The sequence below is a fragment of the Xiphophorus couchianus genome, chromosome 20 (assembly GCF_001444195.1).
Source record: "Xiphophorus couchianus chromosome 20, X_couchianus-1.0, whole genome shotgun sequence".
Lineage (NCBI taxonomy): Eukaryota > Metazoa > Chordata > Actinopteri > Cyprinodontiformes > Poeciliidae > Xiphophorus > Xiphophorus couchianus.
The window spans coordinates 10,179,814-10,381,910 of record NC_040247.1 but is presented as its reverse complement, the minus strand read 5'-3'; the positions used below and the strand labels follow the sequence as shown (position 1 = coordinate 10,381,910).

Genomic DNA, 202,097 nt, shown 5'->3' with positions numbered 1-202,097 from the left:
GCTGGTTTCAGGATTCGCCTGGGCAATAAAAAGGTTTAGCATTATTCGACTATTTCTGTGAATTTTGTTTTTCTGTCACCCTTTGCCTGTCACATTTTTACCTGAGGCTTGACTGCTACAAAGGATATATAATGTGGTTTTAGGATGCTTGAATTCCTGATTATCTGCTGCAATGTTTTGGCCACTGTTGCGATATCAGGCAGGTTGCTGTTTGTTCAGGTTACTTTTACTCATTTTAGTAGTGAGATGTGGGGAAGCATTTCCATTCTAGGTTGTTCTCCAAGGTTTGTTAATGAAAGCTGGCACAGGACTCGGTCCTTAATGGGCTTCTGTGGTAGTCGGTTTTTTTGGCATGTGCAATGAAGCTTAAACTACTCATACAGGACTTATTTTAATGTTTTGTTTTCTTTGTCTGTTGGGGATTTTTTGCTATTACACCCAGTTGAGTAGTTTATGTAAAACGTGTATTAACCATGTGACGGCAAAACACTTTTAAGAACCTGAGTTGCATTTATTTTATTTTATATTTTTTGTGGTTAATAAGCAATAAAAATCTCAAAATGTTTAGAGAATTTCAGGTCTTGGTCAAAGGTTAGGTTAGATGTGGGTTAGAGTTTCATACTAATTACCTGCATAAAAGTGAACCCAGTTTCAGCCATATGGGATGTGTTTATAAAACCTTTTCATTTTAAAACAGTTTCATATTTTCTGTCCCTCAAAACCTGAGTGCCCCAGATCACTGCCCCAACAACCCTATGAACACTCAGTTTGCTCTTTTTTCAGATGAAATTGAAAATAAGTTGAAAAAGACACAGACCCCTGGCCAATATGCCAAAAACAGAAGAAAATAAAGCAAATGTTCTTTGAAACTGAAATGCATTTGTGAGGCAGGTAATCCAAGGCTGGCATCATGTGGAAACAGAAGTGAATAAAGTTTTCAGGACGACAGGCTGCCTGCGGAGAATACTTTGCTTTGGGGATTACCGGGCAGGAACGGCTGATCCTCTCTAACACAGTGGCTTGACTGCCAAATGAGACAGTTTCTGTGTATATTCTTAGTAACTCAATTATTTTAATTCTGAGAGCATAAAATGAAGCTAACTAAATTAATATTATTGGTTTAAAGATAACTATCAAGTGTCTTTAGCTCAAAATGATGGCAGTCATTTATACTTGTATATATACACACAGTGTTGTCTTCTAATAAATTTTAGATAAAAGTGGAAAGTTCGCCCAACATTTTTTTTTTTTTTTTTTGAGAAATATGGGAAAAAGTTTGTGTTCCTGTTATCCTTGGAACCCTCCCATGGATGCCATTTTGCCCAGACTCTATTGTTATTAAACCATGAACACTGGCCTTGACCGAGATAAATGTGGTCTGCTTTTCTTTAGATGTTCTTTTAAGCCATTTTCTGACTGGATGAGTCATTGATATGCTCTTAGGATAATTTTGTAGCCAGGCCACTCCTGGGAAAATTCACTCCTGCTCCAGGTTTCTCCATTTTGTGACAATACCAATTGTGTTTCCGTGGAGTCCCAAAGCCTCAGACATACTGCTAAAGTGTTAAATGTCACATTTTTTTCATTCATGCTTTTAGTTTGTAGTATTTTATAATGTTTTTTTTAATCGTATTTCATGTTGTCACACAGGGTTGACTCAAGTTATTTCTTGATTCTAGCAGTTAACAAGCCATTAAAATTAAAGTCAACTTTAACCCCCTAAAGTTTGGCTAATCAAAGTAAATTTATGATTTCCCAAGGGGAACGTTTGCCTTTGCTCAAATTATTTTTGTCTGACTTTATAATTATTAAAATCAGAAGCATTTAGGTGTGACCAAATAAATCAAAAGCAGGCTAAACCTGAGGAGGAAACACTTTATCCCAGCACTATATGAGGGTGTAATAACACACTTTAGTGTGTAAGTGACACTTGTTTACCAGCAGGTTTTTCTTCACTTAAGCTGATTTATATTAAAAACAAAGGCTTAAATTGTAAAATAATATGGAGCTGATTAATATCTATAAACAATATTACAAAACAATCTAACCTAAAATACAGTTCATTTCTTAAATTATTCTGGTTGCACATTTGAAGAATATCATGATTTTGGAAAAATAAGAAATGCTGAACTAAAAAGCAAAATTGATTTTATTTAATAGAGAAGGATGCCTGCTGCGGCTGGATAAAGAACGTTAATTTCTACATCTTTTTAAAAATAACTACCTCTTGCTTGAGTCAAGGCTCTGATTGACAAGTTGCTTCTCAGCGGGAGGCCTTCGTCTCTGCTTCTCAGGCAAGCCCACTCCTCTCTCAGCTTCTGGACTTAAAGCAAGCAGTAGAACAGTGAAGCCCAAAAGCACTCAGTCTACACCTTTAAAATGACTTAGACATGTGATGTCATCGTTTTTGGTTCATACGAGTTACGTGAGGCTTTCAAATTGCAAGTCTGATATTATATTTATATTAAAAACACAGATTGTTTAGCTGCCCTGTCCTTAAAATAGGTAGATAAATTACTGCATTCAAATCCCCAAGGTGGAGAAAACATGTACAAATATTATTATTATTTTAGTGTAGTCATCAACTGAATCAGCAGCAGGTGGATTACACAGGGATTAGGATTACTACCTTCACATAACTCAAACTGAAGCGATGCCCTCACACTCTCAGGACCACTTGTCTTTCATTAGGAGATAATTACATAGCATTAGTGTGGCTTTAATGTATAAATATGACTTGGAAAACCATTACGTTGGACAGACATCTCTCCTGGTCTGTTTTCTTTAACCGGTCATATCAACTTCTGGCATATTTAATTACGACAGGTAATGAAGTGACAGAGATGCATCTATGCAAACTGTCTGTGCACTCAACTTATCTTTACACAGACATGACGGGCTGAAGACACATTTCTAATTAATTGCTGACAGTGTCATTTATCCCTCTCCTCATTAAATAGATGTGATTTATTGTCAGATCAGCCAACGGGGGGATTTAATTTGATCATCTCTCCATTTGAGACTCTGCCTGCATGAATGTGTTTTTGTACAGCGGCAGAGGGCAGATCAGAGGGAGTTTTAGGCCTTTGATAGATGACCAACATTACAGGGAAATGTACCAGATGGGCGATACTGTCTACTATTATTACCATTACAACTGAGGAGTACTTTTTCATTGCACTTTCATGTTTATGAATCTATTCATTTTACCAAATGGTTTTAGAGTCTGCACTGCTAGAATATATCACCAAAGTTACAGTTTACTTTTCTTAAAATAATCATAGAAGCATTACCTGCTTTCAATGTAGTGAATATGTCAGTGGGAAGACAAATATCAAAACTGGGATTGTATGCAATATGTTATGGAGATCGTTTGGCAAACTGTCAGTAAATAATTTAAATGCATGTAGCAAAAGTGTTTTACTTTCACAATATGGCCATCTGTTGATTCCCGTGGATGTGTGGATCAGTTTCGGAATGTGTTCAGGTTTGTTAATGGGGCAAAAGTGGAACATTCTGCTTAAAATCCATTCCTTTACATCTAACACAACATTTCAGAAAACAGCATGTCAATCAAGAATGGCGGTAGTGTGATGCCATGCTTTGGTTCACTCGGTTTAGCATCACTGTTTTTTGTTTGTTTTTTCACACCTGCAGCCAGAGACTACTCTTTTTGTTCTACCGCTGCCACACTGCAAACTTTTCTTGCTCCTGCTGACAGTTCAGCAGAAATTTTTGTCCTGCTTTCTATATGCTGCAAGCTATTTTCATGCCATTATTTTTGTGGACCCGCCTGTTGTTTAAGTCAGTGTTTCCCAACCCTGGTCCTCAAGGCACACTGTCCTACATGTTTTTAGGTTTCCCTGCTTTAATGTACCTGATTCAACTGTTTGCAGTTCAACAAACACCTGTTAATCAATCATCAATTGAAATCAGCTGGACTGAAGCAAGGAAATACTTAAAACATGCAGGGCAGTGTGGCTTGAGGACCAGGGTTGGGAAACACTGGTTTAAGTCACTTAGGGATGATGATTCCTGTAGAGGGTTTTTTGCATTTTGTGGTGGGTCATGCAGTTTTCTTTTCTTTGCAGGTCTGTTCATAAATGGTCAACTTGCATTGTTGCAAAACATTTGAATACTGCAAGTACACATTTGTTGTTGTTAAGCCAGGACCAAAAAAACATTGCATTTACTAACCTAACAATTTGGACACCACATCAATACAATGTATTCTTTCAAAGCATCTTCTGACTGCCACAGTAAAAAACACACTCTCCTTTGTCCAAGTAGTTTTATTTAACTTTGCTCCAACAACTTTATCAAAAGAAATTACAATTCTCCAAAATGGGGCTCAAGCTTTCAAAGTCACTCCATTTTTGTTAATGAGGAATGTAAAACTAATAGGGGGGAAAAAGTTTAAATAAGGCCTGTCCTGGATTGTAGCATAGAGTTGTGGACAAACCCAGGATTGATGTTCCCGCTCTGGGAGAAAATGTTAAGTGATGAAAAGCTTTGCTATCTTGGCCAGATCAATGGATCTGCCCAAGGCCTCGCAACATCCACACACGAACGCTGCCACCGTCGCCTCCTGTTTTCAGGCATGTCCTATTTACTTATTTATTCAAACCCTCTTCCACTCACAACTTACTTCTTATCTTGCCCATTAAAATTAATCCTCATCTAAAAATATCTACTCTTTCTCATCAGAGAGGATGGAACCAGGGTGGAGGTGGCCTTTATCAGTTTCCCTCCTGCCTCTCTCATGTAGAGATTTGTTGTTGTTGTCTTCTGAGGAGAAAATTTTAAGAAAATGCAGCATTTGTGGAACACCCTTTATCAGACATTTCCCAATTTATTTCTCGCAGAAGTCTGATTGCAAGCTGTTTGAAATAAAGTTTTTGAAAAAAAAGGTTAACATTGTGATTAGGTCTATAGTAATTCATCCCCTATATTTCTTCAGTACAGTTGCTCTGAGTTGGGAAAAACAATCAAAAGTTATAATAAGAAGCTCTGTATTAGATAAATTTTTCCTAAAACAAAATACAATACTATATACAAGTGTAAAAATAGAAATTAAGAAAAGTTGTGACAGTAACAGACTTATAAAGCAGTGTGTTATTTTGTGTGAAGCTATTTTCAGAGCTATTCTGATCTTCCTTCCCATAGCGAGTACTACTGACTCAGTGTTCCTGTATTTAGCTGTATTTCTTTAGACAGCCATTGATTTTTATTTTATTTTTTTCAAAGAACATACTGTTTCCTTTCTGTCCTCCCAAAGCTTAGTGGTTCTGTTTCATAGTTCATCTTTTTAATGTTGATCTGTGAGTAACTGGATCTGTTTCTGACTTTGCTTCATCAAGTTGAATAAATCTGATTCATTTCAAATTGAAACAAAATTAAGATCCATATAACTGGATAGAAATTTGTCTGTTTTTTTGTTGTTTGAGATAAAATTAGCAGTGAATTGGTGAAAACAGCATTGATCTGGTATTTATTTTTCATAAATACCAAGGGAAGGGGATATCTGGGAAAATATTGAGAAATAACAATTAAATAAATTTGGTTTATGGTTCAAGTGATGATGCAAGAATCCAAAATGTCTTGGGTGTAAAAATGGTTTCTAAAATGTCATAAAGGTTGGGAAACTGTCCACTGTGACCCAACACAAACTACTGGACTTGACTGTAACAAAAACAAAGCAATAAAATGAAGTGCTGATTATAATCAGGAAGCTGGTGTGGTTGAGCCTGAAGTGCTCTCTGTACCGTTTTACATTAGCAGAAGCAACACAATCACAGTTACCAGTGTAGCTGTTCAGGCAGGATAACTGTAGTGTGGGTGTGTGCATGTGTGTGTGACCTTGCTATTATGCCCTGGTGTGATGCTTTGGCGTGGCTGATTACCTGTCAGCAGGTTTTCTGTATCTGACATAAGCGAATACACACACCTACACGTACGCACACAATAACAGACCGTACCCACTGGGCAGGTCACTACACTGTTGGATGAAGCATATTGCTGTTAAAAAAGTGCACACACAGACACACATGGAGCCCTAAATGGGCCCATGCAGGGTCTGGAACATAGATTGTCTATTAAGCAGTGTATTAGCAGAGCCCAGGGGCCTGACATTGAGACAGTTTGTGTGCCATTAGGGAAGGATTTTATGCTGTCTGCTGTCTATTGATGCTAACCGAAGGAGCACACATAGGAGCTCACACAGACAAAACTTCATCATCCCATGATTCCTCCAGCAGGGGAGAATTATGCTACCAAGAGACACATATTTGCAGAAAGTACCGATTCATTTCTCTTACTCAGTTCCAGATTAAAAATGATATTTTATGCTCGGCATCTGAAAACGTCTAAAAATGTTCTCTGACCCACACAAGCCTTCTCCTCTCATGATTGATTTCTATTTTGGTCCGTTTTATCTGCAACTTCACATCTCAGCATGCATGCATGTGTGACTTACTTATCCCAGCAGTGCTGGATTTATGAAGTGATTAGCTGAGTAAATAATGTTCTTATTCTGAAAATTATAAGCAATCCTCTGAGCTCAGTAGAGCACAGTCTGATACGGAAGTTAGCTAAGCAGCAGTGCTGTGCTTTGCTTTTTGTTCATTGCCCAAAGTTAATTTGCAGATAAAATGTTTTCCTACCTTGAACTTTAACGTGCCAAGCTTTTGCAAAGGTGTTGTAGTATTAGCACATTCCCCACCACCACCAGACAACCTAATTGTCAATCTCATTTTCATCTAAAGTGGAGACCCAGATGTCTACTTCCACAGCAACACTAGCTGATTCTGGCGGATCCCAAGGTGTTCCCAGGCTAGAGGGGATGTATTGCTTATTTAATTACTTTTTCTAGGAGAGAAGGTTCAACACAGAAAGACAGAATCAAGCATATAATATATCAAAAGAGAACATAAATTCTAAATTGAGCTAAATTGAGATGCCAGACCAGGTGTCACTTTTATGCATCGAGAAAAACAGAGAAAGAGAACATAAAGTTAATGGCAGCAATAGCTGCAGACAATGCGTAAATGGAGCATAGCAGGCAATAGTAGCAAAGTGAAGAACAGTGTCCAGTTTGTCCATCAGTGATCAAGGCCCGCAACATTATTACTATAGGGAATCTAGTTATCAAAAGAAAAGTTTTATTCATAGTCGTAAAAGTAGACAGGGTGTCTGAGACCTGACACCCCAAGAGAGGAATCAGATAACTAAAAGATCTGTCTCCCATTCTAGAAACAACCCAGTCAAGTTCAGAGTATCTACTGTATATTCTCTTCAGCAGCTCCTGAATCTGCACTGCGGTCTCCGCCTTGTAGGATGGATTCAGAAATTCACCAAAGGCCCATAAAAACTTGATTGAAGGTTTTATTTTTGCTCTCTTAGATGTTTGAAGCCATGATTAAAGAAAAAAAAAGAAAGAATGATTGATCACCTGATTCATTCAACTCATTTTTCTTTTCTTTGAACACAAAATCAAAATTTGTGCATAATGATGCAGAGAAATATCTTTGCCTGTATTCTCTGAAAATAGAATATAAACCAAATGTGTCATAATGTGAGCAGTTTACCTTCCTCTTTTATTATTTAATAGTAAATGTATAAAAAGGATCAGACCTTTAGTTTGGGTTTATTCTGATACATTTGTAGTGTAAAGATGAGAAATAATCAATAATAGTAAAAAGTCATCAAAATAAAATAAAAAAATTAAACTTTTACCTTAAAGCTTCTATTTTGTTATACATCTATTTATGACTTGGGGAGTGTCGTGAAGGTCAGTGGTAGAGCTGGTGCTCCATATGCTCAGGCCACAGTTTTCCATGCAGCGGTCCCGAGTTCAAATCTCGTCCCTGGGCGTTCACTGCATCTTTCTCTGTCCTACTTTCTGTCCGGCTTTCAAAGAACAAAGGCCACTAGTCTTTGTAAAGTTATGGCCAAAAATTAACCACGAGATTCATATTTTTATTTATTCAAATTAGAATTTTATTTAAAATTTACAAGTAAAATTAAAATTTAAAAAAAATGTTCATATTGAAACTAAAAATAGCAAGTCAAATTATTTCTTAATAATCAATAAAAACATCTTTGATGGCATTACATCAAACATTGCGATCAAACTCCGCTTAAAATCTTGCAAAAATCTTGAGCAGGTTTTTGCAAGTTTCCATTGGTGTTTTGAGGATTTTATTTAGCAATGAGCACCAAGTGTTTTTAGGTTGGAGAGGCTCCTTGCCATAACCCTAATCCTTCGCTCCCTCCACAGATGCTCTTTCAGTTTCAAGTCTGACTGGGCAACACCAAAGCAATAATATTGTTCAGAAGAAACATGTTGGTAAAATTAAAAGATAAGTTTAAACAAACATCTACCAGGGGGAATAAATAATTTGGACTTATCTATGTATAAACCCAAATTGGCCACAAATTGTAATTAAATTTCCGATCATTTGCTTCTTTCTGTGGGAGGAAGTCATGTTGCTCGAAATATGAACAAGCTACAGATGTAACCGACTTCATCATATACTGAATACTACAGGAAGTGATTAAATGGACAAGCGGCACCTGAGATAGACAGAGGAAATAATACGTTTTAATCAAACTAACATTAAAACTGTCTGATTGAACATATGTATCGGTGAAGCACAGTCAGGAGTAGTCATTGAAAATTCTTGGTTATTAATGCTGAATGGCAAACTAAACACTATAAATACAACAAGCAACATAATTAAACAAATATGCATTGAATTTATTTAGATTTTAATAAAGAATTCTCTTTGTAAATGAAATGTGCAGAACTCTTAATGTAAAGGTAAAGGTGGTTAAAGCACAGGTAATTTTATACCGTCTTCCACAAACATGTGATGAGTTGAATGTTACAAAATATAGCAGATCACTCTAAAAGTAGAACCATCTTTTAATGTTTTTCTTCTTTGTATTATTTGCTCAGAGTTGACGTTGCAGAGGTACACACAGGGTTACATGAGCACAAAGTTTTTTACATGAGGTGAGGTGACAGCTGTAAGTGGAGGTCCTCCTGAACTTGGTGCCCCTGGACGTGCCTGGAAGACCTTTAGAAGTCGGGTCTGTCCTTCTTCAGGCTCTTGTAGTCTGTGTTGACGGCAACAAACTGTGGAGGGAAGGTGGAATACATTTAAATCTGCTTTGCTTAAATTAAATTAATCAGCGCTGTCTTCAGCAGGGCTGAAGAGGGGTCTTAAAATTGTACAAACATGCTCGCACAAACATAATTTGCAATGAATTTTGTAATTTTTCTCCCCCAGATTCTCACCCCGTACTGCCTCAGAGCCAACAGTTAGGATAGATTTCAGTCATTTTTTTAAAAACTGTTGCTTTTTTATTGCACTGATTATTTTCGCTACATGTACTTTTCATGATCAATCAAACAGTTAAAGCTTCTCCCCTTCACTTTCATTCCCCCATCCTCATTATGATTATTGTTTGGACATTGGTGGAATTTCAATGTGCGACGTTTGGCTTGCTAGTGAGAATTAAACATGTTTTGTCGTGACCTTTTGTCTGCAGTAACTTTTATTCCTCTGGCAAGAACACCGACTTTACAAAACTTCAGAAAAGTTATCTTTCATCTAAAATCACATCATCTATGTCAGTGCAAATCAAATGGTTTGGTTGATTTCTTTATATTGAGTTAGTGTGTTCATTTGTTTCTGATGATATACCTTTTCTTGCAAAGTACTACGTAATGCCTCTTGAACTTTTACGTGTTTTATCGCAGAAAAACAACAAACCTCTGTGTGTTGTGTGGGACAAATATATGAAGCTGAATGCTACAAATAAGTTACTCAGTCTGCTGTTTTGCTTAGATAGAAAACCTTTTCAATCATTATAAATAATTAACTGAACTTGACTTCATTGTTTTGTTGTTTACATTTTCTGATACTGGTTAGAATAGTGCTCTGTGATATTAAGAGCTTCTTTACACAAACTTCTCAGACTTTCATTTAAAGAAAATGTAAAACTGTGTACTATTTTCCTACACATAAAGTCATAACAATTTACATTGATGTTTGCAGTTGTAACTTGACAGAATGTAAAAAAGTTTGAGGTGTGTTTAATTTTTTGAGATCATGTTTAAACAGACTTAATAAGAAGTCTGTTTAAACAGATCATCTTGTGATATTTTGCTAATGCTAAATTATTTTACTCTATTTAGGAAAAAAACAATACGCTTATGATGTTTACTAGATTTTATGTGACTCATAGAGAGCCAGTGGTGGTTTTGTCAACATTAGGATTCTGTGAATAGCTGTAAATTGAGAGATGGGAATTGTCACCTTGTACTGATAGGTCGGATCGAGCTTGTTCCAGGGCTCAGGGTTGTTCTTTTTGTCCCAGAAGCTGCAAACGTGGAACGATTCACAGAAAGAGAAAAAGGGAGAACAAAATATAAATGTAAGAGGAAATAAAAGAATGGGTGCAGAATAACTAAGGGCAGAATTACAAGATGTCAAATAATGTAACAAATAAGGAAAAGGAAAACAAAGGAGAAGAATGACAGGCAAAACGAGACTCAAACTGAAGGGAGACAAAATTCAGGAGAGGAAAAAGTGATTATGAGATGAAGTCAGCCCAGTGAATTGGCAGTCCTTTCCCTGTTCATTAACCAAAGTCTGGATTTCACAGCACTCCAGAGCGACAGTTCATTCCTCCACTTCCCCCTCCAGCAGCACATTACGGCGCCAAAGCACAAACAAATGGGGATGGCAGAAGGAGCGCGTCTGTCCCCCTGTGTGTCCATTACAACAAACACTGGGCAGCCTGAGAGGGAGGCAGCCACTGACCACAGCACTCATCACCAGCTGGTGATGAGGTCAGGCTTTATGGCTGACCCTCAGAACAAGAGGTTCTGTGTGGCCTGAAATGGGACGTGATCTATTTACATTTACTCTACGTGAGTGGTCACAGAGTTCGCTGCAATTGGTGTGGCTCTGGCACACAAAATTCAATGTTTTTTCTTAAATTATTTTTTATCTTTACTACCAGCTTATCATTCCATTTTAAAAAAAGATAATTCATGATTTATTTTTTTTTTAGAAGAGGCTATGTTTGAAGGATCATACGAATTTAATGTCTAAACTCGAGGAGATAAACAACCATGAGATGAAATTACTACTGTAATACTGTTAAAAAAACATCACAATTGTTTATGCAAATTCAACATTTGTAAATCTTTAAACTACTTTGATGATTACAGTAAATAGTTGATACACAGTACAAGTTTATTATTTGCAGTGGAGGCAGAAAGCCGGGGGCCACCAAATATCTTCCTGTGTAAAACACTTCAGTGTTTCCACACACACCTGTTGTATGTGCAAGATGCTTTTTATTTGAATTTTAATTTAATCATTGTGTAATATAGTGATCTTGCTAAATTTGCTATACATAAAACTAGTTGCTATATAAACTGTTTGTCTTATCAGTATCTTGTAAATGGATGGCACTTGGCAAAAATCCAAACACTTACTTTTAAAATTCAGACACTAATTGTTGCTTTTGTTTGTTTTGTTTGACTTCAGTTTTCTTGCAGCTCAAAACATCTAAAGTTCTTTTGATTCATTGACTTCACCTGCACCCTCTGCAGGTGCAGGTGACGTTGATGCATACTTAATATGCGGCAGGTGTTTTAAACACCATAGCAGGTACGTGCACATGTAGTATAAAAAAAGTCAGAGCAGTTCCAAAAGGTTTACTTTTTATGTTTTAGAAGAAGAATGTGATGTATCAACCTCTTCGTGTTGAACTCATAGCCTAATAAAAATTTTCATATTTCCAGCCACTTGTTTTGAATATTGCATGTGTTGACATTTGACAGTAACATAATTAGAAACATGGACACAATCACATTAAAAAAATATCAATGTATTCATCATAGTGTAAAAAGAGGAAAAATGATAAAAGATTATCAAACTTTTTCCTCAAAAACATAATCCATGCTACTGGACTGCAAGGAAGACATTTGTGTAATCTGTCTACTGCCAGATGGGGGAGACAAAATTGCTGCTTAGTCTAAGCAGCTCTTTGTGGATTATGAGCTCAGCTTTGGGTGTGTTTTGCTGAAGAGGATTTCAGTTCACTTTCTTTAATGACTGCATAACATTTGGACCTAGATTCTGCTAACATTAGCAGAATCTAGGTCCAAAATCTAGGTCCAGAATCTAGGTTCTGCTAACATTAGCAGAATCTAGCCTTCCATTTTATTTTAGGTAAACTTAAAGCCTGTGTTGTTAGTTACTTCATAATCCCTAAGCAGAACATTACCATCCCCATGCTTTCGAGTTGGCAACTTTGCTAATCTATAATTTTTTTTTCTTTTTTACACAGCATGTGTTTGGTAATGGTGGCCAAAGAGCTCCGTATTGCTCCTCTGACCTACCCAGATGTTGCTGTGCACACTTCACTTGCTTTTATGAGAAAGTCGGTCAGCTTTCCCTCTTGTGATTATTTTATGTTGATTGTCTGCGTCAGTGATGCAGGGAGGAGCAGTGCAGTGCTCCACCTTTGTCGGCTAAAACCTCAACCAGTAGCTTTGGTTACAGTTATAAGCAAGGAGCAAACAATATTACAACTTCATAATTCTGTGTCTTAACACAACAAGTACAACCCCCTCAACATTTATAGGCACCTGGGGTAAAGTACTTTAAAATGTAAAATAAAATAAAAATAACTAAATACTAAATTCACATTTTTATTGTAGCAGCGTAAAGCATTTTTTTTCTAAAAAGCCACACTGCCAGGGCATAAAAAATTTATTAAACTTGTTTTTTTGGTCAAAATTACAGATGACACACTCATGTCAGTAGACCTGACACACATTTTAAAATCTACCTTACTTTTCAGTTTTCTAAGAATTTTAGTAATCCAGGACTTCCTTTTCCTGGCAATACAAATAATATGATTCTGAGACCTACTTCTCTCAGCCCCTCTTTGAGATGGAAAAGATTAGAAAACATGCTATTCAAGTTAGGAAGATCTTTTGAGTTCATTATGCGAGCTACTTCTCATTGCATTGTTGGTAAAAATGTTGCTAAAGCATTAAATAGAGGAGGGATGTTGTGATGACTTCCTGATGGCGGAGTTTCAGAAAGACCAGGTTTTCAAGAGAAAGAGGCGCAATTTCAAGGCGTTATGTAACTACTAATATGTTATGTAACTACTAACTACTGTCAAATTTTTTTAACTCATATTTGATACAAATGGCATTTTTACAACAACTAAAGTTAACATAGTTACTTCATTGTGCTATGAAATGACACTATGTGGCTGGAAAACACATAATACTGCCCCATCAAAGTTTGTGGTCGTTTGGAGACAAACTGCAGCAGAAGTGAATTCACTAAACCAGGCAGTCTTACGTGACATGGGGCCCTCTTGCCAGACGGATCAGGTAGAGCGTGGCACCTGAGATGCCCAGAGTCATGAAGAAAAACTGAGGGATTAACTGAAGACAGGAGAGAAAGGACAAATTAGTCTCAGACCACTATGATACATGTCATAAGAACAGTGCATCCCATCACTCCATTGGCTATATGAACATGCATTTGTGTGGAATCCATACACACACACGCGCGCTCACACCCCTGCATACACACACACACACCACGGTAGTTATTATCATTCTTCTTTCACCTCTCTGTGCCCTTTTACATATGCATGAAGCTCAGGCCATGTGTGAGGTTGCTCACTGTCAGCATGGGTTGAAAAGGCAAGGACACTAAAGAAGCAAGAACCATCATCTGCACGTGTGTGTGTGTGTTTTTGCAGCAGATTTTCTTCCTATAACACTATACCTGTCAGACTGAGCAAAACACACACTTTCACACAAACTCAGTAAATTTAGACACTACTGTCGGCAAATGTGTGTGCAGAGGTTCTGACTGGTGACTCAGACGGGAATTAAAATAAAAAAGCATGTTAAGGGGACAGGAGGATTATGTGATTTGTCATCTTAAACACCTAAGCTTAGGTGAGAACCGTGCTGCATCTATTTGTCGACACTTAACTGCCTTATATTTCTTGCCTGTTTTTACCGTGCACGAATCAGAGAGAGAGCCACACTGCTGGCGAACATCTGTTTGCGGCACACACAGATCTAGTCAAGCTGTAGAGAGCTGACAGTTTGATCAGGTTGAACTGAAGGATGTCTCTACTCAGCTGCATCCAGACATCTGTCCTCCGCTAAATGCAATGCCACTCGCCTAGTTGTTGATTAGAAGGATGTCTAATGATAAAACTTTAATTCTTAACAACATTGAAAGTTCTGGTGGATACAGCAACATTCCCTCAGGTACACAGAACCACAAAGGACTGCTAGAGGAAACTCTACTCCCAGAAAGGAAGGGACATGCTACGATAACCTTTACTTTACAATCACAAGAATGAAGGAAGTTATTTCAGAGTGTTCTCTTAATACTAATGTATTTAAAGTTATACGTATATAAATCTTTTCATGAATAAATCCAACTTTTTACTGTCTGGCTTAACCCATTTCATAGTGTTACCTCTACTCCTATTCAAAGATTAAAACTTTTCCCTTAGCCCCATGTTCATAACTGTGAGGGCTACAGGTTAAAGTACACTATATTACCAAATGATTTCACTTGTATGACTCCACACACAGATAAGCTTGACTAATATCCCCTGTTAATCCATGGGGTCTAGCATGATGTTGGCCCAACCTTTTCCACTAAAACAGCTTACACTCTTCTGGGAATTTCTTCCACAAGGTTTAGAAATGTTTATGGGACTTTTTGACCATTCTTCCAGAAGAGCATGTATGAGGTCAGACACTAGTGTCAGACAAGAAGGCCTGGATCTCAGAGTCTCCTCTAATACATCCCTGAGGTGTTCTGCTGGGTTGAGGTTAGGACTCTGTGCAGGCCAGTCAATTGCTTTCACAACAAACTTGCTCATTTATGTGTTTCTGGACCTCAACTTTTGTACTGGTGGCCAGTCATGATGGAACATGAAGGGGCTCCACACTGTTCCCATGCTGATCATTTACTTTCACTGGAACTAAGGAGCTGAGTCTCGCAAAACAGTCCATCTCATCCATTGGATTACCAGAAAGAGAAGCATGATTTGTGGCTCCAAAGAAAATCTCTCCTCTGCTCCACAGTCCAATCAGTGCTTCACAACACTTCATCTGATGCTCTACATTGCACTTCCTATTTCATCTGCTTGGCAACTGATGCCACTCTATCAATTAATCAACCATGTTTATTTGTAAGCCACATTTCAGCAACAAGGCAGTTCAAAGTGTTTTAAATCATAAAAACACAAAAATAAATAGTCATAAAAACATTATACAGTCACCAATTTGAGAAACCAGTAACAAATACTACATTTTATCAAGTGCTATTATCAATACATATCATATAATATGTTGGTCAATGTTCTAATTATAATAGTTCAAAAGCAACTCTAAACAGGTGTGTTTTTAGTCTTGATTTAAAGGAACTTTTTGTGTTTTTTCACATGGACTACAGCTTTATGTCTGAGTAGCTAAGGAATTGATTGGGACATTTAAATTCAATGGCTTGGTTGCTTGAATGAATCCCTTTTAATAAAGAGCATCTTCCTGTATGAGACAGTCCACCAAGATACAGATGTGTCATAAATAATCACAATTGACGCCCCTAAGTCTTCTTTAAGCTCAGGGGGCTTAAATTCTCTCAGTTTAAAGTAGGAAGCAAGCTGTTTCAAAACGTTTTGGTAATCGTGCAAATTAACAATTAGTTCCCTTTAATTATGAGCATGAATGTCATATTAAATTTGGGATTGTATTGGTGTCTACATAAAACCAAAATTTTGGCTTTTGTCCGTAAAGGACAAAAAACTGCTATTAAATAGCTCCAATTTAGTAAATTTGAATTTAGTAAATTAAATTAAACTAAAGTAACTCAATTTAGTTTACACTGAGCTAAACTAGACTAGAGTTTAGTTCAATTTACTAAATTGAGCATAACTTAATTTACTAATACACATAATAGAAATTAACATAGAATGATGCTTTTAAGCCTTTATTTCTGTTATTTATGATGATTTTCCACTTACAGCCATTAAAAACATTTAATTACTTGGGTCATCAGGGCAACACAATTTTTTTTGTTTTCGAAAAGTACTTTTAATCAGACAAATGAATATCATCACGTGCAAACTATGTCAAGATATTTTAGTTCTAAGTTGATTTTTAGAAAGTAATTTAAGAAACTCATTGTAAGCTTGATTTATCCACTTCAAAACAAGCTCAGAAGAATATTTGAAATCCATCCATCATTAGTTTGTCGATACCCATCATCCATTCTTCCATCATCCATCTCTAAATTAATTTATCTTGCAGCACACTTGTTGTTAGGTTGAGCGTTTACCTCTCATACGCAACACTTATTACTACTTTGGAACACCTGAGGACCTGATGGTCAACTAGCTTGTATTTGCTCTCCTCCATACGTATGCTGCCTTTTGCTGCCTTTTGCTTTATAGATTGTCTTGATCGCACATTCTCTGTCTGCCCTTCTGGCCTTTTGCCCGTCCACATGTCATCCATCCATCAGTTTGTCCACTGATTTATCATCTGTAATCCATTTGTCTGTCCATAAGCCATTCATCTACTCACAGTTCAAGCTATTCCAGATTCCATGTTTAAACACTGCTCTCATTGAAACTATCTGCAGAAAATTTGTACATATGATAAAGACAATGTCATATGTATGCAAAATGTACTTTATGATGATTAATTTGAAATTACCACATACAAAAGTGTTTTACTTTAACATTAAATTCGGTGTGGGAAACCCTACTTTTAGTGTGAAGCATCTCTACAGACTCTATGACCTTGGAAATTGGTTCATAGAGCACACACACACAGGCACACTGTGCACTGAGTGCAGAAGCATCAGCTCTGTCATCGCCAGAGTAAACACAAGCAGCAAACACACACACATACACACAGAAGCAGGTCACCTTTGATCTGACACATACACACAAACAGGGAGCAAATAATGAAGACATGCTCGTGTATAGGAAGTCATCTACTGCATGGTTCTGATATCTTCACACTGAGCCACAAACTGAGAGGTTCACCTTTCACCATCCGGCCTGACCAATATAGGAAGTGTTTTATACTCGCAGGGGTTCGATACTGTTGCTGCCCTTATTACTTTTCTGGTGTACTGCCAAGCCAGCCCCGTCAGTCCATGAATTTGGGTCACCCTCAGTATAGCTCTGAGGCAGCAGAGGGGGGAAAAAACAAGCGCACACAGCTTGTGTCGTCCTTTCTTCTTTTTATTTATTAAGATAGTAAAGCAAATTAAGAAGCTAGGGAAATTTTGTGCTGTCACAGTGCTGGTTTCAAACATTTTAATGTTATTTAGGATCTCACACTCAAAGGTCTTTTACGTTTCCAGAGCATCTGAAGCTTTCTGTGTTGGGTGTATTGTATTTTTTTTTTAATTCTCATTAATAGGTGTTGTCATGGCAAAAAAGTGTTGGAGAACTGGATATTGTTTCTCTTTGGCAACACCACTAGCTCATGCATTTTGTAGTTTTCTTTGCCATATTTGCATTATATTGTAATATATTTCAAACATTCCATGGTAAGCATTATTGTCTTTGCAATAACTTTGTTGCATATTGTTTTTCTAAAAAAAAAAAAAAAAAAAATTCCAAGTTAATGAAAGAAACTGTTATGTGCATAAAAATTATGCATCCAGTCCATACTGCTTGTCCACACTGCTTTCATTTATCCAATAGTTTTAAAAACGTTAAAAATCCTTACAATTCTGTGTAGAATAGTAATTCATTTCTCAGAAAGAATTAAGGTTCAACAAATAACATGTAATCCAACCTACCCCTGGATGTTTCTTCGCATGCTGAATCATGTCCTTAATCATCTTTATTATTCCTCTGAAAATGTGTCCTTAATAAAAGCCAAACCACATGAAACGAGGAACCAGCTATTTGTCACTAACTGATGACTGTATCCATGTGAGATAATGTCTCTGTGCGGATTTATTGAAATAGTTTTTTGTTGGCTGACGTACAGTTTGTCCCCCAGAGCAGTGAGACCTGTTGCCAGTCTCCCAGCCGTCCTGCCTCCCTCTCGTATAAGAGAGAGGGTCAGAGGCGACAGGGAGACAGAGGCAGAGATGTAAGTCCTAATCCTCATAATCACATCTGTTCGAGGCACTGTATGTTTCTACTGAAGCTCATCGAGTGCTCTGTGTGCTAAACCTTTTCTTTTTTGGTAATGAAACGAGTGCAGAACAGTTTGTTATTATTAACCAGTGACAGTTTGTATGTATTGGTACGCTTAGAACTTTGAAATTATCCTTGTGGAGATGCTAGATTCTGCTCTTTTTTCTTCTTTTTTTTTGCAGTGCATCATGTCAACTCTAAGGAGGAGTTACACCAACAGCCAGCATGTCCCTTGGGTTCAGACCTTTGTCATGTGCATGGTAATAGCAATTGATTAGTCAATGGTGCTGCACTTGCAGACTTTAAAGGTTCCCTTACAGCCTTCTGCAACCTAATGAACCTAATGTAATTAATACCTTAATACTATGCAGGGTAAATTGCACAACCTACTGATGTTCTTTACTTAAGGTAACTGTTCACATCATTTATCATGCTTATGTGTTGAGTGCAGAGTCACTGTACTTTATTTGTCTCACATTGTCATGAATTTATGTTAATTTACAACCAAAATCTTTACCCGCATAGAAGTTTTGGTTGTAATGAGACAGCTGGTCTATCACATAAAAATTAGATTATATATAACAGACCAACACAAAGTAGTTTCTTGATGAAAGTTGTTCGTCAAGAAGTTCATGGTAACTTTGGTCCCTCTAACAGCAGAAATATTGTCAGGAAGACCGCGAGTATTTAAAAAAAAAAGAGAAATCTTTGTAGTTTGCCACAAGCCAAACGGGGAATCAAACTGTTTGGGTTGCATAAAAATATGTGGAAGAAAACTACAACTCCACATCAATGTGAATACCAAACAATCTCTAGTGTGGAAGATGGTGGTGATGTAAATGCTTTTGGAGGAGACAGGGTAGGTGCTCAGATGATGAGATTATGGGTGGAGCTAAATATAGAGCAACTCCGCAACAAATCCTGTTAGAGGCTGCAGAATACTTTACCTTCACCTTCTAACAGGACAGTTCAATTCAGTTGAACTGGTATTTAAATTGCTATATATTTGGTGATTTACATGCCAGCAATTTGCAACAAATGTTGTCTTGAGATACTATTCAAACAGGTCATGTAAATTCTATCATATATACTGTATACCTTAATTAATCCTGGTTATCAAACAGGGCATTATGTTCAGCTCATTATTTAAGAAGTTTGGTATATAATCAACCCCACGCAGGTTATATTGAGTCATTGACAGTGACTCTAAACATACAGGCAGAGATACAAAAAACTGGTTTAGAACAGAGTGCATTTATGTGCTTGAATGGCCAAGTGTTATATTCTCTGCATTTGACAGTAGGAATAAGAGGGCAAAACAATAAGCAAAGCCCAGGAAATGAAAAGCCAGAAACAAAAAAAAGTATGAAAAGGCTTACATTTATAAAATAAAAAATATATATATGAAAGAAAAGAAAGGACAATTTGAGGATTAGAATATAAGATTCTTAAATATACAAACAAACCAACATTCAGTAGAGAATCTGAGGCAAGAATTTCTGTTAAGGTGCTTTCCATTCAATCTGACTGAGTTTGTTTGATTAAAGTATTTTTCCAAAGAATGGTGACCAAAACTGTATTTTTCTGTATGTCCACAGGTGGTAGAGACGTAATAAACAACATACATATGTCATTCGTTGAGTTTACTCTACGTGCATCACTTGAGATGCCCCCATTTTACCCACTTTTAACTTGTGCCTGCTGTATTAAGGTTGTATAAATGTTTGGGAGTGATTTGTGCTACGCTGCCTTCATACTGCTATCTTATGAGTCCCCGTAAGTTGTTTTACCTGATGCTTTTTGGTAGAAAGAATGCTATTTCTGTGTACTGCATGTCAAAGGTAATGGGTGTAATTTTTCACCCAGCAAGGATAGGGAGATTGATGAAGGCTGATGGGGAAGGAAAGGTGCTCAACAAAAGAGGTTTGAAGGAAAATGAGATGCATTAAGACGAGAGAGGTGAGAGAAAATGTCGATATGCCTCCTCCATTCACTCATCACTCTCTCTTATTGTTCTCCTGAGCAGATTGCAAACCGAGTGTTTCAAAGAGACAAAATGTAGTATTTAAATACGTTTCCTATTGGTGATAATGCTAAGAGGAAGGGTGGCTTTAATGAGATTTTCTTCTTATGAATTGATTCAGCACATTGAAGCTGTCTAGAGTCCTGACCCACCCTGTTTGCGGTTTCCCATAACCTTCATTAAAGAACCCGGTATTCACCTTTTAGTAAATTGTTTTTACTGCTCTTCAGTCTCTATAGGTTACTTTAAGACTGCTCTGTAGCTCACGTATTTAGTTTTCTGTAAGGCATAACACTGCCTAAAATTTACCTTGAGAGTGGGACACTGGTTTGTTCATATAGTATACTGTCATTTGAAAAGGTTGTGAACAGCTGCTGGAAACAAATTGATATGTTGGGTAATATTGATGATAGTTTTATACCTATATGAGGCCCAATCTTTGTGGTAGGCAAATTAAACTTATGTTTGGAAATTGCATTCTCTGATAGCACTGATCACATTTAAGCAAGATAATATACCTTCACATATTATTTTTAAAAGGTTAAAAATGGTTTGTGAAAGTTGGTAATCTTAAAAAACATATTTAACCCAAAGATCTCTAAAAATGGCCATCTGTGGGATGTACTTGGCAAACATCAATTCAAAGAGCTCACATTAACAAACAAAAATTTCAGTAGAAGTCCTGTTCCAAAGCTTGATTCATTTTATTTAGTATCATGTAAGCAATTTTACCACAATGACTAATATGGATGCTATTATCACAACTCCTGTTGCTGCTGCTGCTGCTGACGGCTTGGGGCTATTCTGTTCAGAAGACGAGTGATGTGTGTGACTTTGGGTCAGGTCAAGACTTTATGACTTATTGTGTCATGTTATGACTGGACAGCATACAAAAATATTAGCATTGTATATGTGTTGGTATTTTTAAAACTTTTTTGATTATATAATGACGTAAGATGAGTATATAATATAAATGATATAACATCTTGAAAATTCATCCACATCAATGCTGACAATGCCCAGAAAGTGAGTCTACGTCACACCGATATTTGAAGCCTCAGCATTTGTTGCATATGCATTTTAGAATTGATTTTATGGTGCAGTATGTATATTCTTATGGTTTTAAATCCAACCTTTCTGCAAGATCAGACGGACGGCTGGAAGGATATATTTGCTTCTGTGTTTCCTCCATTCATAATTGTGTTTCCTCATTATTATTTGAATTATGTGCTCATACATTTTTAATTTCTCTCACATTTTTGGGGTTATTTGTCTGCTTTGACTTTCTGTATATCATATTATAATGTATTACATTGTACAAGTAAAATTTCTGGTGGTGTGACTTACTTGCAGTGTCTGTAATTAACTAATCACATTTTAATTATCACATTTTATATCCACAAAATAGACAATATTTTCAGTCCAGAGAGTCTTTTTGATGCTAAATTACTGAATGAATAGACACATGAGCTCAACAACAAATATATTTATTGTCTTTAATCTGTTATTTAGGTTTTTCAACCATCAGATTTGTGCAATGGGTTATTATACTTATTCAGTTTTAAAGTGTTTCAGGAACACTTGATCATTCACGTAGCTTATTTGAAAAAAATACTTCTTTAGAAATGTGGATACTGACTTTAGCAATGGGAAAACATGTTTTGCACTGATTTAGTATTTTAGGCTTGAATAGCTTCGGTGACAGACCAACTTCTTTTGCACAACTTGCACACAACAATAGTCTCTTACAGTGTGCCATCAAATCGTTTTATGAATCAAAAATGAATCCATGGTGGGCCACGACAAGCAATTTTGTTTGTCTTAATATGTATGTATTAAAAATACAATACAAAGATTCTGACTTGGGATTTCTGTATAGCAAAAGATTAACTGCATTCAAAATTTTAACCTGTGTAATGAAAAATGAACACCTTGAAGTCCCTGACCTAAAAATTTAATGTTTTACTTTTTCCAAGTTCAAACTATAAATCATTAAAAAGTTTGTCACATTTTTTTCAGCAGACATTTGAAAATATTTAAGAAGGAAAATATTTATTTGCTTTATTTCTTGGACCTTTCTTCCAACATGGTTAAATACACATCTGTTTTGTAATATTCCTGAAGTTCGCCTTCTGACCCGTCACACACATCATTAGAGTTTCTATAAATTTTCAACAAGCTTTTCTGTTGTTCAAAGAAACCAGAGAGTAATTGGAGCCACATGTCTTTAGACACATCTGAGGAATACGGGAGGCTTTTTCAAACCAGGTCTGTCACCTTGGACAAACAAAGAGTGACCCAAACATGTGAACCCACCCGGATATCCTCCAGCTAATATATGACTGTTCTTGTGAGAAAAACTCTTTCTTTCTTACTTCTAACATATACGAATTACAACGATTTTCCTGTCACACAGACATACTTTTAAAGTTGAGGCCCAGTAATTTCAGGCTTAAAAATCACGTTGAGTTTCTTTTACTGTCAGTTTTGTGATTTTGATTATTGTGAACGCATCCAAATTTTACACCACTCTTCAAGTCCACCCAAGGTGATTTGTACATGTAACCTGTAGTGAGAATGTCAAATTTTGGTCAAAGTTCTACTATTTCAGATAGAAACATTTTTGTCATTACAGTACCATATATTCTAACATTATATTTTTAATTAATTAAGCCATTTCATTCCAGCGTTTTGTACCTGTGGCACATCTAAAAACTGTATGACAGTGGCCCTCGAGAACTGGAGTTTGAGACCCATGGTTTACATGTTCTCCCTACGCATGCATGGGTTTTTTCTGGGTACTCCAGATTTCACCCAGAGTCTGAAAACATGATTGTAGGGTTAATTAGTCTTTCTACATACATAGTGAGTGTGCGCATGGTTCTGTGTTCTGTATGTTTCCATGTTGCCTGTGATGATCTGGTGACCTATACAGGATGTAGTCTGCCTCTCACACAATGACTGCTGGAGACAGGCACAACCTCCAACTCCCTTAAGATAACCTTAGACGATAAATGGGTATAGAAAATGGATTGATTAACTGATGGGTTTCCATGTCACTTGGTTTAAAACAGGCCAGGAGTTCAGAAGCAGAAGGGAGTGTGATGATATGGGTCTCCATGTAGATTGCAAGTAGTGTAATAGCCTTTACAAGTTAGTAAACGCTGGAGTCTTTACTGATAAAAAGACAGAATAAAAAATTATCAAAATTTGAATTAAATTGAAGGGTGTTATTTGGACCTTCAGTACCGTTTTTACAAGTTCTTTTGAACACCAAATCACCACAGAAACGGTGTGCGGTACAGTTTGACTAATCAGTAGATGAAATCTTTGCAGCAGCATGAGATCTGATTTTTAAACTCCACAGAGATTTTTAAAAAAAATTTATATAAATCCTGGACAAAAATTATACAAAGCAGAAGTTGAGAGGAGCGTACAGCATCTGTGGGGAATTATCCATCCATAAATGATCTCGTTTTAGTGTGTTAAAGTCAGTGAAAATGTAGAAAGTCTTAGTTAGACTGTGACCGTCGTCATTTGAAATTTCTCTGAGCAGAAGGTGGAGGAGAAAGTTGTTTTTAAAGCAGATGCATTTCAGCTAATAACCATGTGTGCCTGTGAGCATGAAAAACATCCCAAGCTGTTAAAAAAAAATAAATACCAGCCACTGGTAGTGACAAATTGTTTCAAACATGTGCACAGATGCACACGTTTTACATCTCAATTGGCACACGCACACAGAGATAACCAAAACTAGTGTTTTAATAACATGCGAGATGTTTTTTTTTTTTTTTAAAGTAGGAAAGTAGTGCATTTTAAATCCCGAAACTGTAAGCAGCCGATGCATTTCACACCACAGAGGTTTGGATGATGGTCATAACTTTGTGTGCCCAAAACCGGGTCCCGTGAGTTCTGCAATTGCTTTGATGCATATTTCAAAAGGACTCTGACATGAATGCCAAAAAAACATTGCCTCCCGTTTCTCCAGACACGACACACAGTATCTTTCTCTTTTGTCCTTTACTTTTCTCTACTGGGTCTGAATTCTTGGAGCAATTTTATTTTAAGTTCTGTGGGAATCCAAACACTGTCCTTGAAAATCAACAAATGTGGATACTGCTGAAGAAAATGACCAAATTAAAACTTGAGTGCAAGTCCATTAGATGACAGAAATCTTTTTGTTGACTGTTTTTACATTAAAAACATTCCCCTACAGCTTAATTGAGTAGATAATTACCACAAATGATTTGTTGTGCCAAGCTATTTCCTTCCATTTATTGTTTTGCTATTTAAATAAATAAAGCTGTTTTACTGCAAGGCTTATTCAGATATACAAAGTTCATTGAATTTAAATTGATTTAAAAGAAATCAATGACCATGTTTTTATATTATGCTCTTGCGTCATAATAGGTTAAATAAATTAAATAAGAGCTACTGGAAGAGTACAAAAGCTAAAAAGTCTCACCACAGATTGGCCTTTATTTGTCTAATTATTATCATTAACAACAGCAGCATATGTTTTCATGAATATGTATCAGGTCAATGTGTAATAAAAGCGTTCGCTTTATGTAATATTGAAATTTGCATCATATTTTAGCCACTTGTAGACCCTGGGCAGGTGGGAAAAGTTGAAAATACAAACTTAAACAGTTCACTAATGCTACAACTGTACGCTAAATGTCCTTAAATATAAAAAGAGCGATGGAGAGTTTAAGCAACCAAACTTTCAACAGTTTAGCCAATAATTTTCCAAACCAACACGCTCACCTTTCCAAGCTGAACACAGTGCAAAGGTTCAGCATGAGAAAGAAAGATAGTTTGAACCTCAGAAAAACCCTGTTTACAGTTGCAAAGAAAAATAAACCCCCACATGTTTTTATAGATAGCTATAAGAAAAACACTTATGAAATAATGGAAACTGTTCTGTTTCTCTGAAGCACAATGTCTTATCCCGTCACAGAACAAACTAAAAGATGAGGTCAGTCTTTTCACAGTGAAGTTGCTGGAGACATTTGGACACAATATTGTTTGTTGTTTAATGCGTTTTTTTTCATCAATATATTTCTTTAAATTACATAAAATTGTACACGTGTTCTGTGAAAACATATTTAGAATGTAAAACATTAAAGCAGCAACTGATTTACTCAAAAACATCTTAGTGTGTGTAAATATTTACACAACTTAGCAAATATATATTCCTTGCGACTACTTAATATGTTCGCAATAACTTTGCAAGCAGCTTACTTCTGACAAATGGACAAGATTAAATATATAATGATATTACCACTTATAAAAAATAACACAAAATTGTTAATCCAATCACACTTTCAGAGAAGAGAAGTTCATACCTTTAGAATTTGTTTGTAATTTCAGCTCCATGTGTTTAACACATGCGCTGCATGTGCTAATGCAAAGCAAAAACACAGTAAAAGGTGAGAGATGAAGAAGCACAGTCAGCTAAATCATTTATAAGTAGTTTTCTTCTCATTTTCATCATCCTCTTTGACAACTTCACTTTACTGAAAAGTTGTCAGTTACCAACAAACAGCAGCATTTTTATTTCTGAGCACATGACTTGAATCAACGCAAAAATATTCTACAGCAGATTCTGCATAAGATTATCTGTATTTTTTATAAGAGAAAAACTTTTCCAGTTGCGTTATAGATTGACTGGAGTGTCATAAATTCTGCCAAATAGCCTAATATCATAATATTATAGGCGACGTCATATCTGAATGTGAGGAATAATAGCCTTTCCTCCTTCTGTCTGCAGGTCTTGATGAAAACCTAATTTTATTGCCACAATCATAATGGAATTATCTCCAGGTGTGAGGAGGGCATTTAATGAAATCATTACAAAGGATTACTTGCTCTTTTTCATGGTCTTATTAAAAGAGCCTTTGTGATTGGAGGCAGAGTGTGAGAGCCTGGATTTTTTTTTTCACACTCCACTCTGACTGATTGCATGTTTGTCAGGCTTGCGGCTGCACAATTTGTGGCATAAAAGCCTGCAGGGAGTCATAAGATCTGATTGGGAATATTGGGGGGGGCAAAGAAGGAGGGAAGGAAAAAAATTTTATTGGCTCCTGCTGTATTGATGTTTGAACACTGGGCTAAAATTTTCTAATTATCATCTTTTCAAAGAACACTTTTTTCCTACTGAACATTTGTCTTTGATGCACAGTTTATCTTTTTAGGACAATGGAGTTTCTTTTCCTCTTGTGTCCATCCCTCTCCCTGTTAGACTTAATCTCAGTGACCTTCTTCATGAATTTCCTTCCAATTTTTCTCTATCTACCTCTTCAAGCTCGTCTACTTTTTATTAACAGCCATCTTACTTCATTCCTCTCAGTATTGAACTGTATTTAACCTCCTCTGTAAATCCTTTTCCTACTTTGCCGCGGGGACAGAGGCGTACACTATGGATGTTAAGTTTAATGAGCAGCACAGCCACATCATGGCAGAATTGTCGTTCATAATTCTTTTGGATTGAATCTTGAATTGTAAAATCAATGTCTGCTTGCCCCTTTCCTCACTTTGATATTGCTTTATATGACAAAGCAACTTTGTTTCTCCCCTCATCAACTTATGTTGCCCTGAAGTTTGACATAGATCAGTGTTTGATGGGGAATCTATCTTTATTTGGGTCATTGTTGCTGCTGCTGTTAAACGTAATAAACTTATCTTTTATTAATCCCAAACGAAAAATTGATTGTTGGATTTCATTGTTGAACACAAGAAGAATGTTGTGTTGCATTCCTTCTTCCTGAAGGCCAGAATAGACAGTCACACTTAAGCATGACTTTCTTCAGCTTCCTTCAGCCCTTTTCATTAAATGCATATAGACTGGGCCTGAGATGCTTTCAAATGAGTCAGAACATTTGATGGGTACCCCTCTGACAGGGCCTGGAAAGACACAGAGTTGGTGGTTATTACACAGCTCTGTTTAAGTGCTGTTTCCCGCCGTGATGCATTTGCTCCCATTTTGAAAAACATATCATTCTTTTCTCAAAGACATGTTGTGTCTTTGATGTACAGAATATTGCTTTTGAAAGGCTATTTTCAAAGGAACCCATTGAAATAACTTTTAGACAGGTATTTAACATACTTTTTATTAAGCCCCCATTTCTGTATTAGATATGTTTATTAGTCGGATGTAATTATTTTAATGTTAAGTGTCATATTTTCATTAGCTGTAATTGGAAAATCGTCAACAGAAACAGAATCATTAACAGAAATAAATGCTTGAAAACATCAGGTTATGTATATACTGTAATATTACTGAAATAAATTGACTTTTATTCATATTAATATTCATATGAATTCATATTATATAAATTAAATTGTATGATTACACCATTAATATAACCATGTACATCCACAACCACAGAATCAGTTAATCAAATAATGACCCAGATTCTTGTCTGAAGGTTAACTCAAAATTTTATTCACTGCAAAATAAGGCAGAAAGACAAACTTCTTCAGAATTCAGACTAATAGTGGTAATTGGCTGTGCCAATTTTGCCAGTTCATCAGTAGCCCCAGTGTGTCATTATTCAGGAACTCATAGTGCTTGTGCTGCTGAGTTAAGCCAAGAAATTTTGCAGAACACCCAAACCTCCTTGTATATAGTCAAGATATTTGCAGTAAATAACTTTTATATCACGACTCTTTCAACACTGAGACAAATGTGCACTCTGCTTTATTGTCATGATTGTTTCATTACTGTTATTTGGGCTGAGCCATCAAAAACCTCAAGCTGACCTTAACTGACAGCCCACAGTTAACACCTACTCTTCACACACTGCAATGTAAAGGGAAAAAAATATTTCTGTTGAAAAGTTAAGAAAAAATAAAACATAAATTCAAAGAGTAATGTTTTAAGCTTGACAACATTAATTGTGATGACTATACACAACAGGCTCTACTCCAAATCTTCTCGCTGGATGAACGTATTGTTAAATTTATGTATTTTACTAAAATACAGGTTTACCCACCTGATCACTATCAATATACCTCCATTTCCATCTTTGCTTTTTTTTTTTTTATAGACAACAGGACTTGTTCTGGAAGTGTGTTATTTGTCTGGTAAAATCACAAACTGAAAGTGTGACACATCTCTCTTTGCAGCTGTATCAGACAGTCAAACCTTACGTTTCTCAAAATGGCCTGTCAGGAAGTCAGTCAGCAGCATGACAAGTCAGCGCATGGCCAAATAAAGGATGGTCACAGCAGGCCCCCGTCCATCATGAGGCATCGCATTATTAACATCATTATTAAGTCTACAGCCGCCGTTCCTCTTGCCAACTGCCATTTAATATTTTACACTCTGATTAAAGCATAATACAGCAGCAGTCGCCAAGTGACATGCAGCTTAAGCTCACCGTAAACATCAGAAAAACAAAAGGCAACCTAATTATTGATTACAAGAATTCAATTTGAAGGAAACATGTAATGAAATTATGTGCAAGAGATACAAAAAAATAAAAAATACAATGCTGGCATTAATTATGGATGGCAAAATCCATAATCCATGTTTTTACGGCCCCTGCCCTCTTGAGGCTGTGCAGGCTTCTTTTTGTTGTGCCTACTGTCTGGTCAGCACTTCAGCTGTGACAGAACACCTTCCTGATTGGCAGCTTGGAGGCTGCAGGAGAGCATCCACTCCGTTGGACCAGCAGAGGATTGTCAAGCCAAACAGACGTTGATGAGCCCCACCTGCTCCTGAAACCATTTGGGGCAATTAGTAGGAAGAGGTTTTGTTCAGCTGCCCCCCACCTTTGGTGTTTACAACTGCTTTGGGCAGTTTTGAATTATTTTGTTGCTTGTTCTGCTAAGCAGTTTGACTCTGCTCTAGATTGACTATACATAAGCTAGAAGCTTGTGTTTGGGAGGTTTGGTGGTCCTTTAGTTTCCTTTCTTTTGGGTTGTTTTGAGTTTACTCTGGACTGACTTGTTTGAACATTTTGTAATTTAATTTGCACTTAACAATTCTTGAATTTGTCAGTCCTTTTGTTTTAATATGGTTAAATTGTATTGTGTTTTGGTTTTATGAAACCATCTTTTACAATAAAGAATTTTACATTCCACTTGTTTTCTCTGGACGCATCTTTATGTTACCGCCCCTGAACCCTTAGACCTGGGGGGTGTAGCACCATGTATGAACATCTTAGCGAAAAAAATTAAATTCAGTGACCGAAAAACAAACTTTCATGTCAGTGCATGGCAGATGGACTCATAGGTTTTTTGTAAAGTCTTCTTTCCCCATCGCAGTACATGCTCAATCTTGTTTTAATTACATTTATATTAAATGCAATTTTGTCCATTTTCTTATTTAAGTTGATATTCTACTTTTATGAATAAACAAAAGCTATCTGCATTTGTTTATGACAGTGACTGAAGATACTTTGAGCACTCCACACTAAAGTAGTGTAGAACTGTTTAGCACTTTGATGATATTTTGGATTTTGAGTAAATTATGACCAAGAGCAAAGCAGTTATGGATATTCAAGATGTCACAAATGAAGGATATCTGTGCCCTAGCTGGCAGATAATCAGTTTTGTGGTGGTATTTGTTCCACATTTAATGTCTTGTGTTTCACAAACATCACATAGTCATAGTTTACATGTTGTATTTTTGTTTGACCAAGGTCGGAGTTGACTCAAATGTTTGATGGTCGTTCCTTTTTGAATAGGTTTTGACAAAACTGTGACTCTAAAGCAGAAGCTTGAACTGAAAACAGATTTATTTATTCCATTAAGTTTCACAAACCTATTCAGAAATTTTCTACTGACAATAAATGAATTCAAGTCCTTGATCAGCTAACTAAAAATCCGACAGACAGATAGCCTCATTCACACAAAAACTACTAGACGGATGGTTAATTTGTAGTCAAGTAAAAGCAAGTCTTTTTTAATTGGATAAACTTCTTTTTTATTATTGTGTGGGTGGATAGTTTCCATTTTTTTTAAATAATTGTTGAGATAAGCAAGCAAGACTTTACATGACAATCTAACTAAGAAAAAAAAAATTCACTAAGGTTAGAAATAGGAGTCATCAAGAACTGCAAATCTTGTTCACAGCTGTTGTCAAACTGAGATGAATGGGTCTGCCTAACTACTCAGGAACAATGTTTAAAACAGTAAATTAATCCAGGTTTTGAATAAACGTGTTAAGCATTTGCCTACTGTCTGGTCAGCACTTATTCCCCTTAGCCGGAGAACAGAGGGGTAAGGGTTGTGGAGCAGCGAGGGACAAGAAATCAGGCACTCAGCAGCTCCACAATACCCCATTAGTCTTCATTTTCAGCAGGACATGCAACAGGGCCCTTATGTCTTAAAGAACAAACTAAAATTTATTGGGCTGGCTAGTTTGAGCTAATTGAAAGAAATTGTCTGTCTGCTTGCCTTCCATTAGGTTTACAGCATGTAGTGAGACAGGGCTGGTTGATGATATGGAGCCCAAGCTTATTGCCCTCTGCTCATCACCCCGGCCTGGTTTCATGTTAATGGTTTGATCCATGCTCAACCTCCACTCAGCAGACAGTCTGAGCAGAGGGAATGATTCAAGGAGGAATTGTTTAAAAAGGATTTATGAGATCTGTTCATCATAAAGGGTGAGACAAACAGAATAAAATTGACAATGGCGGTTCAGTGATTGTTTAGCGCTGAGTGTCTGTACTTGTTGTGTTCTTTGTTCAGTGTTCTCCCAGAGCTGAAACAGTGATTATGAATAATTATCTTCTATACAGTGAACCAGGACATTGCTGGTCTTCCTGAAAGTTGTTGTTAGTTTCTCAACTTATCATTGGGTCTTAGTTTTTGGAGGGAAATTGTTTGGGTCTGCAAAACATTGTTCAGTTTACACAAGACTTGAGACCGTCTCCTGAGGCATTTTGGAGGGGATGTTAGGGAATGCTTTTTCAAGCTTTCTGGTAGAAGTTATCAGAAGACATATTAATGAATTAATATGTAATTGATATTAATATGTCAGTTATATATTAATTGACATGTAGGTACATGAGATTATACTCTAGTCCTATTGGCAGGTTGATGTTTATTGAATACATACATTTTGCAACATGTACTTATTTGCTTTTGTGTTGGCCCAAACGTTACAAGAAACACACTGAAACATATAAGTTATAATTTAAAATAGAATTTGAGGCATAAACCTGGAAATTAAATGTCTTTTTTTTTGCCTTAGAACTCTAGCTGGTGGACTTAGATCCAGAAAACACCTGCTGGTCATTTGTTGTGGTGTATCCAGTGTGCTTTAAAACCCCTGCAAAGGTCACAGAGTTCCTGGCTGTGAAATGAGGGTGCTAAACCACCTGGGCTTCCTAAATCTGACCCCCAATTAGGTGTCTGGTTTAGGAACCAGATAGATGAGGATCTATGGTTTAGGAACCTCAGGATAATCTATCCTGCTTGAAGACGATGTGGCTCATTTGGAGTATTTGGCCCTCTGGAGCAATTCTCTGCTGAGTTAGCCAAATCACAACCTTCATATGCAACATTTGTGTGCTGATAAAAAAAAAGCAAATCCAGCAATTAAAATAAAAAATGTAATTGAATGGATTAGAGAATAAGTGAAAAATCAAATAATCTCTATATGCGTTTATATTTTTTATCTGCAGCTCTGAAGTGCGTCATTCATGAAGCTCGGACTGACAAGTGTCAGACTGCTGGGTTAAACTTACAAACATAATCCACACCTGCCAAAAACTCACACCTGCTGCCTCCTGTCTGTCACGGCAGACTAGATAAACTCTCATTCTCTCCCTCAGCTCGGTTCTAATTACCAACATTTAGCAGCGGAAATTGCAAATCCAGATTCACTGAGAATATATGGAGGCAGTGCACAAATGCACACAAAAAAAATTAATAAACACCCGCATGTCTGGTGAGAAACTGACTGGCAGTGGTGTTTAAAATAATAAGATGCAGCTGTTGATCGTAGCGACTGTCTCCAGGTTTACTTCCCTGTGGCCTCGATGGCAGCAGAGGAACCGTGATGAAGGCAGACAGCTGACAGGTGCTCCAGGATGCTGCTGCCATCAGGTGCATCTGCTAAACTTAACTCCGAGACAGGAAGACGTAGAAGAAGGGGGGAAAACAGCAAAGGAAGAAGGGAGGAGAGAGCGGGAGTTAGGGGGAGAAGAGAGAGAAGAGAGAAGAGTGGCCAGACAGAAAGACAAAGAGGGGGAAGGGTGTAAAGATAAAAAAGGAAGCATATGTGTGTGCCGTGTGTGCTCCTTGAAACTTTATGCCAGAGCTCTGTGTAAAGAAATTCACAGGATTGCTTTGAAAGGGCGAGTCTGCGGGTGCCCCTTCGTCTAGACACTGACACTCTGAAGGGCTAACAAGTTTACTGAGCAGGTCAGGAGATGGAGAAGTAGAGCAGGAAAGAGAAAAAGGGGGAGATAATGGGCACGTGCAGGAAATGATGGAGAGGGGATGGGAAGGAGTAATAGGAATGATAAAAAATTAAATAAAGGAGGAGGGAAAGAAGGTGGTTTGTCAAGAAGCAGGTTTTAGTGTGTGCAAAGTATGTGTGTGTGGCTGAGGATAGGTATTTGCCATATGTTTATATTCTACTGCCTGTTTCAGCATTTTACAGCTGCATGCCTTCCAACTCTTGTCAAAAAAAAAAAAGAAAGCAGGCAAGGTGTGAGTATACAGCTTTAACGTGACAGTGGTTATGCTCTCTGTGTGTCTCTGCCTTCAATAAAAGGTGCACATCCCAGGCGCTGAGGCCGGGGTTTGAGCCCTTCATCAAAGCAAAGGCCGAGCACAGATCAAATGTTCACGTTTTGACACAATGTGACTCGGGTCGAGCTAAATTTGACATTGAGTGTAACCGAGGAAGTGATCTTACAGACCTCTAGTCTCTTGTATGTCCTGCTTTTTGGGGGGGGAGACATTCCTAAGACTCAAATATGTCTAGGTGAGCAGGGTGAGGAGCCTGACGGTGCCTGGTGCTTTGCAGGTAGCCCGACAGAGTGGCTCGGAGCACTGTCACCAATTTGTTCCTAGCCATGGGGGACATGCAGGGGATGGAGAGGCAGTGGCAGCTCCCTGTCCTCATCATGGCTAATGAGGCCTGGGCTTCTCCTACTTTCTCTACGTGTGTACGTGTGTGTGTGACAGCAGTTTGTAGAAGTTTGTGTCAGAGTGCTGCCAAAGCTCCTCTTTCTGAAAAATTGTGGCTGGTATCCGACTCAGACCAGCATGTACTCTTATATACAAGTCTTCTTGCTGAATAATTCACCTGATCAAGACACACACACACCCGCACGCCTACACACAGTGGAAAGGAGAGAACAGGTCTTGTTCAAGGCAGCTATGATTCAATACACAATTCAGGAACATCACACCAGCTGAGACTTTCTTTCTAGGTTGAATCATACAGTAAATGCTTAAGAAATCAAGACAAAGGAAACAGGGAGTTGCCTGCTATGATAGCCGAAAGAAAACCTGCACAATGTATTATGATCTGAACCTTTCAGTGACAGTCAGCCTACCTTTAAGATGTTTTTAAGTGTAATTCATTTGTCTCTTTTGCACAGAACTTTCTGATTTTATGATAGTATATTATGCTGTAATGTGACAACATGATGCTATATTTGATCTTATTCTTATTTTTTTTATTTTGGATAAATTTACATTTTGCATGCTTTCATTTGACTTGCACTTTGCTGTTGGTACACATGAATTTCCCCATAGAGGGATAATAAAGGATATTCTATTCTATTCTATTCTATGTGTTGAAGCCGTGACGTAAACTGAAATAAACACAGCTTTATCTGCAGGACAGGAGCTCCCCTGTGTGTTCAAAAGTTGGAAGCGCAATGTTTTTCTTACTTTTGCTCAAATCAAGAATTACTTTGGATCTTTCTTTCTTTCTTTGGAAAATTCTTCTGGTTGTTGCTTTGAATACCAAATTTTCTGTAATAATGTGCTCCGTTTGTGCTTGGAAGTCAAAATTTACAAGATCCAAGTCATAACACTTAATTGGATTTATCCTTTAATTATCCTCTAATTTCCAGCTTAGAAAGTTAAAGGTTAATTAATGTAGTTATTTATGTTACAGGAATAAACACAGCTGATGGTTTATAGCTGTATACAGACCACGAAGATATAACTTGGCATTTTTCTCATTGTTTTGTCTTGTTCAGAATCAAGACAACAAAATTAATGTGCATACACACCATGACCCATACTTTAAACAAATGTTTTTGTTTCTGGGTTTTCATTTTAAATTTACACTTTATTGGTAATTTCACCCTCTTGATTTTTTCATACATTGAAAGTTTTGACTGTCGCTCACAGATAATATAATTTAGATAGGGGTCAAATAGGAGGCACTTTGTAAGAGTCAACCATTTATAATTATTTATCTAAAAAAATGGCTCTAGTATGGGTTTTGAACTGCAGAAAGTACCAAACTGACCCTTAACCAACCATGAACTTAAAACTAAACCTTCAAAAAACATGATTCATGCACAGTGTTAACAATCCTAATAACGTACGGCATGTTCCTGTGTGGTAATGCAGGTTTATTTTTGTTTATGTTGAAAGCATGTTAATTGTGTCTGCCGTGACCTTGTTTTCTTCATGAGATTATGTCATTTTACATCTGCCTCTAATTTCTTTTCTGTGGTTTTTTTTTGACCAACATAGAAATGTTGACTAAAAACAATTTGATGTTTCCTGAAATGCATCTTTAAACAGTAATTTAGATTTTTAAAGGCGTGGCCAATTATTAGGCACTTTTATTTACATTTTTGTTTCTATTGCTCACCAAAAGTAAAGAACTTATGTAATTTAAATCAAGTATGTAGCGACTTTAACACTTAGCTAAGTCAGTCATAAAATTTAAACAAGCTGAAAAGCTATAATGGGCAAAACTGGGCTAAGAAGATGCTTATTTCCATTTTGTGCAATATTAATTCAAATGTTTATTGTATTGTGTGGGCTAAAGAAAAAAATCAATAAGGATTTTGTTGGCCCAATACAGTTTTTATAATATAAACAAATAACATTTAATGCAATTATGCCAAAAACATAAGATATTTAATTTAATAGGACTCACTCAGGGATCAGTGTAGTCACTCCTTAGTTTAGGGAACCCTATTTTTACAGAGTATATTTTAAAAATAACATAAAGGTAAAAGAGGAAGCAAAAAATATGACAATATCACTGAGGAGAAAAGGGGTGAAAGGTTTAAACAGAGGAAACGTGAAGTATTGTGCTGACTCTAAAAACACCAGAATATAGCAGAGTCAGCTATTAAAGGAGAGTGGAAAAGAGATCAGCTTTTTTCTGTCTATATTCCCATTGGAAACTTTCTAACATTAATGCATTAAAACCCAACCAGAAAGTGTCTCAGTACAGAAAAGGTCAAAAGAGAAATCTGCCAGAGCTGAAAACGTAAAATCCACGAATGCAAAAAAAACAGGCATTCTTTTCTCTCCTTTTATTTCAAGAACAAATAAATACTAAGGCATAACATCGGACTTTCTTTGCACAAAACAAACTGATGCTGTTACAGCAGGATCAAAAGCAGAAAATATTTTATCAGGTTTCACAAATGCAAAAAGAGGTTATGCTGTACTGAACAAAAGAGAAATGAGGGGAAAAAAATAATAAACACAAAAGCTTTGATTTTTATGACAGGATGTCTGTTGTTTCATGAGGGAGAGAAGAGGAGTCGTCAGGGTGCAGGTGTGGGCGGTTTAAAGAGTCCGGTCTTTCTGAAGTAACGAACGATGAGAGGTACTGACACCACTGTGATGCTGATGCGAACTGGAGCGAAGAGCTTGTGGACGGCGTAGGCAAGGACAAACGTGCTGGTTCCTGCTGCCATTTTAGATTGAACCAGCTCCTCACTGAAGCCCAGTTTGCACAGCAATGTCGTCATGTCGATGCCACTGCAGGGACAAAACACACAAAATCAGTTAGAAAGCACATATTTAAATGGGACCTATTATGCTTCCTTTTAAACGGGTTAGCTTAGGGCTATGGGCTGTAAAACATGTTCAGATGATGAGATTTCACCCGAGTTCTGCCTATTTTGAGCTCCTTTCAGAATGAGCTGTTAGGGATTCTTGTCACTTTAAATCTGAATAAGCTGCTGCAGGCCACGACCCCAATGACACTCGCATTTTATGCAAATGAGAATGGCGGCAAACAGATGTGCAGTTGTACAACCGTATGTCTTTGATCCTGAGTCAGACCCAAAAACAGAAGAAGTGGAGTTTCCTGTACAACCACCAAGGATGCATCAAACGATTTCTTAATAGTAAGCCAACAACAAAACACTTGTCTTTTTAAGCAGCCACTGTACAGTGCATGAAGCAGTAAAACTAGAAGAACAAATGTGTTCTACTAATAAAGTGGGTGGAGGTCAGCACTAATTGTGACGTCAGTATCGGGAGGTTTGTGAAACAATTTGTAAGACACCAAAAAATTGCCAGAAAATGGTTGAGTGGGGATTTGTTAGTGCTTGAACTGTTTTCAGAAGCAGTAAGAACCCAAACAGAAGTACAAAAAACATGCTAAAAGGGAATGTTGCAAAACATGTCTCCTTTAACATACCATCACAGTTTATACTAAACACCTGGAAAAACCTTCTAATTTAATATGAAAATTTTTTTTTTAAAAACCTGCAATAGATGCAAACCATAGATGTTGTGTTAATACTACCACAAGATGGCGACAATGCACTTACTGATGATGATTATGACATTAGATTGGGAGAACTGCTGGTGTCACATATAAGACACCAGCAGTATAAAGTGCTGCCGACAATAAACAAAATTCGATTAAATATGATCTATATTGCATTTCAATTAAAAAACTGCATTGTCTCACATTTTTTAAACAGTGCTGATTTGCCAATGATACAAACACTTTAGCATGTTTCCTCCTGAGCAACCTATAAATAAGTTAGGAAACATATGTAGGCTGAATTACAGTAAACATTCAGCTTAAAGATTCAAGATGCAGAGTATAGCAATACTACAAATGCTGTTCTCAAAAGTATTAATCTTATTTTTAAGCTGCAGTAGTTGTGTGGTTTATGCGTCTCAGTCCTGATCACACAGTTAACATTAGCTTTAACATTCACCTAAATTATGTACTTTAACTAGTTCTGCATCTCTCTGACTTCATAAAATAGTTGTGGCCTTTTTGTGTGAGCAGTTTGGAGAAATAAATATGTAAGGAATGTGGCTTCAAGCTTCCTCTGTCAATGCAGTCTTTCTCATGCTTCAACAATGCAGCTAATCTCAGTAGCACACTGAACTCTGCTAAAGACGTGGATCCATTTTACATTGTAGCAACTGTTCCCCCGGCCACATGCCGGGGATCACAGTGATAATGCTTAAAGTCACTGTAAATTACAATGATTATCACCACTTACAGGAGGAAATCTCTCCAGCTTGTCACACCATGTTTTCCCAATCCCTGTTTTGCGATCACACAGACAAGAGAAGCACAAACTATTTAGACTTGAACTCCTGCCAAAAGTAGAGTGTGTTAGGTTAGTATGGTTTTTCATTGAGCAACAGATGGTAGTGAAGTTCAAGGGATACTCAATGTTAAGCTTTGCACACCCTGCCCAGCAAAAACACTGCAAAACTTACTGTAGGTTCCTCACTTGATTAAGGCAGTGGTAGAATTTGAAAAAGAATGAGGCCAGTAATGTTTGTCATAAAAGCTATTTTTAGGTTCTCACTAAAACTAGGAAAATAGAATACCTCTCCCTGATTCTAGACCTTACACTGGCAAACTAGTTCAGCGAATTTCATACTTTTGTTAGTTTATAAACCATTGAAAAACTGTTGTTTAAAAAAAAACAAAAAACTGCTGCTGCCTGGTGAGGCAAAGGCAGCCCACCGGCTGAGCTTCGACCATTTGAATGGGAAAATGCAAAAATTCAGCGATTTTGAAAAAAAAATAATCAAAATTGGTTAAGCTAAATAAATAAAAAATAATACTTTAGAGTACAAACCACATGGTGAAAATAGCTATATAAATTATTTTAGCATTATATTTTTCCATTATCACAGGTGAGGCTCTGCCTCCCTTGCCTCCCCTGACCGCACGTCACGGAACCAAATATGGGGAAGCAGAATTCAGTTTTTATGTTCCTCTAATCTGGAACAAACATCCAGAAAACTGCAAAAATGCTTTACATAAATGCTAAAAGCCTATTTATTTATTGCCTTTTATTAACAACTGAAAGACCATCTGTTTTCAACCTTTCATCATTTTCCTTTATTTTGTCACTGCAATTCAAGTGTTTTTTGCTTGTTTGTTGTTTTCATTATTTAAAACACAAATTTGAATTGCCGTACTGCTGAAATGTGTAATGCAAAGTGAAGGCCACATTGACTACATTGTGCCAATTGTATTTGCATTCTCTGGGTAGGTGGAGCCCCCAAACTTAATGGATTAAAATTACTGACAAATTTTACTTTTTCATAATTACAGCTGGAAAGTATGTGAATCGGGGCAGCTTTACTGAGAAACCCACCAAATTAAAATACAGTTTATGTGAACAAAAGGTACAAAAAGAGAACCAAGGAGATTTAAATAAGATGGGAAAGGCCAGAATGCAAATTATCCAGGATGACATAGTTTAGGTGGTGAACTAATACAGAAACAGGAATTTGTTCAGCTGTGAACTGAACTTTGAACTAGTTCTTGTAAGGGTGAACTTGCACACATTTCACTGCAGTGAAAGAAATATTTCAAACCTTAGACTGACATATTGCTCCTTCACAGTTTTCTACAGTTTCCCACTTCAGTGTTTTAGATCATCAAAACATCTTAATATCAGACAAAAGTAACCTGATACTAGAGGTGTACAATAATTCTGAGAAAAGGTATCACGTCAACTTTCTAAAATAATAGCCTAAAAATTGTTTTGTTAAGTGATTTTTTTGCAAAATAAAGAATAAAAGAACTCACACTTTATGAAAAATGTGTGTTTGATACTTCTGGTAATTTCAGAAAAAGAAATGACACAGAAGGTTTTCTGTTGGTATGCACATTGCTTCTGGTCCACTTGAAATGCTAACATGTGACATTAAACTGGCCATTCATGCTCTGGTGAACCATCTCTGTGGATAGATTAAAATAACTCCAGAAAGAAGAGATGGCTAAAAATCCTCATTCCTACAACAATGTCAAAGACTTCAACCAATTATTAGCTTTCACACAGGGCCAGGTTGGTTTGGAGAGTTTTTTTTTTTTTTTTGTCTTTTTAAAGAAATTATAATTTGAAAAAAGCATTTTAATTAACTTTTGTGATGGCACTGTAAATTGGCTCTTGAAAGCTTTTAAGGTGAATTTCTCTAAGGGTTAATTGAACTGCATTAGATTTCTGGAAATCAGTCATGTTACCTGGATATAAGGAGATAGAACATTCCCAGAGACATGAGCGATATTCCAATATGAAAGGAAACTCCCACTGCTCCATATTCTTTAAAGACTTTTTTTAGCTGCTGGGTTTTGTTGGGTTTTTCTTCCTCTGGCTCCGGTTTGCTTCCGTGGTCTTTTTCTGTGCTTAAGGTAGAGGAAGAATCCTGGAGATCCTGAACAAAAGGCAAATAAAATGAGGAGTTAAAAAGGGAGTAAAAAGTAAAATTTCATAGTTAGTGAGGGTTGAAGTACACATAAAGTTTAAAGCATTTTGTTAAACTGGTGTTTTTCTGTGCTGTGAATGTGTGTGAACAACGCCTGGGCTTTAATGAGCTTCCCTGTTAATGGAGCAGAAGAGTCAGCTGATTAAACACATTCTGCTGCTGCTGTGTGCTTTAGCCAATTCACATCACCACACGCCCTGTCACTCATTAAATACATCTCCCACACACACAAAAAGCCTCTCATAAGCACAAAAGCACACAGATGACCCTGTTCGTGACCTCCTGACACAAGCGCCACACCATCTGCAGACGTCTGACACATCGCCGCAACATGACGGGTCGCTGCGGAGCGAGGCGGGTTACCACGGAGCGAGTGTGGGGCAGATTAGTGAACCAACATCACACAAAAGGGCCTCAACAAGCGACAGCCTGCATCAAAGCACTGAGAAAGCCTGTCAGTTGCCAAACAGTCATGTGTCGGACAAAAGTCACATGAGCTGCATTTTACAACTGCAGTCACGCTTAAAGTAAGAGAACCAGTGCAACAAGATTCAAGGAGTTGAGGAAATGTCACGATGGAGACCTCAGCTGAATCCAGACAAATCGAAGCAAATCTCACTGAGCATTGAACTTAAAGTTTTCTTTTTGGATTTGATTTGGAATAAATATATCAGTAACAAGCTCTTTGGAAAAACAAACATAGCATGTTAAGTAGATTTGATTGATAGGATTAATAGGTCTGGATAAAATGCTTTGTTTACAGGAAATGGCAACTATGAAATTAAAATAGGGTGAAGAAACAATCCAAACTCTTTCTTCCAACTTTATTCTGCAATAATAAAGCTTCAAACTGTGTGCATCATATAAAAGTAATATATATATATATGCTTTTCCTCGTGTTGTTGCAATAAAACAGTTTCAGATAAAATGAGTCATGCTCCTTCTACATAATTGTAGCTGAGGCAGCTTGGCAAGAATACATCTTATCTATGGGTTTTATTTTTAAGGCATGCTGTAAAAGCATGCCTTAAAAGTTCTCCTGTGTAAAGATGAGACATGATTCTCAGTGAAAACAGGAAATGCCTCTGCTCTATTTTCAGGCCACCAGTGGACTGTGTGCTTTGAAGCTGAAAAAGCTCTCACTGAACTGTAGTAGCTGCAGTCTTTTAAAAGCTCGTAAAACACTAAAATAATGGCAGTGGACTCAGGATGCTGAGACAGATCAAACGTAACACATACAATCAACACTCTGATCATGTGGTGTAAATTTGTAAGCAGCTCTTCGAAACTGCATTTCCATGGGCAAATTGCTGGATTAGTCTGGTTCAAAGGTGATCAAAGGAGGGCGGATTAGACAGAGAAATGGGGGTCAGAGGATTGTGTCTGTGGTAAAGTAGGTTTTCTCAAGGCTCGTCATCATTTGAGGCAGTCTTAAAGCACAGAGATATCAAAGTGAGATGCTGCCAGCAGCTGTAATGTCATACCTGCACTCTTCTCTTCCAATGATTTCCTTTAACTATCATCCTCACTGCGAGGTTCATCACAACGTGGGAGTGGACAGGATGAAATGGTCTAATGTCCTTATTTTAATCCTATAGCAACATTGTGGGATGAGTTTGGATGTGCTGTTCAGGCCTGAGTGAACAACCCAAGACCTTCCCTGTAACCTGAGTGTTCAAGTTCAAACTTTTCAAACTTTTTCTTAATGCTGACAATTTTTTCTTGTTTGTTTAGACTCAATCAAACCATTTATCTAATTCAGGAAGAGCAGAGCCATAACAAAGAAACCAGCTGATCTTATGTTTTGGCTACTATGTGACTTGTTAAATTTTGGCCCAAGATTCTGGATGAAGCTAGAGCCTTGGCCACATTTTCATCATGCTGCCGTCAATAGACAATGGAGGAATCCAGAGGGGGTGAGAGAGCAGGGCCCTTTTTCTTCCTGTTCAGCACTTAGACAGGCCGAGCTAAAAGTAAAGGCGGGCACCACCATGGGGAGGGTCATGTGAGCGAGCAGCTAACGGGAGCTGTGCCAGGAAGGTTGTATAGGACAAGAACAGTGGGACTGCTGTGTCTGATAACAGCTTTTCACGGCCATGAAAACACATGCAAAGTCACAGTGGCATGCAAACAGGGACAAAGACACACTCAAGCTCTGAGCAAACACGCACAGAGCGGTGGTGGTTCTCCCAGTCAGGCTTCTGAGTCTCCAGAAACTGAAAACTCTGATTCACCTTACAGTGAACTTTATAGATTTTTCAAGTGCCGGTCAGTTCTGGGCAGCTCATCCTTCTCTTGACTATAACAGAGTCATTATTGAAATGCTACAGACTGTGAAATTCAGTCCACTGTCCAGTATGCATTTTAATTTATTAAAACTTTATAATTCTTAATTCAGGAAATTATTAACCATTTGAAAGCTCAGTTTACAGAACACTTTTCAGATTCTAGTTAAACATAAGCTTCTTTTTCAAAAGTCTCTCTTGACTTGAGTTCTACATTTAGTCATGCAAAGTGCACAAACTTTAAACTAATTGAAATTTTATTTGAAAGAACATCATAACAGCACATCACACTGAAGTGAAAGGAAAAGGAAACTTGATTCAAACTTTTTTTACAAATAAAAATTTGAAAACTGTGATGTGCATATGTATCCAGGTGATACTTTTAGGCTCACCTTTTGTTGCGGAAAATTAATGACTTTAAGTTTAAAACCTAAAATTACCCATACAATAACATTTTGTTATAACTTTAATTATATTCTATCTTTACATACTAAGGCTAACCTTATGGTTTTACTTAAATATCCATTAAGTGGAGGACTTTTACTTGTTGGGAGTGAACTGGATGATTTCAACCACTCCTATTTGAGGCTTATCTCTAATGAACCTTTGACATTTTAGTGCTGTGGTTCGTCAGTATGGTTGAGATAGTAAAATGTTGCTCCAAAGTCCAAGCCCTCTGTTCATGTCCAGAAGCAGCTCTACCAACATCTATATTTTTAGGATTTTAATTTTTTTGTATCTAAATCAGGCATCCCTTTTCCTAATGATGATTTGCTTTCTGATGTTTATTTTAGTTTTGTTGCATATTGAAAAGTTGTAAATAAACTTGAAAATTGCTCAGAATCTAAGATAACATAATTAGATTGCTTCATTTATCTGTCCAAAAGTTCAAATTCAAGCTGTTGCTCAATATTCAGTACTGTGCAAAATTTTAACCAACCTTAATTTTTTCATACATTGAGGTGGCCCCGTTTAATAGATCAACGGGTTTTTTAAAGATATTTTAAAGTTTTTCTTTAGAGAATGACATTTTTTCCCCAGCAACAGTGGATCTACTTAATTATGAATAAAGTTACCTGGAGAATTATTTTTGTCGGAATATTAAAATAACTATTTGACAGGATTACTCGTTTATGTTTTTATTTTACAATATACAGAACAAAAATGTAAATATGGACAATTAATTGTTATGATTATATCATTAAGATATAGACTTTGTTTAATGCATTGTTTTAATTGTGAGTCAAAAATTAAATACAAATTTAGGTAACTGCAAAGTCATACTACTAGGTGACTGAATTGAAAACAATAATAAAAGCGGAGGAGAAAAAACTATTTAGTTGATTATACATCAGCTCTTTTGGGATAATCTTCTTGAATTTAATATATACTTTTCTACATTAACCAGCTTAGACTTAGTTATTTTTTAAAGATTTGACTAAAGTAATGAACCTGTGACAAGATGCTGTAAAAAAAAAGACCGAAGGAAATAGTGCATAAATGTTCGCAACACTAGTTCAGCTCTTAGACTCCATAACCTTTCCACGACTAAATGTTTCCACAACAAAATTCCTGAAAAATCAAGTAAGATCCATAGTATGGATGTTTTTTTTTCACTGCAATACTTGAGGGTCAAAATAAGTGATTTCTGCAGCTTCTGTTTGGGCTGTGGTCACATTTAGCAAGGTCAACAGGTAAGTCTGCATTTCACTCTGTAGATGCTTGTGAGGAAAACTCTAATTTCTGCCCCTCCTCCCCAACTCTGCTAATACTGTAGTAATTGCAACTGGCTAATCAGATTAAATGTATAAAACCTTGAACTGGCTCTAGACCAAGAACCACATAAGACCAGGCATGTCATTTATGATACAATTATTTAAAAGCTACTAATTCATTAACAAAGTTAGTATTTTTAATCAAAGCTCATTGCCTGGAGCAATTGCTCATTTACTATAAACTTTTTTCCAAACATTTTTAAAAATGGTAAAAGTGATTAATCCTGTTGAGTGTCCGAGTGTTTTTAAAAATCATTAAATGGTATCTACTTATTCATGTCAATTAAATTAATTGAAATGCTTTAATGTATTGAATATGAAAAAGATACAAAAGTATTTGTTAGAAATATCCAATAAAATTCTTAATATCAACATTTTCTGACAGGCTTAAAATGGTTAAAAGACAGCAAGAAAGTCTGGGTTCTTGACATCTAAAGAAATGAGGGATAATTCACTTATACAGTTCTGATCTAATGCATTATCTCAGGCCTGTGATGAATGCTGTACCACTATGAACACATTGAAAGTGTATTTTTATGGCCGCTTTTGTTGACTCACCAATAAAACCCACGCGTCAAGGAGCAAAGTAAACCTGCATTTTACTTAGCAAGCAGGCTGGTTTTAACCATAATGATTCACTCTTAATAAACCCCCATCAGAGCTGTCAGAGTGGGGTTTTCTCTGTCTAAATTGGTCAGGCACTTGTGTAGCACCGAGCATGTGTTTTTCTTGTAGTACAGGCACATTAATAATATATGCACCATAGAGAAAGTTGTATAACAAGCCTGCTCGATTACATGAGGGCTGCCTCCAGGGAGCTGAGGGCGCCACAGCCTTCCTGCTTTCTGAATATTTTATGGTAAAGTTATGAATCCTCTCAGCAGCGGGACAGAGAAACCAGGCTGCATGTGGAGATTTGAACCCGTTTGGTCCCACTTGAGTTAAACAAACACTATTAATTACCGCTTTGCTGCCGTCAGTCTGCTCCTCGCTCCTCTTCGTGGCAGAACTGGAGGACGCAGCTCTGGTCTGCATGCTTCTGCTGCCCGTGTTACCTGTAAACACAGCGGCGCCCTTCGTGTATCCTCCGAGCCTTGTGTTTGAGAACTCACCGCCCACTCGGTGCACGCTTCTGGATAAATTCACAGCCACGGCTGCAACCCGGTCCAGTAGAACCCACTCTGTTATCATCAGACTAGCCGACGTGTCCCAGTTCTGGACGGGCTCAGGTTTTCGGTGTGTCCGCTTTGGCTGGAGCCCGCCGGCGGACGCGCTGAGGAAGCGGAGCCGCTGAAACGTGTGGCCTGTCACGCCTGTCAGCGATAAGTCCCCCCGTAGGGTTGCTTTGACCAGGAACGAGCCCGGACGTTTGAAAACCTGGTCCAGAGCCGCTGCTGTCAGTCTCTCCGTACGGCACAAAAACATTATCGGTGCGCCTCCACAGGAGAGTATAGAGTTTCCAGAAAATTAAATAAAGCGAGTTAATCAATCCGAACTAATTATGAGAGTGGGTGGCGGTAAACATGCTGCCCTGTGCCCTCCCTGAGGTCCTCTTGTTGTCCGATTAATGCCGACAGCCAATCCGGACTGACGCGCAACCGCAGATAGTAAAAACCTGAGAGAAGGGAGGGGGTATTTAAAGGCATAACCATATTTATCTAATAGAGTTACATCATGGTATGAATATCAAAATGAGAGCAGTTTATGCTATTTTTACGTAATGAAAACACATTTAAAACAGCTCCAGGTGTCCATCATGGTTATTTACTAATTTGAAAGAACTTTAGCACAGTCGGGAAGCATAGCTTTATTTACATAAAGCACCATGCAAACAAGAAAAGCAAGCAAACGGTGTCCAAAGTCGGTCCATGCAGGATGCAGGGCCGTGTGGCATCCTGCATGTTTTTGTTCTCTCCCTGGTTGCAGTAACGACCTTCTCAGCTTGTCAATGTTCTCCTAAGGCTCTAATGAGCCATCATTTGATCCAGGTGCGTTAAACCAGGGAAAGAACTAAAACACGCAGGATGTCAGCCCTGGAGGACCGACTTTGGACACCCCTCCATAAACAGTGATGGCGTAGTTACTTTGAAAAAGTAACTTTAATTGGATTACCAATTACTCCTTGAAAAAATAACTTAGTTAGATTACTGATTACTTGATTTGGAAAGTAGCTAAGTTATATTAAAAGTAACTTTTTCAGTTACTTTCAGCAGTTGCTAACAACAAGGCTTCACCACCTGTGAAAATTACATTGAGCTTTGCCACAACTTAATTGCAAGTTATTTTATAATGGTAACATCAACAATGTGTCTCCCCTGTAACCATTAAACAAGGGAAATTGTTTAATGGTTACAACAGTACTACAAAAACTTTAGTAATCTGTGCGTATTACTGTGTGTTCCGCTGCTGTCTGGAAAATTATAAATACAGCCCTCCACTCCCCAACACCATGATGATTTTTGTCAGCATGACCATCCCAGCTGTCAAGTAGGAGAGTGGCAGCAACATTTTATGTGTTTTGCAGCTGGAGGGATTGGTAGGCTTTATAAAAACATGAAATTATGAGAAAAGAACATTGTGAGAAAATATCAAAACATCAATCAGAGCACAAATGGGTCTTCCAAACAGATCATTCCTAATCATCCTGCCAAATTAATGAAAAGTGGTGTGAAGTACAACAAAGTCAATGTTTTGGAGAGACCACAAATAACCATTGATCACAACCCTATAAAGAACTTAAAGGCAGAGGGGAAATACAAGCAAAGCAGCCTAGAAACCTGGGTCAGTTACTATAGTGATGTCAGCAAGGATGGACCAAATTTCCAGGAAACAGTTAGAAGCTTGTGGAAGAAAACCCAAAACGTTTGACCCAAGACATACATTTAAAAGGCAGTTTTGCCAAAGGAAATGGCTTTAAGCTTGTGGAAGTTTTACAAAAATCTCTAAGATATTTGTCTTGACTATTATTTAGCAATAGGATTTAGCATTTACCAAATAGCAATAAATATGGTAAACCTAATTGGTGTAAAGCAAACAAACAACAAAAAAGGGTTTCTCTTTTTTAATGACAGACAGTGAGGAAAAATGTTATGAATCTTTCTGTAGAATTCACAAAACCAACCTGGTTTCAGTTCTCTGGTAGAGAAAACTATTTTGAAAATGAAAAATAAAAACATTTTAAAAAGCAGCTTTTTGAAATAGTCATTGTCGAAGCAAACCAAAACATTCGCATGTACTTAATATAAATGATTATGTTGATATAGGATGTGTCATGGGGAACAAATTAGGTGGGAGGTCTCAAAGTGGATGGTTGTTATCCCTGCACACAGTGTGCTGTTACATGACTTATCCCTGTTATGCAGCCACATTGTCTGCAGTTATCTAAGCTTTGAGATGCCGTGACTCAATTTGATAAAACTGCAGGGGAATCTACACACAGGATAAGAAATTTAACTGAATGTGCAGATCACACAAATCGCATTCTGAGGAAAACTTTAGAGAAAACAAACATTCTTTTATGTTCTCCTATTTGTGCAAAACTGAAAGAAATTTAAACCCTTTAAGAAAGGCCTCCTTTCAAGGAAGTGGTGGCATTGACCAGATCATTTCAGCTCCACTATCTATATAGTTCACTTCCGTTATTGTTTTTATGTTATCAAAGCATGCTGATGCATGTATAAATACGACAGTTAGTCATGTGGTGAGTCTGACTGGTTTCTCTGGCATTTGATACATTTGATAAATTATGTGCATCTGCATGTGAATGATGTGAAAGTCAGAATGAAAAGTGATGGTGAGTAGGAGGTGAGATAAAAAGGGTGGGTTGTTGACAAGAAGCTATCAAAAACGTCTCAAAGCAGTGGAGCCCTTAACGTTACTTCAGCAAAGCCACAAAATCAGCTAGTGAGAGGGTTCAAAACTGCTACTAGTTGTAACTACACTGCTCAAAAAAATAAAGGGAACACTTAAACAGGTGTTTAACACTTAAAGTGTTCCCTTTATTTTTCTGAGCAGTATATTTCAGGTGGAAGAAATGACCTGTCTCAGAGCAAACAATGTTATTTTATACATAACTGAAATTGGAATGAGGATTAGAATTGGGGTTGGAAGGAGGGTTGTAATTTGTGTTGGATGGACGTTTTGAAGGAGGGTTGGGAGGAGGTTTGAGATTAGGTTTGGAAGGAAAAAGGGCTAACACATATAGTGTGTTCTCCCTTGTCAAGTTTCACTCGGACCCATTAATGTCTCGTCCAATTCTAGCCAAGTTGGGTGTGTATTCACAGGCAAAATGTTCTTCATAAAGTGGGCATGAATATGGAGAAGAACATAGGGGAGAATGTCGGAATATGAGCAGCCCACGAGTTGTGGTCAATGCCCCAATGAAGTCATGTTGTACAGTTTTTTCAAAATGTCTTGGTATATTTGTTTGCTGCCTGATCCAGTTGACACTCTTCTTTCACTACTGGTAAAAGGTACAAGACAATATTTTGTCTTGAAGACAAGGTATCTGAAGACGGAAAATTCATGGGTTTATCAATAAATGCAATCAAGTCATTAGCATTTCAGCAAACAGGGAAGAACTGTGCACTATCTGAAAATACTGCGCAGTAACCATGGCTGACACCCCAGTCATCCATGGTTACTGACTACGGTGTTGCAAGGGAGCTCCCTTAGGGACCTTTATAACATTCAATGAACGCACCCTGCAAGTTGAATACTGAAGAGAAGTGAGTAGCTGATGCGTCAACATGTGACTTAGAGGAAACCTGATCATTCATCCATATATGACGAGTAGGGAGTAAGAATGTGTTGTGTAAGAACTGATTAATGCTAAGGGCTTTAGTACATTGGAAATGACCAGTTAAATAATTGAAAATGTTTCCATTTTACCATGTACTGCAATCATGTTTTGAAAATTATATAGACAAAAGTGACCACACCGTGCACACACTGAGTTGTCGTCAAATGAAAAGGGACTAACATTAAATTGAAAGTAAATAGTTTGGAGAGAAGAGGCCGGCAAGTAGGAAATGGCCCCAGATCAGGAATTGACCCTTAGACAACCACATTGAGGACTATAGCCTCTGCACATGTTGCACATGCTGTACCAACTGATCCACACAGCATCCTCTGCTTGGTAATAGTCTCAATGGTGGGAAGCTCATTTGGTAAAATCCAGACCTAAAAATTACACTGTGTTCCTTCTAGCTATAAAGTTCAACCGGAAAGATCCGCTCACGTACAGCGAAGGCTGATGTTAAAAACATTGTGAAAATCATGTCACATCTATCTTAGTCATAGTTATATTAACTATAACGACATTATATTTAGGTTTTTTGTAAGAATAATTTATGCAGTCCACTGTTCTTCAATTTTACCCTCAAGGTTTTGTAACTTCCTCTTTATTTCCCACTGAACTGTGTTATGTGGTCACAGTCTTGTTAATCCTTTGCCTGACAGGTTTCATAACTCTTCTGCTTTACATCATAACTTCCACAGTAATGTTCATGCTCATCCAACCATTTTCCACTGTTTTTTTTTCTTCAGTTTTACAGAGAGTAATAATGTTTAAGATACAAATGTGATAAGGAAAAGAGAACTAAATCTTTAAAAAAAAAACACATTGTTTGAATAATTTGTAAACACCAAGCTTCTGAAAATGTTTATTTTATTCTTTTTTACTGGCAGTGATTCGTTTCATACCTATTTACTGCAAACAAAAGGGAAATAAGCTCAGAGGTGTTTATGATGATTCCAGCCTAGGAATTATGCACTTTTCTGTTGGCCTAACTGCATCACATTTAAAGATGATTGTGGTAATAATATGCTGACACAGGATGGTAGGTCGTTGTGGTTGTTCCTCTGTTTTCTTTGGCATGCAATTTCTAAACACCAGAAACCTTATGACATCTTTAAAAGGACATGTTTAGACATGATATCTGTGCTGTACTGTTTACTGTTCTAATGAACTCCTTGGTTTGATTTTGGCATTAAAATCAGAATTGTTGGGCAGCTAAAATTCCCAGTAAAATGGTTGGAAACAGCAAATAAAAGAAAATCAAGGGGGAAGATGTGTTAGGTTAAAGTTTTTACCAGCTTTAATTTACCAGATATTTTGGCTAATTTACAGAAAAATGAACTGCTGGACACCATTCCTATGTGACATTCTTCTACTCTACTAAAACGTTGATAACAATATCAGGAGTTCTTTTCCCCTTGTATGCTACTTGATCTTGATTTTCTGTTTCAACACAGAACTACAAACAAACATGTCTACTTTCATTTTGGCCTGTTATCTTTTGAGTTGTGCCTAGACAACATGCAGGAAATTCAACAGCAGTAAAGGCAATCCAAGTTATATAAAAACTGTAATTGATTCAACTTCAAATTTTCAAACAATGCCTTCAAAACTAAAAATTGTGGTGCAGCATATTTCCTCATACATCATATGTATATATAGATGATACAATTATTTTGTCATTTTCTTTTATATTTAATGGAATTATGAAACATAAGTATGACTTTTGGTGAGATTGTTGTATCATTGCAGCAAAACACAATCAACCCTGCATATCTCTGATACTCTAGTGCCAGATTAAGTGTGATATTTTATAGAAATGTAGACAGCAGCTCTGTTAATAATAAATTCAAATAGTTCAAAGGAAAAAATAAAGTCAGGATTACCAAAAATGATTAGAGTAGAAAAAACATAGCTAAAGATTTACAGCTATGTAAATCTTTAGCTATGTAAAGATTTACAGCTACGTAAATCTTTAGCTAAGTTTAGCTTTAGAACTTATGCCCATAAGTTGAACAAACATCTCAGTTTTAAGGCATTAAGTAGAAAACTCAACCTATTTTTTAGGTTTCACTTAAAAGTGTTAGTGCTCCTCTAAACATCTGCCTGTAATGTTTTTTAAACAGATCAGACAACATCTTGACTCTAGGATTTTAATTAGGAAAAGCTTTCATATGTACCACAGTTCCCTGAGACAGAGAATGTGGTCAGGGCCATATGTCTTTGCATGTATACCTCTAACAGCATTCAAAGATAGATTCAATCCTTCAATTAAAATATATGTTTTTTTTAATCACATTTAAAAACTAATTTTCAGTGATTAACATGTACCATTGAAAAATAATAATACTAAAATTTGCAAAAAAAATAACCAAAATTGATCAACTGGTGCAGATAAATGTCAGGATGTCTTTTTCATCTAGAATTAACAGTGAGGGGAAATGAAAGGATTTTAATTGAACAACCGTCTGAGTTGGTCAAACTGACAACTGTAGGCGATTTCACAGATATGTAGGAACCACTCAAAGGCACCTCTGATTTTGGGTCTGGATCTAAAAATGTTCAACGGTGTCTGGTATCTACCATTGCTTAGTTGCAAGCTTCGCTGCAACACATCTGTGAGCATTTCTCTGTCTTCTTTCAGCATCCCTCCTTTTATAAACCCCAATGAATGATTGGTATCCTTTTGTAATGCTGCTTCTGGATTCAATCCTTGCTTTTCAATGAAGCGGACAGAAGAAACGGGATCAGGGCCAGCTGGCCTGGATTCAGTATTGCTTAGGTACATTAGCAAAGACAGGCAACATGAGGGAGGTTAATGCAGTCCAGAACCCGAGTTTTCAGCACCATTGTTCTCCACTCAGTCTTTATGTTGTGGGTACACTTACTGTCCACTGAGAGGGCTACAGATGAAAAGGGGATTTCTCTGTTCATTTGCTCTAACAACATCACAGACTGTAAGCTGATATAGATGTTTGACAAATGAGCTTGGGGTTTTTCCATGGATTCCTTTTTTCAAATCCTTGAGCTGCCTGAGAGGCCACTGTTACTGTTTAATGAGCGTTTCGCTGTCACACTCATTTAAAACGAGTAGCAGAAGCACAAAGGCTAAAAACAAAAAATGAAATGTTCACGTGTGTTGTTTTCAACCCACAACGTCATTTTCCTCTGCAGTCAAACCATCATGATACTGAGCTATTGTTTATGTACTCATGTTGTAATAAAACTGATTGGGGGGATCATTTTGGATTTTTTTTCTCCAGAAAGTGCCTTGAGAAAATATTTGCTGGGATTTGGCAATAGATAGATTGATAGATGAACTGAATTAAATTGGAATAGGGGATGTTCAGACAAAAAGATGAAAAGAAATATCATTAAATGAGTGGCCAACATTTGGCAAAGATCCCAACAGCTGTGTGTAAAAAAAAAGGAGACACAATCACTGCTTGTTGCACAACAGAAGACCGCTGTAGGGTGGATAATGCTGGCATTTAAGGGTGAAAACTAGATATGTTTATAAAAAGTACTATTTACAAATATTATTTTAACCTAACGTGACTGGCGACCTGTCCAGGGTGTACCCCGCCTCTCGCCCGGAACGTTAGCTGGAGATAGGCACCAGCACCTCCCGACTCCAAGTAAGACAATGGATGGATGGATGGATTTTAACCTAACGCTAGAAGAAACCCTAATTGACAATATTTGTTTTTTTAGCATTTCAGACACCATTTAAAATTCTCAAAATATACAATTTATTCAAAATATGTTAATGCAGCCATCAATATATTCCAGTAATTACAAATCAGTAGTTTTTGTTCATCATTTCATCCTTAAAGACAACAGGGATTGCAGGAAAGAACAAGCATTAATTCATGGGCAGTTTAACAGATTCTGACCCCTTTCTTCTTATAATAACGCTTTATAAAGTCAAAACGCAGACTGAGTTTTTTTTAAGAAAAATAATACGTGGACTTAGTTTAACAGTTTGGAGAAGCTCAAGTGTCATTGCACTTCAGGTGACATTTTAGGCAATAATATTAAATCTACAGTCGCTAAAAACAAAATTAAAAAAATACTTTTATAAAAATCCAATTTTCTTTCTTTTTAAAAAAAGAAGCTTTGTTGAATCAGAGAAATGATTCAGACTGACTCAGTTTTCTTTTTGTTTTTTAAAAAAAACAACAGACCTAAAAGAATTTAACGTTTTAGATATTGTAAAGAAATCGATCTCAGGATTGAGGGCCAACTAGGTGCATGCAACAGAATTATAATTACTAGATGACTTAAAAAGGGAGCTAGAATGTTTTCTGCATTCCAACCATGAATGTGCAGACATTGTTTATTAAGACAGGTGACTGTATCAGTTCCCCAACAGCAACAACACAGACATGTAAAGGCAAACTATGAAAACAGATCCCGGAACACTGACACAAACATTTTTATGCACTCCTCTGTACACTTATAGAACACTGTACAGGTAATTATAATGTGAAAACAAAAGAGCATCATGGATAAACTTACTAAAAAACAGGTGGCCATGAAAGACAAGCAAATCCTTAACTCTCCAAACCCTAATGCATTTTGTTTTCAACTCATCAAAGAGTCTTTGGCACAATCGAAACAGGGAGGCTGTAGGAAATCAAAAGGTATTAGTTCAGCATGTTTGGAAATACAGATTCTGAGAAGTAAATAAGAAGGGTGATACTATTTTTAAGTTTATTGTGAATCTGCAGTGGGGTCCGGCTTCCTCCCACAGTCCAAAAACATGACTGTCAGGTTAATTGGTCTCTCTAAATTCTCCCTAGGTGTGAGTGTGTGTGCATGGTTGTTTGTTCTGTATGTCTTTGTATTGCCCTGCGACAGACTGGCGACCTGTCCAGGGTGACCCCGCCTCTCGCCTGGAACGTAGCTGGAGATAGGCACCAGCAACCCTCCCGACCCCATTAGGGACCAGGGTGAACAGAAAATGGATGGATGGATGGAGTTTGGCCATGTCTAGCAATGTTAACCCCTAACTAATGTAAAGTTACTGTGGTAGCGGTGATAGTATTGTTGTGTTGGCAACGTTTTCAAACCCATATACTCAAATACATATTAGTTTATGTTTCTTTTTAGTATTTTTTTATGAATTATAAAAATAAACTGAAAAATACTTTTTATTTTCATAAAACATTATAGATAAATGTATATTTCACCAGTTTAATTTTTTGGAATTTCCTGCCCGCTGGCAGGAAGGCGAGGGACAAAAATGATAGATATCTGCTTTATTTTGTATCTGAAAAGTAAAGTACAAAACAATGAAGGTTATAAAGGTGAAAAAAGGAAAAGAGGAGAAATGACAAGCATCTGTGACATTGCCATCATGTTGACAGTTATTGAACCATATACAAATAAATTACATAAAGGAAATTTGGCATTATTTCTGGCAATTAAAAAACCCCACTGTTTGGTCTTCAAGTGGTAGCATATATTCATGTACCATCTGATAGATGGATACATGGTTGTTATGTGGAGAAGGGCAAGGACTGTATTTCCAAAAATGTTGCACTATTCCTTTACTTGCATGTCTTATTTTAACTAGAAAGTCGGTATTTTGAATTTGAGCCATTATAGGAAGTTCTAATGACAGCATTGGCTTTTGAAAACTCTTACAGTAATTCACAACAATCTCTGATAATAAAAATACAGTAAGTGGCAGACAGAGGAGCCACACAATGGCTACCAGGAAAAAGAAGATAAAAACAAATAACACTGTTATTCGTTGAGACACAAACAGAACCCCACCCTAACAAGACAAGTTTGTATTTAACAACATGTACAGACGTCGGACATTAACTTATGTCTCTTCATCATCTGATTGATTTTTTTTCTTTCCATGTCAAAAGGTGCTCATCTCATACTGCATTCACACTCTCCACATATCCAAATAATAAATACACTCAACTTTAAAGAGTCATAATGTTTTTTACACATTAATCTCATAAATAAGGAAATGTACAGCAACCAAGTTTGCTTAAATTATCTATGGGGGTGAGCACAAAGTGGATTATAGAAAATACACAGCATGATCTGTCAGTTAAGGGGTCATAAAAGAGGATGGTGAAATGTAGCCAACATGTTATTCTGACATTTTTAAACAGTGCAGGTGATTTACGTTTGTTATCCACTGTGAAGTACACATTTTCCATTAGTTAACACTGTTTTCTGGTATTTATTCCCTTTGACAGTTTAAATGCAAAGGAGACTTAAAGACGTCATGCTACGTTTTGCTGTTCCTCAACAATCTTCCCTTAACCCACCAGCATGGTGTTCCTGCACATTCAGAAATGACAAAAACTAGAGTGATGCAGCTGAACTGTGAATTTGTCCTGCATGAAAATGTTTATTGACCTGATAGCAAACAGTTTGCTGAAAAAATACAACAAAAAGGGGCTGTTTCCAGCTCAGTTTGAGGGCGGAACATGCATCATGTTGGGGAATTTCTCGACTCCACTGCATCAAGATTTTTCACATGATTTCAAAAAATGCCCAATCTCGGTGAATCTACCAATGTACTCAGGCCCATTGAACCAGTTTCTCCTGTACCTCTGAACAACTCGATTCTGCTCTTTTCCTGCTTTGAGCAAGAGAACTTGCACAGAATGGAAGTGTGACTTTTCTGGACCGAGTTTAAAGTGGACAGAGAACAGGATGTCAAAAACAGAATTACTCTTTGTTTTCTTTCTTCCTCTCCTCATTTCCTCTGTACTTTTTCTGTTTTGTCAACAGTTATATGATCAAGAAGCTACGACACGCAGCAGCAGGTCCGCGCCTTCGGCTGCTCCTCATCCAAGGGCTGTTTGAATTTGAGGAGGGGAGGATCGCCGCTGGCTGGCGTGTAGTAAACTGCATTGCCGTTGGAAGAGACCAGTGGCATCCGAGGGTCCTCAGAGTAAAATTTGGCATCAGAGAAGGAGTCTGTTGAGCCGTTGCCAAGGTGGCCGTTGAACAAAGGGTGATTCAACAGTTTGGCTGCTGCCCTCTGCTTCTTTAACTCTGACAACGTCTGAGCGCGCTCCCTCGGCGCAATGTCCTCCTGCGAAGGCTGGGAAGTGACGACTGCGACCTTACTGGGCGTCGGTGTGCTGCCGTTGGAGGGCGGTTGAGGTGGCATGGACGTCGTGGTTGTGATGAGGCCATTCTGTTTGCCACTGCCATCTTTGAGGATGGTGGGTGTCTTGGGCTTGTCTGGCGGCTCCACAGCTACGACAGGCTTCACCTGCTGAATGTCGATAAAGGTTACTATGATTCCTCTGTAGCTTAGTGCCATTTAGCCTATTCAAACCCCTTGAACTTTTTCATATTTCATTACGTTGCAGCCATAAACTCTAGTGTATTTTATCAGGACTTTGCCTGATAGACCAACACAAAGTAAAACATAATGATGAGGTGGAAAGAAAGATATATGGTTTTCAACATTTTGTACAAACAAAAATCTAAAAAAAATGCTATTTTGGTCTGGACTTGCTTTAATCTAATTCCTTTGTAGCTCTGACTCTATGACCCTATGGTTGCTGACCTGATAAAAGTCTACCTCCTCTCCATATCAAAATCTCTAAATCAAACACAGATGAACTTCATTTCCTAATTAGGTTACTTCTGAATGGTTGCACTGGATTGTATTTAGCTGTATCAGAATAAAGGGGGATGAACACAAATGCCCATCACATTTTTCAGATTTTCATGTTTCAAAAATCAACAATTATTCTTCAGACACAATTATGCACTTGATCTTGTCCAGAGGAAGTCAAGTAAAAATACTAGAAATTAATTTTATTATGTATTTATTTATACAATGTACTTATTTTGTAGAAAATGCAGCTATTCATAAAATGTTTTAAAAAGAGACTTAAAATACATATATTTTAAGCGACCCTGGTTCATGTTTATTAACATAACTTTTTTGAGCATCTTGCAGAAAATTACCCTTCAGCTCATGACTGAGTATTTTTATAATGTTTTGTTTTTCCTTTGTGGGTTTCCTCCTGTGTGGCTGCTAGAGGAAGTCTTAATATCTTGACATCCCAACAGTCAAACTGACATTTATGACAGATGGTTATCCTTCTTGGCCTTTTAAAAATACTAATTTTAACATGAGGGAAAAATATACCACAATAATTAGCTTATTAGTGGAACAACTTCCCACCTGATTATTGTCCTGATCAGACTCTTTCTCCTTCTCCTCTCTTCCTCCCCTCCACACGATGGCCTCAGTTTCATACTCCTTGCGACACAAGTTGTGTCTGTCTGACAAACTAGCTCGCCGCACCACTTTTCTGTAAACACAGACGAAGTTACAATAAATAAAAAACAGAAAGTTATGTTTATCTTCCATCTAAATCAAACTCAAACCATGCAGTAGCAGATTTAGAACCAGCAGAGGGCAGTACTCACCCACGACTGCCTGCGCTGGAAGTTCTCCTGCACAGTGAGGTCTTGTGTTTGAGCTGAGACTTCATGATGGTGTCATGCTTGTGTTTCAGGTCCAGCAGGATGGCTCTGAACTCCTCATCCTCACACAGATCTTAAGTAACAAAGATGACGCACACTGTATGTCAGCTTGGGTAGGGACATGAGTTTAATTAAGATTAAGGCAACAAACAACAAGTAAAAGGGTTAGCTTTCCTTAAAACTTTTAAACCAGTTCATAATGTGACTAAATCCTTTATCTTAAGCGTAAGGAAGTCCCTGCAGGGATGATTTGTCTTCTTTAACATACCGATGGGTGTCTCCTCTAGGAAGGTCTTAGCACTGAGACTTGCTCCTTGTGACACCAGCAGCTCTGCCACATGCATCTGAAACAACCACCACAGGAGTAAATGTCACCAACGGCTCAATGTGAATGCTCATCTTCTTCATGCTTCTTGCTGTGTTTGCTTTACCTGACCCCAGCACGCTGCCGCATGAAGAGGCTGCCATCCATCAGAGTCCCTCAGGTCCACTCGAGCCCCCGCCTCCAGCAGCAGCAGCTCTGCAGCCTGAACGTAGCCGTTTGCTGCTGCAATGTGGAGCTGCAAAGACGGATTATGGATGATTGTGAAATTTCTCTCAAGTGACTTGGATATGCAGCAGATTTGCTCTAGTGTTTATACATTGTGGCTTAAGATTCCATGCACAAAGATTTTTGCAAACTAATCTTTGCAACAAAGTACAAAAATTACTGGTTTGTAAATTTGGGTGGTCCATTTTCAATCTAAAAAATATATCAAAAGGCTCTACAATCAGTGTTGAGTAAAGCAACAAAAATTAAATCAGTTATTGTTACGAGCATATCTGTGGTTGTTATGTTTCCTGTTTTGCTGGTTGCTATCAGGGATCACAAAAAGAGCAGAACAGAGTTTTAAGTCAGGCCATTGAATTCAAAACTCTTCTCATCAGACATTAAAAAACATTTCATAGGCGTGCAAAAATGTTCAGAAACTATGTGAAGATTACATTTCAGCTGAAAATAGATACAGTAAGTCTGTTGTTTGCTTCAGTTAATATCCAAAGTTTATTCACATGAACATGTAAAACTTGTTCAAAAATCAAAGGGTTGAAAGTCATGGCTATAAAGAAGAGAACAATAGGAAGTTGGCATATAACCTTCAGAAGGTTTCCAGTGCTTTTAATACAAATAACATGCATATTTTCTTTGATGCGCCAAGCGGCTAACACAAATCTGTTTATTCATTTCATAATACCAAAAAAACATGGAAGAATATTAAACTAAACAGTTTGGGTTTTTAAGGGAACTGAATTTTGTTTATTTAAGATAATACAATTAAAACATTTTTTTTCTTTTTCTATTTAGAGTTTGACTCTGTTGTCCCCTGCAGGTGGCCTCACCTATGCAGGATCAGCTGGTACTATGGAAACAACATGTAAAGCTGACAGAGACATAAAATCTCTATTGGTTTGTTTTTGTGTGTGTATAAATGTTATAACTCTGACATACAGACTTGCGGATAAAAGTACTTGACACCTTCAAAGGATAAATACAGCTGCACTTTAGAGCCCTTTTCTATACACCAGAGGGGAAACGTCTCATTTTACCTTATAGATCATGCTTTTGGATTTGCAATCTCTGTACATGGATATACTGAACCTGTAACAAGACACAATATCAAGAACACACAATGTAATTTAGTCACTCCATGCCAACGTGCATGTAAAATGGAAAATTTAAAAGCAAGTTCTTTGGACTTTTTATTGTATTTTTTTCCGAGTATCAACTCAGGCTTAGCTCATTTCAAACCTGGACTGAAGTTATCCTAAAAACCAAAAACAGCACCTGGTACCAGGAAAAGGAAAAAAAAAACCCAAAGGGTCAAATTGAGAAATACCATGTAGTTGAAAAGGGCAAACAGAAGCATGTGAGGAATGTTTTGGGGTCATCCAGTTCATGGAGAGCTGATCTCTGTCTGCTTTTAGGATTATTGGCTGATGCAGCGAGTGACTGAGACCTTCTGTTTCAAGAAGGAGGTTTATAGAGAGTTTATTATAATCAGAATGAAAAAACACAGGCGGTCTGTTATGAACTATACAGGAAACAGAGATTTCAGGCTCACAAGAGAGGAGCAGATTAGCTTTGGTTATGCGTGGTAGTCATTATTCTCATCTCATTCACTAGGATTCTTCCTGTTTAAAGGAGGTGGTTCCTCTCCACTGTCACCACATGCTTGTTCAGGTTGATGGATTACAAAGTGAAATGCTCAAAGAAATTAGCTGGGCTTCCTTTGGTTTGCTTTACAATTAAAGGGCAACTAAATTTGATTATAATACAATGAAATTTGGATTTATTGCATAAAATGTAATGTGATCTGATTAAATGACTCATTTGTTCTGCAGTTATTTGGATTGATTTGAGTTGAACTTGTCTTTTAAAGTGCTTTCAGATGATCTTTATTGTGAACTAACTTGTCATAAATAACTGATCTAAATTATGCTTTTAGAGGAAAAAAGAAGTTATTATTTTAAAATATGCTTTGAAAAATCTAAGTCTTTGCAATTTTCTTTTCTCCTGCTTAATTTTACTTCTTGCATAAAAAAGTAAAAACTTGCAGAATATCCACAATTCATAATTTCTGCTGGGTGTATAGCAGCAATTTTTTCACCCAAAAATTAAAGGTAACCTTGATTCATGTTTGTAAAGTAGTGATCTAACCCTGTAATTTCGATTCGTAGTCAGAAAATTATTTATAGAAGTGGAAGTACATTCATGATTCTCTATTTTACACTTAGCATCATTTATTCACAAATTTAATGAGTGCAGAGTGATTCTGCACATGAAAGCCAGTTAGCAGGTCTCAATGATCATTAATAGTTACGTAAAATAATTTAATAAAGTCTTTGTGGCTCCACAAGGAGAACTGAAAAGTCTTTCACCCTCATGCGATCCTAACATTCTGTTTACTCCTCTTGTCCTACTGGTCAAAAATGAGCCGCCCTAACAAAAGCCCCAAAATAAAGCTAATTAATTGAATTTTAAATCCAAAATCTATCTTGGATGATGAAACAATCTGTTATTTATCAATTCAACTCAATTTACCGGTAATTCCTTTTTTATCATTTATTTTTGTTATACAATACAAAAAGACAATAAACAGTATTGCACTCTTTTTTTTTTTTTTTTACCACAAGCCAAGTGTTGCAGCAGTTTTCTTCTACATAGTAAAGGTTTCATTATTGTAATTATATAAATGTGAAGTAATTACTTCTGAATTATTTATATTGGAAGGGAACAAAAAATCAACAATTTGGAACTTTTTTGTCAATGGTTCGTTCCTTTATATTTTTTTAGGAATTGAATTATAAAAATACCTCTTGTAACACAACAAAAAAATTGTAGCTTGATTTTGTGAACAATTTAACATCAGCTCTTATGTTGTGTCTCATAGTTATATGAGATTTTCAACACAAGATCAACATCTTCTGCACAACATAAGGTATTGAACATCTGTTAGTTGCAGATCGAGAGTGCAGGTACAGAAAATCTTCATGAGATGATGTTCATCTCATGAAGGTGTTCTTATGCTGAGCATTCTCAATACAAGATGAACATCTTCTGTTCAACATAAGGTGTTGAACTTATAAGATGTTCTTATGTTGAACATCTTCAACATAAGATGAAGATCATCCTATCCTTCCTACCCTATGTTGAACATAAGTTCCCACATTGAACACAAAATATTCAAGAAAATCTTCATAGCATGAAGATGTTCTTCACCATATGAAGATGCTCCTACGTTGAACATCTTCAGCACAAGAATTTGTTCAACTTCTTATGCTCAAGGTCCCATGTAGGACAGTATGTGCAAATATACAACGTAGCACCTGTTGGGCAGTGAAACGTCTACTCATGGAGTCAGCAAGGAACCAACTAGGAGTACTCAGATTCAGCATACCTTCAAATTCTCTATACCTAATTTGTTTTTATTATTATATCTGAGATTGTTTACTGTTGTGTTTGGGAGCTTGATGTGAGGGGTTAGCTGCAGGTTGAGAGGGCAGGTACAGGTCAAATGCAAGTTAAATTTGTACATCAATCCAGTTTCTTTGATATGTGTATATGGGGGTGTGTGCATGTGTGTGGGTGGGGTGCAGGTGTGTGCGTGTGTGTATATGTATTAAAGAAAGTTTGTGTGTGGCCTTTGAACTCTTTTTCTGGTGTTTAAATGCTTTTATAATTCGTGGGTCAGAAATGACCCATAAGACAATCCTTGTACCCTAGTGTTGTACAGCCCACATGGAAATATAAACAAAAACAAAGAATCACTTTTTCTAATGACAGGGTCAATTTAGGAAAAGTCATCAAATTTAAAGTTGGAAAAAGATAGTTTAGCGTATTTTTTCTACAGGTAAATATGGTAATGGGTCCCTTTTGACCTGCAAGACAAATATCTCAAGCTGTTTAAGGAGTTGCCAAGACTGTGGAATTGCCTCAAATCTAATAATAAACAAGATAACATGTTTGTTATGCTGGCATGGGTAGATATGAAAGTGCTCTAATTAGTATCAAAAGATCTTACAAGTGCAAGCTTTTTCCAGCATCCTTTGGATTGTAAAACACAGTAGTTTTCTGTCCAAAGAAAACAAGATTCAGATTTATACTGCTCATATGGTGGACTCCATACAAAACAGAAATGTCACCCCCAGGTTGCCACCAAATGTTCCTTTGCAGCTATTCTAGCTTAGCTTTTCAAAAGGTTTTTAGTGTCTATATAGGAATATACATTTTTGGACAATTTTCTGAGCATTTGTGAAGTCAGACACTGATGTTGGATGAGAAGGTATGGCTTGCAGTCTCTGCTCTAATTCATCCAAAAGGTCCTCTGTTAAGTTGAGATTAGGACTCTGGGTGGACCAGTCAGTCCTCTGCACCACACTGGAACATCCATGTCTTTGTGGAAGTTCATCCTTGTTTTAGCCAAGTCAGACCACAAGACATGAACATCACTACTGCTTAAATAAAATCAACACAAAATGCATATCACTGAAAAGCAAAATATTACAGTTACATACCATCGTAACCAGTTCCCATTTTTTCCCCGTCTTTCCTGCCAGTGATTTTAATAAGGTATGTTCCATTTTGCTTCATCATGCTCAAAAAAGATTAACAGGATGCGAGGTAAAGGGATGAGGAAGTCCAATAGATAATCTGTAGTAAGTATAAAAAGCTTAACAAGGTTATTTTGGGATACTACCTTACTTTGCTATTTCCACCCAGTGATCAGTCACCATGTTTCCACATTGTAGCTAAATCCCTGATACGTAATGAAGACTTTATTTAGGTCCCTGACATTACATCCCTCTTAGGAAATTAAATGTAGATGATTCTTTGCACGCCCTTTTCAGTGCTTAACTGCACTGATCTGCTATGTTGGGGAAGTAGTTAATTCAGTGCACCTCTGAATACTGAAAAACTGATTTAATGAGTGAATAAAGCTTTCTCAGTCTTTCTGCAAGTGCACCCCTTCTATAAATGGCTGAGCTAGCTGAACAAGTACTGTCAAACTCTGTTCCAAAGAGTCTGTAAGTTGTTAATCCACATAACAAGAATGTGTGCAAAAATGGCTAGTTTTATAATACATTAACATTAATTTGTTTTATGCTGTATTGAAATGGTCTTACATTGATTATTGACATGCATAGCTTTTTAACACTCGAAAACCGTACCATCCTAGTGTTAATGCACCAATTATTGCGTCAGGCTTCTTTACATTGCTGATGTTCACCACTAGATAATCAGCGTATGTGTAGAGGATTTTAAATCTCAGCTGATTCGCCTTAAGAAGGTTTTAATGAGCCTCTAATGCCTGATTAGCTCGGAAGGTTTTACAGCCTCCTGAGACGATGCTGTTGAGAATATAATCTTGAAAAGGTTAAGGCGTAATGAAGAAATTCACTGAATATTTATACATATTTCTTTAATCGTCTCTCTGTTGAAGTCCAGTGTGGAGAGCTCAGTTTGCGTCCGCAACCAAATGACTCACATTTTCTTCAAAACGACAGATTTCCAGATCTGTTTTGGTTGTACTTCAGACAGTCTTTTTCCAGTTAGTTTGTTTCCTTATTGGACTATCAGTGTTAGGGAACTAGGATATGTAACAGCATATTTGGTTTCACACAAATTAACTGATCTAACAGCAAAAGCATTAAAGTACAAAGTAAATGTAAAGGAAAAAAATAGTCTGAACAAAAGCTTAGGACAAAATGTCTGCTTCAACAGAAGTGTAGCTGCACAATATTAGGAAACATATTTATGGAAAATATTGATGAATATTGAGATGATGATATCAGTTACTATTATCCCATCTCACTCTTCTTTTCCATCAACACAAATTTGTTCAGAACCAATCGAATGTAAGCACCAGAGGGAGTAAAAGTTATCTTACATGTCAACATACAAACTGTGCAAGCCTTTACTTTATACTTTAAATACTTTTAAAGTATTACATCTAAGTAGCACTTTTCAATTGAAACATTGAACATATTGATATTGCATTGATGACTGTGGTTCAATATAAGTGATAGATGGGAACCAGCTGCTACTAACCCTCCTGCGTTTGATGAAAGCAGAAGTATTGGTGTACTTTGTTACTGCATAGTTTTCAATTAGCAGAGGAACTTGATAGAAGTTTTTATTCACGACAACAGCTTAAAATGGGATTAATTGCAATTAATCCCATTTTAATTGAAATTTGCTGTTTGCAGATGTCACTTGTGCATCAGATTTATGGGTGTACCAAAAATGTGGGGATTCTTAGGTTGCAGCTGGAACTTTTGCATGTAAAAATGCTGTTATTAATTGTGTTAAAATATGTAACGTGTTATAATCTATGTAATTAATCAAAATTAAATAATTAGGTAATGGATGTAGCAAAATCAAGTCCAGTCTCTAGATAACCATACCGCCATAGGAGTGTGTCCTAAACGCATCCTGATCAGATTCTTCAACAACGTTGATATGAGGAAGCCGTGTCTCTGCACCAACCTTTTGAGGTTTTCTTGAAGGCTGATCCCAGGCCCTCAATGGAGGAATGTTTGCTTCTAAGATCTTGTTCTTTAGGTCATGTTTCATATCTCAGTGGTGTGGGTGAGAATACTGGTAAACTAATAAATCCAGAGCTGCACCTCACAGCACTAGAACCAGGTTTTGCATACTCTTCATGTATGAGGTTTGTAATACCTTGTTATTAGTAGTACTGAGGAGTAGTTTGCTGAAGAGTTGCACTGAATACATAGGTTTCAGTACTCTCATCATTAGTTTTTTACAGTAAATATTTACTTAACTTTTTTTTTTTCACTGATTTACATTTTAACATGGAAAGATCTATTTCAAATTATCCTAAAGTAAGACAAACCCTCACTGCCAACTAGTTATGCCTGTGAGCAACTTCTTACCAGCGTGGCTCCCTGAGAGTCCTGTTGGTTGACCTCATCTCCTACTCTCATCATCTCCTGGATGTCTCCCATCAGCTTCCTCTCTGTGGAAGCCCGTGTCTCATTGATCATCTCCTGAGTGATGCCTGTGCAAATTGCAAACAGAAGCATGCTTAATAAAGACCAGGAAAACGTTACCCTCCAAGCACAGCATCTATAATTGGCAGTAACATGTTTTTAAATTGCTCCAGACTAAATGAAACTGATATAAAGAGACAGCAACACGCTCTACTTTTTAATGTGCTGCAGGGATGATACAACAGCTCTAAGAAAAAGAAATATCAAATTTCACTTGTCTTTAATATTTGAATGGAATAAATGAGTAAACTGTTTACAAAGAGAGGATAATATGAAAAAAAGCTAAAAAAAAAAAAAGTTCTTTATGGAGGTGTATGGAGAACAAACCTATAAAAGTGGCATTTGCTCCAGAAATAAAAAGCAGAAGCCAACAGGTGTCACCTGACCATGCATAGTTTACTGTCAGGGTCTCAGCTCTATGACCTTTCCCATGACACGGACTTGCAGAAGCCCATCCACTCATCTGAGGATCCACCTTCCTACCGAAGGTATTTAAAGATAAACCTCTAGTTTATTTCACACTCTTGGCTGCAGCAGGAATCCACATAAGACTCAGTGAGTGATTGTGATGAAAGCTTGACTGAATTTACAATCAGAGTCTCTACGAGAGAAGCATATAAATCAGTGCTTTTTGTTGGTTTCATGTTCCCTCACATTTTTCTTCTTTTATGTTTTCACTTGTACTTGAATTGAAGTCTTTCTCTTTAGTAATATCCCAAATTATGCATACCTGTTGAGGGATTTGGCCTTTATGAGCAACAGCTTGAAGATAAGAGAAATCTTTTCACTCATGTAATAAAAGAGGAAACTATTTCTAATTCAAGGACGAATAATGAAAACACAGCGGCTTATAAAAAAATCAGTTTTTTTGCTCCTCGTGGAATGAGATTGTTGTAAATACAACTTTGTGATGGGAGCAAATATTTGTATTTTGCCTTTGATTTTGGTCTAATAGATTTCACTACATCTACAGTAAACAATAAACAAAAACTCTACACTCTAAATCCGACTACAGTTATATACAACTAGGCTTTTTATTGCAAAATTACAATATTTTGGTTAATTATCTTGTTAAAGATACAATATATACTTCACACTTCTTTGCAGTTTACCTAAATGATGCACAAATATCACAGTGGAATCACCTAAACTTATATAACGATATACCAATACTCTCTTGGCACTGATGAAGATTCGCTCACCTCATCATGCTGAGTGCTTTAACTGTCTCCAACTGTCAGCTTTCCGACCGTTTCTAATTAATTCAGCAGGGTTCTTATACACCAGATGGTGAGGCAATCAATACATTTTGACAAAAAAATAAAAGGTGTCAGACAATAAATAACTCTCTCTATGCTTGTGCTGTAGCACAATGTAAATGTTAAATCCTTCACTGAGATAAAAGTGGACTATGCAAAATGACCGCCAACTTTAAATCTTGCACACATTACATAGATTTGATTTGACTGAATGTGATCCATATCTTTGAGCTTAGTAAAAGTATAAAAGTAACGCAACCTTACATGGTAAGATAAGAATACAGTGTGACAGTATATTAAATATAATGTATATACTGTATGTATATGCGCAAGCAGTCCAAAACTTTAACATAATATTAAGGATGCACTGCCACCAGTGTCAGGAGTGAAAAACTACTGCTGAGACTCACAACACTTGAAAAATATGATCTGATAGCACTGCTGCCTTGCAGTCAGAAGGTCCTGGGTTTTCATCTTGGCCTGGGATTGTTTTGCATAGAGTTTGCATATTCTCCATGTGCATGCATGGGTTCTGTCCTTGTACTCTGGCTTCCACAAACATGACTAATAGAGCAACTGATCTCTCTAAATTAACACACTTAGGGATCAGTATGTGTGTGCATGGTTGTGGCTCTGTGTTGCCCTGTAATGGACTGGTCACCTATCCTGAATGCCTCTCGCCCAATAACTGTTGGAGATAGGCACAACCTGCAACCACGCAAGGACAAACGATATAGACAGTGGATGGGTGGATAGTTATGTGGTCAAGCACTTTGGTGGAAAACCCCGTAAGAGATCCAATAACTATTGTCAGCCCATATTGTGTCTCAAACATAAGAGACACATCTTTATAGAAAAATGTGACTTGTTAAGGCCAGATACAATTTAATTAAGGAAGAATCAAAACACTCAAGTTGTTTGTGTTGTGGCTTGTCAACTGGACTATGTCTTCTTCACATACAGGTAGAGATCACCTCATTATCACTGCGACTCATTGCAGATCATCTCTTCTCTACAGGGGGAGGATCAAGGCAGAGTCGGATCAGTCGATGCTGCATATTAAGGGCTCTGTGTGTTGGGGACAGGCTGTGTGTGTGCCTGTCCCTGCAGTGTCTCTGGAGATAGAAGTCTTATTCCCCACCGCTGTGCAGAGAACATTACAAGAGCAATTAGCAGAGCTAGACTCCCTTTGATCAGTATAATAATCATTCTTCTCACCTACTGTACCGCTATCTGCATTCTGCAGCTCCACTGATCCTTTTGTACACCGAGAAGCTCATTTTCGAGTGTGTTCACCCTCTTCAGACCCCCAGTTTGTTTGTGCTTCCATCACTGGCTCCAAACCAGAATCCAGCCAACACAAGGTGGCATCATGTGCCCCATTTATACGGTTAACAGAAAACCAAAGCTATTAACCCTGCTCTTGTTTGCAAGACAGAGCTTATTATAACAGAGATTTTCTGACCTTTAATTATCTGAGGGAATATGAAGAAGATTTATAATGCTCCCGCACCCTCTTGCCTCCACACAGTGATGTTTACCACCAAGCAGTCCAGTGATTCATTTACTTGGATGCTGAAGGGCACCTTTGCATCCTTTACAAGCATGCAGACAAGCTAAACAACTTCCCACAGACCTACACATGTGCAGCCATGGTAAAAAAGAAAGTACACTCTACTTGTTTTGTATGTATCCAGGGGTTTTTCCACAAAATTTTAAATTGTTATTAAATTATGTTTGAATTTTAATAAGATCCAAAATCTAGAGAAGATCAAATAATTTACACAGAACTGACAGAGAGATGACATCTCTTTTTAGTATGACTGTATATCACCTACAAGAAGCCGGTGTAAGCAAAAAAAATGAGCAAAAAAAGGAGCTGAGGTTCAAAGTAAAACTGAAAAACCTTTAAAAAGCTTGAGGATTACATGAAAATCTCACTCCCTTGAGGCAGTATACAGTATAAAGAAGTTCAAAGTAGCTTGCTTTTTACCCAGTACACTAACTGACATTCAGTCTCAAAGTTTATGTCCTTAGTTGCCTTCATTGATTTTATTTAAATTTCAGTGTAGAAGCACATGAAACATTGAGCTTTTAATCACTTTGAGGTGTCAACTAAGATGGTTCTTTTCACCTCTTTCCAGAGCAAACCAACATTTTACCATTCAGATTTTAGCAGTCAGCTTAAGAGATGTGATTCCTGCCATATTTCTTATAGTTCTAATCACTATGTGTGAGTCTGAGTTGATTTAAATTTCTTAATTGCTGCAATACCTTTATGCAAGTACAGTGTGAAAGCCAGATTATAGTATTAAAATGCACCTAGGGAGAAGGACCTTAAAAGTTTGGCTACTTGTTCACTGGCTTGATGAAAGTAAAATTGAAGTGTTTAGCCATAATAACCATCATCACATTTGGAGAAAAGAGGGAGAGCCTTACAACCCAAGAACATTATAATGTGTGAGCATTTTGCTGCAGGGATGGCAACAAAACACTCAGTAAAGCTCATTCATACCAGTTCTGTCTGGAGGAATAGGACAAATTTCCAGAAAAGAAACGCAGTATCTAAAATATTGCACCAAAGTCATTAATAAAGGATATTCTTTCTTTACATCATCATCTCCAAAGGTTTCTCAGTCGTCCCCAGAACAGAACCAGCCTTCTTTACCAAACTGCTGAGCCTTTTTAAGTCCCTGGTTCTACTGCTGTTGCTCTAACAGATAATAGCAGCTCCACAACAGACTTATAAAAGACATGCAGCATCTTGCTGCAAACATGGAAGGATCTAAGCTTACCCAAGAAGTAAAGTCTGCTCTATCTCTAATAGACAACTTGTTGCATTTCCACTTCGGTCCGTTTTCCAAGTGAACACCAAAGTATTTATACTCCTCCAACAACTTTCCATGGTGGAAACGGAGCTCGACATACTCATGTTCCTGAAATCTACAGTCATTTCCTTTGTTTTGTTCACATTGAAAATAAGATGATTGTTCCCACACCATGCCACAGAGCGCTCCACCAACTCTCTGTACTCAGCTTCTTGATAATTTCTGGCAGACCTGATGAATGCAGAGTCATCTGAGTATTTCTACAGATCACAGGAATCTTTTTTGTACTGGAAGTCTGACATATACAGAGTGAAAAGGAATGATGAGAGTACAGTCCCCTGTGGTGCTCCTGCATTTCTGACAACCTGCTTCATTTATTAACCATCAGGCATTTTGGCATTGTGGGAATTAATATAATTTTGATAATCCTAGCTAAGGTAAAACAAAAAATGCTTAATCTGATTTAATGTTGGTAAGAAAAAGGTCATGTGTCTTTAGATGTAGTTTATGTAAATATCTAGTTTCAACTGTAATTCAGCAACAGAAGAATAAGAAATCATGATAGACAATCTCAGAATGTATTACCCTTCAAGCACTAAGATTCCTCTGTCACAACAATGCTTGTAAAGGTCAAATATCCAAATATCTTCAAGTCAGTTTGTGGGGAAAGACAAAGACCTTCAGAGATCCTCTTTGGAAGAGGAAACACTTTTCCCCTCACACCCTGTTTCTGCAGTAAATACGACACAACGCCATATCCTGTTTATACAAACTCCATATTTGCAAGTATTGAAAAAAAAATTCTGTGTTTAATGGACTTTAAAGGCCAACTATTTCCTGGTGGGTGGCAGGAGCTTCCTGCAATCTCCGTTCCTCCAGCAGATGCTCCTCGTTCTGATCAAGTCCAGCAAGCAAGCCAATGGGCTTATTTTTGCTCATTAAACTTACTAAACTCAGCCAAATTGCTAATATATCTACAAAATGCTAATCTGCTCTTGCAGCAGATTATATTTCAGCAGCCAAAGAACATGTATCTAGTCTTCTTAAATGCAAAATTGCTGCCAACAAGATTTTCTTCCTTTACCAGCTGTAGTCACACATGACAGTCTGTAAATGTCACTATTTACCCAAGAAAAACAAACTAAACATTGACAAGCCCTTATGTGGATTTTACTCCAAGCCAAATAAAGCTGTATCTCGCCAAAGCAAGATATTTATTTGAAACACATCACACGCCCCCCTCCTTCATTTTTGCTGATCTGCAGTCTGTTTTGTCAGCACTGCTCTCCTTGAGCTCTCTCTCACTAATATCACAGACAAACTGCGCCAGCTGCAGCTGTTTACTGTGCCGCAGCATGAATATACAGCCTCCTAATCTGCATCCCATCGAGAGAGACAGAACGCGCGAGGTGTGAATATATTAGGAGTTTACCCAGAGAGCCGGTCCTAAATCTGAGCGAGACTCTTAAAAGCCGAGTGTGGTCTCAGCTCTGCTGCTGGTTTTTTCTGCAATCTGTACCTGTGGAGCACAGAGCAGGAGTGCAAAAACTACTTCAAGCTGCAAGAAATGATGAATGCATCCGTTTTCTTTATTTTCATGACTATTTATAAGGCAAGAAATCCCACTTATTAACCTGACAGGGCACACCTATGAAGTGAAAACCATTTCAGGTGACTACCTCTTGAAGCTCATCAAGAAAATGCAGAGTGTGTGCAAAGCAGTAATCACAGCAAACGGTTGTTACTTTGAAGAAACTAGAATATAAGGGGTATTTTCAGTTGTTTTACACTTTTTTGTTTAGTGCATATTTCCACATGTGTTATTCATAGTTTTGATGCCTTCAGTGTGAATCTACAATGTCAATAGTCATGAAAATAAAGGAAACTCATTGAATTAAAAGGTGTGTCCAAACTTTTGGTCTGTAATGTATATATATATATATATATATATACATTATATATACAGTATATATATAAATAAATATATATAATATATATAAAAAAATTCATAGTCAGACCCAGAGGTTAAAAGGTTATTTAAAACCCCTTTCTTTCATAACAGTAAAGGAAGTAATTTAATTTCAAAATATAATTAAAAAAAGGGAGATGCTGGAGATAACATCAACAGTCTAAACATTTTCCATTTGAGTACTGTTTTGAAGTCTTCTGAAAGATACAGAAAAATATTTGCATCAGTGATGTTTAAACTTATTTAAAACCATTAAAGGTTATTTCAACATCTCCTACTGGGTGTTTTCTGCAGAGTCCAGCTTTGGGGATTAACAGCTCCCTTCAGATTATAGTTCTGTGATAAACACAAGCACACACACTTTCTTCATGGCACACTATTGGAGGCATATGGTAATTACACACAAGGGATATTAAAATGAATCAACTCACATTGATACATGAACGTTGCGAGTGCTTTAAATAGAGCCACTATGAAAAGACAGTTTTGGGGATTTGATCTTCATGCAGATGTTTTCACATTTTTACATCAATAAAATTTGATCCATTGCATAATGAGATACTTGACACTTTATTTACAAACATGATCCACTCACATGCTGTGAATGTGAAAGGACATCAATAATTTACCAGCATTTTAGAGTTTTCAAATTATTTTTATCCTTTTTTGATTTAATGCCTATATTTTTTTATTATCCTTTTATTCTTTGTATCTCTCTGTTTCTGTTCATGCAAATTACTCGATATTAGTTCATTTGTTTCCAGCCATTGTTTCAGGGATAACAAGACTGTATATTATTCCACTTATGAAATGACTTGAAGTTGCTTAGTACTAAGGTTTAAGTTATTTAGTAAAATATCTAGGTTTTTAAACCTATTCCCCAAAGATAAATAACTATACTTACTTAAAAATCTGCAGTGAAGGTCTGAGAGACTTTTTATCCAATATTTATAAGCTTATCCCTTCCTTCTGTTGGAATGGCTTTACAGCAAACATATTTAATTTTTAAAATCTTTTTCATAATTTAATGTCATTTTCTTTCCTTGTCTTTCTATTTTCTTTTAACTTAAAACTGCTTAGAGTAGAAATTACACAAGCCAAAGAAATAGAAGGCATAATTTCAGTATTTAATACTACTTCAGCAATAAGAAGATTAGTTGATGAATTACTGCTGGTAAAAAAATAATTAGTAAGATCATCTTAAACATTAAAATTGTGGTATTTTAGTCGATGACATAATCCTGTGCAGTCTATTCAAACCATTAATTCTAGCTAGACTCAAAACTGAGTCTCTGCTTCAGATTCTCCATCTTTTTTCATTTTCACACCCTACCTCTGTTGGCCATGGCCGTCTCTATGATGTCCAGTGTCGGGTCGTCCTCACACAGGTCATAGGGCATGTTTCCGTCTGAGTTGACTGCCAGAAGATCTGCACCACTGTAGGAAATTAGCAGGAAATGAGAAATATATAATATTCATTTGCAAAAGATACTGTGTGGATTAAACACTAAAAAATGTTTAATATATTAATGAAAGCTTCAGCTGTGATAAATGTTCTCCATAGGTGAGTTAAAAAATGCTGAAAGCTCATCATCACACTGACCTAAAAAGTAAGAAAAGAAGTAATTTGATGACAAAAATTATATTAAATAACATCAATAATATAAATAAAATGATAAAACAGATATTTGCTCAGTACAGCTTTCTGTCTTCATAAACAGAGACAATGTGGGTGTTACTAGTTTATTCTCATTTCTCTGAGGTTGCCTTTTGTGCCTGCGCATATCTTGATGTTATATCTTCATTAAGCTGTAATTAAAGTCTAATAAAAGCCATCTCATTAAATCCTGATTAAAAATGTCAACATGTGAGTCACACTATCCCGACCATTCACGGTTAATTTAGCTGACGAAGACAGGAGCTTGTGTCAGCACTACTGGATTATTAAAAGCACTTTCATAATAAAGATGGACGGCAAGTCAATCAGTGACTGTTCTTCTATGACATCATGTCCAAGGACAGGACAGAACTCATCATTATATATGTCAAATGTATCCTTTGTTTTTTTTTTAAAGAAATCACATATTTCTGCCGTTTTCTATTTGTTTTGGTCTTTTTTTATATCCTATTTTCCATCACGTTATTAAAGTGGGATTGCATTTTCCTCCACTGCTACATACATTACCATCCATTTTGTCGCTCCATAGTGAAGCCAGTGTAATTTTTGTAGACAGAAAATTGTCCTTTTTCCTACAAAGCAGTCAAGGGAAATGAATTCAGGCTTCAAAAAATTGCTTTTTTGTTATCCACAGCTGCATATAAACCTAAAAACAAACCAGCTTAAAAAGGCACCAGTGCTGATATTTTGCTGATATTTTCTACATGGGCCTTGTGAATGCCGGCCTTCCCTTACAGCAATTATTGGTTCTTCAAGTTCAGCTTCAAACTGATTAAAAATCTTTTTGAATTTTCTCTTCCACTTGAAGATATAAAACTAGTAATGGGTAACACTAACCCAAAATGTTGTTATTGAATTTATTGCAAACACAATAAAAGTAAAGATAAAAAAAAAAGCTTCACAAAATCTGATCTAAAACAAAACTTACCTATTATCAAACAGTAATGTAGCTCAACTGCCAAACATTATGCTATATGCTGCAATTATTTACAGCTACTGTACATTAAAACAATACAAAAAATTAATAATAATCCAATTCCTACGATCAGTTTTGGAGGTTAGTGAGTTTTAATAATTAAGAGTTTATTGCTAGAATCAGAAGATGATTGATTCTTATTACAACATTTTTTTTATTTCAAAGCAATTATAACTGATGCAATAACTGTGCATTCTGAGCAGAAACCGGATGTGTAAATCCCTAAGCTACCTAAACTATTTTATCACTATATCTAGTAAGTATTCATCATCGTGTACCTCCTTATTTTGGTGCTGCTCTGTCGTGTGCATTTTAGTTCCTTGTTGCTATTGTAGCTCATCCTTACATAGATTCCAAAAGCAAAGTTTTTGTGTGATTTTCTGCAGTATTTGAGCTCAACTCAGGCGCCTTTCCTGTATTTTAGTGGTGGTTAAGGGGCTTCTCCAGTATGTACCCTTTGAAGGCTGTGCTGGAGAAGCCCTCCAACTGCAGAGATAGCCCAGTTAAACTACTTTGCACATTCAGCAGAAAATATCTGGCACTCATGCATGAAAACAGCTGAGCTCAATGCATTTAAAGAAAAGATTTTCTTTAACCCTTTAAGAATGCTGGCATTTTCAACCATAGGAGTTATTAAACATTTATAATATTTGTTTAAAGGTGTGGATGCTTTAACTTATTTCAAGTAATATCCATATTACATGTTATTAAAGACTCAATATCTGGAGTAGATAACATTTTACTCATGTAAAAAAAATGCATAAGTGCCAGCTACATTAAAGTTATTTTTAGACCCTTTAACTGAACAAATTGTTTTCCTTTATATACTCTTAAAATTATTAGCTGTATACAAACATTTAAAATTTTCTAATGTCTGATCATCTTGATCACTCACAAGATTGAGATGCAGTGATTAGACTTTTCCCTGCTCATTACAATTTATGATTTTGTTTATGTTTATGGACTGAAAATTGTGGACTTTTTATTTTGATGCATTTAATGAATTTGGAAAAATATATTTTTTCAGCTATTGATCTGCCAAACAATGGTCACAGCCAATCAATGGAAAAGTGGCCCATTTCGATCTCTGGCTGGTTTCTCTAATTACTAGTTAAGGCCTTAAGCACTACATTGACTTCTGTATGACAATTTACGTTTGCAACCATATCTAGCTCAACCACAGATTGGGGTTTTCATGTCTTCAGAGAGTTTGTGTAAACTGTTCAAACTTAAATGCATTTCCACTTATTCAGCTTTTTCAACAGAATTAATTTAAACTACAACAATAAAATTCCAACTTTAAGGATCTGGAGGAAACATTTCTGGACATCAGCAGAGTCGTGCTTTTTTTTCTCTGACATAAGACACATCCATTAAACTGAGGTTTCTACATGACTCACTGTGTGATGAGTATTTTGACAAGTCCTGCGTGGCCACAGGTCGCAGCAGCGTGCAGCGGCGTCCAGAGTTCGTTGTCCTGAGCGTTAACGTTTGCTCCACGGTCCAACAGCAGCTTCACCATCTCTTCATAGTTGTCTATACAACACTGTGTGGGGGGAAAACGAGGGATGAATATTCCTGTCATAAAACTGATTTAGGATGTCAGTATAAAATTTAGGGTAATGGAAAGTTACATTATTTTTCAACATCTATCATCACATTATTCCCTCTTGGATATTTTATATCAATATTGACAGACTGAAGAACAGCAGGAAGGACAAAATATGTTTGAAGCTGCTGTTTTTTATTGAGTCACTCTTAACTTGATGTGAAAACTGCTGTGCTTATCTGATGTTTTTTAGAGAAAAACTTTCACATCTGTGTGGCACAGACGAAGACTGACTAAAACAACAGTCAGACAGTATTTCTTCACAAGACCTTTAGTGGCATATTGCTGGGTGGAAAACTGAGAACACATTAAGCCAAGCTGGAGACACTATTCCTACACATCAGCCATTGTGTGGGCTGCTTCCTGGATCCCAGACAAAACTGGAAAAGCACCCAGAACTCACACCCATCCAGAGAAACAGACAAAGGCATGGAGGGGGAGGAAGCCTTGTTAAGCGGAGTGAGAGGCTGGGAGGAGATGTTTCCATGAAAACTGTCAGACAAACTGTTGTTTTCTTCTAAATCGGAGCCAGTTGATGTGAGTGTGGCTCAGTCAAGCCACCGAGCAAAGACTGAGATAGAAAAACAAGAAAATAAGAGACTGCAAAAAGCAGCAGTGAAGGATGAGATTACTGTGTCAGAGAAGGGCAGAGCCAGACATGATATGAACACTCAAAGGTTCAAAATAAAAACCTTTCTAGAGGTCTCTGTCGTCATCATCGTAACATCGTCAGCCAACCCGACTGATTGTCCCATGTGTCTCAGACATATCTCTAGAGAGTTGCAGGTAGATCTACAAAGGACTATCTCAGATTTTCTCTACAAAACAGCAAAGAATAACCCTATGTATTGTTTAATTTGTATTGTTCTGTCACATAAAGTCACAACAAAATACATTGAATTTTCTAATGTGAAGATTTTTAAGAGATAGACAATATCTATATTAATGAGTTACAACAGCATTTAATTTCTCTTTTGGATTAATAAACTATTCTTGAATTTGAATTTACGCCCTGGCTGTAAACTAAAGAATAAATTCAGAATTTTATCAAGATAAAGAAGTGCAATAGTTTGTTTTATCCCTTAAAGACAGGTGGTGAAAGGAGCAGACATTAAAACTAATAAGATCATTAATCTATTTAATATCTGTGAATGGTCCTCAATTGTTCTGCAGCCCCTAGAATGAATAGCAGCAGCATTTTACACGCTCATCATAAAACGTCTTTGGTGCAGAGAGTGGATGCTTCCTTCTACAAGGTTTTTACACAAAATATGAGCTGTGGTGCAATCTCCAGAGGTTTGTCATGTCTGAGAAGTGATAGCACAGTAGAAAATAAAAAAACACGAAAGAGGAACAAAGATATTTTAAAAAGCAGACACAAATAGACACATGAATGTCAAATGGGAGAATGCATAGAACAAGCTTGTATAATGAGTCAGATGTAAAAGATTCAAGAGGAATGTTTGGCTCAGACTATTTCCTTCTGTTCTAAAACAAAAAAAAAATCACCTCTTTTGCTGCACCTGTGACCTCTGCTGTCCTATGCTCATATAAAACTGTGTCCACCTAAAACAACACTCAGCAGAAACGGTGCTGTGCTCATTCTAAGCTACTCACACAAAACATTTATTATTTCAAAATGTGGTGGGTGGCAAATACATTCAACACAAGCAAAGGAATGAAATGACTGAGAGAAATGAGACATGACACACGACTGACATATTTCCTCTAAGCAACACATTTCCTCGGGTGTCGATGTAAATAACGACTTAAGAGTTTCTATTTTAACCCATGAAACTACAAAAAAGTCATATCACAAGAAAAGTCTTGTTTTGATGTGACAGTTTAGACAGATGCTAAACTGTCTGAGAGGAACCATGACACAGCTTCATTTGAAGTCTGTGTTGAAAATGCAAATTTCAACATAAACTTTACATGCAAGATCTCCACATTCTTACCCTCATTGTGGTCTCTGGTTATAGACCGAAAAAACTAAATTATAAATACAAGTGTTTGAAATCAGTTTCCTCTGCAGGGTTTTTCTTGTTAGCTTTTTTTTTATGTTCATGTAAAAAAACAGGAAAATTGAAAAAAAAAAACAGTTCATCATTCTTCTACAGCAAATGTTGTAATTTCATGTCTTTTTGAAATGCTGAGCTTTGTCACTCAACTTTTCTCAGCTATGGAAATCGAGACTTCTACTCAAGAGTTAAATGACATTATTTACTGAATATTCTGAGATCAGCATGATAAAAATAAAAAAAAGAGCAGGAAGACCGCATCTGTGTACGTTCAGAAGCAGAACTGGCGGTTTAAATATGTCGACTGCTTCCTGTGCTCACAGCGGAAAGAAAAACCAGGTTCAAAGCAGAAGAGAATGAGTCACGTATTTCCTTATTTCAGTATTTTCGTGTGGTTGTCTGATGCTGTCTAACTGGCAATTTCATAAATTCATAACAAGCAAACATGATCATACTCTGATCCTGTAGTATTCTCAACACATTCTCAATGTTAAAACATAATACGACCTGAAAACCATCACAAAAAGAGAAGAACAAGACTTTTAACAAGAACTGCAGAAAAAAAACTAATGATTTCAACACCCTGAAAGTCCAGCCTATGGCTTTTGCATGAAAGATGTTATCAAAAACAACCTAGAAATTAGCAACCCACTTGCCAGATAAAAATCTAGGTTAATCTCTTTTTGAAAAAAAAAAACCCCGTAAAAACCAGGCCACCTGCTTGCTAAATGCTAGGATTATTGCTTAGTTTTTCTACAAGAAGAAAAAAAGGACTTCAATCTACAAACTTGCAAGAAAAAGGGAAAGAAATAATCTGCAATTCATGTAAAGTACTGACAAAGGGATGGAAGTGTGGTCCAAACAAAAGCTCAGATTATCCCAGTGTGGCTGGAAAACAGCAGCAGCAATCTTGGCGGGTGTCATCTGTGGGTAGAGAGGACTGCAAGGAGCAGGCTGACGAGGAAACAAGGCTGACACTTGGAGTTTTAAATGACTAAAATTGGTTTGAGGCCACAGCCGAGATGGCTGAAGGCAACAAAGACTGCACTAAAGCTGAAATAGTGATGCTTTAAGAGGCACAGGGCCAGGTGAGAAAGCTTACAGCTCAGACTGAAATGAGCTTAAATGGACTTTAAATTTTACCAAAGCTTAACAAGCGAGTGCAAATCACTAAGAGTGATGGGAATCTAAGGTTCGGCTACTGGCAGAGAAGACATAAGAAGGCTAGATTGTTAAATTGAACATTGACAAGCAGCTGAAACACCAGAGGAACACCTGAACTCAAGGGCAATTTGAGCCAACCCTGCAATGTTATTCGTCTGTCTGGAAGAAAAAGTGCCTCTCTGAAGAATGAAGGCACAAATTTATGGTGTCTTTTGTGATTCATACTCTATGAGAACAATTTAAATATGAACATAAACTTTGCCCTATTTTATGAGATTTTATGCTACACACCAATACAATGTGTTGCAAAAGTGCAAAATAAATGGAATATGGGTAGAAGATTTTAAATGTTTAAAGAAAATAAAGTCTGAAAAGTCTGAAGTGCATTGCTATTCAGCAGCCTAAACTCTGATCCCCTTTTAAAGTATATATGTCAAACTCCAGGTGGCCTTCAAGATAACAGTTGTGTACTTAAATATGAAAGTGCATGTTATACTTTTCATATTTTCAACTGTAAAATAAATATGAAACCCATAATTTCCTATTCATTAGAGTCATACAATAATTTGCTCTACCGTTGTATATGAAAGGGGTCGTAAGTCAAGACTTAAGCACATGATGCTGCAAAGCTTATGGTTGCTCAAACGTTGAAATAATGCAGAGCAGAATTACTGATGAAAAGACCAAAACCACACAGGAACGCAGAGGGAAAACTTCATGATTAAACTCTGCGGATGATCCGTTAGAGCCTGTGGAGTCTGTCATGTCTGCATAAGTATTTCAGCACTAAAATTGCAGAAATGAATGCTTTCAAACATGGCTCCAACAGTGATGTTCTGGGTCACCGTGCACACACAGCCACACAGGGGTCACACACACACACGCAACAAAATACAAGAGATTACAGCCGCATAACAGCCGGGTCGCTAAAATATAAGACACCATGAGGCAGGTGAATTTAGGAGCAGTAACTGACAAAAGAAAACTGCTACTGGATTAAATTTCCATGTTTACTCAGATTTTCCTTTTGATTTAAAAAGTGGAACATATCACAAATGAATCCAGCACTGAACGGAACTGCATTAAACTCAACTTATTTGGACCGTTTTCTTATCTGTTTAGAATAACCAAACTGTTTCACTTGTTCATTAAATTAACTTGTTCCATATCTTTGTCATAAGCCCACAGACAGTTATATTTTGAAAGACTAAAGCAAATCAGCAATTTATTCAAGTCTGGACATGAGAAGCTTTGGCATGACTCTAAACAGAGAGTTCATGCACAAAACACTCCAGCAAGGATGAAACCTGTAATTAGTTAAAATAATTCTGCAAATACCATGTGGGCCAAAACATAAAAACGTAGAACAAATATCTTTGGCCTATTAAGTTTAATGGTCTATTACTCTTTCACAAAGAGCCAGGTTGATTTGAATTCTTTTCTTCTGTTATAAATTAAATCAACATTTGAAAACTGCATTTTGTTATTTTTCATGGTAATTTTGTGCAGCATTGAAATGTCAAACCGTTTTTGCCTTTTTAAACTCAAATCACACAATAAACCCTTTTTAAAAATGGAGTTGTGGGAAAAAAGGAACAATAAACCAGGACATGAATAATAATTGTGGGGTTTAGTCTTGAATGTGCGTCGTGGATGATTTCCAGCAGCATTAATCCTGCTTTGCTGGTGGCCTTTAAAATAACCATGACACAAATAATCCATCACATTATTTTGACTAGAGAGGCATTCATGTAGCTTTGGTCACAGCGGAAAAAATGCTGAGGAGTTTTTATTTCTGATTGCTTGTATTGCACATTGTGTGCGTGTTGTGGTACATGCTCTGACCCTGGAAGCCATTTTTTTTATTAATGCCTCATATCAAAGAGGTGAGAGCAGGCCTGAATAGATATGACAAACCATCTAAAGAAACAGATCCTGCACCTTTCTTCATTTATGTTACCTTTTGTGATCACATTATTCCTCATGTTCCGGGGACCCAAAACTGTTCAGACTAGCAGATTGTGAAATGTTTTCTTTATGGATATGTACTGAAACTTTAGGAAATGAATCCAAGTGTCCTTTGCATTTGGTGCTCTCTGGACAATATATGTGTGGCAGTTACTGTGAAATTTACACTCTAAAAGGGTCAAATCTTGAACCCAGCGTGAAGTCAAGCCCATCCAAACAGCGTATAATCAGGAACATTGGAAGCTGAAAGGTCATTCCGATCTCTTGGCCGTGTTTAAAACAGCAGCCTCACCAGTGGTGACTGATGGACTTCAATTTTCTCTTCCGCTGTTCATTTCACTGCCTCCCGGCTGGAGTGTGAATATTAGGCTTTGCACAGCCAGAGGGGAAAAGAGATATGACTGCGCTAGCTCAGGCAGAGAGAAAAGGATGGAACCAAATGAGAAGAGAGGGATGGAGAAGGGATAGAAAGCAATCAACATTTCTCCTTCAGAGATCTTAAAGATAAAGAACCATTCCTGTGAAAGTCAGACACTCTATTAAAAATAAAGCTAAATCCATCTAGCATTTAGATCTATGCTTCAAGCCTCGCCGGTATTTGACATTTTAGCCTAAGTGGAACAAACAGAACGGTTCCCCCTGTAATAGAAGCATCTTCATGCACATCCAGCAGCTTCACAGGAAATAAAGTGTTTTTTCCAGCTGCTGCATTTTGAGGAATCGGCTCGGATGCTGGGTAATAGCTTTTCCCAGACAGGTGCCATTTTTCAGTTTTCAGATGGAAACATAAATGTTTGTTTCCTAACTGAAGCATTAATTCGTAAGCTTTGATTGTAATACCAGTAATGATTTTAATTAGTCTAAAGAATAGGCCTGATGTCCTTGATTAGTTTCCTACATTGAAATGAACTAATTTTCCCAATAATGAACTAATTTCCTCAGAATTAAAAATGACTTTTCAGGAACAGAAACCCTGAACACTTCTTTCTACATGAAACCATCCATTTTACTTGAATGGCAATGCCTTAAAAATTGTTGCGCAGAAAACTTGTGTTGTATTTATATGTTCAAAGCAACAAAACGTCTTGAGACGACAAGTAAGGTGGTAATGTGGTTTGTTCCTACACAGAGTTTAAAATATGCATCTTTATATCTATTCACTGTGGCAAAAAATGATTTAATAAAAGTTCATACTTGACCTTAGCATGAACAATTCAAGGTTCTTTTACTACTGAGATACAAAAAGGAAAAACATCACAAGGTTCAGGTTTATAGAAATTTTCTAAACTTCACTAAATTTGTTTTCCATTAGAACCGCAATTTCAGTGTTTTTTGTTACTATTTTATGGTATAATAATAATTTACAGAATTAATTACAGAATACTTCAATCTCGGTCAGTTTTCAGATAGATTTAGATTGTACTAACATATGACTGGATACTTTAACCTTAACCATTCCACTGTAGTTTAAACACTGTGAATTTAGGGCTCTTTTGGGCTAAAGAGGAGCACCCCAAAGCATTTTAAGTAACTACAAATATAGATCTGTGCCTATGCTTTGTTTTATTGTGGTTTCTTCATACTCATCGAGACTCCAAAATCAGTTTCAAAAGAGAAAAAAAATGGTGGAACAAATGGACACAGCTGATCTTACCTGATGCAGAGCAGTGAGACCGTCTTCGTTACAGAGATCTGGACTCACATTGTTCCTCAGTAGGTAGCGAACTGATGGAAAAAAAGAGACAAGGAAACAGAAATAAATACTCAAAGCTTCTGACAGGCCTCCACTTAACCTATTATTACCTGTAGCATCATCAATAAATCTGTATAATCTATTATTCATAGCGCAGCAATGTGATTTCTCTGCATCGCCTAAATTATGCCCCCTGTCAAGATGTTTCCAATCTAAGCTCAGAAGTATAAATGAAAGGGGGAGGTAAAGGGGAGGACTGGTGAGGTAGTGCAATGATGCAAAGGATCAGAGTGTCTGTCTGACTCCCAATCTGACAGATAAAATCGTCAAACTGGATCCTAATTCAAAAAAATACACAGCGTGTCAATCTGCACACATGGCAGATAAAGAGTCTCATCTGTTTCCATTTCACACACACTCAAATAAAAACACAACTAAAAACAGTTTGAACCAAGTCATATAAAAAGATACGAGCAAAGTAACACAGGAAACAACAAAAACAATAAACTCAAGATGATGTTATTTTTAGTCACCATAAGCACATTATCGTTTTGCTTGCCTTTTGAGTTGAACTGAATATATTTTCAAGTCAGATTAACATATGAAGACAGGACTGATTTGTGTTTCCTGCAGAAAACCACTGATTCAATCTGAAATGACTTACAGAGGAGAAACCCTGGGTATAGAAAACAGTACTGATTGTTTAAAGTTTATAGTTGCTGGAGGAAGGTTAATCAGTAAAACCAACAGATGACAGTAAAATTTCCAACTTCCTTCTCTGTATTTATATAGAACACGTTTTGCAGAGATTAAAGGATCAAAAGGCACAGAAACCCTTAAAACAGCAAATGAAGTTGAGCTCTGACATTTGCTCTGGCAAAAATCCCCACAATAATAGCAAATTAAGGTCTTAGTAAAGTAATCATAATATAAATATAAATGTTTTGACCCCTAATGAAGGAACCAAGACCTACTTTTAAGTATTTGTCGTTTAACTCCGAAACAAGCGGATCGAAGGACTTTCCTGGTGTGCATATCCCCCAAGGATAGCATTAATTTAAAATTTTACTTGGCTTTCTAGCCGATAACCAGTGCAGAAACCCTGATTAACAAGATCATGTTGGCAAAAAATTCTGTGCAATAAACCAGCTTCCTTAAAAACCAACGCTGCATACAGGTGTTTATTTTTGCTAATGCCTAATTTATTATTACAAGAATAAAATCAATAGGTCTTTATTTTCGCAATATTTCTTACTTGTATGTTTTAACTTAGATATTTTCTCCTTTTCTTGTTTTTGTAAATTAAACAAAACCATTGTATTGGCGACCTGTCCTCAGACTCTGCCCCTTGCTCGTTGTCTGCTGGCGACAGGCATCAGCGTGTTGGAAATGGATGACTAGATGAAAATTAAACACCCTGATGAGACCAGATGAATTATACAGAAAAACTAGAACTCACTTTTCCTTCTTGTTATTGTAAATGTAACAAATTCACTGGGTTCTTTCCACTTGAAAAATTCTCACAGGGAGCCTTTTTCATACCATCAATACACAGTACGCCATAAAATTAGTTGAAGTTTATTTTATAACACTTTCATAGATTCCCTGATTTTTAATGAGTCTTTGGTTCCTCTTCTCTTCAATATTCGGCTGCAAGCGAGCTCAGCTCTTTCATTACACTTGTCGTTTCAGAAATTCTTTCAGAATACAGACAATAACCCAGGAACACTGCACATGCTTTAAGCCACTTACAGTTAATACATTGCTATATTGACTGCGAAATTTGGCTTTTGTGTTTTATGGTGTAAAATTGTTTTCCTTGTATATCATTGCTCTTTTGTGCTATGATACGGCATGAAATGCATGTAGTCTTTTGGCAGATTTCAATTGATTTTCAAAGAGACAAATAAAGGGGAAATAAAAAAAACATGAATTAGGCTTTCTATTATCAAAAAAATAAAGTTCCATAAGTTTGAAAATGTGTTATTTAAGCTCACAATAGAAACAATCTTCCCTTTCCTCTCTTTCATCTCCTCTCCAAGGACCTTTCATTAAGAATAACTTTGAAAGAGCCCATTTTAAGTCTCTTTAATAGGTTTAAATAAATAACAGTATGGACAAAAACTATGCACTGTTAAATATGACTGAGGACTTGATTCTTATGCAGTAAAGCTGAAGGATAAAATGAGCAGCTATTATCAACTAGAGGCTTTCAGAGGACTGGATGAATATTGTGTCTGCTAGACCTTGATTAGGCTTTTTTCACACTTTACTGTCAAAGCTCTCTCACCGCGATTTTTTTTTTTTCATTTCGTAGCATATTTTTGCTATGACTCGCACAGCAGCAATCAGTCGTCTTTAAAATCTGAGGCTGAACCAAACAAAATGAGCTGCTGCAGCGGCTATTGGTGGCTACATGCACTCTCTTGATCGTCAAGGAGTAGACAGCGAAATATTACAGAAATGGGCTCAAGGTTCTGGAGTGAGCGATCAGTCTGGCAGCATCGGGTAAGTGTCACACATCATCTCTGCAGTGTTGTTTTTATAAGTGTACAAATCTCAGGGGAGCTGCCAACATCGCCTCTGCAGCTGACATCGCCACATCCCCAGAGATCTATTGCCATCAAGTTTGTTTTCCTTAAAGGCTCTGATTACCTCCCCTCAGAGAGAATAAGACTGCATTTACATTTATATTAGGCTAGCCTAACATGCATGTGAAGTCTCTTCAACATACATGACAAAATGGGTGACATGAATGTGAGGTTATCTTGGTTGTTGAAATTACTTATTTTGAGTGTGTGCATGTATGATTATTAAATATTTGCACTTGTGTTGAATGGGAGACTGATCAAACATCTACCCATGCTCTCACCTACTGACCGCTGCTAATGAGAGACTAAATGAGATTTAATTTGTTAATGCTTGTATAAAACGTTGTGTAGATAACACCACATGTTGCCACGCAAAGAAATGAACATTGGCCACACGTAGTTTTATTTATGAAAATACTGACTTGTGAACGCAACAAGATAAAAAGTTGAGATGAAACACAAAGACAGCTGTTAGATGCTGAAAAAACCCTGAGGCAAAAATGCAAAAGAAACATACTGTTAGAAATATATTAATGATTCTTATTTACCAGCACAGCTGGAAAAACCATAATAAATAATAAACTTTCTCTTTTTCTACATTGTTAACAAGCTGATCACACATTTACTTTAGCATAAACCCTTGTTACTTTTTTATTGGCAAATATCATAGGTTAGTAGTTCAATGCATTCTCCTGCTATCCACATATTGACATGCCCTTGAGCAAAATCCTTAACTTCTGATGGATGCTGAGCTCTCTGCAAGGTAGCATCTCCCATTAAAAGTTGTTTGTTTTGGCAATTTACTGAGGCAAAAGGAAACTGTGTCTATACGAATGTATTATTTACTGCGTTCATGAGTTACAGTCTGTGTATGGAGTCCAAAACTGTCACTTAAGGATTTAAGGAGCACATCAAAAGTTTCTTTGTTCCTCTCTTAAAGCATTTCCTGTTCATACACAGTTTAACTGATCAGAGACTGGATTAAGGCGGAGACTTGCAAAGAAGTAAATCTTCCAGTTTAACATTACCAGTACACAAATTAATCCAGAGCCAAATTTCTGACTAATACCAGATACTTCATTGCTTAATGTTTTGAACATTGAGAGGCCAATGTTGCAAGAAGAAGAAGGCTTAAATCTCAGCTGGTGTGGAATTTGCATGTTTTCCCTTCTGCATGCTGTAGACCTGTTTTCTCCCACACTGCAGTGACATGTATGTTACAAACGTATTTACAGAACTTCAGATTTTTTCCATGTTTTGTTATGTAACAACCTTATTCCCCACAGCAGAGTGTATTTTTTCCCACAATTCTGCAAACAATACCCTGTAATGACAGATTGAAAAAAAAAAATGTTGTAAGAAACTTCTGTGATATTACAAATAACAAAAAGAGAACAAAAATTTAATGAAAAAAAAAAACTGGGCAAAAACTTCAATGATTTTTTAAAATTTTAATCCAGCTGTAAAGTCACACTTTTTATGGATATAAACAATTACTTAGATGAAAGTTATCACAAATTGCACAGAAATGGAAATGTATGTTTATGTGCAGATTTGTCACAGCATGACCACCCTTGTGATTATCACAGTGGTCTACTGTATAAACACTTTTGTTTCTTCTCATTTTGAATAAGTTGGTGTTTTAAAATGTCAGTATTCGGTATTTTATGTCTATGCCTTCAGCATGTACATTTTACAACATATTATTAGTAAATGTTTTTGCTTGTATGCCTTCACTCGTAGGAATTTCTCGTTTTATTCATAGGGTTTTAGCTTCTGGTCTACTAAGTATCGGAGTGTGTTTATGACCATTTTTGACCGTCTTATCTAAAGATCATTTGTGAGGTCAGACACTGATGTTGGAAGAGATGGCCCATGTCATACATACATTGGTATGCGGAAACAGTAAGTGTTTCTTTCACTTAAGCTGGAGTGAAACCTGACTCTTGATGTGATCTGCTCTGCACTGAACTTTTCACTTTACAAAATGTACCCAGACAAATGTTCTTTTCCTTGCAGCTGCAAAACCCAGACTCCTCCACTGGGTCACCAGACAGAGAATATGTCCTCATCGTCCGTAAGTCTAGTGGCAGAATGCTTTACACGACTGCACGTGATTATTTGCATTGTACTTGGTAAAGTAGGCATTTTCCTGAGCTAATCTGAAGGCAACACTAAATTTGGACACCTGTAGCTATGGAAAGTTGCAATTACTTAGATGAAATGTACTGTTCTACACACTTTGAACAGGTCTCACTTATTTTACATGTTATTTTACGTTGTTGTTCAGTTGCTGTCTTTCCAACATGCTTCCACTTTGTTATAATCTCACCAACAGTTTACTATGGATTGTTTAATTGCATTTTCTAACTGGACCTTTTTCAAAAATGGAGTCCTATTACAGTACTATGCTGAGATTCACTGAGCACCTGAGAGTGACGCTTTCACAAATGTTAGCAGAAGAAGTCTAAAATTCCTAGGGCCTGGACTTTATATACCTATGGCCAGAGAAGTGAGTGGTATACTTCAACCCAGTGATTTAGACTGGCGGGGGAATATTTTTTCTGCAATAGGAAAGAACAGTGTCTTTGCAGTGAACATGATTGGTTTCTTGGTGCCAACACTAAAATAAATGGAATGCTGCTGAATTGCATTGTCAGGGAAAGTATGACCATTGACACAGCAGCTAAAATGAAATGTGCCTGAGTTGTGATAAGCATCTTTTGGTGCTGGTGGTGAGGGGAGAGCCGGGTAGCAGAGGGGAGACGATGTGAGGAGGAGACCACCGCAGTGATGAGCATAAACAGCCTCAGGATACTGGGTTTTACAAATATACTTTCTTATTGTTCTCTTAATATTCATGACTTTTCTTGGTTGTTGGGCCTCTTTTCTTTAGCAGTGAGGCAAACATATGATTACATTTATTTTTAACTTGTCTGCCAATGCATCCTTTTACCCTCCTGACAAACAAAAATCATTTCTGTAAAAACCCTTCTAATGAGCTTATTAAACAAAGGAGCAATATATAATCCACTTTAAGAGATGTGCTATATTACTGAAGATGTTTTTAGCTCTAACTTGGTTTATTAAGATGATGTCAAACAATTGGTATTTTACAGAAATGAGGATGAGCAATTATTGTATTATTTATTGGTATTTAAGAAAAAATATAATAATGAGAAGTGGATGTTTAGTCTACAGCAATGTTTAGCTGAAAACAACATCAAAATTGCAATCATAAAACCCAGAATTCAAGGTTACACAGCAGAACATTGAATTATAACACGTTGATCAATGTTTTCCTTCACCTATAATCCGATTAGATGTGACAGAGATGACTGAACTTCACAATGACATTAAAATTTGTTGATAATATCTAGACAGATGACCTCTAAGAGGTGGATGTTATACACATGCATAAAACTCCTCCAACACGATCCCTAACTTATCGGCCACTGAAACATCGACATGTAAACAACAACAAACAAAATTTTTAATTAGTTTCTGCACCAGTTTGGCTGCACAAACCAAATCTCTACAATTACAATTAGAAGTTTTACTGAACTGCAAGCAGAGCAGCAACACAAAGTAACTAACCCGGCCCATAGGGAAAACTCTGTGCAGCGCCTTCATCGGTGTCCTATAAATGTGTGAATGGAAACAGTTTACAGTAGCAGAACCACACAGCTGAAGTCAAATACAGTTGGCTAATATTGTCCTTTTTTGTGTGGAGACCTACAAAAAAGGAAAGAAATAAAGACACAAGGTAAGAGAGGTGGAAGGAAGAGGAGTGGAAGGACGCAAACAAGGAAATCAAGGTAGGACAGCAGAATATGAGGACAAAAAAGGAGGAAAAGACACAAAGATGAATAAAAGTAAAGGGATAAGGAAGAGTGAGACATGAAGGAAGTGAAGAAGAGAGGAAGGGCATGGAAATCAGGAGGGAAGAAAGGACAAAAGGAAGGAAAAAATAAGGAAGGACAGGAAGGGCACAAATGAAGAAACTATGAAGGAGGGAAGGGCAAAAAAACAAAATGATACAACAAAGGAAGAATGAAAGGAAGGGCACAATATTTAGACAATAAAACAGGGAATAAACTCTGAAAATAGAACATGCTTTCCATGCTCTTATTTTCATTTCTCCTTATATTCCAGACGTGGAACATGATGGAATTAAATTCCAGACTTTATACAAGCTCTGTAGCATGAATGCAAAAAGCTAAACTTTCCATATAACTTTGTTGCATTGATAGATTCTGACGTACTAAAAGATAAAAACAGAGTTGGCAGCATGCAGCAGGAATGTGATTCCTATCTGATCCAACATGAAGAGGGATGAAACAACTTCACCAACAAACAAACAAGAATAAATAAAAAAAAAATCATCAACCACAGTTCACCATGGCGACTATCTTCCACCCTACAATCCAGAAGCACAACACTGCAGAAATGTTGTGAACGCCTCCCTGGGCAGGTCCTGTATCCTCTTATCAGGGGAGGAGATGGATCTGGATGAGATGCTTCCCAAAAGATAAAAGATACATCAACAAATAATGACGCAGGAAAAGAAGCCCTCCCTTTCCTTCCTGTTATCTTACTGCGTTTCTACAGCGACATCTGTTTGTGCGTCCAGCTGTGTGCGGGAGATGGACCCTCGCATTAATCAGGTCATAACTTCTCAGAGTGCTGATTACTGATAAGAGGTTATTAACAAACTGTCCTGTGGGCTCTGAGATCAAACAACAGTCATGATAACTTGCAAGTAATACATTTATAATGTCTTCTTTTTTAATCAGTAAATGTATAAAATTCAATTAAGTATGAATGCCAAGAGAAAACAGGATTAAAAAAAGGACCATTTTTGAATTGATTCTGAGCAGCAGAGGAAGACAGAAGATATTGTGAAGAAAACCAAAAAGAAATGAAACACCCTTCAATAAATGGATGTTCACCAGTCAATCACATCTGTAAATGTAAGGTTTGGCAGATAACTGGAGAGTGGTCTCAAACTTTCAATGCTTGAAAGATTTTTTTTTTTCTAGATTAACTGAAGCTGAATCTCTTTTCTACACTACAGTAAAAGATTTGAGTGTTCAGTGAAGATAATAGCAGGGATCTTATCTTTTGTATTTGGCTAAGAACCCTGGCTGAAATGGATTCTGTTGAAAGCTTACACTCACTGATCCCTGATAACAGAGTATTAAAGATACAAATTCTGAAACAAGAGAGGATTGAGAGTCTTTAGGAACAGTGTATCCCAAAAGAAGACATTATCTTCTACTTTGGATTTCCTAATGAAATAACTTTATTTCACTTTTGCTATAATAGGTGGAATAGTCTATTTTTCCTGTGCTATGCTCTATAAATTAAGTACATAATATCATAATAACAGCCTATTATTTCTAAGTCTTCACATGGTTTTCCTGAGAAATTAATTCCACTAATTCATCTCGGCCATCCTGTTTTTGAGCTGCCTGTAATGCATCGCCAGCAACCACAATGGGAGGCAGTAAATGCATTAACGCTGCATTCAATTTGGAAGTTGATATATGAATTGCTAATTGTACTGGTGGCTAGTTGCTATCAGCAATAAAAACAAATATACTGTACCGTATTTCTCCTCACATTCTAAGTTATAACACAAAAATACTGTTGACTGGTAATATCTTAGGAAACAATCAGCACCACTGGTCATAAGAGTTGTAGAAGTGCTAATAAATGGATTATTTTGGCCACCTTCAATAACTCTTACTGTGTTTTACAATTTTAGATGCTAAACTGCGATAACTTCGGCTTTCCCAGTGAAAATATTGATTTCTCCAAGACTTGAAATATGTAGCTGTTACCGCAAGGAGATGGTAATGGACCAAATAATTTAGGAAGAAGGCCACCAGACATTGTGCGCACATGTTGCTAAGAGACTGTGTTGTTCAAAAGGTGGCAGAATTTTAGCTATTTTACATCCTTCCACTTTTAGCTATCGTTTAATTAATTTAATTCTAAATTCCTAACTCTATGTGCTTAAGTTTGTTTTCAATTTATCTGAATATTTGTGTTAAAAAAAAAAGCAAGCAATTTTGAAAAAATGTTGGTTTGGAGAGCTTTTTTTTTTTCTATCTGAAAACTGCTCTTTCAATTTACTAAGGTTATCTGTTTCTGAAATTTGACATTTGTTTGATTATCTGAAACATTTAAGTGCCAACTATCTTGGCACTGGAAAAAAGCGAAACGAAAAGAAATATGTAAAAAGTGTATCCTTCCCTGGAGCCATTTCCTGACTTATGAATGGCACGTTCACGCCAGAGTGGTTGAAAATAAACTAATAATAATAATGATGATGATGAAAACTTTTAGAATAATCCTGCTTTTTTAATTATCCATCTTACGGTGTTGGTAAATCTGAGATTTTTAATTTATTTCTTAAAAGTTTTTAAATTTCCTTCAGTATTCAACCCTGGGGCAGTGATAATTAATCATCAAAAACATGTTTTCCTTCTTGATGACGCAATACATAAATTGCAGCAATTTATCTAATATAATATATAAAAATATAAAAATAATAAGAAGAATTTTTCTCCCACTGTGACCAATAAACTGATGTGGAGCTGATGTCCTTCAGGGTTATTTTACTCTCTCTCTCTCTTTGGTTCTAACCAGGTGGTTAAAAATTGTGCTTTTGCTGCTTCAGCTTCAGAGTCCAACATTTTGTTCTCGAGGGTCAGAGCCTTCCACCTGCATGAATGGAGCTGCAGCAGCTCTTCATCTTCAGCAGGAATCTGATGTCTGGGTTTATTTACTTTAAGAAGCGAAACTCTGAAGCTGGAGCTTCCACAGTTTGAAACCTTTTCCCATTGTATCTTTCAGTATATTAAAAAGTCGCCATTTTCAGCTGGATGCTTTCAAGTTAAAATAGCATTTTTAAGATATCTTGGTGTTCCTTTTGCTTATTTTCAGACTCATTTACATTTTAAAAAGACATCAAAGAAAAAAAATTGGCCCAATTATGGCCCTTCACATTTCAAATGTTTTTTTTTTTTTTTATTCCTGGCAGTTTTTGTAGTCAAGAAGCTCTCCTAATGTGCTTTTGGCAACATAATAAACCGGTTCAAACAATTTTACTGCATCTTACTGCAAACAGGAAAAGACTGATCCACTGCACACAATGATCAGTTCCCACAAAAGAGACATGTTATTCTTGGAACAAACAAATAGCCCTAAACAATGTCCGTGTAGCGTAGCTTCTCTTCAGGCAAGGTGGCCTTCTCTGCATTCCTATCAGCTGTGCAGAAAGTAGGCCGCGTTGCACGTACATGCACTGAGTTAGAGCTAAATGACATTGGTTTTAGTAGGACAAAAGCAGAGGAAGATAGTTGGTATAATTAGCAGGCATTATAATTATCACCCACATGATAAGCCATCAGGAGGCTTTAATTGTAGTCCTAACATATGTAGTTGGACGGATGCATGGGAAAGAGAAACTAAATAATTTAAGAAGTAGCAATGCAATACAGCAGGATTTTATTAGGTCACTGTGTGCAAAAAATAATAATAGTTTGTGGCTCCAATAACACTGCACATCCACAGATAAACCTAAATTACTACATCCATCCATCCATCCATTTTCTGAAAACTCTTGTCCCTTAAAGGGTTCAGGAGGGGTGCTGGTGCATATCTCCAGCTAACTTTGCGGGCGAGAGGCGGGGTACACCCTGGACAGGTCGCCAAAATTACAAAATTACTACAATTTCAGTTTAATTATTTGTACTAATAATTATATTTGTTTGTAATATTTTTGTTTCCACTTAATCTGTGCACTTTATTTTTTTATCAGTGGACAAACTCTGCATCTGGGAGATAATAATCAGAAAGCAGTGCTTTGGGTGGGTCGAATTAATGTATTAGAGAACGTTAAACTTAACAACTGTGTCTTTTACATGAACTGGAACTGATCACAGCTTTCCCTGGCATCATTAAATGGAGATCTACTAAGGAGGGCATGAGAGATGCAAACTGATAAACTTTGAGCGAATTTTAGTTTCTTAATGCAGAAAAAAGAATTATGACATATACCCTTAAAGATAAGAGTGTATTGTTTCTTACAGCTTAAGGTATTAGGCTGGCGTATATGATTGAAAGCCAATATTTGCATACACTTTATAAAATGACACATTACCTTTATTTTGTCATTAAACCAGTTTAAATGTTTCCTGCTTAGGTCAGTGAGGATTCCCAAAATTTGTATTTTCTATATGTGAGAAAGTATTACGAGAAAAAGCACGTCAAATATGAGCAGGAGTTTGTAATTGTGCCACGAGTTTGCTTTATTAAGTAATTTCATTTTGCAGGGTTGTTTTATTGTATGCTATTTTTTATAAAGGCAACTATTGGGATGGTCTAGCTGGATTTGTGATGCTCACTTTAAAATATTAATTTTGTGTCCTTAAACAAGAAATATTTACTTTTTGCTCATGTATTTTCACATGCTCAGGGCTCTGTACACCAGTGTTAGATAATCCTGAAATCACCTTGTTTAACCTGAGTGAAGAGGTAACATCTGTGGTTATCATATCACAACATGCAGTGCCAACAACCATGACTGGTTTGTGGTAACGTCTCGTTTAGTTTGCTATAAAAGGAGGAGGTACAAGATCTTAATTTTTGATGCCTTCTTAATCAAGAATTATATTTCAGGCAGCGTTTGGCTACTTGAAGAGATTAGCCACTTTTGAAATAACAAATGCACTTAAACACTTGTAGTGGCAAACGTGCCACTGAAGGTTTACCGGCTTTTGGAAGGCCGTTTATTTTTGGGGATTGTTGTTTGCATTGATTGACGGCTCCTCGGGGCGTAACCAGCTGTTCATCGCAGCTTAGCCACTGTTGTCTTTGCACTGCTTAGATTTGTGGGTTTGAATTACCAAGTAAAGGTGGCAGGAAGTGTGTGTGTGTTTCAGCACCTGAGTTTCTTATCTAATATACTCTCTTACTCTGTGGTTCATAGTTTTACATTTTGTTTCAGTGCCTTAGTGAATAACATCCTCGCCAAGGTTTTAATACTAAAAAAAAAAAAAGCTCACTTTTTATAGTTATATCAATTTGAAATTTGCAGTAACCCCTTTCTAGTCTGTCACAGTCTAATCCTTATTGGATAATCCTGAATGGTTCGGTGGGATTTATAGTTGAGGGCTGTTCAATCACTAAGAGCAGGTGGACAGACTTTGGAAGATGTTACGGGGCGCTTTAAAAACGGGGGGAGAGCAGCAGGGTGCTGAACAAGCATTTGGGAGATTGGCAGCAGGGGATCAAGCCACGACGCACGCTGACATGCCTTCGGCAGGCCAACACCAGGCAGGAGGACTTCAATCACAGTCGCTGATAAGATGGAGCCCTGCTGATAGATTTATTCACTACTTGCTTAAAGTGGGCCCATTTCAACTATGTTTTCCTCTTCTAATGTTTCTTCTTGCTCATTATCAATAAATCAGGATTCTTTGGAAGTTGAGTGGTATTAAAACAAGAATCTCTTTATCTTCTGTTACATTAAATCTGTCAAAACTGACCTAACCTCAGTCAAAATGTGACAAGGTAGTAAAATGTGTTTATTTAGCTTTTTTTCGCACACTGTAAAATGACTCATAGCAGCCATGACGTTTAGGTTTATATAAAGCTTTAAAGTTGATGGAGAGTTTCTCAGGCGTTTCTGATTGTAATTTAGGAAACTGGGATTTTTCAGGAAAAAAAACAATCGTGGTTCTTTCTGACCTTTTACTGAACTAAATAAGAAGTCATGTTGCACAGTTTGTGACAGCTGAGTTGCTCGGAGTCATGGCTGCACAGACCTCTCCGTGTCTGCCTCAGTTACTATGGAAATAGGAGTTAACTCAAGAGTCAGGGTTTTCCCAGGAGAGATAACCGATGTGAAAGAGACAAGGTGATGGAGAACTCAGACAGCCCCTGTGCAAGGCACCACTTGTGAGAAAATGGTTCACTGAAGTAGCAAGTAAGTAAGTAATTATTAATAATAATTACTTATTAATTACTTAATTATTAGTAATAATTAGTAAGTAAGTAATAATTATGGTAATGATAAAGACGCTGAAGTGAGCAGATTGAAAAGAAGGACTGGATGAAAATAAGACATGCAAATTAAATTGTAGTGAAGGCAAAGGCCCAGTGGAGGAGGGACTGTCAGTGGCATGCTCAAGCTAAACAAATAACCCTTTGTTGCTTTGATATAATGAGAACACGTGTTCAGATATGAAACTAAATAAGCCAACATTCTGATAATTCTTCGCTCTAGCGCATCCGGTTCTGCTAATTGACTCAACCAGCCACTGATGCCATTTCCCAAACATCTAATCTCCTAACAGCACTGGACATACTACCCAGCAATCAATCATGATGCTTTCACTGTTAGGTTTTTACTTTTTCACAGGTCTGTTGAATCCAAATTACAACTATAGTGAGTCATTTCTCTAAAGAAAAGGCAACGGCTGGGAGGAGACAGCAGTGCCAGGCTGTGCCGGGTGAAGCGATTAACCCTGGAGGAACTGGGTCTCATGAGAGTGAACAGAAATCTCTGAGGCTGAGGGGCAAAGGAGAACAGCAAAACGAGAAAAAGTTGAGTTCTGTTGAGCCAAAGGCTGAGAAGAAAACTCCCTTAATCACAAAGGATTCAGAGGAAGGAAAGGACAGGTTGAAAAAGGAGGAAAGGATGCAGTGAGAACCAGCAGCTTTATAACACATATAACTCATGACAGGAGGGAACGATCAAACACCCTAATCAAGGGAGCCTTTGACAACCCACACAAGGTTATCTGTCATTGTTGCAGCCCTACTTGAGGGCATGAAATGCAAAATCCCACTTAAGTAATCAAGCTCCAGGAATGTAACATCAAATCAATAGTGATGATAGGGATGATGATAAAGAGGGAAGAAAGGGTGTAAAAGCATCGGTGAAGGAGTCTTGATTTGTCTTCATGTGAATAATTCTGTGTGAAAAAAACAACAACAAAAAAAAAACACAAGAGCCAAATTAAATCATTTGTGAGTTAAACAGACATTGGTTTGGTCAGTGTGTTCACGAGCACCAAGAGGTACAGCTCAACCTGCAACCATCTTACAACTTATAGTGCCACGAATAAATGAAGACTCTTTACAGGTTTCAATAAAAAATACTTTGACTAATCAAAATACATTTTTATATCAAACAATAATAACCCAAGTAAACATAAAGAGCAGTTTTAAAATTATTTAAAAACAGAAAAAAGCTAGTGTATAGCTTTATTACATCATGACTTAATGGTGATTAACCAATTATTTTATACCAATTTCACAAGACACAACCATGACCGATTCCACAGAATAGAAATCACTTAAACTGAAACAGTCTGACAACATGAAGTTGGCTAAAAGATCTCAAAACGCAACACATCATTGCCAAACATAAAGAAAATCAAGTACCAACAAGAAAAAAGCAATTTACACCAATCAATCTTAGAAGGGCTACAAAGCCATCTTTAAGATGGCTGCCATTATTTGTGGATAATGGAAGTCATTATACACAAATTGAGAAAACATGGAACAGTAGAGAACCTTCTCATGAGTGCCTGGCCACAAAAAAAAATACTCCAACAATTCAACAATTCATCCGAACAACTCAGAACAACGTAAAAAGCACACCAGCATGTCTACCTCTGATTGGCCCAAAACAAACTTGAAATGAATGTTTTGGAGTGGTCTAGTAAGATCCGAAATAATTAAGTTTAAGGGGTAAGCTACTGTTCACACTGTGCTAAGTTAATAAAGCTACTTTTAGTTTAAATTCAGATTATGTTTGATAATTTGATCATCTGAAACTTTGAAGTCTGACAAGAAACAAAGGCAAGTCTATACCAGGGCAAAGAACATTTTATTATACTTTCCTCAAACTAATCAATAGCAATTATCAGGTAACAGAAAAGCTAATTGGCTGGAGATCAGAATCAGTGAATTTCCTCTTAATCTGAACTATCATAATTTATTTTTCCTTCTTCATAAAAGGCTTAAACCACTAAGAAAAGTGAGAATTATGCCTTTAAATCCATCAGCCAACAGCAATCACTCTGATATTTGATTCTGAAGTTTAATAAGTATCAAAATAAGGATTATGACTTGTACATTCATGCAAAAATCTGTAGCACTTTTGTTTTCACATTCATATGCTGTATTGCTTTAAAAAAATGCAATTGGTCAAAGCAGAAATCAGCAGCCCAGAACCCCAAAGAAACCTGGAAATCAGTATTGGCAGGAAAGAGCCTGATCAGTGCATTTCTAACAAAGCTAAGGAGCATTTGCAGCTCAGATCTCCACAGATCACTGCTCAGCCTTGTTGTCATTTGTCTTACAACACATGACCCAGCTTACACAGCGGCTGCAAGGGGTCACGCCAGCTTAGTTAGACATGTGAGCAAACAACCTCATGCTGTGGATCAGCAGTTAATTCATATTAAAGGAAAATCTCACTTTACAGGCTTTAAGAAAGTCGCTGCTATCCAAGATGGGTCAAATAAAGTCTAACGTGTTTATACTTCAACAAACAAGTCAGATGGAAGTTTACTGATGATGATCTAGGTAAGTTAAAGTACATTGAAAAAACTCAAATTCATAATGAAATTCTTCTTCCATGGGGCTGATTGAGATGATTCTTTTCAGCTATCTGTTCAAAGCTAGTTGCATCATGTTTTATGTCGAGGCTTGCTCCTTTTTCACTGCTTTTCAGTTCAGTCCTTGCACCTGAGCATGGTTTAGAGGAAAAAGGCTTTTAGATTGTTAACTGACTTATCTTTGACCTATGAATTACTCAAGAATAGAACAAAAATAAACCTTCAAGGATTAACAAGTGTGGCCTGAACCAACAGCAAACTCTACAAGTAAAAACGTTTAAATTAAAATTCAAGGCAAGCTTTGATTTGCAAAGCATAAATAAATGTTTAGCTGAAAGGTTACGACAGATGTCTGCAAACCTCAACATACTATAGAAGCAATGTTGTAAAGGAGAGGAAGTCAAAACTGCTTCACAACAGCGAGAAAGACTGTTAGTCATTCAGTAAATGATTATATTAGTCAATTATCTAACTTATGTTAAGCAAAGAGTGTAGAATACATCTGATTTAAATAATTTTGTAATTTGAAAAGACCAACATTATGTATTTTACCATCCTTTTCAATTCCTGTTCATCCTAGGAAGACAATAAAAAGAATGCAAGTGAGGAGTATCTCCAGTCTTCTAGACAATGCTGTAGATTTAGAGATGTGTAAAATGAGCCTGTGTATTACGAACCGGATCAGAGGGCTTTACATCAGATCCAGAGTGTACAGGGTTTAAAAGCATTAAAAAGGAGGGGATAGATGACACGATCTGAGCATCTTTATAGGCTGATAAATGTGGTTCAAAAGTTTATCCTTTTACATCCATGAATGACGTATCTGAACTTACCTTCTTCTTTTTGGACTAACTCCATCATTATCACTATAATCAAACAGAACAGACACATTGATGTTGCAACAGAGCGACCTACATCATCATGGCACAGACCTGTTTATCTTTCAATGCCAGACCTGTGAGCAGTTCTGTTTCATGTTTTGAGCTCATTTCTCTTTCATCATGACATGATAAGGACATCGTTTCAGCAACACACTAAGAGACTTTATTACAGGTAGACAACACCTTTTGGGCTACTTCTCTGTGATTAGTCTCATTACTTTTACAGTGAATAGTTAATAAATCCACTAACAAAAATAGAAGAATAGAAGAGAAGTCTGAAACTACCTTTGAAATGAGAACTGGAAGTGACAGGAAGCTGCAAATGCAACGATCTGGCAACAGAAATAAAAAATGTATCTTTGCTATTTGGTGTTGAGTAGTCTTTGTTGCATTTTAAAATCAATATATGCAACAAGTCTAAGCCAAAATAAGTCCTTTAGAAACAGAACAGTGTCAGTGAGGCATATAATCCATTTTCATCAGGGTGTAATGAACTCTATTATAATGTATGGGATGTTTCTGCACAAGCTAAAGCCAAACTGATGCAAATGAAGTTCTCCTTTCAGGATATTTCTGAGCAAGGTGTTCTTAAAAAGGAACAAAAGCTTCTATTTGTGTGTCCTTCATCAGTCTGAAGAGTAGCAGCAGAGCAAATTGTAAAAAAAGGCACTTCAAAAAGGATGAACAGTTTTCTGTAAAAGCTCTAGCAATCATTTAAAACAGGAGTTGTGAAGTTTATCTAACTGGTGAGATACGCTTCATTTTTTTAAAAAGACTTCTGCAACTTTTATTTTTTTTTATTTTATTTTTTAAGTCAACTACTAGGATGGTCTAAAACAATTTTTTCCCCAAAGTGACAACTAGCATTTCACATCACAGTGCTTCATATAAAGCAAACAATGGATAGAAAGAAGAGATATACAGCATACATTAATAAAAGATAAAACTAGATATGTGATTTACAGCATAAAAAGATACATCACCTCATTGCCACCACCTGGTATTAAATCAGTTATTAAATCAGAGTTAATGTTGTCTTATATCTTTAAATATGATTCCCAAACATTATATAAAGACGCTGAGACCAACTTTCAAACCATGGATACAGAAATAGGGTACGAATCAGAAAAGAAGGGTAATATTTATGAGGATTTCAATGGGATTGCAAAGAATAAGGGAGTTTTCACCTGAGTAGTATAAACAGGAGTTTTTAAACCAGACTTCTCTCACACACAGAAAAGGTCACTAACTATGCAGAGTTTATGAAAAAGAGCCAATTAAATTTCTCAGATTTTCATTCTGTTTTGTTACTGCCTCGGTGAAGGATGTTTGTGACATTTTTCCACTGGTATTTGAAATGAGAAGTGAAGACAAACCACTGTGCGGCATGTTTAACCATGAATCTGAAAGCTGACATTAAAATCAGCAGAAGAGTATAAACATTAGACGAGATAGTTCGTGTTTTGGTGATGAATTGCCCTCCTGCTCTTTGCACTCCTTTTCGTCTTTCACTTTTACGAGACTTTTTGATGCCATTCTGCCTCTGCCATATGCCTGGGAGCAGCTAAGCCTATTTTAGGCCTCTGAGGAGAAGCCCTTACCACTCTAATAAGACTGAAGAAGAAGACAAAAGCTCATCTGAGACCTAATTTGCACACAAATAAGAAAAAAATTGTTGAGTGAACCACATGAGTACTTTCCCTCCGGGAGGTGATACACACTTGTGGAGTATTTCTTTTATTTTTTTTATATCTCTGGTTGTATTTTTATGGTGATGATATGGCAGGAAAAAAATAGAGAGAAAAACCAAAAGTAAAAGCCACATGTCTAAAACTGGAATGTGGATTTTAAGGGAGGCTTCTCAGGCTGCAAAGTTAGAAGTTATGAAGTTTCAGTGGGGGGCATAAGTGGTAATTAGAGTGCAGGGTGTTGTCCTTGTGAGTGGGTGGTTAAGTGGAGAGCAGGGTGGGAAGAGGACAGAGCTGCAAAACAAAGACAGGGTTCAACGAGAGGCAAGTCTGGAAGATGTGTGGAGTCACATAACAATGAGGATACTTCAAATGTAAAAACAGTCACTGCTTCAGAGGTTAAAAAAGGTTCTTCACTGGTCTACTAATTTTGCTTGCCTTGTTTATTCATAGCGTTTTGTCACATTGCAGCTACAAACATTGCAGATAAACTTGGCAAATGTCTTATGCTTAGCTGCAAGTGTCGTCCTTTCACAGTTTTGGACATCAATACTGTCTTATAATATTCTTCACAGAATATTATTCTTTCTGAGAATCTTTGTGAGACTGAATGGAAAGCATGAACATAATTTTTAAAATATTTTCAATGATTCTAAATGGGACATTGATCTGTACTTTGACTAGGCCATTCTTACACACGAATTAAGCTTTGATTTAAACCATCCATCTGGAGCACTGCCTTCTTGTTTACTGTTATACTGTCTTCCCTGCATTATGATACGACCACCACCATGTTTCACAGTTGGGACGGTGAGTTCAAAGGTCAGCTTTGCATTTACGTTGAAACATTCAACTTTCACCTAATATAATCTATTTCAACATCTCTGCAGATTTCTGCAATGCTTGTTGGAAATTTTAAACAAGACTTTCTTCGGCTTTCTTTCAACAGTCATCTTCTAGTTCTCCCGTTAAGCACAGATTTGTGGAAAGAATGACTAATAATCGATGTGACAACACATTCTCCCTCCAGAGCTGTAGATCTCCTGAGCTCCTCCAGAGTTACAATGTGTCTTTGTGTCAATTCATCAATTACAACTCTACTTTCCTGGTCTGCTAGTTTAGATGAATGTCAATGTCTGGGTAAGAATGCAGCTGTGCCATCTATCTTCAGATGGGAAGATGGGACTCTGAGATGTTCAACATCTGGGTTATTGTTTTCTAACCTCATCCTGCTTCAGTCTTCTCCACAACTTTATCCCTGACAAACCTGCTTTGTTCATTAATCTTCATGATTCTGTTTGTTTTCTAACGTTCTGCAACAAAGCTCTGAGGCCTTCAGAGAAAAGATTTATTTATACTGACATTGAAACACATAAAGATGGACACTGTTGCATGAAATCAGAAAAACAATACATTAAAGTTTGTGGTTGTCATGTGACAAAATGTAAAAAAGTTAAAATTATTGTTTTTTTAGACATTTGAATATATTTTATCTAGAATTTTTCTTTTCTGTTATGTCATTTAAGAATTTAACCACCTAAGGCACTCGTTTAGTCTTCAGTTTTTATCTCAGGGATTAAACCACAATAGAAGGACTAAATTAAAGCTTTGTTGTCCTCATTACATTAGGAGAAGGTGTGTCCAAGAGTTCTTTGCAGCTTTACAGTAACAGCATTAATGCTCACTTAAAGCTGTCACAAACAAAGGATTATGAAGATTAGAAATGTTTCTTCTGAGGACACGTTATCTCTATCTTTTTCATGCCTCACACAAATGTTTGTAGACTGCTTTTGATGGTTGGTCTACAGGAGAACAAGTCATAAATGTTTAGTTCTCCGCAATAATCAGCGATGAAGATTCACAGAAATTACAGAAGCATTTTAAGACCCTGCTCTGCTAATGGACACTTTGGGAAGCAGGAAGTGAAAGTGCTGTTTACCATCTCTTCTTTCACCACCCACTAAACCTCTGCTAATCACCACAAAGAGTTAGCTGCATCCAAACCTGATGATGATGAACAGCAGCTGAATAAAGGTTTGTTTTCTACTTGAAGGCATATTGACCATATGGACTTTTACACACAAGCTGCTGAAATAACACCCTGCTTTGAAAGCGAAAGCATTAGTTTAGTCGATACTCCGTCTTTGTTGCTGACTGTCCACCCTGACCCCGCTGCTCTTCAGTGGGACGGCGGAGAAATCCCATCAGACTCAATGGCCTGACAGCCACACAGAGAGGGGCCGGGGTGATTCACAGTAATTTCACAGCCATCAGCCCTCGACGCTGTGAGGGGGCGCGGGGTTGAGGAGGCCTGGGGACAGAGAAATGGTCTCTGACATCCCTGCTGCACCTCCATCAAGCTATTTCCTTCCTCTTCTCTGCTGTGTTACTCTAACTAGCAACAACAGACCAAAAATATTTACATCCATGAGGAATATATGTCTATATTCCTCTTTTAATTTCACCAACCTTTGTATCCTGACTGTAAATAATATTAACATGTTGGGATTAGGGTGATAGCAAGGAGGCTTTCTCCCTCAACTTGGAGTTAATCACCAAAAATAAATCATCAAATTACCTGTAGATGGAAAAACTGGCCATAAATAGGAATAGATAGCTCCAGTGCTAATCAGGGTTGTTGTAAAGTTTGTAAACTCTTTTTACACTCTACTGAGAGATATCTGTTTAATCTTCCATCAGAAACAAAATTCTGGGTCAAATGAAATTCATTTAAATTTACATTTACCATGAATAATTGTGGTTTGACATTCCCTGGGGAAAATATGGAACTACTTATCAGTAGTCGCTTATTTTACTTTGTAGCAAAATGTCTTGTAGCACAGATAATACACTAACTTATTACATCTAACAACTGAAAGATTTATCTTTAGTAAAAGATAAATAACGTAGTTAACATAGCTTAGAGCAAATTAAGGGGAAAATGTGATATCGCCCTTTAATTTGCATTTCTAAAACAAATATCAGCATAGGTCTATATTTGCACATTTCTACAGTGTCTGTTTATGTGGGGCAGCATGTCTGGTGAAGAGGCAGGGAAGACAGTGACCAAAACCTTACAGGAAATCTAGGGGATAATGACGTTTTGTTGTCATGCCATCAACTTGAGACAGGTTTGTTGATGAATTTGTTTCTCAAGATGTCATCACATTATGTGTGTGCAGTAATAAACGCATGAAGAACTCTTTAGAGTGCAATAATTGTTGGCTAATATATTCCAAGCATTGCAACCTTGCGTTTCTCACAGGAGAAGATTCTCACACTGGACACAAATGGCATTGGCCAAAATACAAAAAGGTCACAGAGTTTAGGAAGGACAGATACCATCAACCAATTTTCTGATATAGTGCAGTCCCACCAATAAATATGGATGCTACTTCATAGTGTGAGGCAAGTCTAAAAATGTCTGTAAGTTTTGCCATTAAATAAAGAAAAGATCTGACACCTACTCCTCAGAAAGTCGTCTATATTTTGCCTGAGCTGGAGACACAATCTAAAAAAAATGAACTGACTCAGAAGAACATATGAACCCCTCGGAGCATTTTCTGATGGAAGCCTGAGTAGTTTGGACAACATGCAGCTCTTTCAACAAGGACTCAGTCTAAACTAACACTGCACACTGCAGAGCAGCAGTAGCCAAATGTGTCTTTTCATCAGCTACTTAATGAAATCTGTGAGATTGGGTTATTAAATTTATAAATAGCAGCATCGTATAAGCAACATAAAGCTCACAGTCACAGAATTTGCCTGACCACTTTAAAACTACGTATCCACAAATATGGGTTTTTTTTGTTGTTGTTGTTTTCTTTTTTTGGACAGAGCATAACATGCTTTTAATGTAATTTAGAAAGAATATGTTCGGGAAAAATTAATAACACACTTTTTCTGAGGTCAAAGCAACTCAGTTGACTGTCATTTTATATTAGGCCTGATCAGGTACAATTTCAGTAAAATAAATTCGAAAACCTTCTATTCAATAGGATTAAACATGTTGAGAAAGATTACTTTGAGCTCCCTCCACCCTCTGCTGACCTAATCTTACAGAATCTCAGTGTGCTTGTCGTGGTAATATCAATTCATAAGACCTAAGAAAACACGGACAGCAGTGGCATGTGGTATCTCACCTGATTTACTCTCCAATCTCACCTGAATGGAAAAAAATCACACAGATATTATGGTTCTTCTCCTAACTCATCCAAATGTCCCTGAAAGACGGATAAAAATGTTGCCGAAAACAAGAATTTGAAGAATAACACAAACACCTGGTAATGGTACTTTGAGCCTGAAATAAGTAATTTGTACGATGTAGTTTTTGTTTTGTTTTATGGTCCAGTTGCAAACAAACACATGAACTTGAGTTTGTGTATGCATTGTTTGAAATGTATGTCTCCTCTCTGGCTGGAGAGTTTACTCCCAGAGCTCTCAGAGCGGAAGTACTAATGACAGGAAAACAAACACACTCACAGAGACACACACATCCATTAAATATGGACCATTGCATCTACACAGATACAGTTTTTAACACTTTTAGCTGTTTTAATGCTGTGCAGCTCTAAAGTTCACAACAAACAGCAAGTGATTCAATTATAAAGAATGCATACCAAAAACAAGCATTATGTCAACACTGAGAGCAAAGGCAGGAAGTGGAGAATTACAGGAAGCAACCCGTCTACTCCTCCAAATCACAGATTAAATGTGAGTCTCCTTCTGCGTCTCATCTCATTATAGCCTCAGTACAGTCAGCCCCAGGTCGGTGTCTCAACCTCTCTGTTTTGTTTACATTTGACTAAACACCCTGAAGATGCCATCTGCTGCAGCACGTGGGCTTTTAAAACTTTTTATTGGAGACGTGTTGTGCTTTAATGACATTTTAACCGTACAGAAATTCATGTTTAAATATTTATTAGCTTCTTTCTGACTTGTTTTTTTCTTTTTCTTTTACTTCTTGATCTGATCTCTTTACAAAAACTGGAATTGTGTCTTTTTGATTTCCATCCTTTATAAGTATCTTTTCTCTGCTTATAAGTCACTCTGTGAACACAAACTTTGCAAGAAGTTTGATTTTCTTTTAAATGGGTGAGTGTTATATAATTTCCAGACACACAATGACACAGCACAATCAAGTTACCTTCAGTTATAAAAATGCTGTTTATATCAAGCATAGCCTTAAAGAAATTTGACTTTGCAATTTAAGGCCTTGAAATTGGGCTTCTGTCTCTTTAAGAAGCTCCGACTCTTTCTGACACTCCACCTTCAGCAAGTCATCACAACAGTGCTTCTCCATTATGCTGTTAACAACCATTCTTAGGAACGCTGAACTGAGAGGAAGTTTGTATGCTAAACTCAATAGAACCGCAGTTCAACAAGGTGTTTGTTCATTGCTGCTGCCGCTAGTCTGGAGGAGCTGAGAGCAGAGGGCAAAGGGGAAGGATGATCTGTGAGGCAGAAGCTCGGCTTGGAAACTGCAGCTCTGAGGAGAAACTTTGGATAAGCACCTCTGAATGGTTGCCATGGAGATTCAAGGATTTCGCAAACATGCATGAAAGAATCAAAGCAACACTCCAGGTATGAAGGAGTAACATTATAACACGAAGTACAGCTCAGAATAGTTTCCCGCACTTTAAAGACACTAAAAGGCACTAGTGGCCTTTTGGAGCTATTGTCATTTTGAAGAGAGAGAGGAACATAGGGCAGCTGAGTCAAGGACTGTAGCACCTATATATGTGGCACATGCTCTACCTTCCACGACAACCACCAACACACAATGACTTCTTTTATTTTAAGAGAAATGTTTGAACACATTCCCACAGTAATTCCTTTAACTACTATTTTTTCCTTTCTTTACATAACCCTAACTGAAATTATGAACAAATGAAATGTCGTCTCTGTTGTGAAGCATTTCTGTAAAACAAGTCGGCCTGCCATGCACAGTCTGCTGGAGCAGCACAGCGTGTGGAGACACGACGCCTGATCGAGCATTTGGGGACCAGAGAGAATGAGAGGGAAGATTATCAGACTCCCGAACCAACCAGCTGCCACTGGAGCTGTGTGGGCAACACTACATCCTGCCTGTCTTCCTTCTGCTTTTTATCTCCATGCCTCTTTCATGGTCACCCTCATTAAACAGAAGCGGTAGCAGACGTTTTTGTGCCCAGGCACTGCCAGCAGGGAGGAGAACTGACAAAAGCTTCTGTGTGTCAAACATGCAAAAACCGAGCCAAGAAATCTACTCTCAATGTGTGTCAAGTGTGAAAATGAAAAGTCACATGCATAAACAAAAGTAACTTTGATTTAAATATACAGGATATACTGCATATGCAACATCCACTTCCAGTTTAAGGTTTCATGAGAAGTTTGAAACCACTAATAAAGAGATTAACTCAAAGTTGTTTGAGGCAGATGAAACTGCAGTTCATGAAAAATGGCAACAGAGCTTAGAAGTAAGAATTAAGAGAATAGTGAGCTAAGCTTTAAGACTGAGAAAAATATTACACAAAGTGAAAAATAATAAGATCTCTGTACAGTATTTGGATTGATGCCCTGCCCAAATTCACATGAAAACCCTTAAAAGCTATTATGAAACCATACTACAGTGCTAAAAAGAAAATCCACACAAGGGCTGTTTTGCACAGCTCTCTTAAGGTTCCTAGCACAGCATTTCAACAGGTTATAGTCTAGACTTTGACTAGGCCACATGTGTCAAACTCCAGTCCTCAAGGGCCACTGTCCTGCAACTTTTAGATGTGCCTCTGCTGCACCAAATCTGAATAGAATAATTAGGTCATTAGCAAGGCTGGGAGAACTGATCTACACAAGGAGGAGGTAATTAAGCCATTTCCTTCCAGCGTTTCGTACCTGTGGCACATCTAAAAACTGCAGGACAGCGGCCCTTGAGGACTGGAGTTTGACACCCCTGGACTAGGCCATTGCAACACTTTGATTCATTTAGTTTTTTGACATTTGATTGAAGATTTACTGCTGAGTGTGATCATTGTTCTATTTCATGAGCACCTTTCATTCCCTCCCCCCTGTGCTCGACAGAATGAGGTGTTTGGGTTTTATCTTAACATCTCATCTGTTCAGGTTCGACTTCGCAAAACCTAAATTATGCTTCTCTCTAAATTATTTTTAGAGAGAAGTTTTCTCCGAGCAACATTTTCACTTCCATAGTTATAAGTCTGCAACAGATTTTCTCAGTAATCTGTTTATATAGACTGTAAAACAAGTAAAACTCAGTGACCTATGAACACAAACTGATTCAAAACACAATCTGTGTTTATTTCTTTTCATTTAGCTGTAATGTCTACCACAATATGTTTCCCAACCCAAAACTATGTTTGTTCATTTGGCCAGTGCTGTATGTTGGACCAAAGTTAAACTATGATAAAATATTACCTTTTTATGTCTTTTTAAAAATGTGCAAAGATAATGTAGCAACTTTAAAGGACTTGTTAGTCTGTCCTGTAATGAATGAGTGCCTTTTAAAGCTCTCTGATGAGCTAAATGCTTTGAAATCATCTTCCTTTGGTTTTCTGTGTGGTAATAATCCCTAAAAAGCTGCACCTACATCTAAATGTTTCCCTCCTTGGAAGTGGACATAGATTATTAATTAGCCTTGTGTGTTTTTTCCAGGCCAAACTGAAGACTCAGAGGAAAATTGTAGCTGATAGGCTAAAAGCCCTAAAGTGAATTGCACCGAGCAGAGCAGCCCAACAACATTCTTTAAATGTTCCCTATACCATTTCCAAAAATCAATCCGACACCACAACTCTAGTAACAAACAACAGGGTCTCTACCACAAACGGCATTTCACATTCCTCAGCTGATGTGCATGTGTCTACAAGTAAAAGCAGCCTGTCGTGTTATTATAATTATTACGTAAATAAAGCAGCCTTGCGGTGGCTTTTAAATCTGTCGAGACAGTTTGCAAACAGAAAGGATAATAGTGCCACTGTATGCTGGTTTTGTCGTAATTAAAAGAGATCAAACCACTTTCAGGTTAAAATGACATTACATTAGATGTCATATATGAAAGATAGCAGCATGCTATCATTTATCCATCACAGACTCGCTGCCAAAGCATCGTGGGACAGGATCTACTGGAGGAAAACAATTATTATCTCCAAACAGAGGGGGATTTTTTAATTAAAAGACTGGCAGAGTTTCATCTCAGTGTGACAACTCCATTATTCTCACAATGATAAAGCGGACTTGTGGCAGAACAAATTTCCAGAAGCGTTTTCAGCGTGCAAGCTGAGCTAATTGTTTTCCTGACATTTTGATACCTCTGAACAAGGCGCTCAGTTCACTAACAAAACATGACGAGGCATTTTAACACGAGAGGCACTGAGAGACCTGAGATCGATAACCAGATAACAAAAACGTGATTTTTTTAAATTTTCCAATCAGTGAATGAATCATACATGAACACTTCCATAAGGGCTAAAATTCTTAAATCTTTGGTGTCAACGAAGAAGAAGAAAATCTAAAGTTAATTATTTTGAGTAACATTGAGAGGTCTAAACATGAAGGTTTAAGTAAATATTTAAATAGCATGTACTGAAGACATGCTATAACACCTTTATATTCTGTAAATAATGAGCAGACAAAATTCTGAGGCTCTCTTCAGATCCTGCAGTGTAGTAAAGGGAACTGCTTTATCAATATATTTTTCTAATATAAAGCTAAATCAGCTCTTCTTTAAAATCCATGACCATTACATTTGTGAAGTCTGGCCTGAATTTTGCACATTTCCATATTTTTATTCTGTTTGTATAAAAAAATAGGAGTTTCAATGATTTGTATGATGACTAAACCAGATGATATTTGAAAACCCACACACAGTTTAAAACTCTCATATAATATAAATGATTAAAGACCCACTTGCAGTAGAAGAATAGAAGATTATAAATTATGTAAGTTACAGTTCTTCATTTAAAAAATTATTAAAATGTTTATTAATTTCTGCAATTTACAACATCAGTTACCTTCATCGGGATCGTTCCTGGCTGAAGCCTCCAGAAGAGCAACGCTAGCAGCGAAGGACACCCGTCTCTTGGACTCTGACTGCTGAAGGCTGTTTAAATTACGACTCTTCTTGTCGGCCTTCCTCTTCTTGTTCTGCATCTCCTTCTCGTACACGGCCCACCTCTTCAGCTGCTGGGTACGGCGCTTCTGAGCCGTCCGCAGCCTCTCCAGACTGGGCACCTTGTCCAGCTGCTGCAGCTCCTGGATCAGCTCCAGGTGGTTGGCCATGCCTCTGGGTGGGATGGATAGCAGCGGCAGCGGCGGATGATGAGGATAGTGATGGTGAACGGGGGGAGTTGCTGGGAAGGTAGGATTCTAGCGAGGTCTACACCTTCGGCTATGGCCTCCTCCCTTTATCCTCATCATCATCCTTTCATCATCAGTAAACGACCTGAGAGAGCAAACAGAGAGAGAAAAACGTGTTATTAGATATCACACAGAATGTTCATAAATAACTGAGATATGCCATCTTGTAAGAGTATTCAAGCTGTTTGAACTTTTTCAAAGTTTGTCATGTCACAACTACAAACTTCATTGGATTTTACAGGAGTTTCATGTGATAGGCCAACTCAGAATTATAAACCAAAACAAAAGTAACACATGGTTTTATTTTTTCCCCCAATAATAGTCTGGAAAGTGCAGCATGCATTTGTTTTCACCCCCTTTGAGTTTACCCTCTTTCACTTAAATTTCAGCAGGAAGTCCTCTACGGTATGCCCCCACTAGCTTTGCATTTCTAGACCCTTACGTTCAGATGGAGTGGGTCTGTGGGCATACATTTTCAGGAATTGCAACATATTTTACCTGGGCCATGAATATGTATCAATCTAAATCATTGCACCTCTGGCTCTATGCCTTTTTGTTTTATTTTCTTGCTGAAATTTGGACCTACTCTATGTCACCATAGGCAGGATGTGTTCAAGGATTTGTCCAGTCAGTTTTCTGTCAGTCATGTGTTATATGATGAGGAAAATCACATATTTATTTTCTTCCAATGAGGTAATTTCCTTTAAACTCAGATATGTGGAGCCCAAGACTCATGGCTGTGAAATTTTAACAGATTGTCCCAATGTCTTGGCATGAAAGCAACTGGTTCCACTGGTTGTAATCAGGGTGTTAGACTGATGCTATATACATATGTACACCACACTTTTCAGATTGTTAATTGTAAAGAAATGGTAAATTGCTTTCTCACTTAATGAAAGTCTACCTGGAAAACTCTGGATGATTTTTCCTCCCAAAAAGAGAAAAATATGGTTTCAGAAAAACAAATCCATTTTACAACAAAAAAGAAAAAATATTCATCTTTATTACTAAACTGATCACTAATGGCTACTACAAATGTTTGTTCACTTTGCGAGCTTTTACAGATCTGACAGCTATTCTTCATCATGGTTGACCACTTCCCTAGAGCTGGAAGCACAGCACAAAAAAAATTATAACTGGGGGGAAGAGTGCTATGTCGAGGAGCAGAAGAGCCGCAGAGGAGATCATTTATTTTTCTAATTCAGAAAAACAGTTTTCCACCCTCTTTGACAGGATGTCCACTAAAGCGTTTGTGGCAAGTGAGAGCTTCAAGGGAAGCTGGAGAAAGATCAATCAAACTATATGGAGGAAAGTAAACATCTAAAATATGAAGCCATAAGACTAAACAAAATGTCCCTTACCAATCACAAATGCCGAAATCACTATTGTAGAAAAGCTGATGAACATTTCCTCAAGTCTGCAGCTGCTCAGTAACGAAAACCACCCAGTTATCCAGTATTGAGAGACAAATTGTTTCACAAAGCAACCAATAACTGCCTCCAGTCTGCCGTCAGACTCATGTTTCCTCTAGACCTCCTACCTAACTGCTAAAAACATGGACAGGAAACACGCTGAACAATCACTTCCCACAGCACAATTTTCAGTTGTGGGGGTAACGTTGCACAAAGTCTATGTCAGGTTTCTTTTTTATTCTGAATCTACAGTAAAAAACACTCAAAGGTTCCACAAATTGAACTATAACTTAGGATTTTTCAGGGTCAAGATGTGAGAATGTCCTTGATTTTTTCCTAACAAAACCTAATGTTCAAATAAATGAGAGAGACACAAAGCTTTTATGCAACAAATGTATTTGACATTGCAAATGATTCATGTGGACCTGGGTCACAACCTCAAGGCCAAACACATAAAGATTAGTAGCAGGGTCTCAAATTATTTCTGCAAATGCAGTTTGTACAAGAAATCTAGTACACAACTACATTTTTACAAGAAATAAAAAAAATAATTACAACTGGTTTAAGTAGCTACAGTATTTTGTCCTAGTTAAGTGAACTACTTTGTGGTCTGTTATGCATGAGATGTAAAAGCTGATAAAAAAAAAATAAACTTACTATTTTAATAGTTTGGATTCTAACTGGACTTGTGCAACTAACAGTCATTTCAACTTACTGGTGAAGTTTAAATCACTTGTAGAGAATTTTTAATCAAATTAAAGGAACTTCAATTTGAGTGTGCAAGGCAATGGGGAAAAAAATAAGATATTAACAGCTAGTATTTTGAAGGTGTTAATATTGTGTGTGTTTTTTTTATGTTTGTTTTGTTTGTTTTTTTGCCTAAGTAAAACAGTAATAAAACTGAGATCTTGTGTTCTTTGTTTTCAACAATCTTTGTTTTCTGCAGCTGGAAAACATTCTTGTAAATTAGGGAAAGTGTAGGTGCCTTCTCTCAGCCAGCTGCTTAGCAATGTGCAGGAAAAGATGTGAGAATGAATTTTTTGTGTTTCTATTAGTGATGGAATTTTCGGCTCCTTTTTGAGATGCGGCTCTAATGGCTCTTCTTACTGTGGAGAGCCGGCTCTTTCGGCTCCCAAACGGCTCCCCATATATATTTTTGACATTATTAATTAATTAATAGCATAACAATGCTATAGCAATACCGATGCTTGTGCTGTCCGCATGTGGCTGTGCAGGTTGTTTGTCGAGCCTGCACGATAGGAAATGCTGACTTTGCACAGTCTGCACTCTGCCCTGGAGCTTGATGTAGCATTAAAATGAGTCCAAATCTTGCTCCGTTTTCTGTCACTCATTTATTTTCACCTATTCAGTTCTCACACTGACTCCCCTTCTTTCTGTGCTTCTTGACCGCTGAGTGAGTGTCTGTACATAAACACCTGCCGACGAACGCTATACAGCTTGGCCAATTGCCTGCCGTTTCCACAAAAAAAGTGGAGATAAACTTTTTTTTCAGTGTTTTCCCGCCACATTATTAATTGAAACTATGTGTGATTGGTCAGATGTGGAGCACACACTTGACATGAGGGCAGTGGACCGACCGAGGGAAAAAAACTCTCCGCTGTAGCACTGGCAGAAGAGCAAAACGCGAAGGAGAGGGAGAAGGGGGGGAGAGACAGCGAGGCACCGCAGGACAAAAAAAAAACGATGTGGGGAAAAACGATCGGCTCTGGCACTTGCAGAGCACAAGCACAACGACAGGGAGGCAGAGAGACAGCGATATACTGTAGAAGAAAACCCGGCTCCCAAATAGGATCCTAAAACGGCTCCCATTGTGGAGCCGGTTCCAATCGTTCACTTCAACGAGCCGGCTCTTAGAGCCGGCTCGTTGAAGTGAACGATTGGAACCACGACCGACACATCACTAGTTTCTATATGCATCATACAAACAGAGAAAAGGCCTGTGACTTTAGCACTTTATATTGAAAATGTAAAAAAAAACACTTAAACATTTCTATAAACTTTTGAAACAAGAAATTGGGAAATTAATTAAAAGAGATTAAAGAAAAAAAACTGCTAACATAAAGCAACGACATCCAAAAAGAATTTTTAAATTTTAGGCAACTACTTCTCCGCATTGTCCTTCCCTTTAATATCATCTTGTCTCTCTAATATTATTAAATCCTATAAAGCCCCTGCTCTGATTTTGAAAGCATCACACACTATTTCAAGAAAAAAAATAAGATATTACCTGAACTCATAAATAGTTATTTTCCTTTTTGTGCTCTCATCCATTCTGCAGCATAAAGACAGATTGTTGAGCCTATTTTAATGCTCCATTAGCGCTAAAGAGGAAAAGCACAATGCTGAGTGAAATAGACTGTTTGGAAGATGATGTTTGGTGCTAAGAAAAGCTCACATACATGCTCTGCACCTGAATTCACCTGGAGTATATTTCATGCTAAATCAGAGAAAATGAGAAACACATAGCCAAGAAAATGTTTCTCTTATATTGTTCAAGAACAAAGAACAAACTGCTTTGAGGTGAAGTTCTAAATCTTTGATGTTATTTAGAAAATGTAGAGCTCAAAAAGAAAGATAATCTTCATGCTGGGGGTATTTAAAAGCCCACTGACTTTAAATGAGCTTCCCTAACAATAAAAAAAGTCTCTGAATGAGTACCAATGCATTATTGTGATTTATGAATAATGCAGACAAATAAATTTCTGTTACTCAAACTGGCTGACTATAAAACATATCACATAAGATGATTTATTTCATTTTATTTGAAGAGGTTAAAATTTTCACCGCTGCATGGTGATCAGAGCAGACAAAGTGAGTTAACTTCAGGCAGGATGAGTGATGAACAAGGAGGCGGTCAGTGTTTGCTATGACTGTCTTTGATGGTCAAAACCATCAATGCTGGGAATTCAAAAACCAGGAGCGACTGCTGATCGAATCAGAGGGAATCAGAGCAGAGGTAATGATGTTACTCACACACAAACACACAAGTGAAAGTGAAGCCAGAGCCGCAAAAAAAGAATGAAAGACACAAACAGACCCACACAGAGGAAAAGCTTGAGCAATAATCCGATGCTGATATTCAAAATCAGTTGTCATCGTTGTTGGAATCAAAATGTTTTTTTGCATCATTGGTAGCTGATAAACAAGTATCAACTTCCTACAGGAATGAATGCTGATATGTGGTCATCATTTATTCACAGAAGCTGATTTTAATGAAGGAAATGCTAAAATAATAAATCGTGCTAAAATTTGAAGAGATAAAAATTTCAGACCAAATTCAACAAGATGATCTTAGTTAGCATTTCTGTGCTGAACTTTATGCTAAGTAGAACAAACTCTAGAGAAACGATCTGCCTGCTCCTTTCTCTGGTTTTTGTGGTTGGTAACATGATAAGGTTGTTTATCAGGAAAGAGAAAGGTTCCTCGAATGTTACATTTTGCTGTTTCTGTTTTGGTGATATTGCTTCACTTTGCCAAATAATTATTCACTTTTTTTTATTTTCTTTTTTACTACATATCATAATATATATTCAATATTTCAACACGCTGGATTGTTGTGAGGATTGAAAACAAAAATCACTTGCTGAACAAATGTTCGGTTCTTTTCTAATTTCTACATAAACAGAACAAAATATTGGGAACTGCTCATTAGATTAATGATGGCCAATTGTCAAATACCTTATCATGGTTTTTAATACAACTTCAGTCAATAAAAAAAAAAAAAGAATTCAAATCAACAAACGTTTCAGAACAGATTTAAAGCCACTTCTTCATAAGCTGCTCAAAATAACTGAAAATTAATTATTGCAGCATCAATATGCACAACACTACGATTCCAAAGGATGATTAGATGTAATAAAGTCTGATGGTGAGGAAAAAAGTAGGAAAGCAGGGGACCAACACCTTCTACCTAAGAAATATCTAATACTGTATATTGATGCAATATTAAACCAGGCCCAATTTTGTGTTAAGGTTTATTTACTACCATTGCTTCCAAGCTTTAAAAACCCGATAAACTACCTGAAGACTGCCCACACATTTGAAACCTAAGAGTGTAGGACGAGACTAACAAAGTTTTCCAAGAACAACAGATTTTTTTTTTTTTTCAACAATAACCTCCTTCCATCTGGCAAACTAAACATTGTGTAACCACACAGCAGCAGACAAAGAGCTGAAGTAAACAGCAGTGTGATCGCATGCTGCGACACGGGGAGTAAAAAGAAATTTCCATTTGATGACTCGACTGATGGGCCCACATGCTGATATGCAGCTTTGTTTCCGTTAGATTAAAAACAGGTGAGGAGTTAAATTTAGACAGCACAGCTTTTGTTTCCCCTGTAGGTAAAACAAGAATCTGGTAAGTAATTTGTAAATTCAAAGGCAGTTTATTTTGCCACTGGCTCTTTAAAAGTGCTTCAAAAAAGACGTGAGACAATGAAAAACCTGACATGATGTCATGGCAAGAGGCAAAAATGAGCTTTTTGATGTTGTGTAAAACAGGGGAGCTGTAGGTAACTGTAAGCCCTGCAGTGACAGCACAGCCGTTACCCGAGGCAAAGGCAGCAAATCACAGATTGACCTCAATCAGCTCCCTGGCTGCAGCCATGAACGTTCCCATGCACTCACTTTGTGTTTTATATTATTACGTAAAAGCCCAAATCTAAATGCAATGCTGATTATCCTCTGAAAAAAGCAGGTCAGACCATGGGCACAAAGCTGCTGCTATCAGTAAACAGTTCCTGCTCAAAGAAACCTCAGAAAAACAGTTGCTGGGCATTTTTAATGGCTGTTTTGTTTAATCTGCCTTCATAAATTGGCAGCTGCAGAACACAAAGCTTTGTTCTGATCAAGGTCAACCAGAATGCAAACATCGCTACAGACAATAATGAATATTAAAATAGTAAAATTAAAAAGCTCCTCTACATCTTCTCCCATTTTCTTTCCTATTTACTGTGTTTTTGACATTTATTGGCACCCATGGTAATGATGTATAAAAAGTATGCAAATAAAAGTAGCATCTATTTAAGTGGCATGATATCACAAAAGTAAAAGTAAGAAAACTCCTACCTATAATTTAAGCTCAATGAAGAAAATAAAATACACAATAGGATATACTTTATTAACAAAGTACCATAAAATTGATGTCACTGAAAAATGTTAATATTTATCTTAGTAGATCAGAGAACACTCACTCAGTGTGTTTTTCCACTTCCTGGTTTCCTGGTGTATAAATATGACACAAAGGTCTATTTTTCTTTGGCATGTTCTCCTGTCTTTCGCATTTTGAACAGTGTCTCTCATGTCAGGGTACAAATTAGCTTATGGGAGAGTGTAGGAAGGAAGATAAAATCTTATCCGAAGCTCACCTTTGGAGAAACACAGTGTCTTGGCGTCACAAGATCTCCATAGCAACCATTAGACTCCATCAACGTGCCAACCTGATGTTTAGCAGCCTATTCTGTCCTTCCATCTCCAATATAAGCATGTCAAGTTTTCGACATTAACTGGAACAGCATAGGTACTTCAGGGCAGGTGTAAGGCTGAGCATTTGAGTGAATACTCTGCAACACAGTCAAATAAATGGCTCATTACCAACATGGTGGCATGATAACACACTGAGTAGGTAATCAAGCATTATTGCAGCTGTATTAGAGCGTCTTAAACAAGCACTACATGCTCTTGAGAACTGGAGTCCAGCAGAAAGCAAAATATGAATATATGGAAAAGTGGAGGACTGGTGATACTGTGGGCCTGTATTCAACATGTCGTCTTAAGAATCCCTGGATATTTAAAATCTAAATCTGGTGTGTTCTGTCACCATCAAGTCTTTCAAGAGGATAGTGAAAAACAACACAAATGTGATTCATCGTAGATAAAATCAACCAACTTTCATGGCCATCTCGGTCCTTATCTGTATCCTCGCATGAGAGGTGCTCTGATAACAAGAGAGCATGTGAGAGGAAGTAGGACAATTAAGAGATTGTGGAAAGAGGAATGATCAAACATTCCTTTCTGTTTAGGTTAAGGCATATAAGACTGAGCACTGTCTTATTTGCAAATGTCTTTATAGCAGAGATACCAACAATTGTGGCACCGGTTATTCTATAAATAGAAAGTTTTTTTCCCCACTGAATTAATTTACTCAAATTAAAGCTTTTTTTTTTCAAAAGTTTTCAGGGAGAGATCATGCTCTTGCAGTAAAAGATGAATTCCTTTGAAGACCTTTCACCAGGGGACCACTAATTATGGAGGTTGCTGTATATTTTTACCTCAGCTATAATTGACCTGCTGGTTAAGTCCGCCTGTTTCTCCAAGATTACAACTGTAAAAAGAAAGTCTATTGTGAAACAGAGACAGGCCCCTAAACACACAGTAGAAATGCAACATTTCTAAGCCGGTGTTTTCTTCCAGTCATAGAGCTTTTTATTGTAGCTAAATTTGCTGATTGATGAAACTGAACAAAGCACAGCAGATTACAGAGGCTCACGAAGCATTCACGTCATTATGATCCATTTTCATCTCATTGACAATTATACTGAATGATTTTCCACATATATGAAGGCCAGTCCTTGCTTGTCCGTTAGACTAAGACTGTGATATTGAAACTTAAAACAGTAAGTGCATGAGGGCGTCTTTACTTTTACATTTTTTATATTTTCACACATCAGCTAAAGTGAAATTGATCCAGACTTTCCATCTAAAAAAAATATGATTTCGCAAGGACGGTCATAAACTATAGAAACATAGATAATAGCGTTGAGTACATCAAAACACAGATGAGCATTAAAGCACCACAGGATTTCCTGTAAACCTCTTATGAACACTAACTGCCCGGCTGAAATTCGGTCCACTCTGTGCTGTTTTAGTGATCCTATTAGTCTTGAGAACCAAAAAATAAACCCAATGAGGTCATTAAATCTATTCAAAGTATCCAGGATTGAAAAGAGTTCGTTCTAAATCTTGTTCAAATAAAACCTTTGGATTTATAATGAGCATAAGCTGTTTTTAAAAGTGTTCAGTATGTTTACAGTTAATACTGATCAAGTTTCATTAGTATTGGCTGGGGATGCACAAAAAAGAAAACATTTTGAAATTTTAGTTTGGGAGCAGGAATCAAGGATAGTAAGTCCATAGCACACAAAATAAATACTCCTTAGAGTATGCTGACCCCAGCATGTTACTATTTACAACATTTCTCTAACAGCAAACATGAAAAACTGTAACGCACTCTGTGTGTTGGGAAGATAAATGTAAGTCCTCATTCAGTGTTAATTGTTACAGATACAGTTGTTTTAGCTCTTTAGCTCTAATTATTGCTCTGACCGTACATCTGATCAACAAATTCCACACTTACTAACATTTCTTAAAGAGAAATGACCCTGAGAGCAATACCATATTTATAACAGAGATGACAGAAGGTAATTAGTAGCTGAAAGATACCAAGAATCTCAAATAAGTAAAATATTAATTGGAAAAGTTCCGTTTTCTTTCATTTATAAAAATTAGTACATGCCAGTAAATGTGGAAACTAGTTATATCTAATAAAGCAATTAGTATTTAATTGATTAACTGTTCGCAAACAGCATATTTTATTTTGCTTTGTGATGTGTATTTTTATAGTAAAACCTTTGGGGTCAAACTTTTGTTTCCCAGCATGAACCTGAAACCACAAAAACAATGACTGACTGTACCATGGACCCTGTGCTAAAAGAAAATTATAGTAAAACACAAAAATTCACAAAAACAAAATATTATTGTTGTATGACAATCATTGGGTACGTTAGGCATAATCGTTGAAATTACATTTTTCCAAGTCGACATTTTCTTTAGAAAAATGCCTGAGTAATCTAGTCAGTTCATGACAACGGTAATAACATGTTGAAAAGCACCACAATTGTAGGGGTTTGGATTAAAATGTCTAACCCAGAAAACACAAATAAGCAAGACATTTCAAATCTGATGCATCTTGAATGCATCTTCACAACAATTACTTCTTCTGAAACATACATGATGCTGAAGCTGCACTCAGAAACACTTTTTAAGAAGTTCTGTGTGAGCTGTGGTCAAAAAGCATATTAATTTTCACATAAACATCCTCCTTAACATCTGAAAAAAGAAACACTTTCAAAATACATTTCTCTGAAAGGGGAAATTGCTTCCTGACTCCAAAAACACCACAAGAGTTAGAGAACAATGGAGAGAGCAACAGAGTAAATGGTAAAAGGCCATCTTAGTACAAATTTATCAAATTATAAGGCCATATCTTTTCAAAAAGACTTTCAAATTACTTCAAATGGAGCCCACATCTTTTCAGACTCTCCATTCAGTCACTTCTATTCCATTAAGAATGCATGACATCATTTCATAATGTTTTCTTACTGAACTTTCTTCTGACTGTGATAAAGAGCCACAAAGTAGAAAAGCTGACCTTTTGGTTAATATAACTGCAGAAACATGCTGCTGCCAAACTAAAACGACTCCCCTCATGGAGGCTGTGACCCCGTCAATCAGCAGCTGCTCATGAAGAAAGCTGAGAACAGAAGGCAGCATGTGTCTGTGTTATGTTCACAGGATGTTCTGCTGTACATCTTGTGGTTGTACAAGCAGATGAGCTAATGCTACTCTGTCTGTAGTAGGTTCGGGAAAAAAAATAGTCAAATGGGTAAACATGGCATTTCCCAAGCAATAACATGGTGGATTAGCTTGATAAATTACAACTGAAACTGAGATTAGGATGACTACTGTAGTGTCACGTTGGTTTCTGACTTCAATGTACGGTTTTAAAAAGTTGTAGTAGTATTTTCCATCATACAGTTCTCACAGTTTAAAGTTCTCGAATGCCAGATAAATGCTATATTTCTCTAGCATTGCCTCTCCCTGCCTGTTATTGTGCACTGCTTTTCAACTGGCTGAAAGAAGGGCAGTACACTTTTCACTAAGTTAAAAGAGAGACAAACTGAGTTGTTTAGAAATATTTCCATAAAATCACCATCATGACGTGGAAACTGAAGGAGCACCACTCATCATAATTAAGTGTTGTTTCATAACTTACCATAAAGCAGCCAACTGCAGGCTTGCTACTAGATATGCAACAGTATTGAAAATTGATTATGGTTAACATTATCCAAGGGTTATAAAAATGTGTAAACATATGCAAAATGTAGGTTAGTTGGTTCACTAACAGACAAGTAAACTGTAAACATAATTATCAAAATCACTGTTATGATCAGCAGTAGTAATAGTCATAGCCTTAGCAGTAATCATTTTATGTTGCATTTAAAACCAAATTTGACACTTGCTTTTAAGTAAGGTCACGGATAAATTAGTCTGCAGACTGAACCCACAGAGAACCAAGCATTCATCCAGCATGTTTTATGAGTGAAAATAGAATAAAGACATTGTAAGCAATTTTAGTCTTAATGATGTGTTTTTTGAAGTTCATAGGGCAGAATATTCATTCCCAAGGCTGTTATTGCAAAAGCATCTACAAAGCTAAGTGGTAAAAACTGTAACTAATCAAAAAAGTTCTGCAATGTTTTGATTTTTTGCATGGTGGACTGGAAATTCACATCTCAATCAAAGAGTTGCTTGACCATGAACAAAAATACCACACATCACTCAAATTCTTACTTGTTTCCTATATTTGTTTTTAGTTCAAGTATAGTTGTTTTTTCTTTTTGTGTAAATTAAACAAGCCTAAAATATCAGAGGTATTTTTGCCCTCTCAGGTCTACAGAGACCAGTCCACATGTTCAGATTTAAAACCAAACATGGTGAAATTATTTTCAGCCATGAGGCTGCCAAGCACTGATTTCAGCTTTGCCCCAAACCATTGTCGTTTTTAAATACCTTACTTTTTTTTAAAGACAATTTACTGTTTTATCTCATTTTTTAAAATACTACATAAACCTTGGAAACCCTGTGTTCCACACATGAACTGATATCTTTGTTCATCTGACTTTCTGAGCTTCTTGAATAAACTCTGATTAAACAGAAAGAGTAAACTGCAAAAAAAATACATATTTTTTAATGATCCAATATTAATAATTTCCATGACAAGAAAATTTGAAAATCTCTTACAAGATTACATTTTGAGTTTTAAAAAAGCATAGAAATGGCTGTCAAGTTACTTAAGTGGTGTTCTGTAACGTTTACACACACAAACAAAAACACACACAAACACCAGCTGCTCTCTGCATCAATATTAATGTAAGTAACACTGTGTGACATTTAGCGGTGAAGAGGCATGTGCTGTGTCAGGACGCTCCATGTGCAGAAACAGAAGCCTGCACTGTTGCAGACAATGGCTTTGTGTGTCCAACAGGGCATGTTTCTGTCTATTTTATCTACATGCCTGTCTATTCATGATAGTTGTACAAACTCATGTATGTCATTACAAAATGTAACTGGAGTGTGTCTGTTTGTAGACTCAGCAAAATTACAGGAAGCAGATACAAACTGTGACGTCTTCCCATGATGCCTGTGCCCCCTGATTCTCTGGGCCCCTTGTTCCAGGTCAGCACTAATGGTTACAGGCCGTATTAGTTCATTTATTCCCAACACTAATGCCACAAGCTGATTATAAAACCCACCAAGACCACTCCCTGAGAGAGTTACAGCTGTCACACAAATGATGCACACAATCCTTCACTGTACAGATACAAATATGTCACTTCCTGCTGACTAGCTTAAAACAAACTCATGGACTTTTGTCTGGACTGTATTATGGAAGACAATTTTCCTCTCAGTCAAACTAAAAAATAAAAAATGCAAAATTGGATTTGTGCAAGGACTCAATATGAAATTGAGGATTTATATCAACTCTTTACAGCAGCTCTGGGGAAAAAACAATGAGATTATTTCATGAAACCATTAGCATGGAAAGAGCTCTATCCAATTTCATTTTAAGAATGAGCAGGATAGACTCTCAGAAAAAAAATTACACAGCTTGGCTGAACCTAATTGGACCACAAATACTTTCAGACAGCGATGTCTACTTTCATTCATGAGCCCTAAAACACAGCAACATGCATCAAACATAACAAAATATGTAAAAATTGAGACTGTGCAGCCATTTCTGTGGCAGATAACAGTATTTTGCTGATAAATCCTGCACCCATACAATTGCAAACATGCAGCATTTTCATAATGGCTCATGGAAATTGAGAATTTGCAATCAACACAAAAGGGTTAACCTTTTACCGGGACACAATCCATATTAATCCAAAGAATAATGCAGTCTGCAGAATGGGCCTTTGCAGAATTTAAGTATTCATCCTCTTTGTTTATCATCTCACACCTAAAATGCTGAGACAGGAAAGATGTAGGAGCTCATGATAAAATAGGGTGCCATGTTATTTTTATTTATTTATTTTTTTCTCTGAAGCTTTACAATATTTTTATACAACTGTGCAGTCATTTCATAAGATCATGACATTTCCACACAAACTAATTAGTCCGGAGTACACAGAATATGCTTTATCGGGAGCAGTAAACTGTTATTAGTTCTGACTGAGTAATTCAGTCAACTGCCTGATGATATTTTTTTAAGTTGAACTATGCATACAAAAAACATAATTTGGTCTGCTTGTATAGGGACTTATGGAGATTAGTTACTGCAGGCTTTCCAATAAACTTTTTAAAATGTCACAGGAAAACAAAGGTCACTGCGTTTAATAGATATTTTTGTTGGACTAACATAAAGGACGGGATCACTGTGAAGTAGAAAGAAAATGATAAATGGTTTTCAAAATCCCCCTTCCAATAAAAAATAAAAGGTGTGTGGTGTATGTATTCAAATTCACTAATCTGACTTTTGCAGCAAACGCCACTGCCTGAAGTTTAAGTCATTTGTAGAATGTAATTCTTTGGGGCATGTCTTGAGTGAATTTAGAGACTGAATTTTTTTTTGCTATTCTTCTAGGAAAATTGCTTTGGGTGGAAAGTATTTGTGAGCATAATTTTTTGTCTTTCCACAGATTCTTAATTGGTTCTGTTAAAATGACTGGGCCATTTTAACATTAAGTTTGCTTTGCTCTAACCCATTCTATTGTAGTTCTTATTGTATTAGAATTTGTTCTGTTACAAGTGGAATCTCCACCTCAGTCTCTAGTATTTTACATCCTCTTACATGCTTTGATCCAAGGATTTTTCTGAATTTAGCTCCATCCATGCTCCCCTTTAAATCACCATGACGCCATTAATATCATAATTGAGTGTGGAGATGGAGTTCATTTTGGTTTTATATTGCCAACGTTTTTTCTATATACAGATTCTCCCAACTGTGCTGTTAATCTCTGCAACTCCTCTGCTTCTCTAATTAATGCTAACTTTGTTTGGCCTGTATATAAAGGTAGAAAGAAGTGTTCATTGGCTTGCAGTTGTACCACACTGTTATATGGAGATCATATTTCACACAGGTAGACTCTGTTTTCTACTAGGTGATTTCTGAAGGCAATTAGTGGCATTGGATTACAAAGGCCTGAATGCATAGCACATTTTCACATTTTCAATACATCACACCAGGTACTACATTTCTTCCAATTCCCAATTATACACAACTTTGTTTGAATCTACCGCAAAAAAAGTTTCTGATGTAATGTATTGAAGAATGACTTTCCATTCATCCATTTTCTTACACCCTTGTCCCTAGTGGGGTCGGGAGGTGCTGGTGCCTATCTCCAGCTAACGTTCCGGGCGAGAGGCCCTGGACAGGTCGCCAGTCTGTCGCAGGGCAACACAGAAACAGACAGGACACACAACCATGCACACACACACACTCACACCTAGGGAGAATTTAGAGAGACCAATTAACCTAACAGTCATGTTTTTGGACTGTGGGAAGCCGGAGTACCAGGAGAGAACCCACAGAACATGCAAACTCCATGCAGAAAGACCCTAGGCTGGGAATCGAACCCAGGACCTTCTTGCTGCAAGGCAGCAGTGCTACCAACTGCGCCACTGTGCAGCCTAAGAATGACTGTAAAGCTGTAAAATGTTATGAAGATAAAATGCAGTGTTACCTGAAGTTTTGGATATTAAATAAACAACTCTGAGAAATATGTTCCTTTCCTCAACAAAATCATGAAAACAAAGCAGCTTCATTAAAAGCTGCCACAAGCTGACATATTGTGGCCTTCTCATAATGTTCAATTTAAGCTGGTAAGTACATTGTTAAAATAATTGACAATAAGTGTAACTTTTTATTATCAAAGTGTGACACCATCCTTTAAACTTTTGTGACCTTATCTTTTTAATAACTTAAGTTTCACCCTGCTGCCTCATTATCACATACAACCAATTATCTTGAGTCTTCCAGCTGGTGCTGAAAAAGCTTGCACAAATATCTGGAGACGCAATGCATGGTCATTAGAACAGGAAGGACTTGGTTCTAGATGTTAAGACTCAGAATTTGACCTTTCTGACCGCTGTGTTCATCAGCCGAAACGCGACCCCCAGACGTGTCAAGCTGAAGCCTCTGAAGTCAAGCTGACACAAAGCAAGTCTGTCTTCAGAGAGCAAAACAGCTGCACCAAAATCACACCTTCAGCACAAAGGTAAGTACCATTTCTATGTCACTGGTCCTGTGTTTGTGGTTTACAAAACAGTGTCACAGAGTGGATTTGAGTTGTCATTAGTCAATACATATTCCATATACAACGTACACAAAATTACTTCCCAAGCAACAGCAGCAACAGATTTTTCCTCTGTCACGAAAACAAAATTTTGATTAAAAAGATCTCAACCACAAGCAAAGGAGAGAATAGGGACAATGTAGCTGCTGTGTGAACGCATGGCAGAAAAACTAAGCAGAGCTCATTCAGCCACAAATCCCTGCAGAAAATGCTCAAACAAGCAACACTGCATTGCACTGCATCCCTCTAAAAAGCCGGCTGCATGAAGCTGGTGGTTAAAATTCAAAAGGTCTGTTTAGATTTCAGTTTGGATGAATGCTTGAACTCGCAAATATCAGAAAACTGATTCCCCTTAATCTTAAATCCATCAGAGTCAAAAAAAGACTAATAATCTGAGCTGCTCAAAATTTCAACTACCTCAGCATCTAAAGAACAGTAGTCACACTTTATGATGCTACCACCTCCATGTTTTAGTGTTGGTTTCGGAAAAACATATCGCATATTTTGCTGTTGTGGCCAAAAGTTGAAGTTTGATTTCATCTGTGTAATTAGGATGTGGTGGTAGTCATAGTAACCGTTTCAAAATCTTTGTCTTAGAATATGCATGATGTTTTAGGTACTGACTAAAGTTGGGTGAGTTGATGCATCTTATTTTGCTTTTTTGATTTCTTCAAGAAAATAGTTTGATACTTTAAAAAATATTAAATAAAGTGCTGCTATTGGTAGCAGAAATTACGAACCGTGTAAATTCACAACACAGGGAGCAGAAGAGAGAGGTGAACAAAGAGGAGAGGTGCAAAATATATACAAAGGATGTCCAAGACAGGTTAAAAACAGACAAACAGCAGTACCTTCATTGCAAGAGTCCATCACCTTCAGGGTGACTTCTTAGGAGTCTAATCACACACCGACTCCCTGTGGCGTAGAGTCCTGGTTTTAAAGCCACAGGCTCCACCCACAGAAAGACCAAACAAGCAGAAAATACTAAACAATTACTTCTAACTCAAGTAAACTCTTAAAGTATACAAAGTAATAAAAATAATAATACTGAAAAAAAGAAATATAAATAAATAAACTTGTGATCAGAAATACAATACTCAATTTAAAGTAAGTGGTTGTGGATATGTTTGTGTGTGCAAACGCTTTGCATTAAGCCTCATTTTAGTCTCGTTTTTGACAGTTTTGTCCTGCTTAAAATGTGACAGAAATGTCATTTTTGTCCTAAACACACTAAATAAAAATCTTTATCAGCACAACTTGAATTGTTGTGCCTTCCCTGATACTGATCTCAATCCTGCGAAATTTAAAAACACATCAGAATATCAAAAGTACTGCTAGAGCTTAGTATGAAGTTCATCCTTTCTTTCATACTAAGCTTTAACTTCTTTATCCCTCTCTCTGTAAGCGTCTTCTAAGAGGACGTTTTTATTCTGTCTGGATTACTTGTCCTACTTGGCGCTGGGCGTCCTGGTGGGGCGAGAATTTATTTCCTCTGGTGGAGTCTTGATTTAAAGCGCTCAGGTCAACTTGATTCTGGGTCATCGTCTCCCTTGTTGTAGCGATTCAGGGTGTAGGCTGCCTGCACGCCGCGTATCGAGAAAAGCAAGGTGCTCTGGCACAAACGGGATGCCTTTACTGACCAGCTGCCAAGGAGAGCTAAAGCGATCAAATGATTACGTTTTAAAGCCCATAAGTATTTCAGCTTTAAAAATATGAAGGAAGAAGCTCAACTCTGTCATATTAACTTAAAATTACACAAGCTGACATAAACTGTTTACCACATGCATGAAGTTACTAAGGCTGTAATCTCGAATATGTCGTTCTCTATCAGGACTCATCCGACAAGACCTACTGACCAACATAAGTGAGCTAAATTTTAAACCTTGCAGATCCAAACTTACACTAAAGTAGAGTGGATTTCTCCATGTTTGCAAACACAAATAAATCCTCACTTCATGAACTCAAGTTTGAGGTCAAGTCTTTACTATCACTGCTGTTGTTGGATAAAATGCTTTACTGCCCGAGTTCGGTATTTAAAACACATCATCAATCTTTGGCAATAGTAATGTACTCAGTGGGACACTGTAAATTTTGTGCCCTTCTTCTCAATGGATATGCTTTACAATGGATATATGGATGCTTTACAATATGGAGGCACATCACAAGCAGAACACATGCTTCAAATATATGAAAGGACTTTGTGATCCATATAGTCTTCACATTTAGACACATGTGACACAAGTTTTTCTATTTAGAAACATGGAAAGATTGAAGGCACCTTAAAGAATCCATTCATATTTAGTTTGGTTTGTTTGTAACTAAACATAAGTGCAACTTATATTCCACCCTGTTAATGAGAAAATACCAAACAAACCAAGACAGCTCTGCACTTTGTGCCTGTGAAGGTTTAACAGCTCTCTCTTCAGGACAAGCGCAGGTGTCACCAGCCATTAATTCAAACAAGCCTCCAGAAACACTCTAAAGAGGCACTGAAATAACAGCTCAAATTATCATATGCCTCCAGTAATGGCCCATCTGCTGCATGACGAAGGAACATAAATTTTTAGGTGGCTAAATGATAAAAACGGCCAATAAAATCTGTTAAAGTCTGAACGCACCATAATATCAGGCGGCTGCCACTGCAGTGGGTGATGCACAAGAAACTACTCTCAGTCTGCTGTTGGGCTTTAATAAACCATTAGAGTGCCACATTTCTAAATTCTTCCATCAAACTGATTTCATCTGCCACATCCATCTAGTCAAGCTGGAAATAAGACAGCTTCAAGCAAATGAATGCATTTGGGAGAGAGTAATCTAACTGAAGCATGTGCTTTACAACAATAAATGTAAAGTTGCAGCAATCAAAATCAACATAAAATGTGTTTTTCTTTTGCAGTGTAAAGCCAAATTCAAATGGCTAGTGATTGGATAGATCCCCATCACTGATTCTGCTGAGTATCAGTGGGTGTGTGAAGAAAATGTGACAAAATAAGTAAAAACATTACAAGACCCAAAACACCAGTAAATCCACCACAGAGTGGTTGATAATTCAGAAATGGAAACTCCAGGGCAGAGTCAAAGCCCAGATCTTGATCTCATTAAGCTGCTGTGGAGCGACTTGAAGCAAGTAAACATGCAAGAAACACTTTAAACATCTCACAGCTGAAGGATTAGTGAAGGACAAAATTCCTCTGACATACAGCATGTCAGCACCTTAGTGAAGTTATTTCACCCAAATGGGGATAAAACTAGCTTTTAAAGAATTAGGGTGTCATTAGTTTTTCCTCCGATTTTTTATTGTAATCTTGTTTTAAAGAGTGTAACAAGGTAATCTTTCAAATTAAAAGTCATTGGATTTTTTTCCTGGAGTATCAATAAAACTAGACATTCATTTTTGAGCATTTTGTATCAAAGAACCAAATATAAAATTTAGATTTTTTTACAAATATAGTTTATAAGAGATAATAATAAGGACAAGGTTATCAGGCTAAAATTACAAAAGGGAAAGAATCCTTTGAAAATCTTAAGCATACCCATTACAAATCTGATTACATCTAAGATGTCTAATTATGTTCAATAATAGTATACATGCATGCTGGTTGAATCAGGTTTTAATGGCTTAATCAATATACAGTAAATCAATGTCATGTAGTGTTCAAATCCCACTGGTCAAATTGTCGCTCAGCTTGTGACATTTAACTATGACCACTGAGCTTTACAGTCTCCCTTAATCTCAAACTGAATTTATGATGTTGAGATCAGATTGATGTAGAAATGTTTCACTTTTTATCTGAAATTTTTCTTTTTTCCTCTGAATTTTGGTTTACATATTTCAATATTTGTCAATCAAGTTGTAGAAATTTTGCTCCAAAGAAACATATTTCTAGCAAACACACAGAAAATAATAATGATAGGAAGTTCAGTGACTTGAAGAGTCTATTCTCATATAGAACTACTAACATTAGATTACCCTTTTCCTTTTGAATAATGTGTCAAACAAAACAAAAATGTGATTTAAAATGGAAAATAATATCAGGATTAGTCTTAGGCAGAATTTAAACAAGCTCTAACAAGCTTTGGTAACCCATCTGCAAATATACTTTTGAACGGCATTATCCAGCTTTATTTTCTGCTTTGTTTGAAGTCTTTTCCAGGTAAAATCCAAACAAAAGAAATGGCTAGAAGCCACATACAGTTTGCAAACATTGCATGCAGAAGCATAAATGCATTTGATTAATGTATCTGAGGAAATAAACACATTTCTATTTTCCAGTGTGGGGTAGTGGAGTTGTTTAGTTTCCGCTTTAGAAATGAGAGGGGAGCATAACCTCAATGGAAAGCACCTGGTAATTCTGCTGTCAAACAGTAAAGGTAATCTGACTATGAATATAATATAATTTAAATTCTGTAAAAGTCCATAATTGTGGTGGAACTTCGTCATTTTGAAATGTGAATGAACATAATGTAGAAATATTCTGCATTTTTAAAGCAGACTTGATCCTGTAAGATGACAATAAGCTAATGCAGACCATTAAACCAACAAGCAATTATTTGACCATTGACTGTCATTGTTCCCTTTTCTGTACTTTGAGTAATAAATAATGAATCATCCTGAAGGAACAATATTGTTGCAGTTTTGAAAGCAATGTCATTAGATTAGTGCAAACCACAACTAGGATTGCTTAATGCAACAGCTAACTGGTGCCAGTCAGCAGACCACTAATAGTCTATTTTTTCTATATATGTTTTAGGGCTTTTAGTGGTCAATATTAAATTAGCTGTTTTAATTCACATTCCTTAACCTTTTTCCTAATGAATTGAAGATGTGTTCGATGACAAATAAAATATATCAAAACTACAATGATAACAGATAAGGCCAAGAGCTAAAAGAGTTTTCATAACTCCTATTTCTGAAATGAAGTGTGCTAATTGTGGATAAAAAACAGTTTATAGCAGACACTGAGAGCAAAAAAAAAAAAAGACGTTTTACTTTTAAAGTCCAGCAAATATTACATTTGCTTTCAAATATTCATGGCTTATTTCAAAATAAGCCTTTCAAATAAACCATGAAAAAGTTTATTTCATGGCCTTCTCGTGGACATGAAATAAGCCATTACTTATTTCATGGCTTGAATAAGTCATGAAATAAAAACATATATATATTTTTTTCATCTGAGATAGGAATGTAATGTGCTTTGCCCCTGAAAATTTGCACCCCTTTGAATATTCAAACCTATGGGACCCAAAGAAAATATCAAGGAAAGTTTTTAAAACTTGAGTTTTTAAGACATGCAGTGAGTTCAAAACATTGATATTCTCTCTGAAGCAAGGGAAATGTGATATTTAAATCAGTTTCTTCTTTTTTAAACATGTAGCAATTCTACCCAAAAGAAACGCTACATGGTTGTTGCACTAAACACAGCAAAATCATCTAATACATGGTCTCTATTTATCTATCTATCTATCCATCCATTCATCCATCCATTCGTAAGATCTCAGTTGTTCTGTGTTTCCTCGAGAGTTGCTATTTTTTAAATATTGTTGTGTTTTATTCATACACAATGACATTAAAAAGGAATTCTGAAGCTAGATGTCAATGAAAATAAACTTCAAATGCAATTATTCCTAATAACTACAGCTAATAACCATTCATTGCTCCTACACATAATGCATCCATGCTCAATCTTAAAAGTATTCAAGTGTTGTTTTCATCTCTGAACTCATGTCCAATAAAAAAATACTTTCATTTTAATTTTATTAATAAAATATGAATATTTGAATGAAAAAAATATTTTACATGCATAAAAGGTAAGAAATAAAGTGTGAACATGGTCTGCCGACAAAAGTTATTTTCTTTCTAAACTCTTTCGACAGCACAAGTAAATTAGCTATAAAATTATATCCTGTCTTATTGTCTTACCACTGCCCTTTATCACTACATACTGAGAAAAATTATTTTTTTTATTTCTTTCTTATAAACAAGTGTGATAACACAAGCCGTTTGATCAGTCAGTGGCTGACTGATCAAGTGATCAGCTGTGTTTTCCTTTGACTTCCTTCACCAGCAACTAACAGATCTGGCCCTCTTAAGAAAGCCTTCATTATTATTTGCTTAAAAAACATTAAAGATGTCCAGTAAGCAAATAGGAACTTTATAAACCTTCCGGATTATGCATCCTTATATGTAATATATTCCACAAACATATTATGAGAAGATTTTTTTTTTTATTAAATGAATCAAAATCAATAGCGTCAAAACATTTGTCTGATAAACAGCATCATGTGTTTTTTTTCAGTTTAATAAAATCAGGCTGAGGCCCATGCTTTGACTCATAAATGGAGATCATTTTGTAACTCATCCATCTAGAGCACACACTTCTTTCATATTTATGACATAATCCTTAAAAAACTGAATCAGTCAAAATTGATATCAGCCAGAAAAAGCCTGATCAGTGCGTCTGTCAGCTGCCTCTCATGCTGTATGTAAACAGCTGTGCTCAAACACAGATGACACACTGAATTAGCATCTTAAGTCTTCAGATCTGAATCCAGCTCTCTGCATTCCTGCTTTAGAGTCCATTAGGCTAACTCTAAAGAAATATAATTTACTTCCTCTCTGCAGCAGTTATGTTTTGACAAAGATTCATGGCTTGGCGTTGACCAAAAACCAGTTAATTATTCGTCTCATGCTACTTTGGTATACGTGGGCTCCATTTGCTTATCGTCGTCTTTCTTCTTTGCTTTGCTGTGGTTCCTTCTATTCTTGTGCTACTTTTTAAAAAATGTACAGCTTTTATTTCATCTGCCCCCACAGGTCTATTGCTTTCTGTTGCATCAGTAGAACAGCATGCATTTCTGAGGGGATTTACAAAGGAAAATAGAGCTTTTAAAATGACATCCAGCACTTCCACAGTTGAACCTTTCTCAGGAAGACATCCCACTGATCTTCCGTCCCTTTAATTGGACAGTTTAATGTGCGAGCATGAAAAACTGGACCAGTGTGGCGTCTCTGGACAGCGGCAGGAGAGCATGTGGCAAGGCCTGCTGTGCTGTTCCTGTCCTGGGTGGACCATTTGTCAATGTGCTTTAGACCAACCAGAGAGTCGTGTTTATGTTAGACGTATCTGTTTATTTTTTCAAAGGGTTTGACCACAACACGCCTTGGCCCAGAGGTTCCAAGCTCTCCCTCAGAATCAGCCAATCTAGTCACTTCAGGAAAACAAAAGGTTTTATCTCATTCCATGTTTCCTATTTTCCTCTAAATGGTTACTGCTCATCTTTTTGTAGCCACTGCACTACTTGACGTATTTGGAGATCTCTCCCAACGTTGAGTCATTTCACTGCCTAATGATGGTTTGAGTCCTCAGCTAAGACCCAGTCAGACTAAACAAGGCTTAAATACAGCCAGCCTGCAGTAAGTGTCACTTCTAATCCACTGCGAAACCAAGAAGTCTGCACACTCATTCCTTCACTGTCCCGGTGTCTGCAGGCATGAACAGAACAAGAGTAGAAACTGAGTGTGCAAATTTCTCATTTCAGTTCTCAGAAAAATAAAGATGCATTTGTTACTTTCAAAGAAGCAAAGGTCGAAGCAATGCATGAGATTATACTGTGGATTTGCAGTCTGTTATTCCCGTCTGAGCAGCACGATTCTCCTAAATGAGCATAATCTGACTGAGTTCAAAGAGCAAAGATCTTGACATCGATACTCAAGAGTATGGATGCTTTTGCTGAAATTTTATCGATTTTATAATTCTATAATTCATTGTAGAGAAAGAAGGAAGGTAACGGTCACAAGGGGTGCTACCATGATGACGATGTTGACAGCCGGCTATTGAACTCCTCTGGGATGGGAGATCAGATATCTGTGTATCAGATTAGGATTGGTGGAGTTTGGAAGTCAGGGTCAACGTATTTTGGCTCTTTGTGTTGCCTCAGCCCACCATTGAGCATTGTTTGCCGTGTGTGTTGTAGGAGGCTGCTGCCATCTGAGACTGCAGCAACCACAAGTAGCATGTTTGGTCTGAAACAAAAGCCCCATTTTAAATCTGAATACCAAGTGATTTCACTTGCAGAATGTTTTTTTTAGGAAATAAAACTTAATTTTCCATGGTTAACCTCTCATTTATAAAAGTCTGTCCAAAGAAAAATGATGATTCAAAGAGGAGTAAAGCCACATTAAAAAGGAGAATGCCTCAAGTGTGTTGATGTACAACCTGCATAGGTGGTAATCTTAGAACAGGAAGTGCAAAAATGACTGACGACAGAAAGAATCCAGCAAAAACATTTTATGAAAATTGCTCTCCTGCCACAAATACATTTCTAACTTTAGAAAGTTAGAAAAGTTACCTGCCTGAAGTTACCCGAATGAAAGTTATTCGCCATTAAGTCAGCAAACAATTTCTATCTTGATCTATTTGTGATGCATTTTCTGTTCCTCTAATGCAGCCCAAAAAACATTTCCTTTACAACTGAAAAATCTACAACTACTTCAGACCTCCTCTAAAAACACACAAAAAATATCTATTTTATTAGTTCAAACACCAAAAACACCTTAAAACGTTAGCACTACCACAGCAGGTAACACCTACAGTTTGCTCTTCAGGGTACAGCCAATCAGCACCAAGAGAAATTAATAGTGTTCCTGGATTGGCTGCTTTGCAAACACCAGGCAATAGCATGTCACATAGCAATGTGCCTATGTATTTTAGCTCTGCAACCTGCAGTTAAAAAAAAAAAAAAAAAAAAAAAACATCTTTAGTTTGCTGTCTATAAAACAGTCATCAAATTTGCAATTTTCTTTATGAATAACTTGCAGTTACATTCCAGAGAAAAAAAACTGTGAATACTGAATCATGGACATTTTCAGTATTCAGATTGTTGCATCCAGTAAAAGGATGGAACAATCTGAATAAAACTAGAAACAATCAACAAAATTAGAAATCTGCAGCAGATTTTGTAAAGCTTTGACCTGCTGATATAAACTTTAGCAGTTTTCTTTCCTTTCCTTTCTGAACTGGAATATAATAAACAGTCATCCTGTTAGAAGTTATTAGTGATATATGAGGAAGAGAGGTGATGTTATCTGGCAGGCATGACTGTAGAAGAGTGGCTATCTATATTAAAACAAAAATGAAGGTCAGGCACAATTAGTTTAAAACACCTCGATAAGCTAGATAATATTGTTTCTTAAGAGGGGCTATAATGTCAAAAATGGTTTCCTTTAAGGAATCCAATGCTGTCATTCGTGTTTAAAAATGTTGACATGCATTTTACAGAGGTCCTTTATAAACAGGACAAAAATAAAGTGGACCAAATTTGTGTGGGACTAAACCAAAATACTGAAAAAATAACCACAGCTCTGTATTTATGGTCGGCTGGCACATTATTTTTTCCTTTTTTTCAGATCAAAGCAGAAACCTCCACGGATACAGGTAGAGTGTGTATAGATGTAAACACTGATACTCTATAAAACATGTTTGTTTTCAACAGGAAAGGTACACATGAATGTGTTCCCAATCATAAAAATTTGAAACGTAAAATAAGATTTGGGAAGCAACAGCTGTCACAGACCAGGACTCAGAAGCCTAGCAGAGTTTTATGGTTAACAACGTGCATCTGTGAGGGGTGTGTGCAAGGGGAAAATAAGCATTGAGCAAAGCTTAAAAACAAGGCAAAAGGCAAACAGGCAGGAGCTTCTTAGCTCAAACAAGGAGTATACATGGTTTACAAAGAAGTAGCATCACGAGAGCACAAACCACAAAAAACCTTACAGAAACACACGCATTGCAACAGCAGCCTCGGCACAGCCAGGCACAACCAGGCAATGGAGCATGCGGTCAGTTTTATACCAATGCATGCATGGTGCAGACAGTGAGGCAAGACAGAGCAAACCTGACATTAAAGGGCCCATCTCTATCAAAAAGCACACACAGAGACACACAACACACTCACTCCTGGATGAATTTTGCCTTTGAAGCTCAACAGCTGTGTTCATCTAGATAAGAGGCAGTCTGCTCATCAGGAGAAGAGAGCCTTAATGCACAATGATTTAACTATACATTATGCTTAAAGCAGCCTGAATACAATACTTCAGAAAGTTTTCTTCTGTATTTATCATAAATTCAATGTAGTAACACCAAGCTAAGCCAGACTGTCTGTCCTCTACACAATGTGAGGAAAAAACCTTTTCAATCCCCCCACAGTCAAACACCTTCCTGAACAAAGACTGCAAGCCACAATCTCCATGAAGTCACTTCCTCTTCACTACCTCGCTTCGCTGACTCCCACTGGTGGCCCACTCTCTGCAGCAGAAACACACATTGAGCTGTACACATAGCGCCAGGTCAGTACGAAACACTTTGATGCACTGAGGACAATGATTATGCATGAATCAAAGTTTCATTTTTGCCATAATTGGAGACCAACCGAGTTTTGCACGGATGTGAGTATGCAAAAAATGGAGGTTGACATAGAGCTGATACATACTCTTGTAAGAAAAAGTTTCATCTTAAGTATGCTGAGGTTGGGATTTTACAGATTTCCTGCACGCTAAGCTACAACTCTTAAGACTTTCCAAGTCTGCATATTTAGAAAAGAAAAAGCAACAGTAAGCAATGGGCTCATGAAGTAAATCTTTGCTTTATAGAATATTAGGCAGATGGTGACAAGAGACTGAATACAATTCAATCCACCCTGGACAGGGATGTGGAGCTGGAAGTCAAAGTGAACCACCAATTAGAGAGACGTGTCAGACACTTTTCTCAGCAGAGCAGCTCAGGGAGTGCAGCAGAGCATCGAAAGTCACTCGAGGCAAATTTAGGGCCTTTTTTAGAGACTCACTGTATGGGTGATTTTGCTGTAGGAAAGCTAACACCTCTATTACTGTTATATTTGATGCTGTTTGATAGAGGCATCTTTACTACCAGTTGAACTTGGATGTAAGGTGAATATCCATAGATTGCACCATCCAAGGTGCTTGGTGAACTCAAGAGAAGAGCAAGACTGAAGGTCTAGAACAAGTTCTTCACCTTTTGAGCATCAATCTGCTTGGGATCACAGACCTGCCATCATTTGCAGTGTATCTAATTAAAATACAGCTATCATAGTTTTAACTTTAGTTCATCTGTATTATTTAAATAAAACCAAAGTCATGGGTAGATGTTGAAAATTATCAAATGGGTCTTATTAAACAAAAGTATCAATCAGGAGAATGATACAAAAAAGGATTTGGCAAAAACATATTGAGTATCTTTCCACAATATTCTAGCAAAAGTTTGCTTAACATTTACAGTTCTGTCCACAAATTTTCTATTGGACTCAAATCACTTCATTTGTCTGCTGTGAATTACTCACCAGAAGCTTACAAGGCCAAAGCATCATCACGAAGAATTGTCTTCTTCATTCCTCTTTAATTTGTGCAGACATACATACATTAAAGAAACCAAACAGCTTATTTAGCAAATAAATGAAATATGGGATAATATGTGATGTTGGTAAACACAACAGACTTAAAATACAAGGAGGTTAGTCAAAAGTAAAAACAAAAATGTGCCTTTTTATATGAAGTATGTAAATATATGATTTTCAGACAAGAAGGAATTACTGAAATTTGTAATTTCTCAGAATTGGTTAAAAGACAAAACAGAAAGTGGTCAGACAGACTGCCAAAAAGCCAACAGCAACAATGAAAAAGCTGGAAGAGTTTTTGGTAAGTTTAAATTAAGCCATGCATATGACAACAGACAATCTTTGCCCAATAGAACATTCTTCCAAAGAAACCATCAAAAAAAAAATTTATTTTTTAATCAGATTTAGAGATTCTCCCAAAAGCTCTAGGGAGAATTGTGAGATGCAACTGAATTTCAACAACTCTAAAAGGTATGTCTGTTTGTACAACACTCCATCATCACAACAATCCTAAATCCACAATGAAGCAATGACTTCCTGCCAATTTCCCACTGAAAAATCATCAGGTGGATGGATTTTATTTTTTCAGCAGCCCAGTGAGTCAAAGCATAAAACCAAATCAACAATGAAATAGCTTCTACAGAAGAAAATTATAGTTTGATGAAGGCTTAGCCTGACTCTAGAAGTAAATCCAGCAGAGAATCTTTCAGATCTGCTGAAAAAGACAGTCAGCATGAAACGTCCTCCAATTTTGACAGATTACGATGTTTTGCAATGAAAAGTTAGAAATATTACCAATTAAAAATCTGGCTAGCACAAAGACTGCTACATGAAAACATTGCAGACATACACAAATTAAAGAAACTAAACAAAAAGCACTCTTTCAATAAACCATCAAAGTTAAAGACAAATTAACCATATCAGAAATTACCAAGCTGTGCATTTTTGGATCCTCTTAGACCTTAGTAACTGTCCTGAGATTTGCCCGTCTCTGTACTAACACCCCAGATTAGCAAGTCTGTGCCTCATCGCTGTCTCTAATCAGACTGCTGATCTACTATAATCTCTTTTCAATAGCGTGCAAACATATTGGTTGCAGGCCCTGATAAAAAAGACCTTTTAAGCAGCAGGAGGTCAAGGAAAAGATTTTGCAAATCCTACAAAGGAACAAACAAATGTTTGTGCACTTATTTTCACTTCTTTAACTAGCCTGTTAAACATCCAGTCGTATTCAAAGACTGGCCGATGTCTTTTGCTGTGTCTCTGGGGATACTTCTGTTTCAATATTTTATAAGCTACAGCCAAATCACCATGTTGGAATAATTTAACATCACTACAGAGGCTACATCACACATCAGGCTACAAAACTACAGAGAATATATTACGGAGGAAGCTTATCAGTGAAGAGGGAGTAGTGAAGGAGAGCAGTGGAGCTCCTCAGAGATCAGAGGCTGCTCACTCAGACACTCAGAGGAATCTAATTCTGTCATTACAAAATAGTTTAGAAAGACTAATGATTTACAGCTTTAAATCAAAGCAAATCAAAATCAAATTTTATTTGTATAGCACATTTCAGCAGCAAGGCATTTCAAAGTGCTTTACATCATAAACACAAAAACACAAAGTCATGCAACATAGAATCAACAATCAAAACATTACATTAAGTCAAGTGCCATCATTAAATTCGTAATTGATTATTTTTCAAAAGTAACTCTAAACAGGTGGGTTTTTAGTCGAAATTTAAAGGAAGTTAGTGTTTCCGCTGTTTTACAGTTTTCTGGACGTTTGTTCCAGATTTGTGGTGCATAGAAGCTGAAACTGCTTCTCCTTGTTTAGTTCTGGGGATGCAGAGCAGACCAGAACCAGAAGACCTGATCACAGCATCTGCCACATGAAGTCTGGAGGAAAGTCTCAGTGTAATAAAAAGATATTAAGATTGTATTTTAATGTTAAGTTTTGAAAAGTGTGAAAAATAATAAAAAACTACTTTGAATCCATTTCGGAAAGACTGAATCAGGGTTTAAATGACTTGGAGAAAGAAAGTCACCATCAGCACAATATCAATTTTAGTTTTCTTACACAAGCAGGCATTCATTTTTTGAATGTTGCCACAACCCCCAAAAACCACAGGAGGCTCTTTAAAAACTGTGCCTGAGTTAAAAACCATATGCACTCTTACCAAATCTAAATGCCTGAGGAATTATGGTGCTCTATTTTAGTTTAAAGTCAGGGCCTGCATAACGGTCAAAATAATTATCTGCTGATTTTTCTTTTAATATAAAAACATACGTAAATATGCTAATTGCAGGGTTTCCTCCAGAAAACTTACTAAGCCTGGTAGTTGGGGTGCTCAGCAGTCATTCATTCAGCAGCCCGTTTTTGAATTAAAAAATGTTTAAAGTTGACAGGAAATTTGAAAATATCATTTGATAATATTGTTTTATTGGAAGATTAATTATAAAGTCTTAAAAAATGCAAACATATAAAAAAAATCTAAAGAAATAAACAATGCTAAGCCTGGTGGCCCGCCAGGCTTATAATGCACCGGGGGGAACCCTGAATAGTCATGCAAATTTATAAAAACCAAAATGATTTAACAAACATTTTCACATTATTCATGAACAATCAGTTTAATAACAGATATGAACATGTTTAGAAAAATAAAGTTGATTGATCTACTAAAAGTTTCCTGTGGTGTCCCACAAGGTTTTGTTCTGGTCCCAAAACTTTTTATTTTTTACATAAGTGATACATGTAGAGTACCTATTGCTCTAAAATTGTCCCTATTTGCTGAAGACATATTATATATTTGGATGAAAGTCTGAAACAGCTTCTGTATGGAGCAGGAGGGGAACTGATAATTTTAAAGAAATTGTTTGAATAAATAAAGCTTAATTATAGAAAACACAATTTCTAATAATTAGTAATGGTTAGACAAAAATTTTATTATTGTGATTAATTAATTAATACAATAAAATTTAAACCAATTTGCCAACTTTATTTACGCAGGACAAGATCTGCTTCAACATTAGCTTGCATTTCAGACATATGCAGTGTTCAAGCTAAAATAAGAAATAGTTTATTTTGTTGCCTTTGCAATTAGAGCTTCATATATCAAAGTCAAAGGTGCACTGAAAACAGACCATACAGTAAATAAACCCGAAACCCTTGAGCATGAAAACACAAAGCACATTTTTGACAGCAGAAAAAGATTAATGCAGCCGTAAACCATAAGTCTTCATACATTGTTTTGTGAGTCTGTGGGACATTTCAGGTATGTTTGCATGCATCAATGTCAATCATCAATGCAACACATTTGCTCAGTAAATATGCTGGCAGACTGCAGGCCTCTTTCTCCAACAAGAACCAACAGCTGGTGCAGATGCTAAGAGAAATTACAGGGAGAGCAATGAGAACGGCTTAATGCATCAAAGATTTAAAAGGCCACGAAAGCCAGGAAGGCCTGCCACCTGTCTTAACTGAATCTACATGAAGGGGAACAGTAAGTTCAGGATATTTCATGAATGCTGGGGAGTGAACAGAGAACAGAGCAAGATACAGAAGTTCACTATTTAAAAGACAATCAGAAGAACTTGCAGTGCTGAAAGAATTATGTTGCAGGTTTTGAAAATGTTAAAATTTTCCGTTCAACTGGAACAGGCAAACGATTTAAAAGGTATAAACAATTAAATATCAGATGAATTAATTCAAACAGATTTCCTGCTTTGATTCAGTGTTCCAGTTGGTAACCTGCAGGCACTAGGGTGCAAGCTGGACAAGGAAATTTTATTTAGCCCTAGAAATGCTGTTCTACCGCAATGTTTTCAAGATGACAGGATAATTAGAGCAACCAACTTCCCACCCACAGTTGCACAACTTCTGTTATTCAAATATCAACTGGATTTAAGTCTGCATGCAACATCAAATAAACTGCAAAAGCAACCATTCCAGCACTCCTGCAAGTATCTTTGATTTAAGACAAATAAAAAAAAACAAAAGTCTAACATTTATATGTGTAATTTCTAAAACAAAATAAATTGTTTTGATCAGTGAAAACGTCCACAGATTGTATGCAATGGCTAAAAAACTGAAGAATGTGTTCCAATATTTAGAGGTCACACAGAAATTTTTATTTAAATACTCCCTTTTTCATGGTTATGCTTTAAATAACAGAAAAAATTACTTTGCATAGAAACAAATTGAGGTAGGAACATTTTATAGGGCCTTATTCAGCTTTATGGTCGACTAAAATGTGAAATAAAAAGGGCAATGTTACAGACATTAAATCATCCATTCATTTAGTTTTAATCGCTGCTCTTAAAACTGAAATCAGTCCTATAGTGATTTCATTGAAATGGCTGCCTGTAGTTTCTCACTGCATTTAAACCTTTTTTATTGAGCCTATATTAAGTTTAAATAGCTTCTACAGCCCTGAAGTTGGCTGTCTGAGGTTTTCATGACATAACCTGCATGTCATAACTCTCTGTCAGGTTGGACCCTTAAGAGGCATGCTTAAGGTTGCTGGTTTGTAGAGTGGTAAAACTACTTACCAGAGTACTGGGGATACACCATCACTGACTGTAAAAATGAACACTTTCCGTTCTTTTCACATTGTTTTTCAAACTTGTTTGTCTCACATCTTGTTTCTAGAAACAAACTGATGCAAGTCTCTTTCAGCAGCCAGCATTTAAAGAGATGCAGCTTTAAAATACAGCCAAAAAGGGTCTGTCACACAAACCAGCCAGACACAGACACTTATCCTCTGCAGAAGAAGTTAGCTCTTTGTGATGATGCACAGTGAGTGCCTTTTTTATTTGACGTGTAGATAGATGCTGTTTTCTTCGGAAACTTTTCTGTTGAATCTTTATTTCAAGAAAATCAAAACACTAAACCCTATGATGTTCAATCATGTGTCGCAAGAGCAGAAACTTTAGACAACTAACCATTAGAAATAAGGTAGAAAGACACTGAAGGTCATGTTGAGAGATAATGACAGACTTAAACTCTTCACTCAATTTATGTCAACGTTTGTTGAAGCATCTCAGTCACTAAGCTGTAGATTAGGAGGATAGACACAAAGGACAAGAACTATCCATCCAGATGGCCAAATATGTTATTGGCAAAGCAGTGATTCAATGCACAGCACATGAAATATAATAGTGTACCACAAAATGGATCAAACTAGTTGTTTGTGTCCATTGTGATATTCCACACACTAACATTGCAATGATAGTTGTGATTCAGCAATTACTTGACTCTAATTACTGTTTTTATTAAAACAGAATGCCAAAAAAAAAAGCAAATTGTACAACAGCTACTTAAAAAATGCAGTTTTGAGTCCATCAGAAAATAAGAAGATTACAGGATTATTTCCATTTAAGTAGAACTGTATAGGTTATCAAATATCAATATGACAATCACAAAGGAGAGTTTGGATGTGCCATGTACACATGGTTAGCATTTTCAAATCGTGCATCTTTAGTTTGCATGCCTTAAAAATGTTTCAGCAGTTTGAAATCTCTCTGACTTTCAAAAGCAATGATTAAAAAAAAAATCCAGATCCTAACAAACCACGATCTTGATGTGTAGTGCAATATCATAATGACAGAAACAAAAGAGAAATTAGGGAAATGTGGGCTAAATGCAACCAATTTCATCGTCACAACATTAAACGCCCTGCAGCTCTTCATAGTCTTTCTCAGATTTGTATTAAACTTGAAAAACGTATGAGATTGCAAGACGCTATAGACAGAATATAATGAGTAAGAATTGGGACTTTTTTTTTATTTTAGCATTTGACCAGCTGATCACCAATCAGAGGCGGCCAAGGAGGATTGCTCGATATGATTGGTGCTTCTCATACTAAGTTCTCAAAAGCAACTTACAGTAGCTTTTAGGGCTAGCTTTTTATTCCAAATCATAAAGTTTGAAACAAAAAATAATATAGCTTAAAGCAGTAAAATCATAGATAACACTAGGAATTAGATTCAACTTGGAGTGTTTGTCCCGACTCTGCTCCCCCGTTGAAGATTTGAAATTTAAAACCAAACAAAACAAACATCCAGCTGATGAGCGGTCAGCATCTTAAAAAGTGAACTATTTGTGCAGCTCCAAACATTTCAAACAGCGTTTACCCGTCCCAGCAATCCAGAGCTTCACAGCATCAGGGGAAATATTGTAGTTGTTGCAGACAGAGCCATGTGTAACAGTACAGTGGCGTAGTGGCAGTATGAAGGAGGAGATGTAAGAGCCGCTCTGCTAATCTCAGACCGTGCCGCTGAATGTAACAGGCAGCGGAAGCGGCGCTTTTCTCCGGCTTAACTACAGGTTGATAAACCGTTTGTTTACCCACGAAGGACGACAAAGTGAGCTATCCGAAACTGTTTCCAACAAGCCGGACATGCCTCCCTCTTCCAGCCTGCCTTCCTCTAGAGAGAAAGGGAAAAAAAACCACAGCTTCTTCCCTCAGTTATAAACCAGTCCGCAGCTCACCCCCTTGAAAAAAAAAACAAAAAAAACTGGCAGCATGTTTGAATTTCTGCACTTACCTCAGTCCGGGTGAAGATGTTCACATTGGACGAGCCGAAAGGACGGCGTTATCCACCAGGGTTAAACTTGTCCCGTTAGAGAAGACACGGTATTGCTGACCAAAAAAAAAAAAAAAAAAAAAAAAGAAGCTCAGAGTGTGTACGCGTGTGTGTGTCGGCGTGTGTGTGTGCGTGTCTGCAGGGTCTCTGCCTCTCCTCGTTTCAAGTCACTCCTAGGGGGCGGGGCTGAGAGGGAGGAGGAGACTGAGGAGCGGCTGCAGCTCCAGAGACATGCAGGAGCGCACCTAGAGGGGCCACACACCCCTCAGAGAGACCCAGGAAGAAAAAACTCACACAGTCTTTTTTGTAATTACTTCTTTGTGTTTAGGTTTGAAAATAAAACAATAATAATTACAAAAACGCATTTATACTGACAGGATGCAATTTTAAAAATAGTTAGGGTCAGAGTAATTACATTTTTACCGACCTGGATGTTTTTTCTGAGTTTTGGGATTGGAAACAAAACTATTGATGTGTTTAATGCAACATCCCATTTACCGCAGAAGTTGAATCCCAGAGTAACATTCCAGTTAACTTAGGCAAAAACGTTGGGATTCCAACATGGTGAAATCCAAGTTGCCATTGTTTGTTTTACCTCTGACAAGCACAATTTTTAAGCTACTTCCACATGCAAACACCACTTTTCACTTTTCAGACAGTTTAGAGCTGCAGGCGCTACACGTAGCATTGATTTTAGATGTACTCTTATAAGTGTGTGTCGTAAAATAAACATCTTTCAACCGCAGTGTTCTGTTGTTGATGTGAAGAGCAGCTACACAAGATCTTAAAGTCAGCATTTGAAAAATTCTCAGACTTTCCAAGTGAGTAGTTTGACTTCAGGGAGGCTGTTCCAGTTGACTTGTTTGAGTCAGAAGTCAAATTTCTCAAGTTCCTACTACAAATTGAATGTAGCTGACTGACCACTGCTTTCACAGCAGTGTCTAGAGAGAGGTGTGTGTGTTTACTCTGAAAGTCAAATTCAGGGGGAGTTTGTAAAATTCACAGATATTTAATAAACAAAGCCTGAAAAATGTGATCCAAATAAATATTATAAAATATTACTTTGACTGCAGGATATACTCCATGTCTTACCACAGAAGGCTGTCAAAAATACATGGGTGATTTAATCTCTTTTGCACTTAAAGTTATCAGACTGTAGATGAGTAGGGTGTGGCTGCATATAAAGTTTAAAAAACCTGAAATGATGATGATCTGTTTTAATGCAAAATTTGACAGCAATTTTACAAACAAAAAAAAAACTGACAACAGATACGTTAGAGCCTCAGACAGTTTAGAAATGTGTGGATTATGGAATTTCCTCAAATATAGCTACTCAAACCATGTACTTTTCAAAACATCTGTATATCTATCAAGATAGGAAACAGTGTAGCATCATACAGATAAATTTGGGGACTGGGGGATGTTGGAATGTCATCATTTGGGAGGTGTTCAAGGTGTTTTTCCAACTATTAACTTACATGCTCTGACTTTAAGTTCAAATGGAACATATGAGAACAAAACAACGTTAGCTTGAAGCCAAGAGTGTTGCAAAACATTTTAATAAGTAACTGGCTGGAGAACTCTCTGATTAACTCCTCCATGGTACGCCACAGATAGCAGGATGCAGCTGTTACGATTGTTGGGAAGTCAAACTGCTTTCAGTTTGATGTGCCGGTATAAAGTTTGCAATTCTGTTGTTGCTTTCATTTTATTTTTCTTAAAGACGATTTACCATCAAACAAAATATGACAATTAAATGCATCAAACTGGTTGTCGCAAAGGAAAATAGGGCAATTTTTAGTATTGGGAAATGTTCTCCCACTTTTAGAACTGTCCTTTTACTTATATATGTATTTTCCTTTATAAGTATTTTATTTTAAATGGACTTCCCCCCCATTTACATTCTCTTACTGGTAATATATCAAACACTCATCAGTCTAAGGCTGTGGATCACATATAAAAATCATATATTGCTCAGCTGTGTTTTTTATTTAAAGATGCTTTGAGGGTATAGTAAATGTACTTATTTCATTGTCATTTTACAAAGTAGGCAGATAAAATCACAGATATGCTGCAAAAACTTCAGATGGCGTAGTTTAATTTTCTTTCATTTCTGCTGTAAATTTCTTACAGAAAGTCCATCTGATAATACTCCAGGGCTTAACAGTCCAGACCTACCTTCTGCTAAGATGAAGTTTTCATTGGAAAGAATGATCTTTGATCTACAAACAATAAAATTTTTATACTCTCTGAGGCGGCATAACTGGCCTCTTCCTCCCTTTCTCTCTTGATTATTAATCATTTAGTGACTTCATGCAGCTCTGTAGAGACGAATATATCAGAAGTGTCTGTCTGAGGACTAAATGAAGGTCCTAAAAAGACTTTGAAGGATGACTCCACAATGTCAGATATCTATGAATCTCAGTCTCAGAAAATTAAACATGAGCATTTTATTCAGCACACAGAAAAAATAACAAAAAAAGTTCTCCCGTCCCTCACTGTGTGAGTTAAGGTGTATATAGGTCAGCTATAACAATTGATGGAGTAACATAATTGTTCATATGTGTTTACCATCTCCTCCTAAACCCAATTCCCAAGGTCCCAGAGCAGTTGGAAGTGGTCTGCAGGTTCAAGACTTTACTTCCTACATATTTCATGGATTTGCACTTGGCCCACTTCTCTCCAGGAGCAGGAAATATTTGGTTTATGTCAGCATAAAGATTTGAAGTAGAAGATATTTATTTGAGATTTTTAAATCCTAAACAGAAGTCATATAACTTTGCCTTGTTTTGCTCAAACACCAGTGGACACCACCACACAAACATCAGAATAATTGGAGAAAAGTGGGAATAATGGGTATAAATACGTAATGTGCTAATTTTTCAAACTAGTTACCTTCCTGGTGTTGCTTCTCCCCATTTTTTTTAATCAACATCCTATGATTAACTGATCATTTCACTCCAATGATCAGACTCATTTCTATCTTCCCAGAAAGAAAGTAATTATTTTTAAGAAATAATAATATCTCCTTAAATCTTAAGGTTGGCTGATTTTGCTCCTGCTCACGTGCTTGATCAAAATCACCACAAAGTTATGAAATGAACTTTTAAAGGGGAATATATTGAACACTCAGGTGAACAAAGAGAGGACTGAGATAAAAAGTTGCCACAATGCTGCAGAACTTCTGTTTCAGGGGCTTTTTATGAGAGATTAACTTTAATTACGGTAATTAACTTTAATTCTGTGATAACTTTAACTTTAATTCTATGATACACATCTGTAAAAATCCACTCTTCAGTCTTTCTCTCAGCCTTTGTAGCCTCCAAGTACCAAAATGTATGAGCTCAAGTAGTTGTCGTGGAAAAGCTTAAAGGTACTAATGACCCCATGAAGATGATGCAGGCTCTTTTCTTCCTTTATCTTTTTAAGATCAACTACACATCAATCACTGAGACCATCATTCCTTATGTAAACTACATTTGAGCACGCTGCTCATTTTAAAGGTGCTCCCACTTACTTCAACCTGCTTCTTCTAAAGCAAAGAGAAGTCTGAGGTTTCAGTGCCTTGACACGATTTCACACAAAGGGAACTTGAGATTTTCATTGAAGCAACATGGTATTACTGTGATTTGGGAGATCAGCAGCCTAATTAAGTTTAATTGTTTCAGATTAGTTTATAATTCAACACTACAGAGTTTGAAGAGGTTTCCATTGTCCTAATTGCTTTTTTTTGTGGCCCTATTGATTATTTATTATAGATTGACTGCAGGTCCAGTGGTGTAGTCTCATCTCAGCACATGTATGAAGTCATTTTTTGCAATAGTAAGTGGTTGGGACTTAAACTTGTTTAAACTATCCACCTAATATTAGGCAGTGTTTACATCACCTTTTATTTGGCTCAGCTCTAAAGCAGTTTCCTCAAACTAATGTTTTATTTTTAATGCTATAATATAAATTAATTTGACTAAGCATTGGTATTTATGCATTGCACTGCTTAACATTTTGATGCCAACAATTTCTATTGATTTTTCTGCACAAAGTTTATTGGTGAGCAGTGTGATGGATGGATGGCCTATAAACTGCAGTACTGACATGCATTTACAATTCCCTTTTTTCCAAATGGGCATTGGTCCTGGTTTAGTGTAATATGTTGCTGATTGAAAATGTTATGGCGTCATCGTCTATGGCAGGGGTCTCAAACTCCAGTCCTCGAGGGCCGCAGTCCTGCAGTTTGTAGATGTGCCACGGGTACTGGAATGAAATGACTTAATGACCTCCTCCTTGTGTAGATCAGTTTTCCAGAGCCTTAATGACCTAATTATTCTGTTCAGGTGTGGTGCAGCAGAGGCACATCTAAAAGTTGCAGGACTGCGGCCCTCGTGGACTGGAGTTTGAGACCCCTGACTATGGCATACAGCATGTCTTACATACCAAGTGAACAAATGGCCGCTTTTCTGTTTTCACTACGCAGCACTAAAAGCTCCCTTTATTGAGAGACCTCAACTTTTTTTATTCTTTAATAAATATTTTGATCCAGGAATCAATATTCAGTGTATCTTCCCACATGCAGTTTTATACTTCAATAAAATATTGAAGTATTTTATTAGCATAGGTCTAGAATCAAAATTGTTTTGAGTATATTTGCTGTTTGTTTAGTTTTAATAGTTTAAGTCATTGTTTTGTTAAATTACATTCTACTTATCTTTTCTGCTTTCTGTGTGTTTATTTTTCTTCAGATTCTCTGTTTTTTATTTCAGCTCCCCATTCTTCACAGCTTATCTCTATCTATTAATTAGTCCCACCTAATTCCCACTTTGCTCATGGAGTCACAAAGTTTTTCTGTGAAAATATTTATGCTAGATTTAACTGCATTGAAAACCATTTACTCATTTCTCTCAATTCTGGTTACCTAGTACTTAACCCAGGTCTTAAAATCCAGTCCCCAAGGGTCTGTGTCCTGTAACTTTTAAATGTGATCCTGGTCCAACACACCAGAATCAGATGACTAAATTACTTCCACATCATGCAGTCCAGTTCTATGGGTTCCTGCAGGTGTTCTAATTACTGGATTTAGTTATGTTGTGGCACAGACACATTCAGTAGCTGCAAGACATCAGCTCCTGGGGACTGGACTTTGAGACCCTTGCTGAATACAAGCACTTCTAGTTATTTAAATGCCTGAATTTCACTGATGTTTCACCTAAAGTTCTTGTCAGGTGGGAATATGTCTGCCTACATATGAAGGTTGGCACAATCTGGAGCTTTATGTAGTCAACAAGTGAAAGTAACTGATAATTTAAGAAGAACTTAGATCCTTATGATTCTACCTTTGTCAGGAACTCCTCACTGGAGACTGTTGAATACTGGGATCATTCAGGACTTCATCTTTGGACTTCAGCCCCTTTGTCCAAAAAAAGAGGAAAAAAAACCACACCAGAGGATGTATTTTCAAGAAGCTGCAAAAAATTCCACCTGAAAAATAAAATTACTGTGCACTTTTTAGCAGCCATCATTGAGTCCATCCCATCCTCATCTATCACTGTCGAGTCTACTGCTGCAAATGTCAAAGACAAAAGGATGCTCCATGTAGTTCAGCTGGATCCAATCTGCCTTTCTTATGGGACTTGTAACTAAGACTTTATGACAGCAAAGAAAGACTTAGGTTGACCCCCCACTATATGGGAAGAGCTGCTTGATCTTCTCCCAACTGCTAAGAGGCTGAGGCCCATCGGAATCAAAACTACACAGCCTGGGAGAAATCTAAGTTTTTGGTTTTTTGTTTGTTTGTTTTCAAGGTGGGGTTTTTTGTTGTTTTTTTTGTTTTGCAATTTTTAACAGTGTATTTGTATTATCATTCATAGCTTCATTCAAAAAGTTATGAATGATATTTTATTTTATTATGTACAAATCCTGAATGCATATATCTGTGTATTTACATTTGATTATGCATGATGAAAATGTTGGCACTGTACCTTTGCTGTTTTTCTGCACCATCCACCAAAAGCAAATCATACGGCTGTAAACCATGACTTTGTATTTTGAACTTATTCATAAAGCTGGAAAAGGAAAAAAAGGAAAAGGCAAGAAAAGAAAAGACAAATAACAAAATTCATTTTCATAATGAAAACACAAACTAGGCAGCCTCCTCAGATATGGGCTGTGTGAGCTTGATTGGATCAGGTGTAATTGATGACCAGCAATCACCTCCATGTTTTACTAACCTTATTCTTATGGGTTTGTTTAGAATATAAAGGCATGTACAAACATGATATAGACTGTGTATATTTTCTCATCAGTTAGCCAGGTCATGTAACCAAACATAAGAAAACTGATTTTAATTTGAAAATATAGGTAAAATGTTGCGCATCGTAATTCATTAAAACCTAAAATGCAGGTTGTACCAACAAGATTTTTGTGCCCAGTTCTGCACAACAATCAAAATAACCAACTAAGTTAATCGTAATAAACATAAAAGCTTCTGTTTTATGTGAGAAAGCTCTTTTCTGCTTTATATACTTTAAGAGCACATTAGTGTCTGAGCTGTCACGATGCAAATTTGACAGCTGCAAATGGCACACTTTGTCATTTAGCTCCAATGGGGGGACTATTTTCTGCAGGCAGAAGAGTTTTTGTTTTTTTTGTTTTTTTTAGTAGAGAGGCTTCAACATTTAACTGTGAATGTGCCAAACTGAATGTGCCTGGAGAATAATTGATTTCTCTTTTGGTTATATTTATTATTTATCCAGGCAAAAGTTTAATCAAAATCAAAATCTTTTAAAAAGAGTCCTAATCAGTAATAAATGAAAAACAAACCTTCAACAAATAAAGGACAACAATACCGAAAGAAACAAAAATAGCCTGAATGAAAAAAAGAATAAACTGAGATTCAAATTATCCAGATATGTACAGTAAAATTCATAAAATAATCTGCAGCAATAATTATCAAAGCCACGAAAAATATCTTCCTTGTAAATGTTCGAATATTATTTGTTCATAGAGAATGAAAATGTGAAACTTCTTCAGGGAGAGATATTTTCTAAAAAGCCTTTTCTCCATATAAACTTGAAAAATTTCTGTATATGAAATAAAATAATGATATGGAGCCTAGAATCATCGGCCGTGCTCAAATATGACCCAATTCAAAACTCGTGACAAAAATGCAATATTCACTTTACAGGCAGGTGGATAAACGTCAGTTAACTGTCCTCTGGAGTTTATATGTACAATAAGTTTCAGTATGTAGATATCTGAATATAGAGGTATATACATTTTGTATACACAAATTATCTTAAATACATATATCTATATTTCTATGTATTTATGCAAGTATGTTTAGTAGTAAGAAGGATGTGGTTGTGAGCAAATGTTTATGAAAGTGTAAAAAGGCATTTGCTTTATGCTGTTGCTGTTTTGGACTTGATTTTACAATTATTTAGATATACATGCAGTTTACTCTATGAACTGCACATCTCTGAATTAAAACTTTATCCATTTATAAATTAATGTGGAAAAACGTAATGAATTTATTTCCTGTAATGCTGCACAGTAATTGACTTTAATACTTTGATTCATCTAGCTGTCAAAGATAATTTTATTAAAAACATTCTGTATATTTTCCTGAGCACAGGGATCTCAGTATTACACTATACTGTGAGCATTTTCTCTAGAAACATCAGTATGTTGTTGGCATACAAAGATAGTCATGCAGAGAGATATAAGACTGTATAACAATATAAAAGCTTAAACTTCAAATGAGCAGCACAACTGGAGAATTGCTCTTCTTCACTACCTGCAGGCTGTATGTATTCAGTGTGCCGCATTCAGATTCTGCCACTTAAAGAGCGTTTCAGTGCCTCTTCATCGTGTTGCAGAGGCAGTGATTATCCATGTACCACGTGTCACGCTGCAAGGAACAACATTGCATCTCTGGAGAATATTTTAGTTTTATTCTCCTTAGAAATGTTTTACTGTAAACCACATTATGCTGTGATGTTTTTTTCTTACTAACACCAGCCTTCCATTTTTCCTGTGCTTCCTGTGCAGATAATACAGTTACTTAAAACATATCATTAATATCAAAAGTATTTGCAGACTACTAAGATTATCCACTTTTTACTTCAGTGTTCAAAAATGTAGCAATACACTTTCAAAAGTTTGTGCACTGAATTATCTTTTAGAATAATATCAAACTTTAGATGGAGTTTGGGTTGTTCCAAAGCTCAATAAAGCTTTGAGAACGTCCCCCGCTTCTGAGCTTGAAAGAGAGAAATTATTTTATAGAAAAAAGTTGTCTTCATAAAGTGGAAAATGCTCGCTATGAGTTCTTTAGTTTATCCAACTGGCTTTTAATATATATATATATATATATATATATATATATATATATATATATATATATATATATATATATATATATATATATATATATCTGTGCTGAAACTATTTCAGTACAGATTCTTTTATCACAAACAAAAAACAAACACCAGAGTCAGAGAGTTTGACGTTCTCCAAAATGCAGTGCTTTCAGTGTGCCATTTTCACTGTAGTCAAGAGTTACTTTTGTTGTTGCTGGAATATATATATATATACATATACATGTACATTATGCACACACATATATGTATATGATGTATATGTGTGTGTGTGTGGGTGTGTGTGTGTCTGTGTGTGTTTTAACCTATCTTTATATACACTGTCACCAGCACAAAGTGAAGGAATGACTCTCTCTGCTGGAGTTATGGTGAAATTACACGCAGAAAATTTTACATTTTGTTTGTTTGCTTTATAAAACTCGACCCAGGTCGTCTGTTCATGTCATTTTAAAGTGTGATGCAAATAATGCTATTGTTTTTTCTGTCTGATCTGGCGATACTAACATTTGAGGCCCTTTCTTTTTTCTTTTTCTTTTTTTTAATAAAAATTACAAACCAGGGGTTAGATATCAACTGCAGGATACACACTGAGACAGAAGAGGGCGCAAGTGTGACGTTACAACACAGTAACAAAAATTGTAAAGTTGTACTGATTATTACAGTGTGTCGCCCAGTTTTTGCCTAGCAACCACTGAGCTGCCTCTTGAGTAAGCTATTGGACAAAAGAAAAAAACTAGAAATTAGAATATACAGCAGACTGTGGCATCAATGCAAGTAGCTAAATGCTAAATGCTAAAAAAAAAAAAGCTAAATGATCACATTTAGCTTTTACTTCAGCATGAGCCACGTTTAATATGAATTGTATTCACAGCCTGTGAAGTCGAAAACATTAGAGCATAAAAATTGTTTATCGAATTCAAATATTTATAATTTTAGGAGCAGCTAAATGAAGGAGAAGTGTTGATGTATTTCCTATTTTCAGAAAAATGTCAATAAATCATCTTTCAAAAACATTTTCTGTTTTACCTTGCAACCATGTCTTAAAATACATTGTTTTAGGTGTTCTCCCCCTCTTATGTATTATCTTGCAACATGTAGTTAAAGATTTCACCTTAAAATAAAAAGAAAATAAGGTTTCAGAAAGGAACTCACTGTGTACTAATGGTATCTCATGAGTTCATAGAAGCAGTCTAAATTCTATTGGACTGGTTCATTATTCTTTTCTACATCACTGTGAAATCATATAATTCCCTTTTCAAATGTCAACATACCCCGAGCTGCTGAGGTCACATCCCACCAATGCACTTTGTGCCCAATTCAAATCAGGGTTAATCCCACTGCAGGATATTACTCTGAATGAAAAAAAGATTTAGTCAAATATAGCAAGGATTGCTTGCACAACTTGAATAACATCTATTGTGTGCATATTTATGTAAGCGCCCTTCTCTTGGTAAACCTCTTGCTTGTAAACTTTCAGCTTCAAAAAAATCTAAAGTGAATGAATGATAAGCTGTTAGAGATTTTACCTGGATGCATTTATTTCTGCTCTGCAATTTACAGTGAGGCAGTGATGAGTAATTCATATTTCCAAACAAAAGTAGCTTTTATTACCTGTTGGCAGTTTGTTACAGTCTTCAAAAAAATATTTTCCAACCATAAACATGCAATAATCACATGAGACAGCATGAGCAAGATGACAGATGTCTGGACCATTTCCTGGATTGACTGGTGCAAAACTGAAGAGTTTAAGGAATTTAAAAATACAACTTAAAGCACACATAATCAAGCATTGGCAATTTTGCAGCACTGCAAATGACCCACTGTTTTCCTGATTGTGACATATTGGTGATTTATTGAGTTTTAGAACTTGACTGTTAAAGAGCCTGACTATGAGCACGGGTTGAACTGAATATTTCAGGTAGGTTTTCAGTCAGCTGACATCTTGGTTTTATGATGACACATGTCAGAACATTCCAGTGCATACACAGATGTAAACCAGTGAGCTGCAACAATAAAGCTACACATTATCAACCAAGAGATTAACCAGGAGATGAAGTGTGACCCCACACACTTAATCTCTCCTTGTTGTTTTATTAATGGTTTCAATCCCACATTGAAACCATTATGTATTCAATGTGGGATTTCTGTATTCCATCTTACAGAAGTGCCTCCCTGCAGGGGATGCCATCATCTGCAGGCATGTTCTCCACTTCCATGGCAACACACAGCTGTCGTAGGAGGGAATGCAAGCTGAAATCTATGGCAAGCTAAGTCATAATATATTAGTAAAAAGAAAGGCTTTTCTGAGCAAAGAAATAATGCCCAACTAAATCACATTATGTGTGAGATTTGAGTATTTTTATAATACTTTACGAGAAAAATAAACTGAAATGTAGCTGTCATGAGTGCATGTGAGATAAATAGTTCCTTTAGTGAGATGAAATAAAAGGAGGTTGGGATGAGTTGTCATGTGCTACATGCCCCTTCACAAGTTTGGTGAAGGGGCACCAAACTTGTGAAGTTTCAGATATCAAGGACATTTGATTTGTTAAATTTATCAGAAGAAATTTCCATTTTGTATGTCTACAAATCATAAGTTAAATATTCAAAATGAACATATTTTTCAGATGTTTTCATTGGTATTTAAAGCCAAGCAACATGTTAGGTGCCTGAAATATTGATTTTGAGTACAGGAAATAGTATCCAGGGTATCTGAAATTGTTTTGAATTTAACTTAAAACACTGAAGCAGGGGTACCTGGAATTCTGACTGGAAATAACTAATATATTTTGGGAACAATTTCATTTTTGATATCTAAAATGGTCATTAGGAATACCATTGTCGTGTTATTGTATGCTACACTGGCTTGCCATATAGATTTTCAGGAGGCGTAGCAAAAAGGAACCTCTTGAGGGTCAGTGGGATGAAACAATGGCAGGAAAAGAGTGGGATGCTTTTCTGGCCTTCTGTGATCTTTACTTGTTGAGTTATTTTTTTGTATGCCTATCTCAAACACACACATACATGAACTGTAGCTAACAAGACCCTCTGTGAGAAGGCTGTGACAACAAAAACAGGATGTCAGAGGGAATTTATCTGTCCAGGAGGAATCTCTTTCCACCTAACAGCTGCAAAACGTCACAATGTCTAGGAGGTACTGAAGAGTCACTGTGAGCTTTGGAGTATGTTAGGAATGAGACGTCTGCCCAACAGGCATCACAGGTGCATGAACATGTTTCCATGATGAGTGGTATACTCATTGAAGAAGTGAAACAGATCCCAGGGCACAATACTCTGACTCAAATAGAGTCAGAGTATATCAGTGGATATTATTTTTGTGTGAGGTAATGAACACCCAGGTTCAGAATATTTTACATTTTGTCTATTCTATTTGTGTTCTAATAGACAATAGTCTAGTGGTCTCACCTTTATCCAACATCAGCATTTGTCAACTGCAATTCTTGACTTGAGTCATAAATCTCTCATGACTAAAAAATAAATTATGTTTTTTTATATAATCATATTAAAGAAACATTAATCTCAGTGTGAATCAGACATAGGAATACATTGTTTAAAGATAATCTGCCCCTGATCATTAGCAAACTCGTAAGTCAGACAAAATGTTAATAACATGCAAGACAGTTCCTGGAATGATCTAAATATTCCTGCAACTCATGAACTCCATGAAAGGATGAAACTCCATTTGCAAATCATTTTTATTTTTGTTCATTTTTCTGTGAGCAGGCCTTACATTTTCCCACATTGACATTCAGATTTTAAGTGGGAACTGACACTGTGCTTTCAGCTCCACGTTTAGCTGAATTAAAAGTTGTTCTTCACTTGATTCAAAGCTACTGTGAATTGCATTATTATCATTCTATCTTTACATGCAACACAAAGACACAGCTCTACACTGATGCACTGAATTTGACGTACTGTTTGCAAATCTTCTAACCACCTTCCTGTTATATTATCAGTAGGAGTACTGATACAGTTATATACCACTGTATCATCAAAGGTCATTCAAATGTTTTCATTTTACAGTGAAATGCTCAAGCTTTGTAGTCACAGAGATAAAATCGGGGCTTAATTTGCTTAAACCATATTGTACATGTTCTACTAACATATATTCAGTGTGATAAATGTCCGGTGAGATGGCTGACACCAACAGAATCCTTTCTTCAGAGTCTGCTGCATAGAGCAGCACAGATTAATGTAAAATGAATTAAACGTAAAGCTTTACCAGTGAATCAAGAATAAGGAAAAAAACTGAATAAATGAAGTAAAAGTTTAATTGACCAAATGTTATATGCATGAGGAGAACATGCAAACTCCATGCAGAATGAACCCTGATACAAAGCAAGGACCTCCTTGCTGCAAGGCAAACGGTGCATTCCATTGTAAAGCCACATAATAGTTTTACTTTAGGCATTAAATGATTTCAAATATGAAGAAAGCTGAAATACTTCAATATGGTTATTTTTGGCATTTTTATTCTTTTTGCTCTCTTTTCGATTCGCAGTTCCACATCCACTGTGTGACATTTATCAACTTAAGTTAAAAGAACACTGAGACACTATAGCCAAAACATTACTTTTGATGCACTGGTCTATTTGGTTATTTTGGATTAATGATGGTCTTTTCTGCTCTCAGACTAATACAAATAAATTACTCAGAACACATTTTAGCCAGGTTAGGTTTGTATAATTTTTCATTTTATAAATTAAAAATTTTAAAGATATTGGCAACTATTTGTATTCACTTCCATGTGCTTAACTCCATCCAACTTCAGAACAACACTAGCTCCCCTGTCCTTGGTTTATGACCCCACAGCATGATGCTGCCACTACATGATTCGCTTTAGCTCATCTGACTCATTCACACCTTTGCTCTGTGCTTGCTGTGTACTCTACTAATTATAAGTCTGTGGTGACTTTTTTTCTTCTTGACACTCATTATAACTGCAAGTGGTGTTTGTACAGAGGAAAAAGGAGAAAGAAAACAACGTATCAGTTTAATTTATTTAAGTTTTTTTTGTTGTTTTTTTGCCAGACTGTGGTGTATGCTGTATTACAGTGCTAACAAGTAAAAAAAAATTATTTCATTTAGTTTTTTAACCGCACGCGACAAAATTAGTAAATTAACAGAATACTGCTATGGAGCCCGGCGTTCTGAGTGACGTCAGACGTAAAGGCGAGAAGGATCAGGAGATGTTGTTAGTGGAGAGCAGAAAGCTTTCTCATCTCCTTTCACGTCCATCTGGCTGCTGTCACGGCTCTCTGCAGGACTCGTCTCTGTTGTTAAACCTCATGGAAAACGTTTCTCTTCACGCTCAGTCGAGTCTTCACTCACCGTTTGAGAAGACGGTGTTTTTCCATGTAAGTAAGCTGGCATATAGAAGCTTCTTATTTATAGTTCTCAATGTGTTTTAGCATGCATTTTTCATAGTTAAGTTATTATTTCAACGTTGCATGTTGTTCTGTTAGTTGTTGGTAGTTTAAGATGGACTAAATGTTTTTGTTGTTGGGCTAATTTGACCGTTTTCCATCGTGCTGCTCTCTAAGCGTTTGTGGTTGCTAGGATGTAAAGATTTGATTTGTTGCTAGGGGCGTTTTTGCGCCTGCACGTGCATCTTTACAGGAGTGAGTGGGTTCAGCAGCAGAAAAAATGTTGTGACATTATATTTGACTAATAAATTGAACTCTCTAAAATTAGTATTTTTTTAATTTCATATTTCCTATAGTCTATGTTTTTAAATATATGCAAGGAAAGCAACTTTTAAGTATTCTATTTTTTTCTTAATATTTTTGAATTATCTTTTGTTTTATTTTGATGGTAGTAGGTATGCATGTTTTGATGCTTCAGAAGGACAATGTCTGTGTCATTTTTCCCAATGCTTTCAGTATATTTTAATTTTAGCTTCCTTTATTTTGTAACTTAACTGTGGTCTGATTCTACACCTGTGCTGTATAAAGATATCACTTCTAAACTGCCTTAAAACTGAGTGGTTTTAGGTCCCACACTTTGGCCACTTAGTACCCGTTACACAGGCTGGATCACGTTGCAAGAAACATTATTGCTAGTAAATTAAGGGAGTGCTTTCCAGACATTTCACTAGCAAAATGTCATTGTAACCTGCTACTACAACTAATTGAAGTACACTTGGTTAATGAACTAAATACAAGGGCATAACAGCATTAATAACCTTAGCAACAAGACTATGCATATTTCATATTGACTATTTTTAAGTAGTTATAAATGACTGCAACTAATGATGGCCTGCTCTTAGCAGTCATTTTAAAATTAATTTGTCCTTTCATTTAACATTTCTTAACCCACACTTGTTACACTAAGTATACAAATCATTAAATTAGAAAACTGCTACTTGTTTTTAAAAACCATTAGTGTATCTGAACAGAGAGGGCAAATGGTGTGTGCTTCAAAAACTAAAAACAACAAAAGTCATCGCAAATCACTGAGTTGTTGTAATCTACTTTAACTCCATATGGCACGAGAGGAGAAGGTTGCCCAGCTGTCATTAGTACCTTAAGCCCAGCAAAGCTCAGTCAGGCAACTTCTGCGATACTCCTGTGAAGGTATTTACGTGGAGACAGTTGTTTTTGTTTTTATTGACACAAGGGGCAATCTGTTTGCAGAAGAGAGACACATTGACAGATCCATCTGTTAGTTGGGCTTTTTGACGTGGACAGTATGGCTCATTACCAGGGCATAATGAGGGAGGTAGCTTTGGGGGAAGCCTGAACATTTCACAATTTAAAAAAATATATATCACCCAGTTGCATCCCAAATAACTTTTAGAGTGTTTGTTCACAAATCCTGTCAATTAGGAGTAGATTCTGTTAGTACAGTTAGTACCTAATTTTGCAGCTTAATTTCACAAGTTTTTTAAGGTATTTGAACTGATAATCTTTAGTTTATATTTACAAAATATTTGTTTTAAAATGTTGAATTTGGGCAAAAATCTGAGCAGGAATGAGGCTATCTCATACTTATTGGCTATTTAATACAAAAATAAATGCAATTTACAGACTTAAATCAAACCTCAAAGCAATATGAGAATAATGTAGCAGGCCTGGTAGCAGAAGCATTTGTCCAGTAGTTGCTGGCACTTATAGTGGAGGTTGATTGCTGAAGCGTGGATCAGGTATGTATAATTAAAATAATGTGCTGCAGCTAAGGAAAAAAGGCCGGAATAAACAGAAATAATATACAGGAAAACTGCCTGGGGCACATATCCAAATCTAAATACATGTAATATCACAGACCACAGAACAAGTAAGCAACAGGAATCTCAAAACGAGTTACCTTGGATTGTTGTTGGGTTTCTATCTATGTTCTACACCCTCTTAAAGGAGGTAACTTTTACAAAAATATGTTTTTTACGTATTAGTAAAAGCTGTCACTATGTCTTGACAGTATAATACGAGACAGAAAAGCTGTAAAAAAATAAATAAAACATCGATACTTCCTCATTCTGGTCCTACTGCCATCTCCAGAAATACACTGCTTCCAGTCCCAATCAATCAGAGCCAGGATGAGTGTCTTAACATTACCAATATTGTTCAATATTGCTGGTTTGCTGCAAATGTGCCAGTGGTGGAGAAACAACCTAACTTTACAGGAAAACTTTAACAATTTTTCTTTAGACTAAATTTAGATGGTGTGGGTTGAAAATGTATTGACTTACCTAAAACCTAAAAACTCCTTGGGTGGCATTTTTAATATTGTTCTGCAAAACAGAAAATGTTGCTACTAAAATAAGTAATTCCAAAAATATGATATATTATATTATATGAGAACGTCAATATAATATAAACATTCATAACCAAAGTCAGGAAGTGGGTTGCCTTTATCTCTAAACATATTGAAATGAAAACATTTAACTGAGCAAATTTAGAAAACAATAGTGGAAGAGAGTCGTAAGAAGCATAAAATAATGCAATACTAAGACTACTTTAAAATCAGAAGATGAAGCTAAATCAAAACATAATTAAAGCATAGAGAATACAAGATTTCAGAGCTTGCTTTTTTAGATGTAAAGGCATTCAAAGGGTGTTGACAGATGACTTTCAGAGTTTGTGGAAGAATGTACTGTAAGAGATATGTTTCAAGGAAGTTATTATTGTCTTGATCAGTACGAGAAATTGGGCTACACAAGCCTGAACCTGTTCCGATCGTTTGTTGATATTACCATGGAGGTGTAAGATTTCAAGAGAACATGCTCATCCGCTGTTTATTTGCATGACTTTATTGTTAAACTATAAGTTGTTAGAATATAGAACAGGAATAAAGCTCAACACTAAAAATGGAGGAAATTCCTAATCAAGTGTTGAGACAGGAGTTGATGCCATCAGACCAGAAACCAACCTGGCCTGAATAACTTTGTTATCAGACCAGAAATACAAACTGTAACTTAGAACAAGATGTCAATGTCAATGTCAATGTCAATTTCATTTATATAGCACTTTAAAAACGGGTGTAAAACTGCACCGAAGTGCTGTACAAGAACCACAATAACACAAACTGATAAAAACGGAGTTTCAAAACACTACTTCAAATAAATGCCAAAGAATAAAAATGAATTTTGAGAAGCGTTTTAAAATGATCCAGGCAGTTGGCAGATCTAATCTGGAAAGGTAAATTGTTCCATAGAGTAGGAGCAACAACAGAAAAAGCCCGATCTCCTTTCCTCTTAAGTCGAGTTCGAGGAACTGTCAATAATAGCTGATTATTTGATAGTAGGGTTCTATACACAGACTGAAATTTTAAAAGGTACGGAAGATATGGGGTGGGAGGGGAGGCTAACCCATTTAAAACTTTATAAGTTAATAAAAGAGTCTTAAAATCTATTCGATAAAAGACGGGCAGCCAGTGTATAGAGGCCAGTATAGGCCTTATATGGTCATGCCTCTTGGTTCCTGTAAGAAGCCGTGCTGCTGCATTCTGGATCATTTGAAGTCACTGCATCTGTGATTTATCCATGCCACTATATAAAGAATTGCAATAATCCAAACGAGTTGTAATGAAGGCATAGATAAGTCCTTCAAAGTCCTTAAAACAAAAGTAAGATTTAACTTTTGCTAAAATCCGTAGGTGATAAAAACTTAATTTAACGACAGAGCTAACTTGTTCATCTAGCTTTAAACAGCTATCAAAAGTAAAACCAAGATTCCTAGCTGAGGTCTGACAAAACCGAGCTAAAGAACCAAGAATCAGATCTGGATTTGTAGTATGTAGTGTGTGTTTAATCTGTCTTTGTTTGAAAGACATTAACCACAGGTGACAGTGTTTGATGGGACTTGGCTAAATAAAATAAGATAAAATGTTGAGCTTCACGTTGCAACATGTTCAATGTAAAATCGGTTTGTTTATATGAACCAAGCTTTTCTTCATTACAGTTCCCCTCTGTGCTTCCAGAACAAGTTCAACTACTTCGCCTGGATGAATGAATCAATGTGCAAAACTTTACTGTCGTAAAAAATGATCCAAGGACACACGCATATCATTGTGGGCGTGTTCCAGAAAATAACTTCCTGCAACTGAGTGTTATCTTTGAGTACGTATGCATCAGAAACATCTTGTGCGTCCCATCAAGAGTCTCATACTCATGACTTCACCAGGAATTCACAACATTCAATTTTCTAATATTTTCTGTTTGCTTTGGCTGTCTGATGAAAAGCTTTCTTGTATCAGTTCAATTAATTTTATAATTTCATTTCTCACATTTTATCTGTCTCAGTGAGTTTTTTATATTTGTGAGCAAGCATTTACTGTACACTGATGTGTAAACAAGCAATTTGCATAAAAAGTGACATTTGGTCATCATTCTCACTGTGTCACCATTCACTTGCTAATCAGACCATCTGGAGGTGTTCAGCCATGCTCTTAATATGATGCATTACTGCTGTAGTTTGGTACATGCATAGAAACCAGTTTTTAAGAATAAAATACATAATTGCTGGCCTAAATCACAAAAATAAAAAGCATAGAATTGGTATTGAAAATAATCTTTAAGAATTATTTGCCTTGTTACAGATATTTGATTTAGCTTTTTTTTCTGTCATACTAAGATTTTTCAGATCATCACATTTTATTTCATATAAGGACCACCAGAGTAAATTTTAAAAAGCTGCTTTCAAATTCAAATTTAATTTATTAAGCAAATAAAGACATCCAAATCAACCTGACCCAGTGTGGAAAGCAAGTATAAGAAAAAACAAAATCATCAACTTCTATAAGTCAGGGTTACAAATCCATTTCTAAGACTTTTGGGCTCCTGCAAACCAAAGTGAGAGAAATGATCCATTAATGGAGAACACTTTGACAGTAATTCCCAGGAATGCCTGTCTTAACAAAATAATCCAATAATGCATTGACGACTTATTCAGAAGGTCACAAAAGAATCCAGTACATCTAATGCCCTGCCAACCTCACCTGCTTTATCTAGGGTTGTCTTCATTATTCAAAAACAAGGCAGACCAGGCAAAATGACACCAGTAGGAGAATAGCTAAAATAACTGCTGACCAAAAACAACACAACACCTTTGATTGGTTCTGGAAAAGATTTTGTAGTGGTCTCTTCAACCTGATTGAGATGCTACTGCATGACTTTTTCAATGTGGTCGAATAGAAATAACTCAGTAGACAGTGAGCCTAAATTATTTCAGGCTGAGGTAAAATATTTACTGCAAATTACTGTAACCAGTTGACAGCAGTTGTTGTTGTGGCACTATCCAGTTATTAGTTTTATAAGGCTATTACTTTTTCACATAGGGACGGGTTGGTTTGCATAGCTATTTTCACCCTGTGTTCTACCTTCATTTAATGAAATCATTGTTAGAAAACCTTTTTCTATATTTCCTCAGTTTATATTTGTCCAATAATGCAATTTGTTTGATGATCTTAAAAACAGATCAAAGAGCAAAGTTGACAGAAAAGTGGATAAATGGGTTTTGAGGACATTTTTTGTCTTCTTGTGGTCACATCCTTCCAGTTCTTGAACCATACTATAGTTATCTTTGATAACATTGATCTTTTTTGTGATCTCTATTGCTTGTTAGTCTACTCTCCTTCCCTTTAATTCCACAAAGGCCCTGCTTGCCAAGAGGCGGATGAGCAGGGCCACGAGACTGAGTGAGCTGTCACATGCCATCTGCAGGGTAATGTGAGGATGTGCCCTCACGTCCTACACTCTACTTTCTCTCTGAACGTCTTTGTGAGCATCTGGAGGTATTCTCTACTTTCTCTCTGAACGTCTTTGTGAGCTAAGAAGGATTGTCAGATAAGGGCAGAAGGGCCTGCCAGGTCAGAAATGACAGTCAGAGAAAATCCAAGAAAAAGGGGGAAAATTTTTTTGGACATTTGTGAAAGGCGAGAAAATGTCATGTCTTGATGTAGTAGTACAGTAAAGAATTAAAACTTTGTTTAAAATAGAGGTATAGCATTGATATTTTGACTAATAAAGGAGGCTACTTCTGCCTGTCGCTGACCAGTAATACTTAAACACAGACAGAAACAATATATTGCAAATAAAATGGAGATTTGTCAAATTGATTGAAGGATGGGCCTTAGATGAAGTAAGTAGTAAATTAGTTTAGGCTGAAGGACCTGGTGAGAATGGCAGTGTTCCAAGAGGCATCCTTGTAGTCCATATAATCTGTGCTGATCTGGTCATTGGGAAAGTACCAAGATGACAAACAGGTTTATCAGTCCTATCAGATGTCCCTCAGTTTGCAGCAGAGATGACATGATATTGATGGTTGTAAAAAAAACACCTAGAATATAAAAGTGGTCTGAGTGACTGATGATTTTTTTTAACTTTGTAGTGCAAAGACTAACACGGTGCAACACCTTCCACCTCTTGTTGTGTACTGCCAGTCAGCCAGGTAAAATAAGGTTACAACATTTTTCATTCACTTACCAAACATATTTGGCTCTTTGGAAACACCCAGCACTGGTATTAATTAATGTTTTAAAACTACAATGGCAAGTTTTGAACTCCATTTCTATTAAGCAGGTAGAGCAAGCTACCTGAACATACATTCTGGCTAATTAAAATACAAGCAGCTACATCATTTTACACATATTTTTAAAAATGTTTGTGTGCATACCATGATGAAACTGTGGAATTTTTGTTCAGGATTATTCTGTCAGAAACTCCGGCTTATGCATGGAGTTAGCATTTAACATTTCAAATGATGCAATGTTTTGTATTAGGAGGGGGCATTCATTGTATCATTTATTGTGATAAATTTCTCATCATGATAAGATTTTTTTTCTGACAGTAGTATTTGTGACTATTATTGCTGTGTCATTCAGTCACAGTTATAAAGTTACCTAAAAAAGTAGAAAATATCATGAAATGATTAGCTTGTCATGAACATTGAACTGAATATACAAAACGATTTTTTTAGAGGAATTTTTTGTGTTCTTTGTGCATATATATAGATCTATATATACAGTATATACCTATATATATATATATATATATATATATATATATATATATATAGATATAGGTTATTATATCCTGTTCTAGGCATATGTCTATGTTCATAGTCAAAGAGTGAGAAGCAGGTACTGTACATCCTGAACAGCAAGATACTCCATTTCAGGGCCAACTCAGACAAGCAAGAGTGAACACAAATACATTCTTTACAAAGGGGAATTCTAGAGTCAATAATAACATAACAAATGTCTTACGCTGAAGAAAACTTCTGGAGTTTCTAGAGGAAATGTACCAGGTAAACATTCAAAATCACAGAAAGACCCCAGCTGAGATCTGAACCCTGAACATGTCAGGTTTGAATCAACAGTGCCTCCATGCAGCCCTCTATCACTAATTGTTTGAAATGACTTGACGTTTCTAAAGAAACCTTTAAACACTAAACAGTAGCAGATATGTAAAGGAATAGTGTCATAATTTACTGTGTTTGTATTAAACTATATAAGTGAATGCATCAGTAAGAAGTGGACTGTATGTTAAACCCCAGAAATACATTTAAAAATAACACCTAACACCTTTTACTTACAACATAAAATCAATAGGTTATTTTAGCAACAGTATAAATAATTGTGGCTTATTACATTATATAATGTTGTCATTTGTACCATTTGGCATATGACCTTAAGTTAATTTATAGTCTAATAGTTCAATACAGTTATAAAAATTAGCTTCCTGTGCAGAATGTGATAGTTTTGTCAGTCTGCTCTTTCATCAGTTAACTAACTGATGTTAGCTAACTATGTTGTTGGGATATTGGCTCAGATAGAGATCACGTGATGGGCTGTTGAATAGACAAAGTGGCAGTAGCTCACTAACTGCAGTTTTTAAATGGCAGTATCATACTGAGAGTGATGCGCTGTACTCCTTGAGTTTTTCAGGAAATCTGGAATTTTTTATGAACAGACAAATGCTTTTTTGTAAGAAAAGAAAGTGTTGGAGTCTTCATTTAGACATTTGACAGGCAATGCCCAGCAACAAGCGCAGCAACACTATGCTTCCAACACCTGGAGCAAGCTTCAATCATGTCAGCACTTTTTTTGGCATTTCATTAAAAGCACTTTAATTGTGATAACATGTTTTGGAACCTCAGTTTTTTTTTTGTTTTTGTTTTTACTTGGAAGTGTCCTAACACTGGCAACTGGCTTGGATATAGAAATATTTTTTATACACATATTCCTCTTGATGAAGCATAGAGCTGGAAATACATAAGTAGCCTGGAAAAACAGAAAAGGGACCTTTAAAGGGTTACTACTCTGTTCGATCTACTGAATTTCCACCCCCATTATCAGTCATCGATTATTTCCCTCCGTTTCTCTTTGCGCATCATCAAGTCAGCTACTTAGTTTTTCTCCCTTTTCCAGCACCCCTTGTAGACCTCCTTTCCTGCTTCAGGATATGATGTAGTGACGTGCCTGCCAGCACAAGCAGACTGTCCTTGTTCTAAAGTGTTTGCACATAGAAGAGATTACAAGGAAACAGCTTGCCAAGGGCAGGCAGCTGCTGTTTCCTCCAGTTTTCAACAATCTGGGGGGACAACTGCAGGATGCCATGGGGAAAAAGTGGCTCGGCGGCTCTGCTGCTGCTCGCAGGGAAAACCCTCTGGCGGGCAAAAGCCAGGTAGGATCAGGCATAATGTGCTTTTGTGGTCTAACAACCAGATTTAGATTAGGAATTACTTGGACAGGGCTTTGGTTTCATTGTCTCTGTTATTAAAGTTAGAAAAAACAATTTTTTGGAGGGGAACCTTTATTGAAGTGTATGTAAGACTGCTTTCATGTTTGTGATCCATAAAAAATCAGTCACTCTGTGTTTGTGGTTCTACACAATTGACCGGAGCGTACATATGCTGTCAAGAGTTGAGGATAAACATTTTGTTAATCTTGTTTTTGTAGTTTTAATTGTTATATTCTCTCAAAATTAAGAGGCTTTGTTTGAAATTCATCCACTAATCTTAGTCTTCTAGACAAGCTGCTTTTGCATGTTGTTTATTGCAGTCCATGAAATTAGCTGTTTGTTGTGGTTACCTTTTGTTATTACTCACTGCTCCAAGTAGGAAGATGGACAACGTTATGTATGTCCATTCTTCTCTGAGTGCATGGCTTCCTGTTGATTCTTTGTGTTTCTGCAAGGTCCATTCAGCTAGAAACAATCCCAAACACTCTGACATTTTCAGTAGTCCGTTTTTTTAGTTGGCGTGGAACATGTGCTTTGTTTTGTGGCTCATGTCGATATAGATTTATATGTTGGTTTAATTTGCTGCTAGAGCGCCTGAAGTTTAGCTCAGTGTTTTTATGTTTTTATTTGTTACAGCTCTTACAGAAGAGTTTCAAAAGTTTCAAAAATCTGGCATGTTTGGCATGCAAGTGTATTTTTCTCCCTAGAGTCAACACCTTGTAGAACCACCTCTGACTGACTGGCTGTTGGGAACATTCTTTTTTACAAAAAATTTCAAGCTCAGTAAAACAAAATGAAAGACGTCTGTGAATTACAAGTTTAAGTCACATGAATTAAATTGATATAAACCCTTCCACTGTACCTATAACACTGTAGCTGTATATTTAAGTCTGATTGGAAGGTTAACCTCTTCCCCAGTCTTAAGTTTTTTGTGTCTTTTTATCTTTGTAAATCACAGATAACAGACCTGACTTTATCCGAGGTCTATGTCTCTGGAATATTTCCCCATGTTTTCAGTTTCTGCTTTAAAGGTGTTTGTTTACTGACGTTGGAAAATTTTGAGCAGTAATACTAAGAATGGAAAATACCAGATAACCAGTGAAAAGTCAGTGGCTTGGTGATGTTACCGGGAACAGCAGTATTCTCTCAGGCAGTGTTGACAGACCTGTAGTACTTGTGGAACTTGAGAAACTTTTCCTTGCAAATGTACCTCTAACGGCTTCATAGTTATTTACATACATCACCTGGACATTCTGCAACCTTGGAGACATTTGTCAGTTGTTTATTTAGTTTCAGGTATGAGATTGAGCAAGAATATTTGCCATGAGATCATAGACTTAGTACATTTTGTGTCTGTCTGCATATAAGGTAACAGTTTGATTCAACTCATACCATGGTTAGGTGTCACCCTTTAGGTATGTGGATTGTTAATGTTGATTAGACATTTCTCAATGAAAAGTTTAAAATTATTAAAAGGTTTTTAAGTCCTCTGACTTCATATTTTGATCTTTTTGATTAATACAACTGATAACATAAAGTAAGGCATTGTTCCCTTGATGAATGAGCTCATGAAAAGCTGTCACTGAGAAAGACTAAAAACCTTCTTGAAATGCCGAACATTAAGTCTGTCAGTTTTCATCCTTGTTTTGAGATAGTTTGTGGTCATTAGAGTGAAACAAGGCTTGTCTTTGTTGTGCTCCAGTCACAGAGTTTATAGGGAGGCAGGTTACAGATTCCAGTTTGAACCAGAGAGCGAACCAGAGAGGGTGTGTTTCCACTCAAAAGTGGCAGGGGGAAGGGACAGGTGTGAATGTTTTCATGGTAGGAGCCTCGACACTCGCTCTATTGCATTCCAGTCTGCATCACTTCATACTACAGCTCAAAGGAACCCGAACCACTGACAGATGTACATCACTCTCACATGGTGCCCGGTCAGCGACGCTGGATACAGCTAGATTTTGTACAGAGATTGTAATTCCCGGATTGCTTTGGCCGTGTGGACATGGGAGGCAAAGAGGAGGTAGTGCTGAGCAGAATGGAGCCCAAGATGCAGTTTTCACACACCAGGTTAAATAGTTTCAAGCTTGGGCTAACTCATAGCATGTGGGAAAAAAAGCACGCGAAGAAGACAAGCAGCAAAAAAAAAGCCAGGTGGGTGTTCTAAGGAGAGTTATTTCTGAAAAATGTTAGGCCAAAATTATACATGTGTTTGGTTTGGTGAATCTCTGTTATACAAGTGAAGTTGCATAGATGATAGCTGGGAAGATGTGACATGAAGCAAAAGAAGTGCAACATGAGAAGAAAGCTGTAATGTTCAAAATTTAAATTGTGTACTCTGTTTTATCCAGTCATGTACTTAAATAGATGACAAGTTGTTGTTACATAATGACTTCAGAGGTTATTTTCTTTTATACACTAAGAAATATACTCTATTTTTAGCCTAACTATTGCAGGAATTGTGATCAAAGTTGGGAAAACATTAATTAGCAGTGTCATTTAAATCTAGATTTAATTTTGGATTATAATTACTTATGACTATGTGTCTAACAATTTAATCATGTGTCCTACAATGTGTCTAACATTTTAATCATGCAATCATTTAATCATGCAATGTTATTTAAGAGTAAAGAATGTGACTGCGTTTCTGCTGGTCATCTTTACTTATTGTAAAGAGAACAATAGTGTCTAAAAATAGCATAAAAATAAACTGAACAGCTGGAATGATTATTATTTCTTAAAAAATTGAAGTTACAAATGTAATATAGATTTATTTTTAAAAAGAGGTAAACAGATACATTTTCCTTTCAATTAATTTATTTTAATGCTATGATTGTTGATTAATTTAATTAACAATCAGAGCATTACAAATTGAATAGTTCTTGAAATAATTACTTAAATTAATTAGCTAGGTCAGTGTAATTGCTACAAATCCGGTTCATGAAAACTGCATCATGTTTGTACTGCCTTTAAAGGTGGCTTAAACAAAACTTGAGTTTTTTTTATCTTTTACTTAATTTTTTTTTTTTTTTTTAATAGATACGATCAGATTGAATTGTGTGACTTTATTATCATAGTTATGACTAAAGTTTCTCTTTGGCTGAAAAAGTTAAAATCTGCTTATTGCTGATAGAAAATTCTAGTAGTTAGCATTTTCTCAAAAGTGAGAGGTTTGTAATGCAATCATAGTGGCTTATGAAATGCTTACTGAATGCCTTACTGCTAAAAGTTAATCAAGGTTGAGTATCTTGTACACTTCAATTGTGCTTCTCAAGCTGCAAATCTGATTGCTGTTTAGTTACTTTTAGTCAGCTCATTGTGTGGGGGGTGTTTTCATTGGCTGATGAGATAAAACCTGCTCAAAAATTTTACTATATCATAGTCCATTTGCTGACTTGACTGACTTCCTAATAACTTCAGTTTAAAGTAAAGGAAAAATAGCAGCTTTTTGTTTTTACTAGAAAATAGCCTTATTTATAATATATAAAGCAGGCTTAGCATTGTTGGTTCTGTTAGCCTATTCATCATTACTTTGATATCTAACAAACGTTTTATTGAAAATTTAATTCTGTTGAAACTCAAGCTCAAAGTATCTTCCCCCCCTCCATTTCTGCCACCATGAAACTGATTTAACTAACTTGATTGCATCTTGCATCTTGCTTTGGTTCACTTGCAGCTGTTGTTGAAATGTATGCGGATCGTCCTAAGAACACAATAGAAAGTATGCCAGTTATTCTCTGCCTCTCATTCCAGACATAGCTGTAATTGCATTGCTTCTCAGAAACACTATGGTTTGGACTGTTGCCTGAGATTTGCTGAATCAAAGAGTGACTGACTGAGTGGCGCATCAGCAGAGTGAATCAGCAGACCATTTCCTGTGTCTGATCAGGAGGTCACATTTTAATGCCTGGAAGTCTGCCCCATTGCTGGTGGGATGCTTTTGAAAAGACCCTTACTTTAGCAGTGCATTTATTAAAACAAGACACTTTTAAGCAAATTATGTGTCTACAAATCCTAATTACAGGTTTCAGCTTATATTATTACAGCTTCTGTTGTGGGAAAATATGTGTGTAAGATGGAGGGTGTGACCTTAAGGAAGGCGATTTCATGTTGTTACAGTGACATCTAGTGGATTTTTGTGGTACTTTTCCTCCAAGCCACATTTTGCAAGAACAATAGAGATCCCCCTTTGTGTCCGCTCTCGCCATCTCTCTCCTCTCTCCGCTCCTACCTTTTGTCTCTCCATCTTTCTGGTCTCTCCAGACTAATCCATCTTCTCTTCTCCGCCTCTATCTCTTTCATTTTCTTTGTGTTTTTATGTGCCTTGGTGTCTCAGCTCATTTGTTTGCATGCATGCGTGTGACTTCTTTACGTGTGTGTATGTCTGCACCAGAGATCCCAGTCCCACCGAGATGAGCGTGGAGCCCTGGGCCAGCCCGCAGGACCAGGCAGCCGCTGAGCACACTCGCAGCAAAATCTCACCAGCAGCACAGGAGCAGGAGCAGGAGCAGCCGGATAAACTGTGCCTGGAATCGTTCTGGAGCGAGGTTGAGACCATCCGACAGGGGTGTGGCGAGCCGGATCTCGACCCCACCAGGAGAGACTCCAGACAGTCAGAAGGTAATCACTGTGATTCTGCTGCAGTCCCCTTAAGGATGGAGAGGAAGAGGAGAAGAAGGATATTTTTTTTATTTGTCAGCATTGTAACGAAATAGTCTTTCTGAGATCCTCTGAGCCTCCATATTGTGCATTTACCATGGCAACGTAACAGGATGTTTGCCTCATATCAGTAATGAACACTATCAAACACACTGAAGAAAAGGAGCATTCGAGCAGAGGACAAACGGCCAGTCACAAATGCTAATTTAATTCATGTAAATTTATATTATCTATTCAAATGATTAGACCCATTTTTTGGCTTTCAATTTATTCTTTTGATGTTATGTTTTTATTGATTACTACTAAGTTAACCTACTTCACAAAAACACTCAGTTAGTATTTTAACTGAGGTTAAACTACTTTGTATAGACTGTGTTTAGAGTTCAAGACAACTTCCTATTTACATATTACTAGTTTCAAAGAATCCATGAACAGTTTGATGCTGGATTCTTAAATTATTTTGCAAAAAGACAAAGTGTTTATTCTCACTATTTGGAGACATTTTACATAAAGTTTACATGATGTGTACTTGTATAAAGTAGGCACAGGCCAGTTACCTGTTTACAAAGATTTTAATTTAAATTGATTAATTTCAGTTAACTTATAAAGTTCAAAAGTATAATACAAACCAGTGAAATAAGGTGTATAATGCTAATTGGTCAAGTTGTCTGAGGAACTTTTGGCATCATCCTGTTGCATAATGTGTGCTCATTTAAACAGTTACATTTTCAAAAGGACTAACATTTTTATGCTGTTTCAGTAGTTTTGGTGATGATGATGATAATTTATTTCAGACAGACATTTCACCAACAAAACATAATAATAATAATAAAGACTTTCATGTTTCCAAGTGCAAATACAATACCTTACTATCAAATTTACATTCTCAAATACATGTAAATGCACCACTTATTCGGTGACTTTAAATCTGAAAAGGAGTATAATGAAGTTTAACTTATATAATCATACCCCTTTTCCATTCACTAATTCATAGCATAAATAGTCTTCCTGTTTCTAGTATTCAATGCTTTTAGTAGTTTTAAATGCTTTTAGAATGAGGTGCTGGAAACACTTACAAGACAGTTGGCTGTTTATCTGTATTCTGATATCCCAAACATAGACATGTCCTGGTTTAGAAACAATGGGAGTGCCAACAATCACTCCTATTAAAGTTTTGAAACGGTAGGTGTAAGCCACCAACTGGAGGTTGTGTAGCCAACCAGAGAGTCAACTAATTAACCAGCTAATATTGGCTTGCTTTATTTACATTACTCTTTAAAGAGCCAAATGACAGAAAGGTGTAATTTTCTGTACGGTAAGTATGTTTATTTGAAAACGAATACTACTTTTAGCAGGAGTTTGTACTATATTTTTGCTTAACTCAAACATTTGTTTTAGATAGCATTATAACAATAGTTAGAATAAGTATGTTGTATTCATGCGGCTGCAGGAATAATAGTTGCATGTCTGTTTTAAATAACACCAGTTAAATTGTTTTCTGGAATCTCATACTGTACAGTGCCTAATATTCTTCATGCTCAAACATTTCTTCATCCTCCTCATATCCATTTCTTTTGGAACGTATTTACATCGCCGTGCCTTCTTTGTCTTCGTGTTTTAGAGGGGGAACAGGAGGAGCAGTGGCTGGCCGATGCTGGTTTATCGACCCTTATCAGTGAGGACAGCGAGGATGTAGACAAGGCCGTGCTGCTTTCCACTCTGACCCGGACGCAGGCAGAAGCTGTTCAGCGTCGCCTGGATTCCTACACGTTATCCCGCCGCAAAAAGAACAAGCTGCCGCCCAGAGACGTTCGGGACATCTTCAGCTCCCCCATTGCTCAGGTAACAACGCAGAGAGCATCAAACAGCTGGAACGGCTTTTTTTTTTTTTTACTTATTCTGTACTCCACATTAAAGCACTCACACCAATGTCTATTTTCAGCATTACTATGAAAAGAATGACATCAAAGCTTTTAGATTTATGGCACAAGAAAGCCTCTTTGTGTCATAGGCACTAACACAAAAAACAAGCTGAAAAGAAATCATGCATCTAATTTTATCATTAATTGTGAAGCATCAGAGACTTTTTACTCCAGTGTTTTGTTCTGTACACCAAGACTGACCTATAACAATAAAGGCAAATCACATGTAAAGGCCACTCTTTGTCCTCTGGGCTTTCTATTCGACAGAAGGACAGGAACCATGTTCCTCAGATCATTATCAGTGCTTTATCAAAGGAAACACCCTGTATTCCTGTGTGCATTTACTTCCCTGCAGCAAATCAAGTAATACAAAATTGATATTTAAAACTGTGGATGAAGGATTTTTGTAGTAAGTCAAACCTCTGTCCCTCCAGGCCCTGCTGCCAGAGTCTCAGAACAGCAAAGACCTTCCTCAGAACAGTATGGCATCAGTTGCCAAAATGCCTTTCTCAGGTAAGAACAATTATAATCAGTTGAAGGGGAAAAAAGAAGATATATAATCCATTCAAAAGGATGTACCATGATGCAGATGTCTTACAAATTATTTAGAGCTTCCTGAAACATTTCAGTGAACTTAAGGTCTTCTGATTTTACTGGTTCACATTAATCCATGTTTTACCTTTCAAGGTTTTGTGCCCCTGTGATGGGCAAAAAATACTTTAATTATTATACAATCAATTTATTATAAAAAATGACTGATATATAGTTCATACTTCTTATCTCGTACACTTTGTTGTTTTTGTATGATGAATTCTCCTTCCTTGTACACCCTTGCATCACACATGCATTCTGGGTATTTTTCCTTTCAGACATTACTGCAGCAGACCTCCTTCACTAAAATAATAAACCAGCATGTTTGTGTGTTTAGCAGTGACACCGGAGCATCAGCGGGCTGCCCCTAAAGAGGAATTCCTCATCACTGACATTGCTTACTGTGAACAAGCCGTGATTTTCATTAAGCAGGCCAATTTTCCACTGAACAACATCCCATACCGGAAAGAAGATGGCACCCTGCCTGTGAGCTTGCTTTTTATTTTCTTTGGAATCCTTTTCTTTTAAGGAAGTCTTTTTAACATGCCATTTCCGTCTGGAAAATTTACCTGCTCCAATTAAATGTAAGAAAATCAAATACTTTAAAGTAAAATGTCAACTGGAAATCATGACAAGTACCTAATGGCTTTTAGCCAGGCTGAGACCTGTGTTTTGAAAGAAACTATTTAAAAAGTAATTAACATTAGCACATTATACCATTATGTACTACTGCACTGTTTTCACTGGCTCTATAACTGGATTTTCCACTGAAAACCCTGTTTTAAAATCAATAAAAAACTATATAATATATAATATAATATAACTATATAATATATAACATCAGAATGGAGATTTTAAACCAATTTTGTGCAAATTAATTTAATTTATTAAATGTATGTTTGAGCTTTTTTACGTTAATGGTTTAACTGGGAGAGCTACTATTTTTGTGCTTAGTGTTAATATATTAACATTTTAAAATTTAAACTCAGTCAGAATTTTTACTATGTCCCAGTCAAAAACCTATAGTTTAAGATTTGTATGTTCTTGTTTACTTCAAAATCTATTTGTGTCTGTTTAGCTAAACTAGAACTCACTAGTCGCTACTAAATGTATTGAAGAATTGTATTCATTTTTACAGAAATTACTCTGGGCTACATTCCCAGCTTGGATAAATGGGATTTTGAATCATAAAGGGTTTAAATTCTTATGCAAATTTGACAATAATATTCACGAATATTGCTGCAAGTCATTTTTAATCCACCCCCGGCCAGGATTAGATAATGAGGTTAAGATCTTAAGAAATTTGCGGAAAACAAAGGAAGAGTTGTTGCGTCAGAGTCCAGCGGATTTATGTTTTTCTATTTCAGGCTAAATAGATTTCCTCTGAGCAAGAGCCGAGTTATGGGCTTTGATTAACTGATGGTGTTTAATATGACTGTATTCCTCTCTTCTTGTCATTTCTTATTTTTTATGCATTGTTTATGCTTTCTCTGTCTCAATTTTTATTTTTCTTTCTTTGCGTCCACTTTAATGCCCATAGCGGGTGATCTGCCCTAAGTGTCGCCTCGGAGTAACTCGTATTCAAGATCTCTCCCTCGCTGACATGAAGAAGGTTCGTCAGTTGGCTCTTATCGACATGACGGCACTCTGCGACCTCTTGGAGCTAGAGGTTAAAAGGCACAAAACTGGAAAAAGGAAAATCGCAGGTGTGACAGCTCTGCTGAATTTAATGCTCACAAGAAACAAATATTGAAACTGACTCTATAGATAGGTTTTATCATTTCTTTGTTTAAAGATAAAATCTTTGCGTTTTTAGTTAGAAATTTGTTTACTTTTAGTAAAGATAGTTACTAAATATGAAAAGTAATAATATATAAGAGAAAACCCAGCTCACTCTTTTCTTCAGTTGTTTTGGACTAAGTTTTTTGTACGAATCTCATGGTTGATGTTTCAATCTGTTACAGAGAGCCCACTGTTTGGGGTACCACTGGCCACGCTGCTGGAAACTGATCAGAAAATCAAACCAATCACCTCAATTCCTCTCTTCCTGCACACGGTATGTGTCCGTCTGCTGTTCATGCATAACTCCGCTTTTTCCTTTGTTGCTTTGTAAAGGAATAATTTTGGAAGCAATTTGCCTCTACGGGCACACAAATGAACCAGAAAACTTTAAAAATCCAAGTGATCTCTGTACATTTAGTGGTTTGACCACACCCTGTCTGTAGAGGCAGTTACTGACTCTAACCAGTAGAGGTGAGCAGGAGATTCACAAATTTTGATGTCTGGTTCTGCTGATGTTTCTTTGTGCAGCTGCTGTCGTTTCTGGAAAAGAAAGGAGTCGATTCAGAGGGGATCCTGCGGGTTCCAGGATCTCAATCCAGGATAAAGGTACAAGATCTTATCCATGAAGTGACTCTCATGGTTGTCAGAATACTGATTATTTCTATTGTTGTTGCGCAACACCCCCCCCCTCCTTTCTGTCTCTACTCTCTCACTCTCGTACTTCCTCTTCTGAGAGGGGAGATGTGCTACCAGCTCTCCGTCTAACGGGTCCGTTGAGTTTCCTAAATCTGCTGGGATTTACCCTGTCCAGAACTGAAGTAAACTCTGTTTAAGCTGGTTTCGAGAAACGATTCGCCTGGTTATCTGACGGCCTACATCCAGGTGTCCCACCCTTCTTCCCCCTGTGAATTAGCCAGACTGAGCAGCCTACAGCCAACTAGTTTCACAGAGCACACCTGTTAACGGTCGCTCGTTCTCTATTTTGCAACTTGCATTTGTTATTGAACCAGGTAGGTTTTAGTGACTCGGTCGAGTCCCAAGGATGAGGTTTTAAATATGGGCTACCAGCAACCTAAAAACATTTTCCACTTCTTCCTCTCCAGAATCAAACATCACAGCTATTTTACAACCATCAAAGAACTTTAAGGTGACTCATTAACTGAATGTCCACAACATCTTTTAGATTTTCTTTATGCTAAATATTTTATTAGTAAGGCATTTTTGCAAGGGTCAGTACAGCTTAATTCAGTAGCAGAAATAATCAAATAAGTAAAATCAGTCATCTAGTCTATCTTTCCCTACTGCTGATACTGAGAACTAAAAAAGGGAACCTTTGAGAGAGACGGACGGAGTTTGGCGTTTCGAACCCCAGACCTGGCTTGATGATGAAGAAGGTGTGGCAGCAGGAGGAAGATGTTGATCGGCGAAGGCCAGGATCTCCGCAGGTCCGATGAGCTTCTTCTCCGCATGGATGCTGAGGTCACACAGGACTTGGTGCTGGCAGGAAAAAAGGCACCAGTTCTTCTTCCTTGTCTTTGTCTTCATCTTTGTCTTTGGGGTCAGAACCCAGCCGATGAGAGAAGTGCGATTCGAAGCCACAGATTGTGGGCCAGACGGGTTGGTCTCCATGTGCAGGACAGTCTCCGGCTCCGTGGCCCCGGCTCTTCTTCAGCTGCAGAGTTCTTTGTCCATCTCGATCTTGGCTCGAAGCTGCCCGGAGGATCCAACAAAAGGTTCCTCTTTTGCACCCACCTTATATAGGGTTCATCCACCCCCCTGGTGCGCCTGCTGTCTGCTTAGACAGATGATCTCATATCCATCACTGTCTTACAGACATTTCCTGATGTCTGTGCCAATGTCTCAGGGTTGCTCAACCTCCTGTGTCCCTTGCCTGCACAACCTTTCACCTACTCTCTACCTCCAACATATCAGTGATGTTTAATTGCAGTTACACCTTTTTACACCATTTCAAGTTTAATGTCAAAATCACATTTATATCACATTTATTTTCTTTAGCTTCATTTATGATTTTATAACCATAACTTATTAATTATTCTTATTATAATCTTAATGTGAGTTATTACAGATGTTTTTCTGAAAAGAAACCAAGAATAATACATGATTCTAATTATTTACTACTAAAGTTACAGTTACTTGTTTTTCTTGTAGTTCCCACAAATATAAGTGTATTATTACAAGTAAACCAATATTCATATAAGTATTTTACTTTGAATCTTATCAAATTACTAATAATGTTTAGATTTAATTTTTTAAAACTTTCATGCTTTAAAATAGTCTCAGCTATTTTTATAAATCTGCAGGCTGGAAACTTCCTCTTTTTCCAGGAAACCTGCTTTTCTTGTTTCATGAATCTCTCTGACTGACTATGATTTCTTATGATTAGATAGAAAAATGTAGAATTAAAGCAAAGTTTGCATGAGACAAAAACAACACACACAACCAGATTTATTTTATTGACACTTAAGTCTACTGTTGGGCCTTGATATCACTTGAGTGATTCATTTTAAAGATAACTTTATTTATTATTACTGTTAAACTAACTTTATTGACACTTAAGTCTACTGTTGGGCCTTGATGTCACTTGAGTGATTCATTTTAAAGATAACTTTATTTATTATTACTGTTAAACTAAAATCTCCAGCATGGGGAAGTGGGATGAGCTCGGATTTTCTTGACACTATGAAATGTCAAAAATGCTTGAATGTCAATTGGTTTTTTAAAGATTAACTACATCTGACATTTACCGTAACAAGGCCCAGTAAGACAGAATCAATTATACTCTATTTAGCAGCTGCAGCCAAGTGGCCCTTTACCATCCTGTACTTATTCTCTCTATTATAATACAGCAGTTAAATGAGACCAGCCACCAGAGGGCGCCAATTGACACTAAATCACTGAAAGAGAGAATTACCAAGAATGACTGATAACCTAAAAGTGGATTTGAAAACAATGCTGTCTTTGATACATTTATTAATTATAGAATTTTTCATTTGTACTACACATCATCGACTAAACTCAATATATGATATTGTCCCTGTTTGAAGACTGCTCTTTATGAACCTTCACAACTACATAAAAATAATGTGGTATTCCACTTAACTAAAGTCATTGCCATTTTAGAAGAGTTTTCAAAACTAGATATTAAAAGACAGTTTTTATATAAGAGAAATCAAATAAGACAGTAAACTTTTTTTCTATTTAAAGCAATTAAACCAAAAACAGGAAAAACACAGAGCACATAGATTTGCAAGACATAACTTTACCTACTTTACCTACACTTCTCTGTTTATTTTCATATTTTGTGTTTTTATGATGCTGATATCACTCGCTGTCTGCAGCTGCTACAGCAGAATCTGGAGGCCAATTTTTACAAAGGCCGTTTCAACTGGGATGAAGTGAGTCCAAATGATGCTGCTGCCCTCTTGAAGAAGTTTATCCGAGAGCTTCCTGACCCGCTGCTCACTGCAGAATACCTCAACACCTTCAGCGCCGTCAGAGGTCAGTGGGCTTTAATCAGCAGATCTTACTGGGTCTGTTGCATATTTGTAATTCATATTATGTTCCTTTTAAGATAGTGAACAGTACCAGAAAAAGCAAACACTTATTTTATTTGATAGTGTCTCATATGTTACTGTATAATATAATGATATGCAATATTTCTTCTTTCACTTACCCGCACAATAATCTGATGGCCACATTTCCTGACTTCTGGTCTGGGTTTTTGTAATCACTTGCCTCTCCTTTATTGTGATGGCGATCCTTTGTAGTCCTTATCTTTTCTGTTTCAGCTTAGAAATCAATCTTAAGATGAACAAGTTGATATCTTTAAAATATATCCAGTTCCCCACAAATACAAAAATGCACAGCATCTTCAAAATTCAGCTTTTTTTTCCACAGGGGTTTAACTTTAATAAAAAAAAAACCAGATTAATATTAATTTCATCTGACTAATGGCAGCTGAACTGTGGTTTGTAAGCAGGATCAGTGTAAGTGATAAATGACTCGTGACCACAAAGACATAAGCTAACAATCCTAATGGCTGCCGGTCACAATGCCATTAATCTCTGGACATCCCATTACTCTTAGTCAAACACAGAGGAAATGAGCAGTGCCTGGGCAGTGTGTGTGTGTGTGTGTGTGTGTGTGTGTGTGTGTGTGTGTGTGTGTGTAGGTGTGTGTGTGTGTGTGTGTGTAGGTGTGTGTGTGTGTGTGTGTGTGTGTGTGCGTGTGTGTGTGTGTGTGTGTGTGTGTGTGTGTGTGTGTGTGTGTGTGTGTGTGTGTGTGTGTGTGTGTGTGTTTGTTCAGTCTTTCTTACCATGTTGTTTTGTTCTCCAGACATCACAGAACTGAGGCAGAAACTGCACATGTTGAACCTGCTCATCCTGCTGCTCCCTGAGCCCAACAGGAGCACACTGAAGGTAAACACATCACAACTCCTGAAGACTTTGATTGATGACTTCACAAAGAAAAACACATAACATTTGTTCATTCAAGTGTCGTTCTTTTGAGATATTAGTTTGGTGCTGTCACAGCATCTAGCTTGATAGACAGGGAGATGGGTCTGGAGAGGTATAGACAAAGTAAATAGACTTAAGGAACTTTTTTCTATTTGAGGAATTTATTTCACTTGTGTAAAAGATTAATCCATCCATTTAAATTGTTTTTGTATGAGTAAAAATATGCAGTGTGGCATACATTTGTACAATCTCAGTATTCAACAAAAATATACCGATTACCTGTTTCCCTGTTTGTCCAGACCTACCCTCCTTTTTACATTTGATAACTTGTAAAGTTCCTAATTTGAACGTTGTGTTTGCAACAATAATGGAGTGTCTGTAGGGAGTCAAACAGTCTCAATGTTCATTTTAGTCAATGACCGCAATGTGAACTTTTAACAGTAAATAATAAGTATGCTGGCTGTAACCCACTGCAGTGTTTTTGGCAGAAACATGACCCATTTAACCAAAGCATGTTTTATAATGTCCGTTTTAAACGTAAAACATTATATAACACTCTGTTATATAATGTTTTACATCTGTCGTGACCAGCTTTTACTAATCCAGCTGTGTAGTCAATTTTACGTATAGCAAATGAGAGGAGCACAAAAACCACCTGCACCAACCACTTCAACTCCACTTGAAGCAGCTGAAAATAACTTAAGCCTTAACAAACCAGTTTAGCAGAGTTGATAGGATTCCTTCTCCTAAACAGTTCACTGTAACATCATCCCTGCCTCATTTAATTGGGCTCATTTATGTTTCGCTTCTGTCAGGCCCTGCTGGAGTTCCTCAGTAAGGTGGTCAACAGAGAGAAGAAGAACAGGATGAACCTGTGGGCTGTGGCAACCATCATGGCTCCAAACCTCTTCCTCCATAAGGCCGTCCCAAGCCGACTGACAGATGGGGTAGAGAAAGGACAGGCGGAGAAAGCAGCTGATGTGATGAGGCTTCTCATTCGTTACCAAGACCTCCTCTGGACGGTAAGAAGAATTATTTACATTAGCCATGACACACCGGTTGTCCAGTGTGATTACACCAGCGTAGTTTGTAATAGGATTATAAATGCTACAAGCTGTTTTAAAGCTTACAATTCTTGAGAAAAGTTTTAGTTTATATTTGGCATTTTATTTCACTTTCATATAACTAGGAATATCCTATATATTAACAGAAACCTGTTTCTGCAGCAGATGGAAGGCAGTGTGAAGCTTGTCTATAAACTTCCTCAGAGTAGAAGTGTGATGTCATCTGCATAAAGAAGCACTTTTTCTGTAGATTGGTTCTCTACATTGTTGTTAGTAAAAGTGGAAAATAAAATGGAGCCTTGGATTAAGCCTAGGTGGACTTCTTTTTAAATGTAGACAAAGTGTTTGTAATCTTCATACAGTGTTTATTTCTAGGAATGCTGATTCATGTTGCCCTTCTCTCCTCAGGTCCCTAACTTCCTCATGAGCCAGGTGCGTCGGCTAAATGAGAACAGTAACCGTCGCTATCAGTTCAAGAACCTGCTGAGAAAGATCCAGCCGGACAGCAGAGAAAAACCAGAGAAAAACTCAGAGGTGAGCTTGTTTAGCAGCTCTGTTGATTTTAAAACATTGTATAACCATCTGAATCCCTTACAACGTTTAGGTTGTACTCCAATGTTCCATCCGAGATAAATATTTGTTTCTGTTCTTTAGCCACGTCGTACTATAAAAATCCAGGTGGGAGATCTGGTGAATGGCACGATGGAGTTCCAGCTCAACATTAACTGCAGGACCTCGGACCTGCTCGCCCAGTTTTACCGCCAGTTCCTCCGCAGCCCAGAAAATGGAAAGGGGAAAATGCAAAGGTATGAGGCTTATTTAGATTTTAAATTACACTCTGAAGTCATCGAGCTCTGAAACATGAACTAGAATCTAAATCTTCCTGTTAAAATTTAGATTATTTTTGTGTCTTGTGCTCAGTCATTATCATGTCTGCCACCTGATGATTTCTGTAAGAATTTAACTTGTATGCATTATATAACACTTTACATAATTGTTTTCTGTTAACAGAAACGGCTCAGTGGGATACCCAGACTGTGCCCTGTATGAAGTAGGAGGGAATATTGGTGAGTTGTTTTTTTGTTGTTTTTTTTGCTCAGATTAAGAGTAGCACTGACATTTGCATGTCTTTCTGCTCACTGAGCTGATGAGAGTTACAAGGTGAATTGTTCAGGAGATAAAGAGACATGAAGTGTGCATCTGCAGTCATCAGAGCAGATAAATGCTTATAGGCATGTCTGTGCATTCCCATAAGTGTTATCTGTGCAACAGAGAATGTTTTTTTTTTGTCGGTTTTATTGCATCAGAAAAATCTTTAAATTGTATTGTTTGGACTCACTTGAAAGAAAAAATAAATGACTTTTTTTTGTTACTGAAGATGCTAGACCTACAATCTAAACTAAATAACTTTCTTTTTTTCATAGTAGTGACAGTTCAGCTGTCTGCAAATTCAGACAGCTATGAAGTTTGCTGCAAACTCTAATTTGTAGTAAGTGAAGTTTGTGTTTATCTACAGGAGAGCACTGTTTGGACACCGAGACGCATCTCCTGGATCTGTACAACAGTAACCCTGGAGGAGAATGGGTCATCAAAACGAAGCCCAATGGAGGCAGAGGGCAGTGACACGGAGCCTGCTGGACAACTGATGGACAGATCGAGGAACAGATTTCAGAGGAGAGATGAAGACCTCTTCTTAAAAGCTCCTCACAGCTCCTGCTCTTCCTCTGAGCAACAAGCAGGAAGGGGGACAGATGGAGCCGACAGAAGCATTTATCTGCCTGGAGCAGAGCTGAGAAATTCTGATCCCTGCTTTTTGTCTCCCTCTCTGCCTTTCACTTCGCTGCGCTCCATCTTCTCCTCCTCTTTCCTTTCTTTGGACGATCATTTCATTGGTTGCTGCACTGCTGCAAGCAAAAAGCTGCTAACATGACTCATTACTTCAAGCGGAGAACCTGCTGGACAGAAAACAAAACGGAACAGCGAAGAGACGGAGGGAGTAGCCGGACAGTTGGCTTTGACGTATTTTCTCTGAAGCAGTCATCTCCAGCTACAGGCGAACAGATGGGGATGCAGAGAACCTCTGGCTATCCTGAGCCCTCCACTCGCCTCAACTTCACCTCATACCAGCTTCTGCTCCACATACACGTTTTTGTGGCTTTACTCCAAAGGGAATACAAGGATGTAGGGGTCTTCTGTATATATTTTAAACAAAAACACCCAAGATGTGTTAGTATTTAGTTAAGGTGAATATTTAAAAGAAAGGCAGTACAAAAAAAAACCTTCCAGCAGATGGAGGTAAAATTTTACAAACAGAAAAACCCATAATGCCTTTATTACTAGAGATGCACCAATAATTCAGTCTGAGAGCTAAATCTGACAATTTTTCTTCAGTCAGCTATTATTGGAGGGGAGCTATTATTTCCCCTCCATTTCATTTAATGCATCAAACTAAGAAATTCTCCTATTTTTCATCCATAAATGTGTTAATTAACAGCAAAACTGTTCATGTTCCTTTTTGAGATTATAGAATAAAAATCATACATGAAAGAGGAGATATGTTTTGATGCTTACATGAAGATAATCTTGTCATTCCTTCATTTTGTCAGTTTCAGTTTCTCTGTAAAAAAAAAAAAGAAAACCTGCCACACCAGGAAAAGTCTGACTGGTGCATCTCTACTGTATCAATTGACTTTATTGTTCTGCTCCTGCAAAAAGGTAATAATAATTTAGATTATGTCAGAGAAATAAGAGATCCCTCAGTATTACCTGTAGTTGTTCATGATTTAGAAACAGAAAACCCCTGTGTCTTTATTTCCTCATGCCAAGCAGGATGAGAAAATGCTAAAGATGGAGGGCAGAAGAAGATAACTATGAAATGCTCTCAAGAATCATCCAGATCAATTAGTTAATTAGCCTCATCGATCACTTGTATTTCTCAGCTCCTTTTTTGATCTGTGGCATTAAAAGAGAGGAACTGACTGAACTGACACCTTTTATCCATGAAGCTGGCTCTACTTTGGACCTAAAAAGGATTTTGCCTCATCGATGTGTTTGGTGACAGATTTTGCACCTCAAAAGGGAGTTGTTAAGGACACGCTGAAGCTGGTCTTCATTTGTCATTTTTGACTGCATGAATGAAGAAAAATGGTGCCGACGTGACTCTTAAGGCACACTGACACTATTATTATTATTATTATGAATATTATTTATATGATTGTAATACAGTTGTTGCTTCATTGTGAGTATTGTGTTAGATAGAGATACTTGAGGAAAGCTGGCCCAGACTGGTATCTTTCATACTTTTTTAACAGATCTCTTTAAAGCTGTAAGTTGAATGCTTTTTCTGTGTAAATATGCACACTGTGCCGTGATGAGAAGCAGGACTGTCGCTTCCTGAAGCTTTTCCAAACACACACAAGCAGCAGATGAATGTTTTAACATTTTGTGCCGATCGTCAGAAGGTAATTGTTATTGCAGCAGGAGCCATGTTGTGGCGCCGCGGCCATTTTGTACGGGGGGGGTGTCTCTCAGGCTGCACTCGATAAACGTGGTAGTGACAGCAGGCCCCTGCACCAAAATCCATCAACGCCCTCTGCTTCATCTCTGTCAGCTCCCCATAATGGACCATAATGACTGCATCAGAAACGCACAGAGGAATCGCATCTCTCTGATAAAGCAGAGGGTAATAAATGGGTGTTATAAATTCTTCCCCCAACATAGACTCAACAACAGCACTCTGTTTGTGTGTGTATACGTGTGTGTGTGTGTGTGTCGGGCTTCATTACACATGTCCAACGGACCAGTTGCCGGGTCCGCCCAGGCACAGTCCGTCGCTTCGGCACAAAGCGAACTGATGGGATGGCCTTCTGCTGAATGGCATGGACAAACCACAAAGTGGTGTCACCTCTTCTCAGTACAGGAAACTCTTTTTGTCTTTGTATATACATGAATGTGTCTGTGTGTGTGTGTGTGTGTGTGTGTGTGTGTGTGTGTGTGTGTGTGTGTGTATGTGTGTGTGTGTAGGTGTGTGTGTGTGTGTGTGTGTGTGTGTGTGTATGTATGAAAGAAGCTCTGAGACAGTATTACTAGCAGAAAATGTAATGAACTTTTTGCCGATTTCTGGTGTAAATCCTAGACGTCCACCAGCAGACGTCTGAATGTATATTTAAACTCTTAACATTGTTTTTAACTTGTCTGTGAAAATACTTTTCTGTAGAAAGAAAAACTTTTGAAAACTGTTCGATTTTTGGCAATAAATGTGAGCCTAATGCTGTGCTAAACATGATTTATTTTTTCATTATAAGTGAAGGGGTATGGTAAGAAGATGATATCAGTAGAAGCCTAATTCATCAACCAGAGTTGCATTTGTACCTCCAGAGAAAACAGAAAAACATGCATGTGTGAAAACAAAGAAGATTTAGAGTGAAGTATTGGTTTATTCTTCTTCTCTAATCAATAGAGAAATTAACCTTGTAATGTGTTTGCGGGTGGAGCAGCCAGAGCTGCTCAGGTCTCTGATTAATCATCAGGAGCGCTCCTGGAAAAAGAACATTGTGACTAACTGCTTCATCAACTTTGATTATTCAAGGTCTCAGGCTGTCCATGCATGAACCAGGAAGACAAAAGAACCAAAATGATTGCATAATTCAGCTTCATCCTTACCGCTGTAAGTTTTACATATGAAATAAACAATATCTCTAGGCGTTTATTTTACAGGTGTGTTCATGTTCTCCCTCCTTGCATGTTGCGTTCTTTCTTTTGCCTTATTGAAAGCAAACCAAATTGCATCCAGCTTCGGCAGCCAGCCTGCCAGACGCAGCCCCCTTCGGCCTGCTGCAGATTTAAATTACTGTAATCAGTGGATGAATAGCAATCAGCAGCCTTGTATGAACTGCTGGCAGAGCGCCTGACCCCCGGCTCTCTCCACCAATCAGACAGCAGTATCCCATTCATAGCTAATCACCACGTGAGCCGAGAGCTTCACCACTTACCTACCTCACATGTGACGGAGGAAGCTCTTCTTCTCTGTCTCTTTGTATCGCTGCTGACCGGATTGATGGGGGATAACGTTTTGAGAAGAAGCCTCTTCCTGTGGTGGCAGAGTGCCGTCTCTGAGGAAAAGAGTTAAAAATAAAGTCTTTATAGTTTCCTTCTCCAATTTTGAATGTTTCTATTAGTCTGTTATGAAGGATAAAATGTTAATTGGTGTTTAGTTTCTATGGGGGTTTTTTCTGGTATTACTCTCAAAGTTTTAATCCAGTTGCACAGGATGCCATTAGGGGGTTGGGTGATCACATGGGCAAGTATTAAATAAAAGGTTTTTATTGCATTTTTTTCATGTGCAGTGGGTGAGGAGTTGTCATGTGTTGGCATTAGAGTGAGCAGGTTACCAGGCTAGTCTGCACAGTGGTTCCCCCTCCCACATTGAAGAGAATTTCCTAGTTGTTTAATATTTTTAGGCTTTAGGAGGTGATTGGTGATTTCAATCAAACTAGCTAGAACCGCCTCAGTGCTATGTTTAGCCATGTGCAAACAGGAAATTTCAAGAAATTACATCTTCACAGGCGGTATCAGTATCTGTTCATGTTTACGTCATGGAAACAGCCATGAGGAGGTTAACAGGTAGAGCTGGTGGGGACACACAACGTCTGGGCAACAGGCTTGTTGGTTGTGAACTGTGTGAAGCTGAAACAGAATAGACACCATATTGTAAAGTAACAAGGAGGTGCAAACTTCCCAGTGAATCCACATGCATGAAAGCATTTCAAAACTTGTTCAATACACATCTGAAAAGAGAGAGATACTTTTTATTTATCCTCTGATTGTATGTGCCTCTTTCTAATGCCGCTCTGGGCACTTGCCAAAAACCTCCACTTATGAATATGAAATTTTATCGTATTGAAATCAGACAGAACATCAGTGGTGGCTTGTTTTAAACAAACATCAATACGGTCTGGGGACAAAAATGTATTTAGCACAACTGACCATAGACCTTGCAAAATGTTGTTTTATATTTATATTCTGAATTTTAAAAGACAGTTTAACCCACATCTGGGTGAATAAAGTGGTCAACTTTAGCAAATGACAGATAAAGAGAGATAAGGCATGGATGGGGAATAAGTGGGGGGTACAAACCCGTCCACCATGGCTGACGAAGCCTCCGTTTCGTGACTCCCACCCTCCCTTACAGAACCAGTCTCTTTTTCTTGCCCCCTGCCTCCGCCTGACTCCTACCCGCGTTCTCCTCCCTGCCAGGGGTGGATCCACCACCAGCGTTTATCTCCACCATCCAGCCCCAGTGTCTCCTAGCAACAGAACATGGATCATTTAACCGCTCCAGCATCCCTTGTTTTATCCAGCCAGTTCAAACATACAATATGCCAACTGCCTTTCATCCACGTTTTGTGTTTTTATTTCCCGTAAATTCTCCTCTGGGTCTGTTCTGTTGGTGTTTTTCTTGTTCTACTTGTCTCCCAGGCAGGCCTGCGGCCCTCAAAGCATATCAGTGCCACACTTGAGGGCAGACAGACAGCCAGGAGAGGCTTTTCTGTCAGGATGTGTCTCTCCAGGAACCAGCAGGTGCACACGCACACACACACACACACCCACACACAATCAATGGGGAAAGACATGACTTGGCCCTCAGTCTGAAAGGCCCTCGCAGAATCAATTAGCATTGAGATTAATGAAGCGCGTAATGAAGAGAGTGCTATCGCTCCTGCAGACAGGCAGAGAGATGATTGTGAATCTGTGTGAGGAAGACACACGCTGAAAAGGAACATCAAAGATATTCAAATAGCCACTTTGGCCTTTATGTTTTGCAAGAAAAGACCCAAATTAAATGCAGCACAGTTTTAAATAAACCTGCAATATGTATGTAGTTTAATATAATCCCATTTACATATAAAAAGTGTCATTTAATAAAACACATAATTAAAGATAAAATGATTGCATGGAAAAAGGTTGTTTTTATCTCTCGGTATCCATCAGTGCTAATATGCTGGAAGGAGATTGTTTCCGGAGCCGATAATCCTGAGTGATCCTGTCAAATAAATTCTGCATTTAGTTAAATCTGACCAAAAAGTAATAAATTTACATTTTTAACATGAAACCAGCAGCAGCATCTGTCATTGTCTACAGTATGAACAAAAACAATTTTATGTAGCAGAAAATACCTTTGTTGACTCCACATCCATATTGTTAGAAATGACACATACTGTCATTTTCAACAACATGACTGGAGACTGGAGGTGATCTGAACTTTTGCTCCAAATTTGATATTTAATTGGAGGTAATTATTCCATCAGAAGATATACTGACAGTAACAGAAAGCGCCTCAAAATCTGCAACTGCATCCTGGGTTTTATAGTATTTTGCAGTAATCACAAACACACACACTGGTTCATGTTCACAAAGACAGATGCTCCATCTGTCTTTGTGAACATGAACCAGTGACATTCATAGTGACAGTCTGTCTCACGTCGAACAAATCTGACTAAGTAGGCACAAAGCGATGCCTTCACACTTCAAAAGAAGAATTGAATGGGTTATGTGTGTTTTTGCATGCCGGCGCATCACTCTGACACACACACACACACACCTTATCACTACAGCACAGTGACAATAGACAGCTTTTAGCCTGAAGCGGCATGTTGGTTCAGCCTTCCTCTTTTCAAAAATGCCACTAACGGAAGGAGGAAGAGGAGGATGAGGAGGAAGAGGAGGGCTCAACATGACTCATGACTCTGGACCAATGCTCCCCCCCAACACACACACACACACAGCAAATGCATCAGTACTCTGACAGTCCTACAACTTGATTACTCATCAAACACACCCACTCCAAACCCTCCAAAGTTACATGAGTTTTATTTTGTTGTTACTGTTTCTCTATATTTTTATTGGAACTACTTCATTCAAAAATGAAAGGGAAAGACAAGAGAGAAAAAGCCATGAAAGAGTAGAAAGAATAGTAGAAAGGAACAATGGGAGAGAACAAAAAGGAAAGAACAGGGAAGAACAGAAACATAAGAAAAAAATAAAAGAAAGGAAAACAAAAGGAGAGAAAAGAGAAGAGGAGAAAAGAAGAGACACATAAAGGAAAAGAAGGAAAATCAAGATGGGGAACTAAAAAGTAGTTCTTGTGAAATAGAACAAGCAGAAATAAAAGAATATAAAGTTTGGAAAATCCAAGAGAAAAGGAAGATTGAAAAGGACAAAAATTAGCATAAATATAAAAGGAAAAGAACAGAGAAAAGAAAATAGAGAGAAAACAGGAACGGAACTGAGAAAGCACAAGAAAAGAAAAACTAACATCAGAAGCTGCAACTCTGTCTTTAAAATTTCCAGGTCTTTTTTTAACAGAAATTCTAATCAAATCTCCTGAAGAACCACATCCTCTCCACACTCACCTCTTCATCGTCTCGGCTGTCTCATTATTTTCAACATGAGTGTAAAGAAACACACACACAGTAACGCCCCCTTCTCCTCTTGGGGGGCTTTTCCTGACCGCATCTTCAGGAGGTTGGGAGATGTGGATGGACAGTAGTAGAGACGACAGCACCGTGCCGGAGGTTAGAGTCTGTGTGTGGGAGTCATGGCGGGGGGAAACCCCATGGTTTGATGATGATAATGATGATGATGATGCTTTGTTGTAGCAGACAGAATGGACAGGGGTCTTCATTCAGCTACAGGCAGGCTGGGACAGAAGACAGGAAAACAAGCATTCAGCTTTTGAAGTAAAGCAAACAAAAATTAGATCAAATAAATCATATATTACATTTAGGTTTAATTAAGCACCAAAATAAAAATAACTTGTGACTGTATGCAAAAACTGACAAAACATAGGAATCATATCACTGACTGGCTCACATCTTCCTATAAGGAGGCTTAGCAAACATTAGAAAGTAGAGTAAAAAAAATGCAAAATCATTTTTAGTATGTCGTTTTACAGCTTCAAGTTAAAATTTCAGAATCCAAAAAACAAAAAAAAAACTATAGTTGAAAATTCTTACCATTTCCCAGAGACGTATTAACGTTAAAGATTAATATTTACCCTTTAGCTTAGATACATACTGTACTTCCAATGTTTTTGCAAGAAAATTCAAGTGGAGTTGGGGAGCTCAAGAAATATATAACCTCTTGAAATGTTTTCAAAAAACTATTTCAACAGGAAAGTTACGAGAAAACTATTATCCCGCAGCTCCACCAAGTTACGGTGCTGAAGGAGAGCAGCAGAGTCCAGCAGTTCAGGTGAACATAATCAACTGATTAATTATGTTATCACATTATGAGGGCTGCAGATTTACTGACAGACTAAAACAGCTTTAAAATGTGTTAAAGTTTTGGGTTCTAGGATCATAAAATGTGACAAGGCTGGAAGTCAGAAAAATGTTGGTAAAATGTTCACATTTTATTCAGTCATAAACTGAAGGGATGGTTTGTGTCAGACAAAATCATTTTTCTTTGATTGAATGACTATTAAAACTTCAAATATGAGAAAGCTGATGAACTTTTATTTTTTTTACAGTAAAATAATGTGAGATGTTAAGTGAAGGTTAGTCTGATAGATCTCACTCTCAGTCCAGAAGCAGCTTCGGTGATGATCAACACTTAACCAGCTCTGAAGCTGCATGAGGTAAACATCTTACTTTCTCTGTTGCAATTTTCAGGCACAATTACATCAACTCTGAGAACCTCAAGTAGACATGAACATTGTTTTGAATAATTTCTATTATAAAGTCCTAGCATAGTGATATATGTACTGTATGTGTGATGCCACTTTGTAAGAGTAAAATTAACATCCTGCCTGGTCTACAACACGAGAATGTCCCGTCAATAATATCCTCCTTTATGATGTCATTAATCATCTTTGCCATAGCAGTCTGTCAGTGATGGATTTAAATACACCTTGAGACGGTGGGAAAACAAATGTGTTTTCCTCACAGTGAAAGAGGAGGCAGGATCTGAAGATAATTATGAAGAAACAGCAGCTCTGCTCCATTAGTCAGTGTAACTTTCAGTGTTGCCTGCAGATTTAGAGGTTCGAGGAAAAATGTAAACTTTTTCTGTGTTTTTGTTAAGACAGAGGCTTTTACCTGTCTCAACATTACAATCATCATAAGAAATCTTAAAATATGTTTTTTTCAAAAAAGTATCCTATTGCTCCATTGCTAAAACAGATCTGAGTTAACATGATGATGTCAAACTTACTGTGCTTCCTAGAACAGGTTAGGATAAGTCAACATTTATACTCACAAATGAAAATACCTGCAAACAGATGTGCAATTATACGACCGTAGATATTTGAAAAGCAGAAAAAGAACTTCTGGTACAACCAAAAGGAAGGCAGCAACTGGATGTTGCTCCTGTGAGGTTAATTACTGATTTTTAAACCTTTGTAAGGACTGTATGTTGTCATTTAGGTTTTTTTCTGGATTATCATTCCTCTGTAATTACACACAAGCTAAATAGTACTGGTGATAGCAAAGCAGTAACAAAAGTTTTGTTGCTATTACTTAAAGTTGCAAGTTAAATTGAGTCTTTGTGAGCAGAGCTCAGCATCTGGTAATGTAATACCATTCCCTGCTGCTAGTCTGCAGTGTTACATCAAGCCTCCTCCTCTCAACGTCAATCATTCCCTTTCTCTGATTCTTTCTTTGTCTCTCGCTGTGTCTCTCTGTGTCTGTAGACATGAGACATCAGACACACACACACACACAAAAGAAAAAAACATTCACACTCCTCTCTCATTGCTCTGCCTCCCAATTTTTGTGACCATGGCAACTATCTTGGAATATGGCCTGTGGATACGTTCACTATTACCAGGTCACTGCCTCAGAGCCTATCTGTCCTCCCATTCACACGCACAAACACCCCCCACACACACCCCCACACGCACACACACCCAGGCTCCTTCTAGCCGCTGTCGGCTCTAATCATCGGCCACTGAGGAGGCACAAAGCTTAAAAGAGAGACGAAAGAAAAACTGCCATGGCAACAAATTTGAGGCAATTTCAGTAATAATATGAATTAGACTCCAAGCTGAATTACGTTTTGCAGGAAAGGAAAAAGCTCTCCACTTTTCTTTTGAAGCCATGTGAATGTAAAGAAAAACACTGCTGTGCATCTGTTTGTGTGTATGTTTGCTGTTAAATGCAGAAAATCTGAGTTTGATTTTGTCTATAAGGCAGTTCAGATGAAAATATTCTGCTACAAAACGACCCTGTATCTATTCCAAGATGTATCCTACATTCATCTGGCCAAAATAGGACACACACACGCACACGCCCCCACACACGCAGATATATAGAGAGTAATACACACACATAGTTGCTCATTCAGAATAAATGTCTGAGCATAAATGGCAGCTGGCAAAACAGGCTTAGCCAAGCATGAAAATCAACATAAATTCCCACTCGGCTGGAGCTCGATGCCCCGATGTGGCGCTCGCCTGCGACCTCGTGTCCACTTTCCCCAGACACCTCTTCACACGGTGGAGCAGAGAGACGCGCCACTTCCTGAGGCGGAAGTAATATCCGAAAGCTCTGCAACAGAACAGAACGGATCTGAGATGATCTAAAGTGGAAGACCGCAACGAATCTGAGCTACAGATAATGACATAATATCCATCTCAACTGTTTGCAGCGGTTAGTTTTTCAGTCTGAGTCTGAATATCTTATGAAGATATATTTAGTAGACTGTAATTAGTCTTACATGTGCAAAGTTTACAGAATTTACTGTTTTTCTGGTTAAAAACATCCTGTCTTTATCATGTTGACATTAAATTTGAATGATTTTGATTGTGAACCACTCACAAAAATCAACTGTAGCTAGATTTATATTACACCCTTTGAAAATTATTATTATTATTATTACAAATTAAAGCATGAAATAATTCAGATGCATGTTTTTTTTTCATAACAATTCAAGGGTTTCTGTGTTTGAACCTGTCCCTCACCATGCTCTAAAAACCCCAAACGACAGATTCCACTACATCCTTGTTTAAATATTGAAAAGCTTTTTGAAAAATATAATATCCATTCTTGGTGAGTTCACCAAAAAAGAAGTGTTGCTTCAAATAAATCTAGATTTTCTCTTTAAGACAGAAAGTTCACCTGGTTCAGTATTTCTGTGGTCTCTGTGTTTCTGTTGACTGCAAATGGTCGCACTGAGTCAGGTTCTTCTGGAGGTTTTTTTTCTGTTAAACAGGAGTTTTCCTTTCCACTGTCGCTGCATGCATACTCAGGGGGATTGCTGCAAAAATGGACTTAGTCTAGTTTAGCTACATGCTGATGAAGGAGAAGTGGCTGTTGTAAAGTCTGCCCAGTCAGCTGGGCATCCTGAAATAGAAAATGTTTCTACCAGTTGCTGTGTTAGCATGTTCAATCAGTTCAAATTGCAACTGAAGTCAAGTTTATGTTTATAGACAAAGTGCACAGCCTTGGTGTAATGGTTTTACTGAATCATGTGGCTATTTTCTCAGGTAGTGATTCACTTCATACACAACATAACTTAAATAGTCACGTTTTGGACCTCAGGTTTTAATCTGTTTTATGCAATACCTCCATGAAATTTATATATAAAGTGACAGTAAGAGAGACGTGGGATTTGGGGATATTGTTCATTGTTCTTACATCACTGATTTACTGTTTGTACATGGACTCAGTTGTCCCTTTTCTAACCAAGAAAGTGTTTTTGTGTTTTGATTTTTGTTTCAAAAGTTTTATGTAGTTTGTGCAAAACTGAAAAAAAGAAAACTGTTTTTATTATTAAAATAAAATAAAGAGCATATTTTGAAAATTTACCCAAAGCGCAAAATCTTTTATTTCACTTCCCAAGTTGGCTTTATGGCTCTACACTAATTTCATTTTGGATAACAGTGAAAATAACGCAAACTTTACACTCTACTGAGTTAAAAGATGTGCATGAATTTTAAGTTTTCAAACTTTCAAATAATTTTTCCGACATCGTCTCTTTGGATCCTACATCAACTCAATTTATCACATTGACATAGCAGCTTGATAATAGCTGATAAGATGAGAATCTGATCTACTGAAAAAAAAGCACCCATGATTTCCTTTCATATTACAACAAACCCGTAGTGTTATAAATCTGAAGAGATTTGCAATGGCTAATGTAGGATTTAGAGGCTCAATAAAAGAAATCATAGATGCTTTTTTATCAGTAGATTGAGATCCTCATCTTACCAGCTACTTTCAAGCTGCTATGTTGGTGTAATAAATTGAGTTGATGTAGGACCCAAAGAGAAGTTGTAGGAATAATAATTTGAAAGTTTGAAAACTTACAGAAATTGAGAATGATTTAGCCAGCAGAACAAAAGAGCTACAGGAGGGACAGAAAGTGTGAGAACATCATGGTGACAACAAGAGAATCTGGTGACAAATGAATAAATAAGAGAGCGATGCTGCAAGGAATGATTGGTAGAATCAACAGGCGAGTCTAATTAGATGAATGTGCTCCAGCTGTGAGGGTTTATGAATTGAGGGACTGAAGTTACATTACAAAATGGACTCATGGAAACACAAATCAGACACGAACAGCTTTTTTTAAAAAGTAGTTAAAATTCTGTTTTCATACAAGAGGATACATCTCCAGCACTGGCATTCATTCTGTGACTGCTGGGATGGAAAAATCAGTGACATGCCTGCATGTCTCTGCACTGTGCTGCAGCCTGCACTTCTTCCTCTAGCTCCCCCACTGAGGGATGCAGGTGCATTATCCGTGGGTGGGCGCTCATGATTCCCACATGAGCAGGAATTCAGCCATCAGAGACACGCGCTCGGTCTGAAGCAGAATAAAATGCCAACAGTTGTGTAATCATCTCACATCAGTGAATCATCTGTTGTTTTTCCTCCCCCTCTGACTGCAGACGGGAGCATCAGGGCTGCAATCTAAACACACTGTGCTGCAGGATGAAAAGCGGCAGAGAGGAGGAAGTCGGAGGAGCGAAGGTTCTGACTTCTCCAGACAAATTTGCTGCAAACACACATTTAAATGAGCAAATTTAATCATGAAGGACCATTCATTGTTGCTTTTTATGACCCTTTAAATAAAATCAATTTTAATGCTATGAACCTAAAGCTTCATTAAACATATTTGTGCTTTAATTTAAGAAATAATGTTTTTAACAAATTAAAAGGAAGTTTGCACATCAAAAAAATATATTCTTCACAGAAATATTACATCTTTTCTTTGGTCTTGCTTTATATGGTTTTTGTCATCTTTAACTGGATGAAATTTGAGGCTTTGTCAAAGTTTCATAAAATCAAAAAAATGTACCTTCTGCTGAGTTATACATTTAAGGAAATGGAAAAAAAATGATTTAAAAATGTTATCAGCTCTGTCTCTTTTTGATCTGAGGTCAAGATTGGTAGGTTTGTAAAAAAAAAATTAAAGGAGCATTGTTAAAAGTAAAGTTTGTGAAACAGCTCAAATTATAAATAAATTGCGATCTCTGAAGTTAAGTTTATATGTCAAGAAATTAATACCACATGAAATGTGGGCACTATGCAGCGGCCAGTGTAACGCTGTTGTTTTCTCCTGAAAAAGAGCTGCACTTATCATTAGCTAATCCAGAAAACTGCACTCGAACTTTTCTTGCTCCTTTCACCCCGATGAATGCAGCAGCTGCTGGAGAACGCTGACAGAAAGCGGAGGGGAGGAGGGTAAAAAAGAAACGAAGAGAATGAAGGGGGATGCCATGAATTCATTTTGGTCATTTAGAAATATACAATGGAGATGCAGCTGTTGTAACAATTAAAACTAATTTTCTTGGGTCAATGTTGGAGGATTCAGAAAACCAGAGACAAGCAGAGGAAGAGCCTCTGGGAATACTCATAAAGACTTTAAAGAGGAAGAGTTGTGGAGACCAGCAATAATATCAAAAATATTTCAAAGACAGAAACATTCTGATGTACAGTAGATTACCATTTAGTAATGAGTCCAGGTAGTAACTTCAGATCACTTGCACAATTAGGTCAGAAAATAGCAGAGTGTAAAACCTTTTTTTATGATAAACACATATCAAATCTTGTGATTGAAACAGAAATATTCTGCATAGTGTGAAAAATAGAATTCCTTAGGTGAGCCACTTACATTGTTTAAGTATTTCATTCTTTTTCCACTTTTCATTTTGAATCAGCCTGCACTACCGTTCAACTTTTAACCTGACTAATAAATGTTCACTTATAGGCAAAAAAAAAAAGAACTGTAAACTCCAAAAAGTGAGGTAAAAGTCTAAGCAGTTTATGTCCAGGATATGTGGGGTCTGAAGAGATGTTGCCCTTTTCATGACCCTAGAGCTGTACAAGTCCTGGATGCAGGAAAGGTCAGCTCTGATTACCTTTTCTGTGATGACCCTCACTGCAGACTTGAATGTTGTTGCTGTCTGTCCCTGTCCTGTTCAAACCAACATCTGTGGTGTTTTCCACAAAATTCAGGAGAGAGGTGCAGTTTACTGCCATGAATGAGATTTTTTTTTTTTAAAAACACACAGTGAGTAAACTCTACACACAAAGAGGAGGAGAGATTGTGGAATGAAATGAAAAGTGAGGCAGCATTGAGGGCAATAGCTGGCTTGTGTGTGAGGAGAGAAAGGGTAAGGAGCAGATATGGAGCTGTTTAATATTGTTTGCTGTTTATCTCTACTAAACAGAAGCACACAATAGAGATGGTATCTTCATCCACCAGTGGGTGAGAAACATTTCAGATGATGATGGAAATGCGATAAACTACATTTAAGATTGAATTACAGGAATATCTGCTGCTGCAGGATGGGCAGCAGGAGGAAGGCGTTCCTGTTTTTAAAACAATGTAAACAAAGCAATTTAAAGACAATATTCCCCCACTTTACACATCAATAAATCTAATTCTACATTTTAAAAAACTCTATGCAAAAGTTTGTTCTCACTCTTTTATGAAAGACGCAGTTGAGATGAAATGTTGTGGTTAAAAGTTTCTTCTGTGTAACCAATTCTGGATATTTCTATACAAATGTGCAGCTCTTTTTCAAACCATGAGCAGGACGTCCAAAACCACCGCCAGAACAAACCAGCTGTGAATGTACTCTTTAAAAGGGAGAGGCAGATGTATCAGAACCTTGCTGCAAGTTGACTCAGAGAGAATAAACAGCCCATCAGTAAAGCATTCGCACAATGAGTTTGATACTGAAAGCTGACGGATCGTCCCGGCAACGTTGAAACTTTGGGCTTTCCTTGTCCAGTTGTTCCAATTTCAATGTCTTCTCTTAAATTAAAATCATGGAGGTTTGAATTGGTCTTTTTTTGCAGATAGTTGTGGGTAAAACTTAATTGGTTTGGATTAGATTTTTATTTTTATTTGAATCCCCTATAATCTGTTAAAATATCCATGTTCATTCTTTCAGAAAATGTTAATTCTGAAAATAAAAGAAATCTCTTCTTCGTGATGTGTGAGGTTTTCAGCTCTCTAGAGGGTTAGCATCTGTGCTTCAGATGGAATTAATGGCATAGACAATCAATAAGAATATGAAGACATTAAAGTTGCTCATCTCCATGAAACTATATGAATGCTCAATGTGGTCAACATTGAGTACTGCATTACATTGAGTATGTAATACAATACTCAATGTGATATGAACTAAAATCATTCAACTGTTCCCTGGAGACCTAAAGCGAATGCTGTGTTTGGAGAGGCGGGAGGAAGCTGACAGGAGCTGATTTGTGTTTCTGTCAAACCTCGAAGATAGACGACCTGGAGAAAAATAGCACCAGGAATGTAGCCGACCTGATTTGCATATCACAGTTTGCAGTTATCGGCGAAATCAGCCTCTTTCTTTACATTTCTCAGATTTCCCTCAGGCATACAATATGTTTTATCTGGGAACATAACCTGGGAAAAATATTGTTGCGACCTTGGATGTAGGAGAATGCGTGTTTGTGTGTGCATCTCGTAGGTGTGTATGTGTGTGTGTATCCAGATTGCCTTCTGCAGTCATGCATGTGTTTCTCATTGTTCTTCTGAAATTGTACATGAGGGAGAGCAGAAAGCGATTGGCAGTGGATTGTAGTCAGGCGGCTCTCACACAGGGAAGGCCTGAGGGACGGAGTTGATTTGAACCTGAGAGGTTCCGTTTATTGACAGGTTTGTACGGGACGTTCTACTGCTGCCGCGCTTTAGGAACTAGCTTGCTATCGCAGAACATAGACGGGAAACAGCAGGACAAAATGACCTCTAACGTGTCAGTGAAGAAGAATAAAACCAGTATTTACTCTGTGTTTATTTTTTTTCTAAATCTGCTATTTGAGTCTGAGTCATATTTTAAGGCATAAATATATATTTTTTATTCATTTGCACCTCTTATCCTTTGCCTTGTCTTAACTAGTAGCAGGTATTAGCCCAACATAAGATTAAACTACTGTATAATTACTAAAAAAAATTACATTTATTTTGTTTATGTACATATCAATCTGGAGTGAATCAACCTTACATAAAATTATGTCCAGTTCATCTGGTTTCCAACACCAGACCTGTCTGGATGATGTTGCGGAAAAGTTGCTAACAGACAAGCACAAATTTGTCCCATGTGGACGACTGGCAAGAAGAAGGACATTGGCCAAAAAAGATCTCATCAGCAGTTTTTCACAAGCTGTGTAGAGAATAAAGAAAACATGTGGAAGATGACAATTTGGTCAAAGGGGACTAAAAATAAACTTTTTGGGACTGTAAGATACAGTGCATGGTGAAAATTTTAAACTTAAACTAACTAATATTTTCCAAAGACTTTATAATTGTATGTACACATAAAATCAATCAAATCTTACTGAGCTATTTTATCATTTCAGATGGCAATGTGTGAAAAGCTGTTGGAGACATTGTCCAAGATTTTAAACACTTTTCCATCAAAATTGCCTCACATAAAGAGAAACTGCTGCAGAGCGTATTGTACCTGACCCATCAGTTCAATGGATAATCAATCATTTCAACATGAAAGGTTCAGTTCCAGTGAAGAATGTTTCAGGACATCAAAGAGTCTCTACTAACCATCAAAATATGTCCTCCTGAGGGGATACTTTACTGAATCAGGACGTCACCATTGCAGAGTTTGTGTAACATCAACAGAATCTGGTTAGAAGTGGGTGAGGTTGGGTCAAAATGCATCTAATAAAATCTTTTGGTACCACAGACAAGAAAGAAACAAAGAAAAGCCATTTAAACATTGAGAACAGACTTCATTTCTGTAGGAAGCACAATAATTTACAGCAAAAGACTAGTTCAGAGAGATATTCTTCATCATTTTTTTGACATTTGAAAACAGTCTGAAGAAGTTAAAGGGGTACGCTACATAGGAATAGACCAGTTAGCAAAAAAATAGGTAAAGTGCAGCACAATATTTTGGGCTAGCCTCACAAAGACAAATGTTGATTTTAAAAAATAAAGTATATATCAAACCCTAATTCCATTTGTGCAACTGTGCTGTCACAGTTCATGGTTCCTCCCTCTCCTGTTTTAAAACAAATGTTTTAAATATTAATACTATCATAGAACTGACGGACAAAAACAGCTCAAACAGGAAAAGGAACTAATCCAACCATATTCTAGGACTACGCTTTGTCACTGGACATTTTAATCACATTTCACATATGATGATACTGACCTATTGCAATAGTCTGAAGCTGAACGATTATAGCTCTTCAAGGACAGAAGCACCTTTTGGAGTCTGCATGGCTTCTGTATTTGTGCAGCGTTTCACACATCAGCCAAGAAATCAATAGTAACATCTATTCTCTGTGTGCGTAGCGTATTGTTTGTGTGTCTCTGTGTGTGTTTTTGTGTGTCTGAGCTCATGATAAGTGCCAGAGTATTTTTTCCCCTCCTGCTCTTGATTGTGCTGCTGACAATAGCAGTTAATGACAAGCCCAGAGTGGCTGCACAGTTCGACTGTGGGGGGAGGAGGACTGACGTGGAGGAGGGAAAAAAATGCATTTTCACAAGTAAAGGTGGTTTTTATTCATAAACCTGTGTGCAATGTGGTCAGCGGTTGCCTTTATTAAGCTCTGAGCACTCACCGTGAGTGCTGCGACTTTCAATTAAAGCAGAGCCGTTTGAAGGCCCCGCCGACATCACAGCAGCAGAACAAAAAGCTTTCAGCAGGTTGTGAACGTAGTCAATTGCAAACAAGATGTGCATTTCAATGAATCATTCAGGCTGGATGGGGAGAGGAAATGGAGGGGTTACACTAATAAAAACACAGTGATGCATGTGCTGGACTAAACAAAGACTTGCCGTTATTTCTATGAAAGAGATTCCCTGTATTGCTCCACTAAACGTGTTTCATCCTTTAATTAAAAAAATAAACAACTTCTGCCAGAAGAAGCACATGTATATGTTTAGAAATATAAAGAGAATCGGTGAAAGCATGTTATACAGAGATATGTTCTTTTTAAATGTACCCACAGAGATTCTTGAAAGGTATTGGTATGTAAAACAAAACCTTTCAAGAATCTCTGAGGGTCCATATATATATATCTATATATATATAGATATATATATAATTATTATTATTATTTTACTCATTAATTTGTTGACACTGCATACTTTATTGTTGGAAATAAAATTCAATATTCTGGTTAATTTAGCAAAAATGTAATTATTTCAACATAAATATTGTAACATATACTGTATTATTGATGACTTGTTTTGTTTAAGATCGATGTCAAGAGATAACAATGATATTCCTTCTTCACATTTGGTTTAATCAGTTGCAAATTCTTAACTCAGTGTATTGAATGTGGCTGAGAATTATTGAAATGGTAGAAGTTTAATCAATCAAGCATGGAGAGCTAAATACTGAAGAGAAGACTGAAAATAGAGAGTATGAGAACTGGGGAGAGTGATTACTGACGGAGGACAGGTGCGGACTCTGAGGAAAGTGCCAAGAGAATTTACAAAAGGTATGAACTGACTCAGACTTTTTAAAGACTAACTTGTTAAAATGTGCAGTGTAAAATGGTACAGACGGACTCTATAGCTGCAGGCTTATAAATCAAGATTATCAGGCACAGAATCCCTGTGAGAGCCGACAAGATGTCACTTCTTTTAATGACATCAAACTTTAATGAGAACAAAACTGTTAAACATCAGGAGAGCAGCCTCTAAGGTCTGCTCCTCCATTGACTCTGCTCTCTGCTCACACATGTACAAACACCCTCCCTGTGTTGACCTCAGAGTGTAAATACAGTAAGGAGTTCTTGGAAGTGGGGTAGATCAAATGTGATGGGTATTGATTATTTAGCATCACCTAAATCCCTGGTCAACACAGGAAACGTCGATATTTTGTTGTAACATACGTGCATTTCCAAATTAGGCCTGATAATAGCAGGGCATGGTAATGAACATTTGAGTCTTTGAATGCAGCACTTAAAAAACAATTAGCTCTGTTTCTCGAAACATTTCATCAGACTTGCCTGCGGGCAGGCGTCAGCTGTTCTACAGAAACCCGGAGACAAACACATCATGCATGTTCAGATCAGGTCTGTGTTTGTTGACGGCTCGGATTTCTTTCTTTCTTTTCCCCAACAGCGATGGCGGCGGTGAGAAGCGGTGAGTGTGAAAAATCGATGGCAAGACTGTGTGCCAGCTCCCGGGGCCATGCGGGTCCCAGCGGACCGGCTCCGTTTATTGTGCTCAAAAAAAGGCAATTACAATGTTAATGTGTCGCAGCAGGAGAGCGGACCCGGGAAAGAGGACAAGAAAGGTTGATGGAGAGAGCAGAGTCACTGTGGGTTAACAGCAAAACGGCGCCTGGGGAGCGTTTCAAAGGAATGATAAACTCACTAGATAGATAGATAGATAGATAGATAGATAGATAGATAGATAGATAGATAGATAGATAGATAGATAGATAGATAGATAGATAGATAGATAGATAGATAGATAGATAGATAGATAGATAGATAGATAGATAGATAGATAGATAGATAGATAGATAGATAGATAGATAGATTGATTGATTTAGAGTAGAAGAATTTCACCCGTTATGTGTCATTGTTGGGCAGACAGAAGCCACCGTGCAGGACTAATTCAAACCCCTCTCCAGGAACCCTCTCGGGAGTCCATAATGAGCCATTAAACAGACGCATTAGGAGTAATGAAAAGGCTCTTAGTGGTTTTACCACTGCGGGCCACCTGGATTTGTCTCTTTGTGGAAGTGGGCGGTGGCTGTGATGATCTGATGACTTTGCGGCACCTACAGTGATTGGATGAGACGAAAAATGTGTCTGCATATGTCTAAAACTGCAGTCTTCTTTAACAGCGCCAGCGGGAATGCGGTGGGTAGGCAACTCCATGGACACGTATAGATAAAAGATTCTGTTTCTTTTTAAACGTCGCTGTCACACAGACTCAGCATAGCTTTGAGTAGTTGTTTTTTAGAGGTTCAACGATAAATTGCAATTTAGTTCATATAGAATCTAATGTTCAGACCTACTTTGAACAATTTTCTGTTCATTGGGAACAAATTAAACGTTGTATTGAAACTATTAAAGACCACTGATTGTACTGGAATGACAGCTTTTTCAGTTTCTTCGAGAAAAATAGAATAGAATAGAATAGAATAGATATTTTTATATATCTCAATCCAGGTTTGCAGGTCAGTGGATAATCACCAAAGTAAGGAACAATAAAATAAGTAATCAATTAATTCCGTAAATCGTATCAGTTATTACAATACGCTTCACAATGAACCTCTAAACCTACTTGATTTTTCTCATCACTGGCGCAACCAGACTCTGTCCAAGGTGCTGAATATCAGTCCGCGCTTGCATATTTCTGAAACAACTGAAATGAGCTCAGTGCAAACAGCGCCCGTCGCTGTACCTGTGATTGTGATGCAAATGTTAATGGACTCTGAGGTCCTCTGATTAGGCCTGATGTTGGCTAATTTCCCCTCCTCTGCGCTCCCCAGAGAGCGCAGAGTGCCTTTTCAGCGTCCCCCTCTCAATTCAGGAGCGTTGACTGTGTTTTCTGCCTCGCTGAGCTGATGGATGGGCGCAGCAGCAGAAAGACAGACAGGTGATCATGGGTTAAATGGCACATAATGTGGTGCAGTTTCCAATAAAAAAAAAAAAAAAGCGACTGCATCGCTTTGTTGGTGCATTTCATTTTGCTCAGCTCCTCTTTTGTTGTCTCAGTCTTGTGTGCATTCTATATAACACACACCCCTAAGTCTCTTCTCGCTTTTACGCACAGAGATCACCTTGTTATTACCTTATCTTAGAGAAATCTTTCAATGTCTGGAATGGAAAGAGACATGAGCGAAATTAGTCGGGGAAGTCATGGGAACAAAGCCATTATCTACCGAAAAAAAGGCCTGTGTAATGCATGTTTTCCTTTTATTTTGCTCTGGTCTGTGTTTTAAAGCGGCTTATTCAAAAGGGAAATGCGGCCAGAAATCGAAAATTATTTTGTGAATTTTGGGGAAACGTTGGGGGCGGAGGGGAGCGCTGCGGGAGTCGTGTGGAGGATGGGGAGGGAGCCATTGCAAGAGAGCGGAGAACCTTGTGCCAGCTCACCCATGTGTGTAATGCGAAAAAAGAGAGCCAGGGAGCTGAAATTGAGGAGGAGGGGGGGAAGAAGAGGGGGAGATGTGCCTGTCGGACCCCAGAGAAAATAGATTTGACCACAAATCCTGTACAAAACATAGTATTCCGGATTCCCGTCTGTATCACCACCGGACATGTGGGTCAAACACACCTGACAGTAGCGATAAGGGGCTGTGATTGGTCATATTTATGCTGACATGGATGGATCCTCCGGGACTTGG

At 37.1% G+C, this 202,097-nt stretch overlaps 4 protein-coding genes across 8 annotated transcripts; 1 reads left to right on the top strand and 3 right to left on the bottom strand.

Annotated features, from left to right (window-relative positions):
* Positions 1 to 8,582: 8,582 nt before the first annotated feature.
* Positions 8,583 to 18,143, bottom strand: LOC114135073 (cytochrome c oxidase subunit NDUFA4). Its single transcript, XM_028002002.1, has 4 exons — positions 17,901 to 18,143; positions 13,404 to 13,489; positions 10,326 to 10,389; positions 8,583 to 9,139 (listed from the first exon to the last, which is right to left on the bottom strand). The coding sequence occupies exons 1-4, from the start codon at positions 17,940 to 17,942 to the stop codon at positions 9,083 to 9,085; spliced, it is 249 nt and encodes an 82-aa protein (XP_027857803.1). The 5' UTR covers positions 17,943 to 18,143; the 3' UTR covers positions 8,583 to 9,082.
* A 17,593-nt stretch (positions 18,144 to 35,736) lies between these two features.
* On the bottom strand, positions 35,737 to 45,593 carry fam210b (family with sequence similarity 210 member B). Its single transcript, XM_028003786.1, has 3 exons — positions 44,952 to 45,593; positions 39,687 to 39,877; positions 35,737 to 36,205 (listed from the first exon to the last, which is right to left on the bottom strand). The coding sequence occupies exons 1-3, from the start codon at positions 45,411 to 45,413 to the stop codon at positions 35,989 to 35,991; spliced, it is 870 nt and encodes a 289-aa protein (XP_027859587.1). The 5' UTR covers positions 45,414 to 45,593; the 3' UTR covers positions 35,737 to 35,988.
* An 8,442-nt stretch (positions 45,594 to 54,035) lies between these two features.
* On the bottom strand, positions 54,036 to 142,314 carry ppp1r16b (protein phosphatase 1, regulatory subunit 16B). Of its 2 annotated transcripts, none has more exons than XM_028003809.1 (11): positions 142,172 to 142,314; positions 108,802 to 109,232; positions 81,954 to 82,024; positions 74,938 to 75,083; positions 72,217 to 72,320; positions 64,711 to 64,835; positions 57,708 to 57,836; positions 57,545 to 57,620; positions 57,220 to 57,349; positions 56,972 to 57,101; positions 54,036 to 56,047 (listed from the first exon to the last, which is right to left on the bottom strand). In XM_028003809.1, the coding sequence occupies exons 2-11, from the start codon at positions 109,067 to 109,069 to the stop codon at positions 55,571 to 55,573; spliced, it is 1,656 nt and encodes a 551-aa protein (XP_027859610.1). In that variant the 5' UTR covers positions 109,070 to 109,232; positions 142,172 to 142,314; the 3' UTR covers positions 54,036 to 55,570. The 2 variants fall into 2 exon arrangements, with proteins under 2 accessions (XP_027859610.1, XP_027859611.1); XM_028003810.1 differs by having other exon boundaries at positions 54,036 to 56,044.
* A 13,478-nt stretch (positions 142,315 to 155,792) lies between these two features.
* On the top strand, positions 155,793 to 183,555 carry arhgap40 (Rho GTPase activating protein 40). 4 transcript variants are annotated; one of them, XM_028003354.1, is made up of 16 exons: positions 155,793 to 155,960; positions 160,021 to 160,159; positions 169,173 to 169,399; positions 171,060 to 171,280; positions 171,795 to 171,873; positions 172,289 to 172,437; positions 173,492 to 173,657; positions 173,916 to 174,007; positions 174,262 to 174,339; positions 177,093 to 177,252; positions 178,090 to 178,172; positions 179,027 to 179,233; positions 179,684 to 179,809; positions 179,930 to 180,081; positions 180,287 to 180,342; positions 180,792 to 182,996. In XM_028003354.1, the coding sequence occupies exons 3-16, from the start codon at positions 169,192 to 169,194 to the stop codon at positions 180,896 to 180,898; spliced, it is 1,884 nt and encodes a 627-aa protein (XP_027859155.1). In that variant the 5' UTR covers positions 155,793 to 155,960; positions 160,021 to 160,159; positions 169,173 to 169,191; the 3' UTR covers positions 180,899 to 182,996. The 4 variants fall into 4 exon arrangements, with proteins under 4 accessions (XP_027859155.1, XP_027859156.1, XP_027859154.1 ...); XM_028003352.1 differs by lacking the exons at positions 155,793 to 155,960; positions 160,021 to 160,159 and adding exons at positions 166,312 to 166,933; positions 183,299 to 183,555 and having other exon boundaries at positions 180,792 to 183,045; XM_028003355.1 differs by lacking the exon at positions 160,021 to 160,159.
* Positions 183,556 to 202,097: the final 18,542 nt, after the last annotated feature.

Excerpts from the sequence above, each read along its gene's own strand:
- LOC114135073 (XM_028002002.1), bottom strand. The coding sequence starts at position 17,942 with ATGATTAAGGACATGATTCAGCATGCGAAGAAACATCCAGGG. Across the intron at positions 10,390-13,403 it reads GCAAGAGGGCCCCATGTCAC|CTTCTGGGACAAAAAGAACA; the intron begins GTAAGACTGCCT and ends CCACGTTTGCAG. Across the intron at positions 9,140-10,325 it reads ATCCGACCTATCAGTACAAG|TTTGTTGCCGTCAACACAGA; the intron begins GTGACAATTCCC and ends TTCCCTCCACAG.
- fam210b (XM_028003786.1), bottom strand. The coding sequence starts at position 45,413 with ATGTTTTTGTGCCGTACGGAGAGACTGACAGCAGCGGCTCTGGACCAG. Across the intron at positions 39,878-44,951 it reads AGACTGACGGCAGCAAAGCG|GATCTCCAGGATTCTTCCTC; the intron begins GTAATTAATAGT and ends CCTTTTGTTCAG. Across the intron at positions 36,206-39,686 it reads TTCTATCTCCTTATATCCAG|TGGCATCGACATGACGACAT; the intron begins GTAACATGACTG and ends TTGTCCCTGCAG.
- ppp1r16b (XM_028003809.1), bottom strand. The coding sequence starts at position 109,069 with ATGGCCAACCACCTGGAGCTGATCCAGGAGCTGCAGCAGCTGGACAAG. Across the intron at positions 75,084-81,953 it reads GTCTCACTGCTCTGCATCAG|TGTTGTATAGACAACTATGA; the intron begins GTAAGATCAGCT and ends CCCCCCACACAG. Across the intron at positions 57,621-57,707 it reads CGGCAGCGTGCTGGGGTCAG|ATGCATGTGGCAGAGCTGCT; the intron begins GTAAAGCAAACA and ends TGGTTGTTTCAG.
- arhgap40 (XM_028003352.1), top strand. The coding sequence starts at position 166,785 with ATGGGAGGCAAAGAGGAGGTAGTGCTGAGCAGAATGGAGCCCAAGATG. Across the intron at positions 180,082-180,286 it reads GGAAAGGGGAAAATGCAAAG|AAACGGCTCAGTGGGATACC; the intron begins GTATGAGGCTTA and ends TTCTGTTAACAG. Across the intron at positions 180,343-180,791 it reads TGAAGTAGGAGGGAATATTG|GAGAGCACTGTTTGGACACC; the intron begins GTGAGTTGTTTT and ends GTTTATCTACAG.